General features: G+C 43.3%; 6 protein-coding genes, 1 long non-coding RNA gene and 8 other non-coding genes across 23 annotated transcripts; 9 read left to right on the top strand and 6 right to left on the bottom strand.

Annotated features, from left to right (window-relative positions):
* The first annotated feature begins 20,638 nt into the window (after positions 1 to 20,638).
* On the top strand, positions 20,639 to 22,962 carry CFL2 (cofilin 2). Of its 2 annotated transcripts, none has more exons than XM_046009047.1 (4): positions 20,639 to 20,656; positions 21,748 to 22,055; positions 22,178 to 22,254; positions 22,338 to 22,962. In XM_046009047.1, the coding sequence occupies exons 1-4, from the start codon at positions 20,654 to 20,656 to the stop codon at positions 22,448 to 22,450; spliced, it is 501 nt and encodes a 166-aa protein (XP_045865003.1). In that variant the 5' UTR covers positions 20,639 to 20,653; the 3' UTR covers positions 22,451 to 22,962. The 2 variants fall into 2 exon arrangements, with proteins under 2 accessions (XP_045865003.1, XP_045865004.1); XM_046009048.1 differs by lacking the exon at positions 20,639 to 20,656 and adding an exon at positions 21,618 to 21,635.
* Positions 22,963 to 43,946: 20,984 nt separating this feature from the next.
* Positions 43,947 to 76,490, bottom strand: LOC123944098. The gene is made up of 3 exons (XR_006818734.1): positions 76,395 to 76,490; positions 74,440 to 74,525; positions 43,947 to 44,359 (listed from the first exon to the last, which is right to left on the bottom strand). It is a non-coding gene; the product is annotated as an uncharacterized LOC123944098 (long non-coding RNA).
* On the top strand, positions 75,726 to 136,477 carry SNX6 (sorting nexin 6). Of its 3 annotated transcripts, XM_046008841.1 has the most exons (14): positions 75,767 to 76,101; positions 76,257 to 76,304; positions 89,119 to 89,223; positions 90,019 to 90,129; positions 92,051 to 92,172; positions 94,092 to 94,215; positions 104,670 to 104,765; positions 106,742 to 106,847; positions 115,215 to 115,290; positions 117,442 to 117,481; positions 122,038 to 122,124; positions 126,619 to 126,778; positions 126,862 to 126,947; positions 135,323 to 136,477. In XM_046008841.1, the coding sequence occupies exons 1-14, from the start codon at positions 75,853 to 75,855 to the stop codon at positions 135,374 to 135,376; spliced, it is 1,464 nt and encodes a 487-aa protein (XP_045864797.1). In that variant the 5' UTR covers positions 75,767 to 75,852; the 3' UTR covers positions 135,377 to 136,477. The 3 variants fall into 3 exon arrangements, with proteins under 3 accessions (XP_045864800.1, XP_045864799.1, XP_045864797.1); XM_046008843.1 differs by lacking the exon at positions 126,862 to 126,947 and having other exon boundaries at positions 75,753 to 76,101; positions 126,619 to 126,807; XM_046008844.1 differs by lacking the exons at positions 89,119 to 89,223; positions 90,019 to 90,129 and having other exon boundaries at positions 75,726 to 76,101.
* Positions 136,478 to 139,793: 3,316 nt separating this feature from the next.
* On the bottom strand, positions 139,794 to 139,957 carry LOC123945038. Its single transcript, XR_006818960.1, has one exon. It is a non-coding gene; the product is annotated as a U1 spliceosomal RNA (small nuclear RNA).
* Positions 139,958 to 144,443: 4,486 nt separating this feature from the next.
* Positions 144,444 to 144,607, top strand: LOC123945060. Its single transcript, XR_006818982.1, has one exon. It is a non-coding gene; the product is annotated as a U1 spliceosomal RNA (small nuclear RNA).
* A 1,187-nt stretch (positions 144,608 to 145,794) lies between these two features.
* On the bottom strand, positions 145,795 to 149,333 carry LOC123944248 (translation initiation factor IF-2-like). Of its 3 annotated transcripts, XM_046009178.1 has the most exons (3): positions 147,909 to 149,333; positions 146,911 to 147,026; positions 145,795 to 146,375 (listed from the first exon to the last, which is right to left on the bottom strand). In XM_046009178.1, the coding sequence occupies exon 1, from the start codon at positions 148,931 to 148,933 to the stop codon at positions 148,010 to 148,012; it is 924 nt and encodes a 307-aa protein (XP_045865134.1). In that variant the 5' UTR covers positions 148,934 to 149,333; the 3' UTR covers positions 145,795 to 146,375; positions 146,911 to 147,026; positions 147,909 to 148,009. The 3 variants fall into 3 exon arrangements, with proteins under 3 accessions (XP_045865134.1, XP_045865132.1, XP_045865133.1); XM_046009176.1 differs by having other exon boundaries at positions 145,795 to 147,026; XM_046009177.1 differs by having other exon boundaries at positions 145,795 to 146,998.
* Positions 148,637 to 148,726, bottom strand: TRNAY-GUA. Its single transcript is given in 2 exon segments — positions 148,637 to 148,672; positions 148,690 to 148,726. It is a non-coding gene; the product is annotated as a tRNA-Tyr (tRNA).
* Positions 149,334 to 152,495: 3,162 nt separating the features above from the next.
* Positions 152,496 to 152,659, top strand: LOC123945026. The gene has a single exon (XR_006818949.1). It is a non-coding gene; the product is annotated as a U1 spliceosomal RNA (small nuclear RNA).
* Positions 152,660 to 161,872: 9,213 nt separating this feature from the next.
* On the top strand, positions 161,873 to 163,124 carry LOC123943153 (uncharacterized protein DDB_G0271670-like). Its single transcript, XM_046007080.1, has 2 exons — positions 161,873 to 162,219; positions 162,974 to 163,124. Exons 1-2 carry the CDS (start codon positions 161,919 to 161,921, stop codon positions 163,003 to 163,005), a joined length of 333 nt encoding a protein of 110 aa, XP_045863036.1. The 5' UTR covers positions 161,873 to 161,918; the 3' UTR covers positions 163,006 to 163,124.
* A 4,725-nt stretch (positions 163,125 to 167,849) lies between these two features.
* LOC123945015 lies at positions 167,850 to 168,013 on the bottom strand. The gene has a single exon (XR_006818938.1). It is a non-coding gene; the product is annotated as a U1 spliceosomal RNA (small nuclear RNA).
* A 3,156-nt stretch (positions 168,014 to 171,169) lies between these two features.
* LOC123944254 (translation initiation factor IF-2-like) lies at positions 171,170 to 174,714 on the top strand. 3 transcript variants are annotated; one of them, XM_046009190.1, is made up of 3 exons: positions 171,170 to 172,601; positions 173,484 to 173,599; positions 174,134 to 174,714. In XM_046009190.1, the coding sequence occupies exon 1, from the start codon at positions 171,577 to 171,579 to the stop codon at positions 172,498 to 172,500; it is 924 nt and encodes a 307-aa protein (XP_045865146.1). In that variant the 5' UTR covers positions 171,170 to 171,576; the 3' UTR covers positions 172,501 to 172,601; positions 173,484 to 173,599; positions 174,134 to 174,714. The 3 variants fall into 3 exon arrangements, with proteins under 3 accessions (XP_045865146.1, XP_045865145.1, XP_045865144.1); XM_046009189.1 differs by having other exon boundaries at positions 173,512 to 174,714; XM_046009188.1 differs by having other exon boundaries at positions 173,484 to 174,714.
* TRNAY-GUA lies at positions 171,784 to 171,873 on the top strand. The gene is given in 2 exon segments: positions 171,784 to 171,820; positions 171,838 to 171,873. It is a non-coding gene; the product is annotated as a tRNA-Tyr (tRNA).
* Positions 174,715 to 175,901: 1,187 nt separating the features above from the next.
* Positions 175,902 to 176,065, bottom strand: LOC123945004. Its single transcript, XR_006818927.1, has one exon. It is a non-coding gene; the product is annotated as a U1 spliceosomal RNA (small nuclear RNA).
* Positions 176,066 to 180,550: 4,485 nt separating this feature from the next.
* Positions 180,551 to 180,714, top strand: LOC123944992. Its single transcript, XR_006818916.1, has one exon. It is a non-coding gene; the product is annotated as a U1 spliceosomal RNA (small nuclear RNA).
* A 9,461-nt stretch (positions 180,715 to 190,175) lies between these two features.
* Positions 190,176 to 212,411, top strand: LOC123944873 (E2F associated phosphoprotein). 2 transcript variants are annotated; one of them, XM_046010286.1, is made up of 6 exons: positions 190,176 to 190,348; positions 196,462 to 196,643; positions 197,900 to 197,995; positions 199,513 to 199,630; positions 204,383 to 204,496; positions 211,943 to 212,411. In XM_046010286.1, the coding sequence occupies exons 1-6, from the start codon at positions 190,275 to 190,277 to the stop codon at positions 212,217 to 212,219; spliced, it is 861 nt and encodes a 286-aa protein (XP_045866242.1). In that variant the 5' UTR covers positions 190,176 to 190,274; the 3' UTR covers positions 212,220 to 212,411. The 2 variants fall into 2 exon arrangements, with proteins under 2 accessions (XP_045866242.1, XP_045866243.1); XM_046010287.1 differs by lacking the exons at positions 199,513 to 199,630; positions 211,943 to 212,411 and having other exon boundaries at positions 190,177 to 190,348; positions 204,383 to 204,453.
* Positions 212,412 to 222,561: the final 10,150 nt, after the last annotated feature.

Here is a 222,561-nt window from a genome sequence, read left to right as displayed (position 1 = left end):
TAATTATTTCATATGCCAATAACCAAATGTCTTAGAAAATTTTGCTTTAGGGGGCACAAGGGTCATTTAGTCATTAAGCATCTGCCTTCAGCTCAGGTCATGATCCCAAGGGATTGAGCCCTGCCTCAGGCTCTCTGCTTAGCACAAAAACTTAGCAGAGAGCCTGCTTCTCCCTCTCCCTCTGCCTGCTGCTCTGCCTCCTTGTGCTCTCTCTCCATCTCTCTAATAAATAAATAAAATCTTAAAAAAAAAACAACTGAAAATCCTGAATGTTATGTATAAAGCAACTTAAGACTGAAAGTTGGAGAGGAGGCAGACTGTCTGGAGACCTTGGAATCTGAGGAAATAGTGATGAATTCCCTGGGTTTTCTTTTTGGCTCATATATCCAGATGATGCTGAAGAAGCCGGCAACTAGAAATTCTAAACGGCACAAACAAAACAAAGGCCACAGCAAAAGCTTTTCCTAGCCAAAGGACCAGCAAAGGAACAGCCTCATAAGACAAAACATTTAGACAATAGCCGTTCCATTCCAGCCAGATACCACAAAAACTGGCCTTACCCACACACCCAGCAAAAATCAAGTGGGGGGCCTAGACTTCCACCCTCATAAGGATAAAATGAGGTGCCCCAGCACCCCCACTGGAGTGGTACGAGCAAAGACTTAGTAAGAAGCCTGGACTTTGATCCCCACCAGTCAGGAGTGACATATTTGTACTGCTCCCCCCAACAGTGTCAGTGCAGCCAGGAGGTGCCTAGACTCACACCACTGGCCAACAATAATGGGAACCCCATTTCTTTTTTTTTTAAAGATTTTTATTTATTTATTTGACAGACAGAGATCATAAGTAGGCAGAGAGACAGGCAGAGAGAGAGGAGGAAGCAGGCTCCCCGCAGAGCAGAGAGCCCGATGTGGGGCTCAATCCCAGGACTCCGGGATCATGACCTGAGCCAAAGGCAGAGGCTTTAACCCACTGAGCCACCCAGGTGCCCCGGGAACCCCATTTCTGCTGCCATAAGTGGCTGAGTGGGAAACTTGGATTTCTACTGCATCTGACAATTACAAGGCAGTTCCCAGGCTTTCCCTGCCAGTGGGATCAGAGAAAGCCAGCGAAGAAAGAAGACTTAAATAAGGTCCAGAGTCTTAGAATACAAAAATGTCCATATTTTAGTTGAAAATTACACCACAAACCTAGAAGGTCTCAAACTGAATGAAAAAGAGAAAGATCCCAACACCAAGATGACATGTTAGAATTCTGTGACAAAGATTTTATTTATTTATTTACTTATTTATTTTTAAAGATTTCATTTATTTACTTGACAGAAATCACAGTAGGCAGAGAGGCAGGCAGAGAGAGGAGGAAGCAGGCTCCCTGCGGAGCAGAGAGCCTGATGCAGGGCTGGATTCCAGGACTCTGAGATCATAACTGGAGCTGAAGGCAGAGGCCTAACCCACTGAGCCAGCCAGGCGCCCCAGTGAAAAAGATTTTAAAGCATCCATGATAGGGGCGCCTGGCTGGCTCAGTCGGTTAAGCGTCTGATTCTTGGTTTCCCCTCAGTTCATGATTTCCTGGTGAGGAGGTTGAACTCGGCACGAAGGCCCAAGTTGGGCTCTGTCCCCATCAGGAAGTCTGCTTCCCCCTCTTCCCTCTCCCTGTATACTCTCTGTCTCTGAAATAAATAAATCTAAAAAACAGAAAAATAAGACATCCGTGATAAAAATGCTTCCATGAGCAATCACCAACACACCTGAAACAGACTTTCAGTTTTCTACTGCTGCTGTAACAAATCACCACAAACTAAACAGCTTGGATGATGCAAGCTTATTGTAGGTTAGAAGTCTGACACAAGTCTCAAAGGCCAAAAAAAAGTTTTCAGAGAACTGCTTTTCTTTCTGAAGTCTCTAGGGAAGAATCCATTTCCGTGCTCCTCCCAGCTTCCAGAGGTTACCCACATTCCTTGGCTCACGGCCCTCTTCATCTGCCGATCTACCAACATAACATTTCTCTGTGCATTTCTTCAATAATCACATCTTTAGCCACTGCCAGGGAATTTTCTCTGATTTTGAGGACCCATTTGATTAGATTATATCTGCCTAGACAACTTGGGAAAATCTCCCCATTCAAGTGCTTCAGGTAATCACATTTTAGAAGTCTCTTTTGCCATTTAAAGTAACATATTCATAGGGATTCCAGGGATTGGGACATGGACAACTTGGAGAAGGAACAGAAAAGATAAAAAAAGGTAGACATAAACCCTAACAAATCAATAATTACATGCAATTTTAAATAATCTATACTGATTAAAAAAATAGAACAACAAAAATAAAAGAAATTGGCTAGGGCTGGGAGGGAGAGAGGAAAAGAGGGTTAGAGGGCTGAATGAAGCACAGGGACTTTTTTTTAAGTTGTTCTTTTTTTTTTTTTTTAATTTCAGTGTTCCAGAATTCATTGTTTATGCGCCACACCCAGTGCTCCATGCAATACGTACCCTCCATAATATCCACCACCAGGCTCACCCAACCATCCACCCCGTCCTCTCCAAAAACCTCAGTTTGTTTCTCAGAGTCCACAGTCTCTCATGGTTCATCTCCCCCTCCAGTTTCCCCCAACTCACTTCACTCCCCATATCTCCCCATGTCCTTCATGTTATTTGTTATGCTCCACAAGTAAGTGAAACCATATGATAATTGACACTCTGCTTGACTTATTTCACTCAGCATAATCTCCAGTGCCATCCATGTTGATACAAAAGTTGGGTATTCATTGCTTTCTGATGGAGGCATAATACTCCATTGTATATATGGACCACATCTTCTTTATCCATTTGTCTTTTGAAGGGCATCTTGGTTCTTTCCACAGTTTGGTGACTGTGGTCATTGCTGCTGGGAACATTGGGGTACAGATGGCCCTTCTTTTCACTACATCTGTATCTTTAGGGTAAACACCCAGTAGTGAAGCACAGGGACTTTTTAGGGCAGTGAAACTATTCCGTATGATTCTGTAATGGTGGCTACATTTCATTATAGATTCGTTAAAACCCATAGAATGCACAAAAACAGACACATAGATCAATGGAACAGAATAGAAAGTCCAGAAATAGACCCTCAACTCTATGGTCAACTAATCTTGGACAAAGCAGGAAAGAATGTCCAATGGAAAAAAGACAGCCTCTTCAATAAATGGTGCTGGAAAAATTGGACAGCCACATGCAGAAAAATGAAATTGGACCACTTCCTTACACCACACACTAAAATAGACTCAAAATGGATGAAAGACCTCAATGTGAGAAAGGAATCCATCAAAATCCTTGAGGAGAACGCAGGCAGCAACCTCTTCGACCTCAGCCGCAGCAACATCTTCCTAGGAGCATCGCCAAAGGCAAGGGAAGCAAGGACAGAAGTGAACTGTTGGGATTTCATCAAGATCAAAAGCTTTTGCACAGGGGCGCCTGGGTGGCTCAGTGGTTTAAACCTCTGCCTTTGGCTCAGGTCATGATCTCAGGATCCTGGGATCGAGCCCCGCATCGGGCTCTCTGCTCAGTGGGGAGCCTGTTTCTCCCTCTCTCTCTGCCTGCCTCTCTGCCTACTTGTGACCTCTCTCTCTGTCAAATAAATAAATAAAATATTAAAAAAAAAAAAAAAAGGTTTTGCACAGCAAAGGAAACAGTTAACAAAACCAAAAGACAACTGACAGAATGGGAGAAGATATTTGCAAACGACATATCAGATAAAGGGCTAGTGTCCAAAATCTATAAGGAACTTAGCAAACTCAACACCCAAAGAACAAACAATCCAATCAAGAAATGGGCAGAGGACATGAACAGACATTTCTGCAAAGAAGACATCCAGATGGCCAACAGACACATGAAAAAGTGCTCCACATCACTCAGCATCAGGGAAATACAAATCAAAACCACAATGAGATATCACCTCACACCAGTCAGAATGGCTAAAATTAACAAGTCAGGAAATGACAGATGCTGGCGAGGATGCGGAGAAAGGGGAACCCTCCTACACTGTTGGTGGGAATGCAAGCTGGTGCAACTACTCTGGAAAACAGCATGGAGGTTCCTCAAAATGTTGAAAATAGAACTACCCTATGACCCAGCAATTGCATTACTGGGTATTTACCCTAAAGATACAAACGTAGTGATCTGAAGGGGCACGTGCACCCGAATGTTTATAGCAGCAATGTCTACAATAGCCAAACTATGGAAAGAACCTAGATGTCCATCAACAGATGAATTCATAAAGAAGATGTGGTATATATATACACAATGGAATACTATGCAGCCATCAAAAGAGATGAAATCTTGCCATTTGCGACGACATGGATGGAACTAGAGGGTATCATGCTTAGTGAAGTAAGTTAATCGGAAAAAGATAACTATCATATGATCTCCCTGATATGAGGCAGTGGAGATGCAACATGGGGGGTTAGGGGGATAGGAGAAGAACAAATGAAATAAGATGGGATTGGGAGGGAGACAAACACTAAGTGACTCTTAATCTCACAAAACAAACTGAGGGTTGCTGGGGGGAGGGGGTGTTAGGAGAGGGGGCTTATGGACATTGGGGAGGGTATGTGCTATGGTGAGTGCTGTGAAGTGTGTAAACCCGGCAATTCACAGACCTGTACCCCTGGGAATAAAAATACATTATATATAAAATAAAAATTAAAATACATTATATATATATAAATAATAAATAGGGGCACCTGGTGGCTCAGTGGGTTAAAGCCTCTGCCTTCGGCTCAGGTCATGATCCCAGGGTCCTGGGATCCAGCCCCGCGTCGGGCTCTCTGCTCAGCAGGGAGCCTGCTTCCTCCTCTCTCTCTGCCTGCCTCTCTGCCCAGTTGTGATTTCTCTCTGTCAAATAAATAAAATATTAATAAATAAATAATCTAAAAAAAAACCATAGAATGTACAACACAAAGAATGAATCCTAATGTAAACTACGGGCTTCAGTTAATAATGTATCAATATTGGTTTATCAGTCATAACAAATGTAGCACACTAATGGAAGATGTTACTAAGAGGGAAAACTAGGGATGGGGGTTAGAAAGTATATGAGAACTCTATATTTTCTGCTGTAGTTTTATGTAAACCTAAAAGAGTTCAAATAAATAGTTCACTAATTAAAAAGAGAGATTGACAAAATGGATTAAGACACGTGAGCAAATTATATATGATCTACAAGAAACTCAATTCAAATTTATATGGGTAGCTTAAAAGTAAAAGGATGGAAAAAGATAAGGCATGCAAACATTGATTACAGAAAATCAGGAGTGGCTATATATATCCATGTCAGGTAAAACAGACTTAAGAACAATTAAGGTTGCCAAAGATAGGAAGGGACATCACATGATAATAAAGGGATCGATACACCAAGAATGGTAATTCTAAATGTGTATACATTTAGGGAAGCAAAACATGGCTGAACGAAAACTGATGGAACTGAAAAGAGAAGTAGACAAATCCACAGTTACAGGTGGAGACTTCTCCCCTCCTCTCTCAACAGCTGATAGAACAACTAGGCAGAAAACCAGCAAGTAGATAACACGAAACACCAGTGATCAAAAGGATCCCCTCACATTCATGGAACCCCCCGTGCCAACAACAGTGGAATACATATTCTCTTCACATATTCCAAGATCGATCATATCCAGAGCCATAGCCTCCATTTCAACTCAGCTTTTTTTTCTCTCTAAAGTCTAAACCAACTGTCAGAGCCCGCAAGGTGCTCTCCTTGTTTAACTTATAGGGGGCTGAACAATGCCATCTTGTAGGACAAACAAAGATAAAGGGTCCACCAGTCCAGACCGTCCCTGGACAATTTCTTGGAGAGAAATGAGCAAACTACGAATCAAAAGAACATCTGGAAATCTATCCTGTATCGTAGAAAACAAGAGATCTATCTGCAACCACAGCAAGTTAGAAGTGGTTGGACTTGGCTATGGCTACATCTGTAGAATTAGAGAAAGTGTGTTGAGAGTTCACATATGTTAGGAATCCCAGCAGATCAAAGACTCTTAGCTTGGGGGCACCTGGGTGGCTCAGTGGGTTAAAGCCTCTGCCTTCGGCTCAGGTCATGATCCCAGAGTCATGGGATCGAGCCCCGCATCGGGCTCTCTGCTCCGCGGGGAGCCTGCTTCCTCCTCTCTCTCTGCCTGCCTCTCTGCCTAGTTGTGATTTCTCTCTGTCAAATAAATAAAATATTTTAAAAAATTTAAAAAAAAAAGACTCTTAGCTTGAACTCTTTTCTATTGGATCTAAAAACAACTACCACCGCCCCCACCCGAATGTGCGTGTTACTTTGAAGGTAGGAATTGCAAGGGCAGCATCTTGAAGAGCTAACTTTTTTTTTTTAAGATTTTATTTATTTATTTGACAGAGAGAGATCACAAGTAGATAGAGAGGCAGGCAGAGAGAGAGAGAGAGGGAAGCAGGCTCCCTGCTGAGCAGAGAGCCCGATGCGGGACTCGATCCCAGGACCCTGAGATCATGACCTGAGCCGAGGGCAGCGGCTTAACCCACTGAGCCACCCAGGCGCCCCGAAGAGCTAACTTTTTGAGATGAAGCTTTAGCAAAAGTGTTTTACTTAGATAAATAATGCAATTATCACATTTTTTAAAATGTTTTGACCTATGGCCAAAAAATAAATGACCAAGAAGGGTCTAAAAAAAATCTTTTAATAAATGTAACATACTCCTTTGGTTATTCCTATGTTGTAGAAGATAATGGGCCTCATTCTTCAAATTTAGGTCAAAAACTATGCTTCCACATAACCAAGGCAAACTATCTTCATTGGTTTGGAAAGAACTTTCCTAGCATAAAAATGGTCATAGTACGCAGCCAACCGCACAAGCATTCCTTCTTAACCATCCTTGGATAGCCCAGTAGAAGCCTGCTCTGTGGTGCTCTTCTGTGGCCTTCTTTCAGAGTCACCCAGGGATTAGAAGCCTAAATGCAAAGAATAAAACTTTAAAATTATTTAAAGAATATATAGGAAAATATTTTTATATCAAGATTGAAAGGATTTCCTCTCTTTTTCTTTATATATATTATATGTATATATACTTTTTATTATGGGCAAATTTTAACATATACAAATTAGATAGAATGAACTTCCATGTGGGACACCTGGGTGGGTCAGTCGGTTCAGCGGTGACCCAGGGTCTTGCGATCGAGTTCCGCCCTGGGCTCCTTGCTCAGCAGGGAGCCTGCTTCTCCCTCTGCCTGCCATTCCCCTGCTTATGCTCACTCTCTCTCTCTCTGACAAATAAATGCAAATAAATGAAACCTTAAAAAAAAAAAAGATGAACTTCCATGTACCTGTTACTCAGCTTTGACGATTACCAACTTGTGGCCAATCTTGCTTTATCTGTCTCCTATTCCTCATATTATTTTGAGGAAAATTCACTCATCACACTACCTCATCTGTAAATATTTCAGAATGTATATCTAAAAGGAAAGGGACTCTAACCAAAAATCACCTCAATATCATTATTGCATTAAAAAGACTTTAATACTGATTCCTTGAGCTCATCAAATATCTACTGGGGACAGATTTCTTGAAAGAAAGGAGAAAACATTGGGAAGAAGGAGGAAGTAGGGAACAAGAAGAAGGAGAAGGGTAGGGGGAGGAAGATGAGAGGGATGGACGAAGGAAGGAAGGGAGAAAATAAACCATAAACATAAAAGGCACAAACCTAAAGGAATAACTTGATACATTCTATCACATAATTTTTTTAACTTCTTAGGAGACACTATAAACAAAATGGAAAGATGGCCCAGAGAATGGGAGAAGATACTGGGAGGCCTGGGTGGCTCAGTTTTTTATTGGCCTCTAGAATTGGGGCAAATTGTCTGTTGGGGAGGAAAGCACTGGAGTCCCTAATTAATTAGACTTTCAACATTTAAACCTAAGACATTGTGGTAATTAAACAAGTAACTGATAGCAGAATCACTTTAGGTTAGAATGTATGTTTTTTAAAATTAAATTTCATTTATTTATTTTTATTAACATATAGCTCCAATGAAGACATACAAATGGCTAACAGACACATGAAAAAATGTTCATTATCATTAGCCATCAGGGAGATTCAAGTCAAAACCACACTGAGATACCACCTTACACCAGTTAGAATGGCCAAAATTAACAAGACAGGAAACAACATGTGTTGGAGAGGATGTGGAGAAAGGGGAACCCTCTTCCACTGTTGGTGGGAATGCAAGTTGGTGCAGCCACTTTGGAAAATAGTTTGGAGATTCCTTAAGAAATTAAAAATAGAGCTACCCTATGACCCTACAATTGTGCTATGGAGTATTTACCTCAAAGATACAGATGTAGTGAAAAGAAGGGCCATCTGTACCCCAATGTTCCCAGCAGCAATGGCCACGGTCACCAAACTGTGGAAAGAACCAAGATGCCCTTCAACAGACAAATGGATAAGGAAAATGTGGTCCATATATACAATGGAGTATTATGCCTCCATCAGAAAGCATGAATACCCAACTTTTATATCAACATGGACGGGACTGGAGATTATGCTGAGTGAAATAAGTCAAGCAGAGAGTGTCAATTATCATATGGTCTCGCTTATTTGTGGAGCACAAGAAATAACACAGAGGACATGGGGAGATGGAGAGAAGTGAGTTGGGGGAAACCGGAGGGGGAGACGAACCACGAGAGACTGTAGACTCTGAAACAATCTGAAGATTTTGGAGGGGTAGAGGGTGGGATGTTGGGTGAGCCTGGTGGTGGGTATTATGGAGGGCACGTATTGCATGGAGCACTGAGTGTGGTGCATAAACAATGAATTCTGGAACACCGAAAAGAAATAAAAAAATTAAAAATATATATAATGTATCATCAGGCTTAGTGTGTAGATTTTTTAACTATCATCTTTTTTAATCAGTTGGTTTCTTGATATTCTTTTTTTTTTTTTAAGATTTTTATTTATTTACTTATTTGACAGAGAGAGAGAAAGCACAGGCAGGGGGAGCAGCAGGCAGAGGGAGAGGGAGAAGCAGACTGCCCACTAAGCAGGGAGTTGGATGTAGGACTCCATCCCAAGATTCTGGGATCATGATCTGAGCCAAAGGAAGCCGCTTAGCCACAGAGCCACCCAGGCGCCCTATCAGTTTACTCGGAGATATTAAAGCCTCCATGCCACTCTCCCTATTTTAAACCTTGTAATAACTTCCTGTAACACTTGGAATAAAACCCAAAGATCCTTAACAGTAGAAGCTGCCAGATTTTCTGTTCAAGGTGCACTTAGTATCTCAGTACTTGTTTTCAAGGTGCTCTTAGGCCCAAAGAAATACCTAACAGTTCTGCTTATTAAGTAGTTAAGTCCAAGCGAATTAATAAATATGTCCTAACAGCGCCTCCTGGGCTCTGCAGAACTTCCCAGACCTCGAATCAGACAACCACCCTCATTTCCTGCTCTACATGGATTCTCTCAAGGGTGTAGCTTTTTATCACACCAAAGCGGGAAAACTCATCCGAAGAAACAGCAGGATCTGAAGTTCAAAGTGAAAACCAGCACGAGTTGGTAAGTTCCCGCGCTGTCCGAGAGATGTCGCTGTGTTTCCCTTAAAACAGAAAGCGTTGGCAGCTCACCCGGGGAGTTTGCTGGGGACAGCCCGGGGGAGCCTCAATCCAGGGCTTGGGACAGGTTTATAGCTCCTGCAATAGTTCGCCCCTAACCACTTCAGCCTCGTTTTGTTGTGCTCTCCTTCTTGTCTGCTACGCTGTAGCTTCACTGGCTGTTTTTTTCCCTAAAAGACCGAGCTTCTCTTTTCACGCTGCTGTCTTTTTTGGAACTTTCTTCAACAGGAGAAACCCTCCTGAAGTTCCCTGCTGTTTTTTCAATAGACTATAAGCTGCATGAAAGCCTTCTTTGTTTTCTTCACCTTATATCTGGCGCCTAGCACAGTACTTGGCCCATAGTAGGAACTCTATACTTAAAAACATCAAAAAATAAAAACAAAACAAAACAAAATCTATTGATATTTTTTAAGAGTCTGTTTGTTTGTTTGTTTATGAGAGAGTGCACAAGCAGGGGGAGGAGGAGAGGGGTAAAGAGTCTCCAGCAGATTCCCCCCCGCGCTGAGCCCCAGGTCCCCACACCCTGGGATCATGACCTGAGCCAAAACCAAGAGCCCTCTGCTGAACCAGCTGAGCCACCCAGGTGTCCCTATTGATATATTTATTTACAGATTAATTTTAAGACATGCAATCAAGGTATGACAGACAAGAGAAATTCCTTTCTTCCTAGTTCAATTTGTCAGTAAGCACTTATAAATCTAAAAATCGATAGCATTTTTTTTAATGTGATTGCTAGCATACCGATAGCGGCATTTAAAAAAAAAAAAAAGAAATTTGAAGGGAAAAATAATCTTTTCAACAACTGGTGCTGGGACAACTTGATATCCACATGCAAAACAATGATACTACTTCATGATAGTAAGAAAGTAACCCAAGGGGCGCCTGGGTGGCTCAGTGGGTTAAGCCTCTGCCTTTGGCTTGGGTCATGATCTCAGGGTCCTCGGATGGAGTCCTGCATCAGGCTCTCTGCTCAGCAGGGAGCCTACTTCCTCCTCTCTTTCTGCCTGCCTCTCTGCCTATTTGTGATCTCTCTCTGTCAAATAAATAAATAAAAATCTTTAAAAAAAATAAGAAAAGTAACTCAAAATAGATCATAAATCTACATGTAAAGCTGGAATTTCAAAACTCCTTGGGTAAAAAAGGGAGAAAATCTTTATAAACATAGACGAGGCGATAGTTTCTTAGATATAACACCAAAAGCACAAGCCACAAAAGAAAAACTAGATAAACTAGACTTCATTAAAATTTCACAGTTTTCTGCTTCCAAGGACATCACTGAAAAACTGAAAAGGACAACCCACAACCCACAGAATGAGAATTTTTTTGTAAATCATATATCTAATAAGGACTTGGATCCAAAGTATATAAAGAACTCTTACAACAACAACAACAACAAAGAACTCTTACAACTCAATAAAAAGACAAATAACCAATTTAAAGAATGAACTGTGGGGCGCCTGGGTTCCTCAGTCAGTTAAGTGTCTGCCTTCAGTCAGGGTCATGATCCCAGGGTTCTCAGATCAAGTCCCAAATGGGGCTCCCTGCTCAGCAGAGAGTCTGCTTGTCCCTTTCTCTCTCCCTCTGCCTATCCCCCTGCTCATGCTCGCTCTTTCTCTCAAATAAAGAAATAAAATCTTTTTTTTAAATTTAAAAAATTAAAAATGAACTGAGGGTATTAACAGACATTTCTCCAAAGAAGATATACAAATGGCCAACAAGCACATGAAAATATGCTCAGTATCATTAGCCATGAGGGAAATGCAAATCAAAACCACAAGGAAGTACCACTTCACACTCACTCAGATGGCTAAAATAAAAAAGACAAACAATAACAAGTGTGGGCAAGGATGTAGAGAAATGGGAACATTGTTAATGAGATTGTAAAATGGTGCAGCCACTTTCAAAAATTTTGGCAGCTCCCCAAAATGTTAAATGTGAAGTTACCATACAACCCAGTAATTCCACTCCCAGGTATACATATCAAAGAAAATAAATATGTGTTCACACAAAAATGTGTACGTTATTGTTTATGGCAACATTATTTGCAATAGCCAAAAAGTGCAAACAGTTGAAAGGCCCATCAATTAATGAACGGATAAAGGAAATGTGGTACACCCATGCAGCTCAGTATTATTTGACCCTAAAAAAGAACAAAGTACTGACATATGGTACAACATGGATGAACCTTGAAAATGTTACTCAAAGTAAAAGAAGCCAGCCACAAAAGACTATGTATTATATGATTGCGTTCATATACAATGCCCACAACAGGGAAACCCACCCAGATTCGTGATTGCCAGGGGCTGGAGTGAGGCAGGAATGTGGAGTGGCTGCTCAGAATGGTTGTAGGGTTTTCTTTTGGGAGCCATAAAAATGTTCAAGACTTAGATAACAGTGATGGTTGCACAAATGTGAATATACTAAAAACCACTGAGTGGTACACTTTGAAAGGGTGAATGTTATGATATGCCAATAATATCTCAATATAGCTGTTATTAAAAGATCATTGTTGTCTTTCTCATTGCCTGCAGAATAAAATTCTCAGTGTAGGATCCTATGCAAGGCTCACAAGAGCTGGTATCTCCTACCACTCCATCTTTCCTTCCCTACCAAGAATAGGAGCTCCAGTTACAGAAAACTACCTGGGGTTTCTTGGGCCTTACTCACGCAGCCGTGGCTTCGTACATTCCATTCCCTCTGCTTTGCATGCCCCTTCCTTACCTGCCTAGTGAATGCGCTCTTGTCACTTTGGACCCAGCTCCCTCCAGACTGAGCTGGTGACCCTCCTTTGTGTGCCCAACCCACAGACACTGGCTTCCTTGCTGTAGTTTCACAGAATTGATTCTCTTCCAGGTGGGAATTATTACTTTTTTAATAAATTATTATTACTTCTCTCTCTGCAATCTCGGCTTCTGGCAGAGGTGCCCGATAAAAGAGGCAAAAGAATGAGTGACTGAGTAAGCTTTTGTCATTCTTGATTTAGTTTTTGTTCTCTTGCCTACTCTTATTCATGTCTGTTAACATACAGTTTTCAAATGGGATGCTTTTCATGTCTATATGATTTCTGTGATTGAAGACTTTTGGGGGGCATCTGGCTGGCTCCAGTCAGTAGAGCACGTGACTCTTGATCTCAGGGTTGTAAGTTTGAGTCCCACACTGGGTGTGGAGATTATTTAAAAATAAAATCTTAAAAAAATCAAAATCTACAGCTTTTGTAATGTAGTAAGCTAAACAAAGGATTCCCACCTCAAATAAATTACCAGCAAATTTCTTTTCTCAGATGCTGCTTTTGTAGGTGTTGTAAAATTTAGGTAACCGGTTGCTACTTACTCTCATGATCTGATTTAAAGCAAATCACTGATAGGTAGATCTGATGAATGTGTCTGTGAGTTCATAAATTGAAACTAGAGGGGTGCCTGGGTCTCTCAGTCAAGCATCCAACTCTTACTTTCAGCTTAGGTCATGATCTCAGGGTAGTGAGATGGAGCCCTGCGTCAGGCTCCGTGCTCAATGAGGGATCTGCTTGAGATCCTCCCTCTCTCTCTCTCTGCCCCTTCTTCTGAGCACACACATGCTCGCTTGCTCTCTCTCTTTCAAATAAATAAATAAATAAATCTTTTTAAAACATATTTTTAAAAAATAGGTAAATAAATTACAACTAGCCTCCTCAAATACAGAGTTTGCAATGTCTTGAACAACATTTCACTACTTCCTCCACTTCACGGCTGTGAGTCTACCGCACCACCTCATCACGTGACATCAACTGCTAAGTTCCTTCACTGTGAGGTCATGTTCTTAAGTTGGAAAGAACTAGAAACGAGATGTGTAAGACCCCAAGTGAGTTTTGTGGATCAGAGAGTGAGTCACAGAGATCAGACTCTGACACACATCTCCCACTATGTTTATTGTCTCATTTTAAGTTCCAACTTGAATTCAGAAAAATATTTCATTTGCCTCCTTACCAGTCTTTTAGCTCAGCCGTGGGTTAGGAGAGAGATGTCAGAATAAAGAAGGCATGTGGGCAAAAAGGTACATTTTGAAGTGGTGAATATCTTAACGCTTACATTTGTCTTTGTCAGGAAGTAGCTGTGGGAGCTGAGTGTGACATGTCTTGACAGTGAGTGGGGCTACGAGAAAATTTTTCTGCATAATCTTTCAGACTCTCCGGTTCTGACAGGACTTGAAAAATGATTCTAAACTTTTACACGTTACAGAAAATCCGACTAGCTTATCTCTTGGGAGAATATGCGTCAGGGGATGTTTACTTTTCCGATTTTCTAAGGTATCTTGAATAAACCAACTTTATCTGAGCCTTACAAATCAATACCCATGAGGCCTGGGATTGCTTCATGACTGCCGCCTGTGAGCTGGTGTAGGGGAGGAAGACGTCCTTCTCCCTCTTCCAGATTCTTTGGCTGGCCTAATCATTAAATGGACATAAAACAGATTAACAAGACAAAAACAAATATAATTTCATACACAGGAGCTCACAGAAATATGAAACTCAAGGCAGGCAGCTTTCATCCCTTTTTATTTTTATTTATTTATTTTTTTAAATGTGTGTGGGTTTTTTTTTTTAAGATTTTATTTATTTAGGGGCGCCTGGGTGGCTCAGTGGGTTAAAGCCTCTGCCTTCGGCTTGGGTCATGATCCCAGGGTCCTGGGATTGAGCCCCACATCAGGGCTCTCTGCTCAGGGGGGAGCCTGCTTCCCTTCCTCTCTCTGCCTGCCTCTCTGCCTATTTGTGATCTCTCTCTGTCAAATACATAAATAAAAAAAAATCTTAAAAAAAAAAAAGATTTTATTTATGTATTTGACAGAGAGAGATCACAAGTAGGCAGAGAGGCAGGCAGAGAGAGGAAGGGAAGCAGGCTCCCCCCTGAGCAGAGAGCCCTGATGTGGGGCTCAATCCCAGGACCCTGGGATCATGACCCAAGCCGAAGGCAGAGGCTTTAACCCACTGAGCCACCCAGGCGCCCCCTTCCATCCCTTTTAAACAAAGAAATGATGAATGTATGAGGGATTACCAAAACAAAGAAGCAGTACCTGGGGGAAGTGAGGAAGTAACCAGTGAGGAAGTAACCAGTGAGGAAGTAACAGGGATTGTTTATACAGTTTTTTCGGCTCTGACTTCCCTATCTCTGGTGATAGGGATGTCTTATTTCCTCCTGGTACCAGAAGGGTACCTTTCACCAGGGAGATGTGTTTCTGGCTTTCAAGGGGACAAAGGATGACCGGAGTGTGCTATTTGCACTGGATGTTTCTTAAGTAACTTTACTTAAAATAATCAATATACCAAAGTGGCATATTTGGGGGAAGCCTGCCCGGAACCCCATCCTTGGTAAAATCATGCTCTCACTTCCCTCCACTCATGTTAACTAGGGCCATCAGGGATCCTATTCCTGTACTGGAACGAGTTTCCATACTTTATCTCACCTGATCCTCACCGTAATTCGGAGAGAAGGAGGTAACATAATCCCCCTTTTTGCACCTGAAGAAACAGCCTTAGAGACTGGAAGTAAATGGCCCAAGACTGTGCCACTACGGCGTGGCGAAGCTGAGATTCCTTTCAGACCCATCCTCTCTGAGGTTACTCTGACTCAGTCCCCGTGCTGTGTACTGCTGCCGTCCCTGTGCGGTCCAGCAAATGGAAAATTAGAGCTTGGCTGTGAGTTCTAGAACTGAATTGTTCAGCGTCCTTCTGTGCCATCTGTTATTTGTTTGGGCTTGAAATGACAAAAGGGAACAGATGTGGTGTAGTAGGCAGAGTAACGGCCCCGGTTAAAAAGCAAAATTCAAGGAAGTTTGAAGATCTAATTGGCTTTATTAAATGATTCACGAATCAGGCAGCATCCTTCCAGCAAGTAGAGAGATGCTCTGAGGAGTTGTACAAAGTGGAAGGTTTTTATAAAGGAAAGTGGGGCAAGGGAGTTATTAGCAAAAGAAAGGCCTGTTTCAGGCCAGGACATATGGTGGTGGTGGGGGGGTGGGGGGGATATCCTAGACATATTCCTGGAATAGGTTGAAACTGTAATTAAGACTTGGCTCACTGTCACAAGGGAGTGGGGGGCCAAAGGACTCCATCTGGAGCTTGTTGTTTCTTTCTTTTTTTTTTTTTTAACATCCCCGAAGGATGTCCCTGTCTTAAATCCCAGAACTTATGACTATGTTACCTTAACGTAGTAAAAGAGACTTTGCAGAGGTGATTAAGTTAATGAGTTGAGCTGGGAGATTACCCTAAATTATCCATCAGGTCCAAAATCATCACACTGGTCCTCAGAAGTAAAAGAGGGAGGCAGGAAAGAATCAGAGATATGATGACTGAAGCCACCTGGGGGCCATAAGCCAAGGAATATGGGCAGCCACTAGAAGCCGGAAAGGGCAAGGAAATGGATCCTTGTCCCGGGGCCTCCAAAAGCAAGTAGGACTGCCATCATCTTGATTTTAGCCCTGTAGGACTCACTTCTGACTTCTGACCTCTGCAACTGCAATGCAATAAACTTGTATTGTTTTTAAGCCATTAAATTCATGGCAGTTTGTTACAGCAGCCACAGGAAGCTAATACGCGTTGATGTAGGAAAGATGTGAGGGCTTGAAGCTGATGGCCAAGAACACATTCTTGAGATGTCTTTGGTGGAAAGAGGTGGTTTTATTAAAGCATAGCAGCAGGACCCTGGGCAGAAAGGACCCCCTGCCCAGGGGTCATGAGGAGTGGCCCATTATATACTTTCCACTTGGGAAAGACATTAGGGATAGCATTAAGTCTCTAAGGAATTTTGGAAGTGAGGTTTCCAGGACCTTGAAGGGGCTACCTTTTGCTAGGAAAAGGTCATTTTTTAAAAGATTTCATTTCTTTATTTATGAGAGAGAGTGTGTGCGCATGCATGCACGAGAGAGAGAGGGAGAGAGAGAAGGAGCAGGGGGAGAGGGAAAGTAGAATCCCCACTGGGCAGGGAGCCCAATGTGATGCTTGATCCCGGGACTCTGGGATCATGACCTGAGCTAAAGGCAGACGCTTAACCAACTGAGCCACCTAGGTGCCCCAGAAAAGCATTTATTAGTGTCTAATAAAACCTGAGTTGTGATGTATATCAGTGGGTCATATGCTTGGGGATGATTGCCGACATGTATCTTGGGAGGAGGGGAGAGACAAAGTTTCCAAAGGAATTTTTGTATGTTAAAGTAGAATTACAGGATCCTGGAGTTTGGGCTAATATTGCCTTCTGCCCTTCACAAAGTATTAACAGTGAGGCAGCTGAGTCCCCGAGAAAGGTCACTCTGCTGTTTCAAGGACGTGTCAGTGGGCTGTAAGTAGTAAGGAAAGTTAATAACTTTTCTTCTGCCTTTGTTTCCCACATCACACATGATGTCTGACACTCAGATCCCTCCACTACACAGGGACCAAAATTCATGCAGTAATTCTTGGTAATGTCATCCCTTTACCAAGTGGTGGTTGGTTCTGGTTATAAATAACAGGTATGAAGAAAAGGAGTACTGGCCTTGAGGTTCTAAGTGCCGGCTTCACAAGGTCACATGGAAAGAACTCACAGTCTTCAAGAGCTTCCTTTTTCTTCTCTCTGTAACACTAAAGCATCTTAAATATGTTACTTCACTGTCTACTGAGCCCCTACTATATTCTAGATTCCAGAAATTCAAATATTGAGTAGGACTCAGATCCTTAAGGAATTTAGAGCCTAGCAGGGTGGTGAAACACGTAAACTAGTACAATGCAACAAGATATGTGCGAAGACAAAAATATCTTCAGGAAAAGAATCCTAGTGTATGGGAAATATCCACTCTGCCGGTGGGAGGTGGGGAGTGGGGAGGGGTAGTTAGGGTTTGAAGAGGGTTTGGTGTCACAGCTGGGGGTGACTAACATCTTTGAAATCCCCAGTTTTGATGGGAGTTCTGACTCCTAATCTACGTCCCTGTGTCCCCAGCCCTTGGCTGTGTCAGGGTTGTAGCCTCTATGGAATCATTTTGCTTCAAATTTCAAGCTGTGGAGGAAGGGAGACCTGAGAGGAAGAGTCGAGGAAGGAGAAGAGTGCCTGATACCCAGAGAGAACAAATGTTTGGAGCACTGGAGATCTGTTCCCCATGATTTCCATGAAACTTCAAGAGAGATATAGAAAGCGAAAGGTTTTGTGGGCATTCGGAATAAGCAGCCCCAAGATGTGCCACTTTGGCATGCAGATTATTTTGATCTAAAAATAATCAAGGCCCAAAAGACGCAGGAAGAAGGATAAAAAAAAAAAAAAAAGACACAGGAAGAAATTCTGCGCTTCCCCTCTAACTGCCTAAAGGAATTTAGATAGAAGACCTACTCAAGTTAACAGAGCCATCACCACAGAGAACTCATTAAAATAAGAACTAGGCAGAGTAGAGAGAGAGAAAACTAGCAAGGCCTATTTGATCAAAGCTCTCTCTATGTCCCATTGTTTCTGGGTGGCCCAGCAAACATTTTTTTTTTTAAGATTTATTTATTTGACAGAGAGAGATCACAAGTAGGCAGAGAGGCAGGCGCAGAGAGAGAGAGAGAGAGAGGGAAGCAGGCTCTCTGCTCAGCAGGGAGCCTGATGCGGGACTCGATCCCAGGACTCTGAGATCATGACCTGAGCCGAAGGCAGCGGCTTAACCCACTGAGCCACCCAGGTGCCCCCAAACATTTTTTTTTTAACCAAACATTTATTCTTTCTTTTCTTCCTTTGAATTGTCTTCCTTCGCTTTAAAGTCCCAGACTTCTAAGTACCCCTTCTCCTTAGTTTAGGATGACATATATGTCTCCATTTGGGGGCATCTGGCTAGCTCAGTTAATAGAGCATGCAGCTCTTGATGTCAGAATTATGAGTTCAAGTCCCACATTGGGCACAGAGCTTACTTTAAAAAAACAAAAACAAAAACATATGTACTTCATTTTGCCTGACTTATCTTTGGAATCTCATGTTTATTTGGATTCCCCCTGTGTACAAAATGAAATTTGACTTTCCTCTGTTAATTTGTCTCTTGCCAATCTGATTTTAGACCAGCCAGAAGAACCTGAAGGGCAAAGAGAAGTTTTTCTTTCCCAACAGTTTCACAAATTGTAAAGTACCAGCTACAAAAAGTATTTTTAAAAGATTTTATTTATTTATTTGACAGAGACAGATAGTGAGAGAGTGAACACAAGCAGTGAGAGAGGGAGAAGCAGGATCCCCACTGAGCTGGGAGCCCAACTGGGGTGGGAGGCTCAATCCCAGGATGCTGGGATCATGACCTGAGCCAAAGGCAGACAGACACTTAACAACTGGGCCAGCTAGGCGCCCCTAAATATAAAGTATTGTATCCACTTGCTTGCAATTCATGCTTACACACTGGGAATTTTGTCTCTAAACTAAGTCAATCTTTCCCTTAAGAAAATACACACAAGGGGTGTATGTATTTCCTGGTATGTGTAAATACCAGGAAACTGGATTTTAAAGCTGGAAAGGACTTTAAAGATAATTTAATGAGAGTTTGTTTTATTTTGTCAGTAGGGCTGAAAGTCCTTTGAGGTTGTAGAGATAGGGGCAGTGCCAAGATTTAATACCCAAGTCTTCCAGCTCCCAGCCCAAAGTTCTTGCCCATGTGGTGCACTTCTCACTTAGTCTGTGTCAAGATTTATCTGGACTTCTATTTTGTTCCCAGCAGTTTTAGGTTATAACTAGTGTGCTTTTTTAGTGCAAGTCTTCTTCAAAAAATAAGTTTATCAGAGCTTTAAATTTATCAGTTTTACAAATGAAGAAAGATAGAAATAGTAAGCGTTCAGGAGAAAAGGTGGCAAAAATCAGCCCAAAATAATTAAACACTTTATTAAATCTTTCTTTCATTATAGATTATAGATCACAGAAATTTTTCCTCGAAGTATAAAGTGACTTTTTTTTTTAAGAGTTCATTTATGTGAGTGAGAGAGAGTGAGATCAGGAGCAGGGGAAGGGTAGAGGACCCCCCCCCCCCCCCAGCCAGGAATCTGATAATAGGACTCCATCCCGGGACCCCGGGATCATGACCTGAGCCTAAGGAAGATGCTTAAACGACTGAGCCACCCAGGAGCCCAAGTGACATTTTAAAAATAATAAATGGATACATGTTTAAGTGCCGAAAACGTACTTAAGAGAAGTTAGAGAAGACACTTGGCTCAGTGATGTAGGCTTTGCTAGAAGAGGTGTAATGGCCAAGAAGGAGGAAATCTCTACTCTTGGGTCCATTTATTTGATATCAGCTGTCAGAGCTGGGGCTTCGTGAAGGAAGGACTACCAGCATCCATATCTACCCAGGGATGTTACTACCCAATTTTCCCCCTATTGTTATTATGTCCACCACAGACTTTGCGAAAGTCATTTTCCACTTCTGTTTATCATTTTGCTTTTGCAAAGTAATTCAGTCTGAGTAATTCAGACTGAGTAATTCAGTCAACTAGGGTAACCCCCTATAGTATTCATCCTCATTTAACCGGAGGAAGGAAATCTCAACAATTCACGCCATCTCTTACACAGGTTTTCCAAAAAAAAACTCAAAACGCTGGAATCCACCCCTTTCCGTGGAAACCACAGGAGACTAAAAGACATCCTGGCGCACGGTTCCCCTCGCGGGCGCCCAAGCCCTAGAGCGGCGCCCAGGGTGAGGCATGTGGAAGCTCCCCTCCGGGAGTCCAGCGCCCTCCCGGCTGGCTGACAAATGCTGCCTCGGGGCTGGACTCGGCTCAGCCAGGCCCCCCGGCCCCACCCACCGCCACACACCGCCCCGGCCTGCTGGACGCGCGCGCGCGCGCCGGGGTCAGGTCGAGGACGCGGGCGGGGCAGGGAGCGGAAGGGCCGGCCCGGGACGTGCCCACGTGACAGCCCCGCCCGCCGCCTACAGCCCCCTGTGCCGTGGCTGCAGCCGCCGCCGCCTCCTCCCCCGCCTTTCGGGCTGCAGCTCCCGGCGTGCCCCGCACTCGCCGCTGCCCGCCCGCCCCTCCCTCTCCTACCAGTGCCACAAGAGCCGGAGTCCGAGCCGCCGCCGCAGCCACAGCCACGGGCACTATGGTAAGGCGGGCGCGCCACCCCCAGGCACCGAGGGCCGGGACGCGGGAAGCAAAATCCTACGCGTGGCCCTGCAGGGCCCTGGGGGCGAGGCCGCCATTTTACCCTGATTTAGGCCTTTAAGGTGGGGGCTGCAGTGCTGCGGCTCCGCTGCTCGCTCGCCAGCCAGCCAGCCAGCCAGCCGGCCGGCCTAGCCTCCCGCCGTCAGGCCGGGCCCTGCTGCTCTTCGGATCCCTGAGGGCGAGGAGGGCGCGGGTCGGGGGTCGGGGGCCAGAGCCTAAGACGGACAGGAGGCGTCCGGAGAGGTCGAGGCTTTGGGAGCTGCGGCCAGGGGCGCGGGAGGGTCTGCGGGGCTGATCCCGCGCGTGCCCCGTTTGCGCGGGGCTTCCTTTTACTTAGCGCTCCCCTCTCAAATTGGTACGTGCTCTAAAGCCCTTGCTGAAGGCTTTCGGTGAAGGGTCTTGGTGGCCTGTAATAAAACCCCTAAGAGGAGATTAAGGAGGTGAGAGAACGCTTTTTTAAAATGCTTTATCGCCGTAAAAAGCTTTTACACTAGGTCCGTTAGTTTTGAAGTGTCTGCATTTGAGCTGTGAGGCAATTATGTTGTAGCCGTGGGCGGTTTGGAGTTCACACTTGATTCTCTTTCCTTATGAGGAAACGGCGCTGGCTAGGATGACTTTAAAGAAAAAAATAGTAGAAGCTTTAACTGAAATCCAAAAGTGTTTTTTTAAGGCCAGCAGAGTTGACACAATACAGAAGGTATTTTTGCTGCTGCTCCTGAAGCTCTGACATCACCCAGTGAAATAGGAAACATTTCAGGGATGGGACAGCTTGCATTTGTCCCTTTCCCTCTGCCTTCCATTTACTTCAACCTCCAAACCCCTTTAAAAAGGATGAATGGGGCAGGATGAGTTAGAATCCTTCGGCGCATCTCATATACTGATAATTAAAATGTGGCAAATCTGACTGGACTACTTGCATGGTACGATGCAATTTTTGATGTCCAGATTAAAGTGAATCTTCTCTAGGCAAACAGTAATTTTGGTTAAAACCAAAATGCTTGTTCTGAGTTACTGTTCTTTTTTTTATTTCAGGCTTCTGGAGTTACAGTGAATGATGAAGTCATCAAAGTTTTTAATGATATGAAAGTAAGGAAATCTTCTACACAAGAGGAGATCAAAAAAAGAAAGAAAGCCGTTCTCTTCTGTTTAAGCGATGACAAAAGACAAATAATTGTAGAAGAAGCAAAGCAGATCTTGGTGGGTGACATTGGTGATACTGTAGAGGACCCCTACACATCTTTTGTGAAGTTGCTACCTCTGAATGATTGCCGATATGCTTTGTACGATGCCACATACGAAACAAAAGAGTCTAAGAAAGAAGACCTAGTATTTATATTCTGGTGTGTAAAAACAAAAGAAAAAGTACTTTTAAAATGCAAGGATTGTTATTAACATAGTCAGTTTTGCCTTTGTTTTTCTTTTAAGTGGGATTCAACAATTGTGTTTTGTTTTTTTTCTGTAGGGCTCCTGAAAGTGCACCTTTAAAAAGCAAGATGATTTATGCTAGCTCTAAAGATGCCATTAAAAAGAAATTTACAGGTACAGACATTAAAAATTTTGTGCAGAGGAATTACTCCTTCTTAATTATAATGAGATAATGGGATAATGTTTTTCCTTTTTAGGTATTAAACATGAGTGGCAAGTAAATGGCTTGGATGATATAAAGGACCGTTCAACACTTGGAGAGAAATTGGGAGGCAATGTAGTAGTTTCACTTGAAGGAAAACCCTTATAAAATGACAGTCAAGTGCCATCTGGATCTTAAGGAGCTTCCATTTCTCCAGCTCAATCAATTGAAATAGTATTAGGTGTTTTGTTTTGTTTTTTTCCTTTCTCTTCCCACTGGGTCCTTCCAATACAGTGAATGAAGGAAATATCATTCATGTAAGCAACCTATCAGTGATTGCCATTAGACTGTTTAATACTGTTACTTTAATGTAGAATCCAAGGAATGCCTTCCCATCATATTTTAGCCAAAACAACTGGTTGTATGCCTCCCTTGCAGCAAGCACTACAATGAAAGTGATTGTCAATGTGAATAGCTTAGAATACTGCAAAGGGTAAGCTGATTGAATGCCTTGAAAGTATTATCCACTGGTCAGATGGTAAACTTTATTCAGTATTATTATTTATAGTTGCACTTGATTGCAGTTCTGTGAGGCTCAAGCATTCATACACCTCACCTGCCTTGGCAAGCCTATTTTTGTGACATGGCAGCACAGATATAACACTATGCATTGAAAGCACTTTTTTCCCCCAAAAGGAATGCCAATTGAGTTTTGTTAACTGTGTCATCAACTTATCCTAGTACCTCAGTATTCATTCCTGTTACCTGCATATCTTAAAAGAAATAGCTGTTACTAATGCCTCTTCATTTTCCATTGAGTGTACACTACTGAATAAGTGTAGGAGTTTATGTTTACCATGTAAGTTTTGCAACACTAAAAATATTTTGAATATCAGTCATGATGGCAATTTCTGTATAAAAGAGCCTTAAATGGAACATTGTTTTTGAGATCAAACCCTGCCCTCACAATAATGGCCACGTTGCAATAAAAATTGTGGCATATTACAGAACGTTGCCTTGTTTTCCTTGGACATTTTGCAAAATGGTATGTGAAGCAACTTCTAAGGTAAACAGCTATTATTAATCTTTGCACTGGTCATTTAAGAATTTTTTTGTACAACATTCGTGCATGGTATTTTCCAGTTTGTTGAGTTTAAAAAATAATCTATCCTAAAGCCAATTAATAGAAAATATTGTGACAGAGGGATACTTTTATAAGCATTAGTTTATTTATTTCCTTATATGTTAATATGAAGATCAGAAGTTATTTTTTGCACTTTGACGTAAATATTCTTCAATACCAGATTTGTTCTCTGGGTAAATTAGGGTAGTTATTTTTTAATTCACGTTTACATTTCTAAGTAATTGAGTAGTAGAAGCAGGAAGCTCTTACTGCGTATTTGGTAGTAATGAAAATAATTTATAAAATGTCCTTCAAAAGTTAATACTCCTCATGTTTAGGATCTTTCATTTCAGCTATCATTTCTTAATTTATTTTGCAAATTGGAAAGAAAAAATGATGTAGCAGTCTTAAGCATTAGTAGTGGGATTTGGCTGTGGTCCAGAGTGCTCTCCTTATAGAGAATTTGATCTGCTCAGTGTGAGCAGTTTGCTGTTAGCCAGAGCTATTTATGGCAAACACATGCTTTTGTATCTTGTCATAGTTATCCACAAATGGCAAAACTGGACTCGATTCTACTGGTATGCAAAACAGGCATGCTAGTAAGCAGTCAATCGTGGCTTAGAACTTAACCCCATAGCTCTGAAGAGTGTGTTCTTATCAGAAAACGGGAAACAGAAACTCTCCCTTTTTTTTTTTAATGTGTGAAAGTGATTTGAGTATCATCAGGTATTTTCCCATATTTTCAAGATTTTTTTTCAGGTGGACACAAAAATAGGAGTTAAATGTCTAGGCTTCTTTTTAAAATTATATGAATGGCTTTTGCACTGAGCCATTTTATTTCAGGCTTCCAGCTGTCCCTGTGAGTTATCCTGGACATTTTGATGGCTTTTTGGTAAGGCTAAACTCATAAAGAAAGGATGACAATAATGACATATACTAAACCATATGTGTAGCCGATTCTTATACCATTGAATTTTTCATTATTTTCCTCATTCTAAAAAATAAGGGACTCTAAGTTATGTAGTATCTTTTATTTTTAAAGCTGATTTATCAGCTTTCTTCTATGCCTCATATAATAATTTCAGAGATCAAGTATTGCTTTAAACTGTGTTACTTTAATTTGTTCGATTGACAGACTGATACTAAGTTCATTTTTGAAATACATCTTTGTGCATAAAGCCAAAAATAATGATAAAATTAATGGTTCACATGTTACTTGAGACTAATTTGGCGTTTGAAATGATCATTTTATTTTACAATTATTTACAATGAACAATGTTCCAGTTAGCTTTAAAAGGTATACGGTGCTAATTAGTAAAATATTGCTTTCAATATTTTACTGCTAGCTTGCAAAATTATAAATGTTTAAAAAAATAAAATGTATGAAAATATATAAAGCTGTTGAGATGTGTTTACTTCAGAACATTAAAATTTTAAAAACTAATGTTGCAGATCAAAGAGGCACCATTATTTTTAGTCTTTTATAGGATTTTAGTTGATAAACTTTCTCATTTACAGATTCCAATATTTTTTGAAAATTTATAACTTACAGTGATTAATTTTAACATTTGCAGACCAATGAGAACAGTTGGCATTTGTCCCAACTGGCTAGCATCAGCTGTTGTTTTCAATCATCTAAAATAATGTGGCCAGCATTGTGTATTTAATGTGCCTTTTTAATAGATTGAAAAAAAAAAGCCTCTTATGTTTGAGTTTTTCTGATACAGATCCTTTTATAGCAGCTAATTTATGAAATCTAGCAAATGAGTTTTGGAAGAAAATTAAGTTTTCCCTTATTAAGGAATAATGCCAGCAATGGTCAATCATAGAAGGGTTGGGAACACCATAAGGTTTGCCACTCTGAGAAAATAACCTGGTTTAGCTCATTATACATCCTTGTTTTTGCTTATAAATTCAATAATAGTTTGAGATCCAAACAAACATGAATATTAATTTTTCTGTGAATATTTAAACTATTAGAGATGTGCAGGCAGGCTCCAATGAATATTGCTTTTTCTTTTTCTTTTTTTTAAGATTTTTATTTATTTATTTATTGGACAGAGGTCACAAGTAGGCAGGGAGGCAGGCAGAGAGAGGAGGAAGGAGACTCCCTGCTGAGCAGAGAGCCTGATAGGGGACTTGATCTCAGGACCCTGAGATCATGACCTGAGCCGAAGGCAGAGGCTTTAATTCACTGAGCCACACAGTGCCCCTGAATATTGCTTTTTCAGACAGCTTGAATTTATAGGTATTCCATGTCTCATGTCAGCCAATAAAGAGGCTTTTCTTTTGCCCTAGCACATCCAAATTGCTTTTTTCTATGTAGAATTGGGAGTCATCTGTCCACTTCAATTTCTTGTCATAAAAGAGCTGGGCAAAGTATTCTTTCTGAGCCTCAGTTTCTTAATAATCATATGAGAATAATATCTATCATATGTCTTGTAGAGGATCAACTATGGAAATGATTTTTGGGGAACAGAAAAATGCTTTGTGAATGTAATTTGGTTAAACTATTCTACATGTAGTTAAGTAGATAAAGAACTATGTTAAAAATAAGATTTATTATAAGTCTTTGAACCTCTTCATTTTTGTAATTATTCCACTTAATCTCAGCTTAAGGACATTAGTTGGTTTGTGCCATCGGTTTTTCAGAATGAAGTAAAGTGTAGCCTCTGAGTTGATGTTCGTGACTGCTCTCAATCTTTTCAGTGTCGTTTTCTTTTTCACTTGTGACCAATCAATTACTAGTCTTTTCCCCCAAATAATTTTGAAGTAAAAAATAAAAGAGGAAATAAATCTAGGGAAATGCTGGTATGGAATACTTGTCATGAGTCATGATCCACATTGTTGAAAGTCTGTGACTGTCTATTATTAATATCCTAAATTTATGTAGTCCTTTGAGTTTGTCAAGGTACTTGAAATTCATCTAATCCCCTTAGGTCTTCTTAACCAGGTAACCATTTTTCTCTGCTATCCATGAAGAAGGTGAAGTCTAGAGAGGTTAAGGGACAACCCAGCTATTGAGTAGCAAAGCTGATTCCAGTTCAGTATACTTTTCACTCTGCATTTTTGTAACATACAGTGAGTTACTAATTTTCTTTATTTTTTAAATGGAATTATCTGATTTTTTAAAAAAAGATTTATTTATTTGACAGAGATCACAAATAGGCAGAGAGGCAGGCAGAGAAAGAGGGGGAAGCAGGCTCCCCACTGAGCAGAGAGCCCGATGTGGGGCTTGATCCCAGGACCCTAAGATCATGACATGAGCCGAAGGCAGAGGCTTAACCCACAGCCACCCAGGCGCCCCCAAATGTATAATTTTCTAACATGAAAAAGCACTTAATGTATGAAAAAGCTATATGTTTATTTACATGTATATACTATATTAAAATAACAAATATATTATTGGTTTTATTACTTGCTTGTAAGTACAGACAAGGGAATAAAAGGCTGCCATTCTCCTTAAAAAAAAAAAGGACTTAAGTTATGGTACTATCTTCTTTTTCCTCATTTTACATAGTCTTAATAGTGGAATTTCAAATATTTCCTTTGGGAAGTTGATAGTTACTGAATGAATCACAAAATTCCTGGGCATATGGCCCATAGTTCCTATGTGTTCCTGTGAGCTGATGGGGCCTTTTTGAAATTATTATTAGCAGCAAACTAAATCACCAGATAAAACAAGTCAGTCCCAAATTGGCATAATTAGTTTTATCAAAGGTAAAAATGGCAATAGAGTACTTTGTTATAGAAATAATAAAACTACTATACTGTACAAGGAATAAGATATGAGAGACTTCATGTAGATTTCATGAAATAAGTGTAAAAGAATTTTATGTGAAGATTAATATGTAAATCTTTTTTTTTTTTTTTTTAAAGATTTTATTTATTTATTTGACAGAGAGAGAGATCACAAGTAGGCAGAGAGGCAGGCAGAGAGAGAGGAGGAAGCAGGCTCCCTGCGGAGCAGAGAGCCCGATGTGGGGCTCGATCCCAGGACCCTGAGATCATGACCTGAGCCGAAGGCAGCGGCTTAATCCACTGAGCCACCCAGGCGCCCCTGTAAATCTTTTTTGTATAAAAAAGCTATGGGGGTGCCTGGGTGGCTTAGTGGGTTAAAGCCTCTGCCTTCAGCTCAGGTCATGATCTCAGGGTCCTGGGATCAAGTCCTGCATGGGGCTCTCTGCTGAGCAGGGAGCCTGCTTCCCCCTCTCTTTGCCTGCCTCTCTGCCTACTTATGATGTCTCTCTCTCTCTCTGTCAAATAAATAAATAAAATCTTTAAAAAAAAAAAAAAGCTATGGATCAGGGACTCCTAGCTGGCTCAGTTGGTGGAGTGTGTAATTCTTGATCTTGGGGTTGTGGGTTCAAGCTCCACACTGATGTAGAGATCACTTAAAATATTTTTTTAAGATATTATTTATTTAAAAAAAAGATTTTATTTATTTGACAGAGAGAGAATGTGCAAGCAGAGGCCAGGGGGGAGAAACCGGCTCCCTGCCGTGCAGGGAACCCTCTGTGGGATTTGATCCCAGGACCCTGGGATCATGACCTGAGCCAAAGGCAGACACTGAACCAACTAAGCCACCCAGGCTCCCCTAAAAATAAAATCTTTTAAAAAAAAAAAGCTATGGGGCACCTGGGTGGCTCAATGCGTTAAACGCGAGACTCTTGTTTTCAGGTCAGGTCATGATCTCAGGGTTGTTAGATGGAGCCTGGTGTTGGGCTCTGTGCTCTGTGAGGGGTGTGCTTGAGATTCTCTCCCTCTGCCCCTCCCCTGTGTGCTCTCTCTCTAAAATAAATCTTTTTAAAAAATAATAAAGGTATGGATCAAAGAAGTAGAAAGAGTGACAGTCCCTTTACTCATTACTGCTTATCGATAATTGTGTTATGAACAGATGTATAGTTACTTTATAGTTTCCATTTCAAAAAGTCTTTTACATGAGGGGGAAGGGGATGGGAAGCTAACAAAACTGGTGTTAGTCATTTCCTAATTTGCAGTATATGTAGATTATAGAATGTGGGTTTTTTAGGGTTAGTTGATTTTTAAAAGTAAAGTTGATATACGATTTTTAATACTATTGTATATTGAGTTGTGTACATTTTAAATAATTGCTGCATTAGAATTAAGTTTGTTACAAGGTTGATTTAGCAGCACTTACTTCCTTATTTTTGCTTTGTTTTTATCTTCCTGCTGAAGAAAAATGCCTTATAGTTATCACTGAATAGTAATTTTTTAAGAAATTAAAAATATTTTATTTTATTTTTATTTTATAAAAATATTTTAAGAAATACCAGGTGATTGAATTAGATAATCTTGCATCCCAGCTATAGAAAAGCATTGGGGTCAGTTGAAGTGTCATTCAGCATCATTGCCACTGCAATATAAAATTTTTCTTCTCTGAGCTGGATATTTTATTTCATTCAGATTTTCTCTTGGCAAGATGTATTTGTGGTTTTTTTTTTTTAAGATTTTTTTATTTTTTATTTGTCAGAGAGAGAGAGAGGGATCACAGGCAGACAGAGTGGCAGGCAGAGACAAGAGAGAGAAGCAGGCTCCCCGCCGAGCACGGAGCCCGATGTGGGACTTGATCCCAGGACGCTGGGATCATGACCTGAGCCGAAGGCAGCTGCTTAACCAACTGAGCCACCCAGGCGTCCCACTCTTGGCAAGATGTAAAGTAATGAATAGAATTCTTTAAAATGAGCCTTAGGTAAAACAAACTAATGATATTCTCATAGGAAAACCCTAAAAAATGGGCTAGGCTAACATGGTTAATATTTTTCTGCATAACTTTTTTTTTTTTTTAAATATTCTACCCATTTATTTGACACAGAGAGAACAAGAAGGGGGAGTGGCAGGGAGAGGGAGAGGAAGACTCCCTGCTGAGCTGGGAGCCCAATGTGGAGCTCAATCCCAGGACCCTGGGATCATAACCTGAGCTGAAAGCAGAAGCTTCGACCAACTGAGCCACCCAGATGCCCCTGCATACAGAAAAGAGCAAATTAAGTTAAATCATGAGCTGATTTTAAATATTGCAGACATTATTTTTTAAACTATTATGAATGTATGGAGATATCTATAGCTAAAACTAGTTTTTAAGTCATTTGTGCATGCAGATAAAAGGAAAGATTTTATCCTTCAATATTGTTTGTGTAAATTCCTTAGTATTTTTATCCAAGAAAGAGAACTTTGTTGTGGCTGTAGTCACAGAGGAGCAGGTTTGGAGCTAGAAAATAATGCATCCCACCTACCTGAATGCTTGCTGTATGACTTGGTGTTTTCTACCATAAATATTTATTTTTTTTTTTTAAGATTTTATTTATTTATTTGACAGACAGAGATCACAAGTAGGCAGAGAAACAGTCAGAGAGAGAGAGGAGGAAGCAGGCTCCCCGCCAAGCAGAGAGCCAGATGCGGGACTCGATCCCAGGACCCTGAGATCATGACCTGAGCCGAAGGCAGAGGCTTAACCCACTGAGCCACCCAGGTGCCCATTAAAGCCACAAAATTTCCCTGTATTTTTTATGCCATCTCCTTTGGTTTCTTTGGGACTTGATAAAAGACACCCTTATGGGGCACGTGTACCCGAATGTTTATAGCAGCAATGTCTACAATAGCCAGACTATGGAAAGAACCTAGATGTCCATCAACAGATGAATGGATAAAGAAGATGTGGTATATATACACAATGGAATACTATGCAGCCATCAAAAGAAATGAAATCTTGCCATTTGCGACGACGTGGATGGAACTAGAGCGTATCATGCTTAGTGAAATAAGTCAATCGGAGAAAGACAACTATCATATGATCTCCCTGATATGAGGACATGGAGAAGCAACATGAGGGGGTAGGGGGATAGGAGAAGAATAAATGAAACAAGATGGGATTGGGAGGGAGACAAACCATAAATGACTCTTAATCTCACAAAACAAACTGGGGGTTGCTGGGGGAAGGTGGGATTGGGAGAGGGGGAGCGGGCTATGGACATTGGGGAGGGGAGGCGAACCATAAGAGACTATGGACTCTGAAAAACAACCTGAGGGTTTTGAAGGGTCAGGGGTGGGAGGTTGGGGGAACAGGTGGTGGGTAATGGGGAGGGCACGTTTTGCCTGGAGCACTGGGTGTTGTGCAAAAAGAATGAATACTGTTACGCTGAAAAAATAAAATGGAAAAAAATAAAAAATAAGCTGCATAAGCTAAAAAAAAAAAAAAGACACCCTTATGTAACTTTCGCTGTTCCCCAAAGGAGTTATTTCACAAAATACTTTCCAATATATATCCAATATATATCTCATATATATGTGTATCTCCAATATATAGGACTCTACAATACAAAATATTTTCCAGTATATCAGGACTCTACTTTTCTCCTGGTATGTGTATGATAAAGGTGAATAAATACTAGTTCCTAGTACACAATGTAATAAACCATCCTTTACTTTGTATCCTGTTAAAAGATTTAAGATAAAACATAATGTATACATTTTACACTCAGCCAGAAGCTGGCTATATTTAAGCGTTTGTGTTCTATGTGCTATTCCAAGAGGGTCTGGTAATCCCTGTGATTAAAGAAACATAAGATTTATGTTTGCTGTGGAGAAACCTGATCCTCCTGGCCACTGTGAATCATTCTGGAAACGTCCCATCTCTGTTTCCCAATTACTCAGATCATTAGATCAAATTAAGTTCACTTCAACAAACATGAAGCACTTTTCACGGTCTCAAAAAGTCTGTGGTGATCCGGGTCCCCCCTGCTCAGCAGGGAGTCTGCTTCTCCCTCTCCCACTCCCCTATTTGTGTTCCCTCTCTCTCTGTGTCTTTCTGTTAAATAAATAAATAAAATCTTTTTTTAAAAAAGATTCCGGGCGCCCAGGTGGCTCAGTGGGTATGACTTGGTGTTTTCTACCATAAATTTTTTTTAAAAATATTTTATTTATTTGACAGAGAGAAATCACAACTAGGCAGAGAGGCAGGCAGAGAGAGAAGGGGAAGCAGGCTCCCTGCGGAGCAGAGAGCCCGATGCGGGGCTTGATCCCAGGACCCTGGAATCATGACCTGAGCCGAAGGCAGAGGCTTTAACCCACTGAGCCACCCAGGCGCCCCCTCTACCATAAATATTTAAAGCCACAAAATTTCCCTGTATTTTTTATGCCATCTCCTTTGGTTTCTTTGGGACTTGATAAAAGACACCCTTATGTAACTTTCACTGTTCCCCAAAGGAGTTATTTCACAAAATACTTTCCAATATATATCCAATATATATCTCATATATATGTGTATCTCCAATATATAGGACTCTACAATACAAAATATTTTCCAGTATATCAGGACTCTACTTTTCTCCTGGTATGTGTATGATAAAGGTGAATAAATACTAGTTCCTAGTACACAGTGTAAATAAACCATCCTTTACTTTGTATCCTGTTAAAAGATTTAAGATAAAACATAATGTATACATTTTACACTCAGCCAGAAGCTGGCTATATTTAAGCCAGCTTAAATATATTCGGCTCAGGTCATGATCTCAGGGTCCTGGGATCGAGTCCGGTATCAGGCTTTCTGCTCAGCAGGGAGCCTGCTTCCCTCTCTCTCTGCCTGCCTCCCTGCCTACTTGTGATCTCTGTCTGTCAAAAAAAAAAAAGATTCCGTTTTTGGGGTGCATGGGTGGCTCAGTGGGTTAAGCCTCTGCCTTCAACTCAGGTCGTGATCCCCACCAGGCTCTCTGCACAGCAGGGATCTCTGTCGAATAAATAAAGAAAAATCTAAAAAAAAAAAAAAAAAAAAAAAGATTCCTCTTTTTCAGCACCTTGTAATAAATATTGCTTAACCATATTGATGTTATTGCTTTTATGGCAAATAAGTTTACTTTTGTGAAAGGCCTTATACGTACCAGGAAACATTTATTAAGTGTCTATTTGTAGAACACTATTCTCGCCATCCTGAGAAATAAACTTCTCAAGGGCACTTTTATAATCCAGTTGGCGAGACAAAATAGACCTGTGAACTAATAAGTATTCGGTGATAAGCAATTGAATAAGCACTGAGGGAATGCAGGAAAAAAGAATTGAAAGAAAAGATTTCGTAGAAGTGAGTTTTAAATAGCTTTTAGAGAAAAATGTTTTTTAATAGATCAAGACATTTTTCCCTTCAAATAAAGAATTATTTGAGGGCGCCTGGGTGGCTCAGTGGATTAAGCTGCTGCCTTTGGCTCAGGTCATGATCTCAGGGTCCTGGTATCGAGCCCCACATCGGGCTCTCTGCTCCACGGGGAGCCTGCTTCCTCCTCTCTCTCTGCCTGCCTCTCTGCCTACTTGTGATCTCTCTCTCTCTGTCAAATAAATAAATAAAATCTTAAAAAAAATTTAAAAAAAAGAATTATTTGAGGGACGCCTGGGTGGCTCAGTTGGTTGGATGACTGCCTTCGGCTCAAGTCATGATCCCAGAGTCCCGGGATCGAGTCCCACATCGGGCTCCCAGCTCCACGGGGAGTCTGCTTCTCCCTCTGACCTTCCCTCGCTCATGCTCTCTCTCACTGTCTCTCTCTCAAATAAATAAATAAATAAAATCTTTAAAAAAAAAAGAATTATTTGAAATGAGCTTCCAACAGCCTCTTTCTTCACTGAATATCTCTTTAAAATTAAGAACAAAAAGGACCTTTTTATCACCACTTCCTTTAAATCCTTTAGGAGAAGGACTAGGGCCAAAGTAGAGAACTTACTTTGGGAGTTCCGTGTTCCATATGGTTAATTGTCACAGAACCCTGAGTTTCTACAGGGGTTCTTTTTTTTTTTTTTTTAAGATTTTATTTATTTATTTGACAGAGAGAGAAATCACAAGTAGGCAGAGAGGCAGGTAGAGAGAGAGGAGTAAGCAGGCTCCCTGCAGGGCAGACAGCCTGATGCGGGGCTTGATCCCAGGACCCTGAGATCATGACCTGAGCCGAAGGCAGTGGCTTAATCCACTGAGCCACCCAGGCGCCCCTCTACAGGGGTTCTTAACCTCTTCTTGTACCATGGATCCCTAGTTAGAATGTTTGAAAATTTATATGTATGTATGTATTTTATTTGTATATATATAAAATGTATCCACCAAAAGTGATACCTTAATATATATGCTTCTTTATTAACACATTATGTAACAGTGTCTAGTGGCAATATAATAACTACCATAATATGTAGTGATGAATGTGATACTTTGAGATCTGCAATAACATAATATGACCTGAATATGTGATTTCTATTGGTGACGAACCCATAAGAACTGGTGATAGTACTGTGGTTTATGATCTATATTCATAATTTTTTTTGGTCTATAGTCACAGTTTAGGGAAGTAATAGAGTTCAAGTAGTCATCAGTCAAAGTAAAAATGTAATTTTTCAGGGCACCTGGGTGGCTTAGTCAGTTAAGTGTCTGCCTTTGGCTCTGGTCATGACGCCAAGGTCTGGGGATTGAGCCCCCCCCCGCCCCCACTCTGCTGTCTGCTTCTCCTTTTCTCTCTGCCCCCCCCCCCCGTGCTTGTGCTCTTGTGCGTGCACTCTCTTTTTTTCTCAAATAAAAAAATGTTTTTTTTTAGATTTTATTTATTTGACATAGAGAGGTCACAAGTAGGCAGAGAGGCAGGCAGAGAGAGAGGGGGAAGTAGGCTCCCCACTGAGCAGAGCCCGACTTGGGGCTCGATCCCAGGACCCTGAGATCATGACCTGACCTGAAGGCAGAGGCTTAACCCACTGAGCCACCCAGGCACCCCTCAATAAAATCTTTTTTTAAAAAAAGATGTAATTTTTCATAGGTCCCCTGAATTCTTTCCATGGGTCCCTTGGGCATCCAAAGGCCCCTGGTAAAGAAATCCTACGGTAGGGGTTTCTGGCTAGCTCCATCAGTAGAACATGTGACTCTTGATATCAGGGTTCTGAGTTCAAGCCCCGTGTTGGGCATGGAACCTACTTATTTAAAAAAAAAAAAAAGAAGAAGAAGAAAGAAAGAAAAGAAACCCCATGGTTTAGCAATTACCTGAGAGCCCCAGGACATAAAGGACTACAATGACTAGGGCTCAGCTATTTCAGAGAAACTGCTTTTATTTTGTTTTATATATTAGACTTTCATAAAAGATTTCATTTGGAATAAAAATGGTTTCTGGGACTAAATAATGTATAATTTTTGAAAATCATTGTAAATGAAAACTGATTCTCTATTTATCTTGCTTTTTTAACTTAAACTGATTTCTTTTATAAATATCCTAAGCACATTAGTGTACCATCAAGTTTATAACCCCGGAAATACAGATTTAGAAGTCAACAGTGTCTAGTCGAAACCATGGAACATCAGTAAGATTGCCCAGCAGTAATCTGTGTGAGTGTAACATGAGAAGAGAAACAGGCCAACAAGTAGGCAGAAGAGAAGCCTGGAGATAAAGAAGGAGCTGTTGGCAAGGTAGGAGAACACAACTTCTGTAATGTTACAGAAGCAAAGGGTGTCAAATGTTGGAGATGTCACGTAGCATGAAGACAAAAAGAATCCACCAAATTCGGCCATAAAGAGGTCAGTGACATTTCCTGTGGCATTTTCAGCAGAGTGGGGAAGGCTGATGCCAGTTTGAAACGGCTTGAAGACTGAACAAGGGATGAGGTGGAAACAGTGTGGTGTAGACCAGTGCTTTTTGAATGTCTGTGGTGAAGCACAGTGTCTGTAATTTCCGATCTGTCATGGACTGACAGTAGTCCTGCTGGGTGTGACTAGAATGTCACTTGCACCTGGTGCAAGTTACCCTGAGAGTTGGATGATAGCCTAACTGAGTCTACACTCTCTTCAACAAGACGAGTTCGTTGGAGGTCGTGGTCATGTCAGATTGCTGTAAAAGTTTCGAAATGTTCATTCTTCATTCTGTACAATGGTAGAGGTATAGATTATTCTCTTTTTTTTAAGATTTTATTTATTTCTTTGATAGAGATCACAAGTAGGCAGAAAGGCAGGCAGAGAGAGAAGGGGGGAAGCAGGCTCCCTGCCGAGCAGAGAGCCCAATGCGGGGCTCCATCCCAGGACCCTGAGATCATGACATGAGCCGAAGGTAGAGGCCCAACCCACTGAGCCACCCAGATGCCCCTAGATTATTCTTTTAAAAAAGATTTAGAGAGCACGTGCACAAGGAGGGGGAAGGACAGAGGGTGAGGGAGAGGGAGAACCAGGCTCCCCACTGGTCAGGGACCCCCACATGGGGCTGGATCCCAGAACCCCAGGATTACGACCTGAGCAGAAGATAGATGCTTAATCACCACTGAACCACCCAGGTGCCCTACATTATTCTTTCAAGAAAGTCATCTGTCAAGGAAGAGAAAGACTAGTCAGTAGTATGTGAGGCCTTACAGGGTTGGGAGAAGGTTTCTACCAATATTGTTTCTTGCAACTTTATCCTCTGAATATTTCCTGATGTTCTTAGTGCTTCACATCCTTTTTAGCCCCGACCTTGGATCTCCAAGCCCTAAAATAGTTCCTGGTATATAGAAAGCATTTAAATTAAAAGGTTGTTGAACAAGAGAATGAACTTTTGTGTAAGCTGTGGAGGATCCAAGCAGTCCTGTGCTTCCACATTCCGTATATCCTGCCTCATTTAATCTCTGGGTATTTATTTAGCCTGTAGTGAGGGAATTGTCAGGGAGGCTCATAATCTTCATAGCCTTTGAGTGCATTACAACGTTAACCTCATTTTCAAAGATAACATCACTGACTCTTACTTAGTAGGACCTGTGTTTTGAGAGGCTTTTTTCCCCCTCAAAACTGGTATTGGATTTCCTTTTTGCTTTGCCTTCCCTTGCCTCTTTAAGGGCATACAGTAACAAAGATGAGAGGTTTGGGACCATACCATGGCCGCAGAATAAAGAGAATTAAATATCCCTGCACAGAGCTCAAACCCAAAGATAATATTTTGCATAAAAGAACTCTTGTCTTTTATAAATCCCTTCACCTTCCTCTTTCTCTAATCAGACTGATTTTCAAATATCCCTCTTATTTTTTCATCTAAAGCCTTGCCCCTAGTCCCCACGGTAGAACTCAAATCTACCTGGGAAAATGAGAATTCTAATACAAAATGTGGGCAAGATGAAGAGAAGTCAAAGGAAAGCAGACAATTGCAGTCATTCACGCAGCAGACATTCACTAAATGCTTAGGATGTGCCAGACATAGCCCTGAGTGCCACATGTGAAGATGCCCCCCAGGAAGGTGTAGAACTCAGGTCCCGTTGGCGGGAGCAGGCCAGACTTCTTCTAACCCACTGAGCCACCCAGGCACCCCAGGCCAGACTTCTTTTAAACACTCGACTAGACTGGTTTCCCGTGGTAGCCGGAAGGCTCCTCACACTGTGTACCACATAACTACAGCTCAAGTACAGTCGACAGTAGATTGTTACCCTTAATCAGGCTTTGTTTAACAAATTTAAGGAAGAAGCAGGAAAATCCCAGCTGTGTGCACGTGTATGGTTCTGGGGGTGGGGTAAAGAGGAAGGAGATTAAACGGGAACTTTCAGTACTTCTGGAAATATGTGGTCGTTCCATTTATAGCTTAATCAATAAGGATTATTAGGACTTTTTGTCCAATTCTGGGATGAGGAGTACCTGAACTCTTTAGCTGAAAATCTTCTTCTCCACCCGCCCTTTAGCATGAAGTGCACAATCTGTAGGGAAGTACATTGCCAGCATTAGACCCCGAGACTGCTGAAGTGTGCGGCTCGCATGTAATTGTTCATCTTCTTGTTCATTCACTCACACGTTCAGAAACAATCGAGTGAATACATTCTATGTTTAGCCTCCTTCACTGCCCAGAAGGAGCTGGACTGAGAAGAGAAGAAATAGCTGTAAATAGCCGTAACACAAGGTGGGAAGTGTTCGGTGCTGGACCTACAAAATACATGATTAATTCCATTAACCTGGCTGTAAAAATAGCCCAGGGTCATTCAGAGATACCACAGGGATAGAGGGGAAGTCTTCTTGTGTTGCACAGTGACAATTTGTCATCTTATGGATCCACTTTGTGCCAGAGGCTTGAACTAGAGCAGTTTGGGGGATATTAAATAATATCACTTTGGCATAAAAGACGATGTCAAAATTAGACATGTGTTTTGTAGCATATTAATTTCTCACACGCAGTTACATAGTTCCTAAAGCGCCTTCTATAAATGCATATTATACCACAAAAGATACATCGACTCTGGCAGGCAAAAGAATTATGGTGGAAAAGCCTGGCTTCTACAGTCATGTGTCATCAGAATAGCTGCTCCTACTACCTGTTAGGTGCATGACCTTGAGCAAAGTACTAACTTTTGTGGGCCTCAGAGTCCTCATCTGAAAAATGGGAATAGTACCAAACTAGGGTTGTTGGATACTCTGTCCATCATCATCATCATCATGGCCAACATTTATGGAGAACTTACTATAAAGAATCTTCACATAGATTATCTCACAGATTATTCTTCCAAAGGAGGCTAGTAGTGGTGATATTATTTCTCTATTTAGTTTAGAATCTGTAGCCTAGAGTTTAAATAACTTGCCCAAGGTTACATAACAAAGAAAGGGACAGAGATAGGATCCAAACCCAGGCAGTTTTGACCTGTTGTCCTTTTTTAAAACAACTTTATTGAGATATAATCCATATGTCATACAATTTACCCATTTAAAGTGTATAATTCGGGGTGCCTGGGTGGCTCAGTGGGTTAAAGCCTCTGCCATCAGCTCAGGTCATGATCCCAGGGTCCTGGCCTCAAACTCTGAGTTGGCTCTCTGCTCAGCGGGGAGCCTGCTTCCTCCTCTCTCTCTGCCTGCCTCTCTGCCTACTTGTGATCTCTGTCTGCCAAATAAATAAATAAATAATCTTTAAATAAATAAAGTGTATAATTGACTGGTTTTTAGTATAGTCATAGTTATGTAACCATCACCACAATCTAATTTTAGAACATTCTTATCCCCTATCCCCACAAAAGAAACCCTATAGCCATTAATAATTACTCCACCTCAACCTCCTACTTCCAGCCCTAGGTAGCCACTAATCCGCTTTCTGTTTCTAGAGATTTTGCCTATTCTGGACATTTCATATAAATGGAATCATAAAATATGTGTTTTTTATGATTGGTTTCTTAGCATAATTCTTTCAAAGTTTATCCATGTCATTGCCTGTATCAGAACGTCATTCGTTTTTATGGTATAGATATATCCCCTTGGTTTATCCATTTATCAGTTGATGGCCTCTTGGGTCATTTCCACTTTCTGGCTATCATAAATCAGAACATTTGTGTACAAGTTTTCTTGTGTACAGATTAAGTTTTCATTTCTTGGCTATGTATTTAGTAGTTATATGCTAGGTCATATGATAACTATATTTAAGTGTTTGAGGAAATTTTTTAAATTGTGAAATCATAATTAAATTTCACAACCCTGAAATCAAGAGTCACATGCTCCACCAACTGAGCCAACCAGGTGTCCTATAATTGTGAAAAAAATTTTAAAGTTGAGTAATAGTACAGAGGACCGGGGCGCCTGGCTGGCTCATTGATTCAGCGTCCGCCTTCAGCTCAGGTCGTGATCCCAGCATCCTAGGATTGAGCCCCATACCTGCCTCCTTGCTCAGTGGGGAGCCTGCTTCTCCCTATCCAGATACCCTGTGCTTGTGTTCCCTCTCGCTATCTCGCTCTGTCATAAATAAATAAAAATAAAAACTTAAAAAAAATAGTACAGAGTACCTGAATACCCTCCATTTGGACTCCAAAATTAACACTTTGCCAGTTTTATATCCCTGCTTCCCCCCACACGTCTCCCTCCCTCCCTCCCGATCTCTCTGTCTCCAATTTCATTTTTTAGAACCAGCCCTCTGAACTACTACTTTTTTTTTTTAAGATTTTTATTTATTCATTTGACAGAGAGAGAGAGACCACAAGTAGGCAGAGAGAGAGGGGGAAGCAGGCTCCCTGCCAAACAGAGAGCCTGATGCGGGGCTTGATCCAAGGACCTCAAGATCACAACCTGAGCCGAAGGCCAAGGCTTAACCCACTGAGCCACCCAGGCACCCCTTAACTACTACTTTATATGCATGCCCAAGTAAGTGAACATAGGTAAAATAGTATAATGCCTGGCCAATAACAGCTACTCAATAAATGTAAATTCCCTCCTTTCCTCTTTTCCCCAATACTTAGAAATGTTATGTAGGATCCAGCCTGCAAGCTCTACATCAGGATAAGAGACGTGAGATCTAGGGGCGCCTGGGTGGCTCAGTGGGTTTAGCCTCTGCCTTCAGCTCCGATCGTGATCCCAGAGTCCTGGAATCAAGCCCCGAATCAGGCTCTCTGCTCAGCGGGGAGCCTGCTTCCCCTCCTCTCTCTGCCTACTTGTAATCTCTCACCCTCTGTCAAATAAATAAATAAAATCTTAAAAAAAAAAAAAAGAGAGAGAGACGTGAGATCTAAATAAAGACTCATGGACCTTACTTTCCACAGTATTCCTGGACCAAGGTCTGTGGAACTAGGTAGGTGGCCATCTAAACTGTGGTGATCTTGATGTCTAATTTCTGGTTGATTTCATTAGGATGATAATTAGATAAAATAGCAAATAAATTATTTTTTTTTTAAGATTTTATTTATTTATTTGACAGACCGAGATCACAAGGAGGCCGAGAGGCAGGCAGAGAGAGGGGGAAGCAGGCTCCCTGCTGAGCAGAGAGCCTGATACTGGGCTCGATCCTAGGACCCTGGGACCATGACCTGAGCCGAAAGCAGAGGCTTTAACCTACTGAGCCACCCAGGCGCCCCAGCACTGGGTGTTATGTGTAAGTGATAAATCACTAAATTCTACTCCTGAAACTAATATTACAGTGTATGTTAACTAAGTAGAATTTAAATAAAAACTTGAAACAGAAACACAACAAAACAAAAACAAATGCTATACTTGGTTCTACTAAATTAATTGAATAAAATATTCTGTATCTTTAAATGGTTACAGTTATTTTCTTTGAAATATGGTTAATGTAAATTCCTGAGCCACCCAGGCGCCCCCAGGAAGATAAATTCTACAAATACTTACATTAATAGAAAACAAAATAGACAAAATCCAAAACATCGTAACTGCTTGGGTTTTTGTTTTTGTTTTTGTTTTGTTTTGTTTTTAGGATAGCAGGAAATTTAGCTCCTAGGAAACATGGGCCTATTCTAGCACAAAATAAGAAATCCCATTTACCAGTGCAGATGTCCATATCCCCACATTACGTGTGGGGACATGAAGAAGGAGCTATGGAAAAGAACTGACCAAAGCTGAAATTTTACCAAGAATGCTAACAGGAAGGGTTCATTTCTTCCTGGACAGTGACATAGAACACATAAAAAATAGGACAGCACATGACCTACTTATTATTGATTTATTTAGAAAAATCAGTCATAACATTGGATCCCTGGGGGCTCTAGAACAATCTTCATGGCAGTGAAATTCACTTGCTTTCTAAGAAACTACAGGGCTTCCTGGAATTTTAATTAAGCTTCCTACTAATTCCATCCATAATTTTTAGACATCAGACCCTGAGGAGCCACTTCTCATCCAGCTATATTCCTGGAGCAGAGGTTTTCTCCTCACTGCTGAGATAAAACCTGGGAGATTATGCCTACTGTTTGGTCTTGTAGACACCCAGGTCTGCTGCTTGAGTCCCACTGGGCCTGACCCTGAGATTCTGAGCCCTGGCTGTGTACCAAAGAAAGACCAATATTACACCTAACAAACTGATGGTTTCTTAATATAATCTAGTATCTGATATATATTCAGATTTCCCTAATTGTCCTCAAAATGTCTTCTTACAGCTTGTGTATTTAAACCACTGTCCAACAAAGTCCACCTATTACATTTGGTTTTTGTTATTCTTAAGCCTCCTATAATCTAGAATAGTCTCCAACAACCTTTTTTCTTTTCTTCTTTTAATGCCACTAACTTGTTGAAGAAACTTAGAATGTCCCACCCTCTGGATCTGTCTGATGGTTTCCTTTGATGTCATTTCCTTTGTTTCCCTATTCCCTGCATTTCCTATAAGCTGGCAGTTAGATCTAAAAGGTTGGTTAGACTCTAGTTAAATATTCTTTTTTAATAAATTTTTTTATTTATTCACTTGAGAGAGAGAGAGAGCATAAGCAGGGGGAAAGGCAGAAGGAGAGAGAAGCGGACTCCCCGCTGAGCTGGGAGCTGGACATGGGACTAAATGTATGGCTCAGTGAAGTCCTCGATCCCAGGACCTGGAGATCATGACCTAAGACGAAGGCAGAGACTTTACCATCTGAGCCACCCAGGTGCCCCCAGGCTAAATAAACATTTTTTTTAAAAGATTTTATTTATTTATTTGACAGAGAGAGATCACAAGTAGGCAGAGAGGCAGGCAGAGAGAGAGAGAGAGGAGGAAGCAGGCTCCCCGCCGAGCAGAGAGCCCGATGCGGGACTCGATCCCAGGACCCCGGGATCATGACCTGAGCTGAAGGCAGAGGCTTAAACCACTGAGCCACCCAGGCGCCCCTAAATAAACATTTTTGATAGGAATACTTCCAAGGTGATTTCATGTCCTTCATACTGCATCACATCAGGTGCACACGCTATCTTTTGTCCCACTGATAGTGAGTTCGTGGTTGATCAGTGTGGGCAGATGATCACAGTCTGATCCCTCCCATTACACAGTTGTGTCTTCCCCTATGACCAGTAAACTAATCTGTGGGATGATACTTTGGTTCTTCTATTAACTGCCACCATGTGCCATGTGAGCCCTGGAAGATTAAAGGGAAAACAAAAGAAAGAATTATCTTTGCCTTTCTGGTTTGAATCAGTGGATTGAAACAAAATATGTTGTCTGATCACAATGGAGTGAGATTAGAAAATAATAATGACAAGTAAATTAGGAAATTCCCAACTATGTGAAAATTAAACTCCTAAATTTAAATTAAACCAAGATTATAAAAATTGGTTCTTGGCAAAAGAAGAGAAAGATTTCTTAACCCAGCGTCATGGAGGTACTACCTCCCACAAACTTGCTTTTTTGTCCATGTTCCTGACTGAAGTCTGTGCCTTTAGTTCTGCAACTCAGAATCCAGGCAGCCGTCCAACATCTTTTCCCTCACACTTCCTTAACCAATCCATCACCGTTCTCCAAATCTTATCTTCTGGAAGATGTCTAAGATTTGTTCACCTCTTCCGTGGCCCTGGCCTAGGCTGCCATCATCTCTCGCCAGGATTCTTGTCAAGCTTCCTCACAAGCTTCCTCATGCTGCATCTCCCACATGTCCTTCATACTGCAAGCGGAGGAATCTTTCCCAACTCAGAGTTCATCCTGTTTACAATCCTTCAGTCTCTTTACATTTTAGGGTAAAGATCAAGATCAAGATCTTCAATGAGCGGCTCCTGGAGGGCTCAGTCAGTTAAGTGGCTGACTCTTGGTTTTGACTCAGATCATGATCTCAGGGTCATGAGATGGAGCCATGCCATGGGCTTCATGCTCAGTGGGGAGTCTTCTTGAGATTCTTTCCCTCGACTCCCTACCCCCATGCCCCGGCTTAGACTTGCATGTGCGTGCGTGACTGTGGTCTCTCTCTCACTCTCACTCTCTAAAGTCCGTCCATTAATAAATCTTCAAAAAAAGAAAAAGAAAGAAAAAAAAAAGAAAAGAAAAAAAGAAAAAAAAGAAAAAGATCTTCAGTGAGGCCTGTAGGCACCAACCCCTGACTCTTGCTACCTCCTCTACCTGTCTAGCTCCTATACCCTCTTGCTTTCCAGGCTACATCTACTCCAGCTGTGCTGACTGCTCCTCAAGTGCCCTGTGCTGCTTCCTGTTACAGGACTTTTAAACCTCCTGTTCCCACTGCCTAGAATGCTCTCGTCCAGCATCCCTGTTCAGCTAACTCCTACCTTTCACTCAGATCTCAAGCCCATTATTACTTCCTTGGAGAGGTTTTCTGTAATCCCCCAGATGAGGGCAGACTCTCTGGTGGTACATGCTCTCAGCAACGTGTGCCTTTCCTTTTTATTACAGTATGTCTTTATAGGGTTTTTTGGTGATCAGTGGTTTAATGTGGATTAAATCGCCTTCACTAGATTGCCAACTCCCTAAAGGATGAGACCGTGCCTCTTTTGCTCACCATTGTCTCTCTTATACCTAGCACATACTAGGAGCTCAATATATATTTGACCATTCATAAGAATAAAACAAAACTAGAGGCGCCTGGGTGGCTCAATGGGTTAAAGCCTCTGCCTTCGGCTCGGGTCATGGTCCCAGGCTGCTGGGATCGAGCCTCACGTTGGGCTCTCTGCTTGGCGGGGAGCCTGCTTCCCCCTCTCTCTGCCTGCCTCTCTGCCTACTTGTGATCTCTGTCTGTCAAATAAATAAATAATTAAAAAAAAAAGAATAGAACAAAACTATATGTAGATGTTTACCACAATTTTATTTATGATAGAAGAAGAGGTATCAACATAAAGATTAAATAATAGAAAATTTACATAATGAAATATTGTAGCCATTAAAAATCATGTTTCTGAGTAATATTTAATGATATTGGAAAATACTCGTTACATCATATTAGATTAAAAAGACATGGCTCTATCTGTGCCTCTTAGACATTGAGTGACCTGGGGGCAAGGTACTTAACTTCCCCTCAGAGGAGTACCTACCCACAAGGTTGCTGCAGAAGGCAAATGATATAAAACTTACAAATCACTTAGTACAATTTCTGCCACATCAATAAATAGCAGTTCTTGTTATAGATTTGATCTGTTAAAATGTTACTTTTAAAATTTAAAAAACAACAACACACTCTTTCCTTGGAAAAGAAAAAATGAAAACCAAGGGGTAGTTCAGTGTCTGCCTTCCGCTCACGTCATGATCCTGAGACCTGGGAATCAAGCCGCACCTCCGTCTGTCTCTCCCTCTGCCTTCCACTCTCTGTGCGTGTGCTCTCTCTCTCTGTCAAATAGATAAAGTCTTTAAAAAAAAAAAAAGAAAGAAAACCAAAACCTACAAGTACTTTCAATTATATTTTTAAAAAGAAAAGAATGAACATTGCGCACGTGAAGGACTGCTGGACCCGGAGGGTCAGCAGTAGGAAGCCCGATCACTGAAATTCAGGAAATTAAGCCCTGAGTCACTTTCTGAAAAGCAAAAACAAAATCCTTATGTTGCCAGCTTAAAGAGACGTGAGAAAGCCAGCTTGGAGTGGATGCATCTACTGAAGTCCAGCTGCTGTAGCCGAGCCCCTCAGCGCTGTTAATACTGTGCTCTCAAGCAGGCTAGAATTCAGCCAAACCGTTCGTCAACAACATCGCGATGTCAACAACATCGCGGCCAGCTCTGGAAGCCAGAAAACCCCCAATTCGAAGGATACAGACTTACATGACCTCCAGCTTCTCCATAGCGAAGGCAGTTTGGCTCCACAACCACATGGGTCCTATGTAAGCTATCCAAAATTTGTGCCCCGTGTTCCAGTCAGGTCAGTGTGGAGTCAAAGAGACCAATTTTTATAACAAAGGTTAGGTTTTCTGTGTGGAAAGAGCTGGTTTGAATCTCAGCTCCCACGCTTTCTCAGTTTTATGACCTGGGGCTAAAACTTCATCACTCTTGAGCTTTGTTTTCTACCCTGTGGCTGGGAATGATAATTCCTACCTCACCAGGAGGCTGTGCAGAAGGAGGGACATGATGCTTGCGAAAACTTAGGACAAAGCTTGGCAACTGGCAGGAGCCATGTGTTACCTCCCACCTCCAGTGGTGACCCAGTGCGTGGGGCAGGACCAAGAGCGCCATGCCTGTATCTGACCACAGGGAAACATGCGGCCCAATTTCTTCTCGGGGCACATGCCCAGCCAACCAGGCTTGCTGCCAAGTGGTGGAGGCCTTCAGGGAGGGGATTGACGCAACCCCCGCCTTCAGGAAGCAACATTCCTAAGCAGCCCTTCCACCCATTAGAACAGTTCAAACTGTTAATAGTTTTAAATAGACAATGATCACATCTGCTTACTTGAATGATTATACCTCCAAAATTTTTAAATATAAATTTAAACCATGATAACCCTTACATACACACACATAGAGTCCTTCAGTCAGAAGAATGATTTTTCATTACCAGTCACAGTGTTTCCCCAACTTTTCTGTTTGTTTGTTTGTTTTTAAGATTATTTATTTGTTTATTTGACACAGAGAGAGATCACAAGTAGGCAGAGAGGCAGGCAGAGAGAGAGGGGGAAGCAGGCTCCCTGCTGAGCAGAGAGCCTGATGTGGGGCTCGATCCCAGGACCCTGAGATCACAATCAGAGCTGAAGGCAGAGGCTTAACCCACTGAGCCACCCAGGCGGCCCTCCCCAACTTTTTCTTTTGAAAAGTTTCAGACATACAGAAGAGTTATAAGTAGTACAATGAATACCATGTGCTGTTCCGTTAGAGGTATCAGCAGAAAGTCACTGCATTTGTTTTCTCTTGTTCTGCTTTTAAGTCTTAACTTTTTGGGGAACGATTGAAGAGTTAATTATAAATGCTATGACACTTCATCCCCCAAAATGTGAGTTTTTCCTAAGAAGTGTATTTCCTAAGAAGAACATTCCTCATCTATAACCACATAATTCGTATCTCACTCAGGAAACTTAACCTAAATGCATTAGTATTATCTAATACACAGTCCATATTCAAATATTCCCAATTATCCCTATAATACCCTCCACAGGTTTAAAAAAGATCTAGACTTCAAAAAGAAAAAAGGAAAGAAACCACACATTGCATTTAAGTGTCATGTCTCATTCTGAAATTTAGCACTTCCCCCTTTGGTGCTAAAGCTATTGTTTTCCTCTTAACTTTTATTTACATAATGGGTCTCATTACTAAATGTGGGCCCTAGCAATTTTTCATCTTCCTTTCTGATCCAAGTACTTTTTTTAAAAAGTGGCTTGCACTGAAAATAATCCCACTCTTTTTAGTTCTTAACTTTTTCAGTCCTTAGCATATTGAAATGGAATAACAAATGTTAACAGCATCTACACAATGACAGGTCTGAGGAGGAAAGGAATGGGGCATTCAGCTTGGGGCATGTTCAAGTCAAAATCATGACAGAACTTCTAGGTGACAAGCTGATGTGTGTGATTGGAGATGGGGACCTGATCCTCTTCCTAGGTAAGGTAAAGAAAGTCACTTACAGAGAAGTGAAAGGGGAAGCCACAGAATGGGTGACTTCCCCAGAAGGACTATTCTTGAGGAGGCTAGTGTGAAACTCGGGAGACTTCCAGGCCAGAGGCAAAGCAGCTGGGTATGCTGGACACCCAGCAGAACCAGGGGGCTGGGAGCAGAGGTAATGAGGAAGAAACAACGAATCCCACCCTTGAGCTGCTTACAGTTTTTAATTCAAGGTGCAAATTAATTTTCAAAACCAGGCCGGGAGAGGGGCTGGGGGACTCAGAGCTATGCCAGCTGGAGTCAGATCGGGTAACCTTCTGGAGGAACAGGGCAGAGGTTAGCCTAGACGTACAAAGCCTCAGATCTCCTGAGGCAAAACTCCCCTAGGTAAGGAAACCAGAAAAAGAACCAAGAATAATCATCAAGGGGGCGCCTGGGTGGCTCAGTGGGTTGAAGCCTCTGCCTTCAACGAGGGCCATGATCTCAGGGTCCTGGTATCGAGCCCCACTTTGGGCTCTCTACTCTGCAGGGAGCCTGCTTCCCTCTCTCTCTCTGCCTGCCTCTCTGCCTACTTGTGATCTCTGTCTGTCAAATAAATAAATAAAATCTTTAAAAAAAAATAATCATCATCAAAAAGGGAAGTTGCAGAGGAGACCGGGAAGGGACAAGCTGGGGGACAAAAGCCAATTCAGTTGGGATGGCCAGAGAACAAATGGAAAGAATCTGTGTCCTTGACAACACTGAGACACCAAATCAACCAACTCCAAAGCCGCCCCACCTCTGAACTTCTGGTTCTGTAAAATAATACATTTCCGTGTTATTAAAAAATAAGAGTTAACCTAAATCGATGGATTAAGAAACTCCCCAAAAGAGCATATTTACCAAAAAGTCTTAAGAACCAAGAGAATGAGGTAAAAATATCAAATAGTTGAACAGAACATAGTCACAATGACTGCAGCAAATCTTCTTGGCTTATGAAATCTATCTTTTACATATGATTACATTAAAATTTATGAAGAACAAGGCTATTAGGCAATAATTCATTTTTTAAAAAAAATTTTTAAAGATTTTATTTATTTATAAGACAGACAGAGATCACAAGTAGGTAGAGAGGCAGGCAGAGAGAGGGTGGGGTGGGGGAGGGGAAGCAGGCTCCCTGCTGAAGAAGAGAGCCCAATGTGGGACTCGATCTCAGGACTCTGGGATCATGACCTGAGCCGAAGGCAGAGGCTTTAACCCACTGAGCCACCCAGCTGCCCCGTTTTTTTTTTTAAATTTTTTACTTATTTTTTAAAAAGATTTCTATATTTAAGTAATCTCTACACCCAATGTGGGGCTCAAACTCACAACCCTGAGATCAAGAGTCCCATGCTCCACCGACTGAGCCAGCCAGGTGCCCCTTGGTGATTTTTCTTTCAAAGATTTTATTTGAGGGGCGCCTGGGTGGCTCAGTGGGTTAAAGCCTCTGCCTTCAGCTCAGGTCATGATCTCAGGGTCCTGGGATCGAGCCCCGCATCGGGCTCTCTGCTCGGCGGGAAGCCTGCTTCCTCCCTCTTTCTGCCTGCCTCTCTGCCTGCTTGTGATCTCTGTCTGTCAGATAAATAAATAAAAAAAAAAATTAAAAAAAAAAAAAAGATTTTATTTGAGAGAGAAAGTCCGAGAGAACACAAGCAGGGGGAGCTGCCGAAGGAAAGGGAGAAGCAGACTCCCCACTGAGCAGGGAGCCCAATGCAGGACTCCATCCCATGTCCCTGAGATCATGATCTGCTAAAGGCAGACACACTCAACCAGCTGAGCCACCTGGGCGCCTCCCCTCAGTGATTTCTAAAGGACCAGAGAGAAAAGTCCAGCAAAAGGAGACTCTGCTATATAGGGCCTCAGTTTCTTAAGACTAAACATATGAATATATATGTATATACATGTATGTTTACGATACATAAATGTGTTTATTGTGTATACACCCACATATATGTGCATACACTCACATACACACATCTGCATGTAACACATTATGTATGCACATACACACAAAATTTGCCCTATGCAGGATGCACTGATGAATACATAAACAGTTCTGATTATTCAGGTGGTGCCAGGGAATACCGACGGCTGGAGGTTGAAAAGAAGTTTAGCGTGCTCTCGCCACCCAAGGAGGGGATTTTTGCCAGAATAGCTAGAATAAATAGAGCTTTCACAATGCTCCAGTTTTAATAAGATTTCAAAAGCAGTGTGAGTAATGGAGGGGGAAGTGTTGTGCTCTGTTCCCATGGTCGTGCTTCTCGGAGATAAACTCTTCTCAGCAGATGCTGAATCATCAGGGGGAGATTAATAAGCCCTTTTCCTGTCTAACAATTAACCCCAGAGTACTTCGATGTACTGGTGTGGGTTTTACTTCAGAGCTGGTTACAGGACTGTGAATGAATTTAACAGGCTCTAGATTACAAATTTAACTGTAAAATTTTCAAACTTATTTCCTTCGGCGAATTATAAAGATAGTCTGGGGGCGCCTGGGTGGCTCAGTGGGTTAAAGCCTCTGCCTACGGCTCAGGTCATGATCCCAGGGTCTGGGATCAAGCCCTCCCCACCCTCCACGCATCGGGCTCTCTGCTCAGCAGGGAGTCTGCTTCTCCCTCTCTCTCTGCCTGCCTCTCTGCCTACTTGTGATCTCTATCAAATAAATAAATAAAATCTTTAAAAAAATATGTGAAGATAGTCTGTGCTGGAGTTACAGAGAAGAAAGGCGGTGCATATTTTCACCCCTCTCACCCTCAAATCAAAGGCACCACCGTTTAAATGAGACAGCTGTAGCTGATTTAGAGACTAGTAGTATTGACTAGCTCCTTCCTGCTCTCCAAACCCTCTAACCTCTGGGGGTGGTGCTTCTCGGGACTCAAACAGCTGCACATTTCCAACATAGTATTCCCTACATGGTGTCAAATGACAGGGGAGGAAGTTTTGGTGACTGGATGATTTATTCACTTAGTCATCGTTCCATCAGGGGAAACAATAAGAGGCTTTTGTTTGTGTTTCTGTGTGTAGGGTGTGAGGGATGAAGAGAAGAAAATAGCCATAATGAAATCTTGGTCCTCTTTTTTCCTCTCTCAAAAGAGGTCTTTATCTTCAAACTACTATACATATATCATAAGTATATCATAAAAAAAAAAACCACACTGTGGTTGTTCCTACATTGTTTCTTCATATTTTCCTGGAAAGTTTCGTTTCTTTTTTATCAAAAAAAAAAAAAAAAAGGAATACATGAAAATGTTTTCATCATAAAACATTCAAACATTACGAAAGCATACAGAGTGAAAAACAAAGGTCTCCCTTCATTGCCCTCGTCCAGTCCTCCTCTCCCACCATTCAGCCCTTACAAAAAAGTTCTTTTTTTTTTTTTTTAAACCTCGATTACCACAGTTTGGGGCACTTTCGTAACAATAGATGGCACATTGTAAGCAACACGCAAATTCCAAAATATAAGCAATCAGAAATCACTGAACATGAACCTCACTGTGGAACACATTCCCAGAAAGGGCCAGGACAAGTCATGGCAGAGTGACTCAGTACATATCAGAGATCCCTGGAAAAACAGGCACATGGAACCAGGAACATCTGGGTGTGCTTCTGGATGTCCTTGAACTAGCTTGATGTCCTTGAGCAACTTTTGTTTCCCCAGGTAGGCATGTCAGTAGGAGCATGAAATCAGATTGTGTGTATTTAGCCTGATGACTGCTAAGTTTTTGTCATCTATTAGTTTTCCTCTCACTTCCAGAGGAATTTCTAACGCACACATTAGTTTATTTCTGTTGAAGTTCTAGTCATGTCTGCATGTGTGTGAGGAAAATTATAATCCTCTTTTGTACACTGTTTAGAAAAGTTGAAAAAGAGCATGCTTTGCTCACCTGCCAAGCTGCTCAAAGCTCACTGGTGTTTTTATTTAGAGGCCGATGTAGAAATGGATCTGCATTGTATTTGGGTTCAGGCAATGTATACGGATTCAGGCAAGAGCATCCAGGATCAAGGAATCCTGATAATCATGTGTATGTTATCTCCTGGAATCCTGTATCATTAAGCGACTGATTCAAAGAAGTTGAGTAATGGGGCAACATTGATGCAAGAACATTGGATTACTTTTAAGTTATTCGTGTAATGTGAACATGGCTTTTTGGGAGTTCAGAAGTTTTGGGTTTTGTCACCAAGAAAACTACTCCGCAATCATCCAAGAGGCAAGCTCATAATAAGGTGAAGAAAAGATGAAGGCTTCTGGATGGATCCACGAGCGTTTTCTGCAGTCTATGAAGCCTGGAGTGCCCTCTACTGGTTACCTTCCAGAGAGCCAGGCAGCTAACGGTTTCACCGAGGAGTCCAAGTTTTTTGAAACACCATAAATATAACACATTCTCTCTCTAACTTCTCTACTGAGTGACTTTTTTCTGAAGGCTTATCCTCTGAAAGATAGAGCAATAGCTTTTTTGGGGGGGGGGAAACCAACATGATTCCTTAATCATTTGTGTGTCTGAGATGCCATTTAAATGTGATCAATTATCTGCTATATCCTAATCTTTTTTTAAAGATTTTACTTATTTATTCATGAGAGAAAGAGAGAGAGGCAGAGGCAGAGGGAGAAGCAGGCTCCCCGCTGAGCAGGAGCCCACTGAGGGACTCGATCCTAGGACTCTGGGATCATGACGTGGGCCGAAGGCAGATGCTTAACCATCTGAGCCACCCAGGTGGCCGATTCTAATTTCTAAAATAATCAGCATGTTGGAAGAAAAACTAAATGCAATAAAGTGACCCCAAAATATTTAACTGGATTTTACATTTTAAAAAATACCTTTTGTTGTAAAGTACACAGTTTCTAATGTACACTAGTCTCTCCATACTAGTTTTTCAACTTCCTGTGAACATGTAATTATTGTAAGATAAGAAGTTGGAAAAAAAAATCTAGTGACTACTTTGCAGCTTTAAATCATTGAAATCTTTATTTGAACTTGTTGAACCCTAAAAGAGAGAAAATGCCAACAACAGATAGAAAAACGTGCATTTGAGACTTGTATTCTCTGCTAGTTTTCCTTCCCTGCTTGGGCCAGTAGCCAGTAGCCCTTCCTAATGTCTTGAAGGACCTGCAAGTGTCCACCAAGAACAGGTATGCCCACACTCATTGGCTATCACAGCTAACTGGACTTCTAATATGAACTAGCTCACTGCTTTTCACACGTGTGTTTAAAAGCAGAACCCTTATCTTCTAGTGCGTTACCCAGAATTCATCCACTTCTCATTCATCACGCATTCATTTGTTCCCATTACTGAGCACCTATTCTCTGCCCATGCTCTGTCCACATGTCTTGAGTATTTGCCACTTCTACCAGATCGGGGTTCCAAATAGAATCACATTCCTTTTAACACTAAAACGAAACAACTCTACCCTCCTCGCAACACACACACCCTAATCCCAGGAACATGTTTGTTTTTCCTTCCACAGAATTCTCTGTAAAATCCATAAACTCCGGGGGCAGGCTCGGGCTGGGACCCAGTCTTCCTTTTGCTTGCCTACTGGTCTCTGCTGGGAGTGTGGAGACTCAGATTTGAACCAGTTTCCATCGTCCCCAGCATTGCTCTGGATTGCCCCCAAACACACACAGACAGCTACAATGAGTCCTAGAAGAGGGAAGGAGGCTGTCCCCGCCCAGTTTAATGCACACAAAGGCAAAATATCACAAACTGCTCTTTAAACACACACACACACACACACACACACACGACCAAAAGCCCACATTTCCCTAGAGGACTGGCAGCTAGAATACCCAGTCTTGCATCCATGACCTCCGAAGTCTCTAAAATCAAGTAGCCTGTCTTTGATTCGGAACTGTCAGTCACATCCTTGGTTACTTCGTTCCGCATAAAGCAGACAACAGAGCTGCCTTGGCTGAAGCAGGGGTGGGGCTCTGTCTCTTTCCTCCTGTCCTTTCTGTGTATCTCTCCCCTCCCAGGTTGGTGGACCTTGAGGTACCGCTTGGAACTGTGACGTTTTGTGAAATACAGATTGAAAGCCACTGATCTAGGGGCGCCTGGGCGGCTCAGTTGGAAGAGCAGGCGACTTGATCTCAGGGTTGTGAGTTGAAGCCCCACGTTGGGTGTAGAGAGTACTTAGAAATAAAACCTTAAAAAGAAAAAAAGAAGGTCACTAATCTATTTTAAAACTCTTATTTTACAGATGAGAAAAATGAGACCCAAAGTATTGTAAACTGTTGATCTGGAACTCAAGCTGATTTCTGGTTTCACACCCCTTGCTCTTTTGGTTGTATTATATTGTTTCTTTTTTTTAATCTCTATAAAGATTTAGTTGTTTTATGTCTCATTCTCTCCAAGAACAATCTTAGGTAGTTATACCTTGAAAAGAAATCTCATAAGCTAATTTATAATTGGATGTTTATGGCCAATAATATCTTGGTACATTGCTTCTGTCGAGCCTGGGTGGCCCGTGGGTTAAGCATCTGCTTTTGGCTCAGGTCGTGATCCTGGGCTTCTGGGAACAGGCCCCTCATCGGGCTCCCTGCTCAGGGGTGAATCTATTTCTCCTTCTCCTTCTGCTCTTCCCCCATTAGTGCTCTCTCTCTCTCAAATAAATAAAAAAATTTTTTTAAAATGTATCTAAGTCAGGAGGAAACAGCACCCTCAAATGAGGATAATTCAAAGTAGTTTAATAAAGGTACAGTTTACACAAGTGTGTGCAGTGTGTTGGGAGACCACCAGGGATAACTGTATCAGGGCTAGTCCCACCTGTTGGCCAGGGAGGGAGCACACTCACCAGAGAGATTTGGAGCCTGTCAGAAGAGGAGTGTGACCTTTGGTAGAGGGACCTAGGCAGCATAAGGTGACCTTCCAGGGATGAAGGTGGATAATTATAACCTTCACTGTCTTCTCTTCCCCTAATCTCTGCTGGAGATCTTCACTGGCTGAACCCAACTGGAAGTCAAAGACATTCAACAAACCATATGGGCCAGTCACTCTACAGACCACGTGAAGAAGTGTGAAAAGTAAATCTGGAGAGCAAATGGTAACCTTTCTACAAAGTTATACAATTCAGCAAGTAGTCAGAGCTGGGTATCACACCAAGATTCTAGAAGGGAAACACACACACACACACACACACACACACACACAGAAATCATTTTAGTCTCTACCTTTCCTGCCATAGCCCATCAGTCACTTAATGGAGTCAGTCCTATCTTCTATAAACACTTCTTTATTTTTTAAATATTTTTATTTATTTGAGAGAGAGATCACAAGCAGGGGGAGGTAGGGGGAGAACTAGACCCCAGCTGAGCAGGGAGCCCAAAGCAAGACTCATTCCCAGGACCCTGGGATCATGACCTGAGCCAAAGGCAGACACTTAACTGACTGAGCCACGCAGGCGCCCCTTATAGACATCTTTTGATCCACTTCTCTAAACTCCAGCTTGTTTGCCCCTTGTTTGCCACCCACTTAGTTTTGGTCCCTACCACGTCAAACCTGGATGTACGATAGCTTCCTAACTAGTGCCCTGCCTTTAAGTTTCCCAACTTCCACGCCACAGATGGCATCATTTCTTTTTTATTATTATTTATTTATTTATTTATTTATTTATTTGACAGAGAGAGAGAGGTCACAAGTAGGCAGAGAGGCAGGCAGAGAGAGAGGGAGAAACAGGCTCCTCACTGAGCAGAGAGCCCGATGCGGGGCTCGATCCCAGGACCCTGAGATCATGACCTGAGCCGAAGGCAGAGGCTTAAACCACTGACCCACCCAGGCGCCCCTGGATGGCATCATTTCTAAGATGCAAGTCTGACTATGTACTTCTCCACTTAATACCCTTCAATGACTTGACATCACCTCAATGCATTCTGTTCAGTAACAATTTATCTTAAAATGTAGTGCCTTAAAGCAACAATAACCATGTTTTCTCTTTCACTGTTTTTCTGAGTCAGGAATTTGGAAAGAGCTTGGCCAGGAAGTTCTTCCTTGGAGTCTTTTGTGAGGATGCAACCAGATTTTGGCCAGGCCCACAGTTATCAGAGGAAGGATCCCTGGGGGCCATCTTGGAGCCTGGCTATGACACATACCTGGGTAACATCTAATCCTAAGGTTTCCTACAGGACCGTTCACTCTTGTCATCAGGAACAAGGACCTGCCATGTCCCAGGACATCTCAAGTTTGCTATTTTAGAAGTAAAATATTTCTTAATTGATTCATTTACTCCTCAGTCCCAGGAATTAGAGGTAAGGTGCATACTCTAGTTGATTCATTTATTTTAATGCTTTTGGGGAAACCATGTTAGTGCCACTTTAAAAGAAAGCATTCTTGGAGCACCTGGCCAGTGGACAAGGCAACTCTTGATCTCAGTGTTGTGAGTTTGAACCCTACATTGGGCAGGGAGATTACTTCAAAAAACCAAAAGTTTAATTTAAAATATAAAGCATTCTTTGATTAGTATTACTGACAAATGCAAAATTATTTCTGAGTCATGTATTTAAAACAATGCATTAAACTAAATAGGCATATTAGAGCAACATAACATATTTAGTTTAATTCATTTACTGTAACTGATAATTTAGATATAACATCATCAGGGGTGCCTGGGTGGCTCAGTCCATTAAGCATCTGCCCTCGGCTTGGGTCATGATCTCAGGGTCCTAGGGTCGAGCCCCACATCGGGATCCCTGCTCAGTGAGGAGCCTGACTCTCCTTCTCCCTCTGCGGCTCACCCTGCTTGTGTGTGCCCTCTCTGATAAATAAATAAATAAATAAATCGAAATAAGTAAATAAAATATAATTAGCATTTAAATCCAAAATTTTGTTAATAGAATTAAATTTAGTAAATATTTTCCTCTGCTCTTTTTTCCTAAGACAAGATAATCCCAACCTTCTTCTTAATTCCTCCTATAGCAGCTCCCAGCCAAATTCTCGGTACAAAGTAAAAGGTCATTAAATACTTGTTGAGTTAGATTGAATAATACAAGGAGTAAATAATCCCCAGCCTTTCCTTTGTTGTTCCTTCTGAATTTCTTCAGAGCAGTGGACACTCTTGTGTTCTAGGCACTATGCTAACAAAGAACAATGAAAAAAAGAGACAAACCAAAAAGCAAACGCTTAACTACAGAGAACAAACTGATGATCACCAGAAGGGAGGTGGGTGGGAGGGATGGGCGAAATAGGTCAAGGGGATTAAGAGTGCACCCATCATAACGAGCAGTGAGCGATGCATAGAGTTGTTGAATCACTATATTGTACACTTGAAACTAAGATAACACAGTATGATAACTACACTGGTATTTTTAAAAGAAATTTTTAGTTAAAGCCACGCCATCAAAGCAAATAATCGTGATATATTCAAATAAAAATTTTTAAAAACAAATTTTGAAATCAGGATGTAGGTTATTGTTGATGTGAACGTTTTCCACACTGCCTTTTCTGTTTCCCTCCTATGCTGTCAGTATATCCTAGAATTGCAGAAATACATTATGTCAAAGATGTGTCCCACGTCTCTTGCTTCCCTGTGGTTTGTCCAAGAATGTGATGACTATGACAATTACATATGCTTTGTAAAGCTAGACTGACATCTTGTTGTCTTCCAGGAACTTCCCAGCTTTCTGCTGCATATATGCATTTGCAAAATGGATCTGCAGATGAAGCATTTTCAATCTTGAGAGCATTATGCACTTTAGAGTAAGGAGAGGGGAAAAGCACTTTAGAGACTCTGGTTTCTATTCTGTAGTAAACATGGGTATAACATGCAATCTCTTACATGTTAAAGAAAGGACCGTTGATTTTCCTGGAAAAACATTTTTCTCTTCGTATGATAACTTAAGCATATTTACTTCAGGGCTGTTAGTCATTATTTCATCATTATCACCATCTTTATGATGTATGTATAGTGAGGGGAAAAAAATTAACACCCCATTGTTCCTTCCAGAGTTAAAACTTTTATGGTTTAGCAACACATTTTTTTTCTTTATTTTTTTTCAAGTTTTTATTTAAATTCCAGTTAGGTAAGGGGCGCCTGGGTGGCTCAGTCGGTTAAGCAACTGACTCCTGATTTTGGCTCAGGTTATGCTTTCAGGGCTGTGGGATTGAGCCCCGCGCCCCAGTTGGGCTCCACACTGAGCAGGGAGTCTGCTTGAGATTCTCTTTCTCCCTCTGCTCCTCTCACTCATGTTCCCCCTACCTCTCTCAAATAAATAAATCTTTAAATTACAGTTAGTTAACATACAGTGTAGTATTAGATTCGGTTATAAAATTAAATGATTCATCGCTTAAATAGAACACCCAGTGCTCATCACAAGTGATACCCATACCTTCTTCATACCCATCACCCATTTAGCCCATCCCCCCACCAACTTCCCCTCCAGCCGCCCTCAGTTTGTTTTCTATCGCTAAGAGTCTGTTTTATGGTTTGCCTCTCTTCTTTTCCTCCTATGTTCATCTGTTTTGTTTCCTAAATTCCACATACAAGTGAAATCATATGGTATTTGTCTTTCTCTGACTGACCGATTTCGCTTAACATAATACACTCTAGCTCCATCCACATTGTCGCAAATGGCAAGATTTCATTCTTTTCTATGGCTGAGTAGTATCCTCTTGTGTATATATACCACATCTTCTTTATCTACTCCTCAGTCATCAGACCCTTGGGCTCTTTCCAGAATTTGGCTATTACGGGTAATACTGCTATAAACATCAGGGACATGTATCTCTTTGAATCAGTATTTTTATATCCTTTGGATAAATACCTAGTAGTGCAATTGCTGAATTGTAACATTGTTCTGTTTTTAACTTTTTGAAGAACCTAGGAGCACATTTTTAAATTAATTATGAAGATGAGACTTTGGGGAATTACTTGGATGGCCTCGAGCCAGTAAAGGAAGAGCTAAAGTGCTCTATAAGAAATGAACAACAGGGGCGCCTGGGTGGCTCAGTTGGTTGAGCCTCTCTGCCTTTGGCTTGGGTCATGATCCCGGGGCAGTGGGATCAAGCACCTGCACTGGGAATCCCAGCTCAGCGGGGAGTCTGCCTCTCCCTCTCCCTTGGGCCCTCCCCCGGCTTGTGCACTCTCTCTCATTCTCTCTCACTCTCTGTCAAATAAATAAGTAAAATCTTTAAAAAGAAAAGAAATGAACAAGGGGCACCTGAATGGCTTAGTTGGTTAAGCATCTGCCTTCAGCTCAGGTCATGATCCCAGAGTCCTGGGATCAAGCCCCGTGTTGGCCTCCCTGCTCAGTGGGAAGCCTGCTTCTCCCTCTCCCTCTGCTGTCCCCCTGCTTGTTCTCTCTCTGTGTATAAAGTAAATAAATAAAATCTTTAAAAGAAAGAAAGAAAGGAACGAATGAACGATCAAGAATTTGGTGGATTAAGGACAAATAGGTTAGGGAGGGATGAAGGCTAAGCAAGATGAGGGGGCACAGGGGCTGAAATCTGGCCCACTTTCTGCTGTCAAGCTGTGAATTGTGAGGCCTGCCAAGGAGAGCTGCTTTTTTCTAAATGTGCACAAAGATGTCACATGGGTCAGCAGTGACCCCAAGAGGGATCCAGCATAATGCCAGGAGACTGCAGCCTGAAAGGAAGAGATACAGAGTGATTTCTTCATAAGAAAGAATAGACCAGAGATTTTTAAGTTCAGAAATGTTAAAATCCAATTTAGGTCAGTCTGCCCTAAATATCATCTCCTCCATGCCTCTCTTTTTTTGATAACATCTGCTCACGTACATTACAGTTGAGTAGTGCTTCAGAGAGAAGAGATTGAGGCAGTCTCCAGTGAGGGGGTGAGGTGAGGAAAAGAAAGAAGCAACACTGAATCCAGGGCTGTAATGTGGCTGGAAACAAGACCTCAACCAGAGATACCAAGAGGAGACTAAGCTCCAGAGAATCCTCAGAGACATTGGGGATGAATATTTGAACCAACTGCTATTCGAATTTCAAGTCCATGCAGCTGACATTTATATTATGCGTACATAAATATCACCTAAGATCATTTGAGTTTTTAACAAATGGTACTGGAACAACCAGACATCCGCATGCAAAAAATAAGTAAATAAATAAAATAAAAATCAATCTTGATATAGACCTTATACTCTTCACAAAAAAATCACTCAAAATGGATCACAGACCTACATGTAATATACGAAACTATAATACCCCTAGAGGGCAATATATGAGAAAATCCAAGTGACCTTGAATTTACTGATGACTTTCTAGATACAACACCAAAGGCACAATCCATGAAAGAAAAAGCTGGACGTTATTAAATTTGAAGTGTTCTGCTCTGTGAAATATACCGTCAAGAAAATGAAAAGCTAAGCCCCAGATTAAGAGAAACTATTTGGAAAAGATATTTCTCTGAAAAAAAACCCGTTATCCAAAATATATAAAGAACACTTAACACTCAACAATAGGAAACAGACAACCTGAGGAGCCAAGATCTTAACAGATACCTCACCAAAGAAGATATGCAGATGGCATGTGTTCTATATGCTCCACATCATATGTCATCAGGGAAATGCAAATTAAAAGCAACAATGAGATATTCTGGATGGCCAAAATCCAGAACATTTCCAACACCAAATGGTGTTGAGGATACGGAGCTAAAGGAACTCCCATTCATCGCTGATGGGAATGCAACCGGAGAAGACAGTTGGGCAGTTTTTCACAAAACTAAAAACACTCTTGCCATACGATTCAGCGATAATGCCCCTTGATATTTACCCAAAGGAGGTGAAAGTTATGGACCCACGAAAACCTACAGACAGATATTTATTGTAGTTTGTTTATACTTGCCCAAAGCTGGAAGTGACCAAAACATCCTGCCGTGGGTGAAAGGATGAACTATGAAACATCTAGACAATGGAGTATCAGGCCATGAAAAGACATGGAAGAAGCTTAAATGTATTTTACTAAATGAAAGAAGCCAATCTCAAGAGGTACAGACCTGGGGTGGGTGGGTGGCTCAGTCGGTTAAGTGTCTGCCTTCAGCTCAGGTCATGATCCCAGGGTCCTGGGATGGAGCCCCACATCAGGCTCTCGGCTCAGTGGGGAGTCCCTTTAACCCCCCCCCCCCCGCATCGTGTTCTTTCTATCTATCTCTCAAATAAAAAGAAAAGCAAAGGAAAAGAAAGGTACTGTATGATTCTACCTCTATGACACTCTGGAAAAGCCAGAACTATGGCAACAGTAAAAAGATCAGTGGTTGCCAGGGGTGGGGGATGAGGGAATTGATGAAGAGGTGGATCACACAGGATTTTAAGGGCAGTGAAGCTACTCTATGATACCATAGTGGTGGATACTTGTCACTACATATTTGTCCAAACCCACAGCATGTACAACACAAAAAGTGAACCATACTGTATACTGTGGACCCTGTGTGGTAATGTGTCAATGCACATTCACCAGTTGTACCTAATGTCCCACTCAGGTGGGGGATGTTGACAGTGTGGGAGGCTACGCATGTGGTGGGGGGGGGGGCAGGGAGTATGTGGGGAATCTCTAATTTCCACTCAATTTTGTTATAAACCTAAAACTGCTCTAAAAAGTAATCTACTTAAAAAAAAAAAAATCACTGAAGGAAGTGAGATCTGAGAAGCTAACAAACTTGTTCCAGGAAAAACAGCCCATCTGTGATTGAAGTATGGCTCATGCAACTTCTGCTTTCTGCCATGGGGAAATAAGAGGAACCAAATTCGCTGCCTGCCTTAAACATTTTTTTAAACTGTGCAAAATATTTGAAACAATGGTCTCAGACATTGGATGAGAGGCAGTAGAGAACAGTAATCTCTGAAGGGAAATAAAAAGATGAGGCCTATGGTCGCTCTGGCTTCCTGCCTGGGACGTTTCTAGGCAGTGGCACAGAAAGGCGGAAGCTAGGTCACGCCCTGCAGCCTCCCCGAGTGAAGGAGACAGAGTTGAGAATTTGCGAAGACTCAGGTGGCTGGAATTCTCAGGGCAGAGCACCAGAGAGACTGGCTGCAAAGAAAGAGAGAGCGAGCTCCAAAGATCTGAACAGGCTTCCCATCAAGTCTTCATGTGTGAGGAAACTACTATTATATTCTAGTTTGGGAGCTCAGAAGTGAGAAAGAGTCTCATGGGGCTAAAACAAAGGTGTGGGGGGGGCACAAGTCCTTCTGGTGGCTCTAGAGGAAAATCTGCTTCCTTGTCTTTCCCACCCCCACACAGTTGCCTGCATCTTTTGCCTCAGGGCCCCCTTCCAGCCATATTGCCCCTCTCTCACGCTGTCACCTCTCTGGGTCTCCTCTTCTGCATCTTTCATTTACAAGAAGACTTGTGATTGATTACGCTGGGCCCACCTCATATAATTCAGGATTCCACCGCTTCTCAAGGCCAGCTGATTAACAAACTTAATTTCATCTGCAAATTTAACTCGCCTTTGCTTTGGAAGGTAACACATTCCCAGGGTTTATAGATTAGGACATAACCTCTTCAGAGGCTATCGCTCTGCCTACCATGTCCTGTAGACTACTTGGAATTAGAATTGTGCCCCTGAAGTGCCATCCGTAAGGAGGACAGGAAGTCTGTTTTGGAGGGCAGTTTTGCAGCTTTGCTGGAAAACGAACTGAATATCCTCAGGATGCCTTTAGAGCTGTAGGAAGAAGTTTTTGAGCACTTCCAGATCCTTTTTTAGGAGCATTCAAACAGCAAACCCATTTATTACTGTATTATTAGTACACTTAATTTCTACAAAGGACCATGCAAAATGTTCTCATACTATTCCTTGCCCTTTTATTATTAGTTAATTAATTAATGTGTTTATTTATTTGTTTGTTTTTAAAGATTTTATTTTGGGGGCCTCTGGGTGGCTCAGTGGGTTAAGTCTCTGCTTAACTATGCTTCTTCTATTCTTGATTTTTTTTTTTTCTTCATTGAAAGAGGACAAAAAGCGGTGCCTGGGTGGCTTAGTCGTTAAGCGTCTGCCTTCAGCTCGGGACATGATCCCAGGGTCCTGGAGTGGAGCTCCAGGTCAGGCTCCCTGCTCACCAGGGAGCCTGCTTCTCCTTCTCTCTCTGCCTGTCGCTCCCCCTGCTTATGCACACTTTCTGTCAAATTAATAAATAAAATCTTTTTTAAAAAACGTTATTTTTAAGTAATCTCTACACCCAACTATAAAGATTAAGATCCTGAGATCAAGAATCGCATACTCGACCAAATAAGACTGCCAGGCACCTTGAGAAAACATCTTATTTTATTTACTTACTTACTTACTTACTTATTTTTAAAGTAGGCTCCATGCCTAATGCGGGGCTTAAACTCACAACCCTGAGATCAAAGTCACATGCTCCACTGAGCCAGCCAGGCACCCCTCTTGCCCTTTTTATTTTTTAATATTTGTTATTGAATTATAGTTGACATACATTATGCCTTATCCTAAATGTTATGAAATAATGAGCCAGTTGATACAAAATCCATTATCCAATAAATGTGCCAGTGGGAGATACTTTTGCATGTGCACCTAATTCAGGCCATGTTGAAGTACCCAGCCAGTGTCCCAGGGTGTTGGTTCACTCAGCAGAAGCTTCAGTGTAATCTCACAACATTTGTGGTTTAATGAAACCTTCCCATCCCCACTGCCTTTCTTCTTCTGGGGGACTAAATCAGACAACTGAGATCAAGCACAGCTGATCTTTCCAAGGAAGATGGCACCTCCCAATGGCTTCACCCTCTCCTGGTTTCCAGACAATAGAAGTCTGGAGGAGGTCTCCTACTCCTAGTACTCTTCATGGGGTCATTCTAGCATTTCTGAATTTTCTTCTTTCCAAAGCTACCTGATGTTTGGCTTCCCGGTCTCAAGATCAGCCCCCCTTATTCAGTGGTGGCTTGGGCCCTTGGCTTATAGTCAGTCTTCCATTCCAACTCAAGTTGTCATTCTCTTTGCTCTGCTCATGTCCAGTGACAATGCCTCCATTTAGTTTTAGCCCCTCCTCCCTTCATGGTTATACCCTGACCTTGCTGTCACTGGGAACTGCTCCTCCACTGGAATAATAGATTCCAACTCCCCACTCTCTGGCCAGGGCATCCCATTCTTCCATCTCCCTCCCTCCCATTGTTCTCCCAGCTGCCTGTCATAAACAAGTTAAAATCTCAGTAGTTGTATTAGCTAACCTTTGCTATCTAGTAAGCCTTCCTAACATTTATTGGTGTGAAACAACTAACATTCCGTTACGGAGCACTCGGCTGGGCCTGCGGCAATGGCTGAGGCAAACAGGGGCATGCGGATGCACGAGTGCCCTTTAAGGCCTGAGCACACTGTCAGTCACCTCTGCTGGCCAAAGCAAGTTATATTGTCAAGCCCAAAGTCAAAGGGCTAGGAAGTACACTCTGCCCACAATGAGGCCATTGCAAAGGTGTTGACATGGGCGAGAGGGAGGAGGAGGTTAAATCGTCGGGGCCAACAATTCAGTCAACCACAGTGGCTCACCACAATAAAAAGATTTTTCTCCCTCATTTCACAGTTCAGTGTAGTCAGCCGGAGAACTGTGCTCTACCCACTCAGGCACCCAGCCTTCTGTTATGGGACTTAACCATCTCTCTTGGCTTCATCGTTCTCTGCAGGTGTGGAAAGGCAAAGTATGTCGGAGGATCACTGCAGTGCGTCCCCAGTGATGTCCACGTCCCGATCTCCAGGATCTGGGAATGTTATCTTACATTGCGAATGGGGCTTTATAGATGTGATAGAGGATCTTGAGATGGGGAGATGATCCTGGATTGTCTGGGTGGTCCCTTAATGTAATCACTAGAGTCCACAGAAGAGGAAGGAAAAGGTCAAAGGAGGAAGGAGGAGATATGAGGATCAAAGATATTGGGGTGAGGAAGGAGCCATGAGCCAGAGCACACAGGCAGCCTCCAGAAGCTAAAAAAAGGCAAGGAAATGGATTCCCCATTAGATCCTCCAGGAGGAACGAATTCTGTGCACCTCCTGACTTTAGCCCAATGAAAATGATTTCCAACTCACAGCCATAGATGTATCATGAGAACAAAACTGTGTTGTTTTAAGTAACTAAATCCATGGTAATTTGTCAGAGAAGCAGTAGGAAAAGGAATACAATCATAAAAGAAGTTTTTCACAGGCAGCCCTGTGCACATCTTTTTCACTCACAACGTATTTGACTTAGTCACACAGCTGCTCCTATCTCTATGGGTCTGGGTAATGTAGTCTCTTTGGCCAGGGAAAAAAAGAAGAGGGTTTGGTGACTATCTCCTCCGCAGCCCCTCACAGATCCTCGGGCCAGACTGAACGTCCCTCCCTTCCTCAAGGGCACCACCCTCCTGCCCCAGACCAGACTTTTACAATTACTGCAATTGCCACAAGATGGCGAATCCTGTGGCAGGTGATGGTGGTCTTCACCCAAATTTCTGAGACGCCCCCACAGCAAGTTTATGCAAGGTATGGGTTCAGTTAAATGCGAGAGGGGGAGAGCATTATCTTTAATAATTTAGGATTTAATGGATGCCTTTAAAATGAGGATGCACGTGTTCTGGCTTTCCTTTTTAGAAACTGCAAGGCAAAGGAAATTGTGTAAATAGAAAGGTCAGAGACATGACTAAAAAATGTGGTTGTAGAATACAAAAGAGTGAATAATTCAATACATTTGCTGAGTCAAAAAGCAGAAAGAAACTTCAAGAGGTCGTCTGGCCCAACTCTCTTCTTCTGGGAAGGCTCAGACCAAAATCATCCCAGCTGGGGCAAGGGTGGGGTGTGGGGCAGGGGAGGGATGGAGACAGGAAATAGGGGGTGGGGGTAGGATCTGTTCTGTTCTGTGATCTCTAGGCATGCAGGAGGCATTGTATAGATTTTCCAAAGTTTTGTCTGAGTCTTCAGATCATCTCTACAGTAGCTAATATGTTCAATATCTGCTAGGTGTCTTACACACGAAGACCTGTAGGCACCCAATTTACTGTCTTCTGACTTTGAGGAACGGCTGCGGAGTGGATAAACTTCTGGGACTCGACCATATCGCAAGGAAAACTAAACCTCAAAACTTATTTCTGCCTAATAGGACTGAACTGCCAGGTTAGCATGGGGGCAGCCTTTGGACAAGTCATCTCTGAGTCCTCAAACTGATCAAGAACAAGAGTTTCTCGGGGCATTTGGGTGGCTCAGTTGGCTCAGCGTCTGACTCTTGATCTCAGGGTCGTGAGTTCAAGCTCTGCATTGAGCTCAGGCTCCACACCCACTCTACATAAAAGAAGAAAAAATGAACAAGAGTGCCTCCCTATTACCAGCATATATATCACTGAGTCTGATGCCCCCATTCCTTCAGACATAAAGTCTGAAGAGAGGAAATCAGGACCTGCGTGTCTGTCTATGCCCTCCTGTTTTCTTGCTTTCTTTTCCCCCCACATCAGGGTTGAAGAAGGCTGGAGCTACTGTCTCCCTCACACTCTAGCCTCCCAGTAAGGCCTAAAGAGCAGGCAGGAATCTCTTGTTTACATTGTTAGGGGAGCTCTATGATCGAACTCCTCCAATGGCCAAGTGTCCTGCAACTAAGACCAAGTGACTGCTCTCCCTTGCTCTGGGGCAGTAAACCTCAAGGCTCAGGCCAGAGATGGAAAGGTAGGGAATAAAACTTAGGAATGTGCTTATATTTAGCATTTTAATATTTTAATATTTACAGAAGCAAGTCCTGTTTTATTAAGTGGAGGAGCTAGAACTCAAATGAGTTCTGTCTGATTCAAGTCTTTGCACTTCAGAAGTTATTCTTGAACTTTTTTGCTCAAGGTCAGCCTGGCTTCCTAATATATTTCCCAGCCTTTTCTTTCCGTTTTATTGCAACTTGATTAAAACCATTTGTTGAGGATCCATTAAGGATCTATGTTACCATGATGGCGGACTTCCTGCCCTCGAGATTTCAATCCTTTCAGGCTTCCGCTGGCCTGGGTTCTGCTGGCCCTGTTCCTGCCTTATTGCCACCTTCAGGTTTGAACTTCTTCCCTCTGTAAGCGAACCCTCCTTGAATCTCTTAATTTGAGCGTGACATCTGTTTCCTATTAGAATCCTGACCGAGAGACAGGAAGTCCATAACTCGCCTGCCAGAACTCACATGGTAGATGGCTAGCTGAGTTGTGGGGCCTTCCACAGTGCAGAGGTGCTGCCCAGTTCGGGAGTTACTGTCATTTCCCAGACCGTCCTGTGCCAAGACCGACCATGTGACTGAATGTAGGCAGAAGAGCTATTCCTGCCACCAGGCCTGACCCGCAGAAGCTTCCCACTTGACCCTGCTGCTCTCTCTGCCCTTGCCCAATAGCATCTGTGGCTCTAGGGCAGGCATTAACCCTTTTGTGCTGTGGATATCTGAATCCCTTTTCAGAATCATGCTTTTTTTTTTTTTAAGATTTTTTTTATTTATTTATTTATTTGAGAAAGGGAGAGAGAGCAGGGGGAAGGGCAGAGGAAGAGGGAGAGAGAATCTCAAGCAGACTCCCTTCTGAGCGTGGAGCCCAACTCAAGGCTTGATCTCATGACCCTGAGATCATCACCAGAGCCAAAATCAAGAGTCAGATGCTTAACTGATGGAGTCACCCAGGCATAACTTCCCCCATTTTTTTTTTTTTTTTTTTTTAGATTTATTTATTTGACAGACAAAGATCACAAGTAGGCAGAGAGAGAGGCAGAGAGAGAAGAGGGAGCAGGCTCCCTGCTGAGCAGAGAGCCCGATGCGGGGCTCGATCCCAGGACGCTGGGATCGTGACCTGAGCCGAAGGCCGAGGCTTTAAGCCACTGAGCCACCCAGGTGCCCCACTTCCCCCATTTTTAATAAAGTTTTTATTTTGGAATAATTTTAGATTTACAGAGAAGTTGCAAAGATAGTGTCTTACTCCACTTGGGCCACTATAAGGAAATATCATAGACTGGATGGCTTATAAACAACAGAAATTTATTTCACACAGTTCTGGAGGCTGAGAAGTCCAGAGCAAGGCACAGGCAGATTCAATGCCTGGTGAGGGCTTGCTTCCTTATAGACAGCCTTCTTCTTACTGTAACTTCAAATGGCAGAAGGGATGAGGGGTCTCTTTGGGGCCTCTTCTATAAGGGCACTAATTCCATTCATGGGAGGCACTAATCACCTCTCAAAGAACCCATCTCTTAATACCATCACATGGGGCATTAAGATTTCAACATATGGGGGCGCCTGGGTGGCTCAGTGGGTTAAGCCGCTGCCTTCGGCTCAGGTCATGATCTCAGAGTCCTGGGATCGAGCCCCGCATCGGGCTCTCTGCTCAGCAGGAAGCCTGCTTCCTCCTCTCTCTCTCTGCCTGCCTCTCTGCCTACTTGTGATCTCTCTCTGTGTGTCAAATAAATAAAAAAAAAATCTTAAAAAAAAAAAAAAAAAGATTTCAACATATGGATTGGGTGGCGGGGGATGGGGGGACATAAGCATTCAGTCCATTGCAATAGTGAAGAGAATTTCCTTTTACTCCCCACTCAGTTTCAATGACCTCTAATCTTACCACCTTACATTACGGAGGTACATTTGCCAAAACTAAGAAACCAATATTAGTATATTGTCATTAACTAACCTCCAGACTTTATTCAGATTGAGCTTGTTTTCCCATTAATGTCCTTTTTCTGTTTCAGGATCTAATCCAAGATAATATGTTGTACTTAATTGTTAAGTCTTCTTAGTGTTGGGGATCTCTGGGGGGTTCAGCCAGTTAAGTGTCTGCCTTTGGCTCAGGTCATGATCCCAGGGTCCTGGGATGGAGTCCCACACCAGGTTCCTTGTTCAGCAAGAGCCTGCTTTTCCCTCTCCCTCTCCCTGCCTCTCCCCCTGCTTGCACACGTTCTCTCTCTTTCTCTCCGACAAATAAATAAAATCTAGAACAAAAAAAAAAAAGTCTTCTCAATGTCCTTTGGTCTGTGACAGTATCTGTACTTCCCTTATTTTTAAAAAGTTTATTTATTGTTTTTAGTAATCTCTACATCCAATGTGGGGCTCAAATCCATGACCCCGAGGTCAAGAGTCACATGCTCTTCTATCTAAGCCAGCCAGCCACCCCTGTTTTCCCTTTTTTTCATGACCTTTGACAGGTACTTTTGAGGAGTATCAGTCAAGTATTTTGTAGAATTCCAGAATAATGTTTTAAATGCATAAAATAGGATTATAAAGAAAACAAGTCATATTGAAATACAGGTATTGGAATTTTTTTAAGTTGTGATACAATATCATGTGGGGTTTTTTTCTTTAGATTTTATTCGTTTATTCATCAGAGAGAGAGAACACAAGCAGGGGGAGCGGCAGGCAGAGGCAGAAGCAGGCTCCCTACTGAGCAAAGAGCGGGATGAGGGATGAGCTTCATGTTTCTGGAACTCTTGGACCCAGTTATGTCTGAGCAACAGAACCAAAGGGACAAACAGAAGGGAGTGCCCAGGGCCTATGGCTGAGTCTCCATGGGGTGTTTCTAGGCCTTTTGTTCTGGGAGCTGGAATCGTTTCCTGATACATTTCCTTTCTTGAGACTCCTATGGTAGAGGTTGCGGCCCCCTCCCAGGCTGGCTGGGACTTAACCTCATTAATCTTTTCTGGACAGTGGTTCTTGCCCAGCTACCCTTTGATCCTAAACAAAGGGATAAGCTACTCCTAGAAAGATTAAAGCAGTAGGGTGAGACAGCAAGTTTTCCAAACAAGGCATGGGGTTTGTATACATAACTCATTCTCCTTTATGCAAACATGCAGATACCTATTCAGAAAAGAATGCTGTGACCTTTTGAAATATCTTCTTTAAAACTGTGTGTAAACTCCTAAGAAATAAATTCCCTGAAGTCACTTCATTCTTTTTTTTTTAATTGAGATATAATTCACATACTATAACCCGCCCTCTTTTAAAGTATACCATTCAAGGGCACCTGGGTGGCTCGGTCGATTAAGTGTCTGCCTTTGGCTCAGGTCATGATCCCAGGGTCTTGGGATCGAGTCCCTCATAGGGCTCCCTGCTCAGCAGGAAGTCTGCTTCTCCCTCTCCCTCTGCCTGCTGCTCACCCTGCTTGTGCTCTCTCTCTGTAAAATAAATAAATATTTTTTTAAAAGTCAAGTATACTATTCAGTAGTTTCTAGTATATTCACTACGTGCAACCATCATAATTATCCAATTCCAGAACATTTTCATCACTGTAAAAAGAAACCACATACCCAGTAGCAGTTACTCCCTATTTCTCCCCCGACCTTGCCCAGCCCCTAGCAATTGTTATTTACTTTCAGAGATGTATGTGTATAAAGAGATAATTTCAATTTTTCTGACCTTTTTCCTTAAAAACACATCAGGTAAGATCTGGCAGAGCACTTTTTTTTTTTTTTAAGATTTTGGGCGCCTGGGTGGCTCAGTGGTTTAAGCTGCTGCCTTCGGCTCAGGTCATGATCTCGGGATCCTGGGATCGAGTCCCGCATCGGGCTCTCTGCTTGGCAGGGAGCCTGCTTCCTTCTCACTCTCTCTGCCTACCTCTCTGCCCACTTGTGATTTCTCTCTGTCAAATAAATAAATAAAATCTTTAAAAAAAAAAAAAGATTTTATTTATTTAGGGATGCCTGGGTGGCTCAGTCGGTTGAGCGGCTGCCTTCGGCTTGGGTCATGATCCCAGTGTCCTGGGATTGAGTCCCGCATCGGGCTTCTTGCTTAGCTGGGATCCTGCTTCTCCCTCTGCCTCTGCCTGCCACTCTGCCTGCCTGTGAGCTCACTCTCTCTCTCTGACAGATAAATTAAAAAAAAAAAAAAGATTTTATTTACTTATTTGACAGAGAGACACCAAGAGAGGGAACACTAACAAGCAGGGGTAGTGGGAGAGGGAGAAGCAGGCTTCCCGCTGAGCAGGGAGGCCAGTGTGGGACTCGATCCCAGGACCCTGGGATCATGACCTGAGCCAAAGGCAGATGCTTAATGACTGAGCCACCCAGGCACTCTAGCAGAGCCCATTTGTAACAAAAGCTTTACAAAGCATGTTTATAGGGGCACTGGTCTGGCTCAGCTGGAAGAGCATAAGACTCTTGATCTCAGAGTCTTGAGTTTGAGACCCATGTTGGGGATAGAGATAACTTAAAATAAATAAAAATTTAAAAAAAAATAAAGCATGTTTCTAGAAACCTGTGAATAGTCCCGTGGAACTCTTTTTGAAAATTGCAGTACCTCACTCAATGTTGCACATAAGAGTACTCAGTCCAGAGGCACTGGGTGGCTCAGTTGGCACTGGGTGCCATCAGGTTATGGTCTCAGGATCATAAGATGGAGCCCTGGATCAGGCTCTGCGCTCAGGCTCAGCAGAGAGTCACCTTGAGATTCTCTCTCTCTCTCCCTCTGCCCCTTCCCTGACTCATGCTCTTTCTCTCAAACAAATAAATCTTAAAAAAAAAAAAAAAAGTGCTCAATGCAACTACCAAATTGAAATTTCATCCAGGAAACCTCATCTGGTATTGAAAAAATTTAGATGCCATCTATGTCAGCATAGTGAATGTATAATTGTTAACATTAAGGTTAATTATCTGTTCATCAACCAAAAGAAAGAAAGGACCCAGCTTAAAAGTCAATGTGATATGACTATGACTGAGAGAGGACACGGGATTTCTCAGCTCCTGAATTCAATCTTTAAAAGATGAAACATATAGCATTGATGTCAGTGTGAGTAGAGGGAGTATCCAAAAATGATTTGAAGTTGCTAAGTTTTGCTTTTTGGATTAATCACTTTTTTTTTTAAAGATTTTATTTATTTATTTGTCAGAGAGAGAGAGAGAGAGAGCACAGGCAGACAGAGTGGCAGAGGGAGAAGCAGGCTCCCTGTGGAGCAAGGAGCCCGTTGTGGGACTCAGTCCCAGGATGCTGGGATCATGACCTGAGCCGAAGGCAGCCGCTTAACCAACTGAGCCACCCAGGCGTCCCTGGATTAATCACTTTTTCAGGAGACATCTTGGGTCAATGTTCTTTGCAACAAGGATTTTTAAAAATATCCCAGGTTCCAAAATACAGGGAAAAGTGGAAGTGAAAATGTTTCTCTCTCTCTCTCTCTCACACACACACACACACACACACACACACACACGGACGTGAAAGAAAAAGGGTGAAAAATCCTAGAGAAGTAGTAGAATATCTTATGTGGGGGAAGTGTAGCTTTTGTTTTGAAGGCAGAAATTCTTAACTAGGAAAAAAAGGCAAGAAATGCTTAACTAGAGAAACAATGGGTTATGTGTGGCACAGCGTCCAACAATTTTGTTAACTCTTTTAAAATTTTTTCAAATTAATTTTATTTCAAAAATTGTTTGGAAGATTTGTACTCTTTGTTTCTGCTTTCCCTGTAGGGCCTAAATCCTCAAGTGAAATAATGGAATATAACAAAAGATGAAAGAAAATATGTCTAAACATAACTTGGTTTCCCTTCTCCTAAAGCATTTCACATCTGGGATTAGAGGGGTAGGAAATCTTAAATTATTTCAATACCATTTTAATTTTTCTAACTACTTATGAGTGTCATGTGTTAGGCACCTCCCTGTATTTCTTGCAGGTTTCTGTCTCCTCCCTCCCCTGCAGCTCTGTGATGGAGGAATGAGGGCATCGAATCATCAATATTGAAATACGACTTGGAAATGATTTAACATAATATATATGCTGCTTTTGTTCTAGGCATGGAGCAACACTAAACTGTCCTCTATGTCTCTATCCTTACCAACTCGTGTTTAAATCAAAAGAGGGCGCCTGGGTGGCTCAGTCATTAAGCATCTGCCTTTGGCTCAGGTCATGATCCCAGGGTCCTGGGAACGAGCCCCACATCAGCCTGCTCTGCAGGAAGCCTGCTTTTCCCTCTTCCACTCCCCCTGCTTGTTTCCCCCCCCCCTCAAATAAATAAATAAAATCTTTAAAAGTAAATAAATAAAATAAAATAGGCAAAAAGTCTGTGCTAGACTTCAGTGTAATGGTTTTCGGCTTCTAAATGGAATTCTTCCACATAGAATTAGAGGAATGAACATTAATCAATAAATCTGTATGTGCCTTGGGGTCAGGGTTCTGTAGAGATGATGTCACTTTTTCTCTTGGTCCTCAGGCACTATGGTCAAGATTATTTCAGCTGGTCCACGACTGGTACCAATTCCCAGGGCTGAATCCCAGGAAAGTGGGATTTGATTGTGTTTCTCTAAGAGTAATTTTCATCTCTGGAACATTCACTTTTCCACCTTCATTCTCCTGAGACATGACTCTTTATTTTTTGATCTTCTATATATGGTGTCTATATTGTTTGCTTGCTTATTGATTTATTTAAATAAAGTGTGGTTTATGAACCACAGCTCCCAGTTGGCCATGCAATCACAAGTGTAAACAACCAATACACTTACAACCATTCTGTACCCATGCAACCATTCTGTTTTTCACTTTCAGTACAGAATTCAACGAAAACATGAGATAGTCAACCCTTATTGTACAATAGGCTTTGTGTTAGATGCTTTTTGCCCAACTGTAGGCTAATATAAGTGTTCTGAGCATGTTTAAGGTGGGGGAGGCAAAGCTACGATGTTGAATAGGTTAAGTGTATTACATGAACTTTCAATTATGGTATTTGCAATTTATGATGGTTTTATCAGGTTGTAACACCATCATAAAGTGAGGAAGATCTGTGCTATGTCTAGAGACTCCTTATTTTTTGTTGTGAGATCACACATTTCTGTACTGCTCAGTTTATTCGAATTGATGTTTTCTGTTATTTGCAGGTAAACATACCCTGACTGATATAATTGGAAAAAACAGGGTTCAGCAATCTTTCTGTAGAGAATTTTGTTGTAATATAACTCCCAGGGAGGAGGGAAGAATTAGGACCCAAAGGTTGTCCAAAACAAGAAATGGTCTAGCATTCGAGGAAATGAGGAGTTGATAAAAATACATTTTGATGAAACCTTCTTTGATCAGAACATGATAAAAGGAATTAAACAGTTTTCTTCTAAATCTAATTAAATAATCATTTCAGATTTTGAAGATTTTTCTTCTAGAAAAAAAGTTGGTTTTTGTTTGATAAAAATGTTCGAAGCAATACATTTTTTTATTTTCCCAAAATTTAAAAGTGACTTGTTTATTATTCTCTAAAAGTTTACTTTTCTCTAAAATCTTCCAATACTTTTGTTTTTGAAACACTATTGAGTATCTACTCCCAACTGTAATATTTTATTTTTATGTAGCTAAATCTATGAAATAATCAGATTGTGAGGGGTGCCTGGGTGGCTCAGTGAGTTAAAGCCTCTGCCTTCGGCTTGGGTCATGATCCCAGGGTCCTGGGATCAAGCCCCGTATCGGGCTCTCTGCTCAGCGAGGAGCCTGCTTTTTCCTCTCTCTCTGCCTAGTTGTGATCTCTCTCTGTCAAATAAATAAATAAAATCTTTAAAAAAAAAATCAGATTATGATTCAACACAATATGCTTGTGAAATTTATATAGAAGTAGGTAATTTTATAAAAATCTATTAAAACAAGATGAAAAATTGATTATTTGGCTAAAAGTACTAGGGAAGGGACTACTGGGGCGGGGAGCACAGTCAGTTAAACAACTAACTCTTAGTTTTAGCTCGGGTCATGATCTCAGTCAGGGTCCTGGGATCGAACCCCATGTCAGACTCCACACTTGGTGTGGGGCTTTCTTGGGATTTTCTCTCCCTCTCCCTCTCCCACTCATGGTGTGTGTGTGTGTGTGTGTGTGTGTGTGTGTGTCTAAAATAAATAAATAAATCTTTTTTTAAAAGTACTAGAGAAAAGATATTAAGATTAAGATATAAGATTTAAGACATTAAAACTTGTTTTAATATCTTCTCGATTTATTCTATAAGTAGTGGAAAAATCTGTTGTGTGAGCTAATTTTAATCTCTTTTCCTTTGATATTCCTTAAACTCTGTAACTGCCTTTTTTTTTTTTTAAAGATTTTATTTATTTATTTGACAGAGCTTACAAGTAGGCAGAGAGGCAGGCAGAGAGGAGGAAGCAGGCTCCCTGCAGAGCAGAGAGCCAGATGTGGGGCTCCATCCCAGGACCCTAGTCGATCATGACCCTAGTCGAAGGCAGAGGCTTAACCCACTGAGCCACCCAGGCACCCCTGTAACTGCCTTCCTGATAGTTGTTAGTATCCGTTACTGATAATTTCTTCTTATCATTTACAAAGTATAGTTTGAGACCTTTACCCAGATAGATAGGCTTAGGTATTAATGAATAACTTTATTATTTCAAGGTTGGGTTCTCTATTCATGTGAGTTTCCAGCCATTGATTTTTTTTTTTAAGATTTTATTTATTTCTTTGACAGAGAGAGGCACAATGAGAGAGGGAACACAAGCAGGGTGAGTGGGAAAGGGAGAAGCAGGCTTTCCACAGAGCAGGGAGCCTGAAGTGGGGCTCAATCCCAGGACCTGAGCCGAAGGCCGACGCTTAACGACTGAGCCACCCAGGCGCCCTCAGCCACTGATTTTTTTTTTTTTTTTTTAAGATTTTATTTATTTACTTGACAGAGAGAGAGATTGCAAGTAGACAGAGAGACAGACAGACAGAGAGGAGGAAGCAGGCGCCCCGCCGAGCAGAAAGCCCAATACAGGGCTTGATTCCAGGACTCTGAGACCATGACCTGAGCCGAAGGCAGAGGCTTAACCCACTGAGGCACCCAGGTGCCCCATCAGCCATTGATTTTAACTGCAGTAATTACTAAATATCTTTGTTGATAATTTTATTTGGTTACTCATATTTTAAATCTTGTTTTTAACTAGTGATTTCTAAGTTTAACATTTGATAATTTGAGTGTTTCTGTACAATGTTTCCGGTCTTGGCTTAAGTCTTGAAACCTTTGGTTAATGATCAGAGACATTTAGGTGGTCCTAGGTGACACTTCTCAACCTTTGTCCACAGGACACACTTACCCTCCTATCAGCTGTATGCAAATCCCACTCATTAACTGTAGCTCCATTCTCTCTTCATCTAGGAAGCAGAGCTCTACAGGCATTACCTTCAATCCAAAAACAAAATAGGAATATTGGCACTTTTCACCAGCAACAAATTACTAGAACATTCCTCCTGACACTTCATCACACTATACTGACACCGCATGATGCCTCATGACTCCTAGTGAAAAAACACTCCTCCAGTAGTTACTACAATGCACTGGAAAACAAGAAACAAATGACAAAAAATAAAGCCACCCCCCACCTAAGTGGAGAATAACCCTTGTTTGGGCAGTACCTTAACTTCTCTATGCCTCAGTTCTCCTTACATACAAAAAGTTCTTCTTGTAGAAAGCTACAAGAAGTTCTTAAGAAATTAATAGTTTATGGGGTGCCTGGATGGCTCAGTGGGTTAAAGCCTCTGCCTTCAGCTCAGGTCATGATCCCAGAGTCCTGGGATGGAGCCCCACCATTGGGCTCTCCACTCAGTGGGGAGCCTGCTTCTCTCTCTGCTTGCTACTCTGCCTGCTTGTGCTCCTCTCTCTCTCTGTCAAAAATAAGTAAAATCTTAGAAAGAAAGAAAGAAAAGAAAGAACGAACAAACCACTGGTGGCAAGATGTAGAACGAGGGAGAGAGAGATAAAAATAAGAAAAGTTAAAAGAGTATTGCAAGGGTCCAGAAAGATACTGAGGGTAATTGCTGTGGAAGGGAGGAGAGGGAGGACTGGGACCAATTTAAGAGATGAGACAATAAATTACAGATGCAACAGAATCTGTTACTAAAGTCACGAGTCACGAGTGAGGGAGAAGAAAGGATTTGAATAGGACTTGGAGGTTTCTGGTCTGAAAAGTGGAAGGATGCCGATGCCATTAAGTGACTGGAAGCACAAGGATGGCATGTACGTTTGCGCGTGTGTCCGCGTGCGTAAAAGGTGACATGGGGCAAAGGCTAAGGAATGATTTTGTCCCGTCTTTTAAATTGCCTGTGGACACCCATGTGGTGCTGTCCGGCCGGACAGTTAAGAGTGGATCTGGAGGCGCTCGTTCATAAAAAGGAAAGAAATGCTCTTGTAACGCGAACAGCTCACTTTTATAGTCCTTAACCATTAGCACCCTAAACCCTGGAGTTATTACCTCACCAACCGTAAAAGCTTGATTACAGCTCACTGTGCGAAGGCCCTTAGTTCCCATAATTTCTATAGGCAAAATATTAATTGTGATTAATTATTGTGTGGCATAATACAAAGACTAGGCGATTTATTGCGGCTTCAGGAGGACGCTCGTTTGGTTTTTTTCCGCTGCAGCCCTAAGGGAAAGGAAACTGGACAGCTCCCCAGGTAGCATTCGGCCCCTTCCGGGTCAGAGCCGGCCAGCCGCGACCTACCCGCAGCCATGTGGGTCTGGGCCTACGGGCCCTTTCCGACTGGGGTGCTCCAACCTCGGGCGGAGGGCCCTGCTTTCCTCCTGCCTACAGCTTACCGCCCCCGGCCCCCCGCGCTAGGGCGGGGCGGGGCAGGCTGCTCGGAGACCCCGCCTCCTCCTGCCGCCACCAGCCCCGCCTCTGCCTCTGCTGCCGGCTCCCTTCGGCCCCGCGGTGCGGTGCGCGCTTGCGCCGGCCCTCGCCTCGGAGCAGCCATGATGGTGGGTGTTCCAGCGGCGCCGAGCCCCGGGCGCGCGGTGGGGGTGGCGGGCGCGGGGCGGGCGCGGGGGCCGCGCCGGCCTAGCACTAATGTCTCCCTTTGTGTCTCCCCAACTCCATCTTCTCCCCTGGTGCGCCGGGTCCGGCGATCCTGCAGGAAGGCCTGGACGACGGCTCCGACTTCCTCTCGGAGGAGGACCGCGGAGTAAGTTCTGCCTTCTTGCTCACGGGACCCTTCCGCCCCCGCCCTGGCCCCTGGGTGTGGTACCAGGAAGGGTCCCCAGTCGCGCTGCACCTTTTCCCCGGCGTCCTCCTTTCGGTTTCCTCGCTGCACCGCGCCCCGCCCTCTTGTAGCCGTTCCTCCCTCGGGGCCGCTCGGTTCTGATTTCCTGGGGACCCACCGCAGCTTTCTTGTCCCCCGCCCCGCCTCAGACCCTCCCTTGGACCTCCTTCCCCCGCCCAGCTTGGGGCGCAGGTGGGAAGTGGAAGTGGAGGCCGGAGCTGGATCCTTACCCCCCAGCCCCTGACACTTTGAGGGGTTACGAAAACCCATTCTCAGACCTTTGTGGTGGCAACCTCAGTTTTCTCACGTTGTGGACGTCGAACCCGCTGCCTCCCACTTTTCTCACCTTCTAAAACAGATACAGTACAGGCTTTTTGTAAATTACCCGTTTGCAAGGAATTTTACGGTTGCCGAACCTTAACTCTTCTCCAGTATCCTACCAGATTTTGCAAAGTGCTGGAAGCTCATGGTGCCTTCACGTTTCTTTCTTTCTTTCTTTTTTTTTTTTTTTTTTGCCTTCACGTTTCTTAATATCCAAAAAAATACATTTTTTTTTGCGGAGTTCCCTCGGTGGTTTGAGGCCAGTTGCCTGCTACTTAAGAAAGGGCCTCCAGGCTCTGATCCCTCCCTCATGTTCTCTCCCCTCTTTTGCCTTGTCTGAAGCTGGGGGGTGGGAGGGAGGTACGTTGTACAAGTAAGCGCTTGAAAAGTATTGATACATGGTGATTGCAGCTGAGCAAGGTTCCTTGGGTCCATCACATTTGACAGCCTGCACTTCAGTTTTCCATTTTGCCTTTACTTATTCATGTTAGGTAATGTGAGAGACACATCAGTTAGTCGATTTTTGGCAGGTGACAAAATATTCTTGTAGGATATTACTGTTTTTTAAATAAAAGATAAGGTAGTATTAACTGGCGAGCTTTATAAAGTTTTCAGATGGTAAGGAGGATAACAGAGTGGGCTGCCTCCTTTTATAAGTGATGTTTTTTTTTTATAAATGATGTTTTAATAAATTTCTCAGTTTACACAAAAGCATCATTTAGAATTTAGTGTGTGAAAGCATCATATAGGATTTCTGGTTATTTCTAAAAAGTTTAGTTTCTACAAGAGTTTTAAAAAACTCTGTAGATGTGTATCTATATCTTATGGGATAAGACAGTAGCATTAGATGGCCACTTAAAAATTACATTTTGGGGCGCCTGGGTGGCTCAGTGGGTTAAGCCGCTGCCTTCGGCTCAGATCATGATCTCGGGGTCCTGGGATCGAGTCCCACATCAGGCTTTCTGCTCATCAGGGAGCCTGCTTCCCTCTCTCTCTCTCTGCCTGCCTCTCTATCTGCTTGTGATCTCTCTCTGTCAAATAAATAAATAAAATATTTTTTTTAAAAATTACATTTGGTGGTGCACCTGGGTGGCTCAGTGGGTTGAGCCTCTGCCTTCACCTGGGGTCTTGATCTTTGGGTCTTGGGATCAAGCCCTTCACCCTGCCCTCTGCTCAGCAGGCAGCCTGCTTCTCTCTCTCTCTCTCTATCTCTGCACCTCTGCCTCCCTGCCTCTCTGCCCACTTGTGATCTCTCTGTCAAATAAATAAAATCCTTAAAAAATTACATTTTGGATTTTAAAATAGGAAAGACAGTAGAGTTGTGTAAGGAAAGGAGATGTATCGATTATAGTACAATTAAACTGATTTTTCTAAATAGAAGTTGGCATTCTTTATTTAGATGACTCTGTCTCTAATTTTTATGGTCTACCAGAAAAAGCAAACAGAATTTGCTCTTTTGTAAAATCTGGCTAATGTTCAATAAAAGTATTAATTTTTTGAGTATTTATTTTGATATGAAAAGCAGAGTATTTTCTAGTTAATATTTGCTTTCATTGCTTTATGCCTTTGGTAAGATTTGTTTATAAAACTTGAAGCATGTAATGTAATATGTTTAAAAACTTTTTTCAGGGGCACTTGGGTGGCTCAGTGGGTTAAAGCTTCTGCCTTAGGCTCAGTTCATGATCCCAGGGTCGTGGGATCGAGCCCCGCATCGGGCTCTCTGCTCAGTAGGGAGCCTGCTTCCCCCTCTCTCCCTCTCTGCCTGCCTGTCTGCCTACTTGTGATCTCTGTCTGTCAAATAAAAACTCTTTTTTTTCATGTATTACAAAATTAAAGGGAAAGAGAGACAAAGAGCATGCCTAACTAGAAGGAAATGGAAAAAACATTACCATGAATTACAAAGCATTTAGGTTGTCATGGTTAATATGTATATATGTCCAGTTCTTCCTTATTTTTTGTCCTGTGGAATCATAGTAATAATTATAGGTGGGCACTGTGTTAAGTACTGTATAAGCATTGTTTCATTATATTCTCTCATCATCCTTATGAAACTTTTAGTATTTGCCTTTTACAGATAAGAAATCTGAACCTTGGGGAAACTAAGCGGTGTAAGGTCACACAGCCTATGAGGGGGAGAGGTGGACTTTAAACAAAACCATGTTTCTGATACCAGAGCCAGTACAAGTATTTCTCAAAGTGACCTTGAAACATTTGCTTCAGAATCACCTGGGGTGTTTGGAAAATAAAACAAGTTTCTGGGCCCTGCCCTAGTAAATCAGAATCTCCCGAAGTAAGGAGGACAGATAACTACTACTTTTTAAAAATCCTGTGTAATTGTCATATACTACTTTTTCAACAAGCACCCAAGAAGATTCTTTTGTGCACTGAAGTTTGATTACAACTGCATAGTTACCCTGCTCTTCCATCATTTCAGGAACAAATATCTGGCCTGTTTAAATTTCCTTATATTGTGTTCGTTCTGATAGAAATAGATTGCCATATTTAGAGCTTTTAGACATTGTACTTTTATTTTAGGTTATTGTGCTCAGCCTTTTAAGAAACTCTTGAGAGAGAAAAAGCATGAAGTGCATGTATCAATAGGAATTTTTTTTAAAGGATTATTTATTTATTTATTTATTTGACAAGATCACAAGTAGGCAGAGAGGCAGGCGGAGAGAGGAGTAAAGCAGGCTCCCTGCCCAGCAGGGAGCCTTATGCAGGACTCTATCCCAGGACCCTAAGATCATAACCCAAGCCAAAGGCAGAGGCTTTAACCCACTGAACCACCCAGGCGCCCCTCAGTAGAATTTTGATACAAATCACAGATTCAAAAATAATGTAAGCTTTCCTACAGAGCAACAAGTAAGCAAAATTAAAGTTAGTATTTTTAAATACATTCTTAAGCAGTCTTAAATTTTCATCATGATTTTTGGATCAGAAGAGAATCTTATTGCCTTAAAAAAATACTGTCTTGTGAAAACTTAAAAAGCAGGCTTTAAGAAATACACAATATTGAAAATTACTGGTCACTCTTTAGCCATACCTCTACATAATAGGCTATTTTTCCCCAAAACGAAAGACAGTAACGTATTATTTAGTAAACAAATGAGCCCTTTGAACTGGACACAGTTTGCTTAGATGTGCTTGTTAAATAAAAGCAGTGAGTGCCAACACATTGTTGGCATAATTTGCTAGCATTTGCTTTTAATTGTAAATAATATGTTTACTGTTTTCAGAATTACATCAGGTGGAGTAACTACACCTCTTCTGGATTCCTAGCCTTCTCTCTCTCTATCTCTCATCTTTGTCATATTATCATTTTCTAGTCATACAGGCAAGAAACTTCTGAATCCTGTCCTTCATCTCCATATCAGAATAGTCATTGAGGCCAGTTAAGTCTCTCTTTTTTTTAAGGTTTTATTTATTTATTTGTCACAGAAAGAGCACAAGCAGGGAGAGCGGCAGAGCCTGATGCCTTGGGATCATGACCTGAGCCGAAGGCAGACACTTAACTGACCCAGGTGTCCCCAAGGCTGGTTAATTTCATCTCAAAAATGTTGTTTAAGCCCATCTTTAATGAGTATGGCCCCACTTAATGTCCTTGCTATTTCTTAACCTGTCATTAGTCTGTGTCTCCTTTCTGTCTACCTTCCAGTCCAGCTTCACATTATTTAAAGTTTCCTGACTTTAAATGATTAAATCATATAACGACATTAGTCAAAAGCATTTACCTGGACCCAGTTCTTCTTGCAGTAAGGTTCAAACTCCTTGGGCTAGCATTAAACACCGTTCATGACATTTTCAGGCTGGCTTCATTTCTCAGTATTTCTGTCCCACTAGACATATTCTAGTCTGCTTGTCATTGCCAGGGCACTTTAATGTCTGCTTTATCCATGCCTATTAATGTGGCAGAGTGTTGTTTGTTTGTTTGTTTTCCCCTCACCTTTTTTTTTTCCCCGCTTGAAATTTGATTTATCTTTGAAGACTTGGCCATATGTCGGCATTTTCTTTGGTACTTGCACAGCATTTAGTTTGAGCATATTCCACATTTATTGATACTTAAGATAAAAATGTGACATCGATTATGTTGGCAGAGGATAGGAAGATGAATGTTGGCAAAGGAAAAAGAGAAAGTTCCTGCCCTAAGATCATCACAGTGTAGTGACAGACTTAGGATAAAGTGCCATAGAAGTACAAAGGAGGGAGTGTTTGCCTTTGGGAGAAGGGGAGGTAGTGAAGACATAATGATAGCTGCATACTGACTTAGCATTTACTGTGGGCCAGGTACTTTCCATATACTCACTCAATTCTCAAATCCCTGTTTAGTAGCTGCTACTTTCTAGTTTGGAAAGGAGATCTGAGGTTCAGAGATATTAAATAACTTGCCCAAGGTTGTAATAGCCAATATGAGCTGAAGTCAGACTCAGGCAGTCTAGCTCCAGGTCTGGCACTCTTAACTGCTGTGCTGTCACCTAAATGAGCTAAGCTTTAAATATTGACCAGGAATTTTGTAGGCTTGCCAGCAGAGTGGGTAGCCTGGGTAGGTAATTTGCTTCCACCTGGAGCACTTGTTCTCACAGGAAGCAAGGGTAGATAATGGATAGTATAGATCAAGTATAAATTGCATAATAACTAAGATTCCAGGCAGTGGGAAGTCCTTGGGGATGTTAAGCTGCAAAAGACCTATGCCTAGGTGAAAATAACATTGTAGATTACTCTAATGTGGAGGTTGATTCTTCCTCTCACAAAGCAGAGAAGCCAGTTAACAGGTTGTTGTAATAGTCCAGATGAAAAATGATGAAGGTATAATTAAATCAGAAGAGAGAATGAAGGAAGGGACATAGCAAAGAGATGCTTAGGAGGTAGAATTGGCAGGGTGTGGTGACTGTATAAGTACATGGGCTGGGCAGAGGAGAAGGAGAAAATGAGGAATGCAGGGTAAAAGAACTGAGATAGATAATATGTTTGGTTTCATATATGTTGGATTTTTTTTTTCATATATGTTGGATTTGAAGTACCTATAAGGTATCTGATCCCTTTCCTGCCAAAGATGTGAAAGGGTGAGGATTGTGTCTTCACTGCTCTATCCCTAACTCCTAGGACAGTGGTTTTGCACATTGAAGGCACTCTGTTTTTGTTTGTTTGTTTGTTTGTTTAAGATTTTATTTATTTATTTGACAGACAGAGATCACAGGTAGGCAGAGAGGCAGGCACAAAGAGAGGAGGAAGCAGGCTCCTGGCTGAACAGAGAGCCCAATACGGGGCTTGATCCCAGGACCCTGGGATCATGACCTGAGCTGAAGGCAGAGGCTTTAACCCACTGAGCCACCCAGGCGCCCTGGCACTCCATTGTTTAATAAGGGAGTACTTCCAGGCAGATATGTCTAGTTGGTACTGTGAAAGTATGATTGGGAATTTAAGAGGTTTGAATTAATGGTAAATATTTAGGAGCTACAGTCGAGAATGGCTGAGATTGCCCAGGTTAGATAGCACCTGTGGAAACCAACATTTAAGGGCTATAGGGAAGAATAATCGATTGATGGCTGAGAGAGGTAGGAGGGATATGAGATAAGTCCCCAGAAGTTGAGAGAGTTTAAAGGAATTAGAATGATCACTAAGGCAAAAATACTGCAGAGAGGACAAGAACAGTAAAAAGTTACTGGATTTAAAAATTAGGTACTCAGTGTGTGAAGGGTTTGTGAGACAGAGTCTAACCTTAACTAGAAGAGCGGTGTATGAGCAGGTCCTGAAGCAGACAGCAAAGTTAAATGCTCAGGTGAACAGATGGATGTTGCTTATGAAAAAGTGGAAAAGATGATGATGTTAGATTTTTTTTTTGTAGGAGAGTTTATTGATAGGTCTGAGGGAAAACAGCTTCTAGTGTTGTTTCTTTGGGATGTGGGAAACCAGGTCACTTGTTGAGAGTGGGGGTGGAAATGTAGAGGGTTGAGGTAGTAGAAGTTGGGAGTAGTTGCTAAAGGGAATCAGAGGGGAGCTGAGCAGATCTATTCAAGAGTGTGAGTGGTTTTAAGAGCCGAATGCAAATCGAAGACCATTAATTCGTAGTAGACCAGTATAAACAATTGTGACTTTTCTGTACCCACACCAGCAACTCAGAAGGCAAAGGCGATTGTTGAATTGATCCTGAGTGTGGGAATTTGCAAGCCAGGTATGGCAAAAAGAGCAATGACAGTTGACCTGACCAGTAAGAAAGAAAGTGGAATGACGTATCATGCAGGGGTATGGAAAAGGAGAGAAGCAGAGAGGGTAACACACTGCAGACGTATAGAAAGGTCACAGAACGGGAGATACTGATAAGGTTAAATTGTACACAGGGTACAGTCTATGAGGAAGAAGAATGGGAAGTACTTCCTTTTGTGTTTTATTACATAGTTGATTGTCTCCCTCACTACCAATTTCTTGAAGGCACAGCTTTTTGTTCACCTTACGTGCTCCATGGTACCCAAGTAGTTGTTTGAAATCTGTTAAAACGAGATGAAAAATTGATTGTTTGGTTAAAAGTACTAGGAAAGGGGTTTCTAGGTGACACAGTTGTTTAAGCATCTGGCTCTTGATTTTGGTTCTGGTCATGATCTCAGGGTCCTGAGATCCAGCCCCCGTTGGGCTCCACACTTGGTGAATTGTCTGCCCTACCCCCCACTCATACTCTCTCCCTCTCTCAGATAAGTGGATATATATATATATATATATATATATATATTTTTTTTTTTTTTAAGTTTATTAAAGGGACGCTTGGGGGGCTTAGTCAGTTAAGCAATTGCCTTTGGCTCAGGTCATGATCCCAGAGTCCTGGGATTGAGTCTCACATCGGACTCCTTGCTCAGCGGGGAACCTGCTTGTCCCTCTGCCTGCTGCTCCCCCTGCTTGTGCTCTCTCTTGGGTGCCTGCATGTGCTCTCTTTCTTTCCCTGATAGATAGATAGATAGTAAAATCTCTTTAAAAGTTTATTAAATAAATGCGTATTAGTATATTGTCTATAGAGTAAAGTGTTATATTTGTACTACCAGTAGTATAACTGTGACTTGGAGGGAATACAGGCTTGGACACTGTTAGTACTACTCTAGTAATAACCTAGTAATGTTTTATTGTGTCTGGTATGGTATGTGAGAGGAAATCTGGTTGCAAATGCCAGTTTGCTTTCTGTAGCTACACTCAGCAGCTCAAAGTGTAAAAGCAGAGAGTTGATGGTTGGGTTAATAACAGTTATGAGAATTTGCAAGCAGGGTATGGCAAAAGAGCAGTGGGAGTGTGACACCAGAAAGGCTTTGGATGGGGCTCCTGGAGGGTTCAAGGCAGTTAAGTGCCTGACTTTTGATTTCACGTCAGGTCATGTTCTGAGGGTCCTAAGATCCAGCCCTGCCTTGGGCCCTGCACTCAGTGGGGAGTCTGCTTCTCTTCCTTTCCCTCTGCCCCCTCATGTGCATATGCTTGCTCTCTCTAAAGTAAATTAATACATCTTAATAAAAAAAAAGGGCATTGGAGTGACATATCATGTAACCCTAGTAATGTTTTGTTGTTTCTGGTATATGAAAGGAAATCTGGTTTCACACACCAGTGTCCAGAAAATGTATATATAATCAACCATGGATTTGACTACTCAGTATAAGACATACAATAATAATAGAAATGATGTTTTACAGGACTTCCAAAGTCATATCTGGGCTAGGAGTTAAACAGATTTAAAATTTGGCCTGAATTAGTGAGACTAACAGAATTTACTTCTGTCTGTCTCAGAGGTTTTCCATTGATTGTACTATAATTACATTTTCTTAGCCCAGTTATGATTACTACCTTTCTTTCTGCCCTTTTCTACTTTCCATTCAACATGTAGTTATTGAAGTCTGCCACTGGGAATATAGCAATGAACAAAACAAAAATCTGTGTCCTCACAAAATTGGCATTCTAGTTAGGGAGGACTATTAAAAAATAAAATATAGTAGATGGTAAACAAGTGATATGGAAAAAAAAGGAGGGAGGGATAGGGATTCTTTGGGAGTGGAAGGGAGTTGAGCTGTAGTCTGAAGGTTGCCAGGAAGGGCCTTCCTGAGAAGGTGATGCTTTGGTAAATACTTGGAGGAAATGAAGGAGTGAGTCCTGCAGATAGATATCTGGGGGCAGAATATTCCAGGTAGAGGTAACAGTAAGTGCAAAGACTCCTGAGGTGGCAGCATGCCCCAATATTAAAGGCACGACAAGGAAGACATGTGGCAGGTTTACAGTGAGCCAGAGGAATAGTAGATTAGCCTGAGAGATGATGTCAGATACAGATTTTTTATTGCCTAGGAGAGACCCCTATAAGGACTTTGGCTTTTCTCCAAGTGGGGTAGGTTTTGAGCAGAGGAATGATGTTTAGTTTAATGGGATCTTCTGGTAGCTTTGTAAAGAATAGAATAAAGTAAGGGGTAGAAGCAAGACACCAGTTGGGAGGCTGTTGCAATAGAGTTACTTTCCTTTTCTTCATCCATCCACTCATGTCTCTACATTTGCTTTTCTGGCAAAAGATGGAACTAATTTTTTAGGAATGTTCTGGGTACATACTTTCTAGTAAATGAGTCAGTATAGTAAATTAGTAGTGAATGTCTTCTTTACTAAATAAGTATATGTGGAAAATTAATCAAAAGGGCATTGTCTTTAAATTATCTATCTTATTTTATTTTCTTAGATTTTATTGAGAGAGACAGAGAGCGCAAAGGGAGGGCAGTGCAGAGGGACAAGCAGACTCCCTGCTCGGCAGCTCAGTGTGGAGCCTGTCACTGACACTCAATCCCAGGACTCTGGGATCATGACCTGAGCCAAAGTCAGATGCTTAACCAACTAGGCGCCCCTAAATTATCTTTCTAATGATATATATTTATGTTGTTTAATCCATTTTCCCTGCCAAGTCTTTCTCTTGGTCTTGACACAGTATTTAAAGAATTAAACCAGTGAATGTCATCTAATGAGAATTTCCTCACACCGACCTTACTAATTTCAGACAGTTAATTAAATGTTGATGAATCACAAGTTGTTTCCTTTCATTTTTCCCTTAATAAAAACTCTCTAACATTATTAACTTTAAAGAAAGAAGAAAATACGCCTGAAAAATCCTGTGTACATTTTATGTAATTAACATTAAATTTACAATATAATACTTTATCAAATCTGTGTACCACCAAGAAAAAAAATATTTCCAGTTAAACTGAAATTTGTTGTCAGTTGCAAGGCATTCCTGTTTCAAATGTTAAAATGCATAAAATACGCATCTAGAATTGATGAAATATAGCAGATTAGCTTTCAGTGGAAATTTTATATGGGGGATGATTTCATTTTATTGGCTGGCTTTTCCATTATACATCTTAGTTATTAGGAAACAGGACTTAAAAAAAAAATCCTAGGGCGCCTGGGCAGCTGAGTGGGTTAAGCCGCTGCCTTCGGCTCGGGTCATGATCTCAGGGTCCTGGGATTGAGTCCCACATCGGGCTCTCTGCTCAGCAGGGGGCCTGCTTCCCTCTCTCTCTCTGCCTGCCTCTCTGCCTACTTGTGATCTCTCTCTCTCTCTGTCAAATAAATAAATAAAATCTTTAAAAAAAAAATCCTAATATGTGTGAAGCAAATCTTATTGCCAAACAAAATAATTCCTTTATGTGTCCTTTTTTCTGTAACCTCAGGAAATGGAAAAAAAAAAGTTGAGGTATGAAGTGTATACCATAACTGACTGTAGAAAAATGCAATATCAAGATGAACAGTTCAGCTGATATTTTGAATTTACTATGAAATATAAATTAAAGGAGTCACAGTCTCACCACCAGCATTTTCTATGAATGCCTTTATGATTCAGGCACTTTTCCTGAGATCAGTTCTAGAACATAGTTGCTAAAAGAATGAAAAAGACAAATGATAGATTGAATTAATGGCCATTAAGGCAATATGTTAATGGCTACCAGCTTTAATAATGCATACAAAAGATAATTTACAGAAGAGGTGGAAAGCAAAGAAGTAGAAAGGTCAAAGGAGGGAACTCCTAGAGATAATTGTGGTTATGATCACAGGGATGTTTGTGCTCACTTGCGCCCTCTCTCTCTGACAAATAAAGAAATCTTTTTTTTAAAAAAAAGGTTCTCATAGACTAGGTGAGATTTCCAAAATAAGTCCCGGGTTTAACTACGGTATTTGGAGTAAGCTAGGTAGTTAATTAGACTTTAAATAATTTCGTGTCTTTGCTGCTAAGACTTCATTTTCATTTTGTAGTATATTTGATTTTTTTAATAAGACTCCAAATTAACCAAACATTTTAGAATGTATATTTGTTTAAAGGGAAGAAAAATTAATGAAATTTAAGAATTATAAATAGAATTAATGATAAGCATTGTAAAGTAGAGGGGCATCTGGCTGGCTCAGTGGGTGGAGCATGTGACTTTTAATCTCCGGGTTGTGAGTTTTCAGCCCCACATTGGGTATAGAGTTTCTTTCTTTCTTTCTTTAAAGAATTATAAGTAGAGAAGTCTTCTCATAGACACGTAAATGAAAGCACTAAATTTAGAACATATTCAATTCTTTGAACATAGTAAAGCTTGTAGAGTAAAATGTGAATTTAATTCATATCACAGGCAGTAGCTGAGTATTTGTTACCATTTTTCTTAGCGCTTTACATATGTAATATCTTTAATTGTATTTAATAGTCTCATAGTTTATTCCTGTATTAAGAAGTAGAATTATTAGCCAATATTCTTTTCATTATTTTTCTTGGTGCCTGGGTGACTCAGTCAGTTAAGCATCTGCCTTTGGCTTAGGTCATGGTCCTGGAGTCTTGGGATTGAGCCCTGCATCAGGCTCCCTGCTCAGCGGAAAGTCTGTTTCTCCCTCTCCCCCTTACCCCGCTTTCATGCTCTCTCTCTCTCTGTCTCACAAATAGATAAATAAAATCTTAAAAAAAAGAAAAGGGGGCGCCTGGGTGGCTCAGCGGATTAAGCCGCTGCCTTCGGCTCAGGTCATGATCTCAGGGTCCTGGGATCGAGCCCCGCATCCGGCCCTCTGCTCCGCAGGGAGCCTGCTTCCTCCTCTCTCTCTGCCTACCTCTCTGTCTACTTGTGATCTCTCTCTCTAAAAAAAAAAAAAAGAAAAAAAAGAAAAAGAAAAGAAGGGGCACCTGGGTGGCTCAGTCAGTTAAGCGGCTGCCTTCCACTTGGGCCATGATCCTAGACTCCTGGAATCAACCCCCACTTTGGGCTCCCTGCTCGGTGGAAAGCATGCTTCTCCCTCTCCCACTTTCCTGCTTGTGTTTCCTCTCTTGCTGTGTCTCTCTCTGTCAAATAAATAAAATCTTTTAAAAGAAAAAAGAAAAGGTAGATACTTTCCTTACTTTTAGAGCACTTGAACTTTAATGGACCATCTTCTCGGAAGATAGTTAATTTTATGTTGTTGTTGTTGTTTTCCCAAACAAAAGGTCTCACGTATTTATTACTGAACCAATCAACTGGTGCAGAAGCATAGTAACAGAAGAATCCCTTCCCTGATAAAACGTGTCTATTGCTCAGGTAGTAGTGATGTTACAGAGTGATAGGATATGAGTTTGTGACCATGCAGCATAGATATGTGTGCCATCCCATGTGCTGTTGCTTATAGACCAGCTTGGTTCTTCTCCAGTGCCTCCTCTTGAAGTTGTACCTAATTTTGTTACCAGTTTTCATCTGAATCCACTGGGGAGTGGGACAGTTCTGCTTTTGTTTCTTTGCCAGGAATTGCTTGATGGGCCTTGTGAGAAGATCCAAATCAGAGTATTAATGTGCAGAGATGGGATTCAAACCCAGGCTATCCACGCTCCTAGGTTAGGGTGACTTCCAGACTTCCCTGCGGTAGTCCATGGTGAGGAATAGTCAACCATACATACCATGATGGCAGAGAGTAGGTTAGAGAAAAAATAGTTTACTTTTTGAGTGAAATTATAATGAATCATGGTTAGCACATCGACTCATACAAAGCGTAGTTGAGTGGTATAGAACGAAAATTGATTAAGATAATAACATATCCAGGGCGCCTGGGTGGCTCAGTTGTTAAGTGTCTGCATTTGGCTCAGGTCATGAGCCCAGGGTCCTGGGATGGAGCCCTTGCATTGGGCTCCCTGCTCAGCTGGAAGCCTGCTTCTCCCTCTCCCACTCCCGCGCCTTGTGTTCCCTCGTTTGCTGTGTCTCTCTCTGTCAAATAATAAATAAAATCTTAAAAAAAAAAAAAATAGTAACATATCCAAAGCACCTGCCTCCCAAAATATATATGAGGTTTAAATGAACTTGATAACCTTTTAGATTTAAGATTCTTTTGTTATTTTTGTTCTGTTTTTGCATTGTCTTAATGTCTGAGAAAATAATGAAATTCTGTATAAGCCCACAGAACTTTTCATTAAAGTATTATCTTTTTCTAGCTTAAAGCAATAAATGTAGATCTTCAAAGTGATGCTGCTCTGCAGGTGGACATTTCTGATGCTCTTAGTGAAAGAGATAAAGTAAAATTCACTGTTCACACAAAGGTAAATGTGATTTTGAACATGTATTATTTCAGCTATTTATTGTGCAAATGTTACATATGTGATAATATAGTGACTGGAACCTTGGTTTTGAACATAATTAGAAACCATATTTTAGTTTATAATTCACTGCTTTTAACAGTTTTAGTGAATGTACTTGTTTTAATGTACTTTTTAAAGATTAACATTGAAGAATCACAGAACCTAGATGTAATGCACATTTAATTTTCTCTAGACTTACTAACATGTTTCACTATTCTTGTTTTCAGTTTTGTTTTGTTTTTTTTTCAGTTAATTATATTACTGTCTTACCGAGCACCTGGGTGGCTCAGTTGGTTAAGCCTCCTACCCTTGATTTTAGTTCAGGTCATGATCGCAGGCTTGTCCCTCTCCCCCCAGCCACCCTCCTCTCTTTCTCTCTCTTTCTCAAATAAATAAGTAAAATCTTTAAAATTAAGTAAATAAATTACTGCCTTACAAATTATTTTCTTCTTGGATTTTAGTTCTCAGGTAGATTTTCAGATCGTAGATTTATTTTCCTTTGAGTAGTTGAGTTTGATATATATTAATAACCTTAAAGTAATGGTGGCAGTACAATATAATAAGAGGCTGTCAACTTACTTTTTCAAAGTTGCCAGGATAATTTCTTCTGAGTGTCTCAGAGTTTTCATTATAGATTGTAAAAGTACTGATAATCATTCATGTAAGACTAATTTAAGAAAATAAGATTAGAAGTGTTTATTAAAAGCCTTTTAGTATAATTTTGATTTTTCTTCAAGAGAATCTCTATCTTTACAGAGTTCATTGCCAAATTTTAAACAAAATGAGTTTTCTGTTGTTCGACAACATGAGGAATTTATCTGGCTTCATGATTCCTTCATTGAAAATGAAGACTATGCAGGTTACATTGTAAGTGTTGGGGTTCCATTTTAATCCCATTTTTAGGTGCTTTTTAGATACCTTGTTATATGTTAAATCTTGTTTAGCATTTTAGTGAACTGGTGTGATTTTTTAAAATTGTCAGTTGCAAAACACAATTGACTACCACCTTTTATCCTGAATTGTCTAGTTTGAGAGTGTGACGATAATGGATATCTTATGCTCCTTCATTTAAACTTAAATTCTTACTGTTTATTGGAATTCAAACGGGCTTTTCCTAGAGATTAATGAGGGGGATATTATAAACCATACTGGTTTTGAACCGTTAGGTAGACAAGATATTTAGGGTTGGAGGGTCCCTTAAGAGGTTATTTAGGTATCCATCAGGGCCTGACCATGCTCAGATTCCTGAAATTTAGTTTCATTTCATCTCCTTGAAATCATCCTGATCTGATTCTGTCTCCATCCTTGTGGCCACTCCTTCTCAGTCATTTGCTCTTTCTTTGTATGACTCAGAATTTGGGGACAACTGGCAGTGCATTCTTTTTTTTTCCTTTTACAAAAACTACCAGTTTATATAAAGGATCAACTCAGGACAGCCGAAAGAAAGAGATGCATAGGACAAGGTACAGGGAGAGGGGGTGGGTGCAAAACTTTCATGTTCTGCAGGTGTTCCACCTTCCCAGCATGTCAGTGTCTTCGCCAACCTGGAAGCTCCTTCTTTTCTCATCTTATTTCCACCTTTTCTTCCTCATCTTGTCTGATGGCATTTTCTTAATACCATGTCCTTCTACAGACTAAACACTCCTCAAAGAGCAAGACCATGTTTTCTTTAGGGCGCTTGGGTGGTTCAGTTGGTTGAGCGCCTGCCTTCAGCTCAGGTCATGACCCCAGGATCCTGGGATCAAGTCCCACATCAGGCTCCCTGCTTCTCCCTCTGCCTGCAGCTTCCTCTGCTTGTGCTTGCTCACTCTCTCCATTCTCTCTGACAAATAAATAAAATCTTAAAAAAAGAAAAGATCGTGTCTTAGTTATATGCACATTGTTCAGCATCATTCCTGGCACACAGATGGGGTGTATGTGTGCTCAGCTGTTCTTGATACTTCTTTCCCTGTTGCTTTCCTCAAGCATAACCCTTTTCCTGTATTCATTCTGTAGCTTTCCCCTACTTATCTTTTCTTCCTCTTACCTTCATGCTTTCTTTACTCCATCATTTCTCCTAAACACTTCTTACTTGTGTTTCTTTACTCCATCATTTCTCATGCTTTCTTTACTCCATCATTTCTCCTAAACACTTCTTACTTGTAGGCCATTCCTCATAAGGTACACTTTCTCTTTATTATTCCTTTGAATAATACGGCTCTTCTAAATCTTATATTTTTATTTAAGTTAAGTGTTTACTTACCCATTGTGAGTAAATAGAATGATGTTAGTCATTAATCCCTGTCTTGTTCTCTTGGTTTTAAGTCCGTACTTTCTGTTTCTGATCCACCGCTCCCGTTCAGGAACCCTTTTTTTAACATTCCTTGCCGGATCCTACTGTTGAGATTCACGAATTTCAGAAACAGAATAGCATAAAGCCACTATGAATTCCTTAATTTAAAAAAATATTTATATTTAATTGAACCATTTACATAATTCTGAAAAATGGTGTGCATCTTCTTTTAGTATATAGTCAGAGCTTAATGTGCATATAATTTGAGGACTCTAAATTGCCACATAGAAATCTGCAGATTAAAGTGTGGGGACGAGTGTTCTAATACTAGAAAATAGTGCTCTGCTGTTGGCACAAAGGACCTAATCAAATTCTCTACCCTGAATTGATATATTCCTGGTGTTGTGTTTATTCAGAATGTCTTTAGCTCTCTGATTCAGTCTTTTATGGTGGCAGCAGTACAGCTGCTGTGAAAAAGAAAATAGTCTTTAAATGAGTGACTTGGTTCTCTTACAGATCCCACCAGCACCACCAAGACCTGATTTTGATGCTTCAAGGGAAAAACTTCAGAAGCTGGGAGAAGGAGAAGGGTCCATGACAAAGGAAGAGTTCACAAAGATGAAACAGGAACTGGAAGCGTATGTGATTTTTCTTACTGCTTTGTTAGTTGTGCTTATTTTAATGCCTTTTTCTGTGTTCTCTGATATCCCATCCTTTTAATCATTTCACCACAGTGACCCTTTCTGAAAGATGCAGGTTTAAGCCAAACAACCAGTTTTAATGATCATGATCAGAGCCTACAGGAAAATTATGGACTAATTGTCTGCATTGTTAAATTCTTTAAATTAATGTTTTGAATAGACTGAAAATTGAAAACAGAGGATCCAAAGCCTTATCAAAAAATAATAGACAGGGAAATACAACTTTTTAAAAACAGAGTGTAGCTTGTTTTGTCTTTTATTTACAAGGTCTTAGTCATTGCCAAACTGGTTTTCTTTTTTCAATAATGTGCATACTACCCAAACTTCTGTTTCTCATAGAAATATGCACTGTGCAACTCTGCATATATTCTGTTTTCTTTTTTTAAAAAATATGTGTGTGTGCGTGTGTGTATGTATAATTTTTGCCCTCTTTTTCTCTGCCTCTGGCTTCTGAGGAGGAAGAAGAATAGGAGCAAAGTAACAAGAGAATGGTTTTTAAAATGTTTTTTGTTGAATGATTATTAGTTTTACATATACTGGAAATGTATTAAATCCTTGAAAAAATTTGATATAGTTTCTATTTTATCTTTTGCATACTTGCGAAAAATACCAAATCTTTCCTCTTTTATTAGACATTTGAAATAATTTTAGATTTACAGTGTATTGTTTTTCTGTATTTTGGGAGCTAGACAAGAAAATATTTTCCTTACGTCATCATCACTTCCATCACTCTTTTTCTAGTCATTTCCTCTTCATGCATTTCCTTTTCTCCTCTTCCACTTAGTTTCAGCTTTTAAGCATATATCCCCATGGCCACTAGCCTCCTTTTCAGAATGCTAAACTCATTTGACAGGTTAAATTAGCAAAGTAGATCTTTTTTGTCAAAGTGTAAGGTGCCAGGTATTTTAAGACTTTTGTCTGTGCTGGGTGCAAACAATAGTCTGAGAGCAGACAGAGATCTATACTTTTATAGTTATAAGACTGAAAACTGGAAATTAGCAGAGCACATTAATATTAAAGAATCTGTGGTTTTCCAGTGGCCCTGATCATGATTCTTTTGTGGTCTGGTTAGGGGTTGGATAACAGAGAACCTTGGGTTTATCCTACTGCTACCTCCATCCTCTGCATCCTTCTTTTTTGTCTTCACTGAATGACTACCCTCACAGAGATCAAACTTCTCCCAACATTGGTCCTGCTGGTTTGCTGGTATGTAAAATTTATCCTCCTTGCACGTAGTTGAAGCAACAATATTGGGCCTTTTCCTTGAGTGTCTTTTTTTCAAACTGACATGTATTACTATATGATCGCTGTGATTCACTGATATTAAAATATTTTAAATACAGTTTTTCAATGTAATGACAAAAATTAGTCTCTCTGTGGTATGCTTTTTTTCTTGTGTGTTTGGGTCATTAGATGAAAATAATTATTAATGTCAAAAATGTGTACTGAGGTTTGGGTTTTATTTTTTGTATACAAGTGTTTAAATGCAGTAATTACCTAGAAATTGAGTCAAAAAGATTCTGTCAAATAATTTGTAGTATACTTTCTCTGGAGCTGAAAACAGATCCCTCTGTAGTTACCTTTAACATCAACTTGCATAGGAAGAAAGGTTCAAAAAACCTAAAAATATTAACATTTAAATATAATAAATACTATTAACTAGCATGAAGCCTTTTCAGAGCTGGGTTTTACATATTTTATTAACAGTTCAACTAAAATCTTTGTTTATGTGGATTTCATCTTTGTATCTTTAATTTTGCATTCAGTATAATTCAAAGTATTTGTTGAAAAACTTGTTGCAGATGATTTTCTAGTTGATGGAGTGTTTTACCTTTAATTTTGTGTATTGTTTCTAGTGAATATTTGGCAATATTCAAGAAGACGGTTGCAATGCATGAAGTGTTCCTATGTCGTGTGGCAGCACATCCTATTTTGAGAAAAGATTTAAATTTCCATGTCTTCTTGGAATATAATCAAGATGTAAGTATTGATTAAAGTAGTGATCAAGGTTTATTTTTAGAGTTACTGGAAAAGGTAAGAAATAGGTGACCTCTTTTTGTAACATTATATATTTCAAAGCAGTTTAAAATGATACTTTTGTAGTGATAATACAGTATTTCAGTAGAACTTGAGTAGATTAATTGAAGAAATGAAGTTAAATCATGTTACTACATGGGATATTGATTTTTCATCCTGAATTGTGAACTTCTTAAGAAACAGGGTTATCGGGGCGCCTGGGTGGCTCAGTGGGTTAAAGCCTCTGTGGTCGGCTCAGGTCATGATCCCAGGGTCCTGGGATTGAGCCCCGCACCCAGCATCGGGCTCTCTGCTCAGCAGGGAGCCTGCTTCCCTTCCTCTCTCTCTCTGCTTGCCTCTCTGCCTACCTGTGATCTCTGTCAAATAAATAAATAAAATCTTAAAAAAAAAAAAAGAAAAGAAACAGGGTTATCAATTTGATTGTTTATTAAATTTGAGTTTGGAGTTCTCTGAAGCCATATGGGGAATCCCAGCCAGGTGTTAGAGCTAAAGAATTCCAGTTACGTTAGGATTAATCATTGACTTTTGATCCGTTTAACTGACCTTCTTCAGTGTGATTGCTCCTAATCTTTCCTCCCTCTCTGCATGAAAACTGTTACAGTGCAAATAGAAAAATTGATGCAATTGAGCTTTAAAGATTTCATTTGTAGTACTGGCAAAAAAATTTTAATGGGTGGGTGATACAGATATTGGGATTTATATTTGGATGACAAGATTAACTCATAATTTTAGCAAAAAACAAGTGTAGCATAGTGCTAGTTTGCTTAGAAGTCAACATCAAGATCAAAGAGTTTTGTATATATAAATTTGTCTTTCTGGTTTGGTTTTAGTTGACATGACCATGACAATAAAATGTCCTAAGTCTAGCAGTAGAGAGAACACATTTTTTAAAAGGGTATGAAGTACCTCAAGATCATAGAAACAGGAGTACCTGGGTGGCTCAGTGTTAAGTGGCTGCCTTTGGCTCAGGTCCTGATCCCAGGATCTTGGGATCAAGCCCTGCATCAGGCTTCCTGTTCAGCAGGAAGCCTGCTTTTCCCTCTCCCACTACCCTTGCTTGTCTTCCCTTTCTTGCTGTCTCTCTCTCTCTCTCTCTATCAAATATATAAATAAAAAATCTTTTTTAAAGCTTTTTTTTTTTTTTTAATATTTTATTTATTTTGACAGAGAGAAATCACAACAAGGCAGAGATGCAGGCAGAGAGAGAGGAGGAAGCAGGCTCCCTGCGGAGCAGAGAGCCCGATGCGGGGCTCGATCCCAGGACCCTGGGATCATGACCTGAGCCGAAAGCAGAGGCTTTAACCCACTGAGCCACCCAGGTGCCCCTAAATAAAAAATCTTTTAAAAAAAGAAAAAAAGATTACTGAAGCATAGCACTTAAGCATGGGTACTTTTATAAGCATAAATGTGGTGATACTGGTATGTAGTCATTTGTAAACTAGGAATTATAAAGAATGCTGGCTATATCATGAATTATAAGTGAAAACAATTTGTGAGTAGGGTTGCCAAAGTGATACAGATGCTATCATCAATCTTTTACGGTTATGTGTCTGTTTTTCCTCAACCTTATTCATGGCCTGGGCCAAAACCTTAATAATAATTGGTAGAGCTGCATAAGTATACTGGCGTGGTATTGTCAGCTCAAGGCCGCTTGTGCTAGAGGAGCCTCATGCTCCACATACTCTGTCCCATCGCCAAATCCCTTAGTGCTATCTGAAATTCTCTTTTTTTTTAAAGATACACTTATTTTAGAGAGAGAGAGAGAGAGAGCAGATGCACGAGTAAGTAGGGAGTGGAGAGGGGCAGAGGGAGAGGGAAAGAATCTGAAGCAGATCTTGTTATGGGGTTTGATCCCAGGACCCTGAGATCACAACCTGAGCCAAAATCAAGAGTTGGACACTGAACCAACTGAGCTACCCTCTGCCCATATATATCTGTATTTTAAAAATTTTTGTATTTATTATTTGTCTCCTACTACTAAAATATAGGCTCTCTGGAAGTAAGGCTTTTATTTTTTACCACTGTATCCTGAGCACTTTAGAGCAGTGGCTGACAATTAAGATATAATAAAATAAATATTTGTTAAAATGATAAGTGAGGGGCACCTGGGTGGCTCAGTGGGTTAAGCCTCTGCCTTCGGCTCAGGTCATGATCTCGGGGTCCTGGGATTGAGCCCTCCATTGGGCTCTCCAGTCTGCGGGGAGCCTGCTTCCTCCTCTCTCTCTGCTGCCTCTCTGGCTACTTGTGATCTCTCTCTTTCTGTCAAATAAATAAAAATTTAAAAATCTTAAAAAAAAAAATGATAAGTGAATGAGGTGCGCTTGGGTGGCACAGTCGGTTAAGCATCTGCCTTCTGTTCCTGTTGCGATTCCAGCGTCCTGGGATCAAGTCGCAGGGTCAGGCTTCCTGCTCAGTGGGGAGCCTGCTTCTCCCTCTCCCTCTGCTACTCCCCCTGTTTGTGCTCTCTTGCTCTCTCTCAAATAATAAAATCTTTTAAAAAAAAAAAGGTAAGTGAATGAGGGGTGCCTGGGTGTCTCAGTGGGTTAAAGCCTCTGCCTTTGGCTCAGGTCATATCCCAGGATCCTGGGATCGAGCCCTGCGTCGGGCTCTCTGCTCAGCGGAGAGAGCCTGCTTCCCTCTCCCTCTCTGCCTGCCTCTCTGCCTACTTGTGATCTCTGTCTGTCAAATAAATAAATTCTTTAAAAAAAAAAAAAGGTAAGTGAATGATTATTAATTGTTTAGTATATGTGCTGCCGAAGCGAGCACTATTATTAATTGTTTAGATCAGCTTTATAAATAGCCTTCAGAGGTGTGCCTGGGTGGCTCAGTGGGTTAAAACCTCTGCCTTCGGCTCGGGTCATGATCCCAGGGTCCTGGGATCGAGCCCCACATTGGGCTCTCTGCTCAGCAGGGAGCCTGCTTCCTCCTCTCTCTCTGCCTACTTGTGATCTCTATCTGTCAAATAAATAAATAAAATCCTTAAAAAAAATAAATAGCCTTCAGAAATCTTAGGGTTTCATAAGTTTTCTCCCATCAATGTAGATTTTTTTCCCCTCCCGAACTAATACATGCTTAATAGAAATAATGATGTGATATGTTGTAATAACCCTTTTAATATCAGTATATGGTATTTTGGAGAAACTCTGAAAAGACAGGACAGTGTTTTGCAAATATTCTTTAATAACTGCAGGACACCTGTGTGATGCTCTTGATTTCGGCTCAGGTCATGAAATCAGGGACATGAGATCAAGCCCTGCATCAGGCTCTGTGCCCAGCATGGAGTCTCTCTCCTTCTACCCCCTCCCCAATCCACTCATGTTCTCTCGCTCTCTCTCAAATAAATAAATAAATCTTTCTAAACTATATAATTAGGGGCATCTGGGCAACTCAGTCATTGGGTGTCTGCCTTCCACTCCGCATCTCCCTCTGCTTGACCTCCTCCTCCTTGTGTTCCCTTTCTGTGTCTCTCTGTCAAATGAATAAATAAAATGAAAAAAATAATAATATACAATTAATAGCAGTACACTAAGTATATTAAGTACTGCTATTAATTAATATATAATTATATTATTAATTATATATTAATTAATATATAATTATATTATTAATTATATATTATATATATTTATTATATATTAATTAATAGCAGTACATTAAGAGGTTATAGAAGATCGTAGGCCCAAAACTAAAAAGTTTTTCTCAATCTTGTTCTGATGCTGTTTCTCTGATCTTTACTCACGTCACTGGGGCAGGAAAAGCAATCTCTATGTGCTATTTTGTTATCTAAGTTTTAGAGGGTCGTGGGACCAATGAGCTGTTGAAGTGGAACTAGGGTGCTTGAAGTCTAAAAAGGCCATGGGACATCCTGGGGGGCTAGAAAAGCTTGTTCTAACTTTTAGTTGTGTGAGAAGTAGTCACTGTTGTAATGACTGCCTTTAGTGTTGCTTTACTTAGGTAGTTACATACCTTTCCTCTTTCTGCTAGGTATAATCTGAGTCTGCTTAACAGTAGATTAAATATTTAACCTAATTAACACCTTAAGCCCATTCAATTCTTGCTACCTTATCAGTGGCCGTACCCAGGACCCTGCCTCCTGTCTGAGTTCTTAAACTCTAATATTAACAGATTCTGAGCATGAACAACTCTGTTTTTACCTGTTCTTATTTTGGCTGTTTGTTGACTCACTGGTACATCTAAATCCTTGACTTATCCAGCATTTTGACCCTGTTAGCAGCCCTTTTGTCTTTATATCTTTCTCATCTACCCTAGATTGCCTGCTCCATTTATAACAAGGTTATGACTTTAGATAGCTCTCTCCCATTTTCCATAAAAGCTCATTTCAACTTGCAGCTGTTCCTCTTGATGAGACAATGACCTTGTTCCCTGGGAGGTGAAAGCTAGTCAGAAATCAAATCCTACAACTCCATGTGTCTCCCACAACCTCAACCACAATGGCAGCCACACTCATGTATGAGCTTTTCTTTTCATTTTTTTTTTTTTTAAATCCTTTCCAATTTGGACACTCTTTTAATTTCTTTTGCTTGCCTAACTGCCCTGGCTAGGACCTCCAGTACTGTGTAAAACAGAAATGACAAGAGCAGACATCTTCATTTTGTCTCTGATCTTAGGGGGAAAGCATTCATTGTTTCACTGTTAAGTATAATATTAGCTGTGAGGTTTTCATTGATGCTCTTTATCAAGTTGAAGTTCCCTTTTGTTCCTAGTTTGTTGAGTGTTTTTGTTATGAGAAGGTATAGCTATTGAGATGATGTGGTTTTTGTTCTTTATTCTGTTAATATGATGTCTCACATTGTGCCTTTCCATTTTGATGAAGATACCTTTCTAGCTCTCCTGGATCCCATCTACTTCTGCATCTTTTGGATCTCTTCTAAGTTTTCTTCTTAACTCTGTGACTCCATCCTAGTCTCCATGTATCTATTCATTTAAATCTAATCCTTCCTAGATTCCCCACTGACTCTTCTAGAAGTTTAGAAGTTCCTCTAGGGGTACCTGGGTGGCTCAGCAGTTAAGTTTCCCAACTTTTTTTTTTAAGATTTTATTTATTTATTTGAAAGAGAGAGCACGCACACACACATGAGCAGGGGTAGGGACAGCTCTCACTGAGCAGGGAGCCTAATGGTTGGCTCAGTTCTGGGACTCCAGGATCATGACCTGAGCTAAAGGCAGGCACCTAACCAACTGAGCCACCCAGGCGCACCAAGTGTCTAACTCTTCATTTTGGCTCAGGTTGTGATTTCAAGTTCATGAGACAGAGCCCCATATCAAGTTCTGCGCCCAGCAGGGAGTCTGCTTCTCTCCGTAACCACCCCCCCAACTCTCTCTTTTTCTTTTTTCTTTTTTTTTTTTTTTTAAGATTTTATTTATTTACTTGACAGAGAGAGATCACAAGCAGACAGAGAGGCAGGCAGAGAGAGAGAGAGGGAAGCAGGCTCGCTGCTGAGCAGAGAGCCCGATGCGGGACTCGATCCCAGGACCCTGAGATCATGACCTGAGCCGAAGGCAGCGGCTTAACCCACTGAGCTACCCAGGCGCCCTCTCTCTTTTTCTAAAATAAATGAATAAATCCTTAAAAAAAAAAAAAGTAAAAGAATTCCTCTAGCTTTCTAATTCTATAAATTCTCCCTAAGTGATCTCATTGACTCCTGTGGCTGCAGGCACTCTAATATGCTATTAACTTGTAAATCTGTATTAATTCTGAACCCCAGCCCTCTTTATTAAACAGTCTCATGAAAACCTCTATTTAGACATCCTTTTGGCATTTTACCCTCAGCTGAACTCTTCTTTAAACCCATGCTTCCAGGGCACCAGGGTGGCTCAGCTGTTAAGCATCTGCCTTCAGCTCAGTTCACAGTCTCAGAGTCCTGGGATGGAGCCTCACATAAATCTCCCTCTCCCACTCCCCTGTTTGTGTTCCCTCTCTCGTTGTGTCTCTCCATGTGTCAAGTAAATTAATAAAATCTTAAAAAAAAATAAATCCATGCTTCCTTTTGTGTTCTCTGTCTCAAAGTAGGTACCACCACCTTCTGATTCCTTAAAACCTAAAAACTACTAAGGCACCTGAGTGTCTCAGTCGAGCAACAGCCTCTTGATTTCGGCACAGGTCATGATCTCAGGGTTGTGGGGTAAGGCCTCATGTCAGGCTCTGTGTTCAGCATAGAATCTGCTTGTTCCTCTCCCTCTGTTATTCCACCTGTGCACGTGCGCGTGCTCACCCTCTATTTCTGTCTCTCAAATAAATAAATAAATGTTTTTTTTTTTAGGATTTTATTTATTTATTTGACTGAGAGAGAGCACACAACCAGGGGGAGCAGGAGAGGGAGAAGCGGGGAGCCTGATGCAGTACTTGATCCGAGGACCCTGGGATCATGACCTAAGTCGAAGGCATACGGTTAAGGCTAAGTGACGCAGGTTCCCCTAAATCTTAAAACAGAAACAAAAAACAAAAATCTAAAAATTACTCATTACTCTTCCTACTCCCTGTTCCTGTTAGAGAAACACCAAATCCTGTCTTTTTTGCTCCCTTACAGTATTAGGAATGTGTCCTCTTCTTTCCTATCACCAGACCTAAAAATTGGTTCTGACTTTTCTAATTGTTAACTGGATTATTTTAAGATTTTTTTTTTTTTTGTCAGAGAGAACAGGAGCACAGAGAACTGTGGGCAGAATAGGCAGAGCGAGAAACAGGTTCCCTGCTGAGCAAGGAGCCAGATGTGGGACTCGATCCCAGGACTCTGGGATCATGATCTGAGCTGAAGGCAGATGCTCAACCAGCTGAGCCACTCAGGCATCCCTGACTGGATTATTTTAAAGGTTTTTTTTTGTTTTGAGAGAGTGAGCGAGCATGCACATAGCACAGCGGAGGAGGGGGGGAAGGAAGAAGAAAATCTTTTTTAATTTTTATTTAAAATTCAGTTTAATTAACACATACTATATTACTAGTTTCAGAGGTAGAAGCCAGTGATTTATCAGTTGCATGCAACACCCAGTCTTATTACTTCAAATGCCCTCCTTTATGCCCATTACCCAGTTTCCCCACCCCTCACCCATCTCTGCTCCAGCAATCCTCAGTTTGTTCCCTGTAGTTAAGAGTTGAGAGAATCTTAAGCAGGTTCTACATTCAGTGCAGAGTCAGACACCAGGCTCCATCTCAAGACCCTGACATTATGACCTGAACTGAAATCTAGACTCGGATGGTCTTATCTGACTGAGGTACCCAGGCGCCCCAGTCCTTGCCTGGATTCTTGAAATGGCCCCTGACTGTTCATTCAGCCTCCAGTCTTACCCTTCTCCTCTCCTAAGTCTGTATTGAGTTCCCTTGGTGTTCTCCTAGTGCCCTGTGGATTTGCTAACATTGAACTACTCATCCCATGGTAAATCATGTGTTTCTCTGTATTCTTCTCTGCACCATAAATTACTCTTTTTTTAAAAAAATTATTTATTTTTTCAGCGTAACAGTATTCATTGTTTTTGCACAACACCCAGTGCTCCATGCAATACGTGCCCTCCCTATTACCCACCACCTGGTTCCCCCAACCTCCCACCCCCGCCCCTTCAAAACCCTCAGGTTGTTTTTCAGAGTCCATAGTCTCTTATGGTTCACCTCCCGTTCCAATTTCCCTCAACTTCCTTCTTCTTTCCATCTCCCAGTGTCCTCCATGTCATTAAGAGTCGGCACCACCTTGAGGCATCTGGGTAGCTCAGTCCATTGAGGACCTGACTTTTTTTTTTTTTTTTTTTTTTTTAATTTGAGAGAGAGCAAGAGAGGGGCGAGGGTCAGAGGGAGAAGCAGACTCCCTGCTGAGCAGGAAGCCCAACGTGGGATTCGATCCCGATCCCGGGACAGGCGCCTGGGGCCTGACTCTTAATTTTGGCTCAGGTCATGGTCTCAAGTTGCTGGGATTGAGCCCCGCTTTGGACTCCATCCTCAGCAGGGAGCCTACTTGGGATTTTCTCTCTCTCTCTCCTTCTGCACCTCTTCCAGCTCATGCTCTCTCTTACGAGCTCTCTCTCAAGTAGATAAGTCTTTAAGAAAAAATAGTAGGGACCACCTCATAATCATCTTTATATCCTGAACACCTAGCGCAGTGCCTGATTTTATATACATTTGTCAGTGGTTTATTAAATGAGTGAATTAATGAATTAATCTTAAAAATGCAGTTTAAGAAAACACCCAGCATGTATTGAGAAGCCTAAAGATAAAGCAGTTTGGAAGGGTTTCATGAAGAGATATGTTTTAATTTGGATGTTTAATGATACCTGAATAGAATTTTTGATAGGAGGAGAGAGAGCATTTCAGGTATAGAGGAGTCTAAAAGTTCAGAACTTCTTTTGAGAACTGTTTGGAACATAAGGTTCTGTGGGGGTAGGGTGATAAATGGAAAGATAAGTTGAACCAGATTGTTGAAAGTCTTGAATATCATGCTAAAGGGATTGGCTTTCAATCTCTGAACATTGTGAAACTCTGTAAAAATTTGAGTAAGGAAGAGATGCTCAAAATTTGATTTTGGAAGTCATCAACAGAATGAATTGAATTGAGGAAAAGAGATGTTAACAAGTATATAGTATAATAGGCCAGAAATAATAAGGTTTTTCACTAGGACAGTGGGAAAGAAAGGGACAGATTTCAGGCATTTGATGATAGAAATTGAGTTGTGAGAGACAAAAAGAAGTTGTAGATTTTCAAGATTTTTTTTTCTTTTAATATTTATTTGACAGAGAGAAATCACAACTAGGCAGAGAGGCAGGCAGAGAGAGAGGAGGAAGCAGGCTCCCCGCGGAGCAGAGAGCCCGATGTGGGGCTCCATCCCAGGACCCTGGGATCATGACCTGAGCCGAAGGCAGAGGCTTTAACCCACTGAGCCACCCAGGCGCCCGATTTTCAAGATTTTTAATGAGAGGTGTGGGGTTTAAGGGAATATGTTGAAGATTGGTTGGATGGAGGGACCATAGGTAGGGATCCAAGAAGAAAAATTTGGAGATTAGATTATAATGAATACTGTCTTAATCTAATGTGGGTTTAGCAGAATCTCCATATAAGGATATGATATAGGCAATTGGAAATAGGGTCTGAGGTTCAGGAAAGAGCTTAGGGGTAGTAATCATGATTGTGAATCATTTACATAATGATGAACATTGGAGCCATGGCAGTAGATAGGAAAATTAGATGGGATATTCCATTGTGGCACACACCCTGATGTAGAAAGTGGTAAAGTCAGAGAGTTAGCTGCTTCTCAGTTTTTTTGTTTGTTTGTTTCATTTTTAAACAATTTTATTTATTTATTTGACAGAGAAATATCACAAGTAGGCAGAGGGAGAGGAGGAAATAGGCTCCCCGCCGAGCAGAGAGCCTGATATGGGCCTGGATCCCAGGACCCTGAGACCATGACCTGAGCTGAAGGCAGAGGCTTAACCCACTGAGCCACCCAGGCACCCTGCTTCTCAGGGCACCTTTAGATAACCATTCTTGCCATTTGGGAGTCACCTTTTGTGTCCCTAATAAGTTGCTAATCTCCAGAGCAGGACAAGACATGATATTTGGATGAGTTCAGAGTGAAGAATTTGCAGAATATGGGGTGTCTGGGTAGCTCAGCAGGTTAAGCATCTACCTTTCAGCTCAGTCATGATCCCAGAGATCCAGAATTGAGCTTCACATCAGGCTCCCTGCTGGGAGGGGAGTCTTCTTCATCTGCCCCTCACCCTGCTCGTTCTCTCATTCTCTCGCAAATAAAATCTTAAAAAAAAAAAAAAAGAATGTGCAGAATGTGTTTTCAAAGCTTTTACAGAGTCATATGATGTTGTATGACTCCATAAATTCTACATCTTTTTTTTTTTTTAAGATTTTATTTATTTGACAGAGATCACAAGTAGGCAGAGAAGCGGGGTGGGGGCAGACCCCCTGCTGAGCAGAGAGCCTGATGCGGGACTCGATCCCAGGACCCTGAGATCATGACCTGAGCCAAAGGCAGAGGCTTAACCCACTGAGCCACCCAGGTGCCCCTAAATTGTACATCTTTAAAGGAATCCTGGATTAAATTTGCAGTTGTCTTTATATATTACTATATATATGATGAGAAGGCTACTTGCAATGGGATTATCAGATGTACTCACAAAATTTGAGGTACCTAGACATTATTGTAGACCACCTCAATCTGAAATTTTGAGAGTGAAGCAAGCCTCCTCTTTAGTACCCTAAAGTTTGAAAGTCACTGATGCACATGATGAAATTGCCAATTTACTAAAGTTTAAAAACCAGGATCCTTTTGTGGTTGCCATTTTGAGGTCAGAGAATAAAAGAGGTATTACTTTAAAAAAAAGAATGTATGACTTTCCATTTGTAATCTAAAAAAATTGCCAACTTAAGTTTACCTTTCTTTCAGCTGAGTGTGAGAGGAAAAAATAAAAAAGAGAAACTCGAAGATTTCTTTAAAAACATGGTAAAATCAGCAGATGGAGTAATTGTTTCAGGAGTAAAGGTAAGATTTTATTTGATTAATAGAGGTATTGGTTTGAGAATCTACTTCTTTTAAGAAGACAGATTGAGATTTCAGATGTGCGGGTGACTGTGTTGGAGTAAAAGAGAAGTTTGGACAGTAGAATGCTTAGGCCTGGGAATCTGGGCCCCCTGCCCCCGATTCTATTCTTTGGAGAACTTCCTTTTCCCAGGGGTGAGAGATCTATAGGTCCAAGGGGATTTACCCACCTGGAGTGCATACCCCTTCCCTCCAAACTAGACCAGGCTTTGGGGATCTGGAACCCCATATTTCCTTGCCTAAATCTGAAGCCTACTTCCAACTTTTCCTCTTCTGTGGACCTCTTCTCTAAGTTCATCCTCCAGTGTGTGCATTCATGGGTGGTCAGGGGTGACTATGGAACATCTGGGGAGAGCGCAGGCACAGGGAAGATCAGTGTGCAGGAGAGAGTATCCATTTACATACGTATGTGAGGTTTCTCTGGATGCCTTACAGAACTGCAGGATAGGGTATGAAGAGGGACTGCCTCCACTTGAACATTTGCCCTTGGCCTACAAAATCCTAGGAGCAGACTTGGGTTCAGATGTGGAGTTAGAAGAGCTCCTTTGGGTTTTAGTCTTGCGGGCGAGGGTAGGGGGTGCCTGGCTCATTTGGTAGAGCATTTGACTCTTGATCTCGGGATCGTGAATTCGAGCCCCATGTTGCACGTGGAGCTTACAAATAAACAGGCGTATTCAAAATTAAAATAAGTAACACCCAAGTATTTCTTAATGATGTTCTAAAAATGGTATAAGAATTAATTTATCTGAAGACTCTTACCATTAAAAGAAAAAAGTGTTTATATTACATTATCAAGCAGATACAAAGAAAGATAAATGCTGTCATCATTGCCTATTTTTATAAATACATCTGAAGTAAAACTTAGGTGGGAATTACTCTTTATTTGATTTATACTTCAGTTTTTCAGAGACAGGTCAGCTGGTATGTTGACAGTGCTTATGCCATGGCTACTTTCTAATAAAGACTCCACTTCTTTTCATTTTGATGCTACTTATGCATTAATATTGAACATTTTTCTTAGCATTAAGTATAAACCACTATATGGATTATGATTTTGGTGAAGAAGTAACTAACATTTTTGAACATTTACAATATGTTCGTTGATCCATATTTTGTTTACTCTTCAACCGTACGAGTTGGGTAGTTTTATCCCCATTTTAACAGTTAAGAAAATTTATATACATGAATTACAAATTTTAAGGAAATTTTGTTAGTACCAACTTTTCTTTCCCAAGTTCTGTTAATGTGGATTTGAATTACATCATTTTAGGTGGTGCTTTTTCAAAAAAACGACTGCTGTTTTAGAAAGGAGGAAAGGACTTTGAATAGTTTTATTTTTAATGTTTATCTGGCTTTGTTTCAGATGAGATCGGGCGCGTTCAGGGTTCTGGCTTTGTTTCAAAAAAAAGATACAATAATTGCTTCCAGAAGGCTAGTTTGGCCGTATTTCCCCAAAGCAGTCAGAGAGGGCTGTAATGACAAAGGCTTGGCAGCCTTCAGGAATGGTTCATAGAATACATAGTAGACCAAGAGAAATAGATTGAGACTTGCCTATCATAATTTTTTTCTTCTCAAAAGCAATAGATTACTTCCCCTGGCAGTAATGTATCTCTTGGAGAGGCAGGACTGTAGACACAGAACATGAGTAGGAAGGAACACGTTTCAGAGTTCAACATGTGAACATGAACCATTGTGGAAGGATCTAAGCTTTCATCTGCAAAACCATTCCAGATTTCTTCCTGGATAGATAGAAGTGCATGTCTGTATAAAGTCTGAACTTTTTGGTAAAATCATTAGAACATCTTATTAGAGGATAGCTGTGCTGTTTTACTGATCTTTTATGATTATAATGGTAAAATGATTTACGTATTACACTAAAGCAAATAAGTGAAAAATTGTATTTTCTTTTGACCCTATAGGATGTAGATGATTTCTTTGAGCATGAACGAACATTCCTTTTAGAATATCATAACCGAGTTAAGGATGCATCTGCTAAATCTGATAGGATGACAAGATCCCACAAAAGTAAGGTTTTTCTCTGTGACTAAAGCTTACATTTTTTTTAATGGAATAATTATCAAGTTATTATGTTACTTAGAGTTTATAAAAGTCTTGATGTAGAACTGTTTATCAGACTGTGGTCTGTGAAGTCTGGACCCTAAGGCTCTTTTTATTTTTAGCAAGTCTGTGAGGTCAGAACTATTTTCTTTTTCTTTCTTTTTTTTTTTTTAATATTTTATTTATTTGACAGACAGAAATCACAACTAGGCAAGAGAGGCAGGCAGAGAGAGAGGAGGAAGCAGGCTCCCTGCAGAGCAGAGAGCCCGATGCAGGACTTGATCCCAGGACCCTGGGATCATGACCTGAGCTGAAAGCAGAGGCTTTAACCCACTGAGCCACCCAGGCGCCCCCAGAACTATTTTCTTAATAGTCCATGGTGCTTTTTGTATTTTTCACCATGTTAGCAGTTACAGTGATAAAGCAGAAGCCATGGTGGATAAAATTACTGGTGCCTTAGCACAGATCAAGGAGGTGGCATGAAATTGTGCTAAGAGTCACTATATTCTTTGCTGCAGTGCATTTATAATTAGAAAAGAAAAATTCAGTTAAGAATATCTTTGATATCAGTGGGTTAAGCCTCTGCCTTCAGCTCGGGTCGTGATCTCAGGGTACTGGAATCGAGCTGCATCAAGTTCTCTGCTCAGCAGAGAGCCTGCTTCCCCCCCCACCCTGCCACCCTGCCTGCCTCTCTGCCTACTTGTGATCTCTGTCAAATAAATAAATAAATTCTTAAAAAAAAAAAGAATATCTTTGATAAAGCAGTTAAAATTACTAATTGTAATAAACACTTCCCTGAATATTCTGAATGGCAAAATAGAAAGTATACCTAAAGCACTATGATTCCTTACTGAAGTATAACAGTTCTCTTTAGAAAAGCCCTTTAGCTGCAACTGAATTAGCTGCTTCCACCCCCACCTTCCCACCCCCTGCCAAAAAAACACCATTTCTAGAGGGCGCCTGGGTGGCTCAATTGGTAAAGTAGCTGCCTTCAGCTCAGGTCATGATTCCAGGGTCCTCGGATCGAGCCCCACATCAGGCTCTGTGCTCAGCAGAGAGCCTGCTTCTCTCTCTCCGTCTACCTGCAGCTCTGCTTACTTATGCTATCTCTCTGTCAAATAAATAAATAAAATCTTAAAAAACAAAACAAAAACACCATTTCTACTTGAGAGAGCAGCTGGTAAACTATGATTATTCAGATTTGAGTATTTGATAAGACGTTTTCTTAAAAATTAAATGAGTCTGTTACTTTAAGGAAAACAACTGACAGTATTTGTTGACAGTGTTAAAGGTCAAGCTCTCCAGCAATAATTAGAATCTTGGAAAACTTCTATCCATCCTCATGAATTTACTTCACAATAATTAAAGACTTCTCTGAGGAGATTAATAATCATATGTGAATGTGGTATTTTTGATGTTTGTGTATATAATGAAGTTTGTCAACATTTTGAAAGATTTGTGTAACTCATTGAGCCGATATTTTCTACAGTCCTCCGTTCTACCAACTGAGCTATCGAAGGCTCCGCTGAGCAGATATTTTCTAAATGATCAAATATATGATGTTACAAAGTCATGTACATAAAAGATTCATTCAAAGTTCAAGATAGACTGTTTTCTTTTAACAGCTTTATTGGGGTATAAGTTGGTATTAGTAAGTTTCAATGTTCAAAGTATACAGTTTGGTAAGTTTTGACATGTGTAAAATCATCACTACAGGGGTGTCTGGGTGGCTTAGCGGTTGAGCCTCTGCCTTCAGCTTGGGTCATAATCTCGGGGTCCTGGGATCAAGCCCTGCATCAGGCTCTTTGCTCAGCGGGGAGCCTGCTTCCCCCCTCTCTCTCTGCCTGCATCTCTGCCTACTTGTGATCTCTCTGTCAAATAAATAAATAAAATCTTTAAAAAAAAAAAAAATCGGGCGCCTGGGTGGCTCAGTGGGTTAAAGCTTCTGCCTTCTGCTTGGGTCATGATCCCAGAGTCCTGGGATGGAGCCCCCACATTGGGCACTCTGCTCAGCAGGGAGCCTGCTTCCCCCTCTCTCTCTGCCTGTATCTCCGCCTCCTTGTGATCTTTGTCTGTCAAATAAATAAATAAAATCTTTAAAAAAAATTTTTTTAAATCATCACTATAATTAATATAATAAACACACCCATCACCACCAAAAATTTCCTTACAGCCCTTTGTATTCCCTCCCTTTTGCTCTGTCCACAGGCACCATTGATCTGCTTTCTGTCTCTGTAGATTAGTTTGCATTTTCTAGAATTTCATATGAATGGAATTATACTATATTTACTTTTTATTATTTGGCTTTAAAATTCAGCAAAGTTATTTTAAGATTCATTCAAGTTGTGTGTTTCATGAGGTCATTCCTTTTTATTGCTGAGTGTTACACTGTTGTATGGATATACCACAGTCATTTATCCATTCAGCTGTTGGTGGACATTTGGGTCATTGCTAGCTTTAGCCTGTTACAAATAAAGCTGACATGAACCATCTATACGTAAGTCTTTGAATGGACATGTGCTTTCATTTCTCTTGGGTAATACCTAAAAGTAGAGAGGCTGGATCATGTGGTAAGTGTATAATTAACTTCTTAAGAAAATGGCAAACTTTCTCCCCAAAATGAAATGATTATACCATTTTACATTCCTACCAGCTGTACATGAGAGTTCTAATTGCTCCACATCTTTTCCAACAAGGATACTCATTCTTTTTCCTTTTAGCTGTTCTCATAGTCCTCTCAGTGTGATTTTAATTTCCATTTCACTAATGATTGATAATGTTAACATCCTTTCTTAATGTAAATCCTCCAGCTTTATTCTTCTTTACCAAAGTTGTTTTGGCTCCTCTAGGTTCTTTATATTTTTATATGGATTTTAGAATCAGCTTGTCACTTTTACAAAAATGGTGTCTGTATTTTGATTGGGATTGTGTAGAATCTGTATGTCGATTTGGGGAAGATTGACAATATTGATTCTCTGATACATGAATGTAGTGTATTTCTCCATTTAGTTAGGTCTTCCTTAAAGTCTCTCAGCAATATTTTACAGCTTTCATTGTACAGATTTTACATACCTTTAGTTAGATTGATCCCTGATTATTTTTGCTGCTGTTGTAAATGATGTGTTTTTTATCTTTCATTTTCCAGTCGTTCTTTGCTAATACATAGAAGTACATTGTATTGGGGCACCTGGGTGGCTCAGTGGGTTAAGTCTCTGCCTTCAGCTCAGGTCATGGTCTCAGGCTCCTGGGATCGAGCCCCACATCGGGCTCTCTGCTCAGCGGGGAGCCTGCTTCCCCCTTTCTCTCTGCCTTCCTCTCTGCCTACTTGTGATCTCTCTCTCTGGGTCAAATAAATAAATAAAATCTTTTAAAAAAATACATTGTATTTTCTATATTGATCATATATCTGGCTGTCTTACTAAATAAACTCACTGGTTCCAATAACTATTTTGTAGATGCCTTCATGTTATCTACATAGATGATCATCTGATGATAGAAACAGTTACACTTCTTTACAGTTTAGGCTGCATTTATTTATTTTCTTTGCCCTATTGTACTGAAGCTATACCTGTAGCTCCAGTACAGTGTGGATGGAAGTGGTGAGAGCAGCCATCTTTGCCTTTTTCTTTATCTTATGGGGAAGGCATTCATTCTTAAACCATTAATTAGGGTGTTTGGTGTAGATTTTTCCTAGATGCTTATCAGGTTGAGGAAATTCTCCTATAAATTGCTAGGTTTTGAAATAAATAAATGAATAAAAATTGCTAGTTTTCTGAGAATGTTTTTCTTCTAAGTCAGGAATGAATGTTGGAATTTTATCAAATGTTCTTTTTGCAGTTATAGCATTGAGATAATCATATCATTTTTCCTATTTTCTATTAGTGTGGTTAATTGTATTGATTGAATTTCAGATGTTAAACCAACCTTATGTTCTTGGGATAAATATCACTTACACAATGGAGTTTAAATGTAATAGAGTTTAGGGATGCCTGGGTGGTTCAGTTGGTTAAGCAGCCAACTCTTTTTTTTTTTTTTTTTTAATTTCTTTTCAGTGTTCCATAATTCATTGTTTATGCACCACACGCAGTGCTCTGTGCAATATGTGCTCTCCATAATACCCGCCACCAGGCTCACCCAACCTCCCACCCCCCACCCATCCAAAACCCTCAGATTGTTTTTCAGAGTCCACAGTCTCTCATAGTTCGTCTCCCCTTCCAATTTCCACCAACTCCCTTCTCCTCTTTATTTCCCCATGTCCTCCATGTTATTTCTTATGCTCCACAAATAAGCAAAACCATATGATAATTGACTCTCTCTGCTTGACTTATTTCACTCAGCATAATCTCTTCCAGTCCCGTCCATATTGATACAAAAGTTGGGTATTCATCCTTTCTGATGGAGGCATAATAGTCCATAGTATACATGAACCACATCTTCCTTATCCATCTGTCCGTTGAAGGGCATCTTGGTTCTTTCCACAGTTTGGCCACTGTGGCCATTGAAGAAGCCAAGTCTTGATTTCTGCTAAGGTGGTAATCTTAGGGTCCTGGGATCCTTCCTCCATCAGGCTCTCCTTCTGCCCCTCCCCATACTTGTGCTCTCTCTCTCTCAGATAAATAAATCTTTTTAGAATTAAGCGGTGGCTCAGTGGGTTAAAGCCTCTCCCTTCAGTGCAAGTCGTGATCCCAGAGTCCTGGCTGGTTCTAACTGGTGTAAGGTGGTATTTCAATGTGGTTTTTGATTTGAATCTCCCTGATGGCTAATGCTGATGAACATTTTTTCATGTTACTGTTAGTTATGTCTTCTTTGGAGAAGTGTCTGCTCATGTCTTCTGCCCATTTTTTGATGTAATTATCAGTTTTGTGTGTGTTGAGTTTGAGGAGTTCTTTATAGATCTTGGATGTCAGCCCTTTGTAGTGTCATTTGCGAATATCTTGTCCCATTCCATGGGTTACCTCTTTGTTTTATTGACTGTTTCCTTTGCTGTGCAGAAACTTGATCTTGATGAAGTTCCAAAAGTTCATTTTTGCTTTTGTTGCTTTGCGGACACGTCTTGAAAGAAGTTGCTGTGGCTGATGTCAAGAAGGTTACTGCCTATGTTCTCTAGGAGTTTGTTGAATTCCTGCCTCCCATTGAGGTCTTTTATCCATTTCGAGTTTATCTTTGTGTATGGTGTAAGAGAATGGTCGAATTTCATTCTTCTATACATAGCTGTCCAATTTTCCCAGCACCATTTATTGAAGAAACGTCTTTTTTCCACTGTAAATTTTTCATTTTTGTCAAAGATTATTTGACCATAGAGTTGAGGGTCCATATCTGGGCTCTCTACTCTATTCCACTGGTCTATGTGTCTGTGTTTGTGCCAGTACCATGCTGTCTTGGTGATCACAGCTTTGCTGTAAAGCTTGAAATCAGGTAATGTGGTGTCCCCATTTTGTTTTTCTTTTTCAACATTTCCTTAGCAACTCGGGGTCTCTTTTGGTTCCATACAAATTTTAGGATTGTTTGTTCCAGCTCTTTGAAAAATACCAGTGGAATTTTGATCGGGATGGCATTGAAAGTATAGATTGCTCTAGGCAATATAGACATTTTAATGTTTATTCTTCCGATCCATGAGCATGGAATGCGTTTCCATCTTTTTGTGTCTTCTTCAATTTCTCTCATGAGTGTTCTGTAGTTCCTCGAGTACAGATCCTTTACCTCTTTGGTTAGGTTTATTCCCAGGTATCTTATGGTTCTTGGTGCTATAGTAAATGGAATCGATTCTCTAAATTCCCATTCTATATTTTCATTGTTAGTGTATAAGAAAGCAACTGATTTCTGTGCATTGATTGTGTATCCTGCCACATCACTGAATTGCTGTGTGAGTTCTAGTAGTTTGGGGGTGGAGTCTTTTAGGTTTTCCATATAAAGTATCATGTCATCTGCAAAGAGAGACAGTTTGACTTCTTCTTTGCCAATTTGAATACCTTTTATTTCTTTTGTTGTCTGATTGCTGTTGCTAGGACTTCTAATACTATGTTGAACACGGTGGCGAGAGTGGACATCCTTGTCGGAACACAAATCATTTTTGATTCCTGCCTCAGTAAACCAACCTTTACATGATTTTTAAGTGGTTTTTTTTTTTATAACTTAAACTTTTAGGATAATAGTGAACAATCTCACATGTAGAAATTACCGTTCAGGGGCGCCTGGGTGGCTCAGTGGATTGAGCCGCTGCCTTCGGCTCAGGTCATGATCTCAGGATCCTGGGATCGAGCCCCGCATCGGGCTCTCTGCTCTCTCAGCCTGCTTCTCTGCCTACTTGTCATCTCTCTCTCTGTCAAATAAATAAATAAAATCTTAAAAAAAAAAAAAGAAAAGAAAAAAATTACCATTCAGAGTCTGAAGTTTGTATTCACAGTGTCTTTATGGGAACATCTGGCTGGCTCAGTTGAGTAGAGCGTGCAATTCTTCCGTAAGTTTGAGCATGATGCCCACTTCAAAAAAAAAAAAAAGATTCTTTATGAAAGATATCAAAATTGACCTGTTCTGAATTTTTTTTGAAGATTTTACTTATTTATTTGAGACAGAAAGAATAAGAGAGTAAGCATGAGGGGGAAGGGTCAGAGAGAAAAGCAGACCCCCTGCTGAGCAGGGAACAATGCGGGACTCATCCCAGGACTCCAGGATCAGGACCTAAGCTGAAGGCAGTTGCTGAACCAACTGAGCCACCCAGGCACCCTGTTTTGAATAATTTTAAAAAGTAAATAGAGTCACCAAATTTCAGTCTTGTCTGTTGAATGTAACTTTGTACAGCATAAGAAAGTACAGTGTAAGGATTACTGTTCTTTTTTTTTTTTTTTTTTTTTTTTTTTTTTTTTAAAGATTTTATTTATTTATTTGACAGAGAGAGATCACAAGTAGACAGAGAGGCAGGCAGAGAGAGAGGGAAGCAGGCTCGCTGCTGAGCAGAGAGCCCGATGTGGGACTCGATCCCAGGACCCTGAGATCATGACCTGAGCCGAAGGCAGCGGCTTAACCCACTGAGCCACCCAGGCGCCCAGGATTACTGTTCTTTTAAGAGAATAAATAAACCTTGTAAAAAATACTACTGACATAAGTGGGAATTTCCATACAAAGTAGACATGTCTGGGATTTTGTTAATAATAGCAAACATTTGTATAACAAGTATAAACAAGTATAATTTGTAAAAACATTTGTATAACAAGTATAAACAAGTATAATACTGTGCTTGCTGTGTGCCTATATAGTAACATTCATTAATTCATTTAGTCCAGGTGATCACACGGAGCTGGTACCATTATTATCCCCATTTACAGATGAGGAAAGTAAGGCATACACAGGCTAAGTGATAAGGTCAAGGCCATATAGCTGGTAAATTGGGATTGGACCCTACGCAGTTTGGTTCCAGTTCCATGCTCTTAATTAACTGTTGCACTGTACTATCCTTTTTCTGAAATGAGTAATCTTTTCTCAGCAAATTGTCCTATGGAGTGAGCCCTGGGAAAAGTGCTAAAGTTGAATACTTAGTTTCCTAGCACCCAAGGATAATGGTGCTACCACCATTCATCTAGCTTCCCAAGATCCTTAAATTTCCCTCCTACCTCAGGTCTCTTGTTTGTAAATCCTGCCTATTAGGTTTCCTAAATGTCTTCCAGCTTTGTCATTCTTCTCTGCTGTCACTCTTCTTGCTCACTTGATCCTGACCATCAGTATCTGACACAACAAATTCGTAGATGGTTCCTCTGCCTTCTGTGTCTCCATTTCTAGTCTTTATTCGAGGCAGATTTTTATCTAAAAATCCTTAGTGGTTATTTTTAAATGTTATTTTAAAATGTTTATTAATACCCATTCTTACAATATCAAATCCAGACTTTATCATGTCTTACAAAAACCTGTTTTATCCCCCAAGATACTTCAAGTTTATTTTTCCACCTTCAACTCTATCCATTCTCTTCTGTACTCTAAAGGGCCTTCTTCCCGGATGGCTGTCTGAATATACTGTACTCTTTTATGTCTCATTGGCCTTTATCCATGCTGTCCCCTCCATTTTGCCTGGTAAAGATTTGCTTATCCTACAAGTTCTGACTCAATCAGTAGTGTCTGTAAATCCTTCCCTAACTTATTAAGGTGGAATCATCTGTTTCCCCTGCTCCCAAAGTAGTCTGTTCCTACGTCTAATATAATATTCATCAAATTATATTATAGCTGTTGTCATTTCCTTCACCAGCCTTGGGTTATTTACATTCACATTGTTTGCCAAGTAGGTGCTCAATAAATATTTTTGAATCAGTGAATAAATATATTAAATTCTAAAAATTTTTCCCATAGGTGCTGCAGATGATTACAATAGAATTGGTTCTTCATTATATGCTTTAGGAACTCAGGATTCTACAGATATATGCAAGTAAGGATTCTGATTTAAAATAAATAAAGCAGGGGTGCCTGGGTGGCTCAGTGGGTTAAGCCGCTGCCTTCGGCTCAGGTCATGATCTCAGGGTCCTGGGATCGAGTCCCACATCGGGCTCTCTGCTCAGCAGCGAGCCTGCTTCCCTTTCTCTCTCTCTGCCTGCCTCTCTGTCTACTTGTGATCTTTCTCTGTCAAATAAATAAATAAAATCTTTAAAAAAATAAAAAATAAAATAAATAAAGCAGAAATTTCATTGGTAGCCTGAACACACAGAATATTTCCAACCCAAGAGGCATTTAGAATATCTTCTTTAATACAAACTTGGCTCAGTGTCATTTTTTCTCTACCATTTCTCTCTTTTTTAAATCTGAAAAGTAAAAATTGACTTTAATATATAATTTTAACATTTACAAAGTTTTATTTGATGAAAATTGGCTGATTTATATATGTGAGGAAGAGGGAGACAGAATTTATATCAAAATGTTCTTAGGTTTTGATGAAGTTTATTATAAATAAACGTTTTGGAATTAGAATATACTATATATATGTATATATTTCTTTGAAACCAGATTGACTTTTAAAGTAAAATGTGGTGCTGTCAGTTTATACTTTTTAAAGAGGCTGGCTATTCTAGTTTATAAGTTTAATGAATCTTAGGGCAGTCCTAGACTAACCTGATGGGAAAGTATCATACATGTTAATATAGAAATGCTCTCTGGATATTTGCTTATGTAGCTGTCCTTTATTTACTTTATCCTAGTTTTTTACATTAATCTAACCATAGTTAATTTTAGTTGCTCCTATAATATTGTTTAAATCCAACTCCTCACTGAAAAATAATCCAAACTTTTTTTTTCAATTTTAAGTGGCAAAACTATTTTCACAGTATGCCTTTTTCTAAACCACATCCTTGAACTTTTTTCTAGTATATCCTGTCTTAGTAGACATGTAAAATCCAAGGTTTTCAGCAAAACAGGATACTGTATATAACGTATTACATTAACATGCTACCTTCCCAAAGAGTTAGTCTCTAACACTTTAATAAGAAGAAAAAGTCAACCTTGCTGTGTGTTATTGGACATCAACCTGTCAAAGTAAGTTCTTTCTGGTAAAACAAAGTTCATAAAATAGTGTTTTAGCTTTTAGTAGTACTTGCCCCAATCCATTTATATCCATCACCAGTAATTACATATTATTTCACAGAATACCCTTTTAATAGTTTGGCATTGGGATTTTTTTTAGTTGGTGTCAGCATTTGAGAGATAGGCTGTTTAGTTAAAAGTGAATTCTGAGATAGAAATTGGTTATTCATTTCTGTTATTTTCTAAAACAAAGCAGCGCTGCTTGAAGATGTTTAACACAGAAGTATCAGATAACTTCAAGAGCTGCTCCAACTTTAGTTTTTTCCTTTAAAATCAGCCTCTTTGGATCTGATTGTTCTGTACTTCTAAAGCAATTTGAAGATACAGGCTTTATTTAATATTATATGGCATATTGCTAAAGAATATAAGGAAAAAGTTTTTTAATTTAAATGTATGGCTTAGAGTGCCTGGTTGGCCTAGTCAGTGGAACATGTGACTCTTGATCTTGGAGTTGTGAGTTCAAGCCCCACACTGGGTATTTGAGATTACTTTAAAAAGTACATACTACATATGGGGCATCTGGGTGGCTCAGTGGGTTAAGCCTCTGCCTTTTGCTCAGGTCATAATCTCAGGGTTCTGGGGTCGAGCCCCACATCAGGCTCTCTGCTTGGCTGGGAACCTGCTTCCCCCTCCCCCTCTACCTGCCTCTCTGCCTACTTGTGATCTCTCTCTCTCTCTCTCTCTCAAATAAATAAATAAATAAATAAATAAATAAATAAATAATTTTTTTTGAAAAAGTACATGCTAAATAAATAAAAGTATGGCTAAGAATGTTACCTTGAAATGGGAAGATTTTTTTGTGACAACAGTTTTCAAGTAATCTGTTATATGGATGGAAGTGCAGAGGTATTGAACTAAATGAAGTCTGCAGTGAATAAGACCATTAAATATTACTGTAATGAAATAAAGTTCATTATTAATACAGTTTTGGGGGCATATGTTCTGAACATTTGAAATGAAAAATCATTTCAAAGCTGACTTCTGATGAAATATTTTTCCCTTCCAGGTTTTTTCTCAAAGTTTCAGAACTGTTTGATAAAACAAGAGTAAGTACTAGAAATTAACCTTTGGGAGTCTCAATCCTTGCGTATAGTAATGTGTTACCTGTTGTGGTTGTGTTTAACTTAATTGAGAAAGATGAGCTATACTTCAGAAGGATGAAGAAACAGATTTAGATTTGAAAATTTGATTTTTTTTTTTTCAGGAAATTCATTTTTTGGTTATGGCCTTCTGGTATTTGTGTAAAAGTTCATATTCTTGATCAGAGAACATATTCATTATGAAACTATTTATTTTTATGAAGAATGATCTTTTTCTGGGACTGTGTAAGCTAGAAGAAAGTGTTAAATTCATTATGATTTTACCAAGATGATACTGTTTTTGATCCCCCATAACACTGGTTTAAAAATGAGTTGTATCAGAGCACCTGATGGTGGTTCAGTAGCTTAAGCATCTGCCTTCAAACTCAGGTCATGATCCTGGAGTCCCAGGATTGAGCCTGGTGTTGGGCTTTGCGATCAGTGGGGATTCTGCTTCTCCCACTCTATGGCCCTTCCCACTCGTGTGCTCTCTCTCTCTCTCACTTTCTCTTAAATAAATAAATAAAATCTTTCAAAAAATTAAAAAATAAAAATGAGTTGTATCAATACAAGACAAATACGCAATTGTAGAAAGGTGTAATTCATAGTAATAATGTTGACATAGTCTTGATTTTCAGGGATCAATCTTAGACACAGTAATATTTAAACACTTTGATAAAGTTGATAGAATAGTGAAAATATTTATTAGAAGTTTAAGGGTACTTGGGCACCTGGGTGGCTCAGTTGGTTAAATGACTGCCTTTGGCTCAGGTCATGATCCTGGAGTCCCAGGATCGAGTCCCCTTGGGCTCACTGCTTAGTGGGGATCCTGCTTCTCCCTCTGACCTTTCCCCTCTTGTGCTCTTTGTTTCTCTCTCTCTCTGTTCTCAAATAAATAATAAAATCTTTAAAAAAAAAAAAAAAGGGAGTGGGGAACAGGGCGCCTGGGTGGCTCAGTGGGTTAAAGCCTTTGCCTTAGGCTCCGGTCATGATCCCAGGGTTCTGGGATCGAGCCCCGCCTCGGGCTCTCTGCTTGGCAGGGAGCCTGCTTCCCTTCCTCTCTCTCTGCCCTCCTCTCTGCCTACTTGTGATCTCTGTCAAACAAACAAACAAACAAATAAATAAATATATAAGGCGGGTGGGGGGGGTTAAAGGTACTTAACTGAGAGTGGAGGTGGCTAGTCCATTGTAGAAATCTGAGTTCAGCATGACTTTGTCAGTTGAATAATGTGTAGTGAAGACAAGGAAAGGAAAGGAGACATTTTCTCACAGAGGAAAGAGTCATTAAATACATAAATGTTGTTATACTGGGGTCCATTATTCTGCTTTGGTTATTTGTACCAATGAGCATTTTCTGGGAAAATATCATTGATTTCTGTGTGTTTACATCAAAAGAACAGATTTATTACAAAATATTTTTATGTGTCAGTAAATGTGCAAGTAGATGCCAAAAGGATTTAGATGTGCAAGAGATTTATTGGGAAGAACAAAGAGGAAGGAGCAGGATAGACACGAAGAGCCTTTAGACCATAATGCTGGTCTATACCTGTGAAAGGAGAGGGCAGAGGAAGAAGGGACTGGGTAGGATGAATTTCAGATCATAGCATAGTTCTAAGAAAGTTTTGTCCAGGTGAGCCCAAGTGGCTCATTAGAGGGACTGCTGTGTCAGGCAGGACAGGCTGGCACTGCTGCCCTGTGCTCTGTCATTGGGTGCAGGGGAGGATGCATCAGAACCTTGGGATGCATATTGTTTTGGATCTAGAGAGATTGCCATTGGGACTCTGAACCATATATGATCCTTGCAGCAAGCAGTTGCTCTTGAAGGAGATCTAGGTGGCACGCTGCCGTAGCCACAAGTCTTTATTTCTTTTAGTGTTTTTGTGGTGGTCTGGTTTTTTTGCTGTGTAACAAACCATCCTAAAATCGGGAGCTTAAAACAACAACTTTTTATTATGCTAATGAAGTCTTTGGGTCAAGAATTCAGAAAAGACAGAGCAGAGATAGCTTGCCTCTGCTCCATGATGTCTGGGGCCTCAACAGGGAACATATGAAGGCTAGGGACTGGAATGAGCCGAAGGCTCTTTCAGATGTCTGGGGGGTGATGCTGGGTCTCAGCTGAGACTTCAGCATGGGCTGTTGGCTAAAACACCTGCATGTTGCTTATCCATGGAGCTGCTTAGGCTTCCTCACAATATGGTGGCTAGGTTCCAAAAACAAACATTCCAAAAGATAGGAAGCAGAAATTGCTAGTTTCATTAAGGCCTGGAAACTGACACAGCCTTACTTCTGTATTGGTCAGTAAGTCTTAGGGCCTAGGTTCAAGGGGAGAGGATATATACCCTACTTTTTTTTTTTTTTTTTTAAGATTTTTTATTTTATTTCTTTGACAGAGAGAGATCACAAGTAGACAGAGAGGCAGGCAGAGAGAGAGAGGGAAGCAGGCTCCCTGCTGAGCAGAGAACCCAATGCGGGACTCGATCCCAGGACCTGAGATCATGACCTGAGCCGAAGGCAGCGGCTTAACCCACTGAGCCACCCAGGCGCCCCTATACCCTACTTCTTAATAGAAGGAGAGGAGCCATATTTAAAATCACGTGACATCCGACTAACATGTTACCTAGATTTATATAAATCCGTTTATCTAAATTTATCTAACTCAATTTTTAGTATACTTTGTGCATTTATCTGTTAGATTAAAAAGTTTCAAAGTTTGGGGCGCCTGGGTGGCTCAGTGGGTTAAAGCCTCTGCCTTCAGCTCAGGTCATGATCCCAGGGTACTGGGATCGAGCCCCACATCGGGCTCTGAGCTCAGCGGGGAGCCTGCTTCCCCCTGGCCCCTGCCTGCCTCTCTGCCTACTTCTGATCTCTGTCTGTCAAATAAATAAATAAACTCTTAAAAAAAAAAGTTTCCAAGTTTATTTCTCTATTATAAAGGAATATTTCTTTTTTTTAATAAATAAGTCATTGATTTTTGTTTTTTGTTTTGTTTTAAAGATTTTATTTATTTATTTGACAGACAGAGATCACAAATAGGCAGAGAAACAGGCAGAGAAGCAGGCAGAGATGGGGGGGAAGCAGGCTTCCCTGCAGTGGGTTAAAACCTCGCCTTCAGCTCAGGTCATGATCCCAGGGTCCTGGGATCAAGCCCTATGTCGGGCTCTCTGTTCAGAGGGGAACCTGCTTCTCCCTCTCTCTCTGCCTACCTCTGCCTACTTCGGACCTCTGTCTGTCAAATAAATAAATTAAATCTTAAAAAAAAAAAGAAGAAGAATACAAAGAATTCCTGTACATGTGTCACCCAGATTTCCTGGATGATTAACATTTTCTGCATTGCTTAAAGTGCTTTTTCAAACCCTAAAGTCCATATTCATTTTTTTCTACCCTTTGTGCATATCTGTTTTTTTAAAAAGATGAGAATTAATTTTAATATAGTCAAGGGGTGCCTGGGTGGCTCTGTTGGTTGAAGGCCTGCCTTTGGTTTAAGTCGTGATGTGTGATATCAGGGCCCAGGGATCAGGCCCCACAGCAGGCTTCTTGCTCAGTGGGAAACCTGCTTCTCCCTCTCTCTCTGCCACTTCTCACCACTCAAGTTCTCTCTCTCCCTCTCTATCTCAAATAAATGTTAAAAACACTTTAAAAAGAATTTAATACAGTCAATATAATTATCGATGATCTCCCCTTAATATCATCAAATATTGAGTATATTGATGCAGATGGCTTTTTATAGTGGAGTTCATTTGAATTAGGGTTCAAACAAGGTCCCTATTTTGTATTTGGTTGACATAACGCATCTTTTTTTATTTTCTGTCTTCAAACTGAATTGAATAGTTTAATCTTTTTAGTCTAACACGGCTGCTTCCCATTTTATCCCAGTTCAAACTAACCACATCTGTTTATTACTCTTTCATGTCTTCACGCACATTTTGTTATGTTTTGACTGTTTTCTGGTTGTTATCAGTAGGAAGATTGATTTGAATTTCCTAGTCTTCCTTCACTTTTTTTGGAGAGGGGAGGGGCAGAGGGAGAGGAAGAGAGAATCTTAAGCAGACTACACATGCATAGTGGAGCCCAGCATGGGCTCAATCTCAGTGACCCTGAGATCATGACCTGAGCCAAAATCAAGAATCAAGAGACTCAGCCACCCAGGAGACCCATCCTTTATCACTTTAAAATCACATATACATATCACTGAAATGATGTAACAAGAAAGAAATATGAGTGATGCTGAAAGATGATACTGAAACTCATTATTGCCAAGAACTTGAGTCAAATATAGAGTTCTTCCATAAATTCACTAATCTCATTTGATTTCATTCTTTTTTCTGTTCATTTTTTGTCAGAGTCCTGAAGTAAAGTAATAGACTAGTAGAAAGGAGAAAGCAGGGAGATTTAGGTTAAATAGGAATGGATAATGGATACTATAGTTATTTTTAACTTTGATTTTTTTTTAGAGTAATTAAAGAAAACATTGGCTGTAGAATATAACTGCTGTTAAATGCTGGATTTCCCCCCCTCTTTTTCAGAAAATAGAAGCACGAGTGTCTGCTGATGAAGACCTCAAACTTTCCGACCTTTTAAAATATTACTTAAGGGAATCTCAAGCTGCTAAGGTAATTTGATTGTTTATTGTTTTTTAAAATGGACTGTTTTACAAAAAGCCATCTCTTTACAAAAAGCCAACCTCTTTAGAGGTTGTTAGACTTAAGATTGTTAATGATTATCTCTTGATTTTAAATTAGATTTTCAAGTGTGAATTTTTTGCTGCCCTTTTACAAATTGTTGGTCAAGGATCCCCACATAAAAGTTTAATCTGTAAACTTCTGATATAGTATAATCTAAAACTTTTTTTTAATGAATTTGGTGTATTCATTTGGGTAAGATGCCTACAAAACAAAAAGTAAAATCCCCAAATAACAGTCTCTATAGCTAAAGGACTCCTAAGTCCTTTGTTGTGAGTGAGAGAACTGTAAAACCAGGGTATGTTTTATTTTAAGGCAACTCAAATTTCCTTTTGGAAGTCTGTCTATGTTCAAGACTAAAACTCTTAACTAATTAAAAAAAATGTCTAACAGAAACATCTGAAAAAGCACTAAAAACTTAGTGGCTCAGATATTCTTAATTCGGGGTGCCTGAGTGCCTCAGTCAGTTCAGCATCTGCCTTCGTTCAGCTTAGGTCATGATCCCTTGGTCCTGGAATCAAGCCCCACGTGAGGCTCTCTGCTCAGCTGGAGCCTGCTGCTTCCTCTCCCTCTGCTGCTCCCCATGCTTATACTCTCTTGCTCTCACATAAACAAATAAAATCTTAAAGAAAAAATAAAAAGAGGCTGGGGCACCTGGGTGGCTAAGTAGGTTGGGTGTCTTGCTTTCGGCTCAGGTCCTGGGATTGAGCCCCATGTCGGGATCTCTGCTTAGCGGGAGCCTGATTTTCCCTCTCCCTGCCACTCCCTGTGCTTGTACTCTCTGTCTCTGTCGAATAAATAAATAAAATCTTGGGGGGAAAAAGACACTCTAAATTCAGTGTTAATTTATGAATTGATATATTGTACAAAAAATTCCCATGTGATCAGTGGTGCTTTTAACACCAGTTTTTCATTCCTTATCAGGTTATAAATAACCCTTGGGGCACTCGGCTGGCTGATCATGCAGCTCTTGATCTCAGGGTCTTGAGTTCAAGCCCCGCGTTGAGCATAGAGCTTACTTAAAAAAAATTATAGGAGTGCCTGGCTGGCTCAGTTGGAAGAGCATATGATTCTTGATCTTGGGATCATGAGTGCAGTCATCATGCTAAGTGAAGAGATTTCTTAAGGGGTGCCTGGGTGGCTCAGTCGTTATACGTCTACCTTCGGCTTGGGTCATTGTCTCAGGGTCCTGGGATCAAGCCCCTCATCGAAAGTCATGCTCAACCAACTGAGCCACCCAGATGTCCCTTAATGAGAATTTGACTAAAATGAAAAATTCTTTTTTTTTTTTTAAGATTTTATTTATTTATTTAATGGAGAGAGAGCATAAGCAGGGGGAGCAGCAGAGGGAAAGGGAGAAGCAGACTTCCCGCTGAGCAGGGAGCCCGATGTGGGGCTCGATCCCAGGACCCTGGGGTCATCTCCTGAGCTGAAGGCAGACACTTAACAACTGAACCACCCAGGCACCCCTAAAATGAAAAATTCTGACAAAAATTATAGTAACTAGAACTTTCATACCCTATTAGTTGGAATATGGTAACAATATTTTGGATAAGTTTTATAGTTTCTTAAAAAATTAAACATACATCTGTGGTCCAGTCCTTCTAATCCTGGGTATTTGAGAGCATGTGTTCCCGCAGATGTTCACAGCAGCTTTATTTGTAATAGCCAAAAACTGCAACAGCCTGAATGTCTGTCTACCAACAGCTGAATGGATAAAGAAATTGTGGGTATATATACAGTGGAATCCTACTCAGCGGTAAAAAGGAATGAACCATGGAAACATGCAACAATATGGATGAATCTCAGAATAATTTTGCTGAGTAAAAGAAGCGAAACAATAAAGATCATGGTTTACACTAGAGCTCACTCTTAGTGTTACATATTCTTTTTTGTTTGGAGGAATGTGTAATGATCCTTATCTACCATTATAAGCATCACCATTATAAGTATCATACAGAATAGTTTTCACTGCCCCAAAACTCCTCTCCGCTCCATCTATTCGTCCTCTTTCCCCTTAATTTTTTAATGTTGATTTTTTTTTTACCATCTCCATAGATTAGCCTCTTCAAGAGTGTCGTATAGTAGGGTCTTCTCACATTGACCACTTCTTATTTATTTATTTACTTAAGACAGAGCAAATATGTGAGCACAAACTGGGGGCGAGGCAGACTGAGAGGGAGAAACAGACTCTCTGCTGAGCAGGGAACCCTAGGTGGGGCTCAATCCCAGGACCCCAGGATCATGACTTGAGGCAAACGTAAACCAACTGAGCCACGCAGGCACCCAATCAATTGATTCTTAACAAAGGTCCTAAGACAGTTTTCGGGGTGGGGGGGGGGAATAGACTTTTCAATAAATGATACTGTGTCATCTGAATAGTCACATGAAAATAAAGCTAGACCCCTTCCTCATACTATGTATAAAAATTTGCTCAAAATTGATCAAAGACCTGGGGCGCCTGGGTGGCTCAGTGGGTTAAGCCTCTGCCTTCGGCTCAGGTCATGATCTCAGGATCCTGGGATTGAGCCCCGCATCGGGCTCTCTGCTTCTGCCTCCTTGTGCTCTCTCTCTGTCTAACAAATAAATCTTTAAAAAAAAAAAAAAATTGGGGCGCCTGGGTGGCTCGGTGGATTAAGCCGCTGCCTTCGGCTCGGGTCATGATCTCGGGGTCCTGGGATCGAGCCCCGCATCGGGCTCTCTGCTCCACAGGGAGCCTGCTTCCTCCTCTCTCTCTGCCTGCCTCTCTGCCTACTTGTGATCTCTCTCTGTCAAATAAATAAATAAAATCTTAAAAAAAAAAAAAAAATTGATCAAAGACCTAAACATAACAACTGTAATATTTTTAGAAAAAAACAAATGTTGATCCTGTGACTTCTGATTGGACATTGGTTTCAATGTCACTTGAAATATGGATATGACACCAGGAGCACAGGAACCAAAGGAAAAATAATAAATTGGATGAACTTTATTAAAATTAAAAACTTGTGTGTGTTAAAGTACACCATGAAGAGAAATGGAAAGACAACCCATAGACTGGGAGAAAATATTTGCAAATCATACAAGTCCCTAATTAAGCAACTGGTATCCAGAAAATATGAAGAACTCTTAATACTCAGTAAAAAGACAAATAGCCCAATTGAAAAATAGGCAAAGGACTTGAATAATCCTTTCTCCAAAGAAAACATACAGCCAGCCAGTGAATTCGTGAAAAGATGCTCAACGACAATAGCTATCAGGGAAATGCAAATCAAAACCACAGCGAGGGATACCTGGCCAGCTTAATAGGTAGAACGTGCGACTCCTGATCTTGGGGTTGTAAGTTCGAGCCCCACATTGGGTATAGAGATTACTTAAAAAATAAAATCTTTACGAACAAAACAAAACCACATTGAGATACCATATCACACCCAATAGGTGGCTTTAATCAAAAGGACAGATAAGTATTGCCAAGGATGTGGAGAAATTGAGAGCCCTCGTGAAGAGTCATTGGAGTGTAAAGTGGTGCAGCTGCTTTAGAAAAGTCTGGCAGTTTCTCAAAAGGTTCAACATACAATTACCAAGTGACCCAGCAATTCCACTCCTAAGTAATGAGATATGAAAGAGAAAGGAAAACATGTTCAAAACAGCATTATTCATAATGGGCAAAATGTGGAAACAAACCAAATGTCTTATCGATTGATAAGTGGATAAATCAGTGTGGTATTTCCATACAATGATATATTATTTAGCAATAAAAGGAATGAAGTACTGGTTCACACAAAAACATGAATGAACTTGAAACTTTATGCTAAATAAAACCAGACAGAAAAGGCCACATATTATATAATTCCTTTTTTTTTTTTTTTTTTTTAATGAAATGTCCAGAACAGGCAAATGTATAGAGACAGCAAATTGTGGTGGGGGGTGAGGGGTGCATGAGAGGAAATGAAGAATGACTGCTGATGAATATGGAGTTTCCTTTTGGGTGACAAAATTGTTTTAAAATTGATTATAGTAATGGTTAAACAATTCTGTGAGCATGCTAAAAACCGTTGAATTGGCACTTTGAATGAGTTACGTGTATGTGAATTTATCTCAGTAAAGCTGTTATAAAACCAGTTGAAAAGGGGCACCTGGGTGGCTCAGTGGGTTAGAGCCTCTGCCTTCAGCTCAGGTCATGATCGCAGGGTCCTGGGATCGAGCCCTGCATCGGGCTCTCTGCTCAGTGGGGAGCCTGCTTCCTCCTCTCTCTCTGCCTGCTTCTCTGCCTACTTGTGATCTCTGTCAAATAAATAAATAAAATATTAAAAAAAAAAAAACAGTTGAGAAGAGTAGCTGGCATGTGTGGTATTCATGGTTTAAGTGTTTGCTCTGATGATGGTGGTTGCGGGTAACTATTAGAAACATGCAGCGTATATTACTGTGAAACATTCTGTTTTATAGGATCTCCTCTATCGAAGATCTAGGTCACTAGTGGATTATGAAAATGCTAATAAAGCACTGGATAAAGCAAGAGCAAAAAATAAAGATGTTCTGCAGGCTGAAACCTCCCAACAATTATGTTGTCAGAAATTTGAAAAAATATCTGAATCTGCAAAACAAGGTACTGTTACCTTACACTTTAATTATAAGGTAAGAAACTATTATGTGGGTTAAATAGTTAATCCTAATTTCTTTTGTTCACAGAACTTATAGATTTTAAGACAAGAAGAGTTGCTGCATTCAGAAAAAATTTAGTGGAACTGGCAGAGTTAGAACTGAAGCATGCAAAGGTATTGTCATGTTAAAGTTTTAATAATTTAAGTGACTTATAATTTAGAAATGAGTCCATTATGTGGTACCTGGCTGGTTTAGTTGGGAGAGTATGTGAATCTTGATCTCAGGTTCATGAGTTTGAGCCCCATGTTGGACGTGGAGATTACTTTAAAAAAAAAAAAGAAGGAAGTGAATCCATTATGGAATGCTAATGATTCTTTAATGTTAGTTTCCTTCTACAGGCATACTGTAAGAAATATTCCTGAATTAGAATTAATTACAATTGGATTATAATTTTTTTAAATATTTTATTTATTTATTTATTTGACAGACAGATATTACAAGTAGGCAGAGAGGCAGGTAGAGAGAGAGAGGAGGAAGCAGGCTCCCTGCCAAGCAGAGAGCCCGATGTGGGACTCGATCCCAGCACCCTGGGATCATGACCTGAGCTGAAGGTAGAGGCTTTAACCCACTGAGCCACCCAGGTGCCCTGGATTATAATTTTTTAAAAGATTTTATTTATTATTTATTTCACAGGCAGAGATCACAAGTAGGCAGAGAGGCAGGCAGAGAGAGAGGAAGGGAAGCAGGCTCCCTGCTGAGCAGAGTCCGGCACAGGGCTTGATCCCAGGACCCTGGGATTATGACCTGAGTCAAAGGCAGAGGCTTTAACCCACTGAGCCACCCAAGTGCCCAATTTTTGAAGGTTATTTTACTGCTTCAGAATAACGTGGTTTTAGGAAATATCCTTCTTCCAGAGTTTTTTATGGTGTTTGTTTACTTCAAATTAATCCCTTTCTTGTAGTTAATAGGAAGATAAAGCTTCGGGGATGCCAGGATGGCTCAGTTGGTTGAGCGTCCAAATCTTGGTTTTGGCTTAGGTGATCATCTTAGAGTTGTGGAATCGAGCCCTGCATTGGCTCCAGGCTTAACGTGAAGTCCACTTAGGATTCTCTCTCCCTCCCACTCGTGTTCTCTCTCTGTCTCTGTCTCTATCTCTAAAATAATAAATAAATCTCTTTTGTTTGTTTTTTTAAGGATAAAGGTTGGTCCAAACCTTACAGTAATTTTAAAACTTGAGAATCTTAGGGGCGCCTGGGTGGCTCAGTGGTTTAAGCTTCTGCCTTCAGCTCAGGTCATGGTCTCAGGGTCCTGGGATGGAGCCCCACATCAGGCTCTCTGCTCGGCAGGGAGCCTGCTTCCCCCGCCTCCTGCCCCTCCACCTGCCTCTCTGCCTCCTTGTGATCTCTGTCTGTCAAATAAATAAATAAAATCTTAAAAAAAAAAAACCAAACTTGAGAATCTTAGAATTGAGAGGGATTTTACAAGTCATCTAATTCAAACAAGAATAATATCTACAGTTTCTCTAAATGGTCAGCTCTGCAAGACTCTAGTACCTAATATGGACTAGCTTTAAAAAAAATAATAATAAAAAAAAAATTTAGGGGCATCTGGGTAGCGCAGTCATTTGGCCGTCCAACTCTTGGTTTTGGCTTCCATCATGATCTCAGGGTTGTGAGATCAAGCCCTGAGGTGGGCTCTGTGCTCAGTGTGGAGTCTGCTTGGGATTCTCTCTTCCTCTCCCTCTGCCCCACCCCTGCTCTCTTACTCTCTCAAATAAATAAGTCCTTAAAAAAAAAACTTAATTTACTTAACATATGCTGTCTTCAGTCAGAGGGATGGAAAACTAAAAGCATATTCAAAATTCCTCGAACTATAAGTACTAAATTTAAATCAACTTTTAAGTGTTTATTTTTGATATATTTATAGCATTTACCCTTTGAAAGTCATTAAAAAGTTTAAAACTGCACCAAGAGTTTTGGGACACCACATAATGAACATGAACATAAATCTGATTCTGTGTAAACTTTGACAAATTGGTCAGTTTTGTCATCTAAAATAAGAAAGATAAGTTTAATTTCTTTTATAGCTTACCCTCAAATATTTAAATAGTTTATATTCTGAATATATATTGTCTCCTCCAGGCTAGACATCGTTGGGCTAAATATTTTTATCTCCTACATTTCAATAAGCTCTTTATGTTATTGCCCTCCTGTCATTGCTGCTTTAAAACATTACACTGGGGGGCCCTCCTAGGTGGCTCAGTGGGTTAAAGCCTTTGCCTTCGGCTCGGGTCATGATCCCAGTATCCTGGGATCGAGCCCCGCGTCGGGCTCTCTGCTCAGCAGGGAGCCTGCTTCCCCCTCACCCCCTGCCACCGGTCTCTGCCTGCCTTTCTGCCTACTTGTGATCTCTGTCTGTCAAATAAATAAATAAAATCCTAAAAAATGTATATTACACTGGGAAATAGAAACACTTCTGTACACGGGCTGATTATTGTGCACATTTCTTCTTACAGTGTGCTTTATATGTTACAAGGGTTTAAGGTGCCATCTCGTACCAGCTTGATTTGGCCTATAGTCACACCTTCTCTTCTTCTTCAAAGTCTTTTCTGTTTTTTTAAAGATTTTATTTAGTTGTCAGTGAGCAAAAGTATCGGGCTGCAGGCAGAGGGAGAAGCAGACTCCCTGCTGAGCAAGGAGCCCGATGCAGGACTCGAACCCAGGACCCTGGGGGTCATGACCTGAGCCAGAGGCAGATGCTTAACTGACTGAGCCACCCAGGTGTTGCTCAGAGTCTTTTCTTAAGCTCCAGCCAGTTGTATGCTTCATTTTTTTTTAGTCTTTTTTTTTTCTTTTTTGTGGTATAAAACACATAAAATTTACCATCTTAACCATTTTGAAGTGTGCAGTTCGGCAGTGTTAAGTATATCACATTGTTGTGCAACAAGTTTCTAGAACTTCTTCAGTTATTGAGCATTTAATTTTTAAAATGTAATTGTAACCATATTTATGTCTATTAAATTTTAACTTGCTAGTTTTAGCCTAGTGTGATATCTTTTGGAAAATTCAATTCGATCATATGGTACTTGACTTTTAGAGTGGTTATTACTCCCAAGTGATAGACATTCATAATTTGTATGAATTTCCCTTTTATGTCCTTATCTAAGTTTTAATTTAAAGGATTGATCAGGGGGCACCTGGGTGGCTCAGTGGGTTGTGTCTGACTCTTGATTTCAGCTCAGGTCTTGATCTCAGGGTCATGAGTTCAAGCCCTGCAATGATGGAGCCTACTAGGAAGGAAGGGAGGGAGGGACAGAGAGAGAGAGAAAAAGGGAGAGAGAGGGAGGGAGAAAGGAAGGGGGGAAAGAGAGGGTCCTGGGATCAAGCCCCACATTGGGCTCCCTGCTCAGTGGAGAGCCTCCTTCTCCCTGTTCCTTTGTCTGCTGCTCTGCCTACTAGTGCTCTCTTTTTATCTGTCAAATAAATAAAATCTTTAAAAAAAAAAAGAAAAAGGAAAAGAGAAAGAACATGTTTTGATAAAGCTGGCATGATTTATTCTTACTCTGCATGGATTGGTTTCTAATGTTCACTATTTTTGTTCTTTTTAAAGAGGTTATAAACTATCAAGGATTTTGTTAATAAATTAAGGAGGGGTTGGCAAATTACTTTTGTAAAGCCTGTGAGTCAGGAGTGGCATTCATGTTTTGTTGTTGTTCTTGTTTTTAATTATTTTGGCAGTCATATATTTTTTAAAAGATTTATTTATTTGACAGAGAGCACAAGTAGGCAGAGAGGCAGGCATTGGGGGGTGGGAAGCAGGCTCCCTGCTGAGCAGAGAGCCCGATGGCGGGGCTCGATCCCAGGACCCTGGGATCATGACCTGAGCCAAAGGCAGAGGCTTTAACCCACTGAGCCACCCAGGCGCCCCTTGGCAGTCATATTTTTAAGTCATTATTTTAAGCAAAGGAATATCATGACGTGATAATTTTATGAAATTTATATTTAATTAATAAGTAAAGTTTTATTAGGATACAGCCAAGCTCATTCATTTATGCTTTGTCTATGATTGCTTTCATACTACTACTATAGCAAAGTTGAATAGTTAAAACAGAGATCAAATGTCTCTCAAAGTCTAAAATGGTTTTGGGGGGTGCCTGGGTGGCTCAGTGGGTTAAAGCCTCTGCCTTCAGCTCAGGTCATGATCCCAGGGTCCTGGGATCCAGCCCTGAATCAGGCTCTCTGCTATGCGGGGAGCCTGCTTCCTTCTCTCTCTCTGCCTGCCTCTCTGTCTGCTTGTGATCTCTGTCAAGTAAATAAATAAAATCTTTAAAAAATAAAAATAATTTTTTTTTAAGAGTTTGAGAGAGAGAGCAAGTGGGAAGAGAGAGAAGCAGGCTCCCCGCTGTGCAGGGAGCCCAACACGGGGCTCAATCCCAGTATCCTGGGATCATGGCCTGAGCCAAAGGCAGATGCTTTACCTACTGAGCCACCCAGGCGCCCCTCAAAGTCTAAAAGGTTTACTACATAGTTAGCCCTTTACAGAAAAAGTTTGCTGACTGCTACTATAAATTGATGTCAACCTCTAATTTCCAGATTTTGTACTTTTCAAATCCTTTCTGAAACGTGTTCTCTGTATTCAGATCTCTTCTTTTTTTTTTTTTTTTTTTTTAATTTTGTTTTATTTCTTTGACAGAGAGAGAGATCACAAGCAGGCAGAGAGGCAGGTAGAGAGAGGCGGGGAAGCAGGCTCCCGCTAAGCAGAGAGCCCGATACGGGGCTGGAACCCAGGACCCTGAGATCATGACCTGAGCTGAAGGCAGAGGCTTACTTAACCCACTGAGCTACCCAGGTTCCCCCCTGAAAATCCTTTTCATTTATGAGAAAAGAATGACAGGTTTTCAAGAAACTACCCCATGTTTTTGTGAGTTTTTTTGTTTTGTTTTGTTTTTTAAATATTTATTTTTTTGACAGATAGCGATCACAAGTAGACAGAAAGGCAGGCAGAGAGAGAGAGGGAAGCAGGCTCCCTGCTGAGCAGAGCCAGATGCGGGACTGGATCAGAGGACCCTGAGATTATGACCTGAGCTGAAGGGAGCGGCTCAACCCACTGAGCCACCAGACACCCCTTTTGTGGGGTTGTTTTTTTGTTTTTACCTCCTGAATGTTTTCACTTAAATCATCCCTTCAGTTCAAGTGAGCCAGTCATTCACCAAACCATTCACTCACCTCCCACTGCACTGTGCCCACAATGGGCTGGGTTACAGGAAGACCAGCCCTTTGGGACCTCTGCTCTCAGAGTTCATGGTGTAATAAGAAATGTGTCCATATGTCCCTCAGAAAGAATGTTATAATTACGTTTAACCATAGTAAGTACCTCCCTTTGCCAGGGGCCATGGGAGTGGTAGGGCAGGCCACACAGGGCCACCGTTTAAGGAGTTCCTGGCCCAGCAGAAGAGACAGGAAGACACAGAGGAATTCTAGGTTTTTGTGACATTCCTGCACCAGCAGCCACAGTAACCTCGGGGTTCTTGGCCCACGTCTCTCTGGCAGGGCTGGGCAGAGCCTCTGGAAGCTGAGTTATTCCAGGAGCAGTGAGGAAACGTTTGTGGGTGAAGGAGAAATAAAAGAAGGTAAAAAACAGATGAGCTCTGGGGAGGGCAGGGGTGAGAGTCAGTCCGCAGGTAGGGAAACTGCTGGTATGGTGGCTTGGTATGGGAGGAAAGGCTAGTCAGTTTGAATATGTAAACGAAGGAAAACCCTCCAAACGTGTACAGTCCCTCAAAACACAGTACAGGCTTGGTAGAACTTTTGTGCATTTTTTATGGTAGCAAATACAGAAAGGTACAAAGAAAATAAACATTTACTTATGACAGAATGACTATCAACATTTTCGCCACACACAATTTATTCAAATGGATTGTTTCTGTGGAATCGGAGTTCCGCAAATGGATGGGCTTCCAAATGGGGGAAAATAAATTTTGGAGTTTCCTTCAGCAATGTTATGTTTAAAGGTTGCCAACCTTCAAAGCAAATTTTATCTGATGCAAAATTGATTTATTTGGGAATAATAGGAATTACAATTCAGGACAAACAAGCCATAGCAAAAGCCGCAGGCAAGTTCAGAGAACAAAGGACAGGAATGCTCTTTTATAGATGGAAGGGGGTAGTTGGGAAAGGCTGTTACAGAAAGTCCACTAAAGTAAACTGCGAGTTGGAAGTGTCTTGGCTTTTCATTGGCTTAGCTGTGACAGTCTTGCCTTGTGGGGGCCATTGCTGGACAAGGAGACAACCTTTCTTTCTCTTGCTGGGGTAGTAACATGGGTTTCCTTCTGTTGAGAATGCAAGATATTAGAAAAAACAAGAAAAAGAATGCAAGGTACTTCACTTCTCTTCCTGATGGGTCTACAAAGTCTGCAATCAGTAGTAGGATCTGAGGTCTCCGCTTCTGGCCTCCCAACTCCATTTTATTTTATTTTAAGATTTTACTTATTTATAACAGAGACAAGAGAGGGAACACAAGCAGGGGGAGCTGGAGATGGAGAAGCAGACTCTCCGCCAAACAAGGAGCCAACCCTCTGTTGGGTTCCCTGTTCAGTAGGGAGTTGCTGCTCCCTCTCCAGCTCCCCCAGTTTGTGCACTCTCTGTCTCTCTGTCAAATAAATAAAATATATTTTTTAAATGTTTTATTTATTTATTTAACAGGCAGAGACACAAGTTAGGCAGAGAGGCAGTCAGAGAAGGGGGATGGAAGCAGGCTCCCTGCTGAGGAGAGAGCCCGATGTGGGGCTCCATCCCAGAACCCTGAGATCATGACCTGAGCCAAAGGCATAGACTTAACCCACTGAGCCACCCAGGTGCCCCAAATAAAATATTTTTTAAAAATAAGTAAATAAAATGATGTCTGCAGGTTTCTCAGTGGCAAAGTTACTGTTTTATACCTTGAAATTAACAAGTATTCTGTGGTGAGATACTCGGCTTGGGACTATGTAAGTTAAATAGCCATCACTTAGCCGGCACTGTCCCATAGAATTTTGTGTGATAATGGAAATACTCTATAATCAGCACTTCCAGTATGGTAGTCACTAGCCACATGCGGCTGCCAAATGCTTGGAATGTGCGTAGTGCAATGGAGAAGCTCAAACTGAGTTTTTATTTAATTTTAATTAGCAGAAATTCAAGTGTTCTGTAGCATGTACCCGATGGCCACAATATTAGCATTTCAGCCTTATATTGTTTTTAGCATCCAATCCTGTCTTTGCCTGAGTCAGTTTTTATGGTGGTGGCCAAATGGTGCTCAGTTTCTAATTCCATCACTGTACACATTTTAGTTGGCTTTCTCCTCTAGGGAAGTGTTCCTTCTCCCCCATTTACAAGTTGGTATAACCCGTATGTTTACATTTGTCTTTACACATATCTGAATTGGGGGGCCAGTTCACATGTTTTACAGATGCTACACAGGTTTGCATTTTATAGAATACGTTTGTATGTGATCTTACTACTTTATTTTTACTTTTTTGAGAGAGAGAGGGAGATCATGAGGGAAGGGAGGGGTGGAGGAAGAGGGAGAGAGAGAATCTTAAGCAGGCTCCACACCCAGCATGAGCCCAATGCAGGGCTTGATGTCACAACCACAAGATCATGACTTGAGCCAAAATCAGCAGTTGGTCGCTTACCCAACTGAGCCACGCAGGCAGCCCCTTATTAAAATGTTTATACAAATTGCTATAACTTACCGCTTTAGTCATTAAAGTATACATTATATTAATTATATATGTCATATAGTACACATATTTTAATGGCCAGAGGAGAGTGGTAAGAACCTATCTTACTGTCAGGAATGTTCAGGGACACCTGGGTGGCTCGGTTGAATGTCTGACTCTTGGTTTTGGCTCAGGTCATGATCTCAGGTCAATGGCATCGACCCCCGTGTGGGGCTCTGTGCTCAGCGGGGACTCTGCTTGAGATTCTCTCTCCCTCTGCCCCTCCCCCTGTTCTCTGTCTCTCTAAATACATATCAGTAGTTTACCTTGGACACACAGAGCACATTTTATCTCATTAGATCATGCCAGGCAATTCGAAACAATTAATATTGGTCTAGATGGAAAATTACTGAAGAATCTGGTATGTGGAAAAATTGTACATGAAACTAAGTCTATAGTTTTATGTCTTTAAACAGTTATTTTTGGGGGTGTCTGAGTAGCTCAGTCATTGGACACCTGCCTTCGGCTCAGGTCATGATCCCAGGGTCCGGGGTTCGAGCCCCGCAATTGGGGAGGGGGGGGTCCCTGCTCAGCGGGAAGCCTGCTTCTCTCTCTCTCCCACTCCCCCTGCTTGCAATCCTTTCTCACTCTCTCTCTCAAATAAATAAACAAATAAATAAATAAAATCTTTTAAAAAAATAGTTACTTCTGTATAATGAGTAGCTTGTTACCAGAATTCTGTTGCCTTAATAAATTTAAAGTTACGTGATTTCTAGTGCTGTATATTTTTTCAGTACAATTCTTCCAAGCTCTTTTGAGCTTCATAATTTATTCTCCCTTCCCTTGTAGGGTAACCTACAGTTGCTGCAGAACTGCTTGGCAGTGTTAAATGGAGACACATAAGCCACACTCCACCTTCGGTTAAAAAGGGCTGCCTTCCTTCAGATTTTATTTTTGTTTTCTTAATGATATTAAGCATTTACTGCTCACTGGAAACAAAAGAAACAGCTGACAAAGTGCATCTACTCTCCTTTTTCCTGAGAAACCACGGAGCGGTGCCGTCCACGGGCTCCACCAGTGTGTGCGGTGGGACGTGGCACCCCTGCACCTGTGTGGTCCCTGCGACAGCTGTCCCTCACCGTGCGCGCCTCCTCTCCCGAAGCCCAAAGTTCAGTCTTGTTTTAAGTAGCCTCTGTAACTGTGTTTGTTTCATGAATAGTATTCCTTATGGCTGCCAGTCTTACTTAACTTTTAAGTATTTTCTGAAGTTTAACCCTTTTAAAAATACATTGCTCAAACGAGATAAAGATTGCCATTACCTTTTTTTGAATTTTGTTTTTAAAAAACATTGTGTACCACCTTAGTTCATTCATGTATCCTGGTAAAGCATCTTAATCAGACTTATTTTTAATTAATGGACATTTCTTAGAAGTTTTGGGACAGATTTTATGTAATCTTTATAAGTATGATTTCTGATGAAAAGCAAATGCATTAGTATGTTTGCCTTAAACTTGTAGACTAAACCAACTATTATCAAATAAACAGTGATAACAGTGATAGTTTTTAACTCTGTGGTCATTGTATCACTCTAAAATGTGGAGTAGCTGTAATAAATCTACTCCTTTATTACGCTTTACAGTGTAGGTCTTCGTTTGTCGTTTTTCTTTTTTTTAAACAGCATATTGAACCAAGTTCACCAGTCCCTTTACAAAAGAATGAACTGCTTCTCTGTGTGCGTTTAGACTTTCATAGAAGCTGGACCTGGGCAGAGGCAGGTTAGAGGCAGACATTTCTGAAATACAGGAGCAGACAGAATGGTCTGTTACGCTTTCCTGACGTCCATCTCTGGCTCAGCCAGTGAACCATGGGCTGTGCCATTGAGCCCACTCGATTGTTACGCTGGTGTATAACTTGGTGTGTGGAGAGAGAGAGTGCTGTAGAGAACAGCATTTGTCGGTGGGGGAGAAATTGGAAGATTTGAAATAAATTGAGTACAAAAAAGGGTATTATTGGCCTTTTTAATGTAAATTAACATCAAGTTATTTCTCATTTAAAATTGGGTTGTGTGGTTTGATTTTTTTCACTAACTTCTCTTGCAGTTGGAAACCACAGGTATTTGGGTTGGTCACGCCTCGTTTACATTTTCCCAAACCCTGGTCTAGGTCTTAAAAGAGTAGTCACCGTGATTCCAGCCTTGCATGTTCTGTTGCCTTACTGGTGTGCTGGTTAATGTTTCTTTCATTGATGATGTTCCCCGATGCCATTTGAACTTGATTTTTCTGTTGCCTGAGAAATCTCCGTGTTTTGTCCTCCTTCGTGTCTCCTTCACTGGTGAAAATACGCCTATGCGATGCTCTCCAGTGGGTGAACGTGGGACAGAGAGCCCTAGCTTCTAGATTCGGGTGCAGTCCCTTCACTGGCTGCCCCTGTGGCCTCAGGCAGGTTCGCTTGACCTCTGTCTGCCTCAGTTTCTCTACTACAAAGGACATCCTGACCTACCTCACAGGGGTGTTGTGAGGATTAATAAACATTGGTACAGTGCTTTGGAAATGTGATGATGCTGTGTGAATGCTGAGAAATAGTAAGTACACGGGCGCCTGGGGGGCTCAGTCGGTTGAGCGTCTGCCTTTGGCTCAGGTCGTGGTTCCGGGGTCCTGGAATCAAGCCTCACATCCGGGCTCCCTTCTCATTGGGGAACCTGCTTCTCCCTCTCCCCACCCCCTGCTTGTGCTCTCTCCCTCACTGTGTCTCTCAAGTAAATGAATAAAATTTTTTTTTTTTTTAAAAATTGAAAGAAATAGCAAGTGCAGGGCAAAAAGCTGTATATGGTGTTCCACATAGCCATCAGCTAATCTGTACCAAGGAGGTCTTTTGGGGGAAGAGGGTAGGAGAGTGCCCCCATCCCTTGGTGCCTGGTTTACATTTTTACATTTTCACAATGTGTGTTGGGGCGGGGTAGACTTGGAAGCAGCAGTTACATATTAGAGCATATGTGGGAGGGTGCTTAAGGAACACATATAAATGAGCTGACTGCTCTATGCAAGGGCATTCTCACAAAGCGCAAGATAAAGAGCATATGTTACTCCCTCAAGGCCATACTTTAGGAGAGGTTCTACTTTGTACCTCCAGAACAATTGAAACGTTCCATAGTTCACTGCTAGTTCCTGATAATTGCCGTGGTTTCACTGCTCTTGTGCTGGGGCATTCATTAAGCATTTATTGGCCGTTGTCGTATGCCTGGGGGCACGAAGGACAAACAGGAGGACGCCCAGGAGCACAGACAAAGCCCTGCACGGGTAGTATAGTGTCTGCCACAGGGGACACTTTATGCTCTGAGAGGGAGAGAGCAATCTAGGCAGTGGGAATGACCCAGGGTGTGAACAGGGTGGGCAGGGGAATGAAGGTTGTGGGGTTTTTGCAGTGAGGGTGAGATGGCAAGAGAGGAAATTGCAAAGGAAAGTGGGTCACGGCAATTGCACTACTGGGTATTTGTCCCAAAGATACAAATGTAGTCATCCGAAGGGGCACCTGCACCCCGTTTATAGCAGCGATGTCCACAATAGCCAAACGATGGAAAGAGCCCAGGTGTCGAATGGATAGAGAAGATGTGGTATGTACACAAACACACACACGCGTGCGCACACAGGGATATTACACAAAAAAGAAATCTTGGGGCGCCTGCGTGGCTCAGTGGGTTAAAGCCTCTGCCTTTGACTCAGGTCATGATCCCAGGGTCCTGGCATTGAGCCCCACACGGGGCTCTCTGCTAGCAGGGAGCCTGCTTCCTCCTTTCTCTCTCTCGCTCTCTGCCTGCCGCTCTGCCTACTTGTGATATCTGTCAAATAAATAAATAAAATCTTTAATAAATAAGTGAAATCTTGCCATTTGCAACGACATGGACAGGACTAGAGGGTATTATGCTAAGTGAAATAAGTCAATCAGAGAAAGACAATTATATGATGTCACTGATACATGGAATTTAAGAAGCAAAACAGGATAGGAGGAGGAAGAGAGGAAAACATAAAACAAGATGAAACCAGAGAGACAAACCAAAAGAGACTTAATCATAGGAAGCAAATTGAGGGTTGCTGGAAAGAAGGAGGGTGGCGGGATAGGGTAACTGGAGGTTGGACATAGGAGGGCATGTGATGTAATGAGCGCTGGCTATTATATATGACTGATGAAGCACAGACCTGCACCTCTGAAACCAATAATGCATTATATGTTAGTTGAATTAAAATTTCGAAAGGAAGGAAGAAAAAGAGGGTCAGGCCCAGTGAGGCTTATAGCCTGGGCAAGATGTCTGCCCCTGGTTTGGAAAAGCTTATACAATATTAACGTTCTGTAGCAAAACTATAGAAGTTGAGCTCAAGGTGGTCTTTTTGAAGAGAGGCACTACACGTTAAACAGAGTTTAAAGTATTAGTAAGACAAGTCTGGCTGGTTTAAGAGGAAAACTGCTTTAGCGGAATTAGAGTGGTTCAAGGCCTTATAAAAAACACCAAGCTGGGGCGCCTGGGTGGCTCAGTGGGTTAAAGCCTCTGCCTTCGGCTCAGGTCATGATCCCAGGGTCCTGGGATCCAGCCCTGCATCGGGCTGTCTGACCGGCGGGGAGCCTGCTTCCCTCTCTCTCTCTCTGCCTACTTGTGGTCTCCGTCTGTCAAATAAATAAATAAAATAAATAAATAAATATAATAAATAAATATAATAAATAAATTAAATAAATAAATAAATACTTGTGGTCTCCGTCTGTCAAATAAATAAATAAAATAAATAAATAAATTAAATAAATAAATAAAATAAATTTAAAAAAAAAAAACAAACAAAAAAACCACCACACACACACCCCAAGCAAAACTTAGCTTGCACACCATCTCTGTATGGAACTACCTGAGACAGATGGTACACCTACCTCAACTCCACACACACAAAACGGATTTCAATACTATGACATATCTTCTGTTGTATAAACAACCTAAAACTTCGTTTCAGACTTCCCAATCTAAAAACCACGGTCAGAAAGCATTTATAAACTCCAAGCTCAGAACTCCTGCTCACACCTCAAAGCAAAGCCAAAACTCATACGCACAAAGGTACTTACTTGCGTATTTTTTTGTTTTGGAGACACTGTCTACTCATCTGACAGAAACACAAAGGGAAAACGGACACACAAAAAAAGCGAAACGAGAAAAGAGTAAACTTCCTGCCCAAGGACAACCCTCAGGGGCAAAACACACTGCCGAGACCTCAAAGTTACGAACTAAAGGAGAAACAAAGCCATAGACACGCTAATACCACCTGTCGTTACACTACAAAGAAACCAGGGGAAAGCGCGAACGCAGTCCCCCACTACCACAAATTATGCAGTCGAGTTTCCCACATTTGGGGAAATCGCAGGGGTCAGCACATCCGGAGTGCAATGGATAAGCCTCGCCCTGGGAAAACCACCTTCGTGATCATGGTATCTCCCCTGCCAGGTAAGTATGAGCTGCTCTCCGCGCCCCCTCACACACCCTCGCGCCCCACCCGCTCCTTACACACGGTCACTTCCCTCCCGCCGCCCCCGCGACCCCCGCCCCACGCACCACCCCCGCCGCCCCCTCGCCCACCCGCACAACCGCGGCGGGCGCCTTCGTCGGGCCCCACGCGGGGCCGGCGGGCTCGGGCGCGGCGGGCCCGGCAGTCTCCGCGCGCCTGCTCCTCTGCATACGCCACGCCCTTGTCGTGACGTCCCCGAGCCCTGTCGCCAGCTCCGGGACAGCGGATGTCCTCGGCCCCGCCGAGGCCGTGGATGCCTGGGCGGGGGGGCGAGCGCCGAGGGTGTCAGGACCTGGGAGACCAGAGAAGACGGGTCCCGAGGCGCCCAGAAGTTGACGGCCCCACGGGGAGTGGTTAGGGCTCGGGCTTGGCCTCACCTTCCTTTCAGCAAAAATTATACGCAATAGCAACGGAGAGTCAACTAAACGTTAAATACTAAGATGGGAGTTTTGTCACCAATTTAACATAAGATTATTTAACCCCCATTATGACCTTTCAGATTACGTGGTAACCTAATCTTGCAACAGTGAAATAACATTCGAACAGAAAGCATCAGGGCAAGGAGGCCATCGTAGAGTAGATGCGTGGACTGGGGACGGTGTTGAATAGTCTCTGAAAACCAAAGGAAAAGAAATGTCACATTTCCATCCTGCAGGGTGAGCTTACCTCTTTCAGGCTGTCTAGATTTACCTTTCCTTCTTCTATACAAGGAGATCCTATCTGGATATCAAGTGGAGGTAAGTGTCAATATCCTTTCCAGATATGACCAAAATGATTCAACTGTTGTATGTCCCTGGGTGACTGCTGCTCAGGAACGAAGCAAGGCAAGAGACAGGACTAGAGATTATAGGGTTAGCAAAGACTTCCCTGAGGTTCTAGCAGCATAAAGATCCAAGGAAACATTTTTTTTTTTTAATTGAAAAAAGGAAAATTATCAAAATTAAGAAATTCACGCCGTTACAATATTATTATTCTACAGGAGTTACTCCATTTCCATCAGTTGTCCCAATATTCTTTGCATTTCATTATGTAGGCATTTTTGAAGGCAACAGGCCAGTTATTTTGTAGACTATCCTTCAGTTTTGAGTTGTCCTATGTTTCCGCATAAGTACATTCAGGTATGCATTTTTTTTTTAAGATTTTACTTATTAAAAAAAAAAAAAAAAAAGAGAGAGTTTACGGGGCGCCTGGGTGGCTCAGTGGGTGAAGCCTCTGCCTTCGGCTCAGGTCATGATCCCAGGGTCCTGGGATCGAGCCCCGCATCGGGCTCTCTGTTCAGCGGGGAGCCTGCTTCCCTTCCTCTCTGTCTGCCTGTCTCTCTACCTACCTGTGATCTCTGCCTGTCAAATAAATAAATAAAATCTTTTAAAAAAATAAATAAAATAAAAATAAATTTTAAAAAAAGTTTACGGGGTGCCCGGGTGGCTCAGTGGGTGAAGCCTCTGCCTTCGGCTCAGGTCGTGATCCCAGGGTCCTGGGATCGAGCCCCACATCCAGCTCCCGCTCGCTCGCTCTCTCTCTCTCTCTGCCTGCTTGTGATCTCTCTCTGTCAAATAAATAAATAAAATCGTAAAAAAAAAAAAAAAAGATTTTACTTGTTTATATATTTACTTACTTAGTTACTTCTATGAGCAGGGAGCCCGATGAGGGGTTTGATCCCAGCACCCTGAAATGATGACCTAAGCCAAAGGCAGACGCTTAACCAACTGAGCCACCCAGGCGCCCTTTGACATGAACACCACATAAATGATATTGTATCTGTTATGGGTTGTCTCATGTCCCTCCCCCAAATATGTTGAAGTCCTCAACCCCAGTACCTATGAATGTGACCCTATGTGGAAATATCATCTTTGCGGGTACCATCCAGTTAAGGTGAGGTCACTAGAGTAGGCCCTGATCCAATGTGACTGTTTTCCTTATGAGAGGAAAATGCCATGTAAAGATAGTTGCGCACAGAACAGTATCTGATAACAGAAGCAGCGATGGTAGTAATGTGGCTGCAAGCCGAGGACTGACTGTCACCACAGGAAACTAGGAGATGGCAAGGAAAGGTTCTATGCAAAGTCTCAGAGAGACTGCAGGAAACTTGCCCTTGGACCTCTAGCTTCCAGAACTGTGAGAGAACACATTTCTGTTCTTGTGAGCCATCTTATTTGTGGTACTTTTTATGACAGACCTAGCAAATTAACATAGTGTCCTCCTCTGGGCATCACATTCGGAGGCACTTGACTCAGTTTGTTCAATTACTGGTAGTATTAACATTGATTACTCAGGGGTGCCTGGGTGGCCCTGTCCATTAAGTATCAGCTAAAGATAACCCCCTCAGGGTCCTGGGATTGAGCCTCCCAGTGGGCTCCCCACTCAGCAAGGGGGGTCTGTTTGGCCACCTCAGGCAAGTCGTGGGAGGGGCAGAGGAAGAGAATCTTCAGGCAGACTTCCCACTGAGTGTGGGAGCCAGCTGGGGGGAGGGAGGAGGAGGGGAAGCAGTGGGGGGGGGGGGTTCGATATCAACACCCATGAGATCATGATGTGAGCCAAAACCAAGAGTCAGACCCTTAACCAACTGAACCACCCAGGCGCCCCTCCTGACAAGAATTTTTAGCATCCATTGAGGACTCCTGAATCATAATTGACAACTGTTGATCTTCTAATTCTATCACTCATTCATTTATTAGTTGACATTGTATTGTAAGAAAGAACTTTGCCTCCTTCCCTATGTACTGTCAATATAAACTCATGGTTGTTATTCTCTTCAGTTGTTTGTAACCCATAACTGTTTTAAAATTTATTTTGATGTTCAATGAAAGCCCCTTTTAGGGGGGCTACTGTGGATTGCTGCTTGGCCTTTGGGCTAAGATCAAGTGCAGGGTGGCTACTGTATACTTTTGACATGTCCATAAAATTTTGGGAGCATTTCCTTATCTTTTGGCACAAGAGGTTCCAGGGCCATTTTGTACCTTTCTTGACTCCTGAAAATTATCTAAATATTTCTCCGAAGAGGCCTGGTTCTTTTCAGTGGAGAATGGCATTTAGAAAGCAGTATCATGGTAGTAGGTATACTTAATGCTACTGTCTTTGCTTCTAGTCCCCTTCAGTGGACAGAGGTAAAAAAACACATGTTTCCTACACGTATCTGTATCTCTTAAAAATAATGAGCCCATACCGATACCTTCAATTCCGACTTTCACTTGAACACACATGGTTCCCCTTTTGCCCTCCATCATTCCATATTTGTATCTCTTTTCTTCAGCAGGGAGGACCCTGACTCCCTAACATCCATTTACTCCTTAGCTCAACCTACAATACATGCAACATTAGTACAGAATTATTACAACCAGGTAGCTATGAAATACAAACCTACCATGGGACAGTTCAGTATTTGTTTGCACTTCTTGTCCTTGGACTTGAAGATGTTTATAGTCAATGAATTATGTCCAAAAGTCATTTCACTTGGTTATTTCTGTTTATTTCAGTGTGATTACACCATTCATCTAAGATAGTTAAGTTCAGTTATGCTCATATTCAACTTTAGAGATTTCCCCACTGCAATTTAATAACATATGGAAAACATTAATAGAGTTCCAAAACTCTGAATTACAAAGAAGGTGACCCAGTAAAGCATCACTCTCTCCTTCCGTTCGCAGCGCCGCCCCCCCCCCCATACTATCACCACTTCTGGTTTATTTATTGGTTTTGTGTTTCTTTTTGTTTACTTTTCTTGTTTTCACATTTTTGCTTGACAAACGGGAGCATACTACATTTATTTTTGGACTTCATCTTTTTCACTTAACATAGTTCACATGGCATACCTTGGGAAACTATCAAGTCAAGCAGATCGTCCCAACCTGCTTCAGACCACGGGTCAGCCAAAGAAAACGTAAAAGCAGAAACCCCTGGAGGACTTGAATAGCCCAAAGACTGTGATTTCTCTGTGGGGAAGGGTTTCGAAAAAGATGGTGAGAGAATGAAACGCCTAAATCTAATCTGAAACTACACGCTAATGTGGGGCGTCTACCTGGCGCGGAGAGTAAAGCATGCGCCTGCGGGTAGCTGTACAGACTACTTTGGGGGGGGGGGGGACCCACAACGAAAAAATTCAGTTCATTTTAACTAGAAAAAACACAGCAGATCTCTCCTGCGGGGTCTATTTTCATTCCCCTAAGCCCTGCGAAAAGACCAGCACCGAGACGTCACGACAAGGGCGTGGCGTATGCAGAGGAGCAGGCGCGCGGAGACTGCCGGGCCCGCCGCGCCCGAGCCCGCCGGCCCCGCGTGGGGCCCGACGAAGGCGCCCGCCGCGGTTGTGCGGGTGGGCGAGGGGGCGGCGGGGGTGGTGCGTGGGGCGGGGGTCGCGGGGGCGGCGGGAGGGAAGTGACCGTGTGTAAGGAGCGGGTGGGGCGCGAGGGTGTGTGAGGGGGCGCGGAGAGCAGCTCATACTTACCTGGCAGGGGAGATACCATGATCACGAAGGTGGTTTTCCCAGGGCGAGGCTTATCTATTGCACTCCGGATGTGCTGACCCCTGCGATTTCCCCAAATGTGGGAAACTCGACTGCATAATTTGTGGTAGTGGGGGACTGCGTTCGCGCTTTCCCCTGACGTTTCTGGTGTTCTAAAGACAGGTTTTTCCAGACTCTTTCGTCTGCGCCGCAAGTATTTTCACTGTTCACTGTTTGCAGCCTGGGTGTTTTGCTCGGGGTGGTTTCTTTCCTGTTAGAAAGACCCCCTTTCCAGTGCCATGCCAACTTTCTTTGTCGAGTTAGTTGCAAGCATTTGTCACCTTCTTTAGAGTGGCCCATCCTCCAGCGTTTTCGGCACTCTCTGGTCCTCTGGGCGCCGGGCGGAGAAATGCCCCGCCCTAGGGACTCCTGGGTGGTGCCAGGAGTCAAGCGTCAGGTCAGACTCTTGCTTTTCAGTTCAGTTCAGGTCGTGATCTCAGGGTTTCCGTGGAGCCTAAGATTCTCCCTCTCCCCCAAACAAGGAGGCAGCATCTGAGGCCTCACCTTGACATCATCCACCCATCATAATCAGCGGCTTAACGAGAGTCCCATTCGGTCCTAGAAGCAATAAAGTTTGAGAAGCACTGATCTAACACAGTATATATTTTACTTGTCTAATTTTACCCTCCTGGGATGTGAGTCCCCCAGGGCTGGGATTCTGGTCTATTTTGTTGACGCTCCATGCACACTTGCCTAGAATAGCCCATGGCCCTATAAAAGGCTTTCAACATACTGAATGAATTCACTTATGGATCTCAGGCTTAAAAAAGTGGATTCCAAGCGGGTTCTGGATTCTAGCTCTGAGTCAGGGTAAGATGACCAACACTCTCCTTCCTACAGAGAAATCACAGATTGGGAAGCACTCCCTGTCCCGTTTCATCAGTAGTACCTCTGAACATCATTTGCCGGAGCCCTTCAAAGAGCTGTACGAAACAGTCCCCGGGCTCAGGGAGATCCGGATCCTCTAGTCTACACCCTCAGCATCCAATCTTCCAGCCCCTTCTCACATGAGAGAAGCATGGGATCATTTTACAGACATCAGAGAGAGGTTGAGTCAGGAGTTAGCACCTTCTATCTGTCACATGCCTGCCTCTCTTGTTCATCCATTGCTTCACCCGGATCAAACATTAGAGGACACGGACTTTATTTCTATCCTTTTGGGGTCTCCACAGGACCTGAAAATTAAATGGACATAAAACAGAATAACAGGAGGCGGGACTGGGTGACTCAGTCCACAGTGTGCCTTCAGCTCAGGTCATGATCCCAGGGCCCTGGATTGAGTTCTCCGTCGGCCTCCTTGTTCAGTGGGGAGCCTGCTTCTCCCTCTGCCTGCTACTCCCCCAGCTTGTGCTCTCTCTACGTTAAATAAATAAAATCTTAAGGCATTGAAAAAAACAAACAAACAACAGAAGAAGAGGAGGCAAGCGTACAGATTTTTACATGTACATAGGAGACCACGTAGTAAAATGAAGACCCAAAGAGGCAGCTAGGTGGGTCTCCAAGAAGCTCGGGTTCCTTTTACTTTTCTTTTATTTATTTGAAGACCAAGATCTGGTGCTTCGTGATCACGGATACTGGTGTGTCCCGGCGCCTATTTTATTCCACAGATTATAATGCATTATTATCCTTACCTTGATTTGGCCAGTGGGAAGCCTTTCAAACTGGCCCTCGTGTGCCTGACACGTCTATGTCGGTCACCGCACGTTGCTCTACTTTTTGGCACAGCTACGCGTTCCGGGGCTTGACGAGGCCGGTGCAGACCCAGCCGTGAGGGCCATGCTGGTGGCGTGGCTCCTTGGACCCTCCCTTGCCCACTTACCTGGACTCCTGAAACGGGATAAGATTCTCTGGACTTCCCGGAGAGGCCCTGGAGTCAGAGGGAGAGAAGCGAACGCCAGTGCCCGGGATGGACTCCCTGCCCCGGCTCCCCTGCATTCCAACAAGCCAAAGACCACTCCCCCCACCCACTGAGAGTCCCACAGAGGCCCAGCAAGCCACAGGTGCCTTCCCTCGACTGAGTGCCGCCACTGCCTGACTGGGTAGCAGGCACCTCTGCACTTGTAAGGCTGGGGGGGGGGGGGGGCAGCACCTTGGAAGCCCCCTGCTGCTCTCCATGACACCCCAGCCGGGAAGGGTCGGCCATGCTGGGGCCCAGGCTTGCATTGGCTGGTCACCAAAACCCACTGCTCCCCCACCCCCACCCCTCTCCCTGCTCTTTCCCCAAAGCACCAAAGCTAGGTCCCCAGGGATGCCACCCCTCCACATCCCATCAGGGGCCACATCCAGTGAAGGTCTTAAGGTGTTCTCCTTGGCTCCTGTCTGCTGGTCTCTGTAGGTAGGACCTTGGAGGCTGGGGTTTCTCTGTGGCTTCAAAGCAATCACATCTTCCTGAAGGTCTTCACCTGTTGGGCTTCCCTGGCAGGCCCTCCTGAGCCCGTGGAAAGTATGGCTCAGTCCATCTCAGTCAGCAGTGGCACAGTGGGACTGAGACTGGGTTGGGGAGAGAACCAAGAGGAGCCTGCCAGGAGAGGAAGACGTGTGGGGAAACGCAGCCTTCAGTCTGAGAGGCAGAAGCAACGGCGAAAAGGAGCCCGTGGGCTCCGAGGTCAGGGATGGCAGTGGCTGGGTCCCCGAGGTTCCCAAGGGCCACACTCCCCTTGGAGTCCCATTGGAGTCCCCTCTGGGATGCGCTCCACCTGTGCTTCGAGTCTCTGGAGTCTCCTTCCCGCAGGAAGGAGGAGAACGGGGAGGACCATTCTCTGGAGTTCTCTGCACCCACACTCCTCCCCCCAGCAACCTGGCTCTGGCTCCAAGGTGAAGCCCATGTTCTCCGCGGCGCCCTCTGGCTGGGCCTCACGATCTGGCTCTTCAGGCCCTGCCAATCTAGCCTGCAGGCCCGGCGCTAAGTCAGCCAGCTGTTCAGAACCCGCAAGAGGGCCAAGGAGGTGAACGTGCGTGCGGGTCCACGCTGGGCAGCAGCCCACGCCCCACCCCACCCCTACCGCCACTCTCCTGCGCCCTGCCTTCAGCCCTCATTGCCCCGCCTCTCTCGGGCTCTGTCTGAGCTCTAAGTCTGTGCTGTGGCCGCCGATCTCACTCCTCCCCCCATCCCTTCCTACAGATGGAGACCCCTGCGGTTAGTGGCCAGAAAGCGGGCAGGATGGAAATATCTCCTCTGTTTCTACCTCCCTCCATCGGGTGTAGCCAGAGAATCGGAGAATCGGCGTGAGGGGTTTACCGCACCCCCAGCGCAATAGGGAGGAGGCTTGTACCGAGTGTGAGCGGTCCGCGCTCCCTCCGCAGGAGCACCTGCCCCCCACCCTCCCCACACGCCACCCCCGCCCCACCCCACGCCGGGCTGCGAGAGCAGGTGCAAAGGCGCGGGAAAACGGAAGCGTACCCGGGCCGCGGCCGGTCCTCGCACGGACGGAACCCTGAAGGCGCCTCCGACGTTCTCAGCCACACTGGTCAGGCCCCTGCGGCACTTCGCTCCTGCCAACGTCAGCCTCGAAGCAAGCGCACGACCGGCGATGGCTTGGAAAACCTCAGGGTGACAGTTCTGTCCCACGAGCAGAGTAAGCGGGTCCGCGAAGAGGCTCTTCTGGCGCCGTAAGTCTGGATGTTTCTACACCACCTGAAAGACAGGGAAGGAGACAGACAGACAGACGGCGGCTGGGAGAGACAGAAGCAGTGACCGTCCCCCGAGGCCGGGCAGGAGACGGCCCCAGCTCGAGAGGGACAGTTGTCCTGAAGGAAGCCGCGGTGCTCCCTGCCCCGTGGGAGGGTCCGTCCGCTTGTCAGCCGCGCGGGCTGGCGGGAGGCAGACCCTCTCCGGCCACCTGCTGGTGCGGAGCCGGAGTCGCGGGGAGCAAACCAGCGCCGAGGGCGTGGGACCGGGCGGCGCCGAGCCGAGGCTGCAGCCGCGCGGACCCGGAGCGCCACGGCGGCAGGAAGGCCCGGGATGCTCCCGGGGCGGCGGCACCCCCGCAGCCGAGGAGGCGGGGGGTCCGGAAGGGCTTCCCGCCTCCGGCTGGGAGGGCAAGGACGCCGGGGGGCCGCCGGGGGGCCTGCCTGGGCCGGGCGCGAGGGGGCGGTGTCTTCCCCGGCCGCGCAAAAGCATCGGGCGCGTCCTTCGAGCCGGAGTCGAACCAGCGACCTAAGGATGTCCACGCCTCTCCGCCCTACAGTCCTCCGCTCTGCCAGCTGAGCTATCGAAGGCTGCCCGCTGGCGGGCCCCGGGCCGGGCTTTTTCTCGAAATGACGGAGGCCACGGCGCGGCCGTGCGGGACGTCCAGCGGGTCCTGACGCGCTCCGAAGCCATCCCAAAGAAGAGCCGAGTCCCCGCGGCCGCAGCGCCCGTTCCGCCCGGGGCAGCGAGTCCCCTGCGCTCGGCGGCCGCCCGGGGCGGGGTGGGGGGAGCAGCATCCCGGGGGCGGCGGCCGAGACGCCTGGGCGCGTGCTCTCCCCCGTGGCCTCAGGTGCCCTCCCGGCGCCCCCCTTCTACAGGTGGGGCCACCAGGGTCCGTGGCCCGGGAGCGGGAAAGAGGGGGAGGAGGGGCGTTGGCGAACTCCACGCACGGGCTGGGCGACCAAGGCCTTGCGGAGCGGAGGAGGGGACCCCACTGGATTGAGCACCAGGTAGGCGGCTTCGAACCGCCCAGCTACCTGCTGGTTTGTGGGCGCCTTCAGGCCAAAATAACCCTTGGGCCAAAATGACACTTGCTGGTGGTGCGGCAGATGATGCCGGCGTTCGCAGCCAAGATCATCTCTGTTCGGGTTCCGCAGGTCTCCGAACTTCCCTGCTTTTACCCTTGCAGCCAGATTTTTTTTTTTTTTTAATTTAATTCATTATTACACTCCCCGCCCCCCGGCCCCCGGTGTCAAGAGGAGTGGGAGGGGGAGGATTCAGATCAAGCCACTCCTCTGCTCAAAAACCTTTCAGCTTAGGGGTACCTTGGCTGGCTCAGTCGGTAGAGCATGTAGCTCTTGATCTCAGGGTTGTGAGTTCGACTCCCCACACACACCACACCCCCCACCCACTGGGTGTAGAGCTTCCTTTTTTTTTTTTTTTTTTAGATTTTAAAGTAATAAGCCCCGGGGGGAGATCTTACTTAAACAAACAAACACAGAGCAAACCAACCAACCAACCTTTTGGTTCACTCAGATTGCCAGTCTTAATGATCATCGCGGAGTGCTGTGGTCGCCGGAGCTGCCGGGCTGGTCCGTTCTGAGGAAAGGCCCCGCAGGGGAATGGACCCGGCCAGGGAAGCCTCACACCTGAGAGGGACTACAGATGGCACTACCAGAGGTGGAAGTCCAAGTCAAGAGCGTCTGTCCGCTGTACCCAAGGTGATCTCAGCAGCAGTTAAGTACCTGTGGTGGATTTCCGAGCCAAACGGAGCCGGGCCTTCTTAGCTGAGACACCAACAGCTGGTTAAAGCAGTGCTAGAACATCCAGGTAGCTGAATTCCAAGGGCAAATACAAATATCCACCAAAGGGCACCTGAGTGGCTCAGCGGGTTGAGTGTCTGATTCTTGATGTCAGCTCCGGTCATGATCTCAGGGTTGTGAGATCGAACCCCAGGACCGGCTCCGCACTGGGCTTGGAACCTGCTTATTCTTCTCTTTCTCCTTCTCCCACTGCCGCTCCCCTCCCTGCTCTCTTGCTCTCTCTTAATCCCCGCCCCCCCCCCAAAAGCCATAGAAAGGTAGTCCCACAATGATCTTTAAGACCCTCATGGTCTTACTCTCACCTAGTCACCTCTCTGACTTAATTTTCTACAAGCCCTCAATGTTGCTCTAGACACAGGGCCTCCTTGCTATTCACACACAGTCCTACCTGGGCCTTTGCTCTAGCTGACCTCTGTGTTCTGGATGCTTTTCCCTAGATAGCCCATGACCCAGTGTTCTGGATGCTTTTCCCTAGATAGCCCATGACCCACTCCCTCACCTCCTCCCAGCCTTTGCTCACAGAGCACCTCCTCAACATAGCCTCTTCTGACCACCCAATCCACCTCACTGCCTGTGCCCCGAACTCCACTCCACAGCCCCTCTCCCTCCTTAATGCTTTCTTTTTTCAGCTCCTAACACCTACCAGAGTACTTAAGTACCTATTGTGTCCGTTGTTAGTATTCTCCCACTCCCTCTGCCCCTCCTACAACAGAGGAGTGCCCAGAGGCCTTTTTGTCTTTTGTCACCCATTCCCGAAGTGTGCATATATACTCAGCCTGGGGTGGTTGAACGGACAAACTCTCCAGGTCCTCGAAGAGGCAATGAGACTGCACAAGGAGGGGCCAGGAGCCAGGGTTCAGCCAGGGGGAGGTGCAGAGTTACCTTGGTTGATCACAGAATAGGGTCTCTTCAGTTGAGAACTGTAGAACTCTCCGCCCATAACAACCCCTCCAAACCGTTTCCTTTCCTGAGATCTGACCAGGCTCTAGCATAGCTTCCAGCAACATAAGGTTCTGTCCCTAAGAGTGACCTCCCGCCTGAGAAAGTAGACATCTGACACACAGGCCCCCAACCTCTCTTTATTACTATATATATTCTTTCTTTCTTTCTTTCTTTCTTTCTTTTTTTTAAGGACTTCATTTATTTAAGAGAGTGAGCGAGCACAAGCAGGGGGAGCAGCAGGCAGAGGGAGAAGCAGCCTCCCCGCCAAGCAAGCAGCCCAATGCTGGACCCCACCATCCCAGGAGCCTGGGATCATGACCTGAGCCAGAGCAGACGCCCAACCGACTGAGCCACCCAGGCGTCCCTCTTTGGGCATTCATTAAAAAGCGCTTGCAGTTGTGACCATGGGTCTGTTAGGACTCCAAAGGATCCTTCTCAAGGCCTGAGAGCCATTCCTTTGAGCTGTAATGCTGAAGGCTGGGGCCTATGTCCCAGTCTCTGTGGGACCGTAGCCCCCTAACCTGTCAGTTCAGCTGTCAGCTAACACACACAACTGCCCAACAGCGGTCCTACTGAACGACCCGGGGTCACTTTTCACTTCTCCGACGGTCCCGGGCCCCCTTCGTCTCATTCTTCCCGTCCAACGTCCAGGTCGCACAGATGCGAGTGGAGCTCAGCTCTTCCCCCTCCTGTCAGCAGTTCCTGAGGAAGATCTTTTTTCACCACTGTAGCTGTCGTCTGCTGCGTTCATCTTTGACAGAGTCCGAGTGGGAAAGGACCAGAGGGCACTGGGCGGGGCCAGCCTGCGCGGGGGCTGCGGGGCGGGACCGCCGGGGCTCCCCGGGGACCCCCGACAAGCTGCCGGCCGAAAGGCACCGCTGAGCGCTTTGCTTCCTGTGCTTTCTTCAAAACTCAGCAGGACACTTTTCCTTCCCTCCCGCGTTCCTGGATCAGGCGACTGACTGCATGTTCGGGCGCCGAGTGAAACTTGGGAAGACCCCAGAAAGAAACACTGCCAGTGCCCCATCTTATTGGGGCGGCTTCGCCCTTAACGTCGACCGTCAGAAAGGCCTCTCCTGAGTTTTCGACTCGGTCTGAAAATGAGTCTCGAACAGGCAAGGACAAAAAGGGGCTGAAATTTTCTTTTCGCGGAAAGGAAGGCGAGACCAAATCCGAGTCTTGAGCCACCACCAAACCCGCTGACTCCGCTGGGCTCCGGGAGACCCCGCGTTCTCGTGTCTCCCCTCCAGGTGCGGACACCCTCGGCGCCCGCCCCCCGCCCAGGCATCCACGGCCTGGGCGGGGCCGAGGACATCCGCTGTCCCAGAGCGGGCGACAGGGCTCGGGGACGTCACGACAAGGGCGTGGCGTATGCAGAGGAGCAGGCGCGCGGAGACTGCCGGGCCCGCCGCGCCCGAGGCGGCCGGCCCCGCGTGGGGCCCGACGAAGGCGCCCGCCGCGGTTGTGCGGGTGGGCGAGGGGGCGGCGGGGGTGGTGCGTGGGGCGGGGGTCGCGGGGGCGGCGGGAGGGAAGTGACCGTGTGTAAGGAGCGGGTGGGGCGCGAGGGTGTGTGAGGGGGCGCGGAGAGCAACTCATACTTACCTGGCAGGGGAGATACCATGATCACGAAGGTGGTTTTCCCAGGGCGAGGCTTATCCATTGCACTCCGGATGTGCTGACCCCTGCGATTTCCCCAAATGTGGGAAACTCGACTGCATAATTTGTGGTAGTGGGGGACTGCGTTCGCGCTTTCCCCTGGTTTTGCTTGTTGAAAAAAAGAGCGTCTTTTGTTGTTGTTGTTGGTTTTTTTTTTTTTTTACTTTCTCCTTGTGCTGTTTGTACTTGAGGGAGGGAAGGAACTATACAAGCACTGAGACAGCTGGGATGCTGTAGCCGACCAACGAGCCCGAGCCTCCGTCATCGGAAGTCGGATCCGAGGGTGGACGCTTAATCACCCACCCTAGGGTACCCCTGTCTCCGTATTTCGAGCTGAGAGCCGAGCTCTCTCCAGCCAACGCGGGGTGGTGGCCTGTTCTTAAGGGAAGGGAAGCTAGGAGGGAGGTAGGCGGCTAGGTTCTCGCAGCCGGGGAGCTGGCTCTACCTTGAAGGTGGGGAAGACAATAAAGGACTATCCTCCGGAAGGTCGCTCACCCACTGAGAATCCCACACCCACGCTGGCCCGGTAACAGGTGGCTGGGGAGGAATGGGAGGCCCTTGATACGGATGCAGATTTGCTCTTCACGTGGGGCGTGAGAATTTCTTCCCAGCAGCGAGAGGAAGATAGGCCGGGATCCAGCATCGCACTGCTGTCTGGTTTAACGCTTTTGTCACAAAACTGCTTCTTTTCTTTTCCCCTCTGCAGAGCGCATTCACAGAGTTGGCAGGAGCAATCTGGCGTTGAAAATGGGACTGGTCTGGCGGTTCTTGATTTGACTGAATCAGGTAAAAAGTCTTGTGGCCACACCACAGGTAAGAGATGCCGAATTACTTAAAGAAAAAAGAATCGGGTGCCTGGGTGGCTCAGTCGCTTAAGGGTCTGCTCTCAGCTTAGATCAAGAGCCCAGTTCAGGCACCCTGCTCAGCAGGAGAGAGTGCTTCTCTCTGCCTCTGGGCTCCCCACCATCCTGCCCCCAATTCCCTCTGGAATGTGTGTGGGCTAATAAATAATCTTTAAAAAATAAAATGTAGAAATTAAAATTTTAAAAAAGGTCGATTCACTGTGTACATATGTTATATACCCAAAGAATCGTGGTTTTTTATTTTTTAATTTATTTTAGAGAGAGAAAATGAGAGGGGGAAGGTCAGAGGGAGACGCAGGGGTCTGATGGGGGGACTCCATCCCAGGACTCTCTGATCATAACCTGAGCAGAAGGCTGATGTTTCACCAACTGAGCCAGCTGAAGGCGGCAGGTGCTTAACCAACTGAGTCAGCCCGGCGCCCAAGTATGGTGATTTTTGATAGGTAACTGTAAGGACCTATTTTATATTTTTATTTTAGCCAGAGGCTTCCATTGAGGTTAAACAATAAAACAATAACTTTGTTATTTAACCCTCAAACTGTCCCTGCTCCCCTCCCCCAGGGGACTTACTTAAAAACAAGTCCTGGAAACCACCTCCAGGTAACAAAGCCCAGATACAAGGGTGGGTCATGCCAGGCAGAGACATCCAATCAGTGGGGGTGCATACTGTCTCCTAGCTACCAAGGTGATGGGCTAGTTTCTATGGCTACTGTGGGGTGAATTGTAATTCAACTAGCCACCTGAGTGGCCAGGTCCAACCACATGGCCTTTCCTTTGCTCTATAAAAGTTAGTCTGGAAAGCAGGGAGGGGTCTTCCTCTGTAAGGGGCGGCCCTGACTGGTCTGTTTGATGGTCGGTTTGATTCCTGATGCTTGGAGCGAAATAAAGCTTTGCTTGACCTTCGCTTTGTTATCAGTCTCGCTCCTTTAATCAGGGACCCATTATTGGGGCATAATAATAGGGCCAGGCATGATAAAGGGTCATGATGTGAGTGTGGTCTTTCAAGAACTTTAAAGTGTCATCTCCACCCGTGTGAGTGTATCTTTACCATTATCTTTGCAGCTGTAAGTAGTTATATTGACTCAAACCAGGACCACAGTTAAGGTGAGAGGAAAACTCACCAGTGGACTGACTTACTCCTACAGTTTTGTATAGTTAAGGGAGATTCCTTTCTTCTATAAAGAGCCCTCCCGAGAATTAAGGCAGTTAACAAAACATTTTTGTGTCAAATTCAGGGCTGGAGTACCTCTCTGGATACATAGCAGTTTTACTTTTATATTAGAAAAGGTTACTAAATGATGGCTCACTTTAGCTCTGCTGGTAATCACCAATCACTGAATTGCTGGGCTTAATATCTATATACTGAGAGTTTGAAGTGGAAGTAACTGGAAATATGATGTAACTGTAGGAATCAGTTCCTTTTCAGTTGCGTTTAGTACCAATGTTAGTTATTCTAGAAAACTTCGGTGTCAAGTCCTTTTGAAAACCATAGTCCAGTCCTCCTGAAGGGCTGGCTTCACTTAGAAAGTAAGAATCCCACTGTTTTTTCTTTCACTTTGAATGCAAATAAGTGACTCCAGTCAGCTTTTACCAAAAGCGTGGCAGCCACTGGCACAACTTAGTTATCTCCTTACTCTACAGGCTTGTCCCAATATTTGAGTTGACTCTGTAGGGGCCTGGTTAGCAAAAGGAAGTTATTTGCAAACCCCGGATATAGGGGCGGGCCAGGCCAGATAGCCGTATTCAATCAGAGGGGTGTGCATATATTAACTGTGGTAGGTTGAAATCCGATTGGCCACCTGTGTATGGTCCAGGCTCAACCACCACTATAAAAGATGGTCTGTGCGGCTGGAGGGAGGAGATTTTTTTTCTAGCAAGAGCAGCAACGGCAGCGGCGCCACCGTGAGCAGCGGCGCCACCGTGAGCAGCGGCGCCACCGTGAGCAGCGGCGCCACCGTGAGCAGCACCGCCCAGAGCAGCAGTGGCAGCAGCGCCACCGCGAGCGACGCTGCCCTGAGCCCGAGCATCAGCAGCAGCAACAGCAGCAGCGCCGCCGCAAGCAGCCATGCCGCCTCGGGCAGTGCCGCCACCAGGAGCAGCCTCTCAGGAGCCAACGGTGCAGCCTCGCCGGGAGTGGTCTTGTGGTATGGTGAGGGTGGGGCAGGGAGCCTCCAAGAGGGACCCCAGCGACTGGGAGGCGGTGGTCCCCAGCAAGGCTCGGGCACCTACCGGTCAGTTTGGGTTCTAATGCAGTTTGGTTACTAATGCAGTTTGGTTTCTGATGCAGTTTGGTTTTTGATGCAGTTTGGTTTCTGATGCATGGCTCGAAATAAAGCTTTGCTTGATTTTCGCTTTGTGTCAGTCTCGTTCCTTTGATCACGGACCCTAACATTGGGGGCTCGTCTGGGATCAAATGACGAGAGCCGAGCCAGCATCGGAATTTCTGGAAAAAGCCTCTATTGAGATTTTGTCTGTCTGTCTGGTTGCAGAGCTCCAGGGTATAGCCCACCAGGGAGAAGCCGAACACGGCCATGCTCCCAGGGCTGGAGTGGATGCGGGGACGCCCCATCCCTCTGCTGGTAGATCGACAGGGGGTTCAAGTCCTCCTGGGCGGTCGGGGGATTCAAGTCCCCCTAGACAGTTTGGGGGGTTCAAGTCCCCCTAGACATACGGGGGGTTCAAGTCCCCCTAGATGGTTGGAGGGTGAAGAAATCCTCCACCAGTGGCAGGTTCTGGGTAAGAATCGTTGGGCTCACAGTTGTCTTTGCCTGGTTGTTTTGTTGTTTGCTGTGTGGTTTGTTGTGTTTGCAGGGGGCCAAGAAAGTCCCCCCCAGCAGCAGGCTCTGGATGGGGATCACTGGGCTGTGGTTGTCTCTGCCTTGTTTTTTTATTGTCTGTTGTGTTATTTGTTGCATGTGGAGAAATGGGATAAGCAGGGAGTAAGGAACCTGTGACACCCCTAGGTCTTGTTCTCGAACATTTCAAGGATTTCCAAGGTAAAGCCACTCAGTCAGGTGACAAGGTTTACCCGGGAAAACTAAAAATAGTCTGTCAATTAGAGTGGCCCACTTTCTCCGCAGGGTGGCCGCCGGAAGGAACATTTGCCTTGGCTCAGATCTATGCTACCCTGAGTGAGGTCTTCAATCTACATCGAGACCAAATACCGTACATTGTGGCCTGGCTATATCTGATAGAAGAGCCACCGTCATGGCTCAAGTCCCACCTTCCCCTGCTAATGAAACCATCTCTCTCCCTCTAAGGCAGGTCTGAGCACCAAAACCAGAACAGACAAATGAAGGGGAGCCAGGGAAAAAGACTGTCCTACCTCCATTGGATGTGGAGGATGTGGAATTCCCCCCCCCCCAATCTGTCTTCTAAATCTGACTCTCGGTCTCGAGATGCCTTTACCAGTCCATCTCACATGCGGTCGGGGTCTACTTATGGGACCGCCAAGCAGAGAGACCACCCTGATCCTTCCCCTTTCCTCTATCCTCCTCATCCTCCCTTTACCTCACCAGTACTGTCTGCGCCAATGCTGCCTCTCCGTGAGGTTGCTCTACCGGATGGGAGAGGGCGCCCCCACCTAAGCTATATCCCTTTCTCCTCTTCCGACATCTATAACTAGAAAACCCAACATAAACCCTTTTCTGTCTACCCTCAGGATTTAATTAGTCTCTTGGAGACTGTTTTTCTTACCCACCAACCTACCTGGGTGGATATTCAACAGCTCCTTACAGCTCTCTTTAACACGGAAGAGAGGGATCGCATCATGCGAGAAACTCATAAGGTGATAAACGGGAGACTTGGTAGGGACCTCGATCCCCGCCGAATGGAAGACTACTGCCCAAGGGAACCCCCTGACTGGGATCCAAATTGTGATGAAGGTAAGGAGAGCTTACGTTTCTACCACCAGGCTCTACTGGGAGGCCTCTGTGCAGCTGCAAGGAGACCCATAAATTTATCCAAAATTAGTATGGTGACTCAAGGTAAGAATGAGTCTCCAGGAGCTTTCCTAGAAAGGCTAATTGAAGCCTATAAAATGTATAGCCCAATCAACCCTGAGGCACCCGAAAATCAGAGGACAATGAATCTTGCGTTTGTTAGTCAGTCAGCCCCAGATATGAGGAGGAAACTTCAGAAAATCGAAGGATTTGAAGGGAAGAAGCTGACTGAGTTAGTGGGAATAGCAGAAAAGGTGTTTAACAACAGGGATGCACAAGAGGATGAAAAACAGACAAAAAAACTAGTTAAGGTTTTGGCATTACATGAGGTGGGGAGGAAACAGGTTGGGGATAGTAAATGGAAGGAAGAGCCTAAGCACAGAAAAGGCAGGCAGGAAGACTTAGATCCAGACCAGTGTGCTTACTGTAAGGAAAAAGGACATTGGGCCAGGGAGTGCCCCAAAAAGAAGACGGCAATGCTCGCCAACAGAGACTGAAGGGGCCATGGTTCGGAACCCCGCCCCGAACCTCAGGTAAAAATTGAAGTGGAGGGGAAATCAGTTGATTTTTTGGTGGACACGGGAGCCCAATTTTCATCATTACTTAAACCTATGGGAAAACTATCTGGAGAAGAAGTTTGGGTACAAGGAGCAAATGGCACAGAGAGACATAAATGGACAACAGAAAGGACTTTAAATTTGGCCTCGGAATAGTTAAACATCGATTTTTGGTCCTCCCTAATGCCCCATATAACTTGATGGGAAGAGATCTCCTCCATAAGTTAAGAGCTGGCATTCAGTTCTCAGAAGGAGACATGACTGTAACCTTGAGACAACCCACTGTACAGGTGTTTATGGCAGCAGTAGATGAATACCTCCTTTACAAGCCAGTCTCAAATCCAGAGGAGACAAACGGGGAGCCTTCTCCAAATCCTACAGGTCAAGTTTCCCGAGGTCTGGGCAGAAGGGAAGCCCCCTGGCTTGGCCAAGGAACAACCTCCAGTGGTGGTACAATTAAAGACAACAGCTACGGCTATTCACGTTTGGCAGTACCCCCTTCCCCGGGAAGCAAAGGAAGGGATCAGAAAACACATTCACCGCCTCCGAGGAGATGGGATCCTAGTTCCTTGCAAATCTCCATGGAACACACCTTTGCTGCCCATCAAAAAGGCCGAGACTGGGGAGTACCAACCTGTTCAGGACTTGCGGGAAGTTAACAAATGGGTTGAAGATATCCACCTGACAGTGCCTAACCCCTATACCCTACTCTCCCTCCTGGGCCCCAAAAGAACTGTGTATACAGTCTTAGATCTTAAAGATGCATTTTTCTGTATACCTTTAGCAAAGGAATCTCAGCCCCTTTTTGCTTTTGAGTGGTCCGACCCACAGAAAGGGTTTCAAGGCCAACTCACCTGGACAAGACTTCCCCAAGGATTCAAGAATTCACCCACCATTTTTGATGAGGCCCTACATGAGGATTTGCGTGAGTACAGAGTCTCCAACCCAGGAGTCACTCTGTTACAGTATGTTGATGACTTGCTGATAGCCGCTGAGGACTATGAGTCATGCTTGCGGGGGACAAGAGCTCTCTTACAGACTCTGCAGGAAAAAGGGTATTGGGTGTCAGCAAAGAAAGCACAGCTCTGTAAGAGCCATGCCACTTATCTAGGCTTTGCTCTTCATGAGGGAGTGCGATCACTGTCTGAGTCCAGAAAACAGGTGATCACCCGATACCCCCGCCCCACCACGCCCCGACAAGTGAGGGAATTTCTTGGGACAGTGGGCTACTGTAGGCTGTGGATACCGTGGTTTGCAGAGATTGCCTGACCTCTCTACAAACTGGCAAAAGGGGGGCTCACTATGATAGAGTGGATAGCTGGTGCAGAAGGAGCATTTTGGGAATTACAAGCAGACTTACTACGTGCTCCAGCATTGGCCATCCCAGATGTTACCAAGCCCTTCCACTTGTATGTGGATGAAAAGGCAGGGGTAGCCAAGGGAGTTTTGACTCAGACCCTGGGGCCTTGGAAAAGGCCAGTAGCCTATCTTAGCAAGAAACTAGATCCAGTAGCAGCTGGGTTTCCCCCTTGCCTCCGCATAATTGCTGCCACGGCCCTCCTGGTCAAGGATGCAAGTAAATTGACTTGGGGTTAAAATCTCATTTTGACCACCACACACGCAATCGAGGGCCTTCTCCGGACTCCACCAGGCCGATGGATGACAAATGCCCGAGTGACGGGTTATCAGGCCCTCCTCCTCAATGAACCAAGAGTGACCTTCCGACCCCCCGCAGTGCTAAATCCAGCCATGCTGCTGCCAGAGGAGCTGGCTGAGAACCCACACTACTGCGGGGAGGTCCTAACCCAAGTTGCAGGAATAAGGCCGGATCTCAGAGACATTCCCCTCCCGGATGCCGAGATGATTCTGTTCACAGATGGGAGTAGCTACATGGTCAATGGAAAGAGGTATGCGGGGGCTGTGGTAGTTTCTCCTAGGCAGAGACTCTGGACAGCAGCCCTGCCACATGGAACTTCGGCACAAAAAGCGGAACTGATTGCACTCACTAAGGCACTGCAGATGGCCAAAGGTAAAACCGCCAACATCTATACAGACAGCAGGTGTGCCTTTGCTACTCTCCATATACATGGGGCTATTTATAAAGAAAGGGGCCTATTAACAGCAGAAGGAAAAGGAATTAAAAACAGAGGAGAAATATTGGCTCTCCTCCAGGCTATCTGGGACCCAAAAGAGGTGGCTGTTATGCATTGCCCGGGACACCAAAAGGGAATTGATCTGATCTCAAAAGGAAACCAATTAGCAGATCAAGCCACTAAGCAAGCAGCACGAGAAACAGTGCAAGAACTGGTTACACTCCCGGCTCCAGCCCTACCAGAAAAAAACCGAATTATTCAGAAGAAGATTTAAGGTATTTACAGAAATGGGTTAAATTGGACTATGAAGGGGACTGGGCTAAGACTGAAGCAGGAAAAATAATTCTTCCTCGAAGACTAGGTAAGAAGTTAGTAGAACAGATACATCAGGGTACTCATTTGGGGATACGCAAACTCAAGGAGCTTATAGGCAAGCAGTACCAGGTTTCTAAATTAGGGTGTATGGTACAGGATGTAGTCGATAGATGTGCTCAATGCCAGGCAGTTAATGTGGGAAGAACGAAAATGGGAAGAGGGAAAAGAGAAAGAGGTAAGGAACCAGGAATTTATTGGGAAATAGATTTTACAGAAATGAAACCTGGAAAATATGGGCACAAGTACATGTTAGTTTTGTAGATACTTTTTCAGGCTGGGTAGAGGCTTTTCCCGCCAAACATGAGATGGCAGGAGTGGTAACCAAAAAGCTACTAGAAGAAATAATTCCTAGGTTTGGGCTGTCTTGGGTCAGACAATGGCCCTGCATTTGTGAGTTCAGTCTCACAGGCATTGGCCAAGGCCATGCGCACTAATTGGAAATTCCATTGTGCCTACTGGCCTCAGAGTTCCCGGCAAGTAGAGAGAATGAACCGGACTCTTAAAGAGACCTTGACAAAACTAATTCTGGAGACTGGCGGTGGATGGGTGGATCTCCTTCCTTTTGCCCTCCTCAGGGCACGATGTACACCCTATTTAAGCAAGGTGACCCCATTTGAAATAATGTTTGGGAGACCCCCCCCCATCCTCGACTACAAGAGGTTGCATTAGCGGAAATGACTGACCAATCTGTACTCCAGTCACTGCAGGCATTACAGTCTATCTTAAAAAAAGCCCACTCAGGGATCCGGATTGCCCACACTGGGACGGAGACGGAGGTAGAACCACATCCTTACCAACCCGGGGACTTGGTTTGGATACGTCGCTATCAAGTGGGAAACTTGGAGCCTCACTGGAAGGGACCATTTACTGTTATCTTGACCACCCCCATGGCAGTAAAAGTAGAAGGCATTAGGGCCTGGATTCATGCGGGTCATGTCAAACGAGCCGAGGACGAGGACACTCCCCAGAGATGGAAGCTGCAGGCGACAGACCCCGCTGACCATGGACTAAAGCTAAGGCTAAAAAAACTGTGAATTTATTGTTGCTCCTATTGTTTCCTGTTTATGAAATGTATAGGTGGGAAATTAGATGAACGGAAATAGGAAAAAAAATGGAAAAGGTTATACAAAATGTTGAATGGCTAACTCAACAGCCAACTGTACACTACTGTTACTTTTTGGCCCCAATATTACATGCTCAAAATAACCCCCTTACAATAGGAGAACATAGAACTGGCTGAAAAAAAAAAGTCAAGGATTTGACTAATTTCCAAAGAAAAAGGGGGAATGTAGGAGCCTGGTTAGCAAAAGGAAGTTACTTGCAAACCCCAGATATAGGGATATACGGCCAGATAGCCGTATTCAATCAGAGGGGTGTGCATATATTAACTGTGGTAGGTTGAAATCCGATTGGCCACCTGTGAGTGGGCCGGCTCAACCACAACTATAAAAGATGGTCTGTGCGGCTGGAGGGAGGAGGTTTTTTTTTTAAGTAAGAGCAGCAGCGGCAGCGGGGCCACTGCAAGCCGCCCCATGCAGCAGAGCAGCAGCAGCAGCAGCAGCAGCAGCAGCAGCAGCAGCAGCGGCAGCGGCAGCAGCAGCAGCAGCAGCAGCAGCAGCAGCAGCGGCAGCAGCACCACCTCGAGCAGCACCATCCAGAGCAGCAGCAGCAGCAGCGCCACCGCGAGAGACGCCGCCCTGAGCCCGAGCATCAGCAGCAGCAACAGCAGCAGCGCTGCCGCAAGCAGCCACGCCGCCTCGGGCAGTGCTGCCACCAGGAGCAGCCTCTCAGGAGCCAATGGGGCAGCCTCGCCGGGAGTGGTCCTGTGGTATGGTGAGGGTGGGGCAGGGAGCCTCCAGGAGGGACCCCAGTGACTGGGAGGCGGTGGTCCCCAGCAAGGCTCGGGCACCTACCGGTCAGTTTGGTTTCTAATGCAGTTTGGTTACTAATGCAGTTTGGTTTCTTTTTTTTTTTTTTTTTAAAGATTTTATTTATCTATTTGACAGAGAGAGAGATCACAAGTAGACAGAGAGGCAGGCAGAGAGAGAGGAGGAAGCAGGCTCCCTGCAGAGCAGAGAGCCCGATGCGGGGCTCGATCCCAGGACCCTGAGATCATGACCTGAGCCGAAGGCAGCGACTTAATCCACTGAGCCACCCAGGCACCCCTGCAGTTTGGTTTCTAATGCAGTTTGGTTTCTGATGCAGTTTGGTTTTTGATGCAGTTTGGTTTGATGCAGTTCGACGCATGGCACGAAATAAAGCTTTGCTTGATTTTCGCTTTGTGTCAGTCTCGTTCCTTTGATCATGGACCCTAACAGACTCCTCTAGCACTGTTGGGTCCATCAAAAATTGGGTACCCCAATAATGGGTCCGTGATTAAAGGAGGGAGACTGATACAAAGCAAAGGTCAAGCAAAGCTTTATTTTGCACCAAGCATCAAGAATCAGACCGGCGGTCAAACAGACTGGTCTGGTCGCCCCTTACACAGGACGACCCCTCCCTGCTTTCCAGACTAAATAGAGCAAAGGCCATGTGGTTGGGCCTGGCCACACACAGGTGGTTAACTGAATCACAATTCACCCCACAGTAGCCACGGAAACTAGCCCATCACCTTGGTAGCGAGGAGATAGTATGCACCCCCACTGACTGAATGTCTCCACCAGGCCTTACCCACCCTTGTACTTGGACTTTGTTACCTGGGACTGGTTTCCAGGACTTGTTAAGTACGTTCCCCTGGGGGTGGGTGTTAGGGTCCGTGATCAAAGGAACGAGACTGACACAAAGCGAAAATCAAGCAAAGTTTTATTTCGCGCCATGCATCAGAAACCAAACTACATTAGAAACCAAACTGCATTAGAAACCAAACCGACTGGTAGGTGCCCGAGTCTTGCTGGGGACCACCACCTCCCAGTCGCTGGGGTCCCCCCTGGAGGCTCCCTGCCTCACCCTCACTGTACCACAGACCCACTCCCGGCATGGCTGCACCGTTGGCTCTTGAGAGGCTGCTCCTGATGGCAGCGCTGCCTGAGGCGGCGTAGCTGCTTGCGGTGGTGCTGCTGCTGATACTCTGGCTCAGGGTGGCGTCGCTCGTGGCATCGCAGTGGCGCCGCTGCCGCTGCCGCTCTGGGCGGTGCCGCTCGCTGTGGCGCCGCTGCCACTGCTGCTCTGGGCGGTGCCGCTCACTGTGGCGCCGCTGCCGCTGCTGCTCTGGGCAGTGCACGGGGACGATGCTGCTCGCTGTGGCGCTGCTGCCACTGCTGCTCGCGGTGGTGCACGGGGCGGCACCACTCGTGTTACAGCTCAAGGCGGCCCCGCCGCTGCTGCTGCTCTGGTGCACGAGGCGGTGCCGCTCGCTGTGGCGCCGCTGCCGCTGCTGCTCTGGGCGGTGCACGGGGCGATGCCGCTGGCTGTGGCGCCACTGCTGCTGCTCGCGGTGGTGCATGGGGCAGCGCCGCTCATGTTACAGCTCAAGGTGGCGCCGCTGCCGCTGCTGCTCTGGTGCACAAGGCGGTGCCACTTGCTGTGGTGCTGCTGCCGCTGCTGCTCTGGGCGGTGCACTGGGCAGTGCACGGGGCGGCACCGCTCATGTTACAGCGCCGCTCATGTTACAGCTCGCGGTGGTGCAGGGCTCTTGCTAAAAAAAAAAAAAAAAAAAAACCCTCCCCCATCCAGCCTCACAGACCATCTTTTATAGAGGTGGCTGAGCCCCGCCCACACACAGGTGGCCAATCGGATTTCAACCTACCACAGTTAATATATGCACACCCCTCTGACTGAATATGGCTATCTGGCCTGGCCCGCCCCTATATCCGGGGTTTACAGTTCCTCTGCCTAATCAGGCCCCTACAGTGGGGGTGGGGGTGGGGGTTGGCGTCAATCCAAGTCTTACAACAAAATGACCGTTCAACTGGGGTGGGGCTGCTCCGGCTGAACAGGCCCTTACAGCACCACCTTTACTCTCCTGACAAAATAAGTGGAAATGTTTCTCAATGTTATGCCCAGATAATGGGTCCGTGATTAAAGGAGCGAGACTGATATAAGGTGAAGGCCAAGCATCAAGAATCTAACCGAACATTCGGGGTCGCACCTCTTATAAGAGAGGGTGACCCTTCTCTGTTTCACAGACTAGCTTTTAAGGGCAAAGGCCATGTGGTTGGGCCTGGCCACGCACAGGTGACCAATTGAATTACAATTCACCCTAGTAGACATTAGAACCAGCCTGTTACACCTTGATTAGGATTGGCACCAAAAAGGCTCCCAGAGGGCGGGGGTCCCTACTCCTTGGTAACCAGGGAGACAGTATGCACCCCCACTGATTGCATGTCTCCACCTGGCCTGACCCACCCTTGCATCTGGGCTTTGTTACCTGGAGCTGGTTTCTGGGAATTGTCTCCAAGTAAATCCCCTGGGGGAAGCGGAGCAGGGACAATTTCTAAATAGGTCCTTACACTCAAAATCTGGAAAAAGGGGCACCTGGGTGGCTCAGTCAGTTAAATGTCTGCTGCTTAGGTCATAATCCCAGGGTCCTGGGATCAAGTTCCGCATCCAGCTATCTGCTCAGAGGGGTGCCTGCTTCTCTCTCTACCTCTGCCTGCTTGTGCTCTCTCTCTCTGGCAAATAAATAAATAAAATCTTTTTTAAAACCCTGGAAAAAGTGGGTGGAATGATGATAGCGGATTTCATTTCTTTAAAATACTTTGTCCTGGGGCGCCTGGGTGGCTCAGTGGGTTGGAGCCTCTGCCTTTGGCTCAGATCATGATCCCAGGGTCCTGGGATCGAGCCCCACATCGGGCTCTCTGCTCAGCAGGGAGCCTGCTTCCCCCTCTCTCTCTGCCTGCCTCTCTGCCTATTTGTGATCTCTCTCTGTTAAATAAATAATATAATAAAAGCTTTAAAAAAAATACTTTGTCCTAGGGGTACCTGGGTGGCTCAGAGCCTTCGGCTCAGGTCATGATCCCCGGGATCCTGGGATCGAGCCCTGCATCCGGCTCTCTGGGCAACAGGGAGCCTGCTTCCTCCTCTCTCTCTCTGCCTGCCTCTGCCTGCTGTGATCTCTCTCTCTGTCAAATATATAAATAAAATCTTTAAAAAATAAAATAAATACTTTGTCCTAGGAATCAAACGACAGGATCTAGGAAGTGTTGTCAGTGGTATTGCCTGTTCTGTAAACGTGGAAACCTACTGTCTACAATACCTGAATGGTATTGGTCCACCAAATTTAATTTTTTTTTTTTTTGGTAGACTGGTTTACTGCAAAATTGGATGACTTTGAGATTGTAACTTTGTAACACTTTGTAGCCTTTAGCTGACAACACGTCCCAAATAGTTTACTTCAGTTTCACGATTATTTCAATATGTTTGCTGAGGCCTTATATCCCTTTGAAGCAAGGGATTGTAACAAAGCCAAAGTGTCCATTTCACATTGGCCTATAGTTTGGAAGCCTACCAGCGAATCATCTACTTATTGAATTATAGATCCCTCTAGGTGGGACATATTTCTCTAAGCGTTCTTATAAATGACTACAGAAAATACGAAAGCCCTGATTTTTCCTTGAGAAAAATCCTCTCCATAAAGATGGGATTCCACAAGGAAAAGCCAAAAGAATTTAGACTTGGTCACCAGAGGGACAAAACAACAAGCAGAACATAGATCAACTACAGAAATAAGTTTTGCAGATGACTGTACTTAAGGCCAAGGTAATAATTCATAGTCTGTCCTTATGTGAGAAAGAGATTACTTAAGAGAAAGACCTACCTCCTGCAAGATATCTGGCTTCCTATATTTTTCCACCCTCATAGCTCATACTGTCCCTTGTGGTGTCTCTCTAGATCACATGGGGTACACAAATGTGGGGCAACGTTTTGGTAGAAAGCAGTGGCTTGGGCAGTTGAAGAATTCACCCGAGCAGAACAAAGGAGAGAGAAGTTTATGGAATAAACCACAAGGGAGTGGAGGGCAGGAGAGTGAGGAGACAGTGTCTGTGAGGAGACAGTGGGTGGGGGCTGTTTTCGAAAGGGGTAAGGTGAAGAAATATAGGTAATATATGGAATTTCCCCCTTTTTTTGGTAACTGTGCCTGGTTGTTAAGTAGCCTACTGGTTAGTTAGGGCCTACAGATATTTTTGGGTGGGTCGCCTGATGGGCTTTCTATTCCTCCAGGGGGGTCACTGTGGGCCCTTTCTACATTCCATCACTCAAGCCTGTTTGCCTGAAAGTGGCACCTACATTCCTAACAAGACTTTAAAGCATATATTACCCATTCTTGAATTTTTAAAAAATATTTTATTTATTTGACAGAGAGAAATCACAACCAGGCAGAGACGCAGGCAGAGAGAGAGGAGGAAGCAGGCTCCCCGCGGAGCAGAGAGCCCAATGCGGGGCTCGATCCCAGGACCCCGGGACCATGACCAGAGCTGAAGGCAGAGGCCTTAACCCACTGAGCCACCCAGGCGCCCCTATTACCCATTCTTACTCAGTATCTTAATATTGGAGAGGGTCAGAAATATATGAAGGAGCAAGGGAGACTTTTTTTGTTTTGTTTTGTTTATCTTTAAAGATTTTATTTGAAAAAGAGTGAAAGTACACTAAGAGAGGCAGGGATGCAGAGGGAGCAGGAGGTTCCTCAACCATAGGGAAGCACAACGGGAGATCCATCCCAGGACCCTGGGCTCCAGATCTGAGCTGAGAGCAGACCCTTAACGACTGAGCCACCCAGGCACCCGATTCTTTTTTCTTTAAGTAATTCGGCATCTCTTACCTGTGGTGTGGCCACAAGACTTTTTACCTGATTCAGTCAAATCAAGAACCGCCAGACCAGTCCCATTTTCAACGCCAGATTGCTCCTGCCAACTCTGTGAATGCGCTCTGCAGAGGGGAAAAGAAAAGAAGCAGTTTTGTGACAAAAGCGTTAAACCAGACAGCAGTGCGATGCTGGATCCCGGCCTATCTTCCTCTCGCTGCTGGGAAGAAATTCTCACGCCCCACGTGAAGAGCAAATCTGCATCCGTATCAAGGGCCTCCCATTCCTCCCCAGCCACCTGTTACCGGGCCAGCGTGGGTGTGGGATTCTCAGTGGGTGAGCGACCTTCCGGAGGATAGTCCTTTATTGTCTTCCCCACCTTCAAGGTAGAGCCAGCTCCCCGGCTGCGAGAACCTAGCCGCCTACCTCCCTCCTAGCTTCCCTTCCCTTAAGAACAGGCCACCACCCCGCGTTGGCTGGAGAGAGCTCGGCTCTCAGCTCGAAATACGGAGACAGGGGTACCCTAGGGTGGGTGATTAAGCGTCCACCCTCGGATCCGACTTCTGATGACGGAGGCTCGGGCTCGTTGGTCGGCTACAGCATCCCAGCTGTCTCAGTGCTTGTATAGTTCCTTCCCTCCCTCAAGTACAAACAGCACAAGGAGGAAGTAAAAAAAAAAAAAAAAAAAACAAGAAAAGACGCTCTTTTTTTCAACAAGCAAAACCAGGGGAAAGCGCGAACGCAGTCCCCCACTACCACAAATTATGCAGTCGAGTTTCCCACATTTGGGGAAATCGCAGGGGTCAGCACATCCGGAGTGCAATGGATAAGCCTCGCCCTGGGAAAACCACCTTCGTGATCATGGTATCTCCCCTGCCAGGTAAGTATGAGCTGCTCTCCGCGCCCCCTCACACACCCTCGCGCCCCACCCGCTCCTTACACACGGTCACTTCCCTCCCGCCGCCCCCGCGACCCCCGCCCCACGCACCACCCCCGCCGCCCCCTCGCCCACCCGCACAACCGCGGCGGGCGCCTTCGTCGGGCCCCACGCGGGGCCGGCCGCCTCGGGCGCGGCGGGCCCGGCAGTCTCCGCGCGCCTGCTCCTCTGCATACGCCACGCCCTTGTCGTGACGTCCCCGAGCCCTGTCGCCCGCTCTGGGACAGCGGATGTCCTCGGCCCCGCCCAGGCCGTGGATGCCTGGGCGGGGGGCGGGCGCCGAGGGTGTCCGCACCTGGAGGGGAGACACGAGAACGCGGGGTCTCCCGGAGCCCAGCGGAGTCAGCGGGTTTGGTGGTGGCTCAAGACTCGGATTTGGTCTCGCCTTCCTTTCCGCGAAAAGAAAATTTCAGCCCCTTTTTGTCCTTGCCTGTTCGAGACTCATTTTCAGACCGAGTCGAAAACTCAGGAGAGGCCTTTCTGACGGTCGACGTTAAGGGCGAAGCCGCCCCAATAAGATGGGGCACTGGCAGTGTTTCTTTCTGGGGTCTTCCCAAGTTTCACTCGGCGCCCGAACATGCAGTCAGTCGCCTGATCCAGGAACGCGGGAGGGAAGGAAAAGTGTCCTGCTGAGTTTTGAAGAAAGCACAGGAAGCAAAGCGCTCAGCGGTGCCTTTCGGCCGGCAGCTTGTCGGGGGTCCCCGGGGAGCCCCGGCGGTCCCGCCCCGCAGCCCCCGCGCAGGCTGGCCCCGCCCAGTGCCCTCTGGTCCTTTCCCACTCGGACTCTGTCAAAGATGAACGCAGCAGACGACAGCTACAGTGGTGAAAAAAGATCTTCCTCAGGAACTGCTGACAGGAGGGGGAAGAGCTGAGCTCCACTCGCATCTGTGCGACCTGGACGTTGGACGGGAAGAATGAGACGAAGGGGGCCCGGGACCGTCGGAGAAGTGAAAAGTGACCCCGGGTCGTTCAGTAGGACCGCTGTTGGGCAGTTGTGTGTGTTAGCTGACAGCTGAACTGACAGGTTAGGGGGCTACGGTCCCACAGAGACTGGGACATAGGCCCCAGCCTTCAGCATTACAGCTCAAAGGAATGGCTCTCAGGCCTTGAGAAGGATCCTTTGGAGTCCTAACAGACCCATGGTCACAACTGCAAGCGCTTTTTAATGAATGCCCAAAGAGGGACGCCTGGGTGGCTCAGTCGGTTGGGCGTCTGCTCTGGCTCAGGTCATGATCCCAGGCTCCTGGGATGGTGGGGTCCAGCATTGGGCTGCTTGCTTGGCGGGGAGGCTGCTTCTCCCTCTGCCTGCTGCTCCCCCTGCTTGTGCTCGCTCACTCTCTTAAATAAATGAAGTCCTTAAAAGAAAGAAAGAAAGAAAGAAAGAAAGAATATATATAGTAATAAAGAGAGGTTGGGGGCCCGTGTGTCAGATGTCTACTTTCTCAGGCGGGAGGTCACTCTTAGGGACAGAACCTTATGTTGCTGGAAGCTATGCTAGAGCCTGGTCAGATCTCAGGAAAGGAAACGGTTTGGAGGGGTTGTTATGGGCGGAGAGTTCTACAGTTCTCAACTGAAGAGACCCTATTCTGTGATTAACCAAGGTAACTCTGCACCTCCCCCTGGCTGAACCCTGGCTCCTGGCCCCTCCTTGTGCAGTCTCATTGCCTCTTCGAGGACCTGGAGAGTTTGTCCGTTCAACCACCCCAGGCTGAGTATATATGCACACTTCGGGAATGGGTGACAAAAGACAAAAAGGCCTCTGGGCACTCCTCTGTTGTAGGAGGGGCAGAGGGAGTGGGAGAATACTAACAACGGACACAATAGGTACTTAAGTACTCTGGTAGGTGTTAGGAGCTGAAAAAAGAAAGCATTAAGGAGGGAGAGGGGCTGTGGAGTGGAGTTCGGGGCACAGGCAGTGAGGTGGATTGGGTGGTCAGAAGAGGCTATGTTGAGGAGGTGCTCTGTGAGCAAAGGCTGGGAGGAGGTGAGGGAGTGGGTCATGGGCTATCTAGGGAAAAGCATCCAGAACACTGGGTCATGGGCTATCTAGGGAAAAGCATCCAGAACACAGAGGTCAGCTAGAGCAAAGGCCCAGGTAGGACTGTGTGTGAATAGCAAGGAGGCCCTGTGTCTAGAGCAACATTGAGGGCTTGTAGAAAATTAAGTCAGAGAGGTGACTAGGTGAGAGTAAGACCATGAGGGTCTTAAAGATCATTGTGGGACTACCTTTCTATGGCTTTTGGGGGGGGGGGGCGGGGATTAAGAGAGAGCAAGAGAGCAGGGAGGGGAGCGGCAGTGGGAGAAGGAGAAAGAGAAGAATAAGCAGGTTCCAAGCCCAGTGCGGAGCCGGTCCTGGGGTTCGATCTCACAACCCTGAGATCATGACCGGAGCTGACATCAAGAATCAGACACTCAACCCGCTGAGCCACTCAGGTGCCCTTTGGTGGATATTTGTATTTGCCCTTGGAATTCAGCTACCTGGATGTTCTAGCACTGCTTTAACCAGCTGTTGGTGTCTCAGCTAAGAAGGCCCGGCTCCGTTTGGCTCGGAAATCCACCACAGGTACTTAACTGCTGCTGAGATCACCTTGGGTACAGCGGACAGACGCTCTTGACTTGGACTTCCACCTCTGGTAGTGCCATCTGTAGTCCCTCTCAGGTGTGAGGCTTCCCTGGCCGGGTCCATTCCCCTGCGGGGCCTTTCCTCAGAACGGACCAGCCCGGCAGCTCCGGCGACCACAGCACTCCGCGATGATCATTAAGACTGGCAATCTGAGTGAACCAAAAGGTTGGTTGGTTGGTTTGCTCTGTGTTTGTTTGTTTAAGTAAGATCTCCCCCCGGGGCTTATTACTTTAAAATCTAAAAAAAAAAAAAAAAAAAGGAAGCTCTTACACCCAGTGGGTGGGGGGTGTGGTGTGTGTGGGGAGTCGAACTCACAACCCTGAGATCAAGAGCTACATGCTCTACCGACTGAGCCAGCCAAGGTACCCCTAAGCTGAAAGGTTTTTGAGCAGAGGAGTGGCTTGATCTGAATCCTCCCCCTCCCACTCCTCTTGACACCGGGGGCCGGGGGGCGGGGAGTGTAATAATGAATTAAATTAAAAAAAAAAAAAAAATCTGGCTGCAAGGGTAAAAGCAGGGAAGTTCGGAGACCTGCGGAACCCGAACAGAGATGATCTTGGCTGCGAACGCCGGCATCATCTGCCGCACCACCAGCAAGTGTCATTTTGGCCCAAGGGTTATTTTGGCCTGAAGGCGCCCACAAACCAGCAGGTAGCTGGGCGGTTCGAAGCCGCCTACCTGGTGCTCAATCCAGTGGGGTCCCCTCCTCCGCTCCGCAAGGCCTTGGTCGCCCAGCCCGTGCGTGGAGTTCGCCAACGCCCCTCCTCCCCCTCTTTCCCGCTCCCGGGCCACGGACCCTGGTGGCCCCACCTGTAGAAGGGGGGCGCCGGGAGGGCACCTGAGGCCACGGGGGAGAGCACGCGCCCAGGCGTCTCGGCCGCCGCCCCCGGGATGCTGCTCCCCCCACCCCGCCCCGGGCGGCCGCCGAGCGCAGGGGACTCGCTGCCCCGGGCGGAACGGGCGCTGCGGCCGCGGGGACTCGGCTCTTCTTTGGGATGGCTTCGGAGCGCGTCAGGACCCGCTGGACGTCCCGCACGGCCGCGCCGTGGCCTCCGTCATTTCGAGAAAAAGCCCGGCCCGGGGCCCGCCAGCGGGCAGCCTTCGATAGCTCAGCTGGCAGAGCGGAGGACTGTAGGGCGGAGAGGCGTGGACATCCTTAGGTCGCTGGTTCGACTCCGGCTCGAAGGACGCGCCCGATGCTTTTGCGCGGCCGGGGAAGACACCGCCCCCTCGCGCCCGGCCCAGGCAGGCCCCCCGGCGGCCCCCCGGCGTCCTTGCCCTCCCAGCCGGAGGCGGGAAGCCCTTCCGGACCCCCCGCCTCCTCGGCTGCGGGGGTGCCGCCGCCCCGGGAGCATCCCGGGCCTTCCTGCCGCCGTGGCGCTCCGGGTCCGCGCGGCTGCAGCCTCGGCTCGGCGCCGCCCGGTCCCACGCCCTCGGCGCTGGTTTGCTCCCCGCGACTCCGGCTCCGCACCAGCAGGTGGCCGGAGAGGGTCTGCCTCCCGCCAGCCCGCGCGGCTGACAAGCGGACGGACCCTCCCACGGGGCAGGGAGCACCGCGGCTTCCTTCAGGACAACTGTCCCTCTCGAGCTGGGGCCGTCTCCTGCCCGGCCTCGGGGGACGGTCACTGCTTCTGTCTCTCCCAGCCGCCGTCTGTCTGTCTGTCTCCTTCCCTGTCTTTCAGGTGGTGTAGAAACATCCAGACTTACGGCGCCAGAAGAGCCTCTTCGCGGACCCGCTTACTCTGCTCGTGGGACAGAACTGTCACCCTGAGGTTTTCCAAGCCATCGCCGGTCGTGCGCTTGCTTCGAGGCTGACGTTGGCAGGAGCGAAGTGCCGCAGGGGCCTGACCAGTGTGGCTGAGAACGTCGGAGGCGCCTTCAGGGTTCCGTCCGTGCGAGGACCGGCCGCGGCCCGGGTACGCTTCCGTTTTCCCGCGCCTTTGCACCTGCTCTCGCAGCCCGGCGTGGGGTGGGGCGGGGGTGGCGTGTGGGGAGGGTGGGGGGCAGGTGCTCCTGCGGAGGGAGCGCGGACCGCTCACACTCGGTACAAGCCTCCTCCCTATTGCGCTGGGGGTGCGGTAAACCCCTCACGCCGATTCTCCGATTCTCTGGCTACACCCGATGGAGGGAGGTAGAAACAGAGGAGATATTTCCATCCTGCCCGCTTTCTGGCCACTAACCGCAGGGGTCTCCATCTGTAGGAAGGGATGGGGGGAGGAGTGAGATCGGCGGCCACAGCACAGACTTAGAGCTCAGACAGAGCCCGAGAGAGGCGGGGCAATGAGGGCTGAAGGCAGGGCGCAGGAGAGTGGCGGTAGGGGTGGGGTGGGGCGTGGGCTGCTGCCCAGCGTGGACCCGCACGCACGTTCACCTCCTTGGCCCTCTTGCGGGTTCTGAACAGCTGGCTGACTTAGCGCCGGGCCTGCAGGCTAGATTGGCAGGGCCTGAAGAGCCAGATCGTGAGGCCCAGCCAGAGGGCGCCGCGGAGAACATGGGCTTCACCTTGGAGCCAGAGCCAGGTTGCTGGGGGGAGGAGTGTGGGTGCAGAGAACTCCAGAGAATGGTCCTCCCCGTTCTCCTCCTTCCTGCGGGAAGGAGACTCCAGAGACTCGAAGCACAGGTGGAGCGCATCCCAGAGGGGACTCCAATGGGACTCCAAGGGGAGTGTGGCCCTTGGGAACCTCGGGGACCCAGCCACTGCCATCCCTGACCTCGGAGCCCACGGGCTCCTTTTCGCCGTTGCTTCTGCCTCTCAGACTGAAGGCTGCGTTTCCCCACACGTCTTCCTCTCCTGGCAGGCTCCTCTTGGTTCTCTCCCCAACCCAGTCTCAGTCCCACTGTGCCACTGCTGACTGAGATGGACTGAGCCATACTTTCCACGGGCTCAGGAGGGCCTGCCAGGGAAGCCCAACAGGTGAAGACCTTCAGGAAGATGTGATTGCTTTGAAGCCACAGAGAAACCCCAGCCTCCAAGGTCCTACCTACAGAGACCAGCAGACAGGAGCCAAGGAGAACACCTTAAGACCTTCACTGGATGTGGCCCCTGATGGGATGTGGAGGGGTGGCATCCCTGGGGACCTAGCTTTGGTGCTTTGGGGAAAGAGCAGGGAGAGGGGTGGGGGTGGGGGAGCAGTGGGTTTTGGTGACCAGCCAATGCAAGCCTGGGCCCCAGCATGGCCGACCCTTCCCGGCTGGGGTGTCATGGAGAGCAGCAGGGGGCTTCCAAGGTGCTGCCCCCCCCCCCCCCAGCCTTACAAGTGCAGAGGTGCCTGCTACCCAGTCAGGCAGTGGCGGCACTCAGTCGAGGGAAGGCACCTGTGGCTTGCTGGGCCTCTGTGGGACTCTCAGTGGGTGGGGGGAGTGGTCTTTGGCTTGTTGGAATGCAGGGGAGCCGGGGCAGGGAGTCCATCCCGGGCACTGGCGTTCGCTTCTCTCCCTCTGACTCCAGGGCCTCTCCGGGAAGTCCAGAGAATCTTATCCCGTTTCAGGAGTCCAGGTAAGTGGGCAAGGGAGGGTCCAAGGAGCCACGCCACCAGCATGGCCCTCACGGCTGGGTCTGCACCGGCCTCGTCAAGCCCCGGAACGCGTAGCTGTGCCAAAAAGTAGAGCAACGTGCGGTGACCGACATAGACGTGTCAGGCACACGAGGGCCAGTTTGAAAGGCTTCCCACTGGCCAAATCAAGGTAAGGATAATAATGCATTATAATCTGTGGAATAAAATAGGCGCCGGGACACACCAGTATCCGTGATCACGAAGCACCAGATCTTGGTCTTCAAATAAATAAAAGAAAAGTAAAAGGAACCCGAGCTTCTTGGAGACCCACCTAGCTGCCTCTTTGGGTCTTCATTTTACTACGTGGTCTCCTATGTACATGTAAAAATCTGTACGCTTGCCTCCTCTTCTTCTGTTGTTTGTTTGTTTTTTTCAATGCCTTAAGATTTTATTTATTTAACGTAGAGAGAGCACAAGCTGGGGGAGTAGCAGGCAGAGGGAGAAGCAGGCTCCCCACTGAACAAGGAGGCCGACGGAGAACTCAATCCAGGGCCCTGGGATCATGACCTGAGCTGAAGGCACACTGTGGACTGAGTCACCCAGTCCCGCCTCCTGTTATTCTGTTTTATGTCCATTTAATTTTCAGGTCCTGTGGAGACCCCAAAAGGATAGAAATAAAGTCCGTGTCCTCTAATGTTTGATCCGGGTGAAGCAATGGATGAACAAGAGAGGCAGGCATGTGACAGATAGAAGGTGCTAACTCCTGACTCAACCTCTCTCTGATGTCTGTAAAATGATCCCATGCTTCTCTCATGTGAGAAGGGGCTGGAAGATTGGATGCTGAGGGTGTAGACTAGAGGATCCGGATCTCCCTGAGCCCGGGGACTGTTTCGTACAGCTCTTTGAAGGGCTCCGGCAAATGATGTTCAGAGGTACTACTGATGAAACGGGACAGGGAGTGCTTCCCAATCTGTGATTTCTCTGTAGGAAGGAGAGTGTTGGTCATCTTACCCTGACTCAGAGCTAGAATCCAGAACCCGCTTGGAATCCACTTTTTTAAGCCTGAGATCCATAAGTGAATTCATTCAGTATGTTGAAAGCCTTTTATAGGGCCATGGGCTATTCTAGGCAAGTGTGCATGGAGCGTCAACAAAATAGACCAGAATCCCAGCCCTGGGGGACTCACATCCCAGGAGGGTAAAATTAGACAAGTAAAATATATACTGTGTTAGATCAGTGCTTCTCAAACTTTATTGCTTCTAGGACCGAATGGGACTCTCGTTAAGCCGCTGATTATGATGGGTGGATGATGTCAAGGTGAGGCCTCAGATGCTGCCTCCTTGTTTGGGGGAGAGGGAGAATCTTAGGCTCCACGGAAACCCTGAGATCACGACCTGAACTGAACTGAAAAGCAAGAGTCTGACCTGACGCTTGACTCCTGGCACCACCCAGGAGTCCCTAGGGCGGGGCATTTCTCCGCCCGGCGCCCAGAGGACCAGAGAGTGCCGAAAACGCTGGAGGATGGGCCACTCTAAAGAAGGTGACAAATGCTTGCAACTAACTCGACAAAGAAAGTTGGCATGGCACTGGAAAGGGGGTCTTTCTAACAGGAAAGAAACCACCCCGAGCAAAACACACAGGCTGCAAACAGTGAACAGTGAAAATACTTGCGGCGCAGACGGAAGAGTCTGGAAAAACCTGTCTTTAGAACACCAGAAACGTCAGGGGAAAGCGCGAACGCAGTCCCCCACTACCACAAATTATGCAGTCGAGTTTCCCACATTTGGGGAAATCGCAGGGGTCAGCACATCCGGAGTGCAATGGATAAGCCTCGCCCTGGGAAAACCACCTTCGTGATCATGGTATCTCCCCTGCCAGGTAAGTATGAGCTGCTCTCCGCGCCCCCTCACACACCCTCGCGCCCCACCCGCTCCTTACACACGGTCACTTCCCTCCCGCCGCCCCCGCGACCCCCGCCCCACGCACCACCCCCGCCGCCCCCTCGCCCACCCGCACAACCGCGGCGGGCGCCTTCGTCGGGCCCCACGCGGGGCCGGCGGGCTCGGGCGCGGCGGGCCCGGCAGTCTCCGCGCGCCTGCTCCTCTGCATACGCCACGCCCTTGTCGTGACGTCTCGGTGCTGGTCTTTTCGCAGGGCTTAGGGGAATGAAAATAGACCCCGCAGGAGAGATCTGCTGTGTTTTTTCTAGTTAAAATGAACTGAATTTTTTCGTTGTGGGTCCCCCCCCCCAAAGTAGTCTGTACAGCTACCCGCAGGCGCATGCTTTACTCTCCGCGCCAGGTAGACGCCCCACATTAGCGTGTAGTTTCAGATTAGATTTAGGCGTTTCATTCTCTCACCATCTTTTTCGAAACCCTTCCCCACAGAGAAATCACAGTCTTTGGGCTATTCAAGTCCTCCAGGGGTTTCTGCTTTTACGTTTTCTTTGGCTGACCCGTGGTCTGAAGCAGGTTGGGACGATCTGCTTGACTTGATAGTTTCCCAAGGTATGCCATGTGAACTATGTTAAGTGAAAAAGATGAAGTCCAAAAATAAATGTAGTATGCTCCCGTTTGTCAAGCAAAAATGTGAAAACAAGAAAAGTAAACAAAAAGAAACACAAAACCAATAAATAAACCAGAAGTGGTGATAGTATGGGGGGGGGGGGCGGCGCTGCGAACGGAAGGAGAGAGTGATGCTTTACTGGGTCACCTTCTTTGTAATTCAGAGTTTTGGAACTCTATTAATGTTTTCCATATGTTATTAAATTGCAGTGGGGAAATCTCTAAAGTTGAATATGAGCATAACTGAACTTAACTATCTTAGATGAATGGTGTAATCACACTGAAATAAACAGAAATAACCAAGTGAAATGACTTTTGGACATAATTCATTGACTATAAACATCTTCAAGTCCAAGGACAAGAAGTGCAAACAAATACTGAACTGTCCCATGGTAGGTTTGTATTTCATAGCTACCTGGTTGTAATAATTCTGTACTAATGTTGCATGTATTGTAGGTTGAGTTAAGGAGTAAATGGATGTTAGGGAGTCAGGGTCCTCCCTGCTGAAGAAAAGAGATACAAATATGGAATGATGGAGGGCAAAAGGGGAACCATGTGTGTTCAAGTGAAAGTCGGAATTGAAGGTATCGGTATGGGCTCATTATTTTTAAGAGATACAGATACGTGTAGGAAACATGTGTTTTTTTACCTCTGTCCACTGAAGGGGACTAGAAGCAAAGACAGTAGCATTAAGTATACCTACTACCATGATACTGCTTTCTAAATGCCATTCTCCACTGAAAAGAACCAGGCCTCTTCGGAGAAATATTTAGATAATTTTCAGGAGTCAAGAAAGGTACAAAATGGCCCTGGAACCTCTTGTGCCAAAAGATAAGGAAATGCTCCCAAAATTTTATGGACATGTCAAAAGTATACAGTAGCCACCCTGCACTTGATCTTAGCCCAAAGGCCAAGCAGCAATCCACAGTAGCCCCCCTAAAAGGGGCTTTCATTGAACATCAAAATAAATTTTAAAACAGTTATGGGTTACAAACAACTGAAGAGAATAACAACCATGAGTTTATATTGACAGTACATAGGGAAGGAGGCAAAGTTCTTTCTTACAATACAATGTCAACTAATAAATGAATGAGTGATAGAATTAGAAGATCAACAGTTGTCAATTATGATTCAGGAGTCCTCAATGGATGCTAAAAATTCTTGTCAGGAGGGGCGCCTGGGTGGTTCAGTTGGTTAAGGGTCTGACTCTTGGTTTTGGCTCACATCATGATCTCATGGGTGTTGATATCGAACCCCCCCCCCCCACTGCTTCCCCTCCTCCTCCCTCCCCCCAGCTGGCTCCCACACTCAGTGGGAAGTCTGCCTGAAGATTCTCTTCCTCTGCCCCTCCCACGACTTGCCTGAGGTGGCCAAACAGACCCCCCTTGCTGAGTGGGGAGCCCACTGGGAGGCTCAATCCCAGGACCCTGAGGGGGTTATCTTTAGCTGATACTTAATGGACAGGGCCACCCAGGCACCCCTGAGTAATCAATGTTAATACTACCAGTAATTGAACAAACTGAGTCAAGTGCCTCCGAATGTGATGCCCAGAGGAGGACACTATGTTAATTTGCTAGGTCTGTCATAAAAAGTACCACAAATAAGATGGCTCACAAGAACAGAAATGTGTTCTCTCACAGTTCTGGAAGCTAGAGGTCCAAGGGCAAGTTTCCTGCAGTCTCTCTGAGACTTTGCATAGAACCTTTCCTTGCCATCTCCTAGTTTCCTGTGGTGACAGTCAGTCCTCGGCTTGCAGCCACATTACTACCATCGCTGCTTCTGTTATCAGATACTGTTCTGTGCGCAACTATCTTTACATGGCATTTTCCTCTCATAAGGAAAACAGTCACATTGGATCAGGGCCTACTCTAGTGACCTCACCTTAACTGGATGGTACCCGCAAAGATGATATTTCCACATAGGGTCACATTCATAGGTACTGGGGTTGAGGACTTCAACATATTTGGGGGAGGGACATGAGACAACCCATAACAGATACAATATCATTTATGTGGTGTTCATGTCAAAGGGCGCCTGGGTGGCTCAGTTGGTTAAGCGTCTGCCTTTGGCTTAGGTCATCATTTCAGGGTGCTGGGATCAAACCCCTCATCGGGCTCCCTGCTCATAGAAGTAACTAAGTAAGTAAATATATAAACAAGTAAAATCTTTTTTTTTTTTTTTTTACGATTTTATTTATTTATTTGACAGAGAGAGATCACAAGCAGGCAGAGAGAGAGAGAGAGCGAGCGAGCGGGAGCTGGATGTGGGGCTCGATCCCAGGACCCTGGGATCACGACCTGAGCCGAAGGCAGAGGCTTCACCCACTGAGCCACCCGGGCACCCCGTAAACTTTTTTTAAAATTTATTTTTATTTTATTTATTTTTTTAAAAGATTTTATTTATTTATTTGACAGGCAGAGATCACAGGTAGGTAGAGAGACAGGCAGACAGAGAGGAAGGGAAGCAGGCTCCCCGCTGAACAGAGAGCCCGATGCGGGGCTCGATCCCAGGACCCTGGGATCATGACCTGAGCCGAAGGCAGAGGCTTCACCCACTGAGCCACCCAGGCGCCCCGTAAACTCTCTCTTTTTTTTTTTTTTTTTTAATAAGTAAAATCTTAAAAAAAAAATGCATACCTGAATGTACTTATGCGGAAACATAGGACAACTCAAAACTGAAGGATAGTCTACAAAATAACTGGCCTGTTGCCTTCAAAAATGCCTACATAATGAAATGCAAAGAATATTGGGACAACTGATGGAAATGGAGTAACTCCTGTAGAATAATAATATTGTAACGGCGTGAATTTCTTAATTTTGATAATTTTCCTTTTTTCAATTAAAAAAAAAAAATGTTTCCTTGGATCTTTATGCTGCTAGAACCTCAGGGAAGTCTTTGCTAACCCTATAATCTCTAGTCCTGTCTCTTGCCTTGCTTCGTTCCTGAGCAGCAGTCACCCAGGGACATACAACAGTTGAATCATTTTGGTCATATCTGGAAAGGATATTGACACTTACCTCCACTTGATATCCAGATAGGATCTCCTTGTATAGAAGAAGGAAAGGTAAATCTAGACAGCCTGAAAGAGGTAAGCTCACCCTGCAGGATGGAAATGTGACATTTCTTTTCCTTTGGTTTTCAGAGACTATTCAACACCGTCCCCAGTCCACGCATCTACTCTACGATGGCCTCCTTGCCCTGATGCTTTCTGTTCGAATGTTATTTCACTGTTGCAAGATTAGGTTACCACGTAATCTGAAAGGTCATAATGGGGGTTAAATAATCTTATGTTAAATTGGTGACAAAACTCCCATCTTAGTATTTAACGTTTAGTTGACTCTCCGTTGCTATTGCGTATAATTTTTGCTGAAAGGAAGGTGAGGCCAAGCCCGAGCCCTAACCACTCCCCGTGGGGCCGTCAACTTCTGGGCGCCTCGGGACCCGTCTTCTCTGGTCTCCCAGGTCCTGACACCCTCGGCGCTCGCCCCCCCGCCCAGGCATCCACGGCCTCGGCGGGGCCGAGGACATCCGCTGTCCCGGAGCTGGCGACAGGGCTCGGGGACGTCACGACAAGGGCGTGGCGTATGCAGAGGAGCAGGCGCGCGGAGACTGCCGGGCCCGCCGCGCCCGAGCCCGCCGGCCCCGCGTGGGGCCCGACGAAGGCGCCCGCCGCGGTTGTGCGGGTGGGCGAGGGGGCGGCGGGGGTGGTGCGTGGGGCGGGGGTCGCGGGGGCGGCGGGAGGGAAGTGACCGTGTGTAAGGAGCGGGTGGGGCGCGAGGGTGTGTGAGGGGGCGCGGAGAGCAGCTCATACTTACCTGGCAGGGGAGATACCATGATCACGAAGGTGGTTTTCCCAGGGCGAGGCTTATCCATTGCACTCCGGATGTGCTGACCCCTGCGATTTCCCCAAATGTGGGAAACTCGACTGCATAATTTGTGGTAGTGGGGGACTGCGTTCGCGCTTTCCCCTGGTTTCTTTGTAGTGTAACGGCAGGTGGTATTAGCGTGTCTATGGCTTTGTTTCTCCTTTAGTTCGTAACTTTGAGGTCTCGGCAGTGTGTTTTGCCCCTGAGGGTTGTCCTTGGGCAGGAAGTTTACTCTTTTCTCGTTTCGCTTTTTTTGTGTGTCCGTTTTCCCTTTGTGTTTCTGTCAGATGAGTAGACAGTGTCTCCAAAACAAAAAAATACGCAAGTAAGTACCTTTGTGCGTATGAGTTTTGGCTTTGCTTTGAGGTGTGAGCAGGAGTTCTGAGCTTGGAGTTTATAAATGCTTTCTGACCGTGGTTTTTAGATTGGGAAGTCTGAAACGAAGTTTTAGGTTGTTTATACAACAGAAGATATGTCATAGTATTGAAATCCGTTTTGTGTGTGTGGAGTTGAGGTAGGTGTACCATCTGTCTCAGGTAGTTCCATACAGAGATGGTGTGCAAGCTAAGTTTTGCTTGGGGTGTGTGTGTGGTGGTTTTTTTGTTTGTTTTTTTTTTTTAAATAAATTTTATTTATTTATTTAATTAATTAATTTATTTTATTTATTTATTTGACAGACGGAGACCACAAGTATTTATTTATTTATTTAATTTATTTATTATATTTATTTATTATATTTATTTATTTATTTTATTTATTTATTTGACAGACGGAGACCACAAGTAGGCAGAGAGAGAGAGAGGGAAGCAGGCTCCCCGCCGGTCAGACAGCCCGATGCAGGGCTGGATCCCAGGACCCTGGGATCATGACCTGAGCCGAAGGCAGAGGCTTTAACCCACTGAGCCACCCAGGCGCCCCAGCTTGGTGTTTTTTATAAGGCCTTGAACCACTCTAATTCCGCTAAAGCAGTTTTCCTCTTAAACCAGCCAGACTTGTCTTACTAATACTTTAAACTCTGTTTAACGTGTAGTGCCTCTCTTCAAAAAGACCACCTTGAGCTCAACTTCTATAGTTTTGCTACAGAACGTTAATATTGTATAAGCTTTTCCAAACCAGGGGCAGACATCTTGCCCAGGCTATAAGCCTCACTGGGCCTGACCCTCTTTTTCTTCCTTCCTTTCGAAATTTTAATTCAACTAACATATAATGCATTATTGGTTTCAGAGGTGCAGGTCTGTGCTTCATCAGTCATATATAATAGCCAGCGCTCATTACATCACATGCCCTCCTATGTCCAACCTCCAGTTACCCTATCCCGCCACCCTCCTTCTTTCCAGCAACCCTCAATTTGCTTCCTATGATTAAGTCTCTTTTGGTTTGTCTCTCTGGTTTCATCTTGTTTTATGTTTTCCTCTCTTCCTCCTCCTATCCTGTTTTGCTTCTTAAATTCCATGTATCAGTGACATCATATAATTGTCTTTCTCTGATTGACTTATTTCACTTAGCATAATACCCTCTAGTCCTGTCCATGTCGTTGCAAATGGCAAGATTTCACTTATTTATTAAAGATTTTATTTATTTATTTGACAGATATCACAAGTAGGCAGAGCGGCAGGCAGAGAGCGAGAGAGAGAAAGGAGGAAGCAGGCTCCCTGCTAGCAGAGAGCCCCGTGTGGGGCTCAATGCCAGGACCCTGGGATCATGACCTGAGTCAAAGGCAGAGGCTTTAACCCACTGAGCCACGCAGGCGCCCCAAGATTTCTTTTTTGTGTAATATCCCTGTGTGCACACGCGTGTGTGTGTTTGTGTACATACCACATCTTCTCTATCCATTCGACACCTGGGCTCTTTCCATCGTTTGGCTATTGTGGACATCGCTGCTATAAACGGGGTGCAGGTGCCCCTTCGGATGACTACATTTGTATCTTTGGGACAAATACCCAGTAGTGCAATTGCCGTGACCCACTTTCCTTTGCAATTTCCTCTCTTGCCATCTCACCCTCACTGCAAAAACCCCACAACCTTCATTCCCCTGCCCACCCTGTTCACACCCTGGGTCATTCCCACTGCCTAGATTGCTCTCTCCCTCTCAGAGCATAAAGTGTCCCCTGTGGCAGACACTATACTACCCGTGCAGGGCTTTGTCTGTGCTCCTGGGCGTCCTCCTGTTTGTCCTTCGTGCCCCCAGGCATACGACAACGGCCAATAAATGCTTAATGAATGCCCCAGCACAAGAGCAGTGAAACCACGGCAATTATCAGGAACTAGCAGTGAACTATGGAACGTTTCAATTGTTCTGGAGGTACAAAGTAGAACCTCTCCTAAAGTATGGCCTTGAGGGAGTAACATATGCTCTTTATCTTGCGCTTTGTGAGAATGCCCTTGCATAGAGCAGTCAGCTCATTTATATGTGTTCCTTAAGCACCCTCCCACATATGCTCTAATATGTAACTGCTGCTTCCAAGTCTACCCCGCCCCAACACACATTGTGAAAATGTAAAAATGTAAACCAGGCACCAAGGGATGGGGGCACTCTCCTACCCTCTTCCCCCAAAAGACCTCCTTGGTACAGATTAGCTGATGGCTATGTGGAACACCATATACAGCTTTTTGCCCTGCACTTGCTATTTCTTTCAATTTTTTAAAAAAAAAAAAATTTTATTCATTTACTTGAGAGACACAGTGAGGGAGAGAGCACAAGCAGGGGGTGGGGAGAGGGAGAAGCAGGTTCCCCAATGAGAAGGGAGCCCGGATGTGAGGCTTGATTCCAGGACCCCGGAACCACGACCTGAGCCAAAGGCAGACGCTCAACCGACTGAGCCCCCCAGGCGCCCGTGTACTTACTATTTCTCAGCATTCACACAGCATCATCACATTTCCAAAGCACTGTACCAATGTTTATTAATCCTCACAACACCCCTGTGAGGTAGGTCAGGATGTCCTTTGTAGTAGAGAAACTGAGGCAGACAGAGGTCAAGCGAACCTGCCTGAGGCCACAGGGGCAGCCAGTGAAGGGACTGCACCCGAATCTAGAAGCTAGGGCTCTCTGTCCCACGTTCACCCACTGGAGAGCATCGCATAGGCGTATTTTCACCAGTGAAGGAGACACGAAGGAGGACAAAACACGGAGATTTCTCAGGCAACAGAAAAATCAAGTTCAAATGGCATCGGGGAACATCATCAATGAAAGAAACATTAACCAGCACACCAGTAAGGCAACAGAACATGCAAGGCTGGAATCACGGTGACTACTCTTTTAAGACCTAGACCAGGGTTTGGGAAAATGTAAACGAGGCGTGACCAACCCAAATACCTGTGGTTTCCAACTGCAAGAGAAGTTAGTGAAAAAAATCAAACCACACAACCCAATTTTAAATGAGAAATAACTTGATGTTAATTTACATTAAAAAGGCCAATAATACCCTTTTTTGTACTCAATTTATTTCAAATCTTCCAATTTCTCCCCCACCGACAAATGCTGTTCTCTACAGCACTCTCTCTCTCCACACACCAAGTTATACACCAGCGTAACAATCGAGTGGGCTCAATGGCACAGCCCATGGTTCACTGGCTGAGCCAGAGATGGACGTCAGGAAAGCGTAACAGACCATTCTGTCTGCTCCTGTATTTCAGAAATGTCTGCCTCTAACCTGCCTCTGCCCAGGTCCAGCTTCTATGAAAGTCTAAACGCACACAGAGAAGCAGTTCATTCTTTTGTAAAGGGACTGGTGAACTTGGTTCAATATGCTGTTTAAAAAAAAGAAAAACGACAAACGAAGACCTACACTGTAAAGCGTAATAAAGGAGTAGATTTATTACAGCTACTCCACATTTTAGAGTGATACAATGACCACAGAGTTAAAAACTATCACTGTTATCACTGTTTATTTGATAATAGTTGGTTTAGTCTACAAGTTTAAGGCAAACATACTAATGCATTTGCTTTTCATCAGAAATCATACTTATAAAGATTACATAAAATCTGTCCCAAAACTTCTAAGAAATGTCCATTAATTAAAAATAAGTCTGATTAAGATGCTTTACCAGGATACATGAATGAACTAAGGTGGTACACAATGTTTTTTAAAAACAAAATTCAAAAAAAGGTAATGGCAATCTTTATCTCGTTTGAGCAATGTATTTTTAAAAGGGTTAAACTTCAGAAAATACTTAAAAGTTAAGTAAGACTGGCAGCCATAAGGAATACTATTCATGAAACAAACACAGTTACAGAGGCTACTTAAAACAAGACTGAACTTTGGGCTTCGGGAGAGGAGGCGCGCACGGTGAGGGACAGCTGTCGCAGGGACCACACAGGTGCAGGGGTGCCACGTCCCACCGCACACACTGGTGGAGCCCGTGGACGGCACCGCTCCGTGGTTTCTCAGGAAAAAGGAGAGTAGATGCACTTTGTCAGCTGTTTCTTTTGTTTCCAGTGAGCAGTAAATGCTTAATATCATTAAGAAAACAAAAATAAAATCTGAAGGAAGGCAGCCCTTTTTAACCGAAGGTGGAGTGTGGCTTATGTGTCTCCATTTAACACTGCCAAGCAGTTCTGCAGCAACTGTAGGTTACCCTACAAGGGAAGGGAGAATAAATTATGAAGCTCAAAAGAGCTTGGAAGAATTGTACTGAAAAAATATACAGCACTAGAAATCACGTAACTTTAAATTTATTAAGGCAACAGAATTCTGGTAACAAGCTACTCATTATACAGAAGTAACTATTTTTTTAAAAGATTTTATTTATTTATTTGTTTATTTATTTGAGAGAGAGAGTGAGAAAGGATTGCAAGCAGGGGGAGTGGGAGAGAGAGAGAAGCAGGCTTCCCGCTGAGCAGGGACCCCCCCCCTCCCCAATTGCGGGGCTCGAACCCCGGACCCTGGGATCATGACCTGAGCCGAAGGCAGGTGTCCAATGACTGAGCTACTCAGACACCCCCAAAAATAACTGTTTAAAGACATAAAACTATAGACTTAGTTTCATGTACAATTTTTCCACATACCAGATTCTTCAGTAATTTTCCATCTAGACCAATATTAATTGTTTCGAATTGCCTGGCATGATCTAATGAGATAAAATGTGCTCTGTGTGTCCAAGGTAAACTACTGATATGTATTTAGAGAGACAGAGAACAGGGGGAGGGGCAGAGGGAGAGAGAATCTCAAGCAGAGTCCCCGCTGAGCACAGAGCCCCACACGGGGGTCGATGCCATTGACCTGAGATCATGACCTGAGCCAAAACCAAGAGTCAGACATTCAACCGAGCCACCCAGGTGTCCCTGAACATTCCTGACAGTAAGATAGGTTCTTACCACTCTCCTCTGGCCATTAAAATATGTGTACTATATGACATATATAATTAATATAATGTATACTTTAATGACTAAAGCGGTAAGTTATAGCAATTTGTATAAACATTTTAATAAGGGGCTGCCTGCGTGGCTCAGTTGGGTAAGCGACCAACTGCTGATTTTGGCTCAAGTCATGATCTTGTGGTTGTGACATCAAGCCCTGCATTGGGCTCATGCTGGGTGTGGAGCCTGCTTAAGATTCTCTCTCTCCCTCTTCCTCCACCCCTCCCTTCCCTCATGATCTCCCTCTCTCTCTCAAAAAAGTAAAAATAAAGTAGTAAGATCACATACAAACGTATTCTATAAAATGCAAACCTGTGTAGCATCTGTAAAACATGTGAACTGGCCCCCCAATTCAGATATGTGTAAAGACAAATGTAAACATACGGGTTATACCAACTTGTAAATGGGGGAGAAGGAACACTTCCCTAGAGGAGAAAGCCAACTAAAATGTGTACAGTGATGGAATTAGAAACTGAGCACCATTTGGCCACCACCATAAAAACTGACTCAGGCAAAGACAGGATTGGATGCTAAAAACAATATAAGGCTGAAATGCTAATATTGTGGCCATCGGGTACATGCTACAGAACACTTGAATTTCTGCTAATTAAAATTAAATAAAAACTCAGTTTGAGCTTCTCCATTGCACTACGCACATTCCAAGCATTTGGCAGCCGCATGTGGCTAGTGACTACCATACTGGAAGTGCTGATTATAGAGTATTTCCATTATCACACAAAATTCTATGGGACAGTGCCGGCTAAGTGATGGCTATTTAACTTACATAGTCCCAAGCCGAGTATCTCACCACAGAATACTTGTTAATTTCAAGGTATAAAACAGTAACTTTGCCACTGAGAAACCTGCAGACATCATTTTATTTACTTATTTTTAATATAATTTTATTTTTTAAAAAGATTTTATTTACTTATTTGACAGACAGAGATCACACGTAGAGAGGCAGGCAGAGAGAGAGGCGGAAACAAGCTCCCTGACGAGCAGGGAGCCCAATGCGGGGCTAGATCCCAGGACCCTGGGATCATGACTGGAGCGGAAGGCAGAGGCTCTAACCCACTGAACCACCCTGCTGCCCCTAAAGTTTTATTTAAAAAATTTTTTTGGGGTGCCTGGGTGGCTCAGTGGATTAAGCCGCTGCCTTCGGCTCAGGTCATGATCTCAGGGTCCTGGGATCGAGCCCCGCGTCGGGCTCTCTGCTCCGCAGGGAGCCTGCTTCCTCCTCTCTCTGCCTGCCTCTCTGTCTAGTTGTGATCTCTCTCTCTGTCAAATAAATAAATAAAATCTTTAAAAAAAATTTTTTTTAAATTAACATATAATGTATTCTTTGTTTCTGGGGTACAGGTTTGTGAATCATCAGCCCTACATAACTCAAAACATTCACCACAGCACATACCCTCCCCAATGTCCATCATCCACCCTATCCCACCCCCCTCCCCTCTAGTAATCCTCAGTTTGTTTCCTGAGATTAAGAGTCTCTTATGGTTTGTCTCCCTCCCAGGTATCATCTTGTTTCATTTTTCCCTCCCCTCCCCCCACACCCCCCTGCCCTACCTCTCAAATTCCTCATATCAGAGAGATCATATGATAATTGTCTTCCTCTGGTTGACTTATTTTGCTTACCTTAATATAGGACTAAAAGTTTTTGACAAGGAAGTCAAGGAAAGCCTCTCTGCTACATACTCCTACTTTTCTTTGCTTGCTCATCATCTGCACCCAAAGCTCCCCACTCCAAAATGGCAGTCTCATTTGGCAATTCTCTGAGTTTATTTGTCCTTTTGTAGGTCGTAGGACCATAGCCAACTCCTTAGAATCCCTAACCCTTGAGTTTAAGTTTATTGGAATCAGTAAATAATGACCCAACTTTTGTGGAGCAGAATGAACATGCTGTAAGGGCATATCCCAGAGGAGGGCCATGAGTCCCAGAAAAGAGAAAATGGGCTCCCCAACAGGTATGTCCTTGACATCACTGTGATTCAGAAAGAGTATTCTACTTCTCAAAAAAGTTGGGTGGAACAATTGAAAACCAGAGAAACCCATGGCGTGTGAGTGGTACATGATCCCGTAAGAGTTCAAAGCAGAGAAAAATATCTATGTAGAGGGAGAGTATGAAAAGGAATTGTGGAAAAGGTACAAAGTGAGTTCCCAATATTGCAGCATCTCATGGCTCAAAGGTAGCCTAAAATATCATTCTGTCTAGTTACTGACCTATCTGTTGCTTGCAAATGGATCTCGAAGGATAGATAGGGTTTGGGTAATGGAATTTATAGTAGGAGAGGGAGCTCCAAGAAACAGCATAGACAGAGGCCTAGTGATGGAAGGCATGACACTTCTTTTCTTCCCCCCAGGACATACTCTTGAATCAGCAAATTGTGTTGGATATGTATAGGGATATCAGTTTGGCATGATGTAAGGAAGCATTGTGGAGAGCCAAGAATACTGCAAGATGAGATGAACAGATCAGCAGGTAAAGGTGAACTATTAGAACTTTAAAAAAAAAGATTTTATTTATTTATTTATTTATTTTTAAAAAATATTTTATTTATTTGACAGAGAGAAATCACAGCTAGGCAGAGAGAGAGGAGGAAGCAGGCTCCCTGCAGAGCAGAGAGCCCGACGTGGGGCTTGATCCCAGAACCCTGGGATCATGACCTGAGCCGAAGGCAGAGGCTTTAACCCACTGAGCCACCCAGGCGCCCCAGATTTTATTTATTTATTTGAGATAGAGTGACAGCAAAGTGAGATCGAGAGAGCGAGCGAGCACGAGAGCGAGCATGATCAGGGAAGGGAGGGGCAGAGGGAGAGGGAGAATTGGGCTCTCCACTGAGTAGGGAGCCTGACAAGGGGCTCCATCCCAGGACTCTGGGATCATGGCCTAAGATAAAAGCAGATGCTTAACTGAGCCACCCAAACACCCCAAACTATTAGAACTTTTTAGGAAGGAAATTGTCCAGACCAAAGCTGTGTTGGAAAGGGTTTCTCTGCCACTAGAGAGTGGCACAGACTGGAAAGGGAATAAAAGTAAACGAGGCTGTCAATTAGGAGCCTACATCAGTAGTCAAGGTGAAGGGTGGGGAGATGGGATTTTCATGAGAGCCGTTACTAAGCGATCCATAGGGCTTTGGGAATTGAGGGCTCATGGAGGGGCTGAGGAAGGAGTCAACCAAAATTCAAGCCTATAGTAGTTGTAAGGATGGAGGAAGTGACATGAGCAGCAATCAAAGGTCAAAATAGCTGCTGGCTGAGGTATAGAAATGGGGTGGAAGATGCTGAGTTGGGTTTGGACTATGTTGATTTGAATTACCAGTGGTACCACGGTGGAGATTATCTACCCAGGCAACTGGAAATCCATTATAGTACCCGAGGAGAGGGCAAGGACCAAATAAAATGGGTAGTTATCTGAACGGGATAATGAAGAGGGAGCTTGAGAAGAGGCCAATACAGAAACAGGGCAGCAAACAGTTTCACAATCAAGAGGCCTCATCTCAAGTTATCATCTACGTCATCTCAAGTATTGAGCGGAATTGGACAAGGGCCAATCAAAGGTTGGGACTGAGAAGAGGCCAAGAACAGGTAATTAGGAATTAACTGGTTACAGCCTAGCAACTTTTCCGTAGACAGTCGGGCTGAAGTCAGATGGAGGAGCGAATAGTGGTGAAGGTGAGGGAGCCGCGCGGCAAAAAAAGAAGGCAGAAGGGCTTGAGGCTTGAAGGTTGGAGGGACATTAGGTATTAGCGTCTGGGGACCTACTGGCCCAGATTTCAGGCTGCATGTCCCTCAGCATCTAGATTTCTTCTTCTTCTTCTTTAAAAGATTTTATTTATTTATTTAACAGAGAGTTAGGCAGAGAGGCAGGCAGAGAGAGAGGAAGAAGCAGACTCTTTATTGAGCAGAGAGCCCGATGCGGGGCACGATCATGACCTGAGCTGAAGGCAGAAGCCTTAACCCACTGAGCCACCCAGGCGCCCCCTTAGATTTCTGCTTCTTCATGCCACGACGTGAGAGACTGCACATAGAGCGCTCAGCTCAGAATGCCACTTGGGAGACTGCTGATTCCTAGGTTCTGTAATTAGGCTGCTATTTCCAAGTAAGCAGAAGACCCACAGGGAGGTGGCGAGACGCCGGGACTCAAGCCCTCTCCCGGACCCCTCACTGGCACGATCTGCGCAGGCGCGCAGGGAGGGCACGGAAGTGTGGGCGGAAGTGGAGTGGCGGACGCTTTAGCTGGGGCACCTGCGGAGTAAACAGATGCTGTGCGTCGGCTGGTAGTCGGTGTCCGAGGGTGCAGGCCACCATGAACAGGCTCCAGGAGGACTACGACCCCTACGCAGTAGAAGAGCCTAGCGACGAAGAACCCGCTTTGAGCAGGTGGGCCCCTGCCCCGTCCCGGCTTCCGAGGCTTCGGGCCGAGGACAGGCTTTAGCCTCTTCCAGTCGCTGCGCCTGCCAGGCCCTTGCGGACCCTCGGCCCAGCGACTCGGGCGCCTTTCATGCCCCGCTGTTGCCTGTGGGACGCCAAGTGGGGTTCTGGTGAGGTTGCGCAGCCACGAGGGAGGCGGGGCGGACACCGGCGCGGGGAACGGGAATATTCTGGAATTACGCGTAAGTCTTCAAAAGCCTTGGGATCGAATCCTGCCTCTGCAGCTTACTAGCACAGTGAGTGAGAGCAGGTCACTTACCCTCGTTTTTTTCATCTACAGAAAGGGATAACAGCTGCATCTTAAGTATGTTTGAGACTAGTGGGACTTAGGGTGAAGTGACCCTCTCGAAGACTAAACTGTCATAAACAAATTAAGGAATACTCAGCTTTTTTTTTTTTTTAAGATTTTATTTATTTATTTGACACAAAGACAGAGCGAGCGAGCGAGCGAGCACAGTAGGGATCAATAGGCAGAGAGAGGGAGAAGCTGGCTAGCCTAGCAGGGAGCTCTCTGTGGGGCTAGATCCCAGGACCTTGGGATCACGACCTCATCCGAAGGCAGACGCTTAAGGACTGAGCCACTCAGGCGCCCGGTCAGCCAGCTTTTTTTGAGCACGTTTTGTATGCTTGTTTACGGCTACAGTTTTCTACAGGCTCTCCGTCTAGTAGGGGAAATAAGACACGTATTTGGAACATAAATATCTTGGAAAAAAGTATGTTATTGTAGAAAACGAGGACCTGAGACAGACACAGACGTTCTGGAGAGATTTCCAGGAGGGTTTCAGCTTACCTGGGGGAAGTTTGCAGTTATGCTGGCGAGAGATTTCCTAGCACGTTTATGGTTTTTGTTTTTTTTTTTTTTTTTAAAGATGGCAGCAGATCCTGTCCATAAACTCTAAAACATTCTGTCCCAACTAAGCTTTCTGTGAAACTGTCCTTCCTCCAGTCCTAATGTTTCATGGTATTATCCTGGGGAGGGGTTGTAGGCTTGGGAGATTGGACTGCTGTGAAGAGTATCTTGTGGGGAGTGAGGATGGATTCCAAGATTTCCTGCGAGTTTCAGGTAGTGGGTCTAGTCTGTGAAAGGAGATTATCAATTAGTAGGCCTCAATTAGTTTCATTGAAATTTCGTTGAAATAAGTTTCATTGAAATAAGCAGTATTTCCTGGACTTGAGTTACTCAGTCATTACCATCTCCATATTCACCTATATTACAACTTATTTAATATTTTTCTTTTTTTCTAAAGATTTTATTTATTTATTTGACAGACAGAGATCACAGGTAGACAGAGGCAGGCAGAGAGAGAGAGGAGGAAGCAGGCTCCCCGCAGAGCAGAGAGCCTGATGGGGGGCTCTATCCCAGGACCCTTGGATCATGACCTGAGCGGAAGGCAGAGGCTTTAACCCGCTGAGCCACCCAGGCGCCCCTAATATTTTTCTTTAAGATTTTTGTAGCTAAATTTCTTTTCTTTCTTTTTTTTGGGGGTGGGGTAGGGGTTAAGTTTCTTTAAAGAAGCTCTGTAATCCTGTGACAGTTGCCACTGGTAAGGTAACTGTGAGAATAAATACTATGAAATGGAACAGTGTTGTTAGACAGTATTGCCTGCTCAAGGCTCTGAGGCCAGCCAGTGCTGGTTGTCTTAATAAAGGGAGATTGGAGAGATTGGGAAAGTCTGTCAGGATTTGATTTTATCCTGCTTATAAGCTAGTATTTTATAGTCTTACTGTTTCATGGAACCTGGCAGAAAATAAGAAACTCCTGGGTTGGAGACTGCTCAGAGCAGGCAGAATGAGCATCACGATCGAGTTGGTTGCTCTTACTTCCCAACTCCTACAGAGATTGCACGAAGAGGCCCAGGTGCATGCTACACAGTCTGGATTGCATCATGGCTGAGGACCACTTGAGCTTGGGAATTCCACTTCTTTTACAGCAGTCAGTAAATAAGCCTGTTCTTTCTCCTGGAGAGAGACCTCACCTTATCCTTCAAGGCTGCACACTGTAAAACATAACCCTGAGAAATAGCCTGGGTGAAGAGTGGTGAGAACTTTGCATTCTTGACACCCTCAGCAAGAATATACCTGGCCCATACAGTATTGCCTCAGCTAGCTGTGCTGACACTTCTGAAATAGTCACGAGGGTTAGAGAAAATTTGTAATAAAAGTGACTCTCTTGTCTTGTGATTAATCTTTATTTAAAAAATTAAACTTCATGTTGAGGTAGGTTCAGAGGTAGTTATAAGAAATAGTATATGGGAAAAAAATCAGTGAATTGTATACTTAAGATTTTTAAAAATTAATTAATTAATTTATTTGAGAGAGCATGAGAGACAGAGAGAGAGCATGAGAGGGGAGAGGGTCAGAGGGAGAAGCAGAAGCAGACTCCCTGCTAGGCAGGGAGTCTGATGTGGGACTCCATCCCAGGAGTCCAGGATAATGACTGGAGCCAAAGGTAGTTGCTTAACCAACTGAGCCACCCACGTGCCTTTAATTTGTTTGTTTATTTAAGATTTTATTTATTTATTTAATTTATTTACTTGACAGAGATCACAGGCAGGCAGAGAGAGGTGGGGGGAGGCAGGCTCCCCACCAAGCGGAGAGCCCGATGTGGAGCTCGATCCCAGGACCCCGAGATCACGACCCGAGCCAAAGGCAGAGGCTTAACCCACTGAGCCACCTAGGTGCCCCTAATTGTATATTTAAATGTAAGAACTTGGGCGCCTGGGTGGCTCAGTGGATTAAGCCGCTGCCTTCGGCTCAGGTCATGATCTCAGGGTCCTGGGATCGAGCCCCGCATCGGGCTCTCTGCTCTGCAGGGAGCCTGCTTCCTCCTCTCTCTCTGCCTGCCTCTCTGCCTACTTGTGACCTCTCTCTCTGTCAAATAAATAAATAAATAAATAAATCTTTAAAAAAAAAAAATGTAAGAACTTATGACAGCAAATTAATGCCACAAGAAAAGTTAAAAAATAATACAGAGGGATTCTGTGTCTTCTCTATTCACTTTCCCTCGATGTTAACATTAGTAATCTTTGTATAATATTACAACTGGTGAAATTTGACCATTAATATGGTCAAAATGTAGAACATTTCCATTACCACAAGGATCCCTCATTGCCAGCTTTCTGCCCCACCGTGCCCTACTTAAATGCTGGTAACCACCAATCTATTATCCACTTCTATAATTTTGTCCTTTTTAAGAATATTATATAAATGGAATCATGCAGTATGTAAGTTTTTGGAATTGGCTTTTTTTATTCAGCATAGTTCTCTGGAGATTCATTCACATTGTTGTAGGTATCAGTAAATCATTCCTTTTTTATTGCTGACAACTATTTCACATTTTTTAAAACCATTCCCTTATTGAAGGATGTCTAGTTTCTCGTTTTGATTCTTGTGAATAAAGCATCTGTACATTCATGTATAGGTTTTTGTGTGAACATAAGTTTTCATTTCTCTGGGATATATGCCAAGGAATGTGATTGCCGGGTTGTGTGGTAGTTGCATGTTTGGTTTTATAAGAAACTGTCAAGCTATTTTCTTCTCTTTTTTTTTTTTTAAGATTTTATTTATTTATTTGACAGAGAGACACAGTGAGAGAGGGAACATAAGCAGGGAAAGCAGGAGAGGGAGAAGCAGGCTCCATCCCAGGACCCTGGGATCATGACGGAGCTGAAGGCAGACGCTTAACCACTGAACCTCCCAGCCGCCCCTGTCAAGCTATTTTCCATAGTATTTGTATCATTTTAGAGTCCTATCACAATGACTTCAAAGTTGTTTAGCAGCCTGTCTGTCCTGGTACTCCTTAAGATAATACATTGCACACTTTGGAAACACTGGAATATAGGATACATCAGTTTCTCAGCCTCAGTAGCATTGACATCTTGGATCACATAAGTCTCTGCTGTGTTGTGGGAGGCTGTCCTGTGCATTGTAGGATGTTTAACAGTATCCTTGACCTCTACCCACTGTTTGCCAGTAGTCCCTCCTCCCGCCTCTTAGTTGTCACAGTCAAAAATGTCTAGCTATGCCATATATTCCATGGAGGGCAAGATGTGCCTTAGTTGGAGACCAGTGGTATAATTCAAGGGTGAGGGGTTAAGACTGGAAAGATAAATTTTTTTTTTTTAAAGATTTTATTTATTTATTTGACAGAGAGAGATCACAAGTAGGTAGAGAGGCAGGCAGAGAGAGTGAGAGGGAAGCAGGCTCCCCGCCGAGCAGAGAGCCCGATGCGGGACTCGATCCCAGGACCCTGAGATCATGACCTGAGCCGAAGGCAGCGGCTTAAACCACTGAGCCACCCAGGCGCCCCCAGAAAGATAAATTTTTTTAAAAAGATTTTATTTATTTATTTGACAGGGAGAGAGACTGCAAGAGAGCGAACACAAGCAGGGGTAGCAGGAGAGGGAGAAGCAGGCTTCCCGCTGAGCAGGGATCCCAGTGCAGGTGGAAAGATAAGGTGAAACAAAATGGGGAAGGCTCTTTTGAGTGCTGTAGTTGATTTGGCCATAGATGATTTCTTTCAGAATTGGGTAGTGATGTGATGACAGTTTTTTAGGACTAACATTTTGGCAGCAGGATTAAGGATAGAACGAAATAAAAGAGTTTGGAGGCTTGGTGATCCTTAGGATATGGGGAAACAGGAAGAGTTAAGAGGACCCAAATGAGTATAGTGGTAAAGGAGAGAGGGAGTATATGGTTCAGGATGAGGAGTGTTAGATGAGGAATTCTCCTATGAGTAGAGTCTGGCTAAGGCCTCTATCATTAGCAAATTGGATGGTGCAAGTTGCATTTTTCAGATTTACGTTCTGCTGGAGGCTTAAAAGCATTGTCCTAGAAGAAGAATGTAGAGAAAAGAAAACCAGGGGTAGTCTGTAACTATTCATCAGACCACAAATAATTGAACATTATTTATGAACTATTGATTGTATTAGAAATATGTTAGGTGTTTCATTCATTTTGATAACATTTCATTTTTTTCTGGTATCTGGTTTATTTCTGTCATATTGCTATTAATGGGAAACCCAGGGGCAAAAGGCCAAGTAAACTGGCAGTAATTGCTCAGGAGAATTTGTAATATAATTTAACCTTCTTTTTATAGTTCTCTTTAGCCTTTAAAATTGTAACATCTAATTACTATCTGTTAACATTTTGTTTGGATATATTAGCTATATATTGGCTACATGTATTAAGTTTTAAGTACAAATAAGTTTTATTTAAGTATGTCAAAAAACTCCTAGTTTTGTGAAGTAAACTTTTGATTGTTGATAGAGTTATGAACTGGTGCAATACTTTTGGAAAAGAAGTTAGAAAGATGTTTTATGTCTAATTCTAGACATTTATCCTAAGGAAATCAACAGAAACAAAATTACATATGCCCTACTGAGATAATCATTGTAGTGTAATAACAAAGAGAAATATATGTACAGCATCTATAAGAGGAAATGTTATGCAGACTTTGAAAATATATTTGGAAATATGCGAAATGGTTGATCTTTTTTTTTTTTTCTTTTAAGATTTTATTTATTTGAGAGAGGGGGCACAGGCACACATGAGGGGGAGGAGCAAAAGGGGAGGGAGAAGCCGACTCCCGGCTGAGCAGGGAGCCTGCTGACCCTGAGATTACCCTGAGATCCTAACCTGAGTGGAAGGCAGATGCTTAACTGACTAAGCCACCCAGGCACCCTGAGAAATGGTTGATCTTTATTTATTTTTTTTTTAAAGAGTTTATTTATTTCTTGGACAGAGAGAGATAGATCACAAGCAGGCAGAGCAGCAGGCAGAGAGAGAGGGGGAAGCAGGCTCCCTGCCGAGCAGAGAGCCCAATGTGGGACTCGATCCCAGGACCCTGAGATCATGACCTGAGCCGAAGGCAGAGGCCTAACCCACTGAGCCACCCAGGCGCCCCGAAATGGTTGATCTTTAAATGAGAATAGCTGTTTGTAATATAATACATAACTGCAACCTTGTAAAAACTTAAAATTGTTGGGCAGTGAGATGATGGGAGTTTTAGGTCATTTTAATTTTCTAGTATTCACATGCCTTATGATTTAAATGCAAACTAGTTCTGAAGATGAAGTGGATGTGCTTTTACATGGAACGCCTGACCAAAAACGAAAACTCATCAGAGAATGTCTTACTGGAGAAAGTGAATCATCTAGTGAAGATGAATTTGAAAAAGAAATGGAAGCCGAATTAAATTCTACCATAAAAACAATGGAGGACAAGTTATCCTCTCTGGAAACAGGTAAACGTTTAGTTAGATTTTCATATAGATATTTTTCTTTTTTTCTAAGATTTTATTTATTTATTTGACAGAGAGAGATCACAAGTAGGCAGAGAGGCAGAGAGAGAGAGGAAGAAGCAGGCTCCCTGCTGAGCAGAGAGCCCAATGCAGGGATGGATCCCAGGACCCTGGGATCATGACCTGAGCCGAAGGCAGAGGCTCAACCCACAGAGCCACCAGGTGCCCCTGGTATAGATATTTTTCTAAGCTTCACAAGAGCAGGAACCTTATATATGCTCTGTTTTGTCGCACTGGCACTTTGAGTAGGTGCTTAATAAATATTTATTGAGTGAATGAATGAATATGTTTGAAAAGTTGAGCATAGTTTTCTTTGATGACTAGTGAAGAATTTTCCTGTTGTGGAAATGACACTGTTTAGTATTGTTTACTTGTGTAATTTTCTTTTGTAATTTTTGCCCTAGGATAAAAAAGACACACAAACTTATAGAAGGGTTTTTAGGGTTACATAGCACTGATACGGCAGAGTGAATGATAGGTCACCACAAATTCCTGTCTCATTTTAGTAAGTAATGAAACATACTTCATTTTGATGCTTTGTTTTTATGTGAAGTGTACCTGACCCCAAAACTGTTTTATACCTCAGCTTTGGTTTCCATGTATTAGCTGTATTACATATTAGCATATGTAATAGTAATAACAGTAAGAGCAAAAGCAGATGTTAATTAAGAGGAGGAATTAGGGACACAGGCTTGTGAGGACACGAATATAGTCTGAGTCGAATATAGTCTGAGTCGTGCCGCTGGGCACAACTGAGGAGAGGAAAGTATGTCCTTGAATCATGTCCCCTGCCTCTCTTTAGGGCTCTTATCCTCTTTCCCCTAAGGTCCCATAGGAGATGATGTTTATTTCCTGTTCTTAACAGTGTACCACATGGCTGAAAGGTAGAGATATGTATGGTGGCAACCTGGAAATAGGCTATTTTGTAATTCAATAAAATCTAATTCAAGATTTGTGAGAAGGGTGAGAGAAAAATTTTCTCATGATTTGGAACACTTCATTACATTGTAACAGTTACAGTTCTCTGTAATTGCATAGGGCATAGAAATTCAGCAAGTCATTGATGTGAAAGTATTTTTTCATCCAAATGAGATTGGGAATGGGTTGATAATTATTTTGAGGTGATGGAAGAGTAAGTTGCATTTTTTTCCTTGTCAGTTGTATATGGTTTAGTCTGTAAACTGCCCTTATGTAAATAGGGTCTTCCTCGGGAACTGGAAAAGTTGGAACAGCTCTGACAAAGTACTATGATGATATATATTTTGATTCTGATTCTGAGGATGAAGACAAAACAGGTAAGTAGCATGTTTACCAGGTTTAGAGGTTATATTTTATAGAAAAAAAGGTTTACCTAAGAATTACTGGATATTAGAATTTCCCTCCCGAGTTTCATCTTTTAAGAAATTCTAGGCTGTTGATGCGAAAACAAAAGCAGGAATTGATAAATAAGAACAGATGGGAATGCACATATGAAGACATGGGACCGGCAGGGGTGCTGCATGAGCACTGCATGGGCATATTAAGGAGAAGGGAGAGTGTGTCCCACCCAGCTCAGTCCTAACTTCTTCAGAGCTCTTGGCCCCCTTCTTAAGGTTCCTTAGTACAGCAACATTTGCTTTCACACCTGCAAATAGTTAATACATTTTTACAGAAAATATAGAAATTTATATATACTTTATATTTTACAGAAATTTTTCTAACTCATTGCTTTTTTATTGGCTTCTCTGTTCTCTGGAATTGATTTTGTATAAAATCTGAGCAAAGGTAAACATAGGAAGAGTTAAAACTGATTTAATTATATCAGTAATTATGCTGAAATGCACAAGTAACACATTTATATGGTAAAGAAGCAATTAGATGCTCAACTGACTGTGCCACTCAGGCACTCCAAGAAACAATTTTATATTTTTATATAATATTACCTAAATATTAACCTGTTTAAGTAAATTTAAAAAATCTAGTGCATGTAGATAACCATAGTGGGTTTTCACTTTTTTTAAAAAAAGATTTTCTTTATTTATTTTGAGAGAGAGAGAGAGACTGTGTGCACACATGCCTGCCTACGTGAGTCAGAGGAGGGGCAGGGGGAGAGGGAAAAATCTCAAACAGGCTCACCCTGAGTGTGGAGCCTGACATGGGGCTTGATCTCATGACCCTAAGATCATGATGCAAACTGAAATCAAGAGTTGGATGCTTAATTGACTGAGCCACTGAGGTGCCCCTGATTTTTTTTTTTAAGATTTTTTTTTTTTTTAAGATTTTACTTCTTTATTTGTCAGAGAGAGAGTGAGAGAGCGCATGCACAAGCAGGGAGAAAGGCAGGCAGAGGGAGAAGCAGGCTCCTCACTGAGCAAGGAGCCCCATGTGGGACTCAGTCCTGGGACCCTGGGATCATGACTTGAGCTAAAGGCAGACCCTTAACTGACTGAGCTACCCATGTACCCTGAAATTCTTTTATTCTGATTTCAGTAGCATTTTATATATGGGAATTTGTTGAGAATTTATAACGTCAGGAAGTTTTTGATCTTGGTTTACTTTGGTCTTTCTGAGACTGAATTCTCATAATTTGAGTACAGTTCTTGAGATAATAGTATGTTTTTAGTGAAGAAACAATTTTTTCCTCCTCTGTCATCTTCATTTTAGTGCCTTATTAATTGGACAAGAAATTTATTTGGAGGAATAGTTAAAAAAATTTTTGGGGGGAAATACACATAGAAAAAAAAAATGTAGCTGAAGATTCTATGTTCTGTATTAAAGAAGTGTGTGCTTTAGACATGATACCTAGCCATATCCTTAACATATTCTAAATTAGCACAGGTGACCAAGAAGAAGAAGAAAAAGCGACATAGGATTCCAACAAATGATGAGTTACTATATGATCCTGAAAAAGATAACAGAGATCAGGCCTGGGTTGATGCACAGAGAAGAGGGTAAGAACTTAACTTTAATATTTAGAATCTTTAGAGAAAAATGATTAAGAGATGATTTTTACTACATTCACATTTTTAAAAAGAGATTTTATTTCGGGGCGCCTGGGTGGCGTTAAAGCCTCTGCCTTTAGCTCGGGTCATGATCCCAGAGTCCTGGGATCGAGCCCCAAGTCGGGCTCTCTGCTCAGTGGAGAGCCTGCTTCCTCCTCTCTCTCTGTATGCTTCTCTGCCTACCTGTGGTCTCCGTCTGTCAAGTAGATGGATGGAATCTTTATTAAAAAAAAAAAAAAAAAAAGATTTTGTTTATTTATTTGTCAGAGAGAGAGAGAGGGAGAGCATAAGCAGGGGGAGTGGCAGGCAGAGGGAGAAGCAGTCTCCTGCTGAGCAAGGAGCCTGATGTGGGACTCAGTCCCAGGACCCTGGGATCATGAACTGAGCCAAACGCAGACATTTAACCGACTGAGTCACCCGGGCATCTTTGTGTTTACATTTTGAATTTATGTGTATTGTGTTCATACAGACATACATTAAAAAAAGAATTTTGGAAGAAAACTGTTGAATTATTTATTTTGAAAATTACCAGCAGATTTCACTCAGATGACTTATTTTTTTTAGATTTTTCTAAAAGATTTATTTATTTATTTGACAGAGAGAGGGAGCGAGAGGGAGAATGAGTTTGGTGGCAAGGGGCAGGAGATGGGGAGTCTTTTAAAAAAATATTTATTTATTTGACAGAAAGAGCACAAGCAGGGGGAGCAGCAGAGGGAGAGGGACAGGCAGGGCTCCAGGCTGAGCAGGGAGCCTGATGTGGGGCTCGATTCCAGGACCCTGGGATCATGACCTGAGCTGAGGGTAGATGCTTAACTAACTGAGCCAATCAGGTGCCCTGGGGAGAGAATCTTAAGCAGACTCTGCTCTGAGAATGGAGCCTGACTCGGGGCCTCATCTCGTTGAGTCTGAGATCACAACTTGAGCTGAAACCAGGTGTCAGAAGCTTAATTGACTGTGCCATTCAGGCACCTGTCAGGTAATTTATTTTTAAAAAACTACTGTTGTTGAATTCAAACTGCTGTAGCCAGTCTCTCTGTTGAAGAAATAATGCTGACTTTTCTCAAATAGACATAATTTCAGATTATTTGGAGATTAAACATTTATGTGGAGGAAGAGTGGATGTTATATTTTACACCTGAATTGTTCTTTTTAATTATTTACAGATTCGATTTTTAAAATATTTTATTTATTTATTAGAGTGACCGCTGGGGGGGCGGGGAGTAGCAGAGGGAGAGGGAGAAGCAGACTCCCCGCTGTGTGGGGAGCTTGACACGGGACTCCATCTTAGGATCCTGAGATCATGACCTGAGCTGAAGACAGATGCTTAACCACTGAGCCATTCGGGCGCCCCACAAATTAGATTTTTTTTAAATTGAGGAGATATTCACATAATATAAAATTAATCATTTAATTTATTTAAAGATTTTAATTATTTGACAGAGATCACAAGCAGGCAGAGAGGCAGGCAGAGAGAGAGAGAGGAGGAAGCAGGCTTCCCGCTGAGCAGAGAGCCCCGATGTGGGGCTTGATCCCAGAACCCTGGGATCACGACCTGAGCTGAAGGCTTTAACCTACTGAGCCACCCAGGCGCCCCTATTTAATTTATTTAAAATTAGTCATTTTATAAGGTGAACAATCCAGTGGCATTTAGTATATTCACAGTGTTAGGCAGCTACTACCTCTGTTTTTCAAACCATTTTCATCATCCCAAGAGGAAATGCCTTAAACTGGAACTTGTTTTCCAGTTCCAGTTTATGAAGGCTAATTTGTCATACAACTAAAAGCTAGGCAGTATACTGCTGTTACCCAGTGCTTTCCTCACCTGGCTGTGCTTCAGAATCACCTGGGAAGAATTAAATGCAAACCTTGGAGTCCCATTCTAGGAAGCTTTGATGTAGCTAAGGTAGTAGGGGCCGGGATGATAAACTCTTGAAAACTGAACAACAGAAGATAAATCAAGTATTTTTTAAAAAAAAATATTTATTTATTTGACAGAGAGATCACAAGTAGGCAGAGAGCAGGCAGAGAGGGGGAAATAGGCTCCCTGCCAAGCAGAGTCCGATGTGGGGCTTGATCCCAGGACCCTAAGATCATGACCTGAGCCAAAGGCAGAGGCTTAACCCACTGAGCCACCCAGGCTACCCATAAATCAAGTATATTTAAGTCCAGAGAGAGTTTGATGTTGTTGGGTGTTTGTACCTTACCTTTTAGCCTCCAGTCTCCCACTTTGTTCTTTGTTATTTTTCCTTCTTTTTTTTTTTTTTTAGATTGTTTTTATTTATTTATTTGACAGAGAGAGATCACAAGTAGGCAGAGAGGCAGGCAGAGAGAGTGAGAGGGAAGCAGGCTCCCTGCCGAGCAGAGAGCCCGATGCGGGACTCGATCCCAGGACCCTGAGATCATGACCCGAGCCGAAGGCAGCGGCCTAAACCACTGAGCCACCCAGGCGCCCCCCATAACTCCCTTTTCAGAAACATATGCTTTTATACTTTAGTACCTTCATAAGTAGATTTGTGTTATACTTTTGCAGTCAGCAAATGTTCACTGAACAGTGACTATGTACCAGACACTGTTCTAGATTCTTGAAATACAACAAATAACAAAAGACAAAAATCTTTTTTTTTTTTTTTAAGATTTATTTATTTGACAGAGAGAGATCACAAGATCACAAGAGATCTCTCACAGGGAGGCTGAGCAGAGAGCCCAGTATGGGACTTGATCCCAGGACGCTGAAATCATGACCTGAGCAGAAGGCAGAGGCTTAACCCACTGAGCCACCCAGGCGCCCCTAAACAGACAAAAATCTTAAAGCACTTAGAGCTTACATGCTTGCTTTTAAAATGTAGCTTTGCTAGGGTTTTCAAATTAATAGAATTTATTTATTTAGATTTATTTTTTTATTTATTTGAGAGAGAAAATGCAGATGAGGGAGGGAAAGAGAGAGAGACTCTCAAGTGGTTCCCTGCTGAGTGTGGAGCCTGATGCTGCGTCAGTCCCGCCACTCCCCGAGAGGTCATGACACAAGTCAAAACTGGAAGTTGGACTCAACTGACACAGCCACTCAGGCACCCCAAGAGACTTTATTTTTTAGAACAGTTTTAGATTTACAGAAATATTGAGCCAATAATACAGAGTTCCTGTCTACCCTCCCACAATAACACACACACATAGACACACAGAGTTTCACCTATTACTAACATGTTACATTAATATGTACATTTATCACAATTAATGAACCAGTATTTATATATCATTATAAACCAAGGTCCATACTTTATTCAGATTTTCTTAGTTACCTACTACGTATTTTCTTTTTTTTTTTTTAAAGATTTTATTTATTTATTTGACAGAGAGATCACAAGTAGTCAGAGAGGCTGGCAGAGAGAGAGGGGGGGAAACAGGCTCACTGCTGAGCAGAGAGCCCGATGTGGGGCTCGATCCCAGGACCCTGAGATCATGACCTGAGCCGAAGGCAGTGGCTTAACCCACTGAGCCACCCAGGTGCCTCCTTACTACGTATTTTTGATTGCAAGAGCCCATCCAGGATACCAGGTACTTAAAGTTGTCATGTCTCTTTAGGCTCTTCTTGCTGTTGACAGTTTCTCAGACTTTCCTTGGTTTTGATGATCTTAACAGTTTTTAGGAGTAGTGGTCAGGTATATTGTAGGAGGCCACTCTATTGGAATGTGTAATGTTTTTCATAGATTAGACTGGGATTATGGGTTTTGGTGAGGAAGACCACAGAGACAAAGTGCCATTTTCATCACATTGTAATGAAGGGCACATACTGTCAACATGATTTATGATTGTTAATGTTGATCTTGGTCGCCTTGGTGAGGAACTGTCAGGTTTCCTGCTGTAAAGTTAACTCTCTACCCCTTCTTTGCATACTGTACTTTGGGAAGGAAGTCACTGTGTGCAGCCCAGACTTGAGGAGTGGGGAGTTATGCTCCACTTCCTTGGGGGGAGAATATCTTCGTAAATTATTCTTTCATACGGGAGATTTGTCTGTTCTTCATCCTTCCCTTCGTTCATTCATTCATTCATATCAGTATAGCCTCAGGGATATTTATTTATACTTTGGGTTATAATCCAATATTGTTTTATTTTGTTCTAATTGTTTCAGCTTTGGCCATTGGGAACTCTTTCAGCTGGCTTTTGTGACCCCTTGACATACCTGCTTCATTGTTTTTGAGCACTTCCTTACTTTCTGGAAGTACAGGAAGCTCCAGGTTCATCTCGTATGCCTGTTCCTAGAATCAGTCATTTCTCTCAGGAGTGCTAGTTTCTTTTATTGGAGAGTGGCATTAGACATCAAGATCTTGGGGACACCTGGCTAGCTGATTTGGTAGAGCATGTGCCTTTTTTTTAATTTTTAAGGTGGGGGGAAGAGAGAGGTGGGGAAGGGCAGAAGCAGAGGGGGAGAGAGAATCTTAAGCAGGCTCCATGCCCAGAGTGGAGGCTGACATGGGGTTCAATCTCACAACCCTGAGGTCATGACCTGAGCTGAAATCAGGAGTTCAACACTTGACCCACTGAGCTACCCAGGCACCCCAGAGCATGTGACTCTTAATCTTGGGGTTGTGAATTCAAGCCCCATGTTGGGCGTGGAGCCCTTTAGAAAAAAAGAATCAGGGTTTGGCTTTAATGTATGTATGTCTCTCCCACTACCCCCATCAACCTTTTCTTTTTCTGTTGTAGCTACCATGGTTTTGGAATACAGAGGCCACATCAACAACAGCAGCCTGTTCCAAATAGTGATGCTGTCTTGAATTGCCCTGCCTGCATGACCACACTATGTCTTGATTGCCAAAGGTAACGAATAAAGGGTGACCACATGCACACACAAAACGAAATAAAATTTGGTGGTCTTTGTTTAAATCAGAAATAGACTGTCGAGGTATATACTTAATAATTTTTTTTTTTTTTAAATTTTTATTATTTGATAGAGAGCACAAGCAGGGGGAATGGGAGAGGGAGAGGGAGAAGCAGGCTCCCCTCTGAGCAGGGAGCCCGATGCGGGACTCAATCCCAGGACTCTGGGATCATGACCTGAACTGAAGGCAGACATTTAATTGACTGAGCCACCCAGGCACCCCTATACTTAGGAATTCTGATAAAGTTCTGTCCTCACATATCCTTGCTGCTACATGATTAATCTTTATACAAATAATTTTGGTTATATGTATTTCTGTTATAAGTAGTTTTTCTAATAAAGCACTTTCAGTGCTGACAAGGATTCATTGAAACTGCATGTATGTTATAGAATGACATAATCTGTCAAAGACACTTTTCAAAAAAATTGTGATGAAATACATATAACATTTATCATTTTAACCATTAAAAATTTTTCATTAAAGAGTTTATCATTTGGATATTCAGTTTATTATCAACTAGAACAATTAAAAATTTAGACTCTTTTCCTAGCTTTATTGAGATGTAAGTGACATAACATTGTTTATATGTTAGTTTCAAGTATACAACATGATGATTTGATATACACATGTATTGCAAAACAGTTACCACAATAAGGTAAGTTAACACATCCATCACCTCACATCTATACCTGTTTTGTGTGTGTGTTGAGAACTTTTAAGGTCTGCTTTCTTAGCAACTTTCAAGTATGTAGTTCAACATTGTTAACTACATGCTGTTTATTACATCCCCAGACCTTCCTCATCTTATAACTGGAAGTTTGTACCATTTGACTGTTTTCATTCATCCACTCTTCCCCCACCAACCACCAGTCTACTCTGTTTCTATGAGTTCATTTTGTTTGGATTCACATATAAGTGAGATCAGTAATTTTTTGTCTCTGTCTGACTTACTTCATTTAGTATAGTGCCCTTAAGCTCATCCATGTTTTCACAAATGGCAGGATTTCCTTCTTCTTCTTCTTCTTTTTTTTTTTTTTTTTTCCATATTCTATTCTATTTATACACCATGTTTTCTTTATCCATTCACCTGTGTATGGACACTTAGTTTGTTTCCATGTTTGGCTTTTATGAATAAAGCTGCAGTAGATTTTGGGGGAGAAGACCACAGAGGTAAAGTGTTGTTTTCATTATATTATATCAAGGGCACAGACTGTCAACAACAAAAAAGTCAATAGATTTATGACTGTTAATGTTGAACTTGATCACCTGGCTGAGATGGCGGTGGAGATATCTCTTTGAGGTAGTGATTTCATTTCCTTCAGACACATACCCAAAAGTGGGATTGCTTGATCATATGGTAGTTCTATTCTTAATATTTTTTTTTTTTTTAAGATTTTATTTATTTATTTGACAGAGAGAGATCACAAGTAGACAGAGAGGCAGGCAGAGAGAGAGAGGGAAGCAGGCTGCCTGCTGAGCAGAGAGCCCGATGCGGGACTCAATCCCAGGACCCTGAGACCATGACCTGAGCCGAAGGCAGCGGCTTAACCCACTGAGCCACCCAGGCGCCCCTATTCTTAATATTTTTTAAAAGGTTTTATTTATTTGACAGAGAGAGAACATAGGTAGGCAGACCAGCAGGCAGAGGGAGAGTGCGCTGAGCAGGGAGCCTGATGTGGGGCTTGATCCCAGGACCCTGGGATCATGACGTGAGCCGAAGGCAGCCACTTAACTGACTGAGCCACCCAGGCGCCCCACTATTCTTAGTATTTTGAGGAGGTGCCATACTGTTTTCCAGAGTGACTATACCAATTCATATTCCCACCAGTAATGCAAAAGGGTTCACTTTTGTTTTTTCTTGTCTTTTCGATATTAGCCATTCTAACAGGTGTGAGGTGATAACTCACTGTAGTTTTTGATTTACATTTTCCTGATGATTAATGATGATGAACACCTTTTCATGTACCTTTTGGCCATTTGTGTATCGTTTTTTGGAAAAAATGTCTGTTTTGGTTCTTTGCCAATTTTTGCTTTACTTTTTGTTGAGTTGTATGAGTTTCTTGGATATTAACCCTTTGTCAGATACATAATTTATAAATATTTTCTCCCATTCCATAGGTTCCCTTTTCCTTTTGTTGATGATTTCTTTGCTGTGCAGAAGCTTTTGAGCTTGATGTAGTCCCACTTGTTTATTTTTGCTTTTGTTGCTGTGGTTATCCAAAAAGTCATTGCCAAGACCCATGTTGAGCTTTTTCCCTATGTTTTCTTTGAATAGTTTTATAATTTCAGGTCTCACATTTATGTTTTTAATCCATTTCAAGTTAATTTTAGTGAGTGGAGTAAGTCAGGGTCTGGTTTCATTCTTTCGCATGTAAATATCTGATTTTTCCAAAATCATTAACTGAAGAGATTATCTTTCTGGCATTGCATATTTTTTTTTTTTAAAGATTTTATTTTATTTATTTGACAGAGAGAGATCACAAGTAGGCAGAGAGAGAGGAGGAAGCAGGCTCTCTGTGGAGCAGAGAGCCCGACACGGGGCTCGATCCCAGGACCCTGAGATCGTGACCTGAGCCGAAGGCAGCGGCTTAATCCACTGAGGCACCCAGGTGCCCCTGGCATTGCATATTTTTGGCTCCCTTATCAAGTAGTAGTTAACCATGTATGCATGAGTTCATTTTTGGGCTCTCTGTTCTGCTCCAGTGGTGTGTGAGTCTGTTTTTATGCCCAAACTGTATTGTTTTGATTACTATAGCTTTGTAGTACAGTTTGAAATTGGGACGTGTGATGCCTCCAACTTTGTTGTTATTTCTCAGGGTTGCTGTGCCTGTTTGGGGTCTTTTGTGATCCCATACAGCTTTGAGGGTTTTTTCTATTTCTGTGAAAAATGCCATTGAAATTTTGATAGATTGCATTGACTAAGATGGCTTTGGGTAGTGTGGACATTTTAATAATGGTAATTCTTGGGGCACCTGGGTGGCTCAGTGGGTTAAGCCTCTGCCTTCAGCTCAGGTCATGATCTCAGGGTCCTGGGATTGAGCCCCGCATTGGGCTCTCTGCTCAGTGGGGAGCCTGCTTCTCCCTCTCTCTGTCTGCTGTTCTACCTACTTGTGATCTTCCTCTCTGTCAAATAAATAAATAAAATTTAAAAAAAAATTATGGTAGTTCTCTGATGCATGCACTTGGGATATCTTTCCATTTACTTGTATTTTCTTCAGTTTCTTTCATGAATGTTTTACAGTGTATAAATCTCTCACCTCCTTGGTTAAGTTTATTTCCAAGTATTTTATTATTTTGGATGGCATCATGAATGGGATTATTTTCTTAATTTCTTTTTTAGATAATTTACTGTTAATGTACAGAAACAGTAGCTTTTTGTATATTGGTTTTGTATCCTGAAACTTTCCTGAATTTCATATTTGTTTTTTATTTTGTTATTTATTATTAAGATATTTATTTGAGAGAGAGAGAGAGAGAGAGAGCGCACAAGAGGGAGAGTGGCAGAGGGAGAAGGAGAAGCAGGCTTCCCACTGAGCAGGGAGCCCCGTGTAGGCCCCGATCCCAGGACCCTGGGATCATGACCCAAGCCGAAGGCAGACATCCAACCAGCTGAGCCACCCGGGCACTCCTCATATTTATTTTAACATTTTTTTGGTGGCGTCTGTGATATTTTATGTTTAAAAGATTATGTTTCTGCAAACAGACAGTTGTACCTCTTTCTTTCCTATTTGGATACCTTTTATTTCATTTTCTTGCCTGATTGCCCTGGCTGGACTTAAAGGACAATGTTGAATAGGTGAGAGGGGTGAGAGGGGGTACTCTTTGTTCCCTGTTTTAACCATTTTAAATGTACGATTCAGTGACATTAACTACTTTCACAATATTGTGCAGCTGTCTCCACAGTCCACTTCCAGAACTTTTTTTTTTGTCATTCCAGACAGAAACTCTGTACCCATTAGACAGAATTTCCCCATTCTCCACCCCTACCCACCCCAGCCTGTGGTAACCTCTCTTCTGTTTTTCTTTCTGGATCATTCATTGCTTATGTATAGAAGTGAACAGATTTTTGTGTGTTGATTTTGTATCCTGCCGCTTTGCTGAATTAGTTCATCAGCTCTAGTAGTTTTTTGTGCAGTCTTCAGTTTCCTACATATAAGGTCATGTCATTGGGATGCCTGGATGGCTCCCTTAGTTAAGCATCTGACTCTTGATTTCACCCCAGGTCATGACCTCAGGGTGTGGGCTTGAGCCCTGCATTGGGCTGTGGTGGGCATGGAGCCTGCTTGGGATTTTCTCTCTCCCTCTACCCCTCTTGTCTTCTCTTTCTCTCTCCCTTCCTGTCTCTGTCTCTCCCTTCCTGTCTCTGTTTCTCTCTCTCAAAAAAAAAAAAAAATGTGTGTGTGTGTGTGTGTGTGTGTGTGTGTGTGTGTCTTTGTGTGTGTGTGTGTCTGTGTCCGAAACTAAGTGATACTGTGGGTGGTGGATTTGTTCTAGGTACTAATGAATAGCCAGATACAGTTCACCTTATTATAAGCTAACTTGAGGTTTTTGATCATCTGCAACAAGTAAATTTTGTGCTTTCCAAATGAACTCTTAGCTTTTTGTATATAAATTGACAACCCAGAGCATACTTATGGAATGCAGGAAAAGTAAAATGTCTTTGTACTGCAGTTGTTTCTCTTCCAAGTTAAACCGTGTTATTATAGAGTTGCTGTACTGAAAAGAAGTTGTTCCATAATGTAACAGATAGAAATCAGCCTTGGTAAAAACTGTGTTCCATGTTAATACAGGATTCTAGTCCAGTGGAGTATAAATGACATTTTTATAATTTTACTTGGAGAAGTACCAGCTTGCATAGTCTAAATTCTTTGTGGGTTGTGTTGGTGGTGGAGATCAACATGTGGAACTAATGAAAGTATACCTGCGTTTGCTGTGTTTAGCCAGATAGATATTTCTGTTGCATGAGGCTTAAGGGGAGAAAAATCCAACTTATTGGGTGGGGAAAGAGGTAGGAAAATACTGAGTATATGAGGAGAACAAATGAAGCATTTTCTATTCTGTATACTGCTAGAGTAAAGCCAGGAGTGGACATTATAAAGTTGGAAGCTCTTTAAGCTTTTATAAAACTGTAGCTTTTACTAAAATGGTGACAAGAACAGTACCACTTTTTTTTAATTTAATTTTTTAAGGATTTTATTTATTTATCTGACAGAGATCACAAGTAGGCAGAGAGGCAGACAGAGGGGGAGGGGGATGCAGGGCCCCCACTGAGCAGAGAGCCTGATGCAGGACTCGATCCCAGGACCCTGAGATCATGACCTGAGCTGAAGGCAGAGACTTAACCCATTGAGCCATCCAGGTGCCCCTTTAATTTCTATTAATTAATTAATTAATTAATTAATTATTTGACAGACAGAGATCACAAATAGGCAGAAAGGCAGGCAGAAAGAGAGGAAGGGAAGCAGGCTCCCTGCTGAGTAGAGAGCAGTGGGAAAGAGGATATATTCATTCTTTAAACTATTCTCTATTAACAAGTTTTTTCCTGTTCTTAAAATAACTCTTAACATTATTTTATTTTTTTTTTTAAAGATTTTCAGAGAGATAGAGCACAAGTAGGCAGAGTGGCACGCTGAGGGAGAGGGAGAAGCAGGCTCTCCACTGAGCAGGGAACCCAATGCGGGGCTTGATCCCTGGACCCTGAGTCAAAGGTAGCTGCTTAACCGACTGAGCCACCCAGGCACCCCACTTAACATTTCTTTAAATTTCCCATTTTGTTCTCATGTTTTTATTTTGTTTATATTTCAGTAAGTTTTTTTGTTCTTAAATTTTAACTACATTCAGCAGGGATCCTGCTCCTCCTCCCCCCGCCCCACTGCAGCCTGCCTGTGCCTACTTGTGATCTCTGTCTATCGAAAAAATAAATCTTAAAAAAATTTTAACTACATGGAGAGGTGAGAATATATACAGTGGGGAAAAAAGATAGTCTCTTCAGTAAATGATGCTGGGAAAATTGGACTACTTTGTAACACCATACACAAAAATAAATTGAGGACCTAAATGTGAAACCTGAACCATAAAACTCCTAGAAGAAAACAATAAGAAGTAATTTCTTTGCTGTCAGCCATTTCCCCAGATTTGTTTCCTAAGGCAAGGAAAAAAATAGCAACATTTTTCCAGATATGTCTTCTAAGGCAAGGGAAATAAAAGCAAAAATAAACTGATAAGACTACACCAAAATAAACATCTTTTGCACAGTGAAGGAAACCATCAACAATATGAAAAGACAACTCATAGAATGGGAGAAGATATTTGCAAGTGATCTATTTGTTACAGGATTAATATCCAAAATATGTAAAGAACTGATACAACTCAACACTGAAAAACCCGAATAATCTGATTAAAATGGGCAGAGTACTGAATAGATGTTTTTCTGAAGTAGACTTATAATGTCCAACAGATAACACGAAAAGATGCTCAGCATCATTAATCATCAGGGAAATGCACTTAAAACCACAGTGAGATACTATCTTATATTTGTCGTGATGGCTAGAATCAAAAAGACAAAAAGTGTTGGTCAGGATGTGGAGAAAAGGAAACTCTCGTGTACTGTTGGTGGGAACGTAAATCGGTGCAGTTATGGTAGAAAACAGCATGGAAATTCCTAAAAAAAAAATTAAAAATAGAAATAACCAGTGATGCAGTCATTCCAGTATGGAGTATTTATCCAGAAAGTGAAAACTGAAATTCGAAAAGATATATGCACCCTTGTGTGTACTGTAGTATTTACAGTAGCCAAGATATGAAAATAACCTAAGTATGCTTTGATCAATGAATAAAGAGACTGTGGTATATGCACACAATGGAATATTACTCAGCCCTAAAAAGGCTGAGGGTCTTGCCTTTTGTGACAACATGGATAGACCTAAAGGGTATTATGCTAAGTGGAATTAAGTCAGAGAAAGACAAATATTATATTATTTCACTTATACATAGACTCTAAAAAGCAAAACAGATGAATAAATGATGAAAAGCAGAAACAGACCCATAATTATAGAGAACAAATTGATGGTTGCCAGAGGGGAGCACGGTGGGGGATGGCCAGCATGAGTGAAGGGGAGTGGGAGATACAGGCTTCCAGGTGTGGAGTGAATAAGTCATGGGTATAAAATACAGTGATACTGTAATAGCATTGTATGTTGACAGATGGTAGCTGCACTGCTCTGTTGAGTATAATAGTGTGTAAACTTCTTGAATCACTGTGTTGTACACCTGAAACCAGTGTAACACTGTCAACTATACTTCAGTAAAATTTTTAAAAAGTCTAAATGGATAACCTATTAAAAAAGAACATAAATCCAAATTCTTCATTTCATTTTCCTCTTAGGCACGAATCCTACAAAACTCAGTATAGAGCAATGTTTGTGATGAATTGTTCTGTCAACAAAGAGGAGGTTCTAAGATACAAAATCCCAGAGAACAGGAAGAAAAGGCGAGGCCCTAAGAAGATGAGATCCAGCCATGAGGATGCTGCAGAGCCGGCAGAGGCACAAGCAGAAGAACTTTACCACCCAGTCATGTGCACTGAATGTTCCACTGAAGTGGCAGTCTATGACAAGGACGAAGTCTTTCATTTTTTCAATGTTTTAGCAAGTCATTCTTAAATAGCTTAGTTGGCATTTAATTGCCCAATACCATATATAAGGCAAATATGGACAGTTCTTTTCCTTCTGAGCGGTTATTTGAGGACACATCGTTTATCTTTTTGAAAGAGAATGGTTGTCAGCCTTCATCTCTTCACCCCCTTAAAAATTTTTTTTCCCTAGCTCTGATGGGACTCATTATTCATTCCCTTTTTGAGGGGCATTTGGAAACTATGGGGCTTTTTCTATATTAAAGCTCTTTAGAATTAAAATGTTCTGGAGTTATAAGTAATCTTTGTTTCAGTGTTATTTTTATTTTTTATTTTGGTTGTACTTGTGGTGTGATTAAACTAGAAACTATTTCCTGGCTTCTGTCTATATTGTTTTTGCTAAGAAGTATTTTTATTTACTTTCTACCTTATAGTATGGAGTGACAGTATTTAGTAACTGTTACAATTACATGGAGTTAATATTATCAGGTGTTTTGAGTAATTAATATAGGTCTTTCCCTAAAAGGATTGTGTAGTAACGGTATTCTAAATGTAGTGAATTAACACAGTAAATAGAAATTTCTGGTGAGGAAAAGCAACCTCACCCTCCACCCTTAGACTTAAAAATCCTGTTTCTGGGGCGCCTGGGTGGCTCAGTTGGTTGAGGCCTCTGCCTTCGGCTCAGGTCATGATCCCAGGGTCCTGGGATCGAGCCCCGCATCGGGCTCTCTGCTCCGCAGGGAACCTGCTTCCTTCTCTCTGCCAGCCTCTCTGCCTACTTGTGATCTCTGTCTGCCAAATAAATAAACAAAATCTTAAAAAAAAAAAAAAATCCTGTTGCTGCCTCTTGTACCCCGATTTGTTCTAGAACTTCTGTTTCCAACAACCAATGTGTTGTTTTTCCTTTCTTCTTTGTAGTAATAGTATAAAAATCAATAGTGACCGCTTGGAGGAAATTGCATCATAGGCATTGGTGCTTTTGAAAAGAATGAACTGTTTTTAAAACATTAGGAAACTCAGGGTCCTGATATTCTAATAGTGATATGATAGAGTGGAGTAAAGTCAGGAAATATATTTTTTAAAGATTTTATTAGAGAGAGAATGAGTAGGGGAAGGAACAGAGGCAGAGGGAGAAGTAGACTCCCTGCTGAGCAAGGAGTCCAAAGTGGGACTCCCATCCTGGGACTCCGGGATCATGACCTGAGTGGCTCAGGTGCCCAGGAAGTACTTTTTTTTTTTTTGTTTTTTAAGACTTTATTATTTATCAGAGGGAGGGAACACGAGGAGGGGGAAGAGGAGAGTGGGGAGCCTGACAGGGGGCTCAATCCTAGGACCTTGCAATCATGACCTGAGCTGAAGTCAGATGCTTAACCATCTGAGCCACCAAGGTGCCACACGAAATACTTTTTTTAAAGATTTTATTTTTTAATTTTTGAAAGTAATCGCTAATGTGGGGCTGGAACTCATGACCTTGAGATCAAGAGTCATGTGCTCTACTGACTAAGCCAGCCAGGTGGCCCAGGAAATATGTTTTAATTCAGGTTCTCTCACACTAATCTTGGTCAGGTTTGTTCCTGTGAGTCTCCATTTTCCCATTTATAAAGTGAAAAGATAGGACAAGGACACTGATTGCTCACAGAAGTCAGGGCTCAGCAGAGCTTGAGGGGAACCTCTATACTCCCTCAGAATGATACACCTCCAGGAGGGAAGACATGTCCTTCCCATCGCCTTGCGTTCTGTGTTTTCTTCTTCTTTTTTTTTTTAAGATTTATTTATTTATTTATTTGACAGAGATCACAAGTAGGCAGAGAGGCAGGCAGAGAGAGAGGAGGAAGCAGGCTCCCCACTGAGCAGAGAGCCCGATGCGCGGCTCGATCCCAGGACCCTGGGATCATGACCCGAGCCGAAGGCAGAGGTTTTAACCCACTGAGCCACCCAGGTGCCCCTGCCTTCTGTGTTTTCTAAAAGCTGCAGAGAAGGAGAGCTGGAACCAGTGATGGTGTGTTCCTCTGAATTGGGTGGAGGCAGAAAAATTATAGATTTGCTTCTAGGGAATTTCCATGATCTTAATAGCATATTTTATAATTTTTATAGTATGCTGATTTACTTCTAAATGTTTTAATGTATTGCCAGGTGATATGTTACAGAATACTACTACTAGTGTATTTTAACCTTGTTTTTGCCATGTTACAGCTTCGAAGATCTCTTTCCTACTTACTGTCATTGCAAACCTTATTTTCTTCTCAGATCCTACAACCACTCCTCCATTGTACCCTCATCTCCACTTTACTGAAAGGTCTCAGCAGCCTTACACATAAAGGCCACCTGGGGCAGATGGGTAAAAGGCCCTACTCAGAATGTGACTCAATAATAAAAGTGAGCAGGAAATCATTATATAAAGATAAAACTTTGGGCAATAACATAAAGGGGAGATACAGAATTTTGTGTACTACTGAAGGTAAGTTCAAGCTAGTTTGTTAGAAATTTAAGACAGTGGGGTGCCTGGGTGGCTCATTCGGTTGGGTGTCTATGTTTGGCTGGGGCATCTCCCTTCAGCTTGGGTCATGACAGGATCGAGCCCCTAGTTGGGCTCCTTGTTCAGCAGGGAGTCTGCTGCGGTCTCTCCCTCTGCTTCTCCCCTTGCTTGTGCACTCTATCTTGCTCACTCTCTCAAATAAAATCATTACTTTTTAAAGATTTTATTTATTTATTTGACAAAGAGAGACACAGCGAGAGAGGGAACACAAGCAGGGGGAGTGGGAGAGGGAGAAGCAGGCTTCCTGTCGAGCGGGGAGCCTGATGTGGGGCTCCATCCCAGGACCCTGGGATCATGACCTGAGTTGAATGCAGATGCTTAACGACTGAGCCACCCAGGTGCCCCTCAAATAAAATCTTAAAAAAAAAAAAAAAATTTAAGAAGGCACTTATAATTTCTAGGGTAACCATGAAGATGTTGAAACAAGAATATTTAAAGTGACCCAGGAATAGAGCATAATACATATAAGTATTATATCATAAAATATAAAACTGTACAGCTCTTTATGTCCCTTTATTTCTTGCTTATTTTATTTTTTTGGGAGAGAGACAATGCATGAGCGGTGTGGGGGAGGGAGGGGCAGAGGGAGAGAATCTCAAGTAGACCCCATGCTGAGCATAGAGCTGAGTCAGAACTTGATCTCATGACTGAGATTATGTATGACCTGAACCAATATCAAGAGTTGGATGTTTAACCAACAGCCACCCAAGCGCCAGATGTCCTCTTATTTTAAAAAAAAGTTCCTTGAGGGGCGCCTGGGTGGCTCAGTGGGTTGAGCCGCTGCCTTCGGCTCGGGTCATGATCTCGGGGTCCTGGGATCGAGTCCCGCATCGGGCTCTCTGCTCGGCGGAGAGCCTGCTTCCCTTCCTCTCTCTCTGCCTGCCTCTCTTGTGATTTCTCTCTGTCAAATAAATAAATCTTTAAAAAAAAAAAAAAAAGTTCCTTGAAATATCACTTAAGGAAATTGGTGGTGAACACTGTTCTGGCTTGAAGCAGGGTGGGCTGTGATAGATTTCCATCTCTTTTTTTTTTTTAATTTTTATTTATTTTTAAGATTTTATTTATTTATTTAATAGAGATCACAAGTAGGCAGAGAGGCAGGCAGAGAGAAAGGGGGAAGCAGGCTCCCCACCAAGCAGAAAGCCCGATACAGGGCTTGATCCCAGGACCCTGAGACCATGACTTGAGCTGAAGGCAGAGACTTAACCCACTGAGCCACCCGGGCGCCCCCCCCCCCCTTTTTTAAAGATTTTATTTATTTGTCAGAGAGAGAGTACACACAAGCAGGCAGAGAGAGAGGAGGAAGCAGGCTCCCTGCCGAGCAAGGAGCCCAATGTGGGACTCGATCCTAGGACCCCAGGATCATGACCTGAGCGGAAGGCCAGTGGCTTAACCAACTGAGCCACCCAGGCGTCTCCCCCCCGCCCTTTTTAAAAGTAGGCTCCGGGGCGCCTGGGTGGCTCAATGGGTTAGAGCCTCTGCCTTCGGCTCAGGTCATGATCCCAGGGTTCTGGGATCGAGCCCCACATCGGGCTCTCTGCTCCTCGGGGAGCCTGCTTCCTTCTCTCTCTCTCTGCCTACCTCTCTGCCTACTTGTGATCTCTGTCTGTCAAATAAATAAATAAATCTTAAAAAAAAAAAAAATAAAAGTAGGCTCCATGCCTAGCATGGAGGCCAATATAGGGCTAGAACTCATACTGTGAGATCAAGACCTGAGCTGAAATCAAGAGTCAGATGCTTGACCCACTGAGCCACCTAGGCGCCCCCACTTCAGTTTTTAATGCATAACTTTGAATATACTTTCTGTTCTTTTGTTTTCTTAGGATGCTGTACAATGTGATATCTACAGATTGTTCAACAAGCCATGCTTTTCAGCATAACCCTTTCAGATTCTGTAATCGTAAATGTTTTTGTCTTATCTCTGTTAAAGAGCTACACGGGAGCCTTTAAAGAACCACTTGTGGCTGCGACCATTCCCTTTGTATATGAACATAATTTATTTATATTATAAGAATCATAAATTATTTAATATTTAATTAATATTTAAATGAAATTTAAATAAATATGTGGACCTGGGGCTATGGCTTGGTGATTTCTGATGAAACTAAATTGTTTTTCCTGATCAGCTTGGCTCACTGTATTAGTTTTTATTGCTGTGTAACAAATGATCACAAACTTAGTGGCACAAAAATGACACATTATCACCCCACAATTTTTGTGAGATGATAGTGTGGTTACAGCCTAGTGTCCTCTGCTCGGGGTCTCAGAAGTTTGTAATCAAGTTGTCAGCCAGGTTGCATTCTCGGCTGGAGATTTGACTGGGAAAGATCCTACCTCTAAGTTCCCTTAAATTACTGGCAGGACCCACTGCCTTATGTTTATAGAGCTGAGCTTGCTGTTTTCTGGCTGGTCCTAGGCCAGAAGCTGCTCTTAGCTCCCAGAAGAGAACCTGTTTCTAGATGTGGCCTCCTGCAGCTATCTGTGGAAATACAGCGTGAAATCTGTTGCCTGTTAAGTCTGTCACTTATGTTTCAAAGGGCCTTGGATGTAGCTGTGTTTGGTCTGTTTGCATGCAGGTCCTATTCAGATTGTGCTTGCTTCTTTTCTTAGCTCCTCATTCTCCTACTCCTTAGAAACTTTGCCCTCTAAACCCCTAACCCTCCCTGGTAGGAATACTGCCTCAGGCTTTCTGAACTGTAATCAGTGATTTGGCACTAAAGGAGAAAGGCAGTTAGGGAGCAGAGGGAGAAAAGGGAGACCCTTACCCTGTCATATCAAATAGTAAGATGCACTTATATCCAATGTGGAATAGTTTTCTTGTAAAACCTTTTGAATGGATTATTTTTATTTTTGAGATTATTAGACTATATTGCCTCATTTATGATTTGATTTTTAAACAGTCTTTGTGTGTACATGGGAATTCTTTTTTTTTTAATTTTTTATTTATTTCTTATTGTTCTGTAAACATATAATGTATTTTTATCCCCAGGGGTACAGGTCTGTGAATTGCCAGGTTTACACACTTCACAGCACTCTCCATAGCACATACCCTCCCCAATGTCCATAACCCCCCTCCCCTTCTCCCAACCCCCCCTCCCCCCAGCAACCCTCAGTTTGTTTTGTGAGATTAAGAGTTACTTATGGTTTGTCTCCCTCCCAATCCCATCTTGTTTCATTTATTCTTCTATCCCCCTCACCCCCCATGTTGCATCTCCACGTCCTCATATCAGGGAGATCATATGACAGTTGTCTTTCTCCGATTGACTTATTTCACTAAGCATGATACCCTTTAGTTCCATCCACGTCATTGCAAATGGCAAGATTTCATTTCTTTTGATGGCTGCATAGTATTCCATTGTGTATATATACCACATCTTCTTTATCTATTCATCTGTTGCTGGACATCTAGGTTCTTTCCATAGTTTGGCTATTGTAGACATTGCTGCTATAAACATTCGGGTGCACATGCCCCTTTGGATCACTACGTTTGTATCTTTAGGGTAAATACCCAGTAGTGCAATTGCTGGGTCATAGGGTAGTTCTATTTTCAACATTTTGAGGAACCTCCATGCTGTTTTCCAGAGTGGTTGCACCAGCTTGCATTCCCACCAACAGTGTAGGAGGGTTCTGTACATGAGAATTCTTAAATACAAAAATCCACTGTATGAATTATTGCCAAACATAATGAAAATCTATGTTTTAAATTTAAAAATTATGATGTTTATATGTGAATTTAATTAAACATCTCTTACTTTTGTAGATTTATTTAGAACCAGGACCTGCCCATATCACAGACATTTTTTCCCTATGGATTTTCTTTTCTGGAAAAGCTTATAAGCCCTGGGCACTGTGCCTGCAGTGCCAGATGGATAAATTGGTTTTGTTTGACTCTTCTTGTGGATCAGTAAGGGGACAAAAGGTTGACAGCAGTTTACTAACATCCCATCCTCAGAAAATTAAGCAATTTCAAGAATCCTTAATAGTATGACAGATTTTACTTTCATTTAATAGGTATTAGTTTATGGGACTTAGAGAAGCACAGGGAAATTTTTCTTCATACTAAAGCAATTCTAGGCAGAATACTTTTCATTTAGATCTGTGCATTAGTTTGCTAGGGCTGCCATACAAAATACTACAGATTGGGCGGTTTTAATTACATTTACTTCCTGATAGTTCTGGAGGCTGGAAGTTCACATTCAGGGTGTCAGCAAGTTTGGTTTCTTGCCTTGTCTTGCAGAAGGTTACCTGCTTGTGGTTTCTTCACACTGTGTTTCCTCTGTGTTCCAAAGTGTGTGTTCTAATCTCCTCTTCATAAGAACCAGTCACAGTGGATTAGGACTTGCCTATATGACCTCATTTTCCCTATCTCCTTAAAGACCTTGTCTCCAAGTATAGTTACATGGTAAGGAAAAGGCATTAGGATAGGGGTTAGCTTTCAGGCAAACAGGCTTGAGCGATGGAATATAGAAAGGGCCCACAGTGACCCCCCCCCGGAGGAATAGAAAGCCCATCAGGCGACCCACCTCAAAATATCTGTAGGCCCTAACTAACCAGTGGGCTACTTACAACCACGCACAGTTACCAAAAAAAAAAAAAAAAGGGAAAATTCCATATATCACCAATACCTCTTCACCTCCCCTCCCTTGAAAACAGCCTCTACCCACTGTCTCCTCACAGATACCATCTCCTCTGCTGTCCTGCCCTCCACTCCCTTGTGGTATATTCGATAAACTTCTCTCTCCTTTGTTCTGCCTCAGGTAAATTCTTCGACTGCCCAAGCTACTGCTTTCCATCAAATTGTCACCCCATGTTTGGGGGCCCCGATCTGATCTGACAGACACCATGTTTAGACACCACAGTTAGGACTTCAAACGTGAATTTTGGGAGGATGCAGTAAAGTCCATAACAATTGTCATCCTTCATTTTATGAGATAAGCAAAGTTGATGGTAAACCACATTTCAATGAAGATGTATCTTATTTTCCATTGTCTTCTTATTATAGGAACCCCCCTACCCCTCAGTGATGAAGCATATCAATAGTGGAAGTAAGAGTGTAAGCTAGAAAGCAGGAACAGGTTTGTTTATTTATTTATTTATTTATTTATTTATTAACCTATAATGTATTATTTGTTTCAGTGGTACAGGTCTGTGAATCATCAATCTTACACAATTTATATCACTCACCATAGCACATAGCCTCCCCAATGTCCAAACCCAGCCACCCTATCCCTCCCTGCCACCCCCCAGCAACCCTCAGTTTGTTTCCTGAGATTAAGAGTCTCTTATGGTTTGTCTCCCTCCTGATCCCATCTTGTTTCATTTTTTTTCCTTCCCTACCCCCCATGACCCCCACCCTGCTTTTCAAATTCCTCATATCAGAGAGATCATATAATTGTCTTTCTATGATTGACTTATTTTGCTTAGCATAATACCCTCTAGTTCCATCCATGTCATTGCAAATGGCAAGATTTTGGGGTTTTTTGATGGCTGCATAGTATTCCACTGTGTGTGTGTGTGTGTGTGTGTGTGTGTGTACACCCCACATCTTCTTTATCCATTCATCTGTTGGTGGACATCTAGGTTCTTTCCATAGTTTGGCTACTGTGGACATTGCTGCTATAAACATTCAAGTGCACGTGCCCCTTCGGATCACTACATTTGTATCTTTAGGGTAAATACCCAGTAGTGTGATTGCTGGGTCATAAGGTAGCTCTATTTTCAACTTTCTGAGGAACCTCCATGCTGTTTTCTAGAGTGGCTGCACTAGCTTGCATTCCCAACAGTATGGGAGGGTTCCCTTTTCTCCGCATCCTTGCCAACATCTGTCATTTCCTGACTTATTAATTTTAGCCATTCTGACTGGTGTGAGGTGGTATCTCATTGTGGTTTTGATTTCTATTTCTCTGATGCCGAGTGATGTAGAGCACTTTTTCCTGTGTCTGTTGGCCATCTGGATGTCTTCTTTGCAGAAGTGTCTATTCATGTCCTCTGCCCATTTCTTGATTGGATTATTTGTTCTCTGGGTGTTGAGTTTGATAAATACTTTATAGAATTTGGATACTAGCCCTTTATCTGCTATGTCATTGGCAAATATCTTCTTCCATTCTGTCAGTTGTCTTTTGGTTTTGTTAACTGTTTCCTTTGCAGTGCAAAAGCTTTTGATTTTGATGAAGTCCCACTAGTTCATTTTTGCCCTTGCTTCCCTTGCCTTTGGCGATGTTTCTAGGAAGAAGTTGCGTGGCTGAGGTTGAAGAGGTTGCTGCCTGTGTTCTCCTCAAGGATTTCCATGGATTCCTGTCTCACATTGAGGTCTTTCATCCATTTGGAGTCTATTTTTGTGTGTGGTGTAAGGAAATGGTCCAGTTTCATTCTTCTGCACGTGGCTGTTCTATTTTCCCAACGCCATTTGTTGAAGAGTCTGTCTTTTTTCCATTGGACATTCTTTCCTGCTTTGTCGAAGATTAATTGGCCATAGAGTTGAGGGTCTATTTCTGGGCTCTCTATTCTGATCCATTGGTCTATATGACTATTTTTGTGCCAGTACCATACTGTCTTGATGATGACAGCTTTGTAATAGAGCTTGAAGTCTGGAATTGTGATGCCACCAACTTTGGCTTTCTTTTTCAACATACCTCTGGCTATTTGAGGTCTTTTCTGGTTCCATATAAATTTTAGGATTATTTGTTCCATTTCTTTGAAAAAAAAAAAGGATGATATTTTGATAGGGATTGCATTAAACATGTAGATTGCTTTTAGTAGCATAGACATTTTTCACAATATTTTTTTCTTCTAATCCATGAACATGGAACGTTTTTCCATTTCTTTGTGTCTTCCTCAATTTCTTTCATGAGTACTTTATAGTTTTCTGAGTACAGATTCTTTGCCTCTTTGGTTAGGTTTATTCCTAGGAATCTTATGGTTTTGGGTGAAATTGTAAATGGGATTGACTCCTTAATTTCTCTTTCTTCTGTCTTGTTAGTGTATAGAAATGCAACTGATTTCTGTGCATTGATTTTACATCCTGACACTTTACAGAACTCATGCGTGAGTTCTAACAGATTTGGAGTGGAGTCTTTTGGGTTTTCCACATAAAGTATCATATCATCTGCAAAGAGTGATAGTTTGACTTCTTCTTTGCTGATTTGGATGCCTTTGATTTCTTTTTGTTGTCTGATTGCTGAGGCTAGGACTTCTAGTACTATGTTGAATAACAGTGGTGATAATGGACATCCCTGCCATATTTCTGACCTTAGGGGAAAAGCTCTCAGTTTTTCTCCATTGAGAATGATATTCGCTGTGGGTTTTTTATAGATGGCTTTGATGATATTGAGGTATGTAATTTGAAGAGTTTTGATCAAGAAAGGATGCTGTACTTTGTCAAATGCTTTTTCCGCATCTAGTGAGAGTATCATGTGGTTCTTGTTCTTTGTTTTATTAATGTGTTGTATCACATTGATTGATTTGCAGATGTTGAACCAAACTTGCAGTCCAGGAATAAATCCCACTTGGTTGTGGTGAATAATCCTTTTGATGTATGTTGGATCCTATTGGCTAGTGTTTTGGTGAGAATTTTTGCATCTGTGTTCACCAAGGTTATTGGTCTGTAATTCTTTTTTGATGGGGTCTTTGTCTGGTTTGGGATCAAGGTAATGTTGGCCTCATGAAATGAGTTTGGCAGTTTTCCTTCCATTTCAATTTTTTGGAACAGTTTCAGGAGAGTAAGAAATTAATTCTTCTTTATTTTTTTTTAAAGATTTTATTTATTTATTTGACAGAGAGAGATCACAAGCAGGCAGAGAGGCAAGCAGAGAGAGAGGAAGGGAAGCAGGCTCCCCGC

This window comes from Meles meles, chromosome 6, assembly GCF_922984935.1.
Source record: "Meles meles chromosome 6, mMelMel3.1 paternal haplotype, whole genome shotgun sequence".
Taxonomy (NCBI): Eukaryota; Metazoa; Chordata; class Mammalia; order Carnivora; family Mustelidae; genus Meles; species Meles meles.
Note: the sequence above shows the minus strand (reverse complement) of the source record. Positions and strands in the feature narration are given on the sequence as shown.

Coding starts and splice junctions, on each gene's coding strand:
- CFL2 (XM_046009047.1), top strand. Junction 22,056..22,177: donor GACCTAGTATTTATATTCTG/GTGTGTAAAAAC, acceptor TTTTTTCTGTAG/GGCTCCTGAAAGTGCACCTT. Junction 22,255..22,337: donor CATTAAAAAGAAATTTACAG/GTACAGACATTA, acceptor TTTCCTTTTTAG/GTATTAAACATGAGTGGCAA.
- SNX6 (XM_046008841.1), top strand. CDS start 75,853: ATGTGGGTCTGGGCCTACGGGCCCTTTCCGACTGGGGTGCTCCAACCT. Junction 90,130..92,050: donor AAGACTATGCAGGTTACATT/GTAAGTGTTGGG, acceptor GTTCTCTTACAG/ATCCCACCAGCACCACCAAG. Junction 117,482..122,037: donor AACTGTTTGATAAAACAAGA/GTAAGTACTAGA, acceptor CCTCTTTTTCAG/AAAATAGAAGCACGAGTGTC.
- LOC123944248 (XM_046009176.1), bottom strand. CDS start 148,933: ATGCTGCTCCCCCCACCCCGCCCCGGGCGGCCGCCGAGCGCAGGGGAC.
- LOC123943153 (XM_046007080.1), top strand. CDS start 161,919: ATGCAGCAGAGCAGCAGCAGCAGCAGCAGCAGCAGCAGCAGCAGCAGC. Junction 162,220..162,973: donor GGGAGTGGTCCTGTGGTATG/GTGAGGGTGGGG, acceptor TTCACCCCACAG/TAGCCACGGAAACTAGCCCA.
- LOC123944254 (XM_046009189.1), top strand. CDS start 171,577: ATGCTGCTCCCCCCACCCCGCCCCGGGCGGCCGCCGAGCGCAGGGGAC.
- LOC123944873 (XM_046010286.1), top strand. CDS start 190,275: ATGAACAGGCTCCAGGAGGACTACGACCCCTACGCAGTAGAAGAGCCT. Junction 190,349..196,461: donor GAAGAACCCGCTTTGAGCAG/GTGGGCCCCTGC, acceptor AATGCAAACTAG/TTCTGAAGATGAAGTGGATG. Junction 204,497..211,942: donor CTATGTCTTGATTGCCAAAG/GTAACGAATAAA, acceptor TTTTCCTCTTAG/GCACGAATCCTACAAAACTC.